Raw genomic sequence first — 288,358 nt, 5'->3', positions numbered from 1 at the left:
ATACCTACATGCTAACATCCTCCGTCCACCATTAACCTGCCCATGATCAACTCCTCCTCTGTAATTTGAATCATCAGCCTGGTCTCAGATCAGCAGAACACTCACGTGAAGCTTTCATCTCCAGACTGAGGACTAGTTCAGGGTCTTTCCCTGTGACCCGCGCCTTGCCTTGGTTTAGCTTGGGGCACAAAGACATCCCTTTCATGAATGACAGGGCTGGACCTCCCCTGCCTCCCCATTTGACCCCCTTGTTGGCCTAATTGTGTGTAATGCCAGGGCCATGCCCCACCCAATCCCAGAAGGCCCACGGGCTACAGAGGCCAATTATTTCCTTATTGTTGACACAGACAACCTGACAGTCTCCCTCCCACATAACTTCTGTCCTCGCTTGTACTCCCGTGTCTCTCTGTCTCCCTCTCTTCCCATCTTTTTCAGGACCACCTAGGTGTTTGCAGGGCCTAATGCACACAAGGGCCCAGTTTTTGTTTTTTTCATGAGCTATGTTGGCAGGATCCTCTCTGTTCTGCTCACGCTCTCTGCATACCAGCGGAGAGAGCCATTAACAATGCCGCCTGAAGGCACGACTGTGACGGGAGGGTGTGGAGGGGTTAAAGGCCACCTGCTGTAGAGCCAAAGTCATTTGTTTACTTCTTGACGCAGAAGAGTTAAACAGAAAATAATAAGAATTATATTCATAATTATTATTATGAATATAATTAATAATATTCATTAATATTATTATTAATAGTATTATTATTGAAGCTTTAACCAGCATTACAGACAAACTACATTTAGTGAATGAAAGTTTGGCATAACCACCAAACAATGACACAAAAACAACCACCTCAACATCTCATAATATTTCCATGGCTGTAAGCTATTTGGAGTTAGAAATAGCAGCTACTGCGTTATTGATATTACTTCATATTCAAAAGTTTCTGGAGACAGTCTAAGCGAAAAAACAAAACAAGTCCCGCTTCGACAAAACATCACCGTGCGTTATATAAACAGTGTGGAGTCAAGGACAGCAAACTGTAAATTGTAATCCTTTTTCATCGTGAGCCCTGCATGGATGCCAGCCAACGTGTGGGGAGAAGACAGGACTGTGAGTAACAGTATTTGTGTGTTAGTGAGCTATGATCTGCACCTTTCTGCAAGTTGTCAGGTATGACACTGGCGAAGGGACAGAAATGAAAGAGAACTTCAGGATCGCACTTTGATGAGAATGAGACCGCTTGCCAAGTGCCGAAGGCCGAGAGGGAGTGTTCAACTGTGTTTGAGTGAGTGTCTACACAGAATGTGTAATTGTGAGTGCACAGCTCTTTAAATATATATATATATATATATCTGTTAAAAACTTCCCTCAGGTATAAGCAGCAGCAAGGTCCCACCTATACAGTTAACAGCTGTGATCCTACCTCAGTCCTCTCCCTCCTCGCCGTGTCTTCTCTCTCCTGTAAGGTTTTGTGGGGCCGAGCTGGATGGTATTCGGAGCACAGTGCGTCCTAACAAAGCTGCCTTTATGTGAAGCCACTCGCTGTGGTTTTGACCCGTTACTACCTCTGCTGTCAGACCGAGATGGAGTATGTGTGTGTGTGTGAGTTTGGCATACGTTGTGGTATATCTGATTTGATCTCTCTCTGTTCTCCAGCCTGAAATGTTCGCTCCACTTCTCACTGTTCACACAATATCCCTTATGTGACAGTTATTGTTCTACTGGGATACAAGTCCCACCAGGTGTGTGTGAAGTGTGTGACACTCTGATGATTTAGCACCGCAGGTCTGTGCTTTTTAACGAGTCTGAGGAGCCTGAGCAGACGGATGGATAAGTTGGACCCATGGGAGCCATACAGGCTCCGAGAGAGAGGTCCTGACTCCGCCCCAGAGACAGTGCTGCGACCGGGGTGTCGGCCCAGGCTGGTCTGAGCTGGGGCTGGTCTGTGGTGTGACGAATGGGACACCTGAGCCAAACTGTAACACCACCAGCGTGGTGGGTCCCCCTAATCACTCTGACTGCCCAACTTCCAGCATCAGGTTTCAGATTCCAGGGGCTGTGATGGTGGAGCTCCTTCCCAGTGGGGCTGAGGTGTCTGGTTTTCTTTAACAACAAACATTTACTGACACTCCTGCACATACCACTCAGTGCCCTTTATTGCTCATACACCAACCCAAAAACACAAAGATGAACAAATTAACACATGCTTCAGCTCATGCAAACAACACATGCACCTCCCACCCCAAAGCTCCTGAGCCTTGTAACTGTAACAGTGATGGAGTTACAGGGCCAATCACAGCCAACCTGGGTCTCAGATTGGATCAGCCAACACAGTTTACAAGACTCAGTCTCACCCAGCAGATGGTAGACAACTGGAATTTAGGGAAATATGATCACTTGTATGCTAGATGATGCCCCTCTAATAAATTGGAATATATGGAGAGAATATACCAGCTGTTCCTCGCCATTCAAATCTCTTGCCATAAAAAGCCCCTGTGCAACTTTTAGGAAGTGTTATTCGTCCCTTACATACACAGCGTTCTCATAATCAAATAAACCTTGGCAGAAAATGAAAGGACCAGTGAATAAACACTCCTCTAAATTTGTCATTGACAGTTAAAGTTGGCCTATTTTGTGGTTTGAACGGGGGTTTCGGAGATATACAGTCGAGGGGAAGAATTTGATGCTTGGTAATACAGTGCTGTGTTGACACGGCAAACTATCAGTTTACCATGTTAATTGAACATCTAATAGCGTGCACAAAGCAGATGGCCTGAGGTGAAACATGTCCTCTTGCCCCCTCTCTTTGGGATTTATTTCTGGATCAGCTGGAGGAGGTAGGGTTAGAAGGAGGCAGAGGACGGTCTCTGTGCCCAGGACTAAAGCCTCCCTGTTTGGACACATGAGACCCACTCCTCCCCTCATCTTTGCCGACATCCACCACGTCCAAATTTAGGTGAGGGGAAAACTATGCAGGGAGATATTTCAGTAAACTGTGTGTCAATAGCGATCTGTGCCAAACCAAACTCCATTTGCACTTGTTTCTCTCCTTAATCGCTCATCTAAACAAGCTTGAGGGTTGGTGGGAAAGGAGGAAGAAGGGCAAGGGGGCGGGAGGTGGAAAGGTGAGGAGGCGAGAAAGGGGGAGTGGATGGGGATTTGCCAAAATAAATGCATGAATGCCGTCTTTGACTGACTGGCATCTTTGAAGTGAGCTATAATTGCAGGCCTCTTGTCCAGCAGTGGAGCCTGTGGCAAGCCAGGTCCTGGCCAAGCTGAGATGTCTGGCTGTAGCACTGAGGAAACGTCATGGCTTAACAATAAACAAAGTCAAGAGGCCTAAGATCAGCGTGATACATGTGGCAACGGAGTGGAACCACACAAAAGTCAGAAAAATACAAAATCAGTTGTTGCTTCATTCATTTGTCGGAATTCTGAGAAATGCGGCTGTTACGTTCACATTGGGTGCACCGCCGAGAAATCCCCCCTGACTAAGAGATGACGGCATGTATAACGAGGTAAGTATCAAAGCACTATGAGGGCTGAAGAGGATCCTCACAAAGCTCCTTTCACAGCAGCACATATCCAGCCATTAGGTAACACTAAGTCCTCAACCCTCAGAACAGCGCTACCTGTGTGTACTGTACTCTGCTGCTCTCCAAGAACGCACTAAATGTGTAAGCATGTGTTTGTGTGTTCATGTACGTGTACATGGGTACATATGCAACAGGAGAGGGGGGGGGTCCTGGGACATGAGAGTCGGATGTGGTCGGGTAAAACTCTTTCTGACCACAGAGATGTTTTTTCCACCGGGGGGGGGAAGTGGGACAGGGTTACATGGGCCGAGATTAATGCACAGCTCCTTGAAGTCTTATTTGGAAAATAAACCCTCCCAACCCAGAGATTATTAGACTGAACTCCCAGAAGAATACGTTACACAATGCACCTTTCAGCTGCTCTTTTTAAACTTTTTTTTTTTTGTTTTTTGTCTGGGCTTTTTTATAATGTTCCACCACGGCCCTTAAAAAAAAAGGGGAAAACCCAGCTTGCTTTTTTCTAACAATAACCCTCGGTGTGTGCATATGTAACTTTGTACTACTTTTTAAAACCTGGAAAAGTAAACAGAGGAGGGATCAGTTAGGTGTTGCGGGGAGCAGAACTGTACTTGTCGGAGCAGGGCTTAAAATGACTCCGAGGCGTTTCTTGTCTTTTGTTGCATTTTTCTAACGATGAGGATACTCGACAGCTCAGCTAGTGTGACGAGAAGATGGAGAGGCTGATCACCTTGAAGCAGCTATTTGATGTTTTCCTGAATTCAGGCATCGTGCCAATCACACATTCCAGGTCCTGCAGATGCAATCTGACTTTGTATATTGACCGATTTTCTCCATACAGACATATCTTCCACAGTATTGTCATTCCTTAACCCTCAACTTAACGTTACAACTGTCTTTGTTGGTCATTCAATCAATACTCTCTCTACAGATTCCCTCTTTGCATGCAAATGCTGCTGACTCGAGGAATCCAGGCCCAGGTGGGGGTTTGGTGAGTGAACCTGGCAACCATCTAAAGGCTAACAGCTCCCACCACCACCAACACCACCACCAGTCACACACATAGCCCCGTAGACCCAGGCCTGGGTCCCTGAGTCTGGCCCTCTCTCGGCTGCTGGTCTGAACCCCAGAGTTGTTCTGCTGTTTGATCCTACAGCTTTTCTCTCACATTTAGGTGCCTCACTCAAAACACACACATGCACTAATGGTTTAACATTATTGCACACATGCACATGAACATAGCGTGCATTCATGTTGGCAATTCACTCACACCACATGGAATCTTGCCTGTATGCTGCACTAAAGTTGCTGAATTATTGACTTTGAACTTGATTTAGACTCCGTAGCCGACAACATAACGGGGATGACTTCAACGCGGCGTTTGGTGTTAACGCGCCATTAGAGTTATTCGTGTGCCACCACACAGTCTCCTCTCAGTAAGGACGGCAAGAAAATATGATGTGATATGAAGTCATCTGCTACAAGGCATTTTAAAGAAGCTGGTCATCCAGTAGCAGCACTTTCATACTGCATCATCCAACAGATTACAGAAGCTCAAATAGGTGGTGATGTTGATCAAAAATAGCTTAGATTGGAGTCTAGATGAATTTTCTACCTAAGAACACTACATCCAGAAAGTCTCAACGGGGTATCGTCTTTAACTTGTTTTCTGTTGTCCATCTAGTGATTAACGTTGTTGCCTTTAGTTATTTTTGTGTACATGAGTAGAGTTCAAGACACATCAGCTACATCCAGATAGCTTGCTTCTCTTGATTGGTTATTGCTGTTTGTCAGATAGCCTATTCATGTCTCTACTACATGGTCTGTAGGTTGTGCGGACACTTTGGCTCATGGAATAAATAGATTTTTTTTTTTTTTCGTTTTGAGAAACTTCTACTTTTTCTGTCAGTGTGCCTCCATTTTGTTGTTAAATGAGACTGTTGATTTTGGCTACACACACCTGACACTGCCCTGAAAAGTTGAGAGTTTCCCAACTCTTTGAAGCTACAGTATTACACATTGAAAAGTCAGTGGAAAACATCTGCAAATTGCAGTGCATGGTTTAAAACTTTATCAAAAGTAAGAATAAGAACATCGGACTGGAAATACACAAACAATGAAGATGCATGGTGGTGCTGCATGCATGGACAGAAACATGCACTCACACACGCTGCAGACATAAATATACCTGATGTGCTCTGCACTCTTGCATTTTTCACGCCTTCTTCTGGGAAAACCACATTCTGTCGGTGTCGACAGGGTTGGGTGAAGTTAAGGATTACTGAGGTGCTCTGTAAGCAGAACAAAAAGCAGTGAATGCCCCTTCTCACCTCCATCCCTCCCCTTATCAAAGAGCCAGGCTCACTTTCCCACTCCCGCCAGCCGACTCAGATGGACGGGCTGAAATTACAGCAGTGCAGGCTCCAAATCTCCATTCTCCACACATGCCAGACAGAGGGGAGGAAAGAATAACAGGCTTTACTGCCTCTAGCCTGCGTTATTCTCTGCCCCGGCCTATGGCTCAGCCCCACCGACAGATAATTGTTACAGCTCCAAAAGACATGGGGTATAGGAGGCAAATGTAGGGGGGTGGGGGGTCTGAAAAACGGAGTCTGAAAAACGTTGAAATATTGTGGAGTAAATTGGAGCATGAAAAGCTAATGACAGTTGTGGATGTGTAGTTTATTAAAAAGATAAGAAGAACTCTGAGAACACTGATTATTATTAGAAAAAGAAGGATGAAGAGAGACAGCCGCAGAGAAAGACTCAATAAAAGTAAGATATGAGAGACAGCAGAGGAGATATGGAATAGAAATACAGGAGAAAAAAAGCAGAAAATGATGACAGAAGACAGACCTGGATCGTATCCAAGTCAAATGAAAAACACACACTTAAGCTGCATGCTGATCCCACACACCTATTGCGTCTCTCTGGGTCTCTTTCATCTGCAGCTCTGAAGCAACAGCCTGCACACATGAAAATTGTTCAGGTAATCAAAGTGTGGAGGGGTAGTTCCCCAAGTCATCCTCAGCCCACAGACAGCGTGCGGACAGACATAGAGCCTGCATGTGCGGAGCGAAGATGTCATATCTGGATGGAAAGCGAGTGGAGACAGGATGAAAAGAAAATTACAAAAAAAGTGAGGCAAAGGACTCATGACAGCAGAACATATTGGGTTCGGAAAGCTCTGGGTTTATTCAAGATTAATGAGCACATCCATATGTCCCGACATAGATAAAGACTAGTAGTTGAAGTAGACAAGAATAAATCTCGTCGTACAGTAAATGAGGGGCTCTAACCTAAAAAACATGATATGAGTATATATGAGTACAACTCATAATAATGCATTCAAACATTTAACCATGATACCTCTCAAATGCTGACATGACATGCTGTGCCGCAACTGCTTTAAGTGCAGCTAATCCATTGTCACTTGTTCATCGTATCTTAGGTGTGAGTCCAAGATGCTTCATAAGTAGTTGACATTGTTAAACTCACTGATGACCTCGTTCTTTATTTTTACCACGAACCTTTCATTTTCGTGTCAAAAACAATTGAAACCTGTTTGTTCTTTATATTCAGTGTTAAGTAAGGAGTCAAGCTATTGCGATACATTATGTAAGGATTCAGTGAGCTGGCCAGCGGCCTTCCTAGATCTTCTGGCAGATGCATGAATGAACCGTATCATCGGCATACATCTGGTAAGTAGGTTCTTGATATAGATATAGCAATGGACCTGGAACTGACCCCTGGACTATACCCATGTTAACAGCACAGAGGGGGGACTCTTCCCCATTGACTCTCACACATTGTACCCTGAGGTACGAGTCATTAGGGATGCATCATTTATAAGTATCATTTTACCGCTGTGGTCGGTTGAGGTGGAGCTAATTCTAACTACTTCTCATACTGTTGGGTGGTTTAATGTGTAACCGTCCATCATATTTTGTGAGCTTATCATATATTTTGTATGCAAAATCTATATTTGCAAAGTAACTATAGTAACTGTAAAATAAATATATTTAAAAATATATTTAGTGGAGTCATATATATTGTAATATAACAATATTTACCCTCTTGATTGTAGTGGTGCATGAAATGGAAATAAACAAGTAGTACTTCAGTACCTAAAATTTGTACTTAAGTATAGTACTTGCGTAGACGTACTTAGTTACATTCCTCGACTGGAAATTCTTTTAAATATATTTTAGCGTCTACTCGCAGTAGGGCAGGGGACCTTTTAGCCTACCATGTGTGCTGTCATCCCAAAACGACATCAATCTCATTTTTGAAGTATGATGCACTACCTGCAGTCATCTCTAACAGGCTTATGTAGCGTCTACAGCAGCACTTTTTGTACTTGTGTGATGACGGAGACAGAGAGAGAGAGAGAGAGACAGTAACCATGAGTGGAGAGGTGGCTCAAGGCTGTAGCGTGAGTCCACAGATGTTTTGCTGATGTTATCGCGACAGCTGTAAACAATTCTTTCTCAGAACAGACTGGCTGAGACACTGCGACACGCTGATTATGAACAAAAACATACGACAACCCTAAAAAAACCTGACCGACGCACATTCTCCCTTCTATCTGCCTTTCATACTTTGTTGATTTTGTCACTATTTTGTTACTTTTTTTCATCGGCCCTCTATTTTCACTCTCTTTCCTTCGTCCCCTTTTCTTACTTTGTTACACACTCCTTGTATCTGCTGTGGATTTTATCACACCTATCACATTCCCTCTTCTTCTTGTCTTTCTCCTTTTTTTCAGCTTGTCTTTCTGTGTTGGTCACGGCTCGCTGCCACTCAATCTCACGCACTCCCATCATACCTATGTCCCCGCTGTAATTTTTTGTTGAAAGATACCAGCTTCAGCTCGGTTTCGTCTTTTCTAAATGTCAGCAAAAAACTGGCAAACATAACCGCAGCCTAATACACAACATACACTCGGCTGTGAATAGCATTTCTTTTTTGGAATGATCTCCTATAATTTTGGAGTCCGGAGTCTTCGACTAAGAGTCTGTTTATTTTGGTTGCAAGGCTAGTAGGTGCATTGGAAACTGTCAAAGTATCATGGCTTGCTGCAGCCAGAATGGGAATGTATTGAGGGAGCGTTTCCAATACTATCCATCAAACCAGACCCCAAAATGTTGGTTGTGTGAGCCTTGTGCTTCTTGGACGACTTCTGTTTCCAAAAAGTCACAAGACTCACTTGTTTACGTCTAATGTGACGATTTATGAAGTTTGTTAGACGATCTTCCAAACACACACATAAGGGACAAACACATCTTTTTTATTGGCTGAGCCCTTCAATGTTATTGTCTGCTAGCAGACGGCTTAACAACACATCTGCACAGGTTTGCCATCTGAATTCAATCAGTGATTCAGACACAATTGATATTTCCTCCCAAGACGTTTTAATGAGTAATTTATGGAAACGTCCTCTTCAACCTTGTGTGTCTGTGTGTGAAAACCCATCTGTACAGTATCTGTGTGCTTGCAATTGATAGGTGTTGACTAATATCTTGGAGCGGATTAGGATACGTAAGCAGGTTTTTGCACAGTAATGACATTCCTCAGTGTGTCTGCTTTCCTCCTGTGTCTTATAGTTTTGCTGAAAGCAGGTCAATATCTTTGCCTCAGCGGGCGTCAGCAGGCCTCAGTTTTTTCCACTTCCTTTCCTTTCAAACTGGAGCGATGAGTTTCAAACACGAAGGACAGGAAAGACTCCGGAATATTGTGTGAAAAGGAGGAAGAAAACACTTATTTGGGCATGTGGAAAACATTGACTGCAGTGTGGTGGATCTATTATATTCATGAGAGTACAAGTTGAACCAATATTGGGTTTTGTTACAGAACAGTAGTTCCTGACTGGGACCATTTTCAAAAATCACAACACATAGTGGTGTAAGGTTTGAAGGAGCATAAGGCAATGTAACAAAGAACAAATGAGGGAGATGGAGAATATCATGCAATGTGACTGGTAAAGGGATAAAAGAAGGGAGTGTGGGAGGAAGCAGGGGCATGAGAAGAGACGAGAGGAGGAGGTGTGTGTATGGTTGTTCTGCTTGCGGATGTTGCAGACGGTAACGTTATACCTCCTCTGTGTTTTGACATTTGAAGACTAATGGAATAGTTTCATACCAACAAAAAGCCAGACGATTATTAGAGCTCTTTTCTAGACATAAATAAACGGCGCAGAGCCATCATTTTACCATGATGACCCTGGTGCCTTTGTACCTGATATCCCTGGATCAGTATTAAGATTATTACCACAATATTTTGATAATTGGTTCATTTTTTTGTTACTCCATTGCAATCTCATGTGGTACAAGAATAAGAAAAACAACTTTGTGGTGCAGCATGAGAGGGAAATCTTCAGTCTTTGGTCCAAATAAGAGACAGACAGATGGACAGAGGACAGAGGAAACGCTGTCTGCATAATTTGGATGACTAAACTGAAGGGGGATGGAAGGAGAGGGCTGGAAGTTTGTGGGATGGGAATGAGAAACACATATCCAACCACATCATCAACAATGTGTTCTGCTCTAAGTGTGACCTCAAGAAGGATCAGGTAATAACCTGAGTCTGAGTCTCACCACTCAAACACAGACTGGCCAATCACAGCGTAGCATCAGCCAGGCGCCAAAGACTCATGCAATGGTTTCAGATTTTCTGATCCTTTTTGTTTCCCAAAATGTAGATTCATGCAGGGAGTGCAGTTAGCTCCATGGTGGCTTTGACAGCTTGACGGGGGGTGGGGCCTAGCAAAGCGTCAAATGTGAAAATGGGTACAACTTTAGCAGAAAATTGAAAACATCACTCCCATCTCTATTGTAAGAGAGGTTCCCAGTGCCTCTAAGTTAATGGTATTGTGAGCATTTTTTTGTAACTTTGGTTACAGAGCTGTTAGGTTTAGGTGCAAAAACGACGTAAGTTGAGTTGAGGAAAAGATCGTGGTTTGGGTTACAAAACTATGTGGTGAGAAAACAACCCCCAAAAGACATGTGTTTATGTTCAAGTGGCAAAGCCTTCCAGCCGCCGTAGAAGGGAGCAAAGGAGGAAGTCAAATGACATTATTATTGAGCGACAAAGTCTGCACAGGGATGAGATCAGGTCACAAAGCTGTCATTTTAACCCAAAGCATGATGTTCCCTTAAACCGAACCAAAAACCACCAGACGCAAGCGTAAAAGTGTTTTTGCCGTTTCCTTACAGCTTTTCTTATGCACTACTTCAAATGGGCATGAAAATATGTGAATGGAACCACAGCTAATGTCATGCTTTTTCCATTAATGCTCTTAGCAGACGAGAGTTGCAATTCACATGGCTCTTTGTCAGGTAAACGTGAAAATAGGTGTTTTGTAATTTTTCTTGTGAGGATACTCGAGTTTGAACCAAAATACAGCTTTAAAAAAAGAAAATGGTGTAATTTTCTTTTCCATTTGTGGTGTTCATGTTTACATAATATTTTGAGGGGTTATTTGAGGTTGACTCACTGTCTCTTGTCCTTAAAGCTGTTGGTATTGGACAGCATCATGCTCCCAGTCTCCCCCACTTTGTAGCACACAAAGATGTTGTTTTGTGCTCCTCCTTAAATGGGCTGTAACACCTTAACACCATCCACGAGCCAGGTGGCTACAATCTTTCCGTCAAGTGTGATATCATTCATCTAGAGCTGATAATATGGCTGCTGTGGTCGTTGCCTGACGACGTCTCTGTTGTGGCCATGTTTAGGAGATAAACCAGGTAGTATCTTGTTTGTATAGTCTTTGGGATAGGTGATAGAGTGTGACTTCATGTTCGAGCTGTCTTGTTATTTCGGGGTTTCGTTACAACGTACCCAGCCATTACATTGCTACTTTCTTAACTCAGCTGCTCTACGTAAGGATAATGTCAAAAATGGTTTAGCTTCATGAAATTTCATTTAACAGATTGTTTATTTTACTCAGCTCCCAATCCTATTGCCATAGTAGTGTGGACTCTTCCTGGGATCATGTGCTGAACTTTAAACGTCAGAATAGAAAGGTCTATCCTCAGATTTACCTCTCAATTAACCTCCACACTTTCCAACCTTTTTCCCTCTTTCCGTGTGACCTTCTCACCCCTTTCTCTGTTTTTATATCCCTGCCCCCCTCTTCCAAACACAGGAAACCTGTGCTGGAAAGCCCAGCTTGTGTGTCACTCCGCTTTAAAGTGAGAGTATCAAGCAGGAAAATAAATACGGGATGGAGAAAGTAGCAGGAGAACAAAGTAAAACAAAATTGGCGTGGCTGCATAGCCGGGTTCTGGCTGATGTCCATGTTGATAGAGAGGCTTAGGCCTAGGCTGGCGTTTCAAAAAAGCCGCCTCTGATGCTATCACATGCTATCGCTGCGCTATTAGACTGCCAGGGTTAAGATTGTTGCTTTGATTATGCTGCAAAGGGTGTAAGGCAGCACTCTTGTATTTCCTATTCCTCTCTGAGGAACCGTTTGGAACGCCCAAAAAGATTAGCGTGTGCCCACCAAGGTAACGACTGTGTGTTTGATGCAAACCAACACAGGCATCCCTATGTGTACGTCGCTTGCTGATCCCTCAACTGACTAATCCTGCAAACCTGACACAATAATTTGTCTGACAGAGACACACTTAACCACTGAGCTCTGTAACTGTGTACCTTCATTGCCAGCCTACAAGGAGGGCACCAACAGATGATCAAAAAGCACGGGCAGGATAATAATAATGTTTTAAAATCTTCTCTCACAAGTGGTGCATTGTAGGATGCAAGCTGTCAAACGTTGGAGCTGATTACATAAAGGTGTACATCACTCCTTTAATCACACATCAAAGGCTCATCACTGACATGGCGACAGGCTGGCCCGTCCCATCTTGTACACTACAAAGAGGCGGAAAAACCTCTCACTTTGTCCCTACACATAAACCGACACACGCAGACAACTTAAGTGGCTCATATCAACAGCGCAAATATCCTTCATGGGTAAACTGATATCAGTACGAACAACTTAAAATGCCACACATAGGTGGGCAAGCGTCTAGATGAAAGTGGAGATTTCCCAACAAGTCTTAACGGCTTTGTTCTAGAAAGATCCTAAGTGGAGATTTATCTGGAGGAATGTGGGGGGAAATCACACCCTGCATATTAAGCAGCCTGGCAAGGCGAAAATACGATACAGAGGACAGATATGTTTAGGTGGTGGGGGGGGGGGGGGGCGTTAAACATTCCTATAAAGTTGCTGTGGGGACAGGCGAGGCTGTGTTCCACGACCGTGTCCACATGTTGACAGCTTTACGCCTGTGGTCCTGTACTTTTAAATGGCTGGCTTGGATAAACCCAAAAGCCGTCGACGCTCACCGCTTGCTGTATAAACTGAGAGAAAATCTGGCTTGGACTGAAGCTCAATTATGAACGCTTTCGGAGAAGGATGAATACTGAAGATGAGAATAGGAAGATAAACTTTTGTTTGAATAAGGCCAATAAATGTCTACATGTCTCCACTCTAAACAGGTGCTCCGTCTAAAATCCAAACAACAGCCTCAGAGAACAGACTTCAGATGGTCACGCTGGTGGAGTTGGTCGACCTATGAACCTTCCTCCTAACCCCTGTTAAAAATGCACACAGCTTGTCTTTCCTCAGTCCACCTCTCAGCTCTTAATCACAGAGGAGGAAACATGTTGGTTTGGAGTTCACAGAAAAATGTCTCATGGAGTTTATAAGGTTAAAGGGTCAAGTCACCCAAATTACATTGAAACATATTTTCTCACTTACCACGTGAAGCCATGCAGGTAGTTTTGTTTTGTTTGCCCAGTTTTCGAGATATTTGCTCTCTCAGGATATCTATTGGATGTACTCTCTATTAAAAACAATTGAAAACTGTTGAAGTGTTCCTGTTATTCTTCCCCCCACGCTAGCAGCATGGCTCAATGGATAGCAATGTCAGATAGTCTGTCCACCACTTTGGTCCAGACTGAAATATCTCAACTATTGGATGGATTGGCATGACATTTTGAACAAATACAATTTTCCTCAGATAATGAAGCTTAATGATTATTGATCCCCTGATTTTCCCATCTTGAACATTTTTGGTTTTGTATTCACAATTATTGGGTGGATTTCAATGATGGATTTCAATGAACTTTTGTATGGCTCATCCACGGGGCCCAGAAGATAAATCCTGATGATTGACCTGGTCCAGCATGTTGCCATTAGCATTTAGCTCAGAGCAATGCTGTGCCTCAGTAGCCTACAGCCTCACAAAGCTGCTAGCATGGCTGTAGTCTCAATGTTGTGAAACCAAATGTCTAGTTACTTCCACTACAAAACGAACTATCTACATGGCTAGATAACACCACCGGTGCGGGAAAGCCAAAAACGCCCCCTAAAAATTACAACATAGGCTATACAGCATAGTATAGGCTGTGCCTTTAGAATCACTGTGTTGTAATGTAGATAGAAAGGACCGTACAAGATGTTGGTACAAGTTTATTATTGCGGAAACGCATAAATACACTATGGACAGGCGTGCACAGGAGGCTGACCATCATAACACATGTTTCCACACAGGAGTGTTTTAAGGGGGGCTGTTTCCCAACAGCGTTCTGTTCCACACAGTCCTCAACCAGCCTCTCCACCCCAGCTCCGGCTTTGATGACAGTATTAAGTGTTTCTAAGTGTAGCTCTCAAAGGTGTCGCTCTCTGTTTGCCTTGATCTTGTTGATATGCAGCAATAGTGGAGGCATTCTGCACCCCACAGGTGTTAATTTTATACATGTGAAGTAGTCGCTTTTAAACCTGATCATGGTCATGAAGTATGGATTGAAAAGCAAGCATGCACAAACCAAAGACAAATACACAAGTGTGCTGAGTCTATGTTTTTCCATGGGCCAGCTGACGAACTAATATACATTTGGTGTATATGTGCAGGCTACTTTTAGACTAAGAAGAAAAACATTCCCAAGGTCCTCCTTTATGGCGTGAATGATATTTAGTGGACTACTGACACTGTTGTTTTTGATGAGGCAAGAGCTCACACTTCATGTGAGACGTGCCTGAATTAGCTTAAACCAGGCAAACAAATTGTCAGTTTCAACACTGTTTTCTCTCCCTCTCTCAGATCTTTTCACTGGAGCTTCTTGAAGCAGGAGAGCTGCACAGTGAGTGGATTTCAAAAGCGTCAGTCTGATGAGGCTCCTTATATGAAAGAAATAGTTCTAGTGTTCAATGAGCACTTCTCAGAACACCCTCTCTTGACTTCCCTCTCCGTTTTGTGATAATGGTACATTCTGTCCTCCTTACTGGAAGTGGTTCATTCCTCTTCAGTAGGATGAAGGTAAAAAAAAAGATCCTAAACAAATAAAGCCATAACTTGGTAATGGTAATAAAATGACAATAACAAATATTAACATTGTGCCACAAATGTGTTATGTACTTATGAAACAATATGTAGAGTTTTTTTTGTTATTATCATTCACTGCCTCTCTGTAATGCTACCATGTGAGAAGAATGTGTTTCCTTTTATTTTGAGAACAATGCTCTGGTTGCATGATGTACTGGTATCAGTGCAGTGTTTAGATATTTGAGTATAAATAGCGTGAAAAGAGGAATTGTGCCAGACAGGAATGTCCTCCTCAAGGGCATCTGTTGGACGATGCCCAGCGTGCCATGATGGGTGTTAAAATTGTCTGGAGAGCAGCCAAAAGCAGGAGGAAAAAAAGAGGGACTGAAAGAGAGAAATGGAGTGAGGGAAATTCCTCCAAGGAGACTCTGTTCGTTTCTTCTCCCTGCTCTATTTACGAGCAAAAGAAAACAAGACAAAGAGAGGACAAAATGATTGACGGATCTATGAGGCAACAGGTTGGTAGCGAAATAATGTAGCTCAAAAGAGAGGGAATGAAAATTTGAAATACGACAAGAAAAGGAAAAATGGGAGATTGTGAGGCCCTCAGAGGATATGAGGGAGGAAACAAGAAGAGAGGATATGTGATTGGCTGGAAGTAAAGAGGCAGAAGGGCACAGAAGAGGCGAGAGAAACAGAAGATGGAGAAGTTATTTCACACTTCTCGTGAGCATGATACTCTTCCTTCACTGTGACCCATTAGTCCTCTGTGAGATACACTGACGATGACTATACGTAACAGTATGCACAAAGCTGCGCTCACTTACCTTTTTTCTATCATTACATCATCACGAATGTTCCTATTTGTCTTTCTCTTCTCTTATAGATTGTAAACAGAAAGTTTTGTTTTACACTGCAGCTATTGTGAGCGGCCATCACCTGGATATCTGAGACATAAAATCGCTCTGCTCAGGAATGGAATCTGAGCAAATTACCTTATAAAATAACATGCCAGACGAGCTTTCAACAGCTCCTTCTCACTTCTCGAAGAGAAACCCTGCGATGCAACTGCAGAGTATAAAGCGATTAAGCAGGTATGTCAGGTATTGTGGAGTGCTTTTGTGTATGTGTGTCAGTGAGGAAACCCTGTGTGTCTGCACAGCTGTGCATCTATATTAATGTTCGGGAGCTGTATGCCACAGTTGCCTTGTTGCCTTGTTTGTAACAACAGGAGCCGCTGTCAGTCGCACAGTGACCCCACTATTTTGCAGGGGTCAGAGGTGAGAGGTCAATGAGGTGACACCGAGATTGTTGGGAGATGTGGGGTGGATCGGCCCGGCTCCCCATCACAGCCTTGACATGAAAACAAAAGGCTGTGACCTCGTCCCCTGGGAAGTTTTTAGATGCGAGTCAAGTTGCTGATTTGGATTTTTAAACCAATAGGGAGAAAACACTTAAGCTATAACTCATTAAGCTCCTGGGGAGCTGAGAGAAACACTGAAGACATGCGGTCATATTGCAACCTCGGTGAAAAACAGACCACAAAGCAGAGTCAACGGTGCATTCCAGTACAACAGGATATGAATCACAATGCTGACACCATGGAGACACCCTGCAACTCCTGGCAATGATATTAAAAAGAAGAACAAGGAAGTTAATGCCCGTAATTGTGGAAATTTCAGATCCTGTGACTCCAGAGAGGTCACCGACTGGCTGTTGGTGATGGTGCCGTTCATGGCGCTTGAGATTCCACAGCAGCAGTGAATTCCCCGGCACCGGCTTGTCACAGTGAGATTTGTTTCATATGGCAACACAAAGGCAGCGCTTGCTGCACGCGGGCCTCCGGCACCCAACAGCTAGTCTTGCTGGAAGGGCCATGCACTCGCACAATGGCACCTCTGTAACTCCAGTGAGCCTGCAGAAGTTTGCTCTTTGATCTCTGATCACGCGAAGTCACACTCCAGAATAGAAATAAGAAAAAAAAATCTTCCTTGGGCTATCTGGCGTCTGGCTTCCTCTGTTGTTGTTTTTGGTCTCGTTGTCAAGTGCTATTTTCACAGGGAGGTGCTTAAATTACGATCTACACCCACTGAATATCTCTCTTGGTCTGACCACTTCGAAGAACATTAGTAAAACTGGAATACTGGTGTAAGGATCTTTGTTGTCCTCCCATGCTATTAGTGACAGAACAGGTCAGAGAGGCCGTATTTTACAAAGTAGTGTTCAATGGTGCTGCGACCTGTGACACAAACAGGTGTTCAACAACATTACTTGACTCTGTCTGTCTCTGCCCCCAAAATTGTTGACCTTCTCTGCTTCAAGAGCCCCATCTGTTACCTCCTCAGTCTTCCAGGCTCTTTCCACCACGGCGGTTATCCCTCTTTAGATGCACATGAATCTTCTTGAGACAACAGACCAGAAAGTTAATGTCTAGCAAAACCTCATTGCCATACGTTAAGAAAACATTATAATGCAGTTTTTTGGGCCACAGATATTTCTGAGTATATATCGAAGTAGATCTTCAGTCACACAAATGCCCATAGCATGAAGTAATCAGTGCAGCGACCCCCATTGTGTAGAAGCTATGAGGTTAACCAGAATACTGTTCTTCACATCAGACCATGCGATGCCACCTTGTAGCACCAACCGCAGTGTAACAAAGCTGCTCAGAAAGAGCACGCCACCCGTACTTAAGCCTGTCACCCACAACCAGACGCTTGTGCCTCACCAGAGCCTGATGAGACCATTTGTTCTCAGTCTGGGAACAAGAGATGAAAAGAGACAGAAGAAGAGAATGTTGCTGCTGCTGCCAGTAATTCAGGGATTTGATTTCTCATCTTTGTGTGTTATCGCAGAGCTTAGATCGACATGGAGAGAGAAAAAGAGAGAGAGAGAGAGAGAGAGCAGTGTGGACATGCCCGCTGTTTGCTTGTCTATCTCGCTTCTCCATCAACTCTGCAGCAACTCACACAACAACAGGAGGACGGCTTTCAACCAAACCAAGGCTGCTGCAAAATCTCAAACACACATGTCATAGACATGAACATCTCACAACACATACATGCACAATGATCACTTTCCTCCCAGCTGTTTTCTTTAACTCGCTCAGTAGAAATTCTGCAAAAGCTGATTCCTGAATGATCTGATTAATTGAATGCGGCAGTCGTATTAAATTGCATACCTGAAATACAGTGCATGCCTTTATCTCAACTCTGAATCTCCTTATTCTTCTCCCTCTGCCCTCTTTTCTCTATCAGCTTCTTCTCCCTCTCTTCGGTTTCCTCTCCTCCACTTTCTCTGTCTCACGCTCTCTCACTTAACCTCTTTCTCATCCTCCTCTCCGCTTACATATCATGACATAGGAGGCTTAGTGAGAAACTCTGTCTTAAAAAAAAAGCGCCATTGTCCTAATTGGCTCCAAGACAAATGTCTCAAGCCTGTAATATCATCAAATTATCAAACACATTAGCATTTTCCTGTTGCAGTATTGGTTTCGCTGGTGCAAACATACAATAATTGTCGTTCCCCGAATCTCATATACACACGAGCCCTTCAGCATTCAATGTCTCGGATGAACTTAGAGCTGTAATGCACACTTGCGCCACTGGCATATGAGCAACAAAGGTCCACACAGGCCCTGTTGTCCTGGGACAGTAAGGTAGTTATCTGTGCCACAGTGGGAACATAAAGCAGTCAATAGATGAATGCTATCTTTATATCTACTGCACCAGAGGTGATTTGAAACACTGCCACTGGACGTCATAGAGCCCCTCTCTGAAACACAGCCTTTGAAGCACTGACAGCGCCGACAGAATCAGGCCAGCTCTTTGATACGGGTGGTGGGGAAAGGAAAACTTGAGCGTTAAAAGGGAGCATTATTTAGTTTCAGCTCCATTAAAAATGTTGAACTTTGAGAATGATAGGGTATATAAACCATACTGGAGTTGGCCAGCAAAGTGGACAGAAAGTGGTTTTTGAACCAAATGAATGAGATGTTCATTTAAAGAGGACAGAGGAAAGGGGTTAAGCTCTTTTCAGGTATGTAAACATGTGCAATATATAGTTATTTCGGTTCTGTTTCACATTCCACATATACATGTTGAGCTAATGGGAGGTTAAATCTTTTGAATAAACACAATTACTGTATACCACACAAGCACAGTAATCACTACAGTAATCCTAGTTTGGGAACTTGTGGTGTTATTCTTTGTTGAATCAAAAGGCCTCAGCTACAATGAAGTCCCTTGTTTGGCTGTGTGGGCTTGAGGGAATTTAGCTATCTACCCAAAATTCTGTTTATTTTACTTCAACTTCCTGTTTTCCTATCACACTTCATCTAAATGCTCTTTCTCACTTCCTGCCCGCGGGACTTCAGGTAAACCAAAACATTACGTCAGTGAGGAACTCACGTCTCGCCGGATTTGGGCCCCGGAGGGCTTTTTTTTTAAAAAGAACGGTAAACACAATGACTGGCAGTGGGAGAGAGAGTTAATTACTAAAGCCGATTCACTCCCATAATGACTGTTTTACTTCAGTGGGGTGTTTCTAATGGGATTCAGGAGTCAGGCTGAGCAACAGCACAATCTGTTTTTAATGGGACTTTGAGCGGGTTGTGCACAGAGACAAAGCCACCGCTTTTACTTGTGGTGCGGAGTGATCTCATTAGAGGCTTGGTAATAAAAGAATACTGGAGTGATTATATCAGGAGGAATGACATTATCAACGGTCTCGCACTACTCAGAGCACACCCTCAGGCATTTCTTTCACCACAATTACACTTAATCCCTGTTGTTGTGTTATTCCAACATCAACTTTCACTGCAGCTCTGATTCAGTCTTATAAAATGGGGCAAAAGAAATATGTTCTTTTACCTCACATTTATAAAGTAAAACGCATGTATAAGGATGCTTACATCCTAAAGGTTATATGTGCTGCTACAAATGGGCTAAATATGAGCATGTGGAGGCAAGAGAGGTGGTGTGAAGTGTCCGGGTTAGGTCTTCTACAATGTGCATGCCATGTACTCCCAGAGACCACATTCATTTCTTTTTTTTATGCATTTAGAAACTCCATCTCATCCCATTAGCCATCATTTGTCCAGTGTTGTGTCATCAGCAAACTTTAGGATAGGAGCTTTATTACAGTATGAACAAGCTCATGTAATTCAGCTTTTTTTTTTTACTTTATTGATAAATGTATTTCACCTGAATATCCGGACTAAAGACCACCTGTTTTGATTGGATTTTTTAATATGTATTTATATTTAATCCATTCTATACTTTACATCTGAGCACTCCAGATCCTTTTTATTTGTCTTCTTAAGATACAGTATGATGACAACAGTATTACAGCACTTTTGCAGGGTCAATCCATCAGCACACCTCCATCAAAAAGATGCCTTTATACGCCTCCAGAGCCTCCCCACATTTCACATATACTGTATCTTTTAACACCTGTCATAATAGAAAACAGAAATTGGAGGTATTTTGACCTTTAATAGGTAGCTTAACATTAGCCACAGTGACTGCACGCAGTCTCATCTTAACGCTACATTTCAGTTACTGGAATTTATTATCTGTCAAATACCGAATATCACATTGCAATCCCTTAAACAACTCATGACTGTAAAATATTACTAAAATGTGTCCAGCACTGAACACACTGTCTCAGTTTAAATGAATGAAGCTCCATCTGATAGCAATGCATTCCATTTTCGATTCGAGGTCCAGTTGAGAAAAAGTAGAGAGGTTATTATCAGTGTAACAATAGAGAACGATGACAAAGAGTGAATGAATGATGACAAAGCATTTTTTTCACTGTGTGAGTGTCCGTGGCTACAATGAGAGAATGGCCTCAGCTCCCTCCCGCACAGCCGGAGATTACTGAGCTCTTTATAGAGACCCCCCCCCCCCCCCCCGCTGCTCTACACTTGTTCACAGCATAACGTACATGCTCTGTGAATACACACATAGTCACATGCACATACTTCCTCAAACAGACTTGCTATACGTTCTATTGTCTGCCATTAACTCCACAGACAGGAGAGTATCAACTGTTATGTCTCTATATGTGTGTGTGTGTGTGTGTGTGTGTGTGTGTGTGTGTGTGTGTGTGTGTGTGCATATAAAACCCATTTGCTTTAGAAACTTCTTAAAGAAGAAGAATAAAGAATTATATATCTTTACTCCCAACGTCTGTAATTAAATAGTTTATTGTGCACTATTATTTGGGGGAATTATGTTTTCCTTAGTGTGTTTCACTATACATGCAGTGTAGATCAGCATCCGCTAAGCCCAATATTGTAAGAATTCGAAACTGGCCCCCTGTGGAGCGGCAGTCAGTGAAAAAGTTTCATGTAATTTGGGATTGATTTGGGGTACTTTATTTCGGTCAGTTTTCCCTAATAAAAAAGTCTACAGACATCGTTCTGTTGGAGTTTTAAAACTGTAGAAATGTTCACAACCAATGCTAAACTCATTTCTCACTATTTTTACTCTCTTTACTTTTACTGGCTTTCTGAACATTTCACATCCAAAATAAAATGAAAGTAAACAAACTGTTGTTTTTAATGCTACACTGTTTATCTGGACATTCTGTTTCCATCATTTCCACTTTCACATTATTTTGAGTCCATTCAGTTATTCCTGAGTGTAATAAGGTGCCTGCCACTCTAGCGGCAGGGATGACAATGTCGGTTGGTTGGTCCAACACTTTGGAGACTGAACATAGATTGGTTTGCCATGAAACATTTGTGTTCCCCAGAGGATGAATCTCGATGACTTTGGTGATCCCCTTTGTTTCCCTCTATAGCCAAACTGTGGACTTAACCTCGTTAAGAGTTCTTACAGCAGGACACACACGCCAGCGCCATAGCAAAGACAACGTGGAGCAGCTACTGAACAATCTACAAAGGCTTTGATAGCCGTGTGTCTGCTGTTGTGTAGAGCTTAAATAAAGAAGGGGGAGTGAAAGGTGAATTCCTGGACGCTGAGCGCATGTTCTGTTTTGCCCTCCTTTCTCCGTAAGCGGGTCAGAGGTGTCAGTCATTTAGGTTGTAGAGTGTACACGCACGGCTTCCTCGCGCAGTAGCCCTCAATGATTTACACCTCCAGCTCTGCACGACAATGAGTATGTTATTTAAAATAGCAGGTGTTCGCATGCTGCTTAGCTCATGGAAAGCAAGTTAAAGAGGGAGAGGGAAAGACAGAGGGGTGTGTATGGGGGGAAAGAGAAGGGGTTATGACTGAACTTGAATTAAACACATAAATGGTGCAGTCAAACTGGCATGCAGGTCACTGAGTTTCCTGACCACTACTGGGCCTGTTTCTCATCCTGCGACAATAACATTGCTAGGCAACTTAACAGCAGTTATCCTGTTGCTGTTATTAGCTTTGGTGAAAGTCATGTCGGAGATATTCAGGTCAGTTGAAAACCACTGAATATAAAGCATTGGAGTTAGTGGGGAACTGCGCATGCACGTGGGTCCGCACACTCTGCAATGACATCATCTCACCTAGCAAAAAGAAATGGGGAAAGAAAACTGAGTGCAGATGAATGAAAACTGTGAAGATGTCAAAGTATAACAAAAGCATAACTACTCAGGAGGAAACAGGAGCAGGAGGTTGTGAACAACAGTTTGGAACAGAGCAACAAAAGAGCAACATGAAGGCAGAATACAACATGCAGAGAGTTTAAAGAGAAACTTTTTCGAGAAGCGACACAAATAACAAACAAGGCTGTCAGAGATCCCTTCACAGTCTTTCCTCTCCCCCGTCGTCCTCCATCTTTTACTGCTTCGTCCACCTCTGTCGTGACCTCACCTCAGAAGCCGCACCGTCAGACTGGCTTCCACTCAGACTTCTGCCTCTCAGCGTCACCTCGCATCAAAGACGGTTGAGGGGGGGGAAGTAGTTCAAGAAGGTTTGTCACACCAAAGTATAGATGCTGAGGTTGACAGATTGTTAACTCCCTGATGTAGTAGCTCTGTAGTCTTCCAGAACTTTTAAGGTTGTTTTAAACAATAATAAAATGTGAAATGTACTTTGAATTATTAGTTTTTCCCCCAGGAATATCTCAGCAACGGTTTCTTCTCAAGAGTGTGGAGGGATTTACTCTGTTGCTCATTGACGCTGCTCATCGTCCTGCCAAGCAAACAAACCACAATACATGATATGACTTTGATTTTTAAGGCTTCGGAGGAAGTTAGGGGCAGTTTTGCAGGAGATACTTTCTTTCCATAATTTCTAAGTTAATTTAACAACTAAATTACATATGTATTTTGATAAGTGTACCAATAACAATTACTCAACTGATAAGAATTAAAAATGTAGGCCACATTTACTCATATGTCTAAAAACATTTATCTCACCAGAAAACAGTCAAACTTACTTATTAAGTTGTCTTTTTTTAGTAAAGAGAGCCTTAATTTATGTTTTTAGTCACACCTGTAAGACAATATGTGTATGCATGTGTGTGTGTGTGTGTGTGTGTGTGTGTACTTGTGTGTGTGTGTGTGGGTGTGTGTGGGTGTGTGTGGGTGCTTCATTACCAGGTGCGTCTGCCACCTGCCAGCCGGTGTGAACAGGTGAACAGTGTGATGCCTGTTCTGTGATGCTCTCATCATACCCCCATCAGACAGATAGGTGTTTGGCTGCTTCTTCAGTCATTCCCACACTCTGAATGTAAACTGCATGAACACACACACACACACACACACACACACACACACCAAGGTCCAGAGTCCTATGTTGGTGCAGCTCAAGTCTTTTTTTTATTTCTGTCAGCACAAGAAAGCCTTTGTGTGTGTGCGTGTGCGTGTGTGTGTTTCTGCCCTGTCTATTGACAATAGCGTTGCTTTAAAGATAAGAGAGCAGTGTGCACGTGTGTGTGCACATGTGTGTGTGTTTCCTATTAGTAAGGTTGTAAAACTAGGTGGTCTTATCTCACTGTTGAATTATGGGACGCAGAGGAGCGCTAAGTCCTCTGTGTTTGACTCACTTCAGAGAAGGTTCAACAGCTTTCATCCACAGAATCAGTGTAATGTCTGTGTTGGATGCACACACACACACACACACACACACACACACGCCCACACACCTACACAAACACACATCACTTAGTCAGCATGTTAATGAAAGCCTCCTTTTAGCTCTCCAGTCCTTCTTGTGTTGAAAATAATGAGGCAAAGAACATCTTGAACATCATCATGGTAAGGACGAGACTCGCTGAGAGGAATAAGAGGCATAGTTCAGCTGAGTCCATTACTCTGATGGTGGTTGGATCAAAGTAAACACTGATAATGGTTCAACCACAGTTGATAATACTGCTGCCCAAGAATGTTGGCTGGGCCGGCTACTCCCGACCTCACACGTATAAACGCACACACGCACACACACGCACACACACACACACACATGCACACACTCCTCATTCCTCACTAGCAGTGACACATTCCAAGCTTTCTTCCTCTCTTCCCACAAACCAAACACAGCTTACTCCTTCTTTCTAATTGTAGACTTTTGATTTATTTGATGCGCAAAGGAAAACTGGCTTCCTTAGCTGCGCTCCCATCGGAAAACGTGCATGCTCACACACTCTAACTCTCTTGCACACACACAAACACACACCATCACACACACACACACACACATACAGTAGGGCAATAACTCCATGCATCTCCCTTTGTAATTACAACACATACAAACTTCAGCTCCCATTGGATCTTGACTTATCTCCCTCCAGAGACCTCCACACTCTCAGTAGTTCCTCTGCCATGCCCCCTCCTTCACTCCCTCCATTTAACAAGTCCTGACAGAGTCCCTGCCAGGCTCACTTCACCCACATAGTCACCCATAAGTTAAGTACAAATTGATCAGTTGGTGACGATATCCTTTCTATCAACCTCCTCAGACACTGGCACAGTCATTTAAAAGAGATGAAGACAGATTTGACTCAGAGGAAATGAAAACAATTTTTTACCAGTAAAACCTGAATGCACTGGGTTGAATGAATTAGCGCTGGTTGGCTGTGCTCCTTGCTCAAAACAGAATACCCTTAATGAGATTAAGTGAAAGAATATCATACGTGATGCAGACACAAAGTGCTGGTACTGAAGCGGAGGGAAGGGTTCTGTGTCAGCAGGGGAACCCGCTGAGATGCCGAGCAGGCTGCTGTCCATTTCAGGTTTATCAGAACTATCAGACAGCCCTTTCCCCTGGGAGATCCAAAGTGAAGCGATCAGGTTTCAGTGCTGTTTTTTGGGGGGGACTGCTCACGACGGGAGAGCCCCATCCTTCGTTGTGGCCCGGACACGTGACAGGTGATGGGACTGTGACATAGCATTTTAACAAAGAGAGAGAAGAAAGGCAAAATGTGGTGGGAGAAAGGAGGATGAATGAGGTGAAAATTACCAGGGACAAACATTGAGCTGCATCATGTTGTGTTCTGTGATTTATTACCCTTAAATTGGGCCTGCAGGCGAGGAGGAAGTAAAGGTTTAAAAACGACCCCAGGAAGTTTGGAGACAGGAATTTTCAAAGGAGAAAAGAACACCATAAAGAGAGGAGATTAGTAAGTATTTATGTGTTTCATCACTCCTTTGTTGCTAATAAACCATTACCTGAGTGAGGCAAGATGTGTGTGCACATGAGTAAAACATTTCTGAGGGACTGCCACCCAGGGGTGAAACCAGAAACCAGAACTCAGAAGGGACCCGCTCACCTACCCCTGTGGCAAACCCCACCACCACCTCCTCCAATCCTCTCCTCAATCAACCCTCGCTGCCCTAATCCAGTGTTTACATAAAACGCTGGGCAGTAATGATAGCCATGAGACCATGGACCACCCCACGTCCCTGCACACCCTCCTCTCCCCAACCGCCCCCACCGCCTTCCACCGCTAACCCAAAGCTGTTTTCACAGGAGCCAAATACCTTAAATACATAATTAGCGGGGTCATTTGTGCAATGGGGGCCCCAGCGAGGGCATGAGCATGTTCGTGTAAGTTTGTGGGGGGGCACAGGGAGGATGAGGAGTGCAGCGGGGGCAGGATATGAAGACGTGAGAGAGCGGCGGACAAAGACATGCATTCATGCCTGTGGCCCCGGACAAACTTGGCTGTCGGCATCTTCAAAGGCGTCCTCTGCCTTTCCTCAAAACCCAGAGGCCACAGGTTGGGGCAGAGAGGCGAAACATAACAGGGCGACATGGAGGGAAAGAGGAAAGGGAGGACGATAGAGGGAAGAGAGGGGTGTAAGTAATGAAGCAAAGGTTACGAGATCGGTAATCTGGGAAGGAAGTAGTCGATGCTGCTTCTGAGGGGGTCGAGGCTGTAAACTACCAGCTTCTGTCAATTAGATCTAGGTTTATATCCGATAGTGTAGAAACACCACATTTACCAAAAGTACAATTTATTTACAGTAAACATGAAAATGGAAGGAGATGATGAAAGCTTTACAATGCATCCGTCACTTTGCACCACCAGCAACATCCCCCAATACGACCCCTGGACCCTGAACTCTGACCCTGTGCATTGTGGGTAGTCAAATCACAAAATTCCAGTGGTCCATGTTTCACACTGGGAGACCTCTCTTTTTATTGTTTGACTGCACACACACAGAGCCCATTCAGCAGCCCTCTTCACACCTTGTCTGCCCCTTCGTCCCCCTCTGGCATTGTTTATGAAAGCATGTCCACTTAGTGCTGCCCTGTCTGCCCCCTCTCGCTGTGGTGCCGATTACCCACATCCTGAGTCCACTTCGTTCCCTCTTTTCTTCATGTTTGTCCCTCTCTATACATCCCCTTGCACTCTCACTCCTCATGGCATTCTCGCCCCTCTCTCCTGTGCTCCATCCTCCTCCTCCCTCTTTCCCCACCATGACATATTGCTCTCTATTTCCGGAATACACTGCACACACTATACTGACTCCTCAATCCTGGCCTCCCTTCGTCCTTATGAATGAAGCCGTGAATGTCAGATAAAAACAATAAAATCAATCAAGCCTCTGCTCTTCCTTTTATCTTTACTTCATTCACTTTATCCCCTGTTCCACTGGTTTTGCAGAGCTGCTGTCTCTCTGATCCTTTCTCTCTTTCATGTTTTGCCTTTCTTCAGAGGAGGGAGACTTTCATGTCCCTTAGCCCTGGGATTAGGGTGAGCTGCTCAGGGAAAAGTAATAAAGCCCCCAGCACCTACCGTCTGCTGCTGGTGGATCCTGGAGTAAAGCCCAGCTCCTGCTCAGCCTTCAAGCCTGGAAAAGCTCACATTTCCTGTATACACCACCCTCACATCCAGCTTCTGTCCTGCCTGCTGCGGCAGCACCAACACATGTGGACTCCATTCTTGTCAAATAACATCATCTTTCACATTTTTGCATATTCTTCAGCTAGTTGGATAACATTTACTAGATAGTCTGTCATTAATAAGGGAGCAGGTAAGGGTTTGTTCAAGTGCAAGGTGGTCCCTCCTTTCCTCTTCCCTTCTGCCATAGTTTAATATTGCTGATTTACTTAATTCTTACTTTCCATAACCTCACTTTGTGCCCATTAGACTGTGTCTGTATTTAGTGCTGCATTACATCGTTCTATACTTACATTTATCCTTAAATACCACCCTTGAAACACAAACCAAACAAATTATGGGACTCAACATTCAGTGAACAATTTCATAAGCAGAAATATATTTATTGTTGAAAACATAAATATATAAATTATGATTATTGCTGTCTTTATCCAATGGAAGGCCAAAATAAAAGTAATAGAGGCTTAGTGTAATGGCATTTTTTTTAATCAAATAGCTCTGAGCGTGGTCCCTGGTTCACTGAGAACACTATCTTATATGGATGTGAATGCAAGCAGTGATGAAACATCAGCCTTATAAATATAGCACCAGTCAACTGATTGTTAGTTAATTCACAGATGGGCTTTGTGTGATCTGCCAATGTTTCAATTAAACTTTTCTCGTTTGACTTTCACTCGACTCACTTCACAGTGACTCACTCTCTCGCCTTTGAACACGGGGTGGAAGACGACCGTTGTTCTCGTACTGCGTTGGCCCGGTTTCACATTCATTATCGCTGTTACAGGAACCGGTAAGGAAGTAATTGTTTGTCCCATTGGGGCATGGGTTCAGGCCATCACTGTGCTCTTGTCAGGTCACCTCTGAGCACTCGTAATCATCTGTCCTGATGGTATGTGGCTGCTTAAGGTGCCAGTACCTTCACAGGGTGGAGTGATCAGAGGTTTGCTCTCCTGTCAACAGAGGGGTAAAGCCTAACCAAACAAGGAGCCCATTCATGCGCTTGTCGATTTGCTTTGCTGGCTCATTCACTCTTTAAGGTGGACTTTGCTCATTGCAGGAACAACGTGTGTGCTTGTGAAGCAGAGCGGGCGGGCATCTTCACTATCAATGTTAAGAGTGATGTGGGTAAAAAATAGCCTCGTGTAGGAGAGAAATTAGGGATAATTCGGGGATACAGTTGCTCTAACATGTTTTGTGTGATTGGCATGAACATACTTTAATGTGCTGTATGCATGTTTTTGTGAATATAAAGGACCGGGCAGTGGCAGACTTTTCATCTTTTCCAATGGATTAAATACAGGCATTCAACCACAACAAAAGAAATAAACATCATTCCTGCTTGGATATAAGTAAGCTTAATATATTTCATAACAAAAATAAAGCATCTTCCTGTACTGACTCTCATACCTTCTCCTTGCACACATATATCCAAACCATATACATAAGACTTGACATAATTCAGATATACTGTAATATAATAAGAAACATGGATGACAACAATAACATCGACTAAAAAAAAATGACGTTGAGATTGTGATACTGATGGTTACAAAGAACCAGACCACACAGAACTCTTGCATGTCTCCAAGATCATTAAAACATATTTTTGTTCTTTCTTTTGTTCTGGAAGAGACAGAAAGCAATCGTCCACACATATAAATAGTTTGTAAGTAGCGGCGCATCTTCCTTTTCAAAATGCAACTGTACATAGCAAGTGGGCAAAGTCACAGACCACCAGGGGTCTCAGAGAAGATCTCTTTACTGAGAGCAAACATCCAAAAACTCTAAAATGTTTGATACTCCACAGAGGTTTTAGAAAAAAAAAACACTTCCATTTGTCTCTCTCTCTTTCTCTCTTTCCATTGTTTTTCCTTTATCTCTCTTTCTTTCTTCCTGTGTGAGCAAGAGTCATTTAAACAGGGCAGGGCACTTTTATGTTGCCCAGCTGGAGGTCATCCACCGCTGTTTATGGAGTCTGAGCGCCGGATTCCCACAAAAGTTTGATCCAACTGCTCCATAGCTGTTTCTGTTGTGCGTTTTGTTCAAACAAAGTCTCAAAATGTTCAACATGAATCCCTTTCATCATCTCCTTCCGGCCTCTGTCTGTCCTGCCCGAGCTACAGCATGTTGTCTGGGTTGGTGGCGTTCCACAGACGAAGTCATCATCACTGGTTACTGTTTTTTTAAAAGCACCTTTGGCATCTTATTCATTTTTGTCGTCTTAACAGAAAAGTTTGTCCTTTTAAAACGAAGGTCGCATGGCAGTGGGGAAGAGAACAGAGCAGGTCTCCTGTTGGTGACATCCTCTATTTAGGTCCCTCCCACGCTGAAGTCCCTTGTTCTGATTGGTCTCACCTCACGTCCACTGTGGGAGAGAGAGAGAGAGAGAGAGAGAGAGAGAGAGAGAGAGAAAGCTGAGATTAATATCACCATTAAACAAACACAACACATGGGTTTCATCATGACAATAAAAAGATGAATTGCATTTTGTGCCCAATTGCATAACTCATGCATTTCAAACAAGCTGACACAACACACACAAGACCCACAATGTTCTGAATCATATTTCTCCAGATTTCAAAGACGGTGATCAGACCACGAGTCATAACGTACAGTCACAATATGTGTGTGTGTCATGTCATGTGAAAAAGACCAACAGCTGGGTGAGAAAACTTCTGTGGTTCATTTTTTTTTATCCTCTCTCTCTTTTGGTTACAGACAGATGAGAGATAATTAAATAGTTGGTGATGACAAGTACAAATCAAGAGTGTCTTTTAAGCCGTGAAACATGTGACATACAGTGACATACAATGGGTGTTACTGTATTAACACAACAAAAACAGTGCACACAACCACACGACAGGCACGTAAACTGTGACACAAAGCATATGTACTGTATGTGGTGTGCATGCTCAGCAGGCCTCAAAATCAGCATGCAGCATTCGGCACAGAGCATGTTACGCCTTAGCCCTCCCTCCTCTCACACTGATTGGCTGTGATGTGATTGGTGATGGTGATTGGCAGGCGCCCCCTGTGCCCCGATAGGGCAATTGCAGTGCCAAAAGGTGAAAGGACGCTGTGTTGCTAAAGTCCTACCTGTTCCCTTCACAGCTCTTCAGTGGACTTTGGGTAATGAGTGCAACTTTATTATGTCGCCAATAAATCCTTGCTGGGCCTTAGCTTTTTAGGTTTCCTTTTTTTACCTTTAGCCCTACGGTGGCCTGAAAACACAAAGTCGGGGAGGGTGGATAGGACGGAGGGTTAAAAGCAAGAAGCAGGGTTTATGGTACAGAGAGAGGCACAACAGCCCTGGGACAGAAGCAGAGAGTGCAAAGATATAACACTATAAATACTTCAGATGCCTTATCAACACACATCAGCGCTTATCTGCTCCCAGGGAGAGAAAGGCTTCAGATCAAGGCACTGGCGGATTTACCTGCTGTCATGCCAAGCAGCCTTTGGACACCCTCCCTTAACACACAGACTCGCATACACTTTCACACGCACAAACGTACACGCACACACACACACACATCCTCGTCTAACAAGGCACAAACACACAAGCATTACAGTTTTGCAATAGCAGGCCACCTCACAGGTGTGTCTGTCTGTTTTGAAGCAGTCATAGAAAAAGGTCATCCAGTGCAAAGCCAGAGAGAGAGAGAGAGAGAGAGAGAGAGAGAGAGAGAGAGAGAGAGAGAGAGAGAGACCATCAGACAGACATGAGGAACGGGAAACACATTGATGCATGATGACGCAGGGATGAGGGCGGGACTCAGCCATCAATCGCAACCTCAGTGTGATTTTTCTGCAAAAGGGCAATGCTGGGACACTTGGGATTATGTAATTGCATCACATGTTTGAGGGTGACATTTACCTGTTTCTGCATCTGAGTGCTCCACCACATGATGTTGTGACGCACACACACACTCCAGGTGGTCTTCTAACCGCACAAAGACCTCTTTCAGCTTGGGTCTCCTCTTCACGTACTCCACCTTCGCTACCTGAAGTGAGGAAGAGAGCAGAGGTTAGCCGCAGAGCCAGCTCCAGCGCCATCATTACTCTTCGCCGTGCTTGTGTCATCAATAAGCACGCGCACTCTTTGCCCATCCGCTAACATCAAGAGGCGTAGCGCTGTGACTGATGACTCTTTCATAAACCGATTCATTAAAAAAAACGCCAGCCGTAGCTTCGCCTCCCCGTGTTTGAAGTGTGACGGCAGCATTCCACAGAGGCTGATGCATCGGGTTCCGCTCGCTGTGTGCTCTATGGGCTGTTGATCAGGTGTGTAAATACTGAATGGAGTGTATGACCTTGTCCAAGCAAGCTCAAACAATGGGAGAGGAGAGATGGAGGGTAGGGGGGGAGCGGTGTACGCCCTAAAGCCCAGGGAAGCTTTACCCTGGCAGGAGAAGAGAGGCTGGGATCCCCCCCTCGCTCCAGGCATGGAGCATCCACATCCAGACAGACACACACCTAAACTCCCTCGCCTTGTTCTGACATGTAGGCTGGTTTTAAACCACATTAATACTTCTTCATAGGTTAGGGAAAGTGCTGTTTAACATGTGCATGCAAGAAATACAGCTTACGTGGTCTAATCTAGGCAGTACAACCCCAGAAATCAGCCTTCCAATGAAACAAACACAAAGGTAATGCAGGAATTCCGATCCCTCAGTCCAGCTAACACCCTCTCAGGTCTGACCCCAACTTCCCACCCAACAGCTAGCAATGAAAAGGACCAATCCTCGGAGGGTTATGAATAGGCTATGTTGATTAAAGCTTAGATGAAAGCTGAATAGAGAAAGGTTGCTTGGAGGTTATGATGATCTTGTTGTGTAACTCTGGGAGGTGGCTACATGCTCTTCCCTCTCTGATGTGAGTGCCAAGGGCAGGTAACCTTCCCATCCACCATTGAGGGCCCGGGGGGCCACATGGAAACAATATCCCCTGCTTCACCCATCTTCCTGGTCGCTGCACGAGAGAGGATATTGGCCGACAATCTCCCAGCGCTCTCTGGTGTTATGAACAACACTGTTTTGCAGTCAGCATGAGGCTCACACATGCACAGACGGAGGGCCAAAACTGATGAGAGGCTTTCTTCCTCTATCCTGTGATGGCATACCGCCAAGGCTGGCTCTCAGTGGTGAATTAGTCAAGCAGGAAAAAAAATGAACATACCAATCCCCGTCTGATAAAACAAAGTAAAATGTTGACATTCACACAACTTGAGCTGCCGCGCGTCAGTGCTGTAACAATGACTGGAGGGTCATCTGGGGAGGCTGAAACAGAAATCAGGGGCCGGCGGTTTCACCAGCTGCTCCTTTGCAACTGTTTCTTTCCACGGAGGGAAGAGAAAGAGAAAGAAGAGAGGGAGTGAAAAGAGGGTAAGCAAGCAGAGAAGGTATGCAGTGAGCAAACAGAGGACAATGGTGTCTGGGTTGCTGTTATCGGGCCCTGACAGAGAGAGAGAGAGGGCGGGTGAAAGGGCCAAAGCAGGGAAGAACTGAGAGCAGGAAGGTGGACCATCATTCTCATTAGGGAACGATGGTGTGTGTGTGTGTGTGTGTGTGTGTGTGTGTGTGTGTGTGTGTGTGTGTGTGTGTGTGTGTGTGTGTGTGTGTGTGTGTGTGTGTGTGTGTGTGTGTGTGTGTGTGTGCAAACAGAGGGTGTTATTTAAGGAAGGGGATGGGGGACTGACCATGATCATGACTAGCATGCGATGACATTCATGTGTTACCTATTAACATTTAGTTTCTGGGTTACTCACTGGGGAACTTTTATTACATTAAAGCTGACAGGATAGAGAGAGAAGTTATCAAAGGTTTGTTGTTATCTACCAAAAGTGCAGACAGTAACACTGAAACCCACACATTTCTCAGAAAACCACTGGTAATATTTAATCAGAGGATCTGACTGAGAGATGAAACATGCAGCTGTCTCTGCGGACGGCTCTGCTGAATCTCTGGGCTGAGGGGGGTTCGAAAGCAGCAAACCTGAGGCCGAAAGAGTCAGCAATGTCTGACACTTCTTACTGAGGCTGATCCTTCTGACTAACACACAAACCCAAACTCTTCTGACCAAACAAACAGCTATTGACAGACGGATAAAGCGATGAGCCCCCTTGAAGAGAGGCCCAGCGGTAGGCTTGTCTTTTGCCCCTCACACAGCAGGGTTAAAAACACTCCCTGCAGGACAACACACAAAAGCACACTCACACTTTCATATTTGTCTGTGAATGTCTATAACTGTGCTGTAATCCTGCTCTGCCCACTTTGTCAACACACTCTCTTTCTGTCTTGTTTCCTGTTTCTTGTGTTGACGCTTCAGGAATGGCTTCATGTCTTCGCGCCTACAATTTTTCCACTTCACATCCATATTTTATTTTCCCATTTTAAGCCACTTCTTCGCCACACAAAGGACACCGGCTTCCTACCCGGACCAGAGTCAATGACTTCCCACATAAAATATACATCAGAAAGAGACCCCCATGCCACGGCGAGGGGCCCCGCACTCTCTTTGTATAAATCAAACCGATCAAAACTCCCTAGAAATCCGGGGCCCTGAGAAGCGGCTGTGGAATGATATCCGATCCAGAGGGTTTGGGGTGAGGCAGGGGGCTCTGGGAAGTGCACCCCCTTTGGTTTTGTCCTCAGAGTCTCCGCGGCCCTCTGTGTGGAGCCGATTGTCCCAGTCGGACTAATTGGGAATTCCCTGAGCACGGAGCACTGATGAGAGCATGATGGAGGGGAAAGTTTTACTCCAGCGTTCCAAGGAAAACACGACAGGGTTGTGAACGTGCACCGCGGGCCATCGTAAACTGGAACAGTGACAGAATCGAGCAAAAAAAAAAAAAGAATTAAGAATGTATGTGTGTGTTTGGAGAATGGAGGGGTGGAAAGAGGCAGAGCGGGGTGGCAATTCATTTATCAGGAGGGAGACTCGCAGAGCTTGTGCCCCACAAACAAAGAGCTCTTGTTGAGATGCTACAACTTTGAGCAAGTGGAGGAAAGGTGGGGAAAGTTGTAGGACGGGGGAACGTAAAGAAACTTTCTGTATCTCCATCTGTCTGTCTTTTGAAATCAGACAAAGAAAAAAAAGACACCCAGAGGAAAGTTAAGATTATATGCAGAGGGAGAGAGAGAGAGCAAACCACAGAAAACGTAGACTGAACATCAGACAAGAACAACCGAGACAACCTGCCGCTGCCCTCTGCTACAACCCCTCACAACACACACACACACACACACACACACACACACTCGGGTGGAAGGGGTTATCACAGGCGGTGTGTGGAGAGGAGAGCAAGCAAGGAGAGTCACTCACAGGTCTCCAATACCCTAACTCACTTCATGGCATACCTCTTTCTCCTCACTTCTCTCTCCCACACAGACATATTAATGTATCACCGGATGCGAATATCTATCTGCCCCTGACCTCATCATGTGCCTCCCTTTCCCTCAAAGACCAAAAGAACCATCGCGCGATATCAAATATCAAAGAATAACAAAGATGTGTAATCTTTCCATTCATGTTTTGCCCCCCGCCTGTGTCTTTATAGAACAATTGCAGATGAGAAAGACATTACACGGAGCACTTGAAAGAGTAAATATGATTTTAATGAAAGAGAACAAAAATGATACAGTAAATGGCAAAGACTGGCAGAGGGGTAAAATTAGAGAGTGGGAGATGGCTCTGTTGCAGGAGCGAGACAAAAAGAGTGAGGAGGGAGTGAACAACTATTTCACAGAACAGACAATCAGACTCCAAGACTGAGCGGAGAAGAGAGTTGGAGGGGGAGGATGAAGTCAGAGGGGAAGAGCGAAAGGGAGGACAGGAGAGGAGGAGTGAAGGAAAATACAGAAATGAAGTAAAATATGATTAAAATACGGCCGCTACTTTTCCTGCTCAAGTTGATGCATTCCAGCCGGTGCAGCAGTAGCCAAACTCTCTGGCTTCTGGCGTAGTCGGGACGCTCCCATGGTCTCTGACCCGCCCCGCAACCCCCGCTGTGCACAACACACACACACACACGTTTATACACACACACAAACTCCCTCACCCTTCTTCATCTAGAAGAGCTGAGTGAATCAAAGGGAAAATAATTCACAGCTGCAAGGAACTTCAAACAGGGGGGCCCCTCAGTCCCATCTAACCCCCCCCCCCAACGTAATCCACAGGACCCCTCTGACGACCATAAATCATGCTCACTGTATCACCGTCACACTGCCTTTTATTTATGAAACACCCCGTAAGTCAGGGTCCCACACAACCGCAGGGCTACAGCTACTGCTTCCCCCAACACCCGGCTCTGACCCGCTGTCGCTGAGGTAACTGCCAGTGTGTGTGTGTGTGTGTGTGTGTGTGTGTGTGATGGGGTCGGGGCCAGGGCCAGTGCAGGGAGATGTGTGGACCCCCACACTCAGCACTGTGGCTATATCCGCCTGGCCTCTGTCAGCCCCCACTTTGATCCAGCAGCCATCAACACTTCATTACTCTGTGGCCCGTCTTCCTCTTGCTGCCGCTTCACACAAATGGCCTTGTCCCTGCGTTGCGGTGGGCGGGTTTACGTAGCATACAGCGCTCTCTCTCTCACACACACACACACACACAAACAATCTCCCTTCTTGGGTTTACACAGATGTGTGCTGACGACCCTCTCTGACCTCTGCAAAATACTTGTACATTCGCTTCAAGGACCATCAAAAGTTTCCAGCTACTAAACCAAACCAAACGAGAGAAACTGAGCTTCATTGTTGTCAAATTATGCCATAATGATCAGATTAAGGCACCTTATGGAGGCAATGAAAAGGGTTAGTTGTCATGTTTGGTTCCTATCAATCGTAATTGTGTTCATTTTGAAAATAAGAATATTCAAATATCTACCTCATTTACTGTCAACTGTGTGTTCGTGCAGCAGAAACCACAAGTAAACTTTTGGCACCTTCCTTGTACCACTTGTCTGCCGATGTGGTTTTGTGGATGAGGAAGGAGAATACAATGAACTTAGAGACCAAATCTACTGCAGAAGCCTTAAGAGTTAATGAGTGAGCGGATGAGTGACAGCTCCATTCTTTGCCTGTTTCATGGGCTGTTTAATCAACCCCATAGGAAGAACAAACAGAGAGGCATTTAGATTCACACACAGAGACTCACACACATTCATATACACAAAGACAATGTGCAAAAGAATGCACATCCATGTTGAGATCTCTTCCTAACTCTTTCTCTATATCCCCCCCCCACACACACACACACACACACACACACACACGCACACCTTGTATACTAGTCTCTTCAGTCCTGCCTGTCCAAAATCTCCAGTTGTTTTATGAGCAAGTTTGTCAAGCAAGCATCGTAGCCAAAAGCACTGAGGAAACTATCAGAAATACTGGACACAGCTGGAAAGATGTGAGGTGGAAGAACAGAAGGAACATGGGAGAAGGAAGTAAAAAAAGACAGGAGAGGGTAAAATATTAACAACCAAAGGGGACTAATTATAGAACAAATTCTGTTATTTAATGTCATGGACACGGTATTTCATGTCATATCTAGATTCTAACAACTCTGACACAAAAACACTGGCAAAATGTCCAAAATGTTCTGCCAGCCTTCAGTGATAAAACACAAAAAAGGAATCACTTCGATGGAAAGGAAAGGGGGAGAGCCAAGACGCTGGGATAGAGGGAGTGAATGTGGTGTCATTGAAAGTGCAAAAGGAGGTGGGATGGGGGTGAGGGAGGAGTTAAAGGAATGCTGGGATGATAGAGTCTGAATACATAAAAACTCATTAAGAATTCAGTTTGCCTCTCTCCTGTCTGTTTCCACGACTTCATGTCTCTCTTTGCATCTCTGCCTCTCTCACTTAATCTCTTTTTTCAATACTTAACCTGCTCTAAACGTCTTTACACCATTCTCGTTTACTCTGTCTTTGCTACGCTAAGGCATGCTGACATAAACTGTGATGCAACCTACACACACGCGGTTTAGAGATACACCTAAGAAAATGATGGACCAAAGTGCAAAAGAAGTTCTAGACAAATGCATAAGGAGGGGGGAAAAAAGGAGACCATGCAGAAGAAAGAGAGTGACTTTAATATCTGCCCCTTCTCCTCCCTCAGGCTAGTCCTATTTAAAGTTGCCTTTTTTATTACCCTGCCAGTGAACAGGACAGGCTTGTACAGTAAAGGGCCTGCACAGACCCGTTCTCCTTTTTTTTGGGTCCATAGCATGAAAAAGGAAAGAGGGATAGAAACAGAAGAGGGGGAATAAATAAATAAAGGTGCATTTGGACAAATGCATAGTGGCATGAGATGGAAAGAAACACAGCAGATGTGTTCTTTTCCCATCCTTGGCCAGCAGAAGGAAAACAAGTCAGTTCCAGGGTAGACGGGCCACAATTTTAGCTTTCTAATAAACGGAGGGAGAAGCACAAACTGAACCCCTATTCAGACTAACTGCTGAGAGGACAGACAGAAAAAAAAACTTGGCACAAGACAATGTTTCTCGCACACAAAGTGGTGAATGTCTCCTGACCGGCGCGAGCCCCGACGAATGACCTTTCCAGGGATACGACGCCTCTCGGCCCCTCCTCGCCCGCGACTGGAAACGCATTGGAAAAACGTCCCCCATGAATCCCTGCCCACCACGCCTGAGGGTCCGTCTCCCGTCTGTGTGCTCATTTTGTCCTCAGTGTCACGAGGGGGACACGGCCAAAGTTGCATGGATCACAGCATTCCAGGAATAGCGTACCTTATAGTGTATCGTCCGTCGTCGTCAGGCTTTCTCCACCCGTCCTCGTCACCTAATGAAGCACCTACTGTCTGGCAGATCGAGAGACTGACAAGCTTGCACTCAGACAGACAGGTTGTGGTGTATATCAGAGCTCTTACATGTGAGTCAGCATCTCTGATCATAAACCCTGTGCACTGGATGCAGTTCCCTGTGCCCTACAATGGTCGTCTTTTCACTGCAGCGTTACTGTCTGCTCTATGAATGAACAACCAAAAGAGGAGAATTTCCTCCCATCCATACGGAAATCCTTCCTGACCTGAGCCAGTGTGACAAGGGGACGGAGGCAGACGGGGCTCGTATTTGTTTTATTACTCTGAAAGTATATTGAGGCGGCATCTTAAAACCCTGCTTGATGTCCCAGTGCCCATGGCCGGGCAAGATCACAATGATTAAAGAGACAACAGAGTCCAGAGATAGACTCAAAGAGAAACACAAACACAGTCAGAGTGTTCCAGGCTATCCTGTTTATCCCCCGGTTGTCTCTTACTCTTACAGAACAGAGCACATAACTCCCATACCTCCAAACAGAGCCGTGCACCGGCTAACAGTCTGTAGTGTAAATACAGCAGAAAAACGACTCAGCTCCAGCCACGGTGTCTCCTCTGATCCTGAACAGAAGGACATGTTTTCAAGCTAGCGACGCCAAAGAGCCTCTGAGAACAGTGCAACCCCCTTCGATCCCTCTCTCTTCCTCTTTGTCGCCTCGTCCCCTCCAGGCTCCCTGTTTCCAGAAAAGACAAAGGGCCAAACAAACCAAACAAACGAATGGCTGTGCAGTAACCGACGACACTCAGACATTCTCAAGGTACAGGAAACTGTTTCTCCCTCGCTCTCTCTCTCTCTCTATCTCTTTGTCTGTCTGGCTGTCTTATGTCTGGCAGGAGCATCCCTCTCTGGTCAACCCTTCAACAGATGTCCCGGCTGAAGGTGCCAACAGCCCTCCCTCCCTGTCCTTTCTCTCTTTCACTTCCTGGCACAGCCGCCCTGGACTCTCGCCAAACATGGGACAGACTGATGAGGAGAGAGGGTGGTGAACGGCTGCAATGGAAGGAGAGAGGGGAGGGGGCAGCGGCGGTAAGGTGGCCACTATTTGGGTACTGGCCAAGGAGCCTCAGAGGAGACTGGTTGATTGAAACGAAGAGTAGCAGTGGAGTAAAAAGGGTGGAAAGGAGCAGGAAGGTAGGCAAGTCAACCCAACCTTACCTCTCATATGATTTACTTACCTAGTGAGGGGGAAAGTGGTGGAGATTTGTGAGTGGAAGTGGGTGTGTTTGTGGAATGAATGAGGTGAATATGATTGCGTGTTCAACCCTGCACTAATGATTTGGGTTGACTGTAAGGATATGACTTTTCAGCAAGTCAACAAGCTTGCACACAATCTCGCCTGTAGGCGTGTGTGTGTGTGTGTGTGTGTGTGTGTGTGTGTGTGTGTGTGTGTGTGTGTGTGTGTGTGTGTGTCTTACCTTAACGGTGCGATGGTGCTTGCGGGAAGGGTGACAGCGCATGTTGCTTGTGTTGCAGCAGCCTGTGCAGCGCTTCACCTCCACACAGGGCGGCCATATCAGGAAGTTGGCAGACGTTGGATCCACCTGGCTCCTGGGGATCTCGTAGATCACCGTCCGCGTCTTACACACCGCCGGGACCGCCTCCTCTGCTGTAAGAAAGACAGGGAGAAGGAGGAGCCCGGTTAATGCACCTGGTCTGCATGGGTGTTCGGTGACACATTTTCCGAATGCATGCGCGTGCTGATGTATTGTTGGAAACCGTCCTTTTCACTCCCAGCTGCTTTAAGAATTCCTTCGCTGCTCATTATTTGATGACTCACTTGACGTGGGAGCTGTTCGTCTAACCTCGTATCACACCCAACCTCCTTTATGGATGTTAAGAAGACAAGCTATCCAAAAAGCTGATCTCATATCGGCTCAGGAGCTTTGGGATGAAGTCGGTGAGACAGAAAGTGACTGCTCCTTTGTTCAGAGGCCTAACTGGGGTTAATGCAGCGTTACTAGGCCAGAAAACCTTTATGTGGGAAATCTAATAACGGCCTTTGACCCTGTTGGTCATAGTGAAAAGAGGAAGGCAGTAAGCATTCATTTCAGATTGAATGCTCTGACAGGCACTCACACGTAAAGATGTGACAGAGGGTGTACAGAAAGATGGCATTAGGTCGTAAACATATGTGCATGTACAGAACGTGAGGGCTTTTGTGGACAGCTGCCAAAATGGTATATGTATCAAACACTTGAAATACAACCAGCCTTTTTAACCTGTGTCGCTTTAAATGCTGTACTGCTGTGAGGGCTGTGGCGAACACGCAGCCAGTCTTAACACACGCATTGCACACTACATGGTATTCTCTATTCCTCGATCAGATATCATACCGCGTGGCGTTTTATGAAGAAATCTGACTGAGAGCCCAGGCGAGCTGCAACTTGAGCCCTGAATGCCTGGAATTTCCACGCTCAAGGATATATTTCTCTCCTGACGCGTGTGTCTTAGATCTGCAAGCCCGTGGCCAATTAAAAGGCTTCATGTCAGACGTCCTCGTCAACCTCACACACCAGTCTCGTTTCTCATGATTCCTTGATTGCCATAAATACTGGGTAGACGTCTTCATTAGGGTAGCTTTTATCCACAGAAAGGCCATATACAAGCCACTAACTATTAGCTTTGTTTGAAATGTGTGTAAAGTGATCGGTTTCATCTCCTGGGAACTCAAATGTCAGGGGGGATATTTCAAATGGAGGTTAATTTTAGGGCATTATGACACTGTAATAAGTTGTGCCAAGTTGTGATGTACAGTATATAGAGCCAAATGTAATCATGATGCAACCTCTTAGCTGCACAGGGAAGCATACAATATTCTTTCAGTCTTACCGATGCTCCTCTTGCGTCGGCTGTGGAGCTGGGAGCTCTTCAGGTCATTGTAGTAACCGTGATGACGGGAGTAGTTCTTCTGGTGGTTGTGGTGCTTGTGGTGCTTTGGCTCCTCGATAACATTGTTTCCCGTACCTCGTCAAAACAGAAGGCAGCCTCATTAATGAATGTCACACAGAGAGGAAGTAAAAAAACCTTTTAAACCAATAAACCAGCGATGAGTCGGTTAATCACGGCGTAGACTGTGGTGGGTGGCTTGCTAGGCCTCACCAGAAGGCTGAATGTGACCCGCTATTGATGTTTTATATATACCCCCTCCACAACTAACAATGTGCTGGTTAGTCACACGACCCTAATGAGATGGTAACTTCCTACTGGCCCCTTGTGCTGTATGTAACACATGCTTTGATTCCCTGAAGTGCTTAGGGTTTCCTTCAATATGATGGCTGGCAGGGCAACTGATGATGATGTCACAAATTGAAGTAAACATTGCAGAGTACACATGGTACAGGCAGGAAGCACACATTACACAAACCTCTGTGTAATTGCAAGCTTTGTGCGTCAGCCTAACTCACTCATTTGGCTGAACTTTCCCAGCAGGAATAAAGTATCTAGACGCAGGTGAGTCAGCAAGCTCCTTCAAAAACAACCAGCTTTCACAGACGAACTGCGGACTAAAGTGGTCATTGCACAGGTGGTACTCAGCCGCCATTATCCCTGCCCCTAATTGGTGGTTTGGCGTCTCTCATTTACCTGAAAATGTTTGCTTTTTCAATCATTCAGCCGCTTGGCTGAATGAGTAAATGTTTTGTTATGCTGCAGCGATAGCTCCTTAAGACTCCCTAACTCCAGACTAATATAGCCAGCTCAGCGTATTCACAGTCATGGTCATCTGATAAAGCTTGCTTGTTTTGGTCCCCACCCAGAATACAAGTTGGATTACAGAAGAGTGCCAGAGCAGCTATAAAGCGATAAAGCTTGTTCGCAGGATACAGCCCTTTCCCAAAGAGCAGAGTCTGAGAGTGTTTGCTAAGTGGGTGGGTCTACCTGTCTGTAAGTACAGCATCAGGCCGACACAATCCTACACCTGTACACCTAACATAAAGACACACTCACAACTACACAAACTCCTCTCATTATCCTCCGTAACATGCTAAAATCCAATATACGCCAGCGCAACAAAGCTTAGCCCCAGACAAACACATTGGCCTCGTCCAGCTCCGTTGTGCTCTGACCAGAGTCATCTGAAGGGATTTCCTCTGCCTATACACAATCCACCTCTGGGATTGGCTGTTTATTTGCTTTTGGATGCCTCCTTTTTTCTTTTCAGGTCTGCTCCTAAAGGAGAGTGGAGGGATTTTCTCTTAGCCTGTCTTGCCGTCAGTCAGACAGCCAGTGACCCAGAACTAAAGGTCCACAGGAAAGAAGTGTCAACTGCAGCTGAGGAACAGTGTACGGACACACATGAACATGCCGTATATATGTCGCACATAGTCTCCATATATGTGCAAACACACCTCGGCTGTCTGCACTGCAGGTGGACTCATTTTGACAGCTGGAGGATTTTCCTACCTGACAACCTTTTAAAACACTGCGGGTCACTGACAGAACTCCCACTGTGCCTCCTCTCTCTCCACCACACCTATCCCTCTCTTCATCTCCCCCCTGTCAGAGAAGGACTGGAGTGAGGGAGGGCGTCACACTGTGACCACTGGAGACAGTTTGTGTCAGAGCTGACAGGAGAAAGGGAGGGAGAGCATAAAGAAGTCCTTTATAGACTGCAGAGTCCTTTTCTCAGCACAATAAAAGGACCTTTCTGAGGGTGTTTTCTTTGCGCTGAAAGGAGAAACATGGGGAACGAAGGCAATCAGAGTGATCAGGCAGGATGATGCAGGAGAAAAATAGAGAGAAGAGAGAAGTTAAGGGAGGCACAAATAGAAAGAGAGTGAGGGGTTTGCTCCTCTGTTGGTTCCAGGTGAGTAAGAAGACACATGATTTGCCCGGAACGTCGCGAAACTGAGACAAGAGAACAGAGGACAAGAGACAGTCTCTCGCCATGAGTCAGGCTTTCATGACTCGCAAATTACTCCCTCCATTAGCTGAGGGCCTCGGCTCCCTCCCTTTACTCCTCCTCCGCTCTTTCTTTCTTCCTCTACTTGTAACATGTTTTTTACTTCTTGTAACAAGTGCCTCCATAATTTCCTCTCTTTGTCTGTCTTCCTCTGCCAGTTTTGTCAGAAAGCGGACTGCACAACAACTTGCAGCCTTTCTGAGGGCAGTGTAGCAGAAACACAACCTCCAGAATCCTCCTGCTCCCTCCTCCACCTCTGCCCCACGCCAAGAGTCAGGTTCCCTTTTCTGTCAGTCCTTCACTGAGAGAGATAAGAGCGGACAGGCCAGGGGGCCGCCCAAGGAGGGAGACGGGGTTAGGGAGGAAGAAAAGCGAGGAGAGGAGCACCTCAGGGGCCAGACAGCCATCTGCAGACTTCAGCGGGGTCATCTCATCTGTCAGTCAAAGCAGGAGACACCATCCAAGAGGACGTGTGCACATAGACTCGCACTGAGCAAAGCAGCGCTAAATGACACACACAGCCGCGAGAAAAGCCCTGCAGGCCTTCCCAGGGATCCTGACGCACGTACATCCTTACAGGCTAAATGATCTCAGATAGTGACAAAATGATATGATAATGACTTGATAAAAACGTGATAAAAACGCAGCATCAGTCCGTGTTACATTTTCCAGGTACCAATGATCAAAGGTTTAAACCAACACCTCATATAAGCCTTTCCTTTCTCCTTCCATGGTTGACATGCAATGCTATGTACATTTCAGCCTATACTGGTAGCTTTACTGTCCTGGCCATCTGCAACAAAAGCTCTGAAAATACCCCTCTGGCTGGCGTCAAAGGTCTTTTAATGGGGTCGCCTGTGCCGCCAAGCCGGCCGTGAGACAGATTTATGTCCTCGTAATAATAATCAGCCTACTACTGTTACCCTGCAAAACATTCCTGTGTTTGAAGAAAGACATGTTAATTCAATTATAAACACCTTTTCTCATGCTAGAAGCAAAACCAGGGATCTATTCTGGGCTCAACATAAAGTGGGGCGATCACTGCTGTGGAGTACAGGTTGGTTTGATTGTGAATTAATAAATGACATAAATTACTCATCCTAATTTATGCGTCCATCAGAAAAGCAGTCATGTGGTTATACAGAAGAATACTTGAGTGAAAGTCTGGTCCTAGTGTTGCTCTGCTGAATATTAGTTTTGAGACTACTAATGAGCTACGACCATTGAGGTAGCTGACATGATTTGGGACTGTTAAATACATTTTGTAAATACCTATTTCCAACAACAAATCTTCAGGGGAGAGCCCTGAATTTGATATATGGCCAAAGCCTGTGTAAATAGAGGCTCATGTGAAGGCAAACAGCTTCTTCCAGCGCACCCCTGTAACTTAATCTAGGACAGCCTGAGACAGACCGGTCCCCCACCACAGAAGAAGCAGCACCTCCAAGAACCTGAAGCTGAGAGAAACCTGCCTGACCGGCGAGCCGCTGTCTCTGTTTACAGGGCAACATTATGTGGCGGTCTGGTTGCTATAAAGCCAGTTTATTGCAGCAGCTGAAAGATTGTGCACAACAACAAAAAAAAAGCCTGCCAGTGAAAGTCCATCTTTGTCACATGTGTACAGAAAACACACCTATCGCGGTAACTGCATTATCATGCACACCAGGGCTTGATTTCAGGGGTAACAACCTGTAATAAGCAGAATGTGCCAAAACAACAGGTGTTCTTGTTCTTTCACTAAATCCACTAAACTTTTGACAGAGTCTATACATCTTATTTACTGAAATGTCACTCAAACATCAGCTACCTATGTCACTTGTTAGACACAAGTGGATCCGTGAATGCTGTAACTATTATCAGTGGTTCCTGTGATTCATTTTGACAAAATTCTCCTATCCATCAAGCAGTGGTACTGAGCCTATTGCAGTTTAAATGACAACAAGGCAGGCATGGTTATTTTAGATATAACCTTTGTATACATTTATGTCATAGTTATGTGGCTTGATCCTTAAGCGAGCACATTTTGCCTCACTATACAAATATATATGGAAAGTCCCCATACCACATTCAGGTGTAGCCTACTACCAAGAAGGCTATGTTTAAAAGTGAGGCCACAAGAGAGCACAATTCTACAGCTAATAAAGGCATACTGCTTATGTAATTATGCTGCAGCTGTTTTTAGTACCACCCTTTACTCTGTGTTGTCACATCCACAATAGCAGTGTCACATGTGAACGACATCTAGTGCGTCGGGATTAAACATGTCTGTGAGAGTATCAAGAGGCTGAATTTACCTACGGAGTCAATGTCCAGTAGCCGCTGGAGGTCGCTGATGCTGTGGATTTCACTGTGGGACAGTCTGTCTATCAGCTCCTGGGGAAACTCCACTTCCTTTAGGGGGCGGCGAGGGGGGGGGGGGGGGGCAGAAAAATAAACAAGATGAAGGTTAGAGATGTGTCGGGTCAGTGGCAAAACGTTTGTGTAATTGTGTGTCTGTATAAGTAAACGTGCAGGGTTCAAACAACCACCAGTAAGATCACTGCTAGAACAATGTTGCAACTATGTGCCAACTACAACTAGCAGATCTACCCTATTGCCATAAATCCCCCTCATACACGGAGAGAAGGTGGCGACGAACCCCCTTGAGAAATTATGCAATCCAGGGAAGCCTATATGCTCTGCGAGGGAGCAACGTTGCAGGACTGGAAAGTAATTCATCAGAAATGTTCTAGGATCTTCTGCGTAGTCTATATATATATATATATATATATATATATATATATATATATATATATATATATATATATATATATATATATATATACTAGCTACTCACGAGATTTCCAGGACAATGATGGTGGAAAACCATCATGAAAATCATAAATTGAAAACTACTTCTTTGACTATTAATTGGACCGAATTAATAAAATGACCGACTTGAATTATTGTTTGACTAATCCTGTTCACTGCGGCAAGATGAGACGACATTAAACCGTCGGAATTTTGAACTGCACCACGGTTCGGGGGCGACATCTGCCCGTGTTAACTGCAGCTCGCCACACTTTGCACTTGTTGCGGTCATGCAGGCACCTCAAAGTTAACGCGCAGCCTTACAGGAACAGTGGCTATTTATATCGCCCGGAGCGGTTCCCATGAACGCTTAGCCCAACCAAAACGTTTGCCCAGTTGGCTCGGGCTACAAACAGATTTGGCACAAACGCCAAAAATAACTGATACGCTTCCAAATGCAGACGCGATGTTGGTTCTCAAACGCGAGTAGCCACTACCCTCATGATAGCTGGAGCTGATGTGCTATTTGGTCATTCTCGAAAAATGAATCCATGTTCACAGTGATCTTATAATAGCGTCTCAGTCTATGCCCTTATTATTATTATTAAAAGACAGTTTGTATCGGTTACAGGTTGATTCAAATGAAGAAATGCTTTAAATTATAACGGCTCATAATCGTATCTTCTTGGCTAAATTCATCCTTCAACCCAAAAACTTTGTGTTACTGCTCTATGGTTTTCTTTCCCTGGGTAAGAAGTTGTGGTGTGTAGCTATTGGAGAAATGCGCGCTCCGTGGGAACTTTGCACCCTCACAGGAATACAACCCCGCACCACTGTGTGTGTGTGTGTGTGTGTGTGTGTGTGTGTGTGTGTGTGTGTGTGTGTGTGTGTGTGCGTGTGTGTGTGACATGGGGCCAGTGGGAGACAGTCTATCCGGCCCCGCACTGCTCAGGATTTGCAGAGTCCTACTAACTTTACCTCAGAGGTGGCCAGCAGCAGGTACGTCGTCCACAGCAGGAAGTAACAAAGTGCGGCTCTCATCTCCCTTTAATTCAGATTTAACCCCGAACGAGAAAACGGTGCTATTCTGTAGGAGCCGCAGAATCGCTCCTGGCCCCACAGGATCCACAACCATCCCCTCGGGGGGAGAAACCGGGGTGTCCGAGCTGCTCGGCGGGCTCAGTCAAACTCCGTGCACTTGCTTGCAACTGTGAAAAAGCTGAAGAGGCTGGACTCTTGTTATTCACATTGGACTGCGTCCTCTTGAACAAGATCTGTGCGGGGCTGCTCGACATACAGCTCCTCAGGCGCAAGTGGGACAATCCTAAGAGACAAGTCTGAAGAGCATTGCACTTGTCCTTCACCCTTTAACAAACCAGCTTCAAACTTCAGCCCAGTCCACTGAAATATCAAACAAGAAGCGCAGCTGTTATAATTAACCAGAATCAAGACGCACGGTTTTCTATGATAGTATTTAATAGTCCTGGAAGAATATAATCCAATCGAGCAGATCCTCTTGGAAAATCACAAGTGAGAAAGTTGTCCGTGTTGTGCTATCCAGAGCCTGTCTTGCAGCAGTCTGCACAGGTCCTTGACAGTGTGGGACTCTGAAGTGAATGGAGTCAGAGCGCCTCTGAGCCGCTGGATATAGAGAGCCAGCAGCTCCGTGCCCGTTGCGCCTCCCCTCTCGTTTCGGTGATCGTGCATCTATTCAGCGAGGGGAGCTGGTTGGCTGGTTGCATGACTTAAGACTCCACGTCCCCATCCCCCTTCAGCTCGTATGTGTGTGTGTGTGTGTGTGTGTGTATGTGTGTATGTGTGTGTGGGTATTCCCTTCAGCACAGAGCCCATTCAGAGATTCAGGTTGTAATTGATATTGATTATCACTGATTTGAAAGGATGCAAAACTGACCAATAATTATGGATGAACTGAGAGAAAAAGGATGAGGATGCTGATGAGGATGAGACGTCTGACCTAATTAGCTTTAATTGGATAACAAATTACGGGCAGAGGAAGTCAATACTAAAATTCATATTAAATCACTCAGGATGATTTTAAGGATGTAATCAGATGGACAAAGTGAACAAAAATGTAAAAGATGATGATTATTATCATAAAAGTGATGACGGTGGTGACTCATAGTAACACACGCTCTCTTTTTGTGCCTTTGAGTTGAAGGCAAAATAACCTTTTTATGTGTCATTCCCAGACATTGCGCACTTTAGCACAAAGAAATATATAAACATGTCTGTGAATGTGTGTCATGGTGACATAGATGATGAGCATTTAACGCCTCGGGCGCGATTTTGGGACACAGGAAGCAACTAGTTAGCAGCAGGTTAACGACAGACTGGTCTTAACTTGTCGTGAGGAAGCTGGAGGCTGTGCTGTGTGCTGGGAGGTCTGGGAGGAGAGCCCGAGGGCCTGATAAACGAGACATACCAACAGGAGCAGAGACAGAGACAGCGTGCACGCACATTATCAGCCAGAGGTGACAATCAGCAGGGAGCTATAGGTCAGCCAACCAGGTGGTCTGCCCTCCACCTTGTCCATTCAACTGGATCACATAGCACGAGGCCAGCCTGAAGGCGCTGTGGCTGGAGACGCTGCATGGAGAAAGAGCTCCAGCAGCTGGTGGAGTAATTAATGTAACTATTTTAATAGGCCAGTGAAGCTGAATTTAGGACCAGTGCTGTAAAATGATTGCAAGATGTTTACAGTAAGTCCCTCTGCTAAAGCTATTTATGTGACACGCTGTTCCTATTGAAGACTCTTTTTGTAAATTTCCCGCACCGCAATTATCGTTCATTCCTCATTCTGCATTAAAGTATGTGACGCGATGGCAGGCAGGTTCATCATGACATCATCGTCATGGTTACATCACAGGTCAGCCTCCCTACCTGGATGTGCACCCTCACTGAGATGCATGAATCATGTGTCTACACTTTGCATCACGGTGGGAAACTGGGAGTCAGAGGAAGAGGTGAGAGAGCGGGCCACACAGTGGGAGAGAGTGACTGTTTTATTGTAAGGTGAAGAAGTGAGTAAAAGGAAAAACTTGCAGGTGAGGATGCATCTTTTGTGTCTTGATGATTTGATGTGGAGGAACGATTCCTAAAATTGAGCTTGAGACGAAGGAGAGGATGGTAGAGGTGGATTAAAAGCAAACATTTTGGGGAGTTGAAAGGAGCAAAAGAGAGGAACTAATCATTGGACTGTCATTTTAGGGGGAGAAGAAGAAATTAAAACAACAAGACCAGAAAATCATTCTCTCTCTCGCTCTCCTGCGTAAACTATTAGGCAACATGTTTACTGGCAACTGAGGTCTGCGTAAACATTAACCCCGTTAAATGGTTTTATAGATGCTGATGCACAGTAAATCTAACCATAGAGACGCTGCGGGGAGAACGTTATCCGAGTTAGGTGATGACTCCCGTTTCCCCCTAAGGCCACACATAGTTCCCAGTGAGAGAAGCGAAGGAAAAAAGGGGGAATTTTCTAGGAATGTGGTGGAAATGAGTTGCACTGCCTTTGGGGGATCGGAGTGTGCCTCTTACTCTGTCTGTTCTTATCATCCATTTCCACGGTAAGAGGGTAGTGAGGGAGTCTTGACCTTGTCTGGCCAAATATCTTTAAGCTGGCAGTTTTTATTTTTGGGTAAATTGTGGTTTGTCATAAAAAAGAAGAGTTTTTAATGAAGACCTTAGAACGAAAGGGGGTAAAACATGATTATGGATCTATAAAATGTACTTATAAAATACAACATACCTGTTGGATCAATCTTTAGGATCTTACCTTTAGGATAAAAAATGTTTAATAATTATAATATGTAAAAATATCATTCCTGGTCCAACCTTTAACAAGATTGATACTGGCATTTAATCATTATCCTGAAGAAGATTCTGGGAAGTCAGATCCAGTAAATGAATTCCTAAAATATACCCTGTATCTTGCTTTACCTAAATGTGCCTGAGAAATGGCTCTTTTCTGTGATATTTTTGTATTATTTGATACAGCCCTGACACCTATTGAATCAAAGTAAAATACCCAGTTTCTCAGTACAGTAAGTGTTATAACACACACTTTCATCCGTAACCCAATCTCAACTTGATCCCAGTACAGTTGAACTCTGACCCTGCAATGAAAGCAAGGAATCTCACACTTCAGTGTGCTGGGGAGCCATAAAAAGATTGCAGAGCTGACAATAGAAACTCAATATGCTGATAGCCACATAATCACGTTATTATACCTGTTATATTTCCCTTCCAACTAAATTGATTTTCCACTGGGCATCCCCGTTCTATGACACCTCATAATGTCAAACACAGAGTGGATTGCCTTGCAACAGAGAAACAAACACAGATTTTAACCTGGTGTCTCCCCCGGCTCCACCCAGCCATATCATGAGCATGCATGAGTCACGGACACAAGGAGCAGGTCCTTTGCAGACTACAGAGTGATCTCCTCCCTCCTCCTCAGGGTAGAATTACGCCTCACTAACTAAAGCCCTAACTAGCTCATCAGTGTCTATGATGACAAAGTTGATTCCATTAGTGGGTTGTGTGTTCATGTCTTTAGTGCGGAGCTGTGTGTCATTTGACACAAGCTTGTGTCTTGTAATAGGCCCATTAGAAACAGCGGTAACATTTATGGTTGGTTACTCATGTACACACACACACGCACACACGGGTAAGTAATTCAGGTGAAATTTCCCAGGAGCAAAGGTACATTCCAGAGGCTGGTAGCGATATAGATTGGACTTGGAAATTATCCAGAGCAGAGTGCATTTCCAGGGCAACCTCTACACGCATAAACAAGCAGCCAACAAACACATTCACGCGGAGAAAGACTCAAACACACACACACTTTTACTGCTTGTTCACCTGAATATTAAGCAGCGAAGGGACGCCAAGTACAGCAGCTTACTACTGCACGCAGCTGCTCTTTTATAGAGATGATTACTAGCAGCCATTTATAGGCCTTCATCTCTCTAACATGCATAGCAACCTGAATGAAGTGCTCTGTGGGGCCTCCCAGCACCCCTCAGGACCCCTTTTCCTTTCAGGCACTATAGGTGTGCAGGCATTCAGGGGGCACAATGCCCAAACTGCTCTTTCATAAGTTGAGTCCACCTCTGGGATCAAAAATTACACCATATGTGCTCATAAATGCAAAAAGCTGGTGGTACAAGGTATGCACGGCAAACTTCCAGCTGCAACACATTATACATTACAGCAGCACTCTTCGGTTGTTAAGGGACCGCGGCATCCTCTCCGTGTGATCTCCAGATCTGTCAAACTGTGGTCTGCTCTTGTCATAACTATGCCTTGACTTTTTTCCCTCTGCACTCCTCCATGAAAGCCATCCTTAGAGAGCTAGAAATAGGTGTTCGGTGTGAAGGAGAAATTTCACCGAAGAGAGAAAATACTGGGAAGACGCTGGAAGAAGTCCGAGTGTGTGTTTGTATGTGTGTGTTTTTGCACGGCCGTTGCAACCTCAGCATCCAGTTCTTGGTCAGACCCCGTCATTTAGGTCAGTGTGCACAGTGCACAGTGTGTGCAGCAAACAACAAGACTCAGCTCCAGGTGTTGAATGGAAATCCCATTTAAAAAAACCAAATCAGTCTTGCGGCTCAGGTATGAACAAACCTACACACGCATTCTACATGTGGGAATCTACACTGAACAGACAAACGTATGCACTAACACTGACACACCTGCACTCTCTCATGTGCATTCTCCAATTTCCACAAATGGACAGACAGACATGAAGCAATTCGGGCACAAGTCCTTACATGCAGTTCCCCCTGTACAAGGCTCCTTTTCCCCTTAAAACACTGCCTCTTTATTCTCTATGAACGAAAAAACACTCTCTCTTTCTGCACACACACACTCACACAGAAAACGGGGGACTTCCAGCCACTGAGAAATAACAGCGTAATTGCCGGTGCTCTGTTGTCTATCAAGACCTGACCTTTTCAACATGTGTGTGCCGTGTTGGGAGCGGTGGGAACCGGCGAGGAGGAAGACAGGGGTCTCCCCGACTCTGTGGTGGTCTGACCCAACCTCCCCCCTTCTTTTCTCCACTCCAACTTCCCCAAAACACTGGGAACTCCTACTGCGTCCCCGTGTTCTGCGGGCTCGGAGCTGGGAGGGGAGGACACGGCTAACCCACAAATCAGACTCTTGGCAGGGGGACATCAAAGGCGGAACAGGAGGACGTGGAAAGGACAGGGGGAGACAGAGCTGCCCTGTCTCACTGTGGTCCCAAGGGGATTGGAGGAAAATTCAAGGTCTATGTGTAGAGCCCAGACATTAAAGTGACACAAATGTACACTTAATGCTGGTGCCAATGGGAAAATAGTTAACTGGTATTGCCTTACATAAATCTGGCCCAGTAATGAGTACATTAAAGAATGAAACATATACAGGGACATACTCATAATAAACACATGAGAGTTTAGAGGATCATGCATCAATGGTAAGCGGAAAGAAATGGCTTTGACTAGCAGGGAAAAGTCATCCAAACAAATAGCAAGAAACTAATATCAAGAGTGACAAAGTAGATGTGGGTTCCATGTGAGAGCCTTTCATGAAAGGTAATTATAAAACATATCTTAAGCAAAATCGATCACTCACAGGTCCAAAGACAAGTTGCCTTTATGACATGACAGACAAGCTCAGCTCTCAGAGGGGGCACACAAAGCTGTCCTCAGAATTGTATTAGGGGCCTATAAGCCCATAATTACACCAATTGGCATGTCAGATGGGGCTTTCACTTCGTTATTTACCCTTCCTTCTCCTCTTGTCTTTCACTAGCTATATAGGCCGCCCCGCTCGCGGTTTAGGGACTATGAGATGGGGGAACTAGCGGTGGTCGTGATGATGATGGTGGTGATGTGCATGTGGGAGGGGGCAGGGTTCTGTATCAGGGGGATTAAGGGGAGATTTCTGCTTGACTTGAGTGACGTTAGATATCCGTGACAGAGATGAAGAGGAAAGACTTGGATGGAAGGAGGGGGTGGGAAGGAGTGAGGAGACTAGGAAGGGTTGCAAGGGTTTAAAGGAAAAGATACCACTAAAAGAAAACCCCTGGATTAAAGGATGATCACGACCAGTGAGAGAATCCACTTTGGTGCACCTGGTTACTCAACGTTTTGCCATGCCTATCAGCCCCAGGGCCCAATATGGCTTGAGGTGTGCTATGACATGGAGCAGGGCCCTGAATTGAGTTTAAGATTCCCCTCAAAACAGCACCATTCCTATAGCAACCACACCTAACTGAGCAAAGCACTTAACCTCCAGGAGAGAAGCCCTACCTTGTTTATGGGCCGTAGCGTGATGCTATTTCGCACGCATCGTGGTAACGATTAACAGCGTTTAATGTGAGCCCCCCTACCCCAAGGAGCTCCCAGGTCGCTCCTCTGGAAGAAACACTAGACGCTTTAAAAAATAATTAAAGCAGGTTTTTGGCTCCTTTATTGTTGTTGCTGTTGTTATTATTGGTGGCCATAAAAGCAGTACCAGATCCTACACTGAGGGATGTTTGTTAGCGAGTGAGAGAGTGAGAGAAAGAGAGAAAAAGAGAAAAAGAGAGGGGAAAAATGAGAAGACAGCATGGATTTAGCAAGACCCCCATTATTTTATCTCCTGGTAGTCTTGCCTTTATATGACAGTCAAGAGTAGAAAGTAACAAGAAAAAAAGGGAAAATGACCGTGCCAGAATTGAACTGGAGACCTCCCCATGGCCCAATCTGCTGGCCCTCAAGGAAGCCCCAAGAGCCCCTTCCTTGTTTGCAAGCAATCTGTCCTGTGAATGGCACATTGAGCAACGTGTGCATGCATGCACGTGTGTGTGCATATGTGCATACACAAAGGTTTGCTGTAGGATCTAGACTCAAATTGGAGAAGTAACTTTTTTTGGTCCCCAAGCCTTTGATGCCAGCCCATACTGTCATTATGGTACACAGACCAGAACCATAATAACACCGCTCTTCCTCCTCCTCCTCCTCCTCCTCCTCCTCCTCCTCTTCCTCCTCCTCCTCCCAGGACTCAAGATGAAGTGTCAAAATCCCAAGGCAGAGAGAGATCACAACAAACTGATTATCAACAGGAAGTGGCTCCATTATGGGCTTAAAGATAGGAGAGAGTGCTCTCTGGTTACAGCACTCACTCAAATCCACACATTCCTGCAAGGTTTAGGGAGAGCCGGGTCACCCCTGTGGCTCTGCTCCCCAGTCGCTGCCTCAGCCCAGGGGCATTGCTCAGGGTGCAGCTGGGATATTGAAGGGATTTGGGGGTCCTTCAGGAGGGGCTGGAGGGTTGTGGATGTCGAGGGTGGCCTGAAAATCACAGGACACTTGACAGCCTTTGCCTTGTGACTTTGCACACCTGCAGAGGTTGGCTGTGTTTTGGGGGATGAAGTGAATCCTCTGGGACGTGAGGTTAGTTATTCAGTGATGCACTCTCATCAAATAGAGTCCAACAACTTGGTAATATGCCAAATGTTATCCAGATATTAAAGTATGTCAATGCACAAAGTGGCCATCTCAAAAGCTGACAATTGGTTCTGAAACATGAGATGCTTTAAAAATCGGGAGCAAATAATGCATCGAGAATGTCTCAAAGCCAAATATCTATTAACATTATTTGAGACCATTTCCTCAACAGGGAATTTTCACTCATTACATTCCTTCATCTTCCTAATGTGATTAGAACAGAGTTAAAACTGCTTTTATGATCTGCACTCAAAACCCTAACGATTCCTTAGAGAGTAGGCGGCACCGAAAAGAAGGAACAATTGAGACAATTGCCGAGCTGCCTCCCCAGGGAGTGAAGTCAGAGTCGAAGTGAAGAGATGGATTGTGCTGGGTAGGAGTCAATGTGGGCAGGAGATTGCAGAGTCATGCGCAAGATGAAATATCTCACTCAGAAAAATGCTACTGACCCATTCTTTTCCCCTTGAGCACGCAGAATATTGGGAGCTAACATTTCAGTTTATTGTTTGTTTTTTCTTCACATAGTTTGGAGGCGAGTCACCGAGGCTCCGTTAGCTGAGAATAGCTTTGAAACCGAGGCCAAGATCTAGGCGACTCAGGGAGGCCTGGGCTCAGTGTTGGTACATGTGTATATATGTGAATTATTTACTTGTCGTCAAGCAGGAAATGAGGAACGATAACAAGCTTGGGAAATAAAAGCAGAAAAACAAATAGATGGTATCGCTTCCCCTCGTTTTCTCTCTTTCTTCTTACTTTTCTCTGAGGCAGTCGGACGTGTCCAAACTGCCTTTAAAGACCGCAGCAGGAAGTGGGACGATCATTTCAACTACTTAGAATTGGCTCATGACTGTTACTTTTACTAGAAAGATGATTGCCTTGTTAAAGGTGCTACAATTTATATTCAGAGCATTAGCATCAAACAAATATTTGCTATGTAAAGATATAGTGGTGTAATGTCTAACTGAGCAGAGAATTAAGTCACTCTTGGATTTTACGCTACCATGCAAGGTGCCACCTGCCCATCGGGACTATTTAATCATTCATACCCATTCATACACCGCAGGCACAGTCTACGGTTTGGGGTTAAGTGTCTTGCCCAAGGATGGCTCCAAAGAGAGCAGCACCAAAATCAACTGAGTTTACCAGACATCTGCAGCGCGCTCCTCATCTCTGATTGAGACTAACACAAAACCGAATCTCTCAGCAAACTGTTGGCGAGGAAGTTGCATTGTGGGTGATGTAGGAACCAGGTTTTGAAGAGAACCTCTGGAATAAACAAAACTGTAGCTCTGGTTTTTCGTCAGGGATTTTGATACTTTTTTCGAACTGTCCAAGAATGTTATTGGAGTCTTTTTTTTTGTTTTCCTCTAATAAAACCATAATTGACCAAATTGCTCTGTCTGTAGAGGGCTGCTGTTTAACTGAGCCGGACCTTGTGATGATCTCCTGACCCAATTTTTGACTCTCTTTCTCCCCCTGACCTCGGCCCGACACCCCCTCTCCTCCCTAACCTTTCAATCCCATCAGCCTCACTATTGCTCAATCACCTGTGACCAGGCCTAGATGGTAACCTTTGACCCGAGAAGGTCACGATTAGAGCTGAGAATCAGAGCAGCAGAATTGGGGACCAGGCAGAGATGAGATGCCCCTGGACCGAGAGCTTCGACCCAGCCAGGCTGAACTCTGGAACAGTCAGGTTGCCACACCCAATATATCAAGAAAAGACGAGAAAAGAGCTGCGTATCAAAGGCTTTGGTCATTAGCAGGCGGTTGGGGGTTGATTTTTTTTTTCCACCAGGGTGTGGGGATCATGGAGGAGGGAGAAGGCAGGGAGAATCAATGGAGGTTGTAGCCTTGTGTTGGCAGGCATTTTAATTAGCCAGGATCTCCCCGGACAAGGGATAGAAAGCAGCAGAGATGGCAGCTATGGGAACACAGAGAGCAGGAGGAGAGGACAAAAGAGAGAGAATCAGGGAGAAAGAGAGGGGGTGAGGGTTGCACGCCCAGGGGCTACACTCACTGTGCCAGATCTAAATATGCTGCACCAAATAAAACATCCTCTCATGAGATCATGGGTGACTGTGTCTAGTTATAGGATGCAACAAATACACACGCAAGCATGCACATACACACACACACACGCACATGCACACACACACATACACACACACACACAAACATACCAAATCACTCCCGGCCATCTTATCTTGTAAATGTTTGGCAATCTTTATATAAAACTTTGGAGGGATCCACCGAGGAAGCCATCCTGTAAATGAGGCAAAATGTTCCCATGCTGGAAATAAATTCTTTAAAATATTTCACTGGTTCTCAGTGGACTTCACACCACTCAGGGGTGCACTTAAAAACCACAGGAGAGCACGTTAGAGGTCAATGAATTTGGCACAGCATTCCTCTTCCTCCTCCTGCATGATCATCGCCTCCTTCGTCTTTATCCTCTGCATCCTTTCTGTCTCCTCCTACTCCTCCCCACCAACTCACCGAGTCTGGCCGTCTTGTTTGTTTGGACAACAAATGCACAGGGGTCTCGCACCAAACAGACTCCGCTGCGGGAGTAGCTGGAAGTTGTTTTAGAGCCAAGGTGCAGCAGCGAGGGAAAAAAGGATGGAGGGGTTCAAGGAGATGGTGGTGCAGTTGAGGTTGTTCATCCTCCCCGCTATGCTTCCCTCCTCGCATGGACTGCTTCTGTTTTGCACAGAATTAGAGTGAAGAGAGGTACAGAGTGAAAACCTCGAGGCTCTCAAGATGTCTTTACCACTTTATACTATATAAGACCAATAATACTGTTATTAATTCAGCCTCGAGTCTGTTCACTTCTGTACTTGCTGGATTTGTCTCTCTAAGTGATCTGCAGAGACAAAGCATTTAAAAAAAAAATAGGTCACCTGTATTTAGCCAGAATAATCCCATTGAGATTTTGAATCTCATTTTCAAGGGGGTCCCGTCTAAAATGGCAGCGTAAAAAAGCTTCACATAAAAAAACACATAATCAGACTTAAAAAACAAAACAGCAAAAAGACAATAGAAAAATGCATCAACCAAAGAACTTTCATTCAGTGCTCAAATAATCTTTGATTCAGTTTTTAAAATATTGTATGTTTATGAGAAAATCTATCTTACACAAAAATGTAAAAGCCCTTTCACCAAAAACGTACCTAATTTGACTACATGCTCTGAGGTTGCAGCTACTGACAGCTTTTGTCATGTCAATGTATGTACGTCATATATCAGCCACAACGTTGGATCTCTAAGCAACATTTCTGCAGTGCTACATGTAAAACTGAATACAACTGAGAAGCTTTAACTTTTCAGACATTTTGTCAGTTACTACATTGAAAAAGGTGTTTTTACTTGGCTGTTGTTGACCTCTGAGTGTTGATGGCTGAGCTCCTAGCCCGGTAATCACTTCGCTTTCTTTATGAAAGTGCGATTACCTGAACTGATGTTAGCTCAGCTGGTGAAATGTTTTTGGCACAGTGGGACCTGCAGCAGCCATATGACGGATTATTAAGCCATGAAAGCATAAAGGACCCAAACACAGAACTGAGTGACCTAAATTAAAAGTTGGTAAAAGAGTGTGTGAAAGTGTGTGTGTTTACTTGTGCTCTCTTTTTTGAACACTGGCACAGTGCCTTGGTATCAAGGCTTCATCTTACTGCTCATGCGACAGTGCCAGGTTTTGTCCTCAACTGGCCCACCCAGGATGGCACAGTAATAGCCCTGTCTAATCAGGTGCTCTGGACACACACACACACACACACACACAGGTCAGCTCAGGTCAGTTTTCATTCTGATGATACCAGTTATATGAAATAGGCTTTCTTTAGGAGAGAAGAACATGGTGGTTGGTTGACAAAATCCCAGCTCAAGGTCTGCTTATGAAGCTTGGTAGCCATTGAGATGGCTCTGTTGACTCAGTAGCTGTTATGATACTTCTGAAAGTTCACTCTTGACTTTGGAAATAGTAGTTTGACTTAATAATCATCCATCCTCCCTTTGGGTATCTAGAATGACCGTAGGATGAATGAAAACATCAGCTGCATCCTCTTCAAAGGTCGTCATATCGACAGAGGAGTAAAATGTTAATTCCTGTTAGTCAGCAGTGTTAAAATGTTATCGTAGTCTGAAAATAAGTGACGACAGACAGCGTGAGCATGTCCATGCGAGAGAAAGAGGAGTCATGCACGACATGCATGTGGATAAATCGTGTTTTGATAAAATGGTCATGGTTAACTGACATGTTTTCCACCCCAAATCCTTGAAGATGGAGGAGCAATACTTGCGTGTTTGTGTGTGTACTGTCAAAGCGATGAAGTGCATGTGTGTGTGTGTGTATATGAGGGGAGGAGGGGACTAAACTGAATGTTGGCGAGTTGGGGGCACATTCCTTAGTTGATTTAGTGGGCATTAAGATGAGGAGGAATGTGTCAAAGCTGTAGAGGCTTTAGTCCACTGTGGTGTTAACTGGTTGGGAGGAACTCCATCAGCTCAGACTGACGGATGACTGACACTTGGCTTAATCTAAGAAGGATGGAGAGAAGAGAGGAGTGGACGGAGCCAGACAGAGAAGAGGGAGGCCAGGATGGAGAGGAGGTGCCTGTAGGATGAACATGTGAAAAGAGGACAGTTTGCGCTTCGGAGGAAAGACAAGGGAGATTAAAAGCGATATAATGTGTAGGGGAGATCAGGTGTGGGCATGAGATGAGATAAAGGGAAAGAGAGAGAGAACTAAGTCCAGTCAGGAGAGGAGGAGGAGAGGATGCCAGAAGTTGGGATAAAAATGTGAAAGAGTCACATTCACAGGAGGAGCTGATCAAGAGAAAATAATGACTTAAATCAAGAGGATTTCAGAAGCTTATCTTTATTCGCTCAACATAGTTGGATAGTTGAAAGAAAGACATACAGAGAGAGAGAAAGAGAGAGAGAAAGAGAGAGAGAGGGGGAGAGAATATAGAAAGATTCTTTTCAGGTCCCATTTTATACAACATCAGTCGCTGGGTCAGTTGTGCAAGTTTGACAAAATACAGTAGATCAAAGGAAAGCAACACAAGTATATTTTTTTTCTTCTGTTTTTTTATATATTCATAACACATAAGTCGTATTTCAAAAACAGCTAAATCAAACATCTGTATTGACCCAACGTTACAAACTCTAAAGTGGTGCAAAAGCTTTCATCTAGCAATATGACATCGAACAAAATCAAAAGCGCCAGGAAAGACGTGTGTGTTTGTGATGAAGATTCAAATCGTCCTGAGACAGTGTAAGCGTATACAGTATGGTTGAGTGTTTCCTGTCAGCGTGTTTCAGACTCTGTTTGTTTGTGTGCGGGCTGGACTGACAACACTACTGCTCCTTTTTGGAATCCCACAACTCACAGATCAGACTGAACCGCTTCAGGGATTAATGGGACAGAGACGGTTTCTTGAGAAAAAAACAAATTTGTTAGTGAATTTGGCTGACATAATATTAAAATCTTAACTCAACAAACCACTGCCTTTAACAAACCCCCAACTGATAATAGCAGTAAAAGCACACTTAAGAAGCATTCAAAATGAAACGGCAGAGTATTTTACTTTTCTTTCAACCTGTACAGCTACGTTTTAGGGGAACGGGGGTCTGTGTGGTGCGGGTCTGATTTGACCTAGAAATGGCACCACGCACACCGAGAAGTGAAAAAAAAAAGCAAACAACAGCCGGCGCCAAAAAGAAACGTGTGCTCACTTCCTCCCGCTGTACGTAAACATGACTTTACATCCTTCTTATTTCCTGAATTCATCATGTACCTTTCATAAATTCATGAAAGTGCAAATGGCGTTCTTGGTCAGTCTAGAAGCATGCATCACATACAGTTGCCGCCCTGTATATATGACTCATTTACAGTATTTAATGAGTTGAATTATCCTCTGTCCTCGTTCTGATTTTTACACTCCTGTATGTTGGTTTTGACATAAAGCTACGTGACAGCACAGGTCAAGTGCACAAGATCGGAAGAAAAAAGAAAAGCGAAAGAAATGGAAAAAAAGGCAGAAAATGAGCGCCCTGTAGTTGTGGATGTAAAACCCATGTCCTTCACCCCGCATCCTCACCTATTCCCACCCACGCACCCAAACTCTGATGCTGATGCTGCCCACCCCTGCTGGTGGGGCCCAGAGGGGCCCGACATGTCACACAGTAAGGGAGATGAAGCTGTTGTATCTCTGGATGTTCCTCTTGAGGATCTCTGAGCACGGCCCCAGCACGCGCTCAAAGCGAGGCCGGTCCAGCTTCACACACTTGAGCGGACCACGAGCGACTACGGTGGCCGCCCTGGGACGGTTCAACAGCAGGGCGATTTCACCTGGAGGAAGACGGAGACGTGGTAAACAATTGTTTTGAGCTGTAAAACAATGTCTTAATGTGTATGATGTGTGCACGGATGACAATTAATGTTGTGGCAGGAAGCATTTGAAACAAATTAGATTTCAGCCTCAATGTCCTCAATGTGTGATTCTAATGCACTCAGATACTATACAACTGACTTCTTGTAGTGAATCTGTTTTGGCAAACAGCACGCTGAAAACTGACAAAAAGAAATAATGTATGCCAAAAGAAAGCAACACATTTATATATATGTATATATATATATATATATATATATATATATATATATATATATATATATATATATACAGTATATATATATTTAAATGATTCATGCAAAGACAGTTAATCCCAAGCATGTTTACTCATATTCCGATCTCTGACATTGAAAAATTTGGAATAACAATATATTTTGTTCAGAGCTGAAATGAAATGCCAATCGATTAGTCAAAAACCAGAAAATGATCGGCAACCATTTTCATAATCAATTTCCAATCATATACATAATCTATCGAGCGAAATTCCAAAGAATGGCTGTTTATAGCTTCTTAAATATGAATATATATGATTGTAAACAGAATATCTTCAGGCTGGTGAGACTAAACAACACATTTAAGGATGACATTTTGGTCATTGGGATCTTGTGATGGACATTTTTCACAATTTGTATTGTGATATAGACCAATTGATTAACCCTTCATCAAGATAATAACCCACAGGTGAACAGATAAGGATGATGACTGTTAATTGCAGACCAACATAATATTACAGCAGAATTCCACATTTGCCATTGTCATATCACTTCCAGTGTCTTTTTAGTGACAAACAACTGCTTAAAATTCACTGGATGAAAAGGGAAAAAATCAGAAGACTAAATATTCATCTCGGTGCAATTGAACCAACATCTGACCTCGTAGAGATGCTATTTTTGTGTTTGCACGTGCACAAGTCATATTCGTAACGCTAAATATCAGGTATAATATAAACCAGTTATTGTTTGTAAAGCTTTTTGTGTGTGTTGTCAAACTGGGAATGGAAAAGGCTTCATCGGCCCAGAGCCGCTCACCAAAGTAGTCAGAGGGTCCCAGGCGCCCGACCTCCACGTACTCCTCGTTGTCAGACCTGCGTTGCAGAACAGAGGCTATTCCCTGGATACAGAGAAGTAAAGGAGAGATGGAGGAAAAGAAAAGAAAGAGACAAGAGAAAGAATAAGATAAGAGGGGGAGAAATAAAAGAAGGAGGGGATGTTGGTGAAGTGGGGAGAGATGGAGGAAAAGGGGGGGGGGGGTGAGAGAAAGAGGGGGAAAAAAGGAGGAGTTATTTAGCAAGGGGCTGAAAATCGTCAAGAGGATTATGCCGAGGAGAAATTCCTTTGCTTCATAAGAGCACAGGTGCACAGGATTTAGCCCACTTTCCTGTGGGACGGACACCTGTTCTGTGGGAGCGGAAACACAAGACTCCACATACTCAGATATTCCAACGGGGTGATTTGTTCTGCTTTACTTCCTCCAGAGTGTAATAAATACAAACATCTAAACCCATAAGAGGCTGAATTGATTCCTCAGTGTCTCCATCACATGATCCCCTTCATCAGCATCCACCCACAAAATGGAAACAACTGTATTGTCCAAGAGTGACGGAGCTCCAGCATAGTATCCCTAGATTACCTAATACGAGCTCATGTACAAACCCCATAACTTTGTATGCTCCAATAGCACCCCACATAGTCTACTCTGCATTTGCGAACACAAAGCCACGCAGGCAACGATAACAAGGACCGCAGACACAGATGGTTTCAGAGGGAAACACAAACTCGCACGCAAGCGCGCATACTAACATACAGTGAGAAAATCAGCAGCTGACGTCTGCTGGACAGACTGACCACCAACCTCGCCACGCATATTAACATCGCCCGCTGGTTGCTGTTGTGTGAGTGAGTCACCGAAAAAGCATAACACAGGAAATTTGATTTCCGCTCACTCTGCCCAACAGATGATAATAGCTCATGCTGTCATATCTTGCAGCTGCTGATGAACTTTGTGTGTGCGTGTGAATGAGGTCATGTTTGAATATTCATCTTTGCATACGAGCCTGGCGTTTGGAGTCGTACTTGACGTCCCTTAATGCCCACATTGACGCTCGACGACACATTTCTCAACGCGTTGGCTCTCTCTGTGTGGGATGGAGCGTACGTTTGGCGTGCATATGTTTGGACAGAGGCAGAATATGCTTTTGCATGTACTGAAGTTCAGCTTCAAATTGGTAGCAGGTAAGAAATCAGCAGGGGAACTTCCCAGCTTGTCTTGCACCGCGTCGCAAAACAGACTTGACCGTTCCAGCACCCTCTCCCTGTCTCTAATCCCTCTCTGCTCTCTCTCTCTCTCTCTCTCTCTCTCTCTCTGCTGACCAGGCTAATAATGCTAAATATGAATATAATGAGCTTTAACGAGAACCCCAAAACTGCCAGATCTTTGCTGCAGCAACAGAAAGGTGAGACTGTATTTCAAGTGAAAGTGATTTGTGTGCGACTTAGTGAGCTTGTGCTTGAAATGAACGATGAAGAAGTGGGAGATACTGTTCAAGTAAGCGGCGCACAGTGTGTGTGAGAGATGACCCAGCTGTCTCGTAAAGGCCATGGCCACCACACGTACGATGCGGCACGGTGAAGGTAGCTATGAGGAGGGAATAGTGGGCGGTGACAATGTAGCCGTGCGTTGATGTGGATAAGTCATGTAAGTGTCGTTGCTTACTTCTTCTGAGGCTTGTTAAAAACAACTACAAGGAACTTTCTTTTTGTTTTGGTTCTGGCGGCCACTGTGGACAAAACAGCTGTTTGCAGGATGCATACGATGAGGTTATGTATCTATCTGTTGCTGTGTAAGATTAATAACTGTAGATAGTGAAACAAAATAAACTGTGATTGGGCCACCAACGTAGATCAAAACATTGCTGTCAAACATGTATTTCGTGAATAAAATAGACAAAAATACATGCCAGTCTAGGAGGAAGATTGATTCAGGACTGGTTTTAAATCCTTTAAAAAGATGCAATTCTCTGCATCTGTTGAATGACCGACCAAGGTGGGCTCTTGTCTCGCTCTATCACTGTCTCTCTCAGCTTTTCTTTTGTTGTTCTTTCGTCCATTCTTTTTGTTTGCTGATCTTGCCCCAGTTATCGGCCATAACCACAAAATATAAAGTCAGAAATAACATTCTCTAATGGAAAACGTCTTCCCGCTTCATTTGAACTGACTAACGTAACATTTCTACTCACTGTGAAACTTACCAAACGATGTGCTGACCAAAAATAATTTCATTAAATCTGTGTGACATTTTCATAACATGTGTAACGTTCATTGAACTTCATCACAGCCACCAAAACAAGCGGTTTGAGTGAAAAGTGGTATAAAACAGAGATGTGAATGGGGAGAGTATGAGGGGGGTGGGGGCATTGAAGCTCCTGTGTTTACAATCGGTCGACTCCTCTCCTTTCCATTCATGTCCAAACAGAGAAAGTGAGACAGTGCAGCACCGTCAAGTACAGTAGTTCTTTCATAAACAGGCCTCTCCTGGTGTGGTCCAGATAACCATCACGTATTGTACCACCCCAGGGGCAGCGCTCTGCTCCACAGATATTTCTTTTATAAACATTGAAGATCCTCCCCGCTACGGCGTCCAAATTGGGTGTGAAGGACTGGAAACAACACAAGATAGCAAGATAGAGAAAAGGAAGACAAACAGAAAGTATGAATGAATGAAGTCACAGAGAAATAGAGTAAGGAGAAAGGAAACGGTAGAGTGTGAGCCAACTTTAACATCGGGAGTAATAAATGATCACTACTACGTGATATTGCTGGTCAGATAACACTCCTTGCTAGCCTTAACCACAACGCACGTTCACCCACTCGTATGCACACATACCACATGCAGAGCGTAGCGAGCCGTCTCGTGGCAACATGACAAAAAGTAGCGTCCTGCATGAAGGAAGTAACAACCGTTGGATCAACGACAGGCACCCGGAGAGAGAGAGAGAGAGAGAGAGAGAGAGAGAGAGAAATAAAGAAGAGATGGAGGAAGAAAGGTAATATCCTGAGTAGCCTGTTCACGAGGCCACCCAGCACCGGCAGTGTCTGCAGCCTCTCACTCAAACCTCAACACACACACACAAAGATTGCACTCTTGCACGGCTTCGTTTCAAAGAGAAAAATGACTCGTGGTTTCACCTTTGCTCTCGTGACTCGCACTAAAAAAAATGTCTTCATTCATTAACTGCATCGATCTTCAGCCTGTAAAAGCAGCGTTAAGCTACATTAGCTGAATTGCACTTCAGCGCGTACACATATATTATATATTGTAGATTACCCGCAGAGGATTTCTCGTCTGTGTGACCCACAGGGACCCTTTGGAGCCCCTCAGTGTGATTACTTTTGTGCAGGGTCAAATATGAGGCAGCACATTGAGTTCCTGTTTAGATTGAGGACGTCACGAGGATGAACAGCCTGATTGTACTCAATTGTTATCCAGACGCCGCAGACGGTCAACTTGAGTCATATAACTTTGACTTGAGTCATGGGTCTGATTGACTTCATCATAATCAAAAAACGCTTGTAACTCCTCTTTGAGACTAACACCAATGACTTGTGACTTGCAGATTTAGAAATACGGCTGCAGGAGAGAGAGAGAGAGAGGTGGCTCATGAGAGCAGTGCCGGGTGAGATGAATGGCACAGCTGGTGCTTGTTGACTAATTACCTTCTCCTTTAAACTCAGTAATGTGCTGGACTTCTGACGACTGCCACACACTACGGACAGACGGCCACACCGGCCTGTAAGGAACTCCTCAGTGAACGGGCTGTCGTGTCTGTGTTGGGGGGGGGAACTTGCGCTGGCAGCGAGGCCGGCCTACAAAGACCAACATGTCAAACTGCCACCACATTAACGCAAAGAGACGTCTGAAAAGGAGTTTTACTCGACGAAGGAATTATTTTTAACACCATGTTTGAAAACTCTCACTGACATCTCTGACACTGAACAAGTTTCTGTCTCCCTCTTTCCATATGCACCGCTTTAGTTGGCACTTGTGAGAGCATGAATGACAGGGTGCTAGGCTTGAGTCTATGAGCATGAGGAGGAAAGAGTGCATGTTGGGTGAGTAGGGGCAGACGCCCTAGGGAAGTAGGAGGAACTATAGGGAAGATGAGGATGAGTCTTCACGGCCCTGGAGTTCTGTAAAGGCTTGTTTGTACAATGTGTGCACAAAAATGTAAACATTTCACTTTTCATTAGGGCCCCATTCCTCGCGGTTGGCAAAGAAAGTGATGTCTCTAGAACTCCCTTTTGTTAATCCGTCCCATCAGCAGCATTTAATTAGTGATTGTGGGGTTTGTCTTGGGCTGATGCTACAAAACTGCAGAAACAACAAAAAAGAGTGAGAAGAGACAGAATGAGAAAAATGAGGGTGTCTGACTGAACTAAGCACTAAACTTGTTTTAATCTATAGAAATAAAGGTGTGCACAGGGAGAAAAAGAAGACAGGATGGCAAGTGAGGAAAGCTGACAAAATCCTTCTCTCCCGCCTTGCATGTGGTCCTTTTCAAATCAACCTCTCTCTCCCTGCCCTGTGTGACTCATCCTTCCTCTCTCTCTCTCTCTCTCTTTCTCGCTCTCTCTCTCTCGTCTCACTCCCGGAAGGCTGGGTCTCCTGACCCCGTGTGAAAGTCAGCGACACACATTCCACCACAGTCCACCCTGCTCTGGGAAAGTCAGGGCCGTGCTGCACGAGAGATGGAGAGAGACGGAGGGAAAGCAAAGAAGGGTGGGTCTGAGAGTGAGAGCTTAGAGGAAAAAAATGGAAGATAGACAGGAGAGAAGGAAAGGGGAGTAAAGAAAGAGACAAGACTTCGCTTGGGTGAGGCTCAGAGTGTGCTGTGACACACTCACACACTGGACTGAGCTGGTGGCCTACTAAGACTCCATGCCTGTCTCTCCTCCTTCCCCTCTTCCTGCTCCTTGTCTCCATCCTATAATCCCCCAGATTCCTCTCTGCATATTCTGTCCTTCTCCTCTCTGGGATGCACAAGTCTCAGTTTGAATGAGTTATGCATTGCTACGGTAACAAGCTATATTTGTGTCTTGAACCCCGATTGGGTTCAGTCTCTGCGTAGTCAAACTGGCTTTTAAAGGATTTCTGCAGCTTCACGAGCCTTCAATTGGAGGCTTCGAACTTAACCAACACTGGTTGGATAATGTGAGGTGAACACAAGATATATGCAGTGCTGTCTATAAATGTTTGGACTGGGACACATTTTTTGCCGTTTTGTACTTGAGCCTATTAGATTTGATATGAATCAATGGTCTATGAGCTTTAAAGTGAAACGGTGTTACTTTTGAAACAAAAAATAAGACATTTAAAATAATTCAATTCAATACACTCAGCTTTGGTTCGATTGTATGGAAGTCTATGAGAAAATGACTCATCTTCTCACTTGATTTATTACCTCAGTAAACAAAGTTTATGGTCTCAATCCCTAGTTTCATGTCTTCTTCAAAACAGCATGATGTTAATGTTTTTAATTATGGTCCCGTTAAGAGTAAAATAGACCATAAAGCAGGGTATGCTTTAGGGTGGACTACCTTGTGATTGACAGGTCACTGTCGCTACCAGAGCCGTGTACGGTGTCTCTAAAATACTCCTCCAAAGTCCAAATATGGTAACTTACGCTCACTGGTTTAAAAAAAACAAGATGGCGACGGCCAAAATGCCGGACTGAAGGCTTCAAAACAACAGTCCACAAACCAGTGGGTGACGTCACGACGACTACGTCCACTTCTTATTTACGGTCTATGATCTGGTGTGAGCAGTACCTTATGGTGGCTAATGTTAGCAAAACTAGACAGATGTTTCTGATTAACTCACTTTCACTGGATTTATGACTCTTCTTGAACGTTATACTTTGTTTTAGCATTTTCCCATTAATGCCCCTTGTGGCCACAATGGGTGCTATTCTGCAGAAGTGACATAGTCTCACTTTCTAAATAAACCTCACATCAGATGAAGAATGTAGGACGTTTGGTCATTTTTCAACCTTGAGTCTGGTTTTCAGCAAGTAAAACACAAGTTGGATTCACGGGTGGTAATGTATAAAAAGGGCCACAAGTGCAACACAATTCACCCAACATGATCACCATCACAACTCCAGAGCTGAAAGTCAGAACTTTACCATCATAGTAAATGTTGCATTTCAAATGTAATGTGCTGGATACGTGCCAAAAAAACAGAAATGTATCACCGTTCAAATACTTACAGACTCCAATATAACTTTGAAGAGAGGCACAACTCAGGGAATGAAAGGATATACTGTATGAAAGAAGGATGGAGAGGAGGAGCGTTGTGCTGGAGGGGCACAGATGGAGAGAGAGAGAACCGAGGGCCAAAAGAAGGATAAGAAGCAATACATCACTCAGCACCTTTGATAAAATCCTCCTCCTGCTGCTTTACTGCATCTAACCACTCCCATGCACTGTAGCCAATGCACTGCTCACTCTGAACATTGTTGGACATTAGATAGACGGAGCAACTGACTTGAGAGACTAACCTTCACATTCGAAGAATAAGATTGGGGAGTAGGAGGCAAGGACAAGCCCCCCCCACCCTTCTAAACAGGGCCCTCTTGACTTGTCCCTGGTGAAAGCTGTGTAAGTATGGAGTTAATCAAAAGTGTGTTGGGATGACAGGCAGGGGACCCTTCACGAAAGCTGCGCCAGGGGCCCCAGCTCCACAAAGCCTGCAGTGTGAGGGGGGGGGGGGCAGGGGAACACCACCAGGTAGTCTGTCTGCTGGTGGCTATAAACTGGGATCAGTTCCAGCCTCAGCAAAGAGCCCACCAACGTCTCTGCATTAATGACATGTACATCAACCCGGGTGCCCACCTGACGACACACACGTGGCATTGGGCCCCGTATGTCAACACGCACAGCTTGCAGGAAATGTGACAGTAAAAGAAAGTTACAACACATCCTGTCTGCTACATCTTCTAAAAGACTTGTCAAAACAGTAAAACAGCATTCTCACAAACACAGACACCCACCCACACACACACACACACACACACACACAGATCTTACCTCTGTAATAATGAAGAAGTCATCCCCAGGATCTCCTTGCACCACTATCTTCTCTCCGTCCTCAAACTGAACTGGCTCCAGAGCATCAGCCACAGTGAGACGTTCCCACTTATCCAAAGACTCTGTGAATAGCAGAACAATGTGCTATTTACCCTGATGAATGCAACAGTAGATACACAGATGCTCTACGTGTTTGTGTGTGTTCCATGGTCTGAGAGGATGTCTCTAGCTCAAGTCCAGTAAGCTGTTGGGAACGATAACTCCGATCTCGAGCTAATCCAGTCTTTCATCGAGGACCATTATGTCGCAGAACCCCCTGCCTCCTCACTCCTCCCATCAAAAACACCTCAACACTAACTCCTTGATCTGTAAGACCTCAGCTCTACTGATTCTGGGGTGTGGTGACAGAGAGCTGTCTGAGCATAAAATAACAGAAAGATCTAAAATTTTTATCCCAAAGACAGTCGCGTATCCTCGGACAAGTGCCTTGCTCGCTCAAACTGGCATGGATGGATGAGAGCATCTGCTTGGTGCTTGTAAAAGTGATAATGCACAGAGATGAACTGTAATCACATAAATGAATCAAGTGTAGTGTAGTGGAATATAAATGATTTCCTCTCTTGGCTTTAGTCAGTTCTAAAATGTCCTTGAATTTATGAGAATTGACCTGTGATAGAAAACCTGTAATAGGATCTATCTTTTCTTCAATTTGTGTTGATCCTGAGAGCCGGCGGCGACGGCTGTCTTTCCGACTGTCCGACCACACGTACAGTGACGTGGTTAGACCCGGGATATTTCTAGAAGCTGTCGGTATTCACACAGAAACCAAAAACACAGACGGTCACACATCTTCACTGGGAAAAATGTTCCAACCAGAGGAGTTTTGAGCAACTCTGAACTATCGATATTTATAGAAAGGGGATCCACTAATAACTAAACACCTCCAAAGAGAAGATTCACCAAATGAGTTCATCCTGATTTCACAATTCAGAAGATTATTGTTGCCTAATCTTAAAAGTCTATACATCTACCGTGTGGAATGTGGACTTATCCGCAGTGAAAACACTCATGATCTTTCGTTTTATCTAGATGAAAGGATGATTCAGTGTTTTGATTTGACTAAGACACGAGTTAGAGGCGTAAAACTACAGCCGAATCTCTTTGTCTGAGGCTATTGTCTCCTGATGTGCTCAGTAACTGATCCCAGTGTGTATCTTTTTGTGTGTGTGTAAATGTTCTTAGGATTAACTGAGGTGAAGTCTGATCGGATGGAGGTGTCCAGTGTCCCCTCCGGTGGGGCCGTGGTGTCTGCCGGCCCCCAGATGGATGTCCTCTGTCTGGCTGCAAGCTAAAGGCAGCAGGTCCTATAGTAGTGATCCTTAACAGCTCGGCATGTAACGTGATACACAAATGTGCTGACTAAAGAACCTACATTTCATGCTTCGCAGAGCCTGCACCCACTTGGATCACCTCGCTACCCACATGCGGAGTATGCACTCGGGGAATAGGCCACTGGGATGAGACAAAGAACGTGTTGTTTTTAACCCCTTCCTTCACTCCTCGACATCAAGGGCTTGTACCCAATTTCGTGGCTATCTCGAAAATCAAAGACAAACAAAAACACTGCCGCCTCCTACCCCTCCTCCAATTCAAAGAGGTGGAGCGGAGGAGCGGTAGTGACAGAAAGAGGAATGGAGAGAGGAAAGGGCACTTGGAAGAGGGAGGCGGGCGTTTGAATACAGGCCTCGACAAGGCTGTCGAAAAAAAGGGAGGCGCAGAAGAAAGGAGGTGAATGAAAAGAGAGTGGATCTCGCAGAGACGTTCTCTTAAGACCTGAATTGAGTGTATGTGTGTACTCAGCCAGTTAATAACTCTGTACAGGGGGCATGGCCTTACTCTATACACCACACACACACGATCAAGTGGAAAGGGAGGAGATGTCAGTTCCAATTGCAACTCTTTTTGAAAGTCTGAATGAATCTCATTCGCCATTCCTCCGACGGCCTGTGTAGGCTGGTGTTATCCAAATTCCAGTGGGAAAATAGAGGCTTAACTTAACTCCCTATTCTTTAATTGTCCACGCAGCGACATTGCAGAGTGTGACTGGCTTTAGCGTGAGCAGTGCGAGAAGATTAGGACTGTACACACAGACCGTACTCAGCTGTAGGCCCTGTGTGACAACATGCGCCTGTGTTTATGTGGGCTAATCTACAGTATATGTTGAACTCGGCAGATTTAACTGCCTGCACTCTGGACTCTTTGACCCGGTGTTTAAAATGAACGCGAAAGACCACATACACGTGCACTATACACTACACCACTGTAGTACTGTAGTACTGTAGTGTATCTACTAAAAGCAGAAATTAACAGTAAAACACAAACTGAAATATTCACAGACTTACCGAGGATGGACACCTTGCTGAGGAATTCTTCATACATCTTTCTCTTCCTCAGTGTGCTGCCCTGTAAGACAAAAAGAGGAGAGACATTCACCGTTAGACACTCTCTCTGAAATTGTATGGTAGTGCTCCATAATTGTCGTAAAAATTATATTTGCGATTATTCTGCAAAACATTGTGATAAATATGTCTCGCTTTCAAGACAAGGAACTGATTTAGTTTGTAATCTAAACAAATACTTACTACTTTGAGGAGTTGCTATTCGGAAAAACTATTGAAAAAACTAATTCGATAATTAAAATCGAGCATTGAATGACAGACAATGATCATTTTTCAAACTGATATTGAAAATATATTTTTCCAATAATTATTTCCTTTTATTACACTTCTCTAGCCATTATATTTGTACATGATCTGTATAAGATTTCTCTCTTTCTCACAGATTTTCATTTAAACATTTGTTTTGCTCACATGGGCGCTCACTCACTGGTCACGCGCAATAGAAGCACTTTATATTATGGCTGTGAATTGTCAAAAATCAAGCGATACGATACGTATCATTGTACAGGCGTTGCTACTCAATATATCGTGATACATTAAGCAAGGCAATATATTGCCATTTTTAAAAATCTAATATTAGAATCACTGTAAATGTATAAACACACCATCACAAAACCTAATACTGCGATACTAAAGTGTGTTAATATCATTCGTGCCACATTACATAAAAAAATAAGGCAAACATTTAAACTGCAGTATGTGGTACTCTAATAGTGTTGACGCAGTTCATGGGGTCACCCTTATAGAGGTGTGTATCACTTGTGTGTTAATAATCATTGGATGTGTGTGTGTGTGTGTGTGTGTGTGTGTGTGTGTGTGTGTGTGTGTGTGTGTGTGTGGCATGGGGACTTTCCCCTCTCTGCCTCTGCTATGAACATCAGGTGCTTCCTGACAAGTCTAGACCCAGAGAACCCCTTCCCTAACTGCATTTCTCTCTTTTTTCCCTCTTTCATGGCACAGAACCACTCTGAGAGAGCGGGAACATAAAGAGAAACAGAGAGAGAGAGAGAGTGAGGAGAGACGATCTTGTCCGCCCTGTGTCTGCCTCTGCATATGGAAATGATATATTGAGGCTTGGGGTGTCTTTAGTGCATAAGTGCCCGAGTCCCGCTGCTGCCTCTAATTTCATATAATTTCACATTTTGTCTTAAAAGGGGAGAAAATGTTCCCAAGTGAGCCAACGTCAAGCTCAAAATCGTAAACAACTTGATTAAAGGAATTCTAGCCTGCATTGCCTCCCTCCTGGATAAATGATTTGTGTGTGTGTGTGTGTGTGTCTGTTATAAGTTCTGCCACTTGTGTTTCGCTGCTGTCTCTGCAGGGACGAAACGTCATGCTCATTAAGCAAGCAAATACAAACACTCACACATAGTATACTCTATACCTCTGACACAATCTCCCAAGGCACCCACAAGCACATGCACCGTCCTCAAAAATGTTCAGTTGGTCTCCTGATTTCATAGCTTCCCCATAGAGCTCCTCAGACAGGCTTGCCGAGCTTAAAGGCTTACCATGCGTTCATAACATTACATTACACAGCAGGTCTGATTTATGCGACTGGTGTAGGAAGGGCTGGGTGGGCCAACACAGGGGTTGACCGGGTTGGATGGAATGAAAATGATACTTTTCTAAAATTCAGATTTTTGATCATAATTTAATTTGTGGGTGCACATCTTCTTTCTCTGTCCTTATCCTCACAGTCTACTTGGGAGGGCCTGAGCACATGTTTCAAGTGCAAATCTCCTCTACTCCCGTTGGCCATAATGCGTTCGCTCTTCCCGAGGTTAAAGATGAACCAGCCTCTGTGTCTGCTCGCTGTCTTTGAGGTGGAATCATCAAAGAGTCGAGGTGTGGAGCGAAGCCAGACTAAACCAACCGTACCTTACGCGCCATCACCTTCATCTCTGTCCAATGCAAAACACAGACACCCCCCACGTCCCTCCTCATTTCTTGGTATCATTTCTCCTCGTCTGCTTTTGTCTTGTGTTCTGTTTGTTGACAGTGGTCTGTCAGTCCCTTAATTACTTGGTCTGTATGTGCGCGATCAAAGACTAAGATGACACAACAAGGCGGGTATTGTATGACTGGCAGCAACACAATGGAGAGAGTGTGTTAATCAAAGGGAATGGTATTACATTGTTTACTAAATGCACTCCTGGATAAGGAGGAGAGGAGGAGGTGGAGGGTGAGGTGGTTTTGAAAGGCCACTCGAGGCTCACATTTTACAGCACAAGACTAATGACGTGTTCATATTGTTATCAGCAGTGGTTGAAACTACGTTCCAGGGTTAAATCACTGTCAGGTGACATGCAAGGGCGCATGCAAACATGTGCGTGCTCTAAAATAGGGCTGGAATTAACTGTGATTTTCATTATTAATTAGTCTCGATTAACTGATCAAATGATTAGTCTATGAAATATCAAATCATTGTAAAAATGCCCGTCAGAGGTTCTGTGAGGAGGTTCTTTAAATGTCTTTGTTTGTCCAACTAACAGTGCTTAACGTTAAAGATGGAACCAGAGAATCTTTGCAATTTTTGCTTGATAAAACAGAAAAGATTCATTAATTATCAAACTTGTTGGAGTTTTATATTACAATGGACTTAGTCCAACATAAATAAACACAATGGTTTGTGAACTTCTCTTAGGTTGACAAAACCTAAAATGTAGCCGAATCCTCATCATGAAGAACGTCTAAACAAAGTTTTATGTGACCAGCAAAAGTTGATCAAATTTGAGGGGTATAGTTCCTTGAGATGACACAATTAATCAGAATCAACTAATCTACTTGATCTGACTGACTGACTTATCTACTTATCTTAATGTAAAACTGTTCAGTCAAGTTCTTAATTACATTATGTGGCGATCCAGCAGAGAAACAAATGTGCAAACAGTTAAACTGATGGTAGCTGCAGCACACCTTCCCGAGCTCCTGACTAACTAGCTGCAGACATAAGCACTCTGCATAATTTTACTGGGAAACAAACACACACACACACATACTTAGACACACAGAGAATGCTCATTGTGTTGGCCTAAGACGTTGCCAGAATACCGCACTGTATAAAAACAGCTTTACAAATCATTGACAGCAATAATTAACTACAGGTTCACATAATTGAATTCTGCTTCACCCCGTCTCCCCTCCTGCTGCTGCTGGAAGGAACGAAGGAATGACAGAGGGAAAGAGAAAGAGAGAGAATCCTCTCGAAGAAAGGTTACCAGGGCAGACTGTGGCCTCAGTTAAACTATGTGCTTAAGAGGTGACATGAGTGCGAGGCAGGCCTGTGCCAACTTTACGTAGAGCTGAAAAGGTCCAAACACAGACCTTCTGCCATCTCTGCGGGTTCAAACCGTTTGACACAGAGCAGAATGTTCACTGCTGACGAAGGCTAAAGAGGCACACGGGTGTTTGAAGAGGTTAATTGGAGGCTATCTCATTTACTCGGAGTGAAGTGTGAGGAACATCTGAGGAAGTATTTCGTTGGGCACGAAGACAGAAAGTTGTCACCCGAAATGTGTGTGTGTGTGTGAATCAGTGTGACAGCTAGGGCAGAGCACCTTATGTTTCCAGTTTAAACATTTAGACATTCCTGAAAGATAAGCTTCTGGAGCTGGAAGTGTGTGTCGAGGCATTAGGGTTGACCCTGTCTCTCCTCCACAGCCCTCCCCTTTTCCCCCGTTCTTCACCTACCAACAGATCTAGAGGGACATTAAAAGCGGAGGAATGCATGTGTGAGTGTGTATTTTGAGGATAAAAATGAAAGCAACCGTTTTAAGTATTTAAGGAGTCTTAAGTGGTTGAGTGGAGGAACATATTACAAGTGCGGAATTGCAAATGATTGGAGCGTTGAGAGTCTACTACCATACTATATTATTGTGTGTACGTCACACTTAGTGTTTCTGTATTGTGTCAAAGTGTGTGTGTTTGAGGTCTGTCATCTATAGTGGGTCCTCGTGCTGTTTATCTTGTTAATGCGCAGGTGACGCGATGCACATTCCTGCCAATGGTTTTAGACTATTTCAGAGGTCTACAGGTGGAGGTAACAACCAAGATAAGCTGTAATGCACCAGCAAAGTCAGGTAAGAAGAAGAGTGCAAGCTGGTTAACATGTATGTAAATAATGAAGCATTAAAAATATGTTTTAAAAAATCTGCTTTGCAAAAGTTTTATGAGGAAAGGAACACATACAACGTGTTTGTTGGACCTCAAGGATACACAAAATGCATTTTGGTGAGTAACACTGCATGTAAACATAACTTCTGTTTGTCTACAAGAACAATACATTTGAAACAAAGGCTACCCAACCAGGTTGCAACAGAGAATTATCCAAGGCTATAGCATGTGTGTTGAAGTCTGTACCATGAGAATGCGTCGGTAGCTGTCTCGGTCGATGCCCCACAGTTTAAGATCAGTCTTGGCCTTGACGGTTGCAGCTCTGGGAGTCCCGTAGATCAGGGCCAGCTCTCCAAAACTACCTCCTTCTCCAATACTGGTCACCCACTCCCCGTTGACGTACACCTGCAGAAAGGACAAGAAACAAGAAGAGTGATGAAGAGGGTATAAGCTTAAATGGTTCTGAAGTTTGTCAATCACTGCTGGGTAGACTGTGAAGAATTTCCTTATTTCTGTCATTTCAACTTCTCTACCCATCCTGAGACAGCTTCCTCAAACTTCCTCCTCCCCCTCTGCCTCTCCTCAGTTTCCTAGGAGTTTGATATGCTCACTAGGCTTGTCCCTAAGTGTTTGATCCCCACTAAGCCCCCAAATGAGACCCTCTAAAAAGCCCTCTATCCCTCCTATCTCTCCATCCATCCCCTTTTATTTCATCCGTCCTGTCTTGTTAGGACCTTGCCTTTGATTTGTGAGTGATGGAGCACAGAAAGCCGTGGTAGACTTTCTTGGTCCGTATTAGCACTTGAATGCTTGTTCACCTACATGCACACGCACACACACATGCACAGCTCTATTGAGGCCAGCCACTATAGCTGGACAGACAATACAAGCTCATTGAGACTCATTCAAGGCTGTCTCTGGGGCCGTTACGGTTTCACCTGTCGACACACTATCCACTGTCTTGTTGACTTAATAACACAGAGAAAAAGGAGAGGAAGGGAGAGAGGCTTTATCCCTCCGGTGGCAGTGAATTGCCAGAATTGTTGCAAGCCATTATCCGAGGCTCAGAGAAGACCACAAGAGACTCATCCTTCACTATAAACTGGGATGGCTTCAAAGAGACGCTGGAGAGTGCTGGCTACGGTTACGTCAACCATAGAAGAACAATGATGTGAGTGTTGCAAAAGTGTTACATCAGAGAATACAGTAGGTAATAGCATTTTTTCCCGTTCTAGTCCTCAAGTGTCTCCTGACCTGCAAGTCTTTGTTCGGTATTCATTGTTGTAAATCGGATCCCATAACGTCACACACACACTTTCGTGCAACTCCAGGTCAGGGCGAACAATCAAACAATCAGCATTATGTCCTAACTGGATCGGGAAAGTGAAGCTGGAGCAAAAACTTGCAGAAAAGCTTGTACATAAGGACTGCAATAGGAAACACTTGTACTGTATCGAGTCAGCACTGTGCACGAGGTAAAATGGAGTTCATAATGAAACAATTCAGTCTATGTATGCTGTCTCACAGCTGTCACTGAATTTTCACACTGGAAATATCTACAGCAAAGTGTGTGTGGCTGGTGGTAATTAAAAAGCAACAAATCAAAAATCCTGGAAGGTGGAGTAGGCTGTTGCTTGGAGTGTGTCGCTCTGTGCAAAAGTGTGTGAGCGAGAGGTTCGGTCTCTCTTTGTTGTGTATTGGGCAGCAATTATTTAGCTGCATTCCCAAATGCCATATCTACTATAATAATAATAATCATAATAACAGTAATTATATTAGAGTTAGAGAAGAAATAAAATGTCAGATAAAGTTATATGTGATTAAAAGGCACTTTAAAGTGTCAACCTGTCGGTGGCAGTTTGTAAAAACAAGATTCAAACTTGGCCCCTCCTCCCCGGACACCAGAAGTGCACACCCCCTGATTGTGGTTAGGGTTACTGTGCTCGCCAGCGGGTGAAAGCCAACCGCAGATTTCTTTTTTGGGGGGGGGGGGGGGAATTCGGTGATGTGTGTCCACCATTTAATTAGCTTCCACTTGGATGCATGCTCATGCTTTGGCACCTGGTCGCAACGTTTTTTATAGAGGTTGACGCAGAGAAACGTCCCGAACACAGCACAGCAAGGAATCCAGGCAGAGGGTCTCTGCAGATACAGACACCGCCACACACTTCTAGTGGGTCATAAGTGATGATTGAGACGAAGACTTTCTGTTTGACTCTGTACTCATTCTGCTTTTAAGGAAGTCCCTCTATCTAGCATTTTTTTTTTGCAGGATATAAACATTTAATAAATGGTTTAAAACACACTGCTTTACAATATTGTCATCTATCATCTGTTATTATACCAGTCAGCAGTTATGGGTGCCCACAGGAGGAGTTATAGTTGTTTACAAATACATTAATAAACATGTATATTGACTCACAACTACATTATAGTGTGTAACAAATTATTAAGTGGGTAATTTAATGTTTGTATACTGTCTATATACTAAACAGGGGCACTTAAGGGTTACCAGATATTCAATATTTAATTACAAATAGCATTTTCTTCCAACAAGATCATCTCACAATTTGAAATGAAAGCTTTAATTTCCTTTGCGGTGCACCCATATAAATACAGGCCAATGTCTGTAAGTGAATACAGTTGTGTGCGGACATGGATGGGTGTTTACATCAGTGGCAGTGGTTTTAGGCCGTTTATTGGATGCCAGCAGATTTACACCCCTGTCTAATGAGAGACATCTCCACACTTTAATAACCTCGTCACTGAGCTTGAAGTAGTTTAGTGCCTGAGATGTGGCTGGGAGGCAGCAGCTGCCTGCAGAGATAGAGGGGTGGATTGTAGGGAGAGGTGAAGGAGACTCAGATGAGCACGGGGCTGAGGCCAAGGATAGGGGTCTTCCCCCGACTTGGATGCAGAATGATATGATCCTGGCTGTGGGTGCAGATGCCTAAGATTCACTGTTGGCGGACAGGAAGAGGTTGAAGTCCCCAGCCCAGAGCAGGCCGAACAATAAAGACTGCAGCTGCCGGACAGAGTGTGAATCCAATAAAGCTAATATGAAGACAGTTTTATGGAAAAATAACAGCAGACACACTGCACACAGGAAAACACATGAACTGTAGTGTAGTGTGTGAATGAAAGAGAAACTTTTTAATATTTAAATAATAATACAGAGGTCGGAGAAGAACTCTACTGAAGTAGAAGTAGCAATACTATAGTGTAAAATACCTTCACAAGTAAATCACGTGTTAGAAATATAACTGAATAAGTACAAGTATAGATGTTAATCATCGACCCATGAATAAATGTAATAGCAGTTGTGAAGTATTTTGTTACTACTCAATAAAATACTAATTACCAACAACTAATATTTTTAACGTCATGATTGATAATTGATCTGGAAATCATTTCAATGATTAAGTAATGAACCGTGCATGTAAATAAGGTGCCAGAGTGCATACAAAAGCATCAAAATAGAGCATTCTGGAGAAGCCTCTGTTCCTAACTAGACGCAATGCAAATGAGCAAACGTCAAATTGTTTCAGTTTTCCCAATTTCCTAACCTGCTACCTGCATGAGCGAACAGGCTATGAGTCATTTCTTTGAAAAAACACACAGCAATGACTCTATTTCTGGCTCCATCTCCAACCTGTTTTCACTGATCAAAATTGACTTTGACATCCTTGACATTTCCATTTTCGCTCCAGTCTGCAGTCAACATGGATAAAGGGAGAATCATTCACAAGGTTGAGAAGTGGCACATCTTATATGATCCACAGCTCCCTTTGTATATGTGTTGAGGAAAATGAGGGAGCTGTTGGACAAACTAGATTATAGGACAACTATTATTATTCTCACAGTAAATTGACAGTTATCAGTCTTCATTAAAGCCTATGATGTTGCAAGCAAAAATGTATCATTCTAGCTGATCAACACCTATTAAAAGTTAGGTGGCTTCAACACAGCTGCACACTCAAAGAGACAAGCCACAGATTATCAAATGAGTGGCGAAAAACTAAAATAATCTTGTCTCCATTGTGAGAGTACGATTCTCACAAACCGAATATCAGATCTTACACAAGACGATCAAACGCTGAAGATAGCTGAATAAAAGAGAAACACGGAAGGAAAAAGAAGTGAATACCCGCACAATTTGTGAACAAATCATCTAGTTAGACTAAAAAGGTTCAAACTTGGCTTGTTTAGTACAATAAAGTTGAGGAGATATAATCCAGTGTGCAGATATTCTCATCTTTTTCATTCACTGAATTTCCTATCATGTGCCTCATCTTTTACTAGGAATGGATGTGCACACAGCTAGCCTTCTGTAGAAAACAACCAATACTGTTTCAGCAGTAACTTATCTAATCGCATTTGACGAGACATCGCCCAAAACAATGGAAGTCAAAGCAGCAGCGTTTATTCACGCAGTCTTTCTATCAAGGCACCATCTCAGTATTTATACACTTCCTCCTCTCTGTCTCTCAGATGGGCCGATGAGGCACGCTCGGCCGAGCTTGCCAACCTGCTTCTCTCCTCTTACCCACCGTGTCGGCGATCACCGCTGTAAGCGGATAAGGTCACTTCCTGTTTAACTTTCCGTCAGCTCCTGTTTTATCTCTGCACTTAACTCTATCGCTCTGCGTCTGGCTCGCTAAGACAAAAGACGTTTCGCAGTTTGGCTCCCTTCACAGTGCGCTGGACTCTATAGCGCCATGTTCAGATTGCCATCAGAGTGGAACCGAACTTTGAAGAGAACAAAACATGTGGGCAACCCAATACAACCTGTCCATTGTTAGTGGGAAACATTGTGTCAACATGAGTGGAGAAGGCTGGGTTTTCCCACTGAGTCAAAACCCTTCGTATGGCCTGGCCTTAAAAACAGGTGAATACATATAAATGTATATATAAAAAATATTGGCACAGTGCACACTAGAATTCCCTGGTTCGTTTTAGTCAATTTGACTGAAAATGAAAGAAGTTACTCTGAAGAGAAATTAGTTTTTTAGTGTGTGTGCTTCTGTCTCCATGTCAACCACTTACGTCCACTTCACCTTGGTCAATCACATAGAAGTTGTCTCCTTCATCGCCTGGAGGGGAGAGACAAGAGAGAAACACAGGAGTTTGTGAAAGAGCAGGAAAAGTACCAGGAGCTTACACTTATTTATTACTTCCACTTCCTGCTTACGTTTTCAAAGGAGAACTTTTAAACCATTAAACCTAAAGAGGTGCATTAAGGGATTACAATCATTTGTCAAACACTTGAAATACCACTTTCTGTGAGCTGGGGAACAAACATAATCCAGAAACTTCCACATAAACACACATTTTCACACACACACACACACTCCTCCTCATGTCTGTCAACCTCCATCCCTTGTTCTTAATAAAATCACTGTTGGACTTCTTGGCTCGCTCTTTTTTCTTGGGGTCTTTAAAAGTGGACGCCCTCTGAAAGCTTCTGGGCAGACAAAGTGTGAGAGATGATGCTGCCTCCTCCAGAATGCACATTTCATTGGGCCTGCCATTATCCTGTTAAAATAGAGCTCTCGCCAGCAAACAGCGGTGCTTATTACTGCTGTTTGTGTGGCTTAAAAGCCTGAGCAAGCAGAGTGACAACACCTCAATACAATGTAAATCAGACATCCGCTTCATATATTCTCTTACAGACATTGCTTCTCTATGCAGGAAAATTGACACAGACACAGATTTCTTAATAATCCTGTGAGAAAATGTTAAAGGAATAGTTCAGAATTTCACTCCCAAAATGTAAAGTTATTCTTTTAAAGGTACCAGCAGAAAAGTTGTCGTAGTTGCCTATTGTCTGCTTGTCAACAAAGACAAAACATGCATCCACTGTGGCTACAGCTCTACAGTTAGATGTGTTTGTTGTTTTGTGTTTCCTTCATCTCTCACTGGCTTGGTGCGCTGCAACTAATCGCTGAGTAGCTATCAAATGTGCATGACTGGCAACGCAAAATGTTGTCTGGTTTGCTGACTGGTTCCCCGTTGTGTCATTGACAGGGGCATGCTGTGCTTTCAAGGCTAACCCTTGAAGAGAGCCATGGGATCTGGTCGGTTGATGTCCACTAAAAGCATCTAGTCTGGAGATAAGGCTGAAAAATGGTGAAGCGTTCCTTTAATTATGGTATCCGTTACACGGGGCTCAGGGGAAATTGTGGAAAGGGACTGACAGCCACATGCGAGAGCACTGTGATGCTCTCCCTGCAGCTCACTCTTGCAATGAGACACAAATGCAACTCCATTCAGAGGTACAAGTGGGTGATGATGCACGAGTTTACATGACACAAGTATGCACGCGTGTATGGATTTCGTGAGGGTGCGTGTGCATGTGTGTCCTTGTGTGTATGTTCACCTGAAGAGTTGAAAGGCTGAGAGCACCCTGTGTGTAAAGTTCACAGGAGTTCACACGGCTAATTAATACTGAGTGGAGAGTGCTCGTTAATCATACAGCTCTATTTGCCACACAAAACGCTCCTTGTCTGTCTGATGGTCTGTCCCAGTGGAGACCTCAGACACACACACACACACACACATACACACAACCTGCTGCAACCTGGCCCTCTTCTATCTCTCTCTCTCTCTCTTTCATCTCATCTATCTCTCTTTCACTTCCCTCTCGCTCTGTCTTTCCTTTCTTCTACTCTTCCTGTCTTTTATCACATTGAAGCACATACACACACTCACATGCAGACACACTTTTGGTGGAGTCTTTGTCTTGTGCCCTTTCAATCCCCCTATGCTTTGAGAGTGCAGGCAAATATTTGACCAGAACGTGCACACACACACACACACACACACACACAGGCGAGAAGGTGTACTCAGTGTGGCCTCATTTGAACACAAACTAATTGCCGTTAACACTGTTAAGGTTCTTTGACTTTGCTCAAAAGGAAAACATGGGTTGCATCCTCAGCCTCTGAGGCGTTTCTTACCCACAATGCTGCATGATGCACCATTAAGTCAGACATGTCCATTTTTCAAAACAGAGTTCATGTTGAAAATTGTTATTTCAAATTTGGAATCACGCATAACATGTTCCTTTGAACCAGAGAACCAATCGCTGATAACTGAAAAATGTGATAAATGTCAGAAACAGCAGATGAAATGAAGTTGATAAGCACATTAAATAGAATACAGTGATTCTCCCTTTGTTTGAATACCACTCGAGCCACATGGTCGATAACTCCTAGCTGTGTCTGAATAATGTGGGATGGGCAAGTTACTGGGGTGTTTTTTTTAAGCTGTACAGTAGTCCAGACATTAGCAATGACATCAACGCCCTATACACTGTATACCATACTCTATAGTGTATATAACAATGGGCTGTCTGGGACCGGGGGCCCTACAGAGTTAGCTAGACTTTATTATCACCAAATTAGGACTGATATACCTCTGGATGCTGTCTTAGAGTGGGTGGGAGTGACAAAGCGAGTGTGTGACCAAACAGCCGATACTTCTACTTCACTTAATGTCTAAGAGAGTGTGTGTCTGTATGGTATGCTGCACAAGTATAGGCTATGGGATTGTATGCGTGTGTGAACACAGCATTATCTGAAAGTGGGCATTTGTCTCTGAGAATGTGCGTTTTAAACATGTCTATGTCTGTATGTGATAGGAGTTTGGGGTGAGGGCTACTGGAAAAATATAGTCTGGCCCTGCTAAGCTCTGTGTTCCCTCAAAGTCCAGGGATGTCTAGAGTGAAGGCTTTGATGACTGTGGTCAGGCGGGAAAAGAGGGACCTGACATCTGGTGCAGACTGATGGTATGAGTGGGGCAAAGAGAGGGAAAGGGAAGGAAAAGGGCCCTATGACCAAGGCAGGCAAAGCTCTGACTGCATGGTATTTTGGTGGCCAGCGCGTGGCACACAGGTGCGAGGAGAGGCGCAAACAGGTCGGAGGTTAAATCAAATGAGGCAAGACGAGTGAGTTGTTGGCGCTTTGGCACAAAACGTCACTCCGCGGCCAATTTGATTTAGTCACCAACAGCAAAATAAAGGATTAGAGCAAATGGACAGAAATGGAAACACAGACAGTTCTAACACCATTAACATCCCAGATATTTTAGGATTATTAATTGTGATTTACTCCACAGATTGATGCCATACATTCACTTAAATCAAAACAGTTGCACATACCTTGCTGGATGACTGTTTCCCCCGCAATGTGGGTGACTGGGAACATGGCATCAAATATGTCACTGAAGGAGAAACAGAGAGGGAGGAAGGAGAAGGGACAAGGAAAGGAAAGAAGGAGGGAGAACATGGTTATTTCCAACATACATGCTATTACGGTAATTTACCCCAGAGATCTTCTGAATTGTTGACTCACACACACAAAGGTTTGTACCGAGGGAGAGCGGCATGCTGGGAAAGACAGGGCAGCCATCACCACTGTATTGACTCTATCAACCGGTAGCATTGCCAGAGAGACAGGCCTGAGAACTCTGGATGACCCCAACGCAAACACACACACACACTTGCACTAAACGCACCCACCTGAATGTGTGCACAACTGATTTTTTCATCATCGTCCACATCCAAACTAACACCCACTATTTTCAGTTAAAACCGTCATAACGAACAGACGTATGCCAATAAGATCATTATTACAACAAATCAACCACAGCTAAAGCATAAATTAAACAAGAGAATTCTTTTGACAATGCCATTATTAGTACTTATCATCATTATTAGTACTTATGACGCTTCAGCCACTTTCTCTGCATCTTTACATCGTATTAGTACTGAACATAGGCTTGAACATGACTCTGTGTTGTTTCAGCGCATTATCAAAGCCCGTATCTCCGTGTGTATCTTTTGAAAGAGGCGCTGAGAAAACAAACAAAATGTTGGCCGTGCCTAAGCACATAATTTCTGTTTCAGCCCTGCAGGAAAAGCGCCTGTTAGACTGTTCCTAATCGGGCCGTTTAAATGCATGAAGCCTCACTAGATTAAAGTTCCACCGCTGAGATGTGTTGGGACAAGAGAAAACTCCGTATCCTTCCTCTCTGCTTGTCTCGCACCTTCAGGCTATATTTATCTATCTAATCAGCTGCATACCACGTGTCCAATAGAGAAATATAGAAAAAACAATAAGAGGGTCAGGCTTATCAAAGACATACAAGACCTGCCGAGTGAATGTGGGGCAAGTTTGAGCCCGTTCTCGAATATGTATGTGTGTCACAGAATGTGTGTCTGTGTCTGAGTGTATATTGCCGATGAAAACACACAGGTTTGTACAAAATAATGTGTGGGCGTTGAATACGTCTGCGCTCATGACAGTACACTAGACTCGGCAGCACTTGAAAATGAAAAGGCTTACACGGGCTTACACACACCTTGCTGCACACTACAGACATAAAAGAGTTACTTGACATGATCCTCGCCAAAAAAGCAAAAAACTAAAGGTCAACGGATTTTGGGGAAAGATCTGAGGATGTTATTGAGCGGTTTGGAAGTGAACGGACTTAAGAAGGTGGATTTGGGCCAACTACACCCACAGGTAGGCCCTGTGCAATGCAGCTGGCCACTGACTCACACACACACACACACACACACACACATAATCGTGAACATAAGAACAAACTTTCTCTTTGAAGTGTAAAAGCATGGGCTAAAAGATGCACAGACACACTTCGGTACTCTCATATACAACACAGCCTCCATATATGCACGTGGTACTATGCATGAAACCAGAACACTCAGTTGTGCATGTCAACACACACACACACACACACACACACACAAGTACAACAACATATTTGAGCATGGGCATTCTCAATAAAAAACATGCATACTGGCACTCGCGTATGACCCACAAACTCACTCGCTTTGATGGTGATTAGTCAGAGCAACATCTGCAAGAGTGCCCTCAACTCTCCCCACATCTGTGACCACCTGCTCTCGGCATGGAGTCTGTTTGTTCGGGGAGCTGGTCACGTATAACTAATAATGTGTAATAATCACCACAGCGAAAGAAGAAAGTCCTTTTGAAAATAGAGTAAAAATACAGATTGAAAATCCACAAACGTTGAATGACGTTAAAATCATATATTCTAAGGGACACAATGTATTTAAGTGCTATCTAACTCAGGATGGGTTGTATTTTGGCATGAGCCCTTTCGCAGTGGCGATGATGACGCTGCTGATGATGATGCATCACGCAGCTAAGTAGGAGGCTCTAGCCTGGGACACACAGTCACAGCGAGAGGATGAAAGGTGAGCGAACCTGCGGTTAGGTAATTACCCTTGACCACCTCTCTCTTTCCATGCCCTGCCTCCCGCTGAATGCATCGGCGAGCTCGACAAAGACACTTATGCAGGTAATTACTTCCCCTCGTCTCTACCTGTCCCTCTTTCCCTTTCTTCATCCCCAACTTCCTCCCTGTCACTTTTTCTCTTCCTCTCCCCTCTCAATTACCCCTTTCTTCCCTCTAATTCTCTCGCTGCCCCACCTATTTCCCTCATCTCTCGGTCTATCGCCCCCCTACCCCCACCCCACCCCCCACCCCCCCTTGCCTGTCCCAGATGAAGTGATTAATCTTGTCTTTTCTGCTACCTGTAGCCCGTCTGACCTTGAGCAGAGGCAGAGCACCCACCCTCCCAAACAATGGATGTGCTGTTCTGACAGAGAGAGAGAGAGAGAGAGAGAGAGAGAGGGGGGGGGACCCTGCAGACTCTGAGGGGGCTAGGAAGTTCACCTCCAGCCTCAGGAGGAAGATATGGGTTGTGTCATGGTTCAGATATGTGGAGATACTTCCCTGCAACATGCATGTAAGAACACATACTAAGAAAAAATGCAAAAATGCATCCATGTAAATGCCCAATTGTTAATTATTTTCAAACTAACCTCGCTGATATCATTCCAATCATGGCAGTGAAGCAGCAGTTTTAAGTTCAAGGGACAAACCGATGATGCCAAAAGATGCGGTCATGGTTGGAGTTATTATCAAAATGGATGCAATTAGAGACACCTTTATGTAACGCCCTGCATTGCATTGTGTTGTGCTCAACATCAAACTGTTTTTTTGTAGTCAGATTAATCAAGCCACAAGAAAATGTATTTGCCACGTCAGGTTGCAAGTTGTACGACACAAATGTAGGGTCCATGAGAATGAATGGAAAAGCTTATGTGCGCCTTCACTCTCTCTCTCTTGTACACATGCACACAACGACGCAGCAACAGCCTATTATTGCTCTCAAACGCCCATAAAAATGTGGTTAGCTTGGGGGATTTCAGTCTTTAATGAAATAAAATCAGGCCTGCTTGTTTTAGCTGGATTGCTTGTTGTTCTTCCTCGTTGGTATTGACTGCCTCTCTCTCTCTCTCGCTCACCTCACCTCTTCCCTCCTTTCTCTTAGTCTCTCAGCTGTTTATTTGATGTATCTCTTACACTGCCATTACGCCATTAGCACCAAGGGACACAGCAGCGTGCCGCCATGTCTTTGTGTTACTTAATGGGCCGCAGAATGTTGAGTTACACAAGCCCTCAATGGGGAACCCATCCAGAATACACTCGTCTGAAGACGTTTAGCAACAATCCAAACAATCAACAACTGCACCGCATACGGGAACTTCCCGGCTCTCCCAGTCGTGTCTTGGCTTGGCAGAGAAGGGCCACTGGTTTGGCTGGCACAGTGTTTACGCCATTAGTGCTTGAAGGATTAATTTTCCCTACCACAGTTGATAGTAATTCAGATTGCTTACCCTGGCAGATCAGAACAATAGTCTTTGTTTCACAAGTCTGCAAAGTTGCAGGATATAAGTACCGGCCCGAGGAATATGTGTTTATATAGGTTTTGTAGGCTGAGAGAGGCAGCAGGGTGAGATGCTGAGCAAAAACAATCCCTACAGGGATCAACTGAAAATCATATGAGGTAGCAATGATCTGTTGAACAGCAGAATCACATACAAATGTTGTCATGATATTGGAATTTCTAACTTAATTACAATACCTTGAAAAACAATGATATTCAGTATCATTTTCGGTACCACGGGGAACAATCAAGGGCAGAACATTTGAGATGTTTATTGAAAGGTAAATAGCGGTGTTTGGTTCAACTTGTTGTTCCAAATATTCAGAATCGACATCTATCGATACAATATTATAACACAAACACAAATATACACCTGTAAAACGTAAAAAGGTTTCATCCCTTATGTTTTCAGGCTCCTGAGTGACTTGTTAAAATGAATCTATGCTGCATACTTACTGTAGTGCCAGTGGCAGGTTGCTGTATGAAAAACACGCGTGACTGTACTGCCTTTTGTTTGGCTGTCAGGTGAAGAGTTGTGATTAGTCAGCACAATGTGAAAAGCACAAGCAAACTCACAAAAAAAAGCATGACAAAATAAATTAGGTTTTCAGTGATGATGGAGGTTAACAGAACTGTTTACCAGCCTGTTGTGTGACACATTATGGGGATATCACAGTAAGATGGAAAACATCTTTAAGAGGCTGACTAAGTGGAGGAACAGTTTAAAGTTTAAAGTTGAGCACAAGCAGCCAATGTTACTCACACGGAACAACCAACTCACCTAACTTAAAACCACCTCATTACATAAATTGCATTATATACACACACTCAAATGCAGATACACACACACACACACACACACACACCCGCTGACAATAGGCAGTAGTATTACAGTGAGTAAGAAAGAGTAAAGGGGGAGATGAAGGAGGTGTAATTATACAGCACTGAAGCATTCAGGGAGGATATTTATGACATGAAAGCTCTTGGCGCGTGCCTTGTCTCTCCCTAAAGGCTTCGTGAAAAATGGAGGGCCCGGGCCATGCCAGCTGCTGCCCGTTTCTTCACATCGGCCTCCAAACTCCAAGAGAGTGATCCGTCTTACTTAATAAAAACTCACCACAAAGGTCCCCTCTGTCCACTTTTAAAACTAAAATTATGATTTCCAACAATAGAGGAGGACAAGATAGTTTATAATACAACAGCTTTATGAGAGAAGATGGATTTTTATTCTATCTTTTTATAACTGTTACTCAGAAATTCTAATCCCTGTTAATGTACATTCATATATCTTCGGACAAACAGACAAGTTGATTATGGTTTGATTCGGGTAAACGGAGTTATTTTTGCACATCACAAAAGTCTAAGCAGCAGAGACAATGAAAGGCGTTGCATATTGAGAAGGCAAAACATCCTCCAAAAAGCAAAGCATTTTAGTGCACATATTTCTGGCTGTAGCTTGTGGCGGTACCATCGTTTTCTGTCATCTTTAGTGCAGATATTTCCAAAAACACCAAAGCTACACACTCTTATCTCTATGCACACTGTTGTATATTTTCCCTCTGCTGCTCTTTTAAAGTACGGTTGAGTTTATTTCTGAGTGGTTTTACGAGGACCTCCGATGTGTCTGGCCTATACTGATTGTACGGGCAACAGCACAGAGGTGGTCCTGGAGGTTTACAGGTGGACATAACAGTTTACGGCTGGTGGCAATGACCACTTAGAGATGGTCAACAATGTGGGAGGAGAGAGGAGGCCGAGGCCAGACGAGGAGAAAGAAAACCCTCACTTTTCTAAAACTCAACCTCTTCACAATCTGCCCTTGGCTTTGGTTCTTGGGCCTCTTGACAAACATCATAAGCTCCAAAACAAACGTAGAGTTCTTTTTTTTTTACTTTGCAATTGTCCATTGCAAACTACAAACCTTTGAAATCTTTTATAGAATTTAAAAGCGCCTCTGACTCTGATATTTCTGTCTCTAATCTAAGATCTAATGGTTGGGGGAGGTCTAAAGAGTTCTAGTTTGAGTAAGCTGTGTCATTAAATATTGGAAGTTACATTTAAAAATGGAGGGCAGGGAGCACACTGCGTTAAATCACACACACCTGGCCTGGTGGGTTTATAAGGGGTGTAAACCTGACTGCCTCCTGTATCCACAAAGTGTAGAAGAGCGTACCAGAGCACCTGAGAGCCGGTGCTGGTGATCTGTGTGACCTGTACACTGCTGCTGACAACTGCGATCAGACCACCTGAGAGAAAGTCTAATCTCAAATTTAAAATTCAAGTGCAGTGGTGAGGTGCACATGTCCAATTTCTGTCTGACATGTTACACAATGAAAGTGCAACATCTACATGAGCAGTGATGAGATGCAACGTTTTCTAACCTTGCAAAAGCTCCGTTACACCCCAAAAGCTCGGTTTTGCTTATAAGTGTCCAGAGAAATGATTGAGCCTCGTCAAATACATACCAGACGTTTAGCTGATGATGTGACACCCCACCTCTATAAACTCCGACACTCTTACATAAAACCTACAGTAGCTGTTGTTTGTATAAAAAGAAGCACAGTTCTGCATCTACGTGGCCCGTTTCTCGCTTCCAATTTATTCAGGAAACAGATTTGGAAAGTCGTAGACATTTCCAAAACATGCTGGCATCTTTTTCCAGTTTGAAAATCAAAATCAGGAGAGAATCTGATAAACTGAGTGGTTAGGGCGTACACACCACATGAGCGTAAAAGCCCTGAGCAGTGAGTCTCCTGGTTTATTTACCCGATGGACAAACTGTTCATTGCCATACTCTCTTTCTCCACATTCTGTCTCTCTCAACTATCACCATGAAGGCATAAATGTAAAAAAAAAAAAAAAGATAAAATATGATACATCACTCCTCTAAACTTTGCCAACGACCATCCAGCACTGTCCGAGACGTGAGATGTCCAAATGAACAAATAACTCCGGGAGCCCGTGTTACTGTGGCGACTGCTCCGAGGCAAACACTGACAATGATTCAAACAAACATAAGCAATAGCTTGCATAACAGAGAGCGAGGGAAAGACTAACTGACACGGTAGCTTTCCTCAAACCTTTGAGCCTAATTGAAGCAGGAGTCCTCAGATATAATATCAGACTGAACTACCACTGAACTGGCACTGGCACCTTGGACTCTGCTCGCCTGCCAATGCCAACTTCATGAGAGGGCAATCTGGCCTTGTCACACCCGTACCATGCCCAGTACCTAGAGCACCAGCTGCTTTCCTCACACTGTACCAGACAGCTTTTTTACACATGCATACACACTCACATATACAAGCTCAAAGTTGGGGTTTTTTTTTTTTTTACAACAATTTCCAAAAGTTTTGACACTCTCATACTCTTCTCATTCTTCCGCCGTGACTTGGAACAAACACACACACATTCAGGTCGGCATCGGGGAGTTGAAAGGCAGAGTTGCATGGCAGCGGAAGAAAGGACCATCCCGAGGAGGAAAAGAGTGAGAAAAGAAAGAGGGGGCAGTTGATAGGAGGATGTGAGGAGACATGAGGATGTGTTACAGGGCGGGGAACAAACACCAAATACTTTGACAGGATCTCGATTGTAAATATACGCCTCATCAGAATCTTTGATGTTTGAAATCATAGGCTTATTGTATGCCACTGCAGAGAATAGCTGGATCATTTTCCAAGCAAAGTACCTGTGATACAGTAGAGTTAGCCCATATCATGTATTTCTTCCTTTTGTCCTGTACCACGTCGATAAATACTTTTAACGATTTGAGTTTGACCAAGAGAGGGGATTAAGAAATGCGCCTGACTCACACATTCAGCTGGATCTCCACACTGCATTGCTGGCCTTCTGGTTCCATGGTTGGAGCTTCCCTGCTTCCCTCTTGACCGACTTGCTGTGTGTATTAAGTGTGACAAGGCTGTTTTACAGGCCTACCTGATGATCCAACACACACCACCTGCTGATGCAGCCATGATGTCAGCCTCAAAACATCACAAACATGTCCAACCACGCAGTCTCTCCCTTTCTTTCCATTCTTGCAATAGTTCAGTCGAGATTAGACGTCTATGCTCTTGATTAACTTGAACCAAAACTTCACTTCTCTATTTTTCCCCTCGGTTCACTTTTAACTCGATTTCCTCATGCTGTCGGTCCAGAACACACTTCAAAACTAGCATTTTCACACTTTCCTAAGTCCCCTCTGTCTCCGATGTTTGTTGCCCTAGGACAGGAAAAAGCGAGCTCTTCCTCCACTTAGAGAGAAAAGGGATCAGGCTGAATGAGGCGCTGACAGAACTAAGCCTCTACCGCTCTTATGTGTCTACAGGGGACATGTCACTGGGAGGAGAGAAACAGAGAGACACATAGAGAGGGAGACACATTCTCATCCGATGTGCAGAGATAAAATAAAAAGAGTTATTTTACTGAACTTTAACTGTGTATATTGTGTACAGGTGCCAAGAGTTGTGTCTCTCTCTCTCTCTCTCTCTCTCTCTCTCTCTCTCTCACACACACACACAGACACACATATCCTGACACGTCGCTAAACATCACAAGACATGCCGCTGTCCCGCGGGCATGTCTTTTCCTCTTCTCCGCCCTCCCCTCCCCTCCCCTCCGCTCCCTCCCTCCCTCCCACCTCACAGAAGACAAACACTAGGACAAGATAAGCATTTGAGAAGCAGATCGGGACACAAATTGTCTTTTGTTGGAGTTTAAACCTGAGAGGTGTTTACACAACACGGCACATTATGCATGCACGCTCAAACAGATAGGTATGTATGCCGCAATTGAGACCGAGGAAAATGCCCAGAAGGGCCAGAGGAAGAGGGAGGGGAGGATGATTAGACGGGGAAAGGTGAAGGACGAGGTATCCACTGTAGAAATAGTAACGGCTAAAACTGTACATTGTGTGAGTGTGTGTGTGCATGTGTGCATAAACCCCATCAACCAGTACTGTGAGCAGTGAGGTAAGAAGTGCACTTGGTGCATGGAGGAGAGAGAAATAGTTGACATTCAATAGCTGACATCTGACTGACGTAAGGCCTTCCCTGCTATAAACAGACAGCTTCATCAGACACAGAGCCTGCAGACCTGGAGAGTGTTGAGCAACCAACTACCACCTTGTGTATAATGTGTTAACACCATGGAATGTGCTAATCTTAGCAACTTGCTAACTGGAAACGTCATTCGACTGTAACTACAATACATAGAAAGTTGCTGGATACAATTCTTAACATTTGCAATTAAAGAAACGCACTCGATCTCTATTCTCTTTGTGCTCCTGTTATGGATGCTGAAACTACTTGAGTTCACTTCAATGGCTGAGTGTTTGAGGTCTGATGCTTGTCGCTACATAGATGAGGAATTAAAGGTCATTTTATAACCACCGTTTAGATGATTCCGTACTGATGGAAGCTCTTAAGAAGCAAGACATTAGACTTCTGTGGCGTGCCATCACACTATTACAGCACAGAAGACGAAACAGAATGCCACAAACAAAGATCAAACCTTCCTTTGACTTTGAACACTCTGAATTCTTGAAAAAGTGGGAGGAAACCAATGTCAAAAAAATAAATCAATAGATTTAATGTTAATGTTTCATGTTTTACTCCCAAATTTCTCTCCCTCCCTTTCTCTCATTAACATTAAATTACTGTGTGGGGGATGTAAATATCAATTTAAATACAATAAATCATGCAGCCCTAAAGCTGAGAGCCCACTTGAAAGTTTGAGTCACTGTATGTACTGTAGAAAACTAGACAACAGCGTCAGTCTAATCACCTAAAAAAACCACATTGCTCGATGATGACCTAAATTCTATAACACAAGCTCTTTGAGACATCACACATTCAAACTTCTCAAGCATGGAAATGAGCTGAGCACCTCTAATCTAAATGAAACTCAACCAGAGTGACACCCACAAACCAACGAGGAGGTCATGGGAGAATAACACGCTATAACAAGACTGTTTGTCTGTGCCTGTACACTGGAACCTATCACAGTAGTGTAGACAAAGCAGACGGGATGTATACAATAGGAGGCCATGGGCCAAGCCAGGCTATTCTGGAGGGCGCTAGGCTGCTCCGTCCCCGGCTAATGTGTGGGCTGTGCTTTGGACCTGGCTGAGCTATGAAGGCACTGAAGGGTTGCAGGAACATCATGTCCTCACAGCAGGGGCAGAGCCTGGCTAGGAAGTCACTGTCATGCACACTCGCACATTTACCCTACATATTCATTCACTTGAAATGAAACGTGCCACTGTCCGTGTTCACGCCCTGAGTCACTCCTAATCAATATACTACCACGACTGTACACACACACACACACACACGTCTCAGCTTCTAAGTGCGTACAGTGATTTTTAATAGGCTCTCTTTTACGTGTTCCTCTTGACTTTCACTCTCTCTGCAGTTAAAGCACGTTTGAGGGCCATTTCGTTTGGGAGAGATCATGGTGAGATTGAGGTGATTCGCTACTTCTCCCACTGTTTGATCCAACTGCTGCTCAAATCTCAAATCGGAGGCTAGTTTCTCTCCCCTTTTCCTCTTCACTGCGAGACATAAATGCACATGCGTCCCACATGAATACCTGTACAGAAACATACATTCACACACATTCATGTGCGTCAGTCCTACAGCTTGCACATTAGTACCTGCGCATTCATTCACGAACGGGATAACATGCAAACACACTAACTCACTCACATTGATGGCATAAGCAGCTGAAAAGGCAGGGATGAATCATAGCGAGCTGGAAAACTGTCCTGCACTGACTCTGGGGTACATTTTTGGAGGAAACACAACTTTCTTAAAGGACTCCAGACACTAACACCACTACATGACTCACTGCTTTCTAAAGCATTTGGATGGAGAAATGGATGGAGGGAAGGATGGAGAAAGGAGACAGGGGGCGGAAGAGGCAGCAGGGGACAGGTTGAAGCACAGCAGAGGGTATGAGAGAGGACAAAAGTTTCCAGCAATCTGTGCAGTTGCGTGTGTAACTGTGTGCACTTGTTAAATGTGCATGTATGAGTCTGTTTTATCTGCGCTAGCTTGCAAGCACACATGTACAGATATGAACTTCCTGCAAATGATATGTTTGTGTGGTTGTGGTTTGCATGGGCGTAAAGGTGTAGTTGTCTGAGCTGAGGGACAGATGTATGTGCTGGGGGAGGTGAGGCTGCTGGCCTGTTAGTCCTCTGTGCACTGGATGGTGGTGGGGATGGTCGCGGTTCAGTCAGGCCTGCAGCTCTCCTGTGGAGAGTGACCTCATCGCCTGGCCCCTGGCATTGTGGCAGCAGCACAAAGCCAAGCAGGGGACGGAGAGATGAATGTGGGGGAGGGACTGGATGTGAGTGTGGATGTAGATGTGAAAGAGCCTGCATGACTGAGACAGGGAGAAAGACAGGAAGGAGAAAAAGGAGAAAAAGAGGACCACCACGCTCTCAGGACAAGACGAGGATGAGAACACACAGAGAGTCAATGAGGGAATCGGGTTAGGACAGGAAACACGAACACACACACGCAAACAAATAGACGGAACAACACACAACAGAAGCCTGCTGATTTGTTCATGCCTTTATTGCACAGCCCGCCATAAAATACAAATCACAGACGCAGTTAAACAGTTAAACTAGTCGTCCACCTGAACACACAGAGAAAAACGTCCTCTTAGTGACAAGAAAAGACACACAAATAGCCACACTACAGAGATTGCATAACACTTCCTTACTAGTCACTCCAAAATCATTTGAAAAACAGATTTTGGTGGGAGAAGACAGACAAACAGCCATCCATTCAGGGCCACTGCATCCTGTTTCACCAGCACTATAAACTGCCAGGAAGAACATCACATAAGACAAGTGTCCAAACACGTGGGCGCACACATTTTGTGCGTATATATTTGTGTCCAGGACAAGGACTAGTGTGGCTGACTAGCAGAAGCTGTGACTCAAGAGATAGTTGATATAGATAGTGTGTGGCAAAAACACCCCCTAGGGGCTGCTTCGTGGTAACAGCACGCTCTAAGTCTCACTGTGTACATGACCATGACGATGGAGATGGAAGTAGTGCATGAAAACTGTGCATTGTGTTCTAGTCTACCAAAAAAAAAAAAAAACATTTTGCCTTTACGGTTCATTTTAGAAACGGTGTGTCTGTGAAGCCATTCACCGGAGCACAGAGCTCAAGTTCCACAGCTATTGATCTGGGACCTGATTGAAATAAATGCTTTCAGATATGATGATGAGAGCTGCGTTCATCTGATATGGCTGCAGAGCACACTATCTCACCTCCCATCCTCTTTGTTGCTTTGTCCCTTCACACAGGCCTTAAATAAACTTCCGCTGGAACACGAGACGATCTCTCTCGGACACTTTTTGGTGTCTTTCACTTCGCTTTTGTTTGTTTGTTCAAGTTTTCTGTCTCTCCCTGATTTATTTATTATTGTTTTTACACCTCTTTAAGCACACACACAAATACACACGCGCGCACACACACACACACATACACAGACAAAGAGTGCCAGTACACTAAAGATGTTCCTTGTCCATCGGCAGGGGCTAGTGGGGAAGGTGCAGAGGTCAGGGTTTAGGGGTCAGAGGTCAACTAATCGGTCACTTCATCAACTCATTACTCTGCTTCTTAATAAAAGGATTAAAGCAGGCAGGATGAGGTAAGCACCACCTCTTTACAAGCCTTTCCCCCCATTACATCCTTTCCTATAACATTTTAACTGCAAATTGATTGTGCTTCTTTCTTTTAATAGAGCAGGTTCTGGTTCTCTACATATTATAGGTAAGGTGCTGTATTTGCTTAATTTTACAATGGGGTCCTGAACTGAAGAGATTTAACAACTCCTGCTACCAGATGGTAATATTATTTTTGAATATTGGAAACACTGCCAAGGCAGCTGAAGGAATGAGATAACCAGGGTTCCCTCATCTCTGCTAGACAATTTATGTGGCTGCACAGACAGCAGGGCTCCTCGTGTCTGCTTTGTCCCCGAGAGAGTGTTTTGTGGTATGAGGGCATTAGACTAATGCATGCGGACAGGAGAAACCGATGATCTATTTGTTTGTGTCAAGGGAAAAATAAATGTGCCTCTGACAGATTTCCTTTAGGCTCTTCCTCTGTAATTAATCTCTCTCTAAATGTGACCTCAAAGAATTGCTCCTGGGTCTGTCCCATCCTGCCTTCTCTCCATCGTTGCATTCATACATTAACAAAGTTGGAGATCATCAAGGTCATCTATCCAGGTGGGCAAAAAAAAAAAAAAACGGACAAAAACAGGCCAACATTAACACATACAGCACACAGTCTACTGCTATCAGAAATCTTCATATCACTTCAGTCGGAAGTTAGATAAGAAACACTGAAACTGAAAGAATGTGTGTTTAAACAGGCGATAGCGCGAATGACCGCATTAAAAGAATGATTCTCAACGAGCATTTAACAGTGGGGAGGTGGTGGATTAGATAGGCTGAGGGTGCACCTGGACAAACAGGCTATGTGCACACACACACACACACACACACACACAAGCCTGTAAACTTGACATCCGTATCCAAATCGGTGCAAAACAGTGTGACCTGTGATTCTTTCTGTAATCTACCACGGCGCTTTCTTATCAAAACCTTTGATCTGAAAACTCTCATCTAAGTGCTGTTAGTTAGCTGAAACCAAAACGGAATAATCACACATCCAAATGGTGAGATAATAGTTTCAGTCAACACGATAACGCCATGGTTACAGTATTGAGACAGGTGGTTGCATGCTGATTTCAGTGTTAGCAAAGCAGGCTCAGCACAATGTGAAGTCAAACACCTGCTCCCAGCTTATCTTGTGTGCTTGTGTGCCTGTTTGTGTGGGCATATCATAATGAGGTCATTATGGCAGCTAATGGGAAGCAAATAGAGGGGTCCACCCGCTGGCAGCCACACAATGACACACGTCAATTTAGAGACCAGCCAAGGTCAAAGAGATGAACAGACGGAGACACTTCCCCTTGATGGTACAGTATATGTTCATTCCCTCACTGTTTGTATTGAAAACAAACATATTGTATTTGCGCTGATGTAATGCAAGAGTGCGATACGAATGTGTGTCTTTCAGGATTTTTAAAATACTTTAAGAAAAAGAAAACTATTTGTTTTGATCTGGTTATCTCTTCAGCCTCCTCAGCTCGCCAAAAAAACTGCCTTTTAATTATAAAAACAGTGTTTAGTTGAAATCTGGAAGGCAGAAATGTGTCAAGGTTTCCCTTCCAGGCAACTGAGAAAAGGTGGAACACACACACACCCACACACACACACACACACACACACACGGCTGGTGGAGCTCAGAAACTTTGAGGCCATAAAGTTTGACATATGGAATGGCGTGTTAATCAAAGACTCCACGCTCCCAGCTGGAGCAGCCTCACTGGGAACACAGTCTGACATGCATACTCGAGAATGTCCTTATGTGTGTGTGTGTTTCTCATGATAATGTAATCCCTGTCACCCTTTGTAGTGATGGTGGTATTTGTGTGCCTGGTTTTTGCACGTGTGTGTATAGAATGCGATTGCTACACCCTATTAACATTACAAAGGTTTTATACATTCGTTCTTTTAAACCTCTCCATAACTTTAGCCTTTAAATCTCCATGAATACATTATATTTATATAGTTTGTCTGAAGGATTTGCTTGATTACATCAGAGAAATCTGTTGAGAGGGATGAAGCAGAGCAAATAGTAGGGGTCTCCATGGCAGAAAGAGAGACAGTACCACATCTCTCCAGCTTCTTTCTTGTTTGTCTCTGCCTCTTTCCTTCTTTATCTCTCACCTTTCATGAACTGAGCTCAGGTGGAACAGGAAAAAAGTGTAGAGTTTGTAGGGAAAACAAATGCCTTTACTCATGCTCTAAATGCCCCTCTATATTCTTTGTTTACATCTCTCCAGAAGGCAATCAAACACACACATAAACCCTGACATCTTTACATTGCTGACAATAGAGGCTGTGGAAGCAAAACCGAATATGATCAAAGCACAGACCACTAGCTGGTTCTTTTTTAGTTTAAGAAATATCCTGCTCGTCTTAAGATGCCCTCCTGGACTATTTCTTTCCAGCCTGCTATGTGTCAATCAAACAACAAGGATGCATGTGATGGGTCTACTCTGCAGATTTGTTCCCAAAGCAGTAAACTAAACTAAAAGTGGTCCCAGTGTTCAAAACTGGCAGATATGAAGCATGTGTCCATATAGAAAACTTTAGATTTTGATTATGTATGTGGCTATATTAGTATGGATTGGTCTGTAAAATTAAAATGCATGCTGACGTGCAATACCACAGCACAGTATATGGCTGCTGCAGAAGCAAAAATAATTTGAAAAAAAAAAAGGCATCCTTGTCAAAAATGCTTACAGAACCAGTACAGTCTTCCCGGATTCCTAGAAGGGCAGATCAGTAAATAAAGACATTGTGAAAGAGGATAAGACAACACGGAAAAGGAGAGCTACAGAGAAAAAAGAGTGACGAGAGGAAAAAGAGAGATGAGAGAAACGAAGAGGGCTTCATTGTTTTCATCTTGCTCATTACTGAAGGGGACGAGGATAGCATAATATAGTGCTAATGGGGGAACAAATCGTGTGGAGTTCAGCTTACATAACTGCCGAGTGACTAATCACATAACATGTTTCCTTGACACACGGACAGCTACTCGCGCTCCGTTTTTTTTTCTCTTTCTGTGTCACACACACTCAACCCTCAAACAAATATAGCCATTTTGTGAATGTTTCAAATAATTTAGTAAGTACAAATAATATTGCCAATGCCAACCAGCAGCCAGGAGAAAGAAGACTTGCATGTGGCCATCTGTCATCCAGTGATGCATTCACTGACCCACCCCCTCTGATGTCAAGCACAGGCCCATACAGCAATGGTCCACTGTCACTACCTACCCAATGAGACCACATGTGCAAGAACATCTGATAACCCAAATAGCCAGCTGTTTGCAGAACGAGGGAGGAGTGAGAAACAGAGAAGGAGGGAGAGACAGAGAGAGACGACTGTGCAATCAGACTCCATCTGCTAATGTGCGTCAGTCCCTGACAGTTCTGGCACATCAAAAAAAGCCAATGTACTTCATACCGTGACTTCATAAATGGCACGACAGAAGGCATCAACATGCAAAAATGATTACTCTGAAGCTGAGATTTGCTTCATTTTGCGTTTTGTTGCCTGTAGTAATATGAACATACACTGCTACAGTCGATTTCTGATAATGTACATCCTTTAGGATTTAGTGCCCAAATTTACCAATGAGAGCATGTAGTGTGCTCTACAGCAACTGAGCCATGTGCAAAGCCCTGCTGGCTGCTGTGTGCAGTTTCCCATAAATGCCGGAGGATTCACATTGGCCGTACATCAACACACTTCTGTCGGTAGGGGCTCCAGGCGCAACAACCGCAACATAACCACAATGTGACCGAGCCACCAGCCAGCCGTCCGGCATCATCAGCTGGAAGTGGAGAATGAGGAAGAACAGACGAGAGTGAGGGCGACTGTAAGAGCGACAGAGAGAGAGAGAGACGAGTGGAGAGTTTTAGACGAAGGAATAGCCAACTATCTGCCATGTCACTGTCCAATCTAGCAAATCAGACAAGGTTTTCACTAGCTAAGAGCGCTCAGCGCTGCTAACCCACAAATGACACAACAAGAATTCCTGTGTGCACCGCATTAATGGTTGATGCTAGCTAAGTGTAGCGAGACAGCAAACATGACAGCCAGTCGGATAAATTCGACATCATGCATGGTTTCATGGGCCGACGACGACGACGCCATTACACTGCTTGGCATGCCAAGGGGCCTTGAGTGCATTAAAACCTGATGGTTTATGGTCTACTGCCAGATATTTCTGTGGCGTAACTCTAATCTGCCACATCAGCCACCCAAGTACGTGGTTTTTTTAGACTGTCCGGACCCATCACATGTTGCACTCTGCTCGGGGCTGCTTCAGAAGCACTGACGTGCAATCAGAGGTCTGCGTGCCTGTGCCAAGGAAGCACGGTAAATTGTCAGCTGACGAAAGACTGGAAAGAGTGTGTTTTGGGTTTGGTCCGTGGAGGCTTTAGCCAACAGGAAAGCTCCAGTGTTTTCCTCTCCATGGGGCATAATGGATTCTCCCCGCCAATGAAACACTATTCCGGCTGGCGGCCGCCACCTGAGAGCCTTTCCCACAACACCCCCTCCTCTGTCAGAGCCCAGACCCAGCCATCACTGGAGATCTGGGACAGATGGAAGGATGGAGAGACGATGGTTGAAGGGAGGAGGAATGTGAAAGAACAATGAATAGGAGCAGATGGTAAGAAAATGGGAGGGATAGAGGGAAATTGGCGCCCCTCTCTTTCTGAGATGATTAAGGAGAATCGTTGATTTCTGAGCAATGTATCCGAGCGCCACCACCCATATCTGAATACACAACATGATACTGACATACACACAGGTTAACATGACAACCGACAACAAAACACACTACACATCCAGTTACCCCCTTGGCCACCCTTTGCTGCATACCCCTCCCCTTCTGCTGCATCTGTCCCTGTTCACCCCTTCATGTCTCCGCAGACTTGAGATGAGCAGGCAACACAGAGACCACGAGGGCAGTACACTCTGGAACAATGGCCCATTTAGGATTTTATCAGCTTACACACATGCACTCATATAGTCCACACGCACATTCGGATTGCTGGCATCACGCAGGATGTTGTGTGCAAACCTATCAAAGAAGCCAGTGAGCTCACAAATGTTTTGTACCTTCTTTCATTATCGTCCAGGTGGGCAAACAGCACATTCTTGGAAATGGCTTTGGCCAAGGCGGTCATGGTCTTGTAGTCCTTAGGGATCACCTGTGTGGACGAAGCAGTAATATCCATTACAGTATACTGCATAAACACTCTGCAGGTGGACACATGAAACAGACCAGCACAAACACATAATGGGCTTGACTTCAAAAGCGGACTAAATTGAGTAATTAAAGAGCAGCGTATTGGCAAACTCTAAAAGGAATATCCCACACGTGTGTCTGCGTATTTTTGGGAAAGCCCATCTGTTCAGGGATTGCGCTCAAAATGTCACACAGCCCTTAAAAATTCACAAGGGGCCTGAACTCATTCATAAAACATGCATTTTCATGTCCCAGACTCTGTGGTGTGTGTGTGTGTGTGTGTGTGTGTGTGTGTGTGTGTGTGTGTGTGTGTGTGTGTGTGTGTGTGTGTGTGTGTGTGTGTGTGTGTGTGTGTGTGTGTGTGTGTGTGTGTGTGTGTGTGTGTGTGTGTGTGTGTAAGGGAATGGCAAAGTCTGTAGCCACAACAAAGCCACATAAGTCTGTATTTATAAAGTGGCATCCTAGAAGAAACCTTTTACCGTAGGGTGAGAAAGGCAAGAGAAAGAGAGAGAGGAAGAGTGACCAGACCAAACGTAACCATTATTGCTACAGAATAACTTGAGGAGGGAGAGGAGTGTGTGCATGTGTTTTGTCTCTGGTGGTGAGGGAGAGGAGGGGGTAGGTTGTAATTACGTTAGAGCAACAGATGTCTCCACATGAAGACGACCACGCAGCACTGTGCACAACATGCACACAAATACACACACAAAACCACATCACATATGACTTTAAAAAGGACCAAAATGTATCTATCTGCAGCACTCGGGGCCTGGCTACTCAGTGGACAGAAAGAGAAAGAGGCTGGTCCGTCCTGGAGTTAGTTGAGGACACAGGAACCCAAAGGTGATATATGTAATTCTCAGATTCAAATTTTAGGTCAGCCACTTGATCATCGTCCACAAGATCCAGCTCCAGTACTGTCACCCAGGGTATCATCAAATTCTAGCCAATAAGTTGGGGAAAAGCCACATGGGAAAAGATGGATTTAAAATGATTTACCAGCTGTGCCTACAAGCAGCCAATCACACACTGTTGCTATATTACATGTGTACTCAATAATAAAGTAAAAAAAGTAAAAAGTGAAGTTAGGCTTCAGAATTACGCCTCCATCTGCATTTGTTCTTCAACAGCCTTACATAAATTGGGATTTCAGCTGTGATACAAAGCTCCTTATTCAATGCCACAAGAACCCTTTAAAGTTGGAGGGAAAATCTGACTGGGTGCCCATTTTGTTTCAAGCTCGTCAAGAGGGTTTCCACAGTAGTTCCCATCAATCTGACGCCAGCCCTGCAATTCACTCTGTCAGAGTCATCTCCGGGCCGACAGGCCTCACAATTTGTTAAGACTTATGGCGCTTTACAGCAAAGCTCTTTTTAATCAGATGAGCAGGGTTAGCTAATTGATTGTGCTCTGTTTAACAGCTGCTGATTTCCACAGTGGAGTCATTAATGGAAATGATGATGTAGGGAGATGTTGGCCACATAGAGTGCATGTGTGTGTGTGTGTGTGTGTGTGTGTGTGTGACTGTTACCTCAGTGTACATCAATGACCAGATGAAATGCTCTTTCATACTGAAGCAATAATGGGCTTTCATCTTCTAATTCAATTTTAATTAACTTTTCTCTGATGGCCTGTTGTGTTGAGTAAGCACATGAATTAATTTCTTTTTCACATGCAGCTGACGTGGCTATCGGATTCGTTGCCTGTGTAAGTTGTTGCATGTGTGTGTTGTGTGTGTGTGTGTGTGTGTGTGTCCGTCTGTGAGATAGTGAGGGACAGTGAGGCTGGGGGCAGGCTTGTTGCCTCAACACATAACTGCAGTGTCTGGTAGAGACTTTAGAGCCATAAACACAAATGCTCGTGGGTGTGTGAACACACCTGATACACACACACACACTCACTGCATGCTCCAGTGGCCATGCGATTACAGCGTGGTGATGGGGGTTCGTGCCGTTATGTCATTACCCGGCAATTAATGGCGCGTCAAGTTAATTACAAATGAACAAGCATGGCAATGATACAATGACTAGGGTGTGTAAGTATGTACAGTGTGTGAGTGTGTGTCTGTAAAGGTGAGTTACAGTTTCTGGCAAAAGGGCACCCTTTCCAATAGCTCCATTAAATTGTGGAATGAACACATGACAAGACGATGCAGTCCAAAAGGAGAAAACATGAAGTCACTTCACAAGAGAAATGATTTTAACTTTATCTCTCAACCATAGTGTCTGGCATACTGTCTTACAAAACACAGATGCAAAGAAAAACCCAAGTATATAATAAAACAAAACAAAAAAACGTTTTTATATAATGTTATTATGTAATGTTCATTTCTCAAACAGGATTTCCATGAGGAACCCAGTTTCTGTAATCAAAGTAGGGGATTAGAGAAACCCCATTTTTCCAGCTCGAGGTCTCCTGGTGAAAACTGATTTGTGTAAACATGTATACCAGGTTTCTTATCAGCTTTCTGCATGAACACATGTGCATGACAAAGAACTAAGCTAGGGCATGCAAGATATTTGATTACATGCAACAATGCATCCTCGGATTTTGAACTATTTAATTCAAAAACTGGAACAAAGTAGCCTCTAGAAGTCCTAATAAGTGAGCTTCCACCGATTAACCTGGTTTCTTGTGCGCATGTAAATGCATTGAAATGTGGGGGTCAATCTGACGTTGATGTGGTTTAGCTCACTTAGCTAGTAAATAAAAATAACATGAATGAAAACCGTTGCCCTGTACGCCACATCTTTAGATTTCATGACGAAAATGTCAATTATCTGCAAAAAACCTGCGTGGGAGTCCATCACAAGCAATCTAACGTCACAGAGTTGAATCTATTTTGCAGCAAATAAATTCACTGTCCGTTCATTAATTGCTGTCATAAATGTAAACAGCTTATCTCCCTTCGCACTGTCACGATGTTTCGATGAATGTGTTTACATTTGTGCTCTTGAGTGGGTGTCATCAGACCAACAGCTCTGTTTCCAAACAAATAAACAAATAAATATGTTTTTGATCACATTAGAATCTATTTTTAATTTATTACACTGATTACTTAGATGAGACCCCTGTCACCTATGCACATATTAATAAATGTTTGTATTGTATGTTTGTCCATGATTTTTAACAGTTCATCTGTGTATATGTATGCATAAACTCCTTGTATCTGTGTGCAAACATGTTAAATGTTCTGGCCGTGCGTGCCACTATGCGTCTGTGCGCACATGTTTGCGTGTGCCGCCCATCTTCCAACGCTGACCTTGCGTACGTAGCTGACAGCGTCCTCTTCGGTGTACACCTCGGCGCTGACCCCTCCCCTGCGGCGCCGGGCCTTGACGACAGGGTTGGGCGGTGGGGGAGAAACCTCGTCATCGTGTGAGTCCGACTGGCTGTTAGATTTCTGGCGTGCCATGATCTGCTTGCATTCTTCCTGTGAAAAGAAGAGGAGAGAACAAGATTGTTAGAGAGGGACGAGCATAGAGAGCGGCACACAGAGAGGGAGAGAAGAAAATCAAGTTCAAGTATAAATAGCAGATGGTCCATCAAACCAGTGGCCCCTGTTGACAAACTCAATAAATGAGAAGAAAAAAGGTGCATATGTAGGAAAATAAAATCAACTACTATTGCAGCTTCAGTCAAGACAAACCTGTCTCTGAACACCCTTTCTGACGTCAAGTGTCATGTGGATTCTTAAGCGGGTCAGACAGTGCCTGTCCTAGTCCTGAGCGCACGCTGTCTGGACATCTGGCTGCTATGGTATGAAGTGAAAGGCATCAAATATTAATATCTGCAGGCCTGAACACGCAGAGAGAAGAAGGCTCAGCGAGGTGCTCTCCTCCTCTCAGATAATCAACAAACAAAAGCCAATAAAGACCAAAAACCAAAGATGAAAGGGGCGACTCGGTGTCTCTGACTGCCTGTTGCTTCAACTGCTGCAGGTGATGAATTATTGATTGCGCACTTGATTAACACATTAGCATGAGTACACAAGAAGACCCATGCAGGCTTGTTATTGTGTGTGAGTGCTGTGAGACGAGGGCAGTGGGATAACAGTTTGTGCAAAGGTAGCCAACATCCACTGCTTTGTGAGTTTCCACTAACAATGACTAGTGTGTGTGTGTGTGTGTGTGTGTGCACCTGCTGGCACAGTGTGTTTATCCCTTTATTTGAGTGCATTGGGGTGTCTAATAGCACAGCGGGGAATGAGTTGGCAGCAGTATTATTCACCATCGCATGTTTTGGTACGGTAACAATCTCATCTGTTGGCTGGTTCGCTGCATTGCTGCTGGGTAGTCAGAAATAAACAAAGGTGTCTCAGAGGGACAGGACTCCAGGCAGGCAAATAGCAAGAGGTGGCACTCTCACACCGCAGTACAGAAAACACCACACCGACAGAAATAACCAGAAGAAAGAGAGAGAGAGAGAGAAAGAGAGAGAGAGAGAGAGAGAGAGAGAGATGATGTAAAGGTGGAGGAAGGCAGGCGGCTGGGTGATCCGTCTCTCTAGTGGTCTCTCCTGCTCCATCACGTGAGCAAGCTGGGTTTCTCGTTTTGGTTTAATCGAGAGACACTCATTGAAAAATTGTCAATTAATTGCTTCAACAAAAAATGTGTCAGCACGGCCAAATATGTTCAGGTTCAATCTTCTAAATAGCAAAGATTTGTTGCTTTTCTCTTAACTCTACGATAGTAAACTGAATGTCTGAGTTCACACTGCTGGTCGAACAAAACAAGCCATTTCAATAAACACTTGGGGCTTAAACAAATTGTGATGGCCATTTTTCATTGTTTTACAGACCGGAACCACAGCAGATTGCTCGATAATGAAAAATAAGCATCAGTTGCAGATAATAAGATAATTTAAATCTATCAATAAAACAATTTACTTTGGTTTTAATTAATTTATGATTCAAGTTCATTTGGGTTGTGCTGAGACAATAAACAATGTAAAAAGCTTAAAGCAGTTTGTATTCTATCACCTTTCATTCATAATTGATTATTGATCATTAACTAAGGACAGCAATCAATTAAGGAAATTTCTTGCTCACACCACAAAGAGCAAATGCAGACAAAAGACGCAAAGCAGACACTTTTTGCGTTCGGCTTTTGTGGCCCCACTGAGTTCACACCACCATCTACATTTTTGTTGTATAATTCAAGAACCACCATTTTCTTTGAAACACAGCGAGGCAACTTTTTTTTTTCCCCCTCTGCAAACTGGAGAGGGGAGAAGAAAAGAAGAAGACCTGGAGCAGCTGGCAGCAAGGTGATTACTGAGTGCCTTGAGCAGGGAGCAGAAATGGCTGCTGCTTCACTCTGCTCATACACTGACAGGGAGGTGAAGACCGAGACAGCGAGGAAGAGTAAGACAACAGAGTGACAGAGAGCTCGCAAAGACGACAGAAACAAAGAGAACCACAGCGAGAGATGGAGAGGAGAGGCGGCAGCGAGGGGGTGACCTGAAAACTGAGACAAACAAAACTGTCGAATCCAGATCTTCCAGCACTTCTCTCTTTCTTAACGATCATCCCAGCGGCATAATGTAATAAGGACGGAGAGCAGTACTACAGCAATGCTATAATGATACACATCAGAAGCCTCTTAGACACTTCAGCTTGCACTTTCACTCAATTCTTTGAGTTGCTATCCTTTCATCTCATTATCATTCTGTCTCTCTCCATTTCACTGCGTTTCTCTGTTTGACTTTGTGTCCCTCCTGCTAATTACATCCTGAGGTTACTGTGACGCTTTGCTCGCTGTCTGTGTAAAACGGTGTGATGATGCAGATCACACGCGCGCACTTCTTGCTTACGCAGAGTCACTGCCTGAGGGAACGCGGCCAGCGGGAGGAGAAGACGAGGAGAGGTAGAGCCGGAGAGCGGCATCAAGACGCGATCTCACAAACACATGCAAAGACGGACTGCGGGGGGGGGAAGAGAGCTCACACACTTCAGCTTAATCAAGGTCTGCAATCAGGTAACACACTACTATCGCTTAAGACAGCGAGGGCAAAGCCATTACAAACACAACGCTTCCCTTTCTTTCAAGCAGTTCCGATACATGCATTAAAAAAAAACTCACTGTTAACACACACACTCACTCAAACTAGCTGGTGCCAAGCATCTTTACCTTGCAATGAAACTTCACATGCATCGACAACAAACACAGTGTTGTACACCACTTGCTCCCGCCTCTATGAGATTACACAGGTTAGCTCCAGTAGGCTAACTACAGGCAATGTTTCTTAGCAGAGGTATTTACCATGGCATGGAGGGCCCCTGGCCAGGCGTGCTGTTTGTCCCCTCGGCCTGTCAGGCGCACCAGGCATCAAGTCAAAGTGTGAGTGTGTCAAAGTGTGCATGGGAATCAACACGCCCGGATCCCCAGCTCATACACACCTGACACACATGTCACACCCCAGCAGCAGCAGCAGCATCTTGCCATACTAGCACAGCGACCGCTATGTGTACGTCTTGTGTGTCAGGTTAGAGAGTGTGTGTGTGTGTGTGTGTGTGTGTGTGTGTGTGTGTGTGTGTGTGTGTGTGTGCGAGTAATCAGAGATTAATCCAAGTGTGTGTGTGAGAGAGAGTGAGAGAGTGGCGAAATGTCTGCAATCCCCACGACAGAACAGCTGAAGAACAAGACTACTGATGAAAACACTGATCACAGCAAAAAGCCTGTTTCTCCATCGCTCCTGCGCAACTCTGTGTCCCTGCTTTCCAGCTCTCTCACTCCCTTTCTCTCCCTCTCTCTCTCACGCTCTCTCCCTCTCTCTCACGCACACACTCACAATCAGCTGGCTCCTCCCCCCCCCCCCCCCCCCCCCCCCCGTCACTATGACGACCGGGTACTGTGTGAGCATCCTGAATAGTTGGCGGTGAGTCTGAGCTGGAAGCAACGGTGGCTCAAACACCTGCATTCACACCCGTTCTGACGCCTGTCGACAGATTGTCTCTCCCTCACTTGTCCCGTCTTCAGGGATTCACAGAATCGTCACTCCCCTCAATACAGACTTCTGTTCTGACCAAATGGCGTGTGCCAATGGCTCCAAACATTCCCACTGGGATACATCATCGTCCCCCTGTGTGCCAGACACTGTTCTGTACCATGCAGTGTCTTCCTCACTCCTTGCTGTTCTTAAGCCCCGCCCGCACGCTTTCCTCTTGGGTCAGAGGGTCACGCTGCATCAAGTGAGGACTTTGTGTTTGGCTCCAACAAGTCCTCATACTGTTCTGGCCCCAGGGCTCAAACACAGGGACACAACAGCAGCACGGCAGCGTGACCTCTGATGTCTCATATGTGTAAATGCATACACAGTGCAGAGGAGGCTTCTTTAGACCACGGCGAGCTGAGAGCAGCTGCAATGTGTCTTCAGCAGCAGCAGAGGAAAACTTTTTCACACAGGCAAGGCAGTTTGAGGCAGCGCCATTTATCATTTCCAGGGCTATGCACAGTAGCAAAGCAAAACACATCTGCAGTTGAGCTTTTTTTTTTTTGCAACAGTTTTGCCTTTTTGCTATACTATATTAGTGTAATTTCTATGTCAGCCTCTCTATCCCTCCCTCTCTCCTCCTGCTCTCCCTGCGTCATCATCAGCGGCTGGATGCCAGAAAGAGAGACAGAGAGAGAGAGAGGACAGGAGAGGAGACAGAGGACACAGGCGAAAGCAGGACACAGAAGCTCTGTAAAAAGTGGGCTTTGCACACAGTTGCACACAGTGACGTGTGGGTGGGAGTTGAAAGCAAAGAATGGACACACAGACAAAAGATGACACACATGCAATTACAGCCACGCTCGCTTAAATCAAAAGTCACTGTTATTACACCATTATTCCAATTTTCACTCATTTATGGGCGTCATATTTAAATGGGACTCTCCTGTTTTGTTCATTCCCTGAGCCAATTTGCACCACGCAGATATGAACAAAAGTTGCAACTAACTCTCATCCTAATAGCTATGACTAACCAATATGAATCAGCCCTCCACCCATCGTGAACCTAGCATAGAAGCTCAGTGGGCTCGCAGCACAAATACATCAAAATATCTATTCTTCCATGAAAATCATTTCTGATGTTAGTTAGAAAAAACGGAAGCATACATAAGCCGTTACCTTAGGTAGCCCTAATCCAGTGACGGAGACAGTTTCACTCTGCAATGCCAGAGCTGAAAGCATGCAAGTGAACCAAAAACAACAAGGTGCCACACACACACACACACACCCACACACACACACACACACACACACACACAGTTAATGAAGCATGGAGAGCTGATCTACCAGTGGAGCTAACAGTCTACTCATCACTCTGTTCCACACCATTACAGCACCACAATGGACAGAAAGTTCGCTGCTGTATTCGGAATGGGTGTGTGTGTGTGTGTGTGTGTGTGTGTGTGTGTGTGTGTGTGTGCAGTGCTGGCCCTCCTAGCTATGAAATAATGTTCACTCTCTATATGGCTCCAACACACACACACGCACACAAAGACTTGTCTTATCTGTATCCTAATATTAACTCTCCATTTCTGACATTTTTCTAATCTTAACCCTCAAATGTAACTGCTGAAACCATTTACAAACGGTAAACAAAGTCTGAATTCCAAATTAAACTTGTGGGAACTGCTCTTTCCATCCCCAAGTAATTATGATTAAACTGTTGGTACACTATGACAGCAGCTACAGAGAGCTGACAGCCAAAGACTCACAGCAGGAGCGAGACTGAAACCCTGCTCCTTACTTCACATCTACAGCTTTCTCATGCTTGCAGCAGGATGTTAGTGGGAGTTCTTTCGGTATTGAGGGTTCACTGTTATTTTCAGTAAATCTATAAGATAAGATCTATCGAGATTGCACCATGCCGGTAAAAATTTGATTTGAGCTGAAACTCCATTGCTGTGTCGATTACTCAACTGACAGCAAATAAATCTGCAACAACTTTGCAAATAAATCAATCAATCATACAAGTAATTTATTTTGCTGGCTTCTCAAGTGTGAATCTTTGCTAGTTTCCTTTGTCTAAAATATTGAACATAATACCTTTGGGTTGTTGGATTGTTGGATGGACAAAGCAAACATTTGAATACGTCAGCTTGGGTTTAGAGAAACTATTTTCTAGCATTTTATAGAAAATACCAAAAAAAAACGATTGATCAAGAAATGAATCCTCTGATGTATCGATAATGGAAATGATTGTTAGTTGCAGCCTTAGAATGTCTTATGCAATCTACTAGTAAAATCAAATGCAGCTGCCTGCTTTACCAATGCTCTGTCTAGATGTAACATTTGTTCACTTTTGTGGAGTTTCTCTACTTGTCTTCTTAGCTGTCTCTGACTTGCCCTTTACATCTTAGTGCTGTACACCTGACACCTATTCTGTTTCTCTCACACCAACCACAGATGAGTTGGGGAGGGAGGAGGGATGCAACGGGCAGATGAGAGAGGACAAAGAAGGACCACCAGGGAAATAGGGGCAGGGGGTCCGATTTACCTGAAGGGGGCCCCCAGGGTGGAGGTTTAGGCCTGGGTCACTGCGTGCACCCCAGGATGATTTGACAAAATACTCCGCTCCCATAGCGGTGGTGATGAGTGAACACAGAGGCTGGAGACACTAATCACACTGTGCTACAAAACGTATGTATGGGACATACACCTATAGAACAGTACTGCTAATATGCTGTTGGCATACACATCACTGGCTCACATAGATTGATCTAAATAGTCATAGAGCCGAACAAGAGGAAGACTGGGACAACATAAAATAAACAAAAGAAAAAGTTGATAGGGGAGATAATTCAATGCAACATCTAATTCTGCTCTAAAATTCTCTCAGTGGACTCAGCAAACAACCAAACCCTCCTGACAAATTGTCAATCAGAGGCCTTTGAAGGGACTGGGTTGGATTTGTTATGATAGGTCCTGGTGACAGCTGAATGGCTGGCAGCTTCTCGTCTTACAGGGGGACGGCGAGACAGCGGCTGATTGACTGATAGACTGACAGACAGAGAGTGAGGAACTCCCATAATGCAATGTGATGGGATCTTTCACAAGCGGAGCTGATGCAGCGCGGTTCCCATTTGTTTGACTCGGCATGCGTTCTTGATGTTGTGGGAACATCATTGTTGTGGGATCAATGCAACGCTTGCCCGTAGAGGTGTGGAGACACAAAGAAAGAGCTTTCTCGATGCTGTTCTGTTATTTCTTTAAAACAACCGTAGCTAGTTACAAAGTGCTTAAGGCAGTCACGACATAAGAAAAATACCATGAATAGTAAATGAAAAAATAAGAATAAAAAGTATAGTTATTTAGTCAACAACAGAGAAATAATTGAAAGCTATCTTGATAATTAATTAATTCTTTAAGTATATTTTTTGCTGTTCTTTGTCTTATGCAATGGTAAATTGAATATCTTTGAGTTTTGGTCAGACAAAACAAGCAAAGAATGAATTGGTAATGAGGATAACAATTATTTGCAAACTACAAAGATATATTGCATGTCAATAAGAATAGAGCTTTTAGTATTTAGCTCATGAATTTAAAGCTGTATACAATAAAGTCCTGTTTATATGTATTCTACCGGCAATGAATGGGTTTTAGAAAGTTTGAGTTACATGGTCAACAAAGGACATGCTAGATGACAGAGGAGAAGGCCTACAGAGGAAGAAAAGAGAAAGGAGAAAGGTGAAATATGTAAACTATAAAAACAGGATACAAGTGGATGAGAAAAGAAACTTGAATGTACATAACTGCTGAAGAAAGAGAGGGTGAATGAAAAGATGAAGAGCAAGACGGATAATAGAGAAACTGTAAAAAGCCTGGCGTGAATCATGAGACCCAAACATATGACAGCCCTGTGAGCGTAAAGAATACAAGGGGCATTGATAACACACGCCAACACACAACCACAAACAGATACACACACACACACACACACACACACTCAAAAGATGGAGAGTAGAGGATCTTCTGTGGATAAATGGCCGGACAAAGCCAGCGACGGCGGTCCAGAGGCGCCAGAAAACACCGTAGAACACTGACGAGTCAATGGGTCAATGAAACATCTGCAGTGGCAGCTGCCCACTTGATATACTGAGGGACACATCCACACTCACACATTCAGTCCTTAGCACTTTTAGCTGATGCTGCCTGTTGGACAAATACGTAATGATGCAGTCTGATGAGAAAAAGTCACCATACCTTCTTATGCACATGATCGCGGCCAAAGGGACTGCAACAATAAACCCTGTGTATTAGAAATTCAGTCTCTGCTCATCACTGTTTCAATATCTCTGCTGTTCAGGAGAGACAACAAACTTTTGTATGAAAAAGAATCAAACTTAAGTGCCTAGTTAAAGATATCCCACTGTAAACTGAACAGCTTTGCCGTGAACTTTCAGTAAATAGCAGCGACAAACACACGAGTTCAGAGAGAGTCCTCAGATAGTCCTGTCAGAATACTTTTTTGTGGAATTATTGTCTTTTTACACTGTCGTGTGCCAAAAATGAAGGTTCACTCCTCAGAAAATTACACACTGAGCTGAGCTGATAAGAGATGGAGAGATGAGAACACCCATCTGAAGCTGCTGATGTAGCGATCAAAGGCATCATTACCATGCATAAATAGGCAGGATGAAAGGGAGCGAGGCGCCTGTTATTTTCCCATTCACTATTTCAGCTGAGTACCAAAGACATGTCATTATATCGGAACAAAAGTTAAAAACAAACTAGTCAGACTGATGATTAAGCGTGTCATCAAGTTTGTGTGTGTGTGTGTGTATGTGTGTGTGTGTGTGTGTGTGTGCGCGTGTGTGTGTGTGTGTGTGTGTGAGTTAGTGCACGAGTAGTGGAGAGACACCAAATAGAGAAGACAAAGAAAAGGAGGAAGACAGACGGGGAAAAAAAAACATCACAGAACAAAACCTTGAGAGCGGATGATGAAGGAACTTAGTGAAAGAGAAAAGATTTTCCAGATAAGACTGTGAATGCCGTATGAAATGGATCCTGTGCAGATATGAAATGAGGTTAACTTAGGTCTGGCAAACGGGGAGAAAGAGCTGATCTAATTGGCACACACACAAATAAAAAAAACCTGAACACATGAGGGAGAGATGGATTAAACTTTGTGAATAAAGGGGCTCATTCAACACTGGATAGACTACAGTCTATCTATCCTCCCCTGTTGCCTAGGTTACCGCCTGTACTGGGCGACGAGTGAAAAAAGTAAGAGAAAGGCAGACAACATAGAAGGTGAAGCACAGGAGAAGATGTGATGACAAAAGAGTACTTTCTGTTTCTTTGTGTTGAGAACAAGAGCGTCCTGCTCTGAAGGATCCAACACCTTGATCCAACAAAACTTTCAATCTTGTTTGGTATTTTAAAAATGGTCTTCCTCTACTGGCAGCTTGTTTGTCCAAAGTATTTCAAGATTGAGATAAATGTGTTGAGCAATGGAACACTGATCAAACTTAATAACAATACAAGGTAGAAAATGAAATCCAGATTAAATGGACATGAACCAAAATATTGTCCTAAAAGTCAACCTGCGCCAGAGGAAAGGAGAACAATAAGCCTCTGAAATAACTGGGACACCACAAAAGCATAAAGCATGGCCTGTTTAAATTCCACGAATGACTGACCTCACAACACAAGTACAGATTTAGAAGGCTTGACTGGAACAGTGTTGGGCAACTGTGGGCCTCAGAGGGCTGAAACCTGCAGTTTTTGGTTTATTCTAACCACTTGTATACACCAGGTGATTTCACCCGACCACCATTCAACAACATAACTGTTCAAGGCCTGCTCCTTAAGCAATACAGTACATCCTTACTTCCTTAAAATATGCTAAATACTAAATGACCACCGAGACGCACTGTGATCCGACCACTGGCCGAGGTGGTCAGGGACACATTTGACCACATATCTTTTGTCGTCTATTGTGTCCTGATGTATCACCCGACAAGGTTGTAACAGGAAAAATACATCATCTCTGTTTATTCCTCCTTTTTCTCATCTCAAATCGCATACACTGGCTTTGTCCATGACGTCTGAAAATGTTGAAAAGCCTACAGAGAAAGATTAGGAGTGCGTCAAACATCTTAGCCAATTTGGTTTGACTGGAACACAACAAGGAAAAGACCGACTTCTTCTTCATATAACTTTATAACTCTATATGTTAGTGATATAGGCACGTGAAGTGCACTGCTGCCTACCGCCGGTTAAAAACAACAACACATTTAGGCTTTTGCAATCAGAAGTGATGTCAGTGTTTATTTGCATATAGAGGAGGGATGTGAGATCCATGTGGCATTCTTATGTCAGGTGTGAGCTGACGCACACTCGGATCACCAAAGACGCATGTTAATGCCAGGTGTAAACAAGGTCATAGTGCCATTATGTAAATGTACACACACACACACACACGTACACACACACTTCCTATGTGCAAGATGACAGCCTCACAGCGAGAATCAGGTGTAATTTAAGAAAAACACTGCACTAGTGTATGATGTGTCGTCCATATGAGACCTTTTGATACTGGGGCACTTTTTCCTGCTGCAAAACTACAAACCTCATTTCCTCTGGATAATCAAAATGCTATTTCCTGTCATGTCAACAGAAATATTAAGTGGAGCTGTTAGTTTCGCAATCAAGGAAGCAGTCAGATTATAGTTGTTGTTGTTTTTTAAATGACAGTGTTTGGTGTTTGATGTTTGCTGCGTCCGACACATTTGGCCAGCACAAGGGGAGATTGAGGAGTGAAAACTAAAATGAGAATAGAAAAACCATCGGAGGACACTATAATCAGAGCCCACAGGTGGATGCTGATTAAATGCTACACTTAACCAATAGCAGTGACGATAGTAGCAAGCATGATTGCGCAGCGCACGGCAGCTTAAACGCATTAACCTTTTGCTCACGGTGAGACGGACATGTGATGCAGAGAGTGGAGCATGTCCCATGTAATACTGTTTTTCCACCAATAACACGTGTATTTATCCTTCATGCAGATTGCACTGGTGCCTCTGGACACCGGAGCACAGTTTCAGGAAAAATAACATCTTTTTTTGATGCTTTGATGCTCATTTGTTATTGAGCTGGAATACACAGTTAGCAAGTGTGCAGTATGTCATTTTACAGCATGAATCACTCGCAACGTGCTACAGTATGCTTCTGCTGAGCTCTGTCACCAGCCATTAGTATGCATGCTGCCTCACTATGCAGCATTACAGCCACTAACAGCAGCAGAAGCTCCGCTATCAGTGCTGTGCTCACATAGCTCTGTCAGGACCACTGCTCCAGATTCCGGTAGCAGACTGATGCAAACACAAGTGTGTATGACAAAGAGGACTACCTGACCTTGATCTTAAACTTTCTGTAGGCTCTGTCCTGAAAACCTAGACTTAAATATGTTGTAGGCGCAAACTGTTGTGGAATATAAGTGTTCGATTGGTCTGTCTGGATAAATAAATACCAGGGTGATACATAAATAAATAAATAGAATTCATCAAAAAGGCAAAGCATCACTTGCATAAACATGATCAAATCAGATGACTCTCACACGCTAACACATGCACATGACTGCAGCAAGGATGGAGAACTATCCTCCAGGCATCAGGATGGTGAACGTCAGCCCTGCTACATCTGATGTTGCTTGACAATCGCTTCTCTTGTTGGAGACTTCTTTCCACAGCCACAACTCTCATCAGGCCAACATCGACAGCCTACAGCTACATCTCATACACCTTTATGACCTACTTGTGCAAGGGTGCAAGAATAGAGCCCATTGTTTGAACAGAGAAATCATATGATCCACTCATGAGCAAACTACTGTCTCTGCTTGATCAAAGACAAGCGTTGGGAAAGATCATCTATTTAGTCTAAATAGAGACAACTTAACTTGCATATTCGGGACAATAACAATTGACCTGTATCTCCTTTGAAACTTCATAAAAAGCTAAAAAAAAAGAAATAATGAAAATCTTAGCACTCTTATATATTAAATCATCAGTATGGTATGCCTGCAAGAAGATTCCAAGATATGTAGCTCAAATACCTAATAAATACAGCAGGAGTCTGTGAAGAAACTTTAATATAAAAAAGCATTTTGCCACTGTAGAGGTGCCAGTCGGTGCCAACACATTTGCCTAAAAGAGACAGACGCAAAACACACTCTGAGCAGTCACACTGTTTGTGGGCCACAGGGAATGTGCCACAGAAGTAAGTGTTCTAACCTTTTTTCTAGTCGTGATCTTTCTTTTCCCTCATCTCGCAGAAAGCCTTTTTCTACTCTCTAGCTATTATCTTTAAATGAATGTGTCACCTCTTTTTCCTCCCCGCTCACGGGACAGACAGACAGGCAGCACAAGCAGTCCTATTCCCCGAGCCTGCAAACAGGACACTGGCCTTTTATGGATGCTCCTCTCACATTCCCTAATGGATTCTCCTATTATAGGATAACAAAAAATGGAAGCTCTATTATAACAGTTTGAGTACAGTCTGCCTTTTTAACACAGAAACTAGCTGGGATGTTCTCTGTCCGCTTATATATGATGGCGTTACAAATTCCAGTTGAAGCAATGCAATGCAATAAACAAATAAAACAATGTTTGTGCACCTGTAATACCAACACACTGTGCATGTATTACACATTGTGAGTAACTAAAAATACCTGGGAATCAGCAACCGGCACTCACTGTAATGAACATCCATGTAATTTATCATATTCAGGTTAAAAGTAGATTATAATTAACAACTTCAAACTCACCACACAAGATTTCAGGCAACACAGAGCCCGAAATTACAGAAAGAGGTACCTAGGCTGAGAAAACTAAATCCTACTAAACTTTGTTATCACCAACCTTCTCCAGCTTGTCAAAATGCTCCCGCAGGAACTTCATAGGACGCTCAGGCTTAGCGATGCAAAGGTTCACAATGCACTCTTTGAGGATCTGCTGGATGTTGTGCTTCTGCACGAAGATTTCACAGCCCTTCAAGCTCTCGTCTTCTTCCAGAGTGGAGGAGGAGGTGGCCATCTTATCTTTTTATCTCTGTGGCAGTGGGAGAAAACAGGGTGGACCATGAGAGGAGGGGAGGGAAAGCTCCATAGAGAAAGTGGTAGAACGGGGGCAAAGGAGGGGCAAAGTGTAGCGCATACAGAATGATACGGGGAAAGTAGAAAAGAGAATGGGGGCGCAATATAGTCGCGGGAAGGAGGCGAGTGGACATTTCACATCTTGCTGCTTCTTGTCAAGGACCTCCAGACATGAACTATTGTCAGTTGGCAATACCCTTAGCATGACATGAGAGTGCACGATGAAGGTAATAGTAGTGTATAACTTTCTTAGTTAAATAAAAAAGATAATTTTGTAAACAGGGTTGGGCAATATGACGACCATTAGACAATATGAATTGGTCACCTGTAAACTGAGAATGTGTCATTGTGTTTATACCATGGTAGCATGGTTGTATTTGGTTCTCATGTTGTTATTAAAGTGTATCCCTGGATGCATAACTAATGCATGAACATGTATTGTATGTATGTATGAAGTGTGAACGTTTTACTGTGACACTGGTTATTTGTGAAAGTTAACACTTCAGCGGGTGAAATTATATGATGGTGTATGATAACTGCCAACAACAGCTATGATTATGTCAAACTACAGTTATGTCAAATAACATAGTAGCATGTCTCTCATAACAAGCCAGGAAGCTGAGCAGGTGTAGCTAACTGTTAACTACCCTGCATCACTTCCTCATATGGAAATCACATCTATCATGTGTTTTTTTCAATGCATAATAAAACTAATTCAGGTATGCATTCAGGTCATGGCATCTATACCAAGTTGTCTTCACAGCAAACAGCAAAACAGTGCCACCACATAACAATGTCTCCATGCATACTGTGGAGCTGGTGATGAAACTGAGCACCTGTTCAGTTGCAGTCAATAGACAGCTAGCCCCGCTAGCTTTTGCTAACATTACAATGACAACCAAACCACAACGAAGGGGATGTACTGCGACGTAAACGCCATGAAGGGCCTGATCTTAGCCGCTATTATGTGCTCATAAAAACCCGATCTAGTCGGTGCTCTCGCTGGTGTCCCTACCGTTATTTCTGGAGGATGCTCACAGAGAAAACACCTCGCTGGTGGTGGGAGACTGGTGAGGAAGGCTACCGTTGGTTAGCCGGGATGCTGCTGCTGCTGCTGCTCTTGCGTCTCTCTGATAACTCGGCTCGCTCTGCGTCAATCCCGATGACGTCAATCTGTCATGCCCTCGACCGCAGCGGCGCTCTCTCGAGGCCGGCGGCAGCGAGCCCGGGCCAGCCCCTCTGCAGGTAAAGCATCTTTAAAAAGAAACCCCCGCTTCTGCAAGACTGGAAAAGGTTTTATCTGTAAATATTGAAGACTGTGGGATGAGTACCGCCATTTAGAGAGAAACCCGGAACGTCTTTGGTGCAGGTTCAAAGTCAGAGCCTTTTTTACCAAAATGGTAACATCAAATGGAAATGTTTTCTATTTTATTATACATCCCAGCACTCTTTTCACTATGTATTCTTATTAACAATACTAGTATGACATGCATAGGCATATGTTTGAATGTGTGTACATAATAAATATGCGTTTAATATGTTATATAGTTATAATTCAGCTTTGTTGTCATTGTTTACTATTTGCAACTTATAACTGAGTCAAATTCCTTGAAGGTGTGCACATAGACTACTTGGCCATTAAAGCTGATTCGGATTGTAATATTTCATTCATTCAACTGTTACATTGTATTTTTCCAAGATGAATTAAGTATGGTTTGGTTATTTTTTTTGTTTTTTAAATCCGCCTTAATATGAAATGTGCATTGTGCTATAGTGCAATGATATTGCACATGAGCGCAGTCAACATGTTGAGTCAAGAAACACTGAAATGAGCCAATCAAATCAATCATGTGTATTTTTAGGGGTTTCTGATTCACACTTATTTGAATGTAAATAGACCCGACAAATGCCTCCTGATAATACATAAAGTCAAGTCTCAAAGGTCCTAGAATAAGTTGACTGTGACATTTTGAGTGGTAATACAAATGTTACAAATGAAAGGACACGCCGTACACCTGGCATTGGGGACCCCTAAGGGACATGCAAGTGCCCCTTTGCCCAATTTGTCCAAGCTTAATATCAAAGAGGCTTATAAGTGTGCTTCATCAAGTATCACCGAAATAATTCTTAAATTGTGTGTATGTTGCACACAGTAGCACGTTTATCTGATTGTTTTCGAAATATTGTCATTCCTATTCTAATAAGGGGATTTGGCGTTATACAAAACAATGAAGTTTCTATGTTTAGAGTCGTGACACCACCTGATTTAGTTTTGTTAATACAAACAGGAAGATAGAGGAGAGAGCTTGACGCGAGAGTAAAGGCTTGTGAATGCAAATAAAGTTTGATATTTTGAATCGGAAGCTGCCGTAAAGTAGCCGTTTGTTTTGTCGCGCAGCTTGCAGGTTGTCATAACGACAGTCAAGATGGCAGCGATGGCGGCTGGAGACGAACATGCTGCCTCTGAAGTTTTGAGAGGACTCGCCAGACATTTAAACTGTCTAAACGAAGACAACAAGGCGACAAGAAAGAGAGCTCTCGAGCTAATCAAGAGAGAGACTGTAGACAAAGGACATCCCAGCAGCGTCCTACAAGAGGTTTTCTCTGCCCTCCTCAAGCCTCTCCTCAAATGTCTGTCAGACCCGATGGAAAGATGCAGAGAAACCGCGATAACCATGATAACAGAGTTCATTCGTTGTGTCCCAAAACCGGAGGAGTCGCTGCCGTATCTCATGCCCTGTCTGGCTCAGAGGCTCGGGGAGAAGGAGCTCCCGGAGCCGGCGGAGGAGCTTCGGCTGTCGGCCGCGGAGCTGTTGACACTGACGGTGGAGGTGTGCGGGAAGCATTTAGCGCCGTATCTCACCGAAGTGATCAACATACTGCAGATCACCATCGTCGACCCTTTCCCAGATGTCCGAAGAGAAAGCTGCAAATGCACCATAAACTTCGCAAAGTGTGTGCCAGGTTAGTGAAACGTTTTTTGTTGTTGTTGATAGTCTGTTCCCATGGTTTCGAGGCACGCAGACGTCAGGTATTGTGTTAGTGACTTCGAATGAAACACTAGAATTGCTTCTCTTCAATGTTTCAAAAGTTTCAGTTTTTTACTTCCATCACGTAAGGCTGCAAATACTATTATCGATTAATCTGTCAGTTATGTTGTTGATTAATCATTTAGTGCAGCGGTTTGTCTACAATCAACCCTTTGACCAACCGTCACCAGTTCTAAATGTCTATGAAGTCAACCATTTTCTGTTCCCTTATTTCAGCTGAATCATTTTTAGATGCCTGAAAACATAAGATAATTTTTTTCAGTAATGCATCATTTTAAGAAAGAGTCTTGCAACCCCTTAGATGGACTCGTATCTCACTATTTATATCACATCAATCAGCTTGATAGTAACTGAATTGAATGGTGTGGTATTCTTTTAATCTGTTTCTCTTTTAGAGCACTTTCACATGCAGGCTGAGAGTCTTGTTAAGCCTCTGATGCAGACGATTTCTCATCAACACTCCCGGGTAAGAGTGTCTGCCATTGAAGCCACCGGGGCTGTCATTCAGCACGGCACTGGGAAAAACATGGATGACGTGCTCTCCCACCTGGCACAGAGACTGTTTGACGACTCACCGCAGGTTTAAAGTTTACAACAACAACTAATCAATGTTGGAAGTGTCTCTGTGTGCCTTAATATGTAGTGCTAAAGAAGTTATTATGCTCAATTCTGCTTTTTCTATCGCTCTCTCTTTGTTTCCAGGTAAGAAAAGCTGTGACAGTGGTTGTTGGTGATTGGCTACTTCACCTGAGAGACAGATACTCTTATTTCCACAAACTCATCCCACTCCTGCTGAGCGGTATCGATGATGAGATCCCAGAAATAAGGTGAAAGTGGACATTGTGATATTTTATTCTTTGCATTTATAATACAATGTGACACTGTTATATGCCATCTATTCTTCTGGTTTATACACTTATATTTTGGGACAATGTGTTTCCACATCCCCTCCTGCAGACTTCTATCAGCTGATTTATGGAAGCAGGTAGGAGCCCAGTGGGAGAAAGAGAATGAGGACGAAATCAAGGATAAGATGGACTTCCTCCTCACCCCACCTCCCTTCTACCCACCAGGAGGTCAGTCACTGTCGGCATGGTTGTCTGGTTCTCACACTATCCGCTGGTTGCAAAGAAAAGGCTTATTAATATATTGTGGGAGTTGCTGGCATCAATCATCTTCATTGTCCCATTTAATTTGCGTATAACTAGCTGATCGTAAGATGCATAGGTTTAAAGAGAATAACCTTTGGAGTCATTGTTTGGTTTTATAGTAGGCTTGTTCGAAGAAGAGCGGCTTTGCTCCTGGCAACATCTGCAGCTATGAAACACTCATACATCCCTGTAGTAGAGCCTAGTGAGGAGTACCGGATTGGATGATAGCATTGAGAGATACTATTACTACTGCCCACCCAAAGCTCTTATTAGCATCCATTGCTACTATTTTTCAACAAAGCAGAGAGTAAGAAACCGTATGTTGAAACCCGGTGATGGAAGGACTCAAGTACTTCCATCACCGGGTTAGACTGTCTAGACTCTAGACAGACCTGATGTTTTCCAAGTGAAATAAACTTTGCAGGGAAGTCTATGGGACCCAGGTAAAGCTCAGGCTATCAACTCAGACTTCTGTACATCCTCTAAGATTATCTTACTGGCTTATCTTATTAGAGGATTGATTTAGGTGAACTCTAAGGAATGGTGTCTGAAATCCAGTGTTACAGCAGAGCAATGTTTCCTGCTGGTGCATTGGCTTCACCGGTCTCTCAGCATGTATACTATATTCCCTAAACACCAGTCAAATGCAAGAGTACATTGGGAATGTACAAGTAATCTCTGCACATTTTGCTGCATTAAATCATCTCTCTTTATTACCTGTCCAAATTTATGGCAAACAGTAATAATAATGTTGCCAGGACATCTTAGTTTTCAGGGCAGGCACCGGCTTGGAAAGATAAGTATCTGCCTCTGGGCCGGGAATAAGTATCAAACTGAACATGGTCCTATAGGGCCAGACTCAGAGAGAGTGTGTGTGTCTCTGTGTGTGTGTCTGTTTCAGGGGTACAGTTCCTTGGCTTTGCATCTTAGTTAAAGATCCAATATGTGTCCCACAGTTACACACGTGACAGTGTGGATGAGTGCGGGCTCTGCCTGGGGACAGGAAAGGAAGAGGCTCTCTTTTCCTCTTTGTCTTTCTCTGTCTTGCCATCATAAATCTGCCGGGCCTCCCAGTGTTAAGAGGTCACTGTCAGACAGTGAGAGACAACCAAAAAGGGGCTTGTTTTGTCTTGTCCTGGTGTGTTTATCTGATTTATATCTGTCTTCCTTTAGTCCTCTCTTCCTCTCTCATTAGTGAGCCTATGGGAGAAGGAGAATTAGGTGGGGCAGAGAAAGAGCGAGGGTTGTTGTATTTCAAATGTAGAGGGATGTTTGAGAATGTCTTCCACTTGCTCGGACAAGTGCCTTGTGGGGAAATCTTAATCGTAAAAATGTATGGGCTAAAAATAGGATAAGTTGGATGCCAGTCAGCAGACATTCAAAAAAAACCTGTGAATCAGTGATATGTATTGTTCCATAAATGCTGTTTCTTAGATCTTGTTGGATTTTGTAATCTATATTGTTGTAAACTATCCAAACACACATAAATGTTAGATACATAGACCACACACTGACGATGTCATGGAGCCAGAAAAGATGTTGCAGTGAGCTGTCATGAACAAGGTGCAAGGTTCTTGCTGGCTATATGCATATATGTCATTCAGAAACCTTTATTGAGAATCAACAACTTGCCCATCTCAGGGAGATTGTTCAAAGCACAATTCTTCACGGACGATGACCTCTTCAAATACTGATCTCTAACATTAGAAGAGGGAATATGAAAAGGTGAATGTTCTTCATTTTCTCCTCCAGTTGAGCGTCCAGGGCTGGGCTGCAGAGAGCTTGTGGTGAGAAACCTGGGTAGGCTGGTGCCGGCCATTACCCACGACATAACCGACTGGCTGGTGCCCACACGGGTCAGGACCTCTCAACTGCTCTCTGTGCTGCTGCTTCACGCCGAGGACCACAACACGCAGCATCTGCAGCCTCTCCTGGCCACCCTCTACACCGCCTGCATGGACACAGAGAGGGACGTGGTCCTCAATGTGAGTCCCAGAGAGCTAGTCATCTGATCAGCAGACTGTTATACTTCACACTGTATTTCCCTTTTTTTTTTTTGGATCAGGTGTGGCATTTCGTAATGCTTATTGCTGATAATCGCTATTACCAGACGGAATGATTTCAGGACACATCTGTTGAGCTTTAGACTGGGCCGAGCAGGGCTCAAGGATTTGGGATGCACCTGTTTACATCGGAGGATTCTGTAGATCTTTGATGTGTGGCGGATCAAAAAAGGACTTCCTGTGGTTCTCATCTTCCTTTACGCTCCCTCATGCCTCATGTGCCTCTCTTTGCTCTCTTCCCCTCTCTCGATCTCTCTCTCTCTCCCTCCCTCTCTCTCTCTCCCAACATCTAGTGCCTGGCAGCTGCTAAACTGTTGGGGACCTTTGTCCCTCCTGTCGTCTTCCTCAAGCTGCTTCTGGATCATGTGACAGCCCCCTGCTCTTCCTCTCACCCCTGGGCCCCTCTCATGGTGCTGGCTGCGGTGCTGGGAGGCTGCTCCCAAACCCTCCTGAAACCACATCTCGAAAAGATTGCCAACACACTGTCCCAGCCCGACGTGTGCCAGGAATACCTCCAGGTCAGCAGAGGGGTTGGTTGTGGATGACCTGTTCTTTTACTTATTCACCTGAGAATGACTCCTCTTTGCTGTGAACTGAGTTGCATGTCTTGAGCATCAGCTGTTTTTCTTTTCCAGTCTTGTTAGGGGATCTTGGCAGTGTCATAGAAGGTCATCTTCTCCTCTCCCAGTGTTCTTTAACACTCTCATTTTTGACACTGAGTCATACTGTATATTTCTTGCCCCATTTGTCCCTTATAGAAATAGGTTTCGTGATAAGATGCCACATCTCTTGTAAGGGCTTTAGACGAAGAGCCTTCAAGAGTTTTCAATAGCACCACTGTACACCGTGAGTTCAGCGGGTCCACTGTTGAGTAATTTACTAAAATGCTGACCCTGCTAAAGTGACAGGCCGACCACATGGTGTTTATCTAATCTAATATTACATGACACGTATCTGTGAAATGTGCGCCCACAACTTTATTTTTTGATTTAAAATGTTTTTTAAAATGTTTTTTTTTTTTTTTTGTAACAGTCTCTGCAACAGCCTGCCAGTGGAAAAATACCATCAGGTCCAGAGCAGACTCTTCCCCGCTTCCTTTTCTCTTGTGATAAATATGTTTCCCTTTCAGAATCAAAATAACAGTTGTCTGGCAGAAGCTATTTTCTGATCCTGCCGCACTAGTGACTCACCTTTACCCATGACCCTACCCCCCCCCCCCCCCCTCCCAGTCAGGCCTGCAAGAATTTCCTCCCTGGGATAATGATAACAAAAATCTACTAATTTCACGTGACCCCTGCAAAGCTGCTCTGACCCCTCTGAGCAGACAAGGCAGTGCATAGCCTTTGTTTTCTTTTATAGCCATGTGCAAGGTCTCCACACCGACTGTGGTTCATCCAAAGCATTAAAAGAATCCCTGAAATTTCAAAGCCAGCCTGGTCAAGGCCGGTGATAAATGGCAGGGAAGTTGACCCCCTCGTTGCTATCCGGCGGGGTCAACCAGAGAGAAAACTAACAGGACGGGACGGTCACACGTTTTTACACAGATGGAGGGAGACCTCTGCTGCCCCTCTCTCTGATTCACCATCTATCTCCCTCTGTCCTCCTGTCTGTCTCTGTTTTTGACAGCAAAGCATGAAGCGTTGGGATTCAAGAGCTAACCCAGACAAAGCACCTGCAACATTCTTTGACAACAGGCAGGGTTCATCGCAGGGAGCAGTGCCAGATCACTGTGTAGCTGTAAATAACACCACTGGAGACAGGAGCACCTGCATCCCTCTTTCTCCCTGTGCTGAAAGGCTGACCCAGAATAGTGTGCACTCCCTTAAATAACAGTTGCTCAATCCAAATTGTTTGTTAGCCTTCATGATTTACTTGGATATGATAACGGTTTAATTACCTGTATACACACAAACAATGAAGACATGGAAAGTAGCAGACTCGGTACCCTTATGTGCCATTTGAACCAAAGGCAGAAAGGGAAAAAAATGAAGTTTTACTTGGACAGAAATCAGGCCTGTTAAGAAATATAAATAATCTTCAAAGTGAACAGAGGCAGGGGGAACTTGCAGGGCTCCGCGGGGAGTTTGGGAAACAAGATGAAGATTTGAAACTGATATATGATACTTCTGTGCGACTTAACCTCGCCGGCTCTTTCAAGTCCCTGTTTTCTTTTCTTTATTTCAGAAGAAGAAAAAGACTGCTTATAAAAATACATGACAGATGCTCGGTGAAAAATAGAAGTATTGGGTCATAAATTGAAGATGATGTCAAGGGTTTGAGGGAAAATGAAAAGCGAGTCAGTGGTTAGAGAAGCCACCATGTTCTGAGGTACCCTTTGTAGTTAGATATATGATGGCGTTTGCTTATGCAACATGCAGTTTCTTTTTTAAGTGGTTTTCCACAGAGGATTAACAAATCCCCACCATCACACACACAACTTACACAGACGAGTGTCGCTGTGTTGTGGTTTGCCATGGTGACGAGGGCATCACATTATCTGCAGGGCTGGAGTAAATTGGTAAAGATAGTGCCAAGAGAGAGGAATAAAGGCATAAAGAAGGGGCCTGACAGTGGATTAGAAGGCATATTCACAACCAAGCTTGTTAACAGTAAATATGCTGTTTTGGTGTAGCTTTGTAAAAAAGTGCCTGACCTACAGTAGCCTATAGGAACAGGTCCGTAGGAGCGCAGGGAGAACAGTAGGCTATGTGTCTTTTCCTCTTGTCTGTGCACAGAGAAACTTCTGCACCGGTGTCACAAACGACCAGTTTTCTGCTGAACACATACATACTGCCATACATCAGCGTGTCTGCTGCATGCCTGCCCTTTGTCATGAATGACAGCTGCATACTGCTCCCTTCTGCACCGAATGACAGATGAGCAGAGGAGAAGAAAGGCAGCTCAGCAAACTTTACCTGACTACAAGGGGTCGACATCCCATGCACCGCCAGTGTTTGTTTTCCTGTTGCTGTAGCAACATCGATAGCTGTGGGGGGGGGGTGGGCTCCCCACTGGATAGGAATCCTTCTTCTGGTATGGCTCCTTTAAAGTGGAGTCAAGTGTATGTGTGTGTGTGTAGGTAGTTAATGTATCCAGTGGTGGACAGATGCGCGCACACACTGCGTAACGAGGCCCCTGGAGCGTGCCCAGGCCAATGAAACCAGGTGTATCGCGCCTGGCTCCAGGTGTCCACCTTATCATTACGCCGCACCACTTTTTCCGCTCTCCCTCTTTCTCTCTCTCTCTCTCTCTCTCTCTCTCTCTCTCGGCCAGCCAGCCCTAATGGTTGTTTTCTGCACATGTATAATATGGGTGTCCGTGTATGTGAACACTAATGTGTGTGTGTGTGTGTGTCTGCCACTGTTTGCACGTTATTTCCACTACTGCCTCCCTGGAGCTCCTCATGTGTTTATGTGCCAGTGAATTGCTTGGCCATAGGCAGGGATTTCCCCCCATCAATGACAGCGTGAACACATTCAAACAGGAGTGCACAGTGCACTCAAGTTGCTGCTGCAAGTCAAGGTTGTTCAGGGCTACATGGAAGTTTAGTTTAGCCTCAGGCTGCCTCAGGAAAATGTGTTTGCGCACATAACTGACACCCTGGACTTAAGATAGGCATAACAAGCTTTTTCCAATGTGTGCTCAAACACACTATTGCAAAATGAAAACATTTGCACATTTACCTTGGAAGTCCCTTAGCCCTCTTTCAGGACTCAAAAGTCCTGCCTTTTTTTAACGCACTGACCATCTTTACTTGGCTCAACACTTCCACATCAATGCCAAGTTGTACCGTACAATAGCTACTCAAATTTGTGAAAAGATAGTGTCCCCCCCTGGTGATTGAGCTCTGGTATTTGTCAGGGTGTGTGTATTGAGCGATGGAGCATATGTGGAGGTTGCATTGGGTATTTCTTCCTCACACACACTTCAGTCCCCCTCACCACCCAACTCCTCATCACCAGACCAAAGTAAACACCTGGAGGGCGCTTAACCGGCTCTCAACTCTCCATATACCAAAAACACACACACACACACTCGCTCTCTCTCTCTCTCTCACTCGCACACACTTACCTTACCTTCCATATCCCCCTCAAACCTCCACCCTCCCCTCTCATCCAGCCCTAATGACAGGCTGTGAGAAAACAGGAAAAGAGGCCATGATCCCAGTGATGGCATAGAAATTAGCCTGAGCCACAGGTCTTTGTCTAAACATGAGCTCAGCACAACACTGGCTGACAAGTGACAGCAATATCACACACACACACACACACACACACATGTCTGGAGATGGAAAGTTCTCACTCTGTGAAAAAGGAGATTGTGAGGATTGAAGTGCGCTGGGGTTCATTGATAGACGGGCTGAACATTCAAGGCAAATACTACTCACATCTGTTAAAAGCCAGACAAGACAATCTTATAACATATCTTCCTATTTCCCAGGTCGTGTACTTGGAGCAGTTGTTGGCCTGCGTGGATGTGCTGCTGCGTCTGTGTGAGTCAGACCACGGCTCAGTCAGCCTGCAGCTGCTGCAGGTGTTGGTCACTGTCCAGAGTCTCTCCACTGAGCCACGCCTCAGCGAGAAGGTGAGAAAACACAAGTCAACAGTTGGAAGATCTAATCCCTGATACTTCTTCTCTGCAGCCCTAACATCACTTTGTTCCACATGGCGCGAACCAGCATATCACCTCACCCGAGTAATTCTTTAATTCTACTTTGAAATGGCACCTTTTTTACCCCTTCAATTTTTGTTTTCTATCCTTTTTTTTTATTGGAAAGGTAAGTAGGTTTTATGAAGCAGGAGAGCTATTTGAGGAATGCCAGTATTTTGTATGAGTTCAAAGTGGGCATGGCCAACTGTATGATTACCCACTTAGTCAGGGGAGCTGAAATTGCACCTTTGGAGAGGAACTTTAAATCCAGTCCTGTGTGAAAGGAGGCGGGTGAAAGGTGGAGAAAAAGACAGCCAGAAATAGACGAGAAAAACAGATGGAGAGAGGTATGGAGGGAGAGGTGAGTTGTGTTTCTTAGCAGGTGTGTGTCATCGGCCCTGTCCCATTTGTGGCTCCATAACGCCTCCTCAGGCCACAGCAGCCAAGCAATACGCAAGTAACACGCTTGCACGTTGTGGTCAGCCTGTAAATGCAAAGGGACAAACAGGAACAGTGACAAGTCAAGCCAACGGTATCTGGGGCCAGCGCATCGCCTAACGGCTAGTCGCCGAAGGAGGCTAATGACAGGGAGCGGAGAGCGGGAAGGGATTGGCAGCGATGCTTACCAGACACCACATGGGCCACCAGTGTGAGTGTGTGTTTATGTCCGTCTGCATCCGTGTGTATGTTCGGACAGGGAGCGGTGTTAGAGAAGAGATGAGAAGGAATGGATTAAGAAAAAGAGAGGGAGGGTGAGAATGGCCTTGGGCATTCCCGGACCCAGAGAAAAAGCGGAACTTATTTTCCCAGAAAAGGGAACACGTCTTTCCCATCAGTGGACAGCTCAGGGTTGTCTAGCTCTCTTCTGAAGGGGCCGATCTGTGACTCAGACATTGTCTCTGTCCCTGTCGATCCCTGAGGGACTATGAAGGGAACTATGAAGTCCCCTAAAGGTCAGTTCCCCTGACCTGAAGAGTTAGCTAATTATTTACTCTCCAATCTTTCATTCCTGCACTTTCCTCCCAGCTCAGTTTTATTGCTGTGGTTTGTGCATGTGTGGTTTTTGTGTGTGTGTGTGTGTGTGTGTGTGTGTGTGTGTGTGTGTGTGTGTGTGTGTGTGTGTGTGTGTGTGTGTGTGTGTGTGTGTGTGTGTGTGTGTGTGTGTGTGTGTGTGTGTGTGTGTGTGTGTGTAGGTGTGTGTGTGTGTGTGTGTGTGTGTGTGTGTTTCTGTCGGTTCCTGTGCCTTTGTGACATCCTGTGTATCTGTCTGGGTTTTTGTTTTAAAGTGGTTTTATGTGTGAGACCTTGTCATGTCTGCAGTGTTGTTCTTCCCATGGTTTCACATGATAGTGTTGTGCCTCTCGTGTGAGCGTGACCCGAAGAATTCCTGAAATTACACGAAAACAGCTGTAATTGTTGAGCTTGAACACAATACCCACTGCTCCGTTATCACTTTTTCTCATCAACACTTCATTTAGCCTTTCTCCTACACAATCTTCTCTGTCTCTTTGTCATATGATTGTATGTAAAGAATGCAAGTAAAAAAAATATGTTCTCTCCTGCAGGCCTTGGAGAGTGTACAGCTCTTGAGTAAGGTGCAGGGCCTGGACTCGGCGATGGAGCTTTATAGACAACATATGGGCCAGCTGTTGGATTGGCTATCTGGCTCTGTCAACACCTGGTCCAGTTACTCCCCACAGAGACTTCAACTGCATATCATAGTCATACAATCAGGTGAGAAGTGAAGCCTGAATGTGCACAAGACATTGCCAAATTATACAGCAGGTGCTGAAATTTGTACATATAAAGACACAATGATGGCCAAAGATATATAGTCAGGTTTTGAGAATTTGGTCTGTCAAATTACCTGTTAATGATGGGAAAATCACTATGTCAGTCATCAGTCTGAACATGCTCTTTGAGTCCATCTCAACACGTTGTTAAGACTATATAATCTAGATCATGTTTTATTAAACATTACTGCGTCGTGTATTTTATGAAGCCATTCTTTCCTTAACTTGTTCAGACTCGTGTTACATCGTATTTTAAGCGTCAAGCTGTTTTCCTGTTCATACATGATCCATCATCGAGGCAGCACATCAAAACCAGCAGCTGTCAAAGCAGCAGCACAGATTCTCTCTTGTACAAAGGATCCAGATAGTTTCTTGAAATTGTTTGTGATGTGTCCAGATGTATCATTTTCTAGTACCTGCTGCACTCACAGCAGAAGCAAAAAGCCTCAACCTTATTTTCCTGTAGTCGCACACTGCTCCTGAGAGGTAGGTAGGCAGTTAATTTAGACATGTCAGCACCACTTGATGGATATGAGGGCTATCAAATGACGCAGTATTTAAGGTCCATCCATTCATTGGGGCGTCAAGCAATAAATTACAGATTTTAGTATGATTTATTGCTTGACGCCCCAATGGATGTGCGCTGTTCCATTGTTGTTTTACAAAATGTTGCCGATCAATGACCATCACTCAAAGACACAGTGGAAGATTTCCTTTCTGTTACCCAAGCAAAGAAGCTCATGGTCAAACAAAAATCATTAGCGCCAGTTGGCTTTCTGACTTTTGTAAATTCCTGTTGCTCCCTCTGTTTGTCAGTCGTTGTGTCTCAGACTTGTCTGGAGGGGTTAGTCTGTCTCTGTGTGTGTCTGTGTAGTGGGTTAAAAAGCTGTGACCCTGTCTTTGGTGCTGAGACTTCACATTACCTCCCTCTTTACCATATAATCCTCCATCATCAGCACCTCCATGTAGCACACTTTCATCTCCATCTCTTTCTCCCTCCTGCCTCTCTCTTTCTAATTGACTGGGCAGCCGGGTACCCCTCTAATCCCTCCCCCACACGCACACACACACACAGAGTCTCACACACAGTCCCACGGCTAACTGACCAGTCCATTCTAAGTCCACTCAGTGATCCCCATGCAGGTCACTACATCAAACAGCACTGCAGCCGCCTGGTCTTGACCTTAGCCTGGATCAAGGCTACTTTGAAGCTCTTTGTGTGTGTGTGTGTCTGTGTTTTATTTGAGCCTGTTGAATGCTGCTCTAAGTTTCCCTTGGTTTCATTTCTACTGATCTTTGGTCTGTTAACATGACCCAAGGACTTCAGTACGGCCCGCCCGACAGACAGCGTGCGGCTGCTATGTTTGATGTGCACATATTTCGGGGAAATCGGCCCTCCGCTGAACAATTGACGGTAGTTAATTTGACAACTGAGAATTGGTCATTTTGCTTGCTCATCAGCTCCTCACACACTCCATCTGTGTACGTGGAGACGGGAATAATTATTGCCCTCTCATATCCTCCTCGCAGTCTTTTGTCCTTCAGATGGTGTGAGAATGTCTGGTCCATTGTGTGTAAACTGGAGCAATCTCCCTCTATCTCCTTCTCTTTGCTTGGGTTTTAGTGCCTTGCCCAAGGACAGGGTACATGTTGACAGTCTCCCTTAGCACTACTGAGGTGTGTTTGTCTGCGTGTGTCTCTTTTAGTGTAGTGAAATGTCCTATTGCTGCCTTGTCATACCCGTAAATGGCGTGTGGCAACCTCTCCTCTAACACCTCGTTAAATGACACACGCTTTGAGTCACACATTCACATCAGACAAAATGGGTCGGTCGCTCTGTTTTTCCCATATCTCTTTCTAACATTGGTTGCCACCCTCAGGCAGTCTCAGGATTTCCTCTGTCTCCTCTCGCGTCTGAACAATTCAGAGTCCAAACAGAGCATGGACACTGTTATCACTCATTACACGCAGATTACTATATATAGCTCTGTAAACATGCAGTCAGACGGTTGGTGGGTGGGTGGGCATGAGTATAACTGGGAATATTTGCACTGTAAGTTTCTTATTTTTCCTGTAAGAGAGCGTTTGTACTAGAAGTGTATGTCACACAAAGACCCTTTTATGTCTCAGTTCCGTAAAGCACTGTGTCACCATCTCGCCAGTCCATTGAGGTCTCGATGACAAGCCCTCTGGTCTGTACTAAACACAACAAGTCTCAAGTCTTTGTGGGCCTTTTCCTGTTTAGCATTTGACAGTTGGCCTGGAGTCTGGACAAAGAATAAAAATGTGTGAATGAATGTGCCTTCGCTCCGAAAAAAGGAACACTCACGCTTTTAACGATAAGTTTAGTATTTAGTGGTTTGACTGAAAATGAGTGTTTACTGAATTAATTTAAGTTATTTGATCCAGTAAGATGAAAGGAAGACTTCAAACATAGAATTCAGGTTCAAGCAGTGCTGAGGTGACACTGAAGATAGCTTTGAACAAACTACTTGAACAAATCTTATCATTATCATATGGCAAGAGTAGAGGCATCCGATGGCCTAGTGGCTAAGACGCCATGTAACTGCAACAATCCTGCTTTAATTCAGGCTGGTGACCTTTGTTGCATGTTATTCTCCCCATACTTTCGATCTATATCTATATATCCCAAAATGATTCTTGCAATATCAGCAAAGCAAAACCGTGTGTGTGTTAAAGGTCCTGTGATTGGAGAGTTTGTGAGCCAGTTGATGCCCCTGCTGTCCAGCTGCCTTCAACCGGACAGAGACCCAGAGATGAGGATGAGCATCTTCACAATGCTTGCTAAGTTGCTACTGGATGCAACCAACACACTGGATTCCCAGGGGTGAGAGGGGCACACGCGCACAATCTATGCAAAGAATAACGTCTCAATACACACAAAGTGAAACAAAGAGACCCATAACAGCTATATTGCATGGTGTCACATTGGACTTTAGCTGTTTGTGTTCATCTAGTCTGAGCTTTCCAAGTCATCGTTATTAGCTCAGCTCATATTTTTAGAATAAACCTCACATGAACCTGCAAATTAGTACCGCACCCACTAGGGATCATAATTAGAAACACACACACAAAAAACAGTGTAACCTCATCAGCTGCTTTAGGACTTGGTAGATGATGATGATGATTGGGGTGTATATCAGGAGTGATACAGTTCATGATACCAAAAAAATGATGAACCTCATTACAAATACCACATAGACTGTAAGGAGTCCCATTTGTGTAAACATGGTTTCTTTGGGAGTATCGGTTAGACTATCTCAAATTAGTTAATCAATCCCCAGCATCAGTCGCTCCTCTGTGATTTAGTAACACCGTTGAGCGGTTGACTAATGAGAGAAGAACGATAGGAGGGATGTCTGGCACCCGGAGAGAAGCTTTGGTTTGTGGTGTTTTTCCTCTCTGCTTCCACTCTCACCCTCCAGGGTTCCCTCCGAGCCCTCAGCTGTCCAGCCTTCAGGCCGGGCTCAGAGCTCTAATCTGAGGGAATGCATTAAACCTGAGGCCCTCACCGGGTCCCAGCGAGCACAGCAGCTGCTGCTGTCGATCACAAAGACAAACCTCGTCCACGGGGTTGCCATGGACGAGGTTTGTCCGTCTGTGGTCTGTGCAGGGTGTAAATTACCCTAACCCTACAGCCAAAAGGTCCACAAGGGTTGGTAGGTGTTTCTATTGGTTAATATGAGGGATCGCTTTTGGCATGAGCCTGGCAGCAGTGTAAAGAATACAAGACAAAATAATATCCTTGTCAGTGAAATATGTGTACAAACAACAGGAAGTGTTCTTAAGCCAAAACATTCTGCCACCTTTGCCAAAAATGTTGAAATTGGAACTTTTGCTTTGAGCCCTCATCATATTATTTTATCCATAAAGTGAGTTTTAGACAAAAGGAGCCTCTGTCTCGTCGCCACTCCCAGCGGGGCCACCTGTGCTGCTAACTGCCTCTCTCATTCCTCAGCTGTATCTCCGGTAATCACAGGACCATCAGAAGACTGAAAGCTTTTGAAGGTGTAACATGATTTCTAACAAATGCTTAACTTACTGTATATGGGGCTGTGCGGTGCAGTTCTGCCATAATATTTCCATTCATACTCATCTTATCCCTCCATTCATGATTTATGACCTGAGCTTGCTCAGCGGATTGTAGCCCACACACACACACACACACACACACACACACACACACACACACACACACACACACACACACACACACACGCGCTATATGTCATCAAGAGGGCAATGATAGTCATACAGAAAACTCTTCTCTTTGTTCTACAACCAAAATTACATAATGACAGCTCCACTATAGAGCAAGCAGAAAGGGAAAGTAAGCATGTGTACACATAAGTTCATGAGTTCCTTTCATCCACACACACACACACACACACACACACACACACACATAATGTCTTTGTTTCATGTGGATTTGTGTGCTGTGATTACAAAGCTGTATGTGAAATTTAAGTAGAAGGTGATGTGTGAGAACTGAAAGTTCACCCTCTTTCCCCTGAAGGTGGCAGGCAAAAATCATCTGCCACTTACCAGGCAGATAAGAGTGTGTGTGCTTTAATGCATGCGTGAACTGCAAAAGTCTTAATTTCAGCTTTCAAGACATAAAACAAGAAAGAAATGCTATTGGGATGAGATATTGCTCTTATGTCACATGTGGTTTCCCTTAAAATGTATATAAAATAACATAATTATATATATATGTAACATGACTTCACCTCAACATAATGGCAGAGATTTCAAGACTTGAGAAAGGAATGGACAATGTACTTTTATAACATTATCACAATAATATTTTGGATGTTTTCCACAATCTATATATATATGACGAAATGGCAAAAGTGCATGATGAGATCATAACATTTCTTCCGGTGAAATATATTAATCGATATAATTGAATCACTGCCCTACTTGATGACAAACTCAGACAGAGGTTGTTTGCTCTGCAGTTGCTTTGTGGCCAACGCAGAAGTGCAGATAGCTCTAATATGTAGAGACCCATGAGGTGTACAGACAAAATTTCCTGGAAATGTGTGCGCAGACATGCAAGATAAAGGTTAACTTTTTTTTAATTACATTTTCTTTGGACATCATCCCTTCTATTTGGGAAACTGTCTCTCCATCTCCTGGCGTCATTCATGATGAGCTTTCAACACCTGTCAAGATGAAGAGACTGAACAAGAGCATTAGTACACAGTCCTGGCTGTATTAGTGGCACACAGTCTCCCCCTACTGGCACTGAAACGTTACAGCACATTAATGTCATGACAAGTTGTGACACCAGCTGAGTAGTCCGAGACTAGAGGTATCTACCAGAGCTGGTTTGGAGCTAAAGGGCAGTGCAGATTGTGGTAGTGGGTGACAGGATGTCAGAGGGCCTAATGCCAGAGTGGGAAAGAGAGGGAGAAGGGAAAGGAGGACATCCAGATGTTGCACTCCTCACCTCGTGCTTCTCCTCCACTCCCTTACATCAAGTGTAGGAAAGTGACTGCAGTATAGCCATTACCCCCTTGGCAGCGTGGGTTCTTTCGGAGTTCCCCGGCTTCCTCCCACAGTCCAAAGACATGCAGCTTAGGTTAATTGATGACTCTAAATTGCCCGTAGGCATGGATGTGAGCGTGAATGGTTGTCTCCAGCCCCCCAGCGATGCTGAACAGGATGCTCGGTTACAGATAATGGATGGATGCATTACCAAGCGCCATCCTAATTCACTTCTCCTCCAAAATTGGCAGTGTTGCTGGCTGGTTGTTAAAATTATATAAATGCCATTGTCCTCCTACGTGAAGCAACAGAAATGTCTTTCTCTGCTCCTGTTCGGTCTCAATATTTGTACTCTCCGCCTCCTTCCAGGCATTTCCGTGATGAGTCAGAGAAGTTCCTGTGTGACGTCTTGCTTCCTAACCTGGTGTGGCGTGCAGGTCGTATTGCTGCTGCCGTCCGCACCGCCGCCCTCAGCTGTCTGCTGGCCCTGCTGCACGGAGGGGCCATCACACCAGGACAGGTACATATATACACACACACATAAAAGCTGCAGGGGCCCTGCATATACGACACCCAAAGGTTACATCTATTTCCACCTGTGCAGAAGGACCGATGAGCATAGGATGCGAGCACCGGCTATAAACGGTCTCCAGTAGTACGTACTCCTGATCCAATCTGCAGAAACACTTTTTATTGTCTCGGCTGTAAAGGAAAAGATGTGGTCGTGCATTCTTTTAATCCACTAGGAGTTGACATTTACTTCTCTGTTTTGTCCATTTCACAACAAAATAGACACTCCCACTTGGTCATTTAGGAAAATATATCCGCCATCTTTCTCCGCTTGGCTGAAAGAGTTGGCCGCGGCAGGTAGCAGGTGTACGTGGGGGCAAGCGGGTTCACATACCTTTGTCGCTAAGGAACAGTCCTTCCCCTGTTCTGGGCCCTTGTTGTACGTAGGAACTATCACCGGGACATGCCCTTGCACCTGCCTGTCCGAGCATATGCCCAGTTTTGTGCTCACACACACACACGCTCGTATGGCTGTGTCTGCCCCTGCTTCTGTAGAGTGACCAGTTTAAACCGGCTCACACACTTATTCTATTTACACGTCTTTAACTACAAGGCAAAGCAAACAGCTGAGGGGGGACAATGTGAGCGTGGGTGTAGGTGTGTGATCCAAATTTTAATATCTAATGGCACCCAAACGTCCTCACAAGAATACAAAATCTGGAAAAGTGGTGGCTAAACAGGGCAGTGTTGCCTTCCAAGTTTAGGTTCAAAATGAGGTTACATTATAGCTGAAATAAACAACATGTCCTTATGGGTATAACAACAGAAGGTTATGTGTTGTTTCCATGGGCACATCAAACAGCATTTCATTTTGAAGGACATTGTTTCCTCACTGCTCCCTGTGAAAACAATTAGCAGCTCTAGTTACACTCGGCACCCTCAGATTGGCACTGATGTAATGCCGGATCTGTTCTCTGCCAAATTTTCCTGCTCTTTCTGTCTCATTCCCCCCGCTCCCGTTTTTACTGTTTCGCCCGCACGGTTTCGATAGCAAACAGACGGGGTTACAGAGGTTTTAGCCATTAGCCCTTGGCTTGTGATTCTGAGTGCTCAGCCTCACCTTGTTTGTCCATTTCCTCTGTTTCTCATCTGTCGGTGTGATGAAAACATCGGTCTACGCTGTACTTCTGATGTTGGGCTCCATGCCCGTCTGTATAAACTAACCCAGGCCTGATGTCAATCTGTCAAGCTTGGTGATATTTCACTTTGCTACAAAAAACTGCATAAATCAATGTAAATAATTGAAGAAAAGTCTGGAAATTGTTCTTTGAGGTTTCCCCGGTACGTGTTGCCACTTTCACAAATCAGCCTTGTTTTTTTCTAGTTCTCCAAAAAATGTACATAACTAAGGGTTGTAAATGAAATGGAAGTACATTTTTTTAGAAAGGGGGAAAATTAAAATAAGTGGTCCTGACTATGCAGCCTCAGAGCAGTCACTCTAGTCAGTTTAAATGTATTTGTTTTTTGCATTTTTCACCATTCTGAAAATCTACATGAAAGAAATAGTACGTTTTTACACAAAACCACCGTTTTGTAAACGGCTTTAATCTCCTTTAGTGACTCTGAATTGTACTACACATATGGGCGGATATTGAACTTGTTATTCAACATTTAATGGATTTGAATGCTGGTCTCTGCCTTTGCTGTGTGCAGCTGCTGTGTCTGGAGGAGAAACTGAGTCCCCAGGTGTTGTCAGCCCTGGAAGAAGACTCTCAGATGGGCAGACTGTTGGCTTGTCGCTCCCTGTCAGCCATACTCCGACTCATAGGAACCAATCTACACCCAGAGGCCCTCAACAAGATCTATCCCAGTGGGTGTAGAATGTACACACAGAAATGAATGCTCTACATTTTGTCACACTGCCTGCTGAAATGTACACTTTACCATTTAATTCTGTAAAATCACATGTCACAATTATTGCACGGGGAAACATTTTACGATCTACTTTCTGTGTGCGGCTGTCTGCCCTCCACAGTGCTGCTGAAGCGTCTGGACGACAGCAGTGAGGAGGTGCGCAGCGTTGCCCTGCAGGCCCTCGGGCTGTGGCTGTCCAGCCTAACCAAAGACTACAACCCTGAGCTCTGTGCTGCTCATCTGCAGCTCCTCTTCCAGCAGCTCCTCCTGCACCTGGATGACCCCGACGGCTCAGTCCAGGACAAAGTGCTTGGTAAGATTAGAAGGGGGTGTTTTGAACCTGCAAACCTCAGAGATGAGGATGGAGTGTTGATAGGTAGTTAAAGGTAAGGGCTTAACAGGAGGATATGCACATGGCCCTCTAATGCTGTGTGAAAAAAAGAATAAGTAGTCTGAATCTTAGAAAAGATTTACTCTGGGCGGAATGCACCGAAGCCTTTCCTTGAACTCTTTATGATTCCTGACTATTAATCAGAATTATAACTCTTGTCAAAAATGTCAAACCTTTTTCTAGTTGGCCTTTTTAATGCATCGTTGGCCGTCCTTGATACTAGTGCTGATAAGAATGAGGAGGGATTGTGAAGATAACGTTATGTGCACACAGTATACTGTATATGGCTTGAAATGACCGTGTGATACGGACCTTATGACCGGAATTATCTGATAAACATATTCAGCTGAAACCGATAGTAAAGCTGGTGACGATGAAAGCGGAGTTTTGCCGTGATGATCTGCAGACCGGCCTGCTGTGTTCCAGACACTCACAGAAGGATGAGAGGAAATAGGGGTATCCTCTATCAAACACTAGATTATTGCCTGGCTCGCTGCCAGAAGATTCAACCTATACTTTTTTTTTTTTTCTCCAAAAGCTCTGTTATCCTTCTTTTCCACATAATTTATCACCAAAAGCGGCTCAAGCAATTCCTCCTGCCAAAGCAAGCCCCGAGGGGCTGAATGGGAGGTGGCCCTCGAGTGAAACACAAGATCCAGATATGGATAAGCACCGACATGAGAGAGACACTTCACAGGTCAATATGTGAGCCCTAATATCTGATTAACGTCCCTGCCAGTGCCCCTGGGGTAGACTTTGTGTTCAAATCTCTGCCTCTCCACCTAGGATCTCCCTCCAACACAGAACATCTAATGGCAACCACATGGGGAGCCCCCTTCCCCTCGCCACCTTTCCATATCCGTCCCCATACCTGTCCCGCTTAATCCCCTCCATCTTTTATCCGTCCGTCAAACTTCCTCACCTCATACTCAGCTTCACGGCTGTGTTTGTTGACGTATCGCCGGAAAGTCTGAGTGGCTTTTTCCTGAAGTGTGTAACCGAGGCTCAGCTCCTCTGGTCTTTCACTCTCTCCCACTCTCATGGATGTTAGCTGTCATTACTTCTGACAGGATGCAGGTGAAGGCTGAAGCCTTAGCCAGCACGGAGAGGCCTCTCCACAGGATCTCTCATCTTCATACTGCTTCACATAGAATTCACACACAGATGCAGCAGTAGTTATCATACCATGCATTCTAGCGCTGCAAGACAGCTTTTGAAAGCCTTCCAAGGACAATATACGTTTTTGTTGAAGTCATTGGTTATCCAAGTGTCTGTAACCTTGACTGCAGAATATTGTCTTATTCTGTAAACATAATCAGCTCATGAACCCGCCTTTGCCCACATACCGTACATCTCTATTTCTTGTAGTTGAGTGATTTTGCGTGTTGTGCCTCTCTCTATGTTCAGGATTTACTTTAAAGAAACGATGCTGTAATTCTGTAAGTTCCAGTTTAAACATGAAAGGGATCATTTTTAATTTTTTTTTTCTCTGTTGTCTCAACTCATGCTGGATATGATTTATGTTCAACTCATGATCTAGCAATAAGTTACTCACCAAAACTGATACTAGGCAAAAGATAAGTCTGTTTGTATCTCAGAACCAAAACCATTATTGAATTGATCCTGATAACAAGTATTGGCTGTTTGCGTGATGTCAATGATTGATCTTATTCCTCTGTGCCAAAGAGCTCAGTTGTCATCCAAAAACACATGAATGAGCCACACTATTGCACTGGGTGAGATGTTCCTTTATTATGATGAACATGAGCTCTGTAGTTTATTCATTTGATCGCACATACACTGTCCTGCTGCTGTAAATACTCACTTGAGCACTAAACCCCCCAAAACATGCATTTAATCCTGTTTGAGTAACATTTGCTAAAAACTACTGTGCCCAGCTGTTTTAAGAGATTATATCCCCTTTTCTTTCTTTTTTTTTAATAACAATATAAATTCATTTGGGTTTGAGATTCAAAGATCGGCAAGGAAAGTCAGAAAGTGTTGAGACACGTTGTCGTTTTCATGGGATTTGTTCACAGTGATACAAATATAGAATATTGTCTTATTCTGTAAACATAATTAGCTGACCAGGCGAACCTAAGTCACCAAGTTATTTGTTGAGTTAAACAGTTCTCATGTCTGAAAATGTTGGTAATGCATCACTAATGAAAGAAGTGCAGCCTCAGAGAGTGTTTCATGTTATCTGAACCAAACGTAAATATACAAATATGAGCCATTGTCTGTAGCAACGTTCTTCAAACTGTGATCTCCATGAAGTACAGTAGATTCCTAGCCAGCTCGGAGTCTCTTTGTGAAAGGAGATGACCTCACATCTTGCCGAGTGATCGTCCGTATTTGACAGCACCCGTAACCGCCTGCGCCGCAAATGTGGAGGCATTCCTCACTCTCGTGCATGGCTATGTTTGAAGCTTTCCTTTTTTTTTCCTTCCTTCCTCGCGCTCTTTCTTCCTCTCTATCTTTCTTTGTTCCTTTAATAGTTGATCCCATTCTTATGCTTCTTGGATTTCAAACGAATATCTGTGAAGTGGCTTGATTTGTGCAGCATGTCCTGACAGCATGATGGACACCCACCCCTTGTCTCCCTCTCATCCCTCCTTCTCTCACTCATCCAGTCCTCCACCCTAATAATCCCGACGTCCTGGCAGCAAGGCTGCTACCTGCTCAATCACGCAGACTGTTGGCACGGGTGTAGCTCACTTCTCACAAGTCATCATTGTTCTCCTTGAATTCAAAGTCCCACCACCCCACCTCCATCCTATCTGAGTACCGTATACAGAAAAGCTAAAAATCCCCTTCATCTCCTTGAAGAACAAAGGCGGGTATCGGATGATGAGTTTACATGAGCTAACTCATCCAGAGTGGTGGCGTGTCGCCACTGGAACAGCACTTTTGCATTGTGGTTTCCGAAGCATTTACCCATTGACAGCAATTCAAGTAATTCAATATACCTCTGAAAATCAGCAGAAAGTGTGGGAACAGTAGGAGGAATAGATTTGACTGGAGGATTATTGCCTCTCAGCGGAAGAAAGGGGCACCTGCATATACAAGGTGTGAGTTGCAGGGTTCACGTATTGTAGTTCATCACTGCCATCTGCTGGCGTCATAACTGCTTTTTGACTTTGTTACAGAAAACATCAAATCCAGAGATTATTTATCTGCCTGTACCATGTTAGAAACTAAAAACTTCATTCAAGATTTGTAGTAAATTTAGGTTTGATGCGCCTGAATGTGAAAAAAGTCATTTTTGCTGAGTATTTGAATTTTAGAGAAACTCTTCCCCTCTCTAGGTACTTGACCTGATTGATTGTCAAAAGCAACATGGAAGAATAATTTAAACAAAGGCATCAGAGTAGGCATGATCAGACCATCGACTCATTTGATCTGATGGTCACAAGCTTCCATACTTGGACTTAAGTGAGACACCCCTGAAGAATTAAGCTCAAAGGAATAGTTTGGCCAATGAGGTTATTGGCTTTTGTCTGCTTTTAATGTCAAAACTTTGGTTACCGCCGTTTTTATGGAGGATATTTCTGCAGAACTTTGAGTATTTCTGCTTCTATTTGAGTGTTTCCTCTTTCATGTCATATCTTGAGTGCCGACTCCTCTCCTGAGTCTTTGTTTTTTTTATCGGTTTGTGTGTGTGTGTCCAGAGATTCTGAAGAATGGCAGCTCGGTCCACCCGGCACTTCTGAGAAGGGAGGCGGAGGCAGTGAGGGACCAACAGCGGAGTCCTCTTTACTGCGACCAGCTGCTGCAGCACATCAACTCACTGCCCACAGAGACCACAGCAGAGTGTCCTGAGTGACATGAAGTTTGTGCCTTAATTCAAAGAAGTCTCTCACTTTTAATTGTACAACATTGATGAACAAGTATTTAGGACTCGTTCCCCTTCAAATGAAAATACTTGCCTTAAATTAATTAGCTCTCATGTGGGTGAGTAGATTACTTGTTTTTTTATTTATAGTTGAACTTTTCAATATCCCCTTTAATACAGAATATTTCCTTGACCATTTGTTCAAGAACTGTTTTTCTGCTTTCATTCCTGTGACTGTAATCCTTTGGTTCTGATGTTTGGTTTTAATGAAAACAAACAGATGTTTGATGGACTGTGGTTGTTTAAATGTGATCCACTCATAAGATCTCTTTGTGAATTCCTGCACCCAAACTCTCACCATCCCTGCCTGCAGATGGTGCTGAGTCTAAGAGTTTGTTTTTTCTTCTTTTTATAAAACAATACTTAAATGTTGAGATGTATAAGAACAGATTACATTCAAATAAATCTGAATCTTTTAAATATTGAATGAGACCATCATTAAATAATGTATATAAAAGTAATACTCATGGATAGTTTCTATACAAATTTTGAAAATCAAAATAGCACTTCACCTCTATAAGCTGTATTTAAACACCTGACAATTAACTAATTACCCTTGAGTAACGTCATTATATATATATATATATATTAATTATTTATTTGTCTGTATATATATTTATTTATATATATATATATATATTTATTTATATATTTTTATTTTCGTTTTTTTTTTCAAACTTGACATTGACGGTTACGTTCCCTCTCCATCCTCCCATCTATCCTCTGCACATTCACGAAATGAGCTGCTGATTCTCGGTCATCTCTTACGTGCGTTTAATCTGCTCTCCGACCCTCCGCCATGTAGTCACCTGGGTGCTGACAACGGAGCTGCATCCATGGCATCTTTCTGAACAACAACTCTTTCCGGTCCGATCGTGACATAAATATTGCGTCCGGCCTGTTTCAAGATGCTGCAGATCGGAGATGAGGTGGTGTATTTCTCGGCGGTGTTTCTGCTGGTGGTGTTGGGGACGCGGAGCGCCACCGGAGCCTCTCTGCTCACCGCATTCCTCTACGTTTTCATGGTGATGTTCCGCTTTCCTCCGGTGCCAGCCGACCAGGCCGGCCGCGTCCTCCGGCCCAGGGCTCCGTCGGGCGGCGTCCCGGTGGTGGCGCTCCGCGGAGGCAGCTACGACGCTCCGGAGAACACCTTGGCTGCGATCAGAGAGGTGGCATGCAGGCATCAGTCTTCTGTTTAAAAGCAAATATGTGTAACTGTGTGCCCTACTATATAACTTAAGTATAGGCTGTAGAAATGTAGGCTACATATTCAACACCCAAATACTTTTCTATATTTAGTTTCTGTTGGAATCTAGAACACTACAGGTGCAAAGGTGCCCCCAAAGGAATATTAATCCAATGATGTATTTTTGTCCAAAAATAATTATATTGACAGCTTAAACTGTTCAGGCTTTGCATGTCGTGACTTCTCATTTTGCAGTGTAAGCCGAGCACCACATTTGCAATTCTGAATGGACAGGGAGACTATAGCTGGTTAGGTTTTTTCCATCAGATCGGTGGCTCATTATGCTCTTATGAATTGATTTCATCTTCGTGATGAAGTCTACACACGTATAAACCATTTCTCCCTCCTCTGTTTCTGTTTTTTTTTTCACATACTGAAGGTGCTGATCAGCTGTGCTTGTGGCATAACTGTCCTACATGCAGTTAGCATCCTATGCTCTACTCTTACTAATACCTCTCACCTGTCCAGTTTCTTCTTTGGATGAGTTTATTTTGTTCTAGCAAGCCTCGTCTCACACATTTTAAACCATTAGCCTATTTAACCTTCCCTTGTCAGCTTGGCAGCGATTGAAATTGGAGGATAAGATGACATAATAAATTGTGCTCCAGATTTTGTGAAGGGCACTGTACTGAAACAACTGTTTTGGAGATGATAATGATGGAGGAGAGCTCCAGTTTGCTGCTACTGAACCTTGTCTGTGTTACTGAACATGGGCAAGTATCTCTGGTTTGCACCATTTGTGGGCATTCTGGTGACAATTATGTGCATCCTTTTGATGTGCAAAAAACCTAAAATTGGAGTATCCCTTTAAATGTTATATCCATGAACTCTGTGTTCTAAAGACACATTAAAATCAACACGCGCCATTTGAATACGTTGACTGTATTTACCCTCGTCTTCTTTCATGTTACACATGCATTCAGTTCACATCTACTGTACTCTGCATGTGTCTGTTGCACTGGAAGATATGCACACTGTTTTCTCCTGTAGTTCCCAACTCCAAGCCAAAACCATTTTTCTACCCGTCAGTAAATTTCCATTTTGCAAAGAAGTCTATCTTTACATCTTCTTGTGCCCTGTGATGTCCTGCTTCAGGCCAGTAGAAACGGGGCAACTGGAGTGGCTCTGGACCTGAGTTTCACATTAGATGGCGTGCCCATACTGATGCATGATGAGACTGTGGACCGCACCACCAACGGCTCTGGACCGGTTAGCAACCTGCTGTTGGTCCAACTTAAGAAACTAGATGCTGCTGCTCATCACAGGCTGAAGTAAGCTGCACATTAAACTGTCATTTCTACTAGTCTAGCTTGTGATTTAATGTTTGGATAAAGAAACAAAGGACAGTGGGACCATGACATAAGATGTACTAGATAGGACATCTGTGGAGATCCCCATACTAACAAATTTGAGGTGCAGAAATAGTAGTTTTCATAGATCCCTTGGCCTAGCCCTTCACAAATATGTCACCATTTAAAGTATTTCTACTCCGCTGCTTTGTCACAAATTTGAAAGACAATAAGGGAGAAATCTCATCTCCAGGGACAAGTTCAGTGGGGAGAAGGTCCCAACTCTGCAGGAGGCAGTGGAGGAATGCATCAGACACCAGCTGACCATCTTCTTTGATGTCAAAGGTCAACCTGATAAGGTACTGAAAAGGACTTCATCAAAATATATGGATACATGCATATATGGAACAATGATGTAAGCTGGCTGTAGCCTAAAGATATGCTTAATGCAGAGAAGTTTTTTTACCTACATTTTGACCCTTCTAGGAGGCACTACTCCGGTAATCTCTTTAAATAAGACGGTTTATTATCGGATGTTTAAATAATGTTCTATTGGTAATCTCTTGTTTTTTTATGGAACATTAATAACGTATCCTCTTTTCTAGGCTGCATCAGTGCTCCGTGAGATGTATAAGAAGTTCCCTGTCCTTTACAATTCCAGCATAGTTTCTTCCTTTGAACCCAAAGTCATCTACAAGGTAACACAAAATATGACTGATTAACACAAATGAAAGTCTTTAGAAAGCTATTACAATGCTTAGTTTTTTTTGGGGGGGGGGGTTGTTGCTACAACCCAAAATGAAATGGATTTTTGGTTTGTTGCTGAACCATCCCACATATTGTCATAAACGTAAAGAGACTGCTTCTGACTGAAGAGGCAGACCCTTTTTCTAATTCTGACAGTATTCTGTTGACTCCGACCTCTTGCGGCCCACAGATGCGTCAGACTGACCCCAACGTGGTGACGGCTCTCATCCACCGCCCCTGGAGACTGAGCCGCTTTAACGATGGCACTTCTCGGTCCCTCTCGACATCGGGCCAGCTGTGGATGGGGATTCTGGACGTCTTGTTGGACTGGGCCCACCACCACATACTGTGGAAACTCTGTGGTGTCTCTGCCATCCTCGTACAGAAAGACTTCATCTCACTGTGGGTGACATTTTTTGTTTTTTTGTGTTAAAATGCACAGCCGCAAAGCTCAGGGCTAACAATGCCTAACGATAGCTGTCTTTCTCAGTCTACGCAGATCAGAACATTTGAATCAGAATCAGTAACGGTTCATTGCCAAAAAAGTTAAAGCAACCGCAAAATACACATCTGCCTCACAAGCAGCAATGGGTGCTTCAGTACGTTGCTTCTTTCAAAGTTTGTTTTATTCATTGTCAATAGCCTCCCAGTTTTGGAACATCCTTCCTTTTAAATATATGTCATAGTGACTCCTTTCCTTCCTTTGCACATAATCTCAAAACTTGGCTAAAATGAATCCAGACCTGCATCATACCTAGTCACTATACATGCCTGCCCTGTCTGATCTTGTTTGCTTGGCTTTTTGTCTGTGATTGTCAGATTTAGTCCCTTCTGGCTTTCAGATAGATTCTAAATTATGGATGAATAAATTTAAAATGATGGGCACAAATACAGAGAAAATGTTTATAATATACTGTCAGCAAAGTAAATAAGTCAAGAAATAATGGAAATAGAAATTAGCAATATATATTTATATATATATATATATATATATATGTATCACTGCCTCATTTAAGGTGTTCACTATGCTATATCATGTACTTATTGCAACTAAAGAATATTTGTCTGGCTGTAGAGCATATCTGATTTACTGAGCTGTAAATGTATTTTCTTCCTTCTTTCGCTCAGGGACTACGTTCAGTACTGGGCCGACCGAGGTGTGGAGGTGGTGGGCTGGATTGTTAACACTGCTGTGGAGAAAGACTACTACCAAAGTCTGCTGAAGATTGGCTACATCACTGAGAGTCTGCTGGAAGACTGTGATCCACATTACTGAACGATCACACAGACACACACACACACACACACACACACACACACACAGACAGGGATGATTTAAATCTCAAGTGTTTTCAACTTGTAAAAGATGACATTTTGGAAACTCCTTAGTTTGACAAGACTACATAAATACCATAATGAATACATTTCCCAGTTTATTGTCCTTTTAAAGAACATAAAATACTAAATTATATGTATTAAAAAAATGGATGTATTATATGTCGATGAAGTTAATTATAAGGTGGGGGGGATGCTAGATATTTGGTGCTAAACAACTTTGTTGTGGTAATCGAACAATCCAAGCTTTATAGAAATACATTTGATTTACTGTAGAGGTAAGAACAAGGCATTACCTGTAGCTGGTATACAGGTCATTTCCTTTTAAATCCACACATACAGTAAACCATAAAGACCCAACTGTATACTTCCTAGTCCTTATCCTACTACCAGCAGCATTGCCTATAACTCTCCTAGACCAGGATTAGGTTACATAGGATTATGTTCCATTAAAAGTCTTTTCTACCTTCTGTTCTGATCTTTCAGAGGCTTTAAAGAAATATCCGTGTAAATAGTTGTAACGTTATATTTGTAACATATCAATGCCTGCTATCATGAGATTTATTTACTAATAGACTCGAGAAAATCTCTTGTTAATATTCTGTTATGATGATCATTGATTGTTCAGTAACTTGCCTTCTATCATTCCTCATTAAGTGCCACAACTGCACAAATACACAAGAATTTGAATTGAAATAATATCAGATTTGATGCTCCAGCGAAGGGAAAGTAAATGCGCCAATGAATCCTGAGACACATGTGAGTGTAAGTATCATAAGTCCACATAAACTAAAATATATTCTTCATACACACTTCTTCAATACCTTCATAATGAGTCATCAGAGAAGGAAAACTCTTGTTTGTGATCTTGGCTCTTACCTGAATTGTAAAAACAAAATATAATAAATAAAAATAATAATGACAAAATATAATAAATATATATGTGCAAATTACCATGTCGTCCACAAAATTGTTTTTGGACTAGATGCCATAAAACCTTTTCATTTGATTTCCTTATATAATGTTCTAATGCTGCTTTAAACAACTCTCCTCAGAGCTTTAAGAGGGAGAAATGCTTTCTCTTATTTTAATCTAACTGTAATTGTTTTGCCTGAAAACGGTCACATTTAAAGATATTGGCAGTAAAGAATATTTTAGGATGTTAAGATATTGGGTGATTTGTCACTAACAACTTGTTTCTCAGAGTTAAATATATATAAACATGTATCTTTCATTTCTCTTTCCTGTCGTGTTAAGAATGTCTTGTATTCTAGTAAGAGATAAATCATAAGATCACTCGTCAGAATATATTATGTTCCTCTTCTGAAATAAAAGAATGTATCTCCAGTTTGCACAACTGATGGAGGTTAATAATGCCTTTTAAGTGAAAACCCTAAATTATAGTTTTAAAAACGTATTCCTATGAGTGTTTTCTGTATTGATTTCTGTTTTTCGGTATCTTTGTCCACCCATCTTTTAATTGATCACATTCTCAGTCAGTATAATCTCAAGTAAAGCTCGGTTGCATTGTAAACATAGTGTTGTGTATGTGATTGCACTGTGCACCTGACCTCACCTGCGTGTACTGTAAACACTGAGACGTTGGGCATATTCCAATTATTCACATGAAGGAGCAGACAAATATTGTCTGTAAATATTGAATAAATTCTCATTCTGCAAGTTTAACTCATCTGGTAGCATTTTATTTATGTAACATCCGGGAATATGTGTAGCGAGGGAAGTAATTGTTAATACAATTATTTTTGGAATTGTGAAGAAAATAGTGGACCTCAGCCTCTAGTCGTTACAAATGTCGGGGGACACTGTCTCTTTAAAACGCCGAGGGAGGCGTGTGTGAACGTCAAGAAGTGGTGCGCTTCTACGGTGTGCGTCCACTTATGAATGGCAGACGCTGTTTCAGGTTATGTGACATTGTGGAAGTGCAGGACACTTCAGCACCAAAGTGAGTTACGTTAAAGGTCTGGACTCGGGGGACGGCAGGTGAAAGGGTGAGGGTCGCTGGATGAGATGCGCCCCGACTGCTGGTTTTACGCGGAGAAGAAATCGGCGCACGGTTCTGTTTTCTACGCGGTTACCAAACACCTTGTGTCGTCTCATGTCAGCTCTGTTTTTTCCAATTTGCGTTGGCTTCAAACTTTCGCCCTGTGAGGGAAATTCAGCCTGATCAGCTGAGGAGAGGACTGACACTTCTCACGTCAAGGGAGTCTTTTATTCACCGACAGATCCTGGAGCAACGTGTTCGACTTACGGTGCCCTTGATTAAAGTAGGCGTGCTCCGGCTGTACCTGCATCGTCTGGACTTGTTACTTCAAAGTGCCAAACTCAAATTTCACAGGTGATCTCTCCCTGCGCATGATGTACACAATTACAAGAGGTCCCAGCAAACTGGTCACCCAGCGACGGACAGGTGAGACACTGAACACACCGATCCAGCAGACATTCACTTGGTACCAATTGTTTTGTCTTGTTTTTGTTTTTTTTAATAAAATATGAATTTTTCCTTAATTTGTAGGGCAGACTCAGCAACTTGACAACAAAATAAACGACTTCAAGCACAAACAAACGTCCTGGAGTGTGCCTGAGTAAGTGTGCAACATCTCCTGCTGGTAATGAAAAATCCACCATGATGCCCTCAGTGCTGCGTCTGTGATGCTTTTTCATGTGTGTCCAGATTAAGTTGCGTTCGTTAAAGCGTGCGTTACTGAATGACCAGTGTCCTAGCAGCAGTGGACGTCATCAGCTTGAGACGGGCAGCGTTTGTTCATCAGCCTGAATGATTTATAACCTCTTCACACAACAGCTCCACTGAGACACAGTCTGCCTGCTGGGCTGTTTTGCTACCTTTAAACCACCCTGTGTGTGTGTGTGTGTGCGCGCGTGCGTGCGTGCGTGCGTGTGTGTGTGTGTGTGTGACCTTGTAGGAAGTCAAGGAGGCACATGGTCCTTCATTCAGCTGTTCAATCTCAGGCTCTCACACAACCAACCCGGCTTTTTAGGCACAAAGGCTGATACTTTGAGACATGAGAGTTGTCAGATGTGCAGAATTTGCAGAAAACATCAGATTAATTTGTGACATGTTGTTGTTTTTTCTTTCTTATACCCATCAGCCTTCCTGCACCCAAGATAGTTTTCAGCCGTCCGAATGGTAAGAAGTACCATCACCCTGTGCCGGCACTCCCTGCAGACCACCAGCAGGAAGAGAGCTTCACACCTGTGCATGAGGAAAACGTCTCATTTGTCTATGACGGTACGTAGAATAAATGAACAGGAAATACGAGACAACACTTTTTATTGTCTCACTGTTACCAGAAACCTGTCCCTTGTCGACCGTTTTGAGAATGTGATTGTTTCACTATCAAGTGTTTAAATGAAATGCTATAACCTCCCCCTCTGAGGCCTCACCCACACACAGCTGCTCTGACACTGATAGGCACCTAGCAGAAAAATGCTTTCACACCCACTTCTCCCACTTCTCATGACCCACGCTGGCACATGTGCTGAAGGAAATTGCATTTTTGGCTTAAAACTAGCACACACCAGCCACTCAGGGAGAAGAGCCTTGTTGTCCCCCCCCCTTTAAGGTAAACAAAGACTTCTGACAGGCTGACGTGTTTTATTGGGTCTGGATGAATCTCTACACAGTGACCCAGTTTTGGAGTGAGCGCTTCTCTTTAGCATGCACATTCAGTCTCTGGGAGACTTCATTTAGCTGGGCTGCTCCTTACTTTTCTGGTGTCGAAGCTCAGCCACAGCAACTCATAAACAACTCCAGTAACCTTGGTGTTTAGTGGACAAGGACACAAAGAAGGCCCGGCCCACCCCCCCCCCACCCCACCCCCCACCCCTCTGTTGAGAAAGAGAGCTGTTCAGGGTTGATTCATTATCTTTTACTCTCTGAAATAACTCGATACATGCTATAAACAAGGGTTTTCTGAAAGTCATGACCTGAGGGCAGCTACCAAAGATACAAATCAATCACATACACACACACACACACACACACACACTACATGGGACCAGTCCACATGTTGCATTCTTTGAAATACAAATGAGCGGCAGGAGTAGCAAGCAGGCCCTTTGGAGCAGTTGGCCTTGTGGACTATTTGTTTGTCGCTGTAGTTGTGACACTGGGGGTGCAGACGATTTTAACTTGTCATTATTTATTATCATGTTGTTTTTAAATGTGTCAACTATGTTGAATCCTGGCTCCTGCACAGGCCCTGTTGTTTATCAGAGGTGTATTAAAGCAAATGATAGACTTACAGTGAAAGCTGCAGCTAATGCTTGTTAGCTGTAATGATCGTTGCATAATGGATTAATCTGCTTCTTGAGATTATTTTTGATTGGCTAAAAAAAAAATGCCCCAAAATGTCCCAAGAGCCCAAAGGAATGTCTTCAAGTGTCAACTTAACATATGTTACCTCAACACACTGTACTGTATATTAGCTTAGAAGTATTAGTAGTAGATGTACTGACCGAGTCGTTGTGTTTTTAGCCTGGCAGGAGGTGGTGCGGCAGGGGCCCGGCCAGGGGCCAGAGGAGGTCCGGGGAGCAGTCCACTACAAAGAAACCACTCCAAGCCCGCACATGGACAGTGAGTACAGCTTCTCCTCCGCTCCACAGTCCTCCTCGCATTGTGCCATCCTCTCCTCTCCTCTCCTCTCTCCTCGCATTCATGTGCATTTGAATGGTTACGGCGTAACTAAACAAGATGTTCATGTCCAAATGTGTCAATGTAAAGCATCTACAGGACATGTGCTTTGACACAGGTGTCTCATGAACGTTTTGTTTGAAGTAGTGGTGAATCCTTCATTTATTTTAGTTGTTATTTGTCTGATGACAACAGCCCAAAGACCTGCTGTTAATAGGTTGTATTGGTTTATGCCAACCAAGGATTAGTGGACCTGCTTCTGGTCGTTCCAGCTGGAGGGAAGCCAGCAGAGGTCACAAGCCTGTCTCTCTCTCTCTCTCTCCTCGTGGTCTAAATGAGTTGCGCCAACTTTGTTGACACATCCGTGTGGTCCGTACGGTTCACTTTTAGATTATTGGTATTCTTAGAATATGCAGATAATGAAAATCCTGCTACAGCCAGCACTCAAATGTGTAGCCAACATTACAATCTTACACAACCAGTCTTTCGAGGAAATAAATGTTTTCCTTGCGCAATAAACAGGATGAATGGCCATTTTGTTTCACTTCATTCATTCATTCATTCATGTATTTCTTTATGTGATGTACGGGAATGTCGTTGTCTGATGGTCAAACACTATGGTCTCCACTATGTTACTCAAATATTTCATAGTATAGGATGACATAAAAATGTCACATTATAGTAGTATGGCTTAAACAAAATTATTTTAAATTATTTTTAAAAATGCATAGTATAGTATGCCAAAAAATAGTCATCGAAAATGTCATGGAAAAATGTTATAAAAAGGCATACCATAGTATTTTAAGTATAATGTAATTAAGTCATAAAATAGTATTTCATAAAGCGGTCATATAAAAGTCATATTATAGAACCTCATAAAAAGTCCTCAGTATATTAATTGATGAATGTCATAAAATATTTTTATCACAAATGTCAAAGAGCGTTCACATCTCCAACTGACTCTCAGAAACTGGTTCATGTCTTTATCTCAAACAGGTTCGACTACTTTAACTTTCTATTTAAACAGTCGGTAGGATGGCTCGAGCTCAAATAAAAGGCTGCAGCAAGAGTCCTCACACGCACTTATTGTTTTGGTCCTGAAATAACTTCATTGGCTCCCAGTACAAAACAGACTTCTCTTCAAAATCCTGATTATAGTCAATGAAAGCGCCTCATGGTTTAGCTTCCCAGTACATGTCTGACTTGCTCACTGACTATCATCAGGCAGAGCGGGTCTAGCTGTATCCAGAATCACATCCAGGTCTGGTGAGGGGGGCCTTCCGTGACCCTGGTCCTCCTCTCTGGAACAAGCTGCATGATGACTTGAGGTCCATCACAGCTGTAACTGTGTCCACATTCAACAGTAAACAACAACAAAAAAGGTTATTTGGCTACATTTTCATTGCCTTAAAATATGTCATACTATAGTTTGCCTTTAAAAAAGCAATAGTACAGTATGTTTAAAAAAAGTCATAGTACAGTGTGTCGTAAAGTCATATTATAGCATGTCTTAAAGGATGTCCTATTATAATATGCCATCGTAGTTTAGTGCGTGATTTAAAAAGAAGTCGTAGTCTTGTACATCATGAAAAAGTCACCAAAAATGTCATAGTATAGTATGCTATAAAATGGTCATAAAAGATGACACACGTTATAATATGCCATGAAAAGTTATAGTAAGTCATTCATATTTCATAATAAAGTGTCGTAGTATAGTGTGCTGTAAACAAATATGTGGTAGTTGGTAAAATGTCACATGATAGTAAGTAATTTAATGCCATAGTATGCCATTAAAATTCATAGTATAGTGTCATTAAAAAGTCTGCTACAGTATGCCATGAAACACTCTCAAAAGATTGCATCATAATGTAGGTCATGGAAAATGTCATAATATAGTGAGCCATAAAAATACTATACTATGTCATAGTATAGTATGTTATAATAGAATATGTCAAAAATAGATCATAAAGAATGTCATAGTATAGTAGGCCTAGAAAATTTTTTAAAAAAAGTCATAGACATTTCACTAACATTGTCATAGTATAACATGTCACACAAAAAGTCATAGTATGTCTTAAAAAGGACAGTGTAGCATGACACATCTAAAAAAAAGTCATAGTATACTATGTCATAAAAAAATGACATAATAAAGTCATAAGTCATGACATATTCTCTCATAAAAAGTCATGGTATAGTAGAAAAGTATGTAATAATAAATTTGTCATTGTCATTACAAATAATATAATTTAGTATGTCAAGAAAAGTTGTATGAAAAAACATGATATAGTAAGACATAAAAATTCACAAAAATATCACAATAAAGTATGCCATAAATAAGTTATAGTATGGCGTAAAAAAAGAAAATCATAAACGGTACAACAGTATAGCACGTTTAAAAAAAAAAAAAAAAAGTCATAGGATAGTATGTCATAAAAAATATTATAGAAATAAAAAGTCACAAAAATGTTCAAGTATAAAAAGTCATATAAAAGACATAGTATGGACTGGCATAAAAAGCTAGTATATACTAGTATAGTATGTCATAAACATATGATGCTGTATTATGCCAACAATTTGCATAAAAGGTCATAATGAGCCATAGTACATTTTTTCATAAAGTCCCAAAAATGTCATAGTATCGCATGCCATAAAAAAATCTGAATAGTACGTCATAACAATGTCACAAAAATAGTATAGTATTGTATAAAAAAATACCATAATGTAGTTTGCTAAAGAAAAGTTACAAAAATGTCTTAATATAATATGTCCCTAAAATATTATAGTATGCCATTAAAAAGTCATAGTAGGACCGTGGTCCGGGTCTGGACCCAGGTGGTGTTGTATACGGGTCCGGACCTAAAACCGATAGATAATTGAGAATTATTACATTTTGATGGAGCGCTTCTATTTTAACCGGCTCAGCTTTTGCAGCCTTTATTCGTTCAGCAGTCCAGGAAACACACCGACAAACTGCATGCGTTGTAAACTATCTCACGTGATGCTACTCAAATATGTGTATTCCAATAAGTAACGCGGCTTGAGTGATATTTACACACACGGGAGAGAAACCGAATAGTCGGAGAAGTACGTGAGTCAGAGAAATGTTGACAGCGAAACCAGAGCCTTTAACCAAGAATGGACAGACTCTTATATGTTCATGCAGACAGTTTAAAACCAGTGCGTCTCATATGTTTGTAGTCTGTGACATTTATTAAAAGCGGTAATGTGAAGCACCACTATGACATGAAGCACAAATCTTTTGAGAAAACGTACCCACTCAAATCTGAAATTAAAGCACAGAAAAATAAATTTGTCTAAAATGAAATACTTTATCTCTAAATAAACATTTTTCAAAAGCTTTATGTATTTTATTTTTTATTCAATCCTTATTTTACCTGATATATAAAAAAAGAACATTGATTTATTATTAGAGTATGTATTATTTATAATTCATCAAGTTCAATTTGAAAAAAAGTAACAGTATAGCATGTCGAAAAAAGTCATAAAGTCATAGGATTGACCGTATTACCTTTTCCTTCGAGGTCAAGGAAAACGTTTAGGAATACACGTTGGGAGGTAACGTTTTGAATTTCTGACCGTAGCTATACTGTCAAAAAGTATAGGATGTTGAAAAAAGTAATGAAAGTCAAAGTAGAAATCATAACATATCATTAAATAAGGTGTTAATATGGTATGTCATATACAATTTATAAAAACTCATAGGTCAATGCCATAGTATTGGATACAATAAACAAACGTCGTATAAAAAGGCAGATTTAGAAAGCTTATTCATAAAAATCATAAAGAAATTGATTACTAGTTTTATGATTTGTTTCATTTTCTTTACCTTATTTTGAAAGTACCTACCGGAAGTATGCTACAACTGCTGTATTGACGTTAGCTTAATTTATATAAATATTGCAGTTTCTCATTGTAACCACCAGAGGGCAGCGTGTGACTTGAGATCATTTAACGAGGTATTATAAACCAGTTTGTTAGCTACTTTTTTTACTTAATGTTGCAGTTTCTCACTGTGGCCACCAGAGGGCGACACACACTCAGCATTGTAAATACACACTGGCTCATGGTCAACTCCTATCAGCCTCAAAACTCAAACATCAACAAAGACGTAGTATCAAGGCATGTCTCGTTCTCCATTTTTATATTGTATATTTTGTACATATTGTAAATGTATCTACTGCTATTCAATGTGTCATTACTTTAGGACACAAAAAATGTTGCAACATTTTCTCTGCATATTTCAAATGTTTTAGGCTGTGATGACCCTATAACTCAAATGCCAACAGACTTTTAATCTTTTTGATTCTTTTTTTTTTCCAGACTTTGTTCCCATAGATCTGGATGAATGGTGGGCAAAACGTTTCCTCGCCAACATCGACAAGCTGTCCTGACACTCTGCTGGGATTTGTGAATCTTGACAGACGGTCGGGAGTGGAGACCTGAAGCAGGCTCACAGTGGAGAGAGGAGGCCTGGGCCGGTGTGACAGGTCAAAAAAAGAAAAAGAGGCCCCGATGTGGTTTAAATGGACGGACAGCGCTGGGACGCTCGCATAGAAACCGCAGAATCACCTCACTTGAACTCTCGCCTTTGAACTGCAATCCCTCTCTAAAAATATTCTGCGTCTGACTGCACACTGGAGGACGACGACGACGTGGGGTTCAGCTCATCTTTCCGCCCTCACAAGAGAGATGTCATGTTCCTTTTGAAATGCAGTAAAATTGTATTTTCAAGAAGCTCTGTCTTGGAATCTTTTTAACGGACCTTATTGATAATGTACACAGGACGTCAACAGCTACATAAAATAAAATGCATTTTATTAGATTCAATGACACCTGTTGAGAATCCACCAGTCACATTTGCAGCTCATACACTGATTTACATTAAACGGTTTATTTTATTTGACCTAGTTCAAAAACAATTACATGAAATACACCCTCAGGTCTGGAACTGCAAAAGTCAACAAAATAAACAATATTGGAGGGCTTATAACATTTAATGGCTCTAATCCACACTTCACTATAAAGCTGTTATATCAAGAGAATTCTGAAATCAGATTTACTTCCACACTCTTGGCCTGTTTTGTTTAATGCATCACGCCTGCTTTCCCTCATTGTTTGTGGCTGGTGTTCATCCATGTGGACGACATGGAGCTTGATGAAAGTGCTGAACACAGAACATAAACACATACAAGTGTTTACAGAGACGCTTCCAGCAGTTCATCCTCACGCCAGCTGTGCTTTTGAAGCCTTTACGTGCTCTCATAATGAAATACTCCAGGGGGGGTGGGGGGGGGGTTGATGGTATTTTATGGCTCCAGATGAACAAGGCCTACAGTTCTCCAGCTTTGTCTGCCTGTAAATGCTTCACAAGCCACCGTCATCAAAACCGAGTCAGTCTGTAACCGCTCGCGTTGGTGAGCAGCTCTCAGTGCTTCTCCAGAGCTCTAGTCAGCAGGTCATTAAGGCGGGAAATCATCGGTCGGGGGTCATCGTTCAGACCCGCTGTGATCATGGCGTTGTCATAGATCTACAAAATACAGACAAAGAGACAAAGTTAATTACGAGCTGCTGGAACAGAGACTGGGGGAAATTACCAACATTTAATTATGAATTTCTATCCGACGTCCTAAATTGGGGGAAAAAAAAGTATTTTTCCCCAGAATGGTTTCTTCTGAAAGCGAACATCAACTTCTACTCCTTGAGTGCCGTTAAGCTGTTGACGATAACTTAAGACTTCCTGCACGTTTCAAATTAAAAGCCACTAAGTGTCGGAGGAGAAACGGTTTGAATGTGTTGTACGTTATCCTGAACTTAAAGACATCAGGAAGATCAGGATACAAAGATAAACATGTTTTCCACATGCAGCTCTAACAACCCACAGTACCTGTTCCAGTAACAGACCGGCCAGTTCAGAGTCTGTGTCCTTCAGTGCCTGCAACTTCTTGATCAGATCATGTCTGTCAGAAGAAGAAGTACAAGAACGTGAGAGCTGGACACAAACACACATTAACCAACTGGTTTTTATTTGGTTCCATCTTGTAAAATCCACACACACACACTCTCTCTTTCTCACCCTGCATTGATCTCCAGTGTGGGCTGCAGTATCTGAGCTCTCTCCTCGGGGGTGCGAGCCAGCTGCTGGGTGCGGAGGAAGTGTCGCGCAGCTCCCATTTCCAGCACTGTGATCATAGCTGGGTGGGTGTCTAGCCGAGGAGTCAGCTACGGGATGAGGAAAAATGTATTATGTAAAGTGATACATTTATCCGTTGAAATGAAGCTAACCTCAAGAAATGTGATATGAAAAAACGATTTCTTGTCATGAAAACACATTTAAGGCTTTGACTCAGCATTAGTCTCATCTTCACCTTTACGTTGGTGTCTTATCTTTACGTTTATGTTGGTGACTCAGCATTAATCTCATCGTTACGTTGGCGACTCAGCATTAGTCTTATCTTTACCTTTACGTTGGTGACTCAGCATTAATCTCATCTTTACGTTGGTGACTCAGCATTAGTCTTATCTTTACGTTGGTGACTCAGCATTAGTCTTATCTTTACGTTGGTGACTCAGCATTAGTCTCATCTTTACGTTGGTAACTCAGCATTAGTCTCATCTCTATCTTTACGTTGGTGACTCAGCATTAGTCTCATCTCTATCTTTACGTTGGTGACTCAGCATTAGTCTTATCTTTATGTTGGTGACTCAGCATTAGTCTCATCTCTATCTTTACGTTGGTGACTCAGCATTAGTCTTATCTTTACCTTTATGTTGGTGACTCAGCATTAGTCTTATCTTTACCTTTATGTTGGTGACTCAGCATTAGTCTTATCTTTACCTTTATGTTGGTGACTCAGCATTAGTCTTATCTTTACCTTTATGTTGGTGACTCAGCATTAGTCTTATCTTTACGTTGGTGACTCAGCATTAGTCTTATCTTTACCTTTATGTTGGTGACTCGGGGGCCCAAAGCGTTCTTCATCCAGGACAGCAGATCGTCGGCTTGCTCCTGCGTCAGACGCTCGGAGGCTGCGGGAGAGAAAAGGTGATAAACCGGAGTCAAGACTACAGCCGTGACGGTGTCGTGCTATACTGGAGGTGTGAGAGCGGAGCTCACCGGGCTTGCTATCTTCAAACTTCTCCTCTTTGTAGTGATCCACCACGATGTCCGTCTCCACCGAGATCACCTTCTTCTGGTCAAAATCGCGGAGGTGGAGCAGGGTGAGCTCGTCGAACTGCTCGTAGCAGAACAGCACCTGGACGGACACGAGAGACGTGATAAAATATTTGTCTTCTGGACTTCTTTCTCATATGGATTCCTTATCAAATCAGAGTTTTGATCACTACCTCCATGTCTTTCTGTTTCATGGCCTCATAGTAGGGAGAGTGCTCTGCAAGATGGCGGTTGGGCGAGCACAGGTAGTAGATGTTGCGCGTGCCCGCCTTCATGCGGGAGGAGTACTCCATCAGATTGGTGTGCTGACCCGCCGGCAGGGCTGAAGACTCAAACCTCAACAGCTTAGCAATGTCCTCCTGCACAGGAGACAGGAAGGAGGGTCCACAGTCAAGACACCATAATCACATCTGTAATCAGCTGTTTGCGTTCGCTAAGTCACCTTGACGTCTTGTTCCTGCGTGGTGACGATGCCCTCCCTCATGAAGAGGCCGTAGTCCTCGAAGAACTTGTTGTACTTCTCCGGCTCCTTCTTGCTCTGGTCCAGCAGGAAGCGGATCACCCTCTGCTGCAAAACGTCACGGAGCTTCCTGAAGCCAGAGGGAAGTAAAAGTTACAGTTAAAAAGAACTGAGAAGTGCATTTTGAATTCACAATTAAATCTTCCGGAAAATGTAGATTTTGATGACAAAAGCATAAGAAAACACGGTGAAGACAGACGTGTGTTGTACCTGATGAGGGCGCTCTCCTGCAGCAGCTCTCTGCTCAGATTCAACGGGATGTCCTCACTGTCCACCACACCTACACACACACATAATGTTTAGCTCAGCACTGAAACATGAAGAACACTAAGAGCTTCTTAGGGTGGGGTCCAGACCTCGGAGGAAGCGAAGCCACTTGGGCAAGATGTCAGTGGATTTGGTCTGGATCAGGATCTTCCTGCTGAACAGAGCCACGCTGGAGCCCATCTCCCTGCTCACGTCAAACATGCTCGGCTTCTGTTGACAAAATAAGTTATTCTTAGTAAACCTAAGTACTCACTACCACTGGAAAACATATTCTGTTAGGTGAGACAGTTACATGACATGATCTTAAATACAGGTCGAGTATGGAAAGAGGCTGGTGAGAGTTTTGCTCGTCAAAATAAACTCACCGACTCCGGGACGTAGAAGATGCTGCGGATGTTGAGCGGGGCGTCGGCGCGGTAGTGCAGCGTGTAGCGGGGCTTGTCGTAGGCCTGAGCCACGTAGCGGTAGAACTCCTCGTGCTGCCAGTCGCTAATCTCCTTCGGCTCCATCATCCACAAGGCCTGATGGGAGACAAGAGGCCACACAGCAATTAATTTAGGAAAAAAAAAAAAAAGATCCCACGGACATAAATGTCAAAGCATGTGTTGTAACAGTGGTGCACAACATTAACATGTCAGCGAGAGTGAAGTATTATCAATTACAGCAGCCACCCTGTAAGAAAATACTGCACTTAAAATGTGTGCAGAAAGGTAAGTCAGTCTCTATTAGAGAGGCTCACCTGCAGAGTGTTGATCCTCCGTCCGTTCAGGAAGATGGGGAAGCCGATGAAGTTGCTGTACTTCGTTACAACCTCTGAAAGAGATACAGATACAGCTCGTGAGCACATGGAAGTGATGCGGCACCAACGCGTTTTATCACTCCGGCAGTCATACCTTTCACTCGGTCCTCAGAGGAAAACTCCTTGCAGTCGTCTTTGAAGTGCAGCACGATCTTTGTCCCCTGTTGAACGCCGCTGGCTTCGGCGATCTCAAAAACCCCAGAGCTGACGAAGACAGGAGAATGTGTGATTATCACATTTGGTTGTAGTCACTACGCAGAACTCTTTGTTCTGAAACGTCGATCATCCCTCCCCTCCTTCTCACCCGTCTGAGGACCACTTGTATCCCGGTGCGTCAGGCTCGGCGGACCGAGAGTAGACTTCAACGCGGTCGGCCACCATGAAGGCAGAGTAGAACCCCACCCCGAACTGACCGATGATGGTGCTGCTGGCCTCCGCCTGGTTCTGCAGGGCGTCCAAAAAGGCCTGCGGTGTGACGAGGAGAGGAACAGAATGAGGAGGATACGCTCTAGATACAAGTCAAGTGCGACATTCATAGATATATAAACACACGAGTCTTTGAAAGAAGATCACCTTGGATCCAGAGCGGGCGATGGTCCCCAGGTTGGCTACCAGCTCCTCCTGGTTCATCCCCACTCCGGTGTCCTGTTAGGGGGACAGACACTCATCACTCAATGAAGTCACCATAGCCTGTTGTACAACATTCATCCACCAGGTGGCGTCTATCTCAACATCACACTAGGAGCCAGAGTTCATCAAAAGCCATTGCAGTAACCTGGAGTCTCACGTTTTAAAATTTAAGTACTGTGGAAGAGGTGTCGGCCACTTCAGGATCCTTCGTTGACTGACAGATCAGCACACTGAAGACGAACTACCATAACTTTAAGTAAGTCAAGATAAGGGCGCCGCTGGAGAAGGAGTGCATCTACTATGAGTTTTTGTTTTAAGATGTACCACTCTATGACCTTTATGTGATATATTATACTGTGTTCTTTGTCAGTCAAACTCATTTTCTGCCTTTGTTTGTGATTCAATATAAAGAACCAATAATCAGCAGCTTCATTCTATGCATAAACATTCATGGGTTGCTTTGCATTGTTATGCTGTGTTATATATTAAATTAATGTAAAAGTGTGAATTTCTTGGTGCTGAATATTTAAATAATAAATTGGGGGGAAAACTGACATTTATATATTTTGTCTGTGCAGTGGCTGTAATGCTGCTTGTTTAACTGAAAAGGGATAAAACCAATCAAACATATTTCATGCCGGCAGACTGCACATGTGACACAGTCTTGGGGGTGTTTATATATACACACACACACACACACACAGTATATGTATATATACCTGAATGGTGAAGGTTCCCTTGTCGACATCGGTCTGAAGGTGGATCTCCATCTGAGCAGTTTCTCCGCCAGCTGTCATCAGTTTATGGCGCAGTTTCTCCAGAGCGTCACTGCCGTTGGAGATCAACTCTCTGATGAACACCTGGTGGGAGTTATAGATTATGTATCTATCTTACACACACACACACACACACACACACACACACACACACACACACACACACACACACACACACACACACACTCTCTCTCTCTCTTACCTCTTTCTCTGAGTACAAGGACCTGGCGACAATGTCCAACAGCTTTTTCGTCTCAGCCTGAAATTCATGTTTGGACAGGCTACCTGCACGGTTCAGGGGAAAGAGTAAGATTCAGATCATCATAAACGTAACAAATGATCAGCTTCACCCTGACATCAAAGCAGAAGTGTGTCTGCAGCACCTTGAACAGACTCCGTATCACTGATGATGGTGTGCAGAGGCTCCTCTTCGGGCTCTTTCTCGGCCTCCTGGGTGCTGTAGTAAGACTGTTGGCTGAAGCCGAGGCAGGCCCGCTGGGAGCTCCACACTCCGGGCCGACTGCTCCACCTCTGCAGCTGCTGTCCAACCTGCAGGTCTGATGACACCAGGAGTCAGCTGCGGTATTGACATGTTTCCAGCTAGCCGGCTAAGCTAACAAACACAGCTTACCTCCAGTGAGGGAGCGCGAGGTAATTCCGCTGCTCAGCCCTCGTGCACAAACCGTTAGTCGTGAGTTGACCCTCTGAGAGGAACCCAAGGCGAACCGAGCCAGCGCGAGGCAGCGGGACATGATGACAGACAGAGGGGGGACGAGAAGAGCAGACAGGTCGATTGACCGTGGAACACACGCCGCTACGAGCGCACTACAGGACCCGCGACTTGCGCCTTGTGATGACGTCAGCGGGGGCGACCATTACAATGCCTGATGAAACGCGGAAAATGACCCCGTTGATTTGTAAATAATCTCATGTATAAAAGTATTTTAAGTGCACGGTTTAGGTTCGTCGATGTGTGTGGAAAAACCCGTAGTATAAGCATAAGTATATATATATAGTCTGTGTATTTTGTACCCTCCATTATTTGAGGTGAAGTCATTTCAGTTCTTAATTTGCCCGTCAAGGTCAAACAGTCTTAATTATGATAAACAATAATAAATATGAAAATATCCCAATACATTAGGACTATATATACACATACATACACACACACACACGTTTATAGGATTAATTATGGGGAGTCATTTTGCCTAATAAAAAATGTTAAATGTTCGATGGTTCCAGCTTCTCAAATGTGGAAGTTGGAGCATTCCCTTCAAAATCATCACTTTGGACTCTAGGAAATGAGGAATTTTACTTTTTCGAGAATTTTATAAACTGAAAAACTGATTGAATCAAATAATTAAGACAGTAGTCTGCAGATTAATTTATAATTAAAACTAGCTATCAGATTTAAAAAAATCCTAATTCTTACCTGAACAGTTATTTCCAAACAGAAACATAAAAAGCAGAGTCTGTGGCACACAGGTTTATTTAACAATATGGTATATAAGTACGAAATGAGCCATTTGAACCAGTTTGTACAGTGATTTCATTCTTATTTTCTGCATATTTACAGTACTGTCTAGCTGCATGATTTACATTAGAGAATAGTTCATCAATTCAAGTTTAATGCAATAGAGAAAATGATGCACAAAACCCTCTCTGAACACAAATCAGCAGTCAAACAAGTTAATTTCCCACCACAGGCAAAAGAGGTTCAGGACTTGATGAAAATTTCTTTTGACCGAGGGAAAGACGAAGCAAGACAAATACTGGGCCCAGGCCTAAAAAGAACATTCCGGCACCTGTGAACATTAACAAGCTTCAAGACAGGTTTCTCTTACACCTGCCTTCTGTGTTTGGGTGTGTGCAATAGTTCCTAGATCTATACAAATACATTTATCTCCCATTGACTCTGCAAACAGGAAAGAAATTAAGGCTTTCCCAAAGGCAGTCCTTTTGAAAAATGGCATATTAGAATAAATTATCCAGGAACAGAGAAACTGAGCAAGAGGTGAAACCTGGCAAAACAAATTCCCAGACAAATAATTTTACAGTCTTCTCAACACAAATACCATATTAATCTGCAAAGGTACAAAATAAAAAAAAATTGAATAATAAAATGAAATATTTTTTGTTTTGAGAAGTTTTGTTAAAAAAAGTCAATACCAGAGCATAACAAATGAAAAACAAATTAAAACACCAAGACCAGGGCAAATTCTTGCATGGCTGGTCTGAACCAAAAAATATATTCTTTGTGTCTTTGTCGTCTTCTTTTTAACAGCAAGTATTAAATCACTCTCACTGTGTTGGAAGAAAAAGCAGTCCCTTGATTTAAGGAAAGTTCACAGTCTGTAGGCCTCGTATGACTCATTTGTTTGTATTTCTTTTAGCTTTTTACACCAGCAAGTACAAAAAAAATTCTCAGCTGAAAACAGAACAAGGCCTTTCTTCTGTCCCAAAATGCTACAATCCTTCAACAAATTTCTCCAGCGTGTCTCCCGTCGTGTCACCCACCATACCCATGTCATTACTCAACCCCCCTCTGTTTGGTGTGTTGAGTTGCGGGAGCATGGCACTCTGCTCTGGTGTTCCCATGTGTCCCTGCTCCATGGAGCCTGACATTGGGCCTCCAAGGCTGGGGTGGGGAGAGCTGGAGTGGAGGGCACCGTGTTGAGGTGAGGGCTGGGGCTGTATCCTCGGGGAGGGACTGGAATGCGGGGGCTGCTGTGAAGGCGGACGGGGCGATTGCACTGGGGCTGGGGAGCGTACTTGGTTTCCCAGGGTGTTTGCCATTGTCTTGCCAGGTAAGTGAGCTCCTCCCTGGGCTTGGCTTTGGAGCATGTGAGGCTGTGGACTCATCGAGTTAGCCTGTGCTGGAGAGCCCATCTGCTGCTTTAACATCTGCTGCTGCTGTTGCTGAAGCATGCGCTGCTGGAGAAGGTTCTGGGGCCCATCCATGCCCATGCCAGGTTGACCCATTTGAGATGTGGGAGGGAGCTGTCCCATGGGCCCCCCACCACCTTGCATAGCCATTTGCTGCTGCATACGGAGCTGGGAGTAGCTTGCTGGCCCTGTCTGCTGCTGGGGGAACTGACCGTGGCCCTGAGGCATGCCTCCCTGTTGCTGCTGCTGTTGCTGCTGCTGCGCCTGCTGCTGCTGCATCTGCTGCATCCTGAGCAGCTGCTGTCTGCGGTAGAGTTGGGGATTGCCGTTTTGAGCAGCATTCATCATCTGGCCTTGGGGGCCCATGGTTGCCATGCCCTGGGGCCCTGCCTGCTGAGGAGGCTGCTGCTGCTGCTGCTGAGGTGCCATCACTGGCCTCTGTACCTGGTTTGCCATGGCTGCCATGGCCTGCATTCCTGCCTGAGACCCCAGCATGGCCTGTGCACTCTGCTGCTGCGCCTGCTGCTGTTGTTGCGGCTGGGTGGCCTGGTACTTGGCTGTCCTCTGTTTAATGAAAGCGGCCATGAGGTGGGGGTTGGACTTGAGGATGTTGAGGACCTGCTGTTGCTGCTGTGGGGAGCTGGGAGATTTGAGAGTGCGCAGTAATTCCTGCAGGGCACTCGGCGCAATGTTACCAGGAATCCCCCGTGGCATGTTTTGCTGCTGTGGAGTCATGCCTTGCTGTGAGGGCCCCTGTGGAGGCATGACCCCAGTCATTTGGAGACCTTGTTGCTGGGGCATCATGGGCCTCTGCATGAGCTGGTTCTGCTGGGGCATGGGTGCTCCCTGAGCCTGCTGAGGGCCCATAGGGCCCTGTTGAGGAGGGACCTGTGGCTGATGGCCCTGGGGATTCTGCATCCCTGGACCCCATTGACCCTGCTGCATAGCCTGCATCACCTGGGGGCCCCGTGGCCCCTGCATCATCTGCATCTGACCCGGCATGGGCCCCATCATTCGAGGGTGGTTCATGGGCATCCCATTCATCGCATAATTCTGTTGCTGCTGCTGCTGCTGCTGTTGTTGCAGTTGTTTCGCCTTGGCTACCATCTCGATCTGTTTGGCCACCTTAAGGGCTGCCAGCAGTGGCTGCTGATGTTGTTGTTGTTGCTGCTGCTGCTGCTGTTGTTGCTGTTGCTGCTGCTGCTGCTGTTGTTGCTGCTGCTGCTGCTGCGGATGCTGCTGTGGATGCTGCTGCTGCTGCGGATGCTGCTGCGGATGCTGCTGCGGATGCTGCTGCTGCTGCGGATGCTGCTGCGGATGCTGCTGAGGATGCTGCTGAGGATGCTGTTGATGGGGCATGTTAGGCAGAGGTGACTGTTGCTGATGAAGGGGGGATGACTGAGGCCCTGGTTTGCCCTGTGGCACCGGTGTTGGGGGCTGGCTGCTGCGGCCATTGTTGGGGAAGCCTTGGGCCATATTGGCAGGGTTTGGTGGCTGCTGTTGTTGGGGCTGGTTGGGCATGGGCTGGGGGGTCTGCGGTGTATTAGGCTGCTGCACAGAGTTGGGGGTGTCAGGGCCAGCTGAGGTAGGTGGAGATGGCATGGGCATACCCCTTCCAGCCATGGTGGCCATCCTCCGGCGCATCATTTGAGCCTGCTGGAGCCTGTGCTGCAGCTGCTGCTGACGGAGTTTGTGCTTGATGTTGAGGCAGAAGGGAACAGGACACTTGTTCTCCTGACAGTGCTTAGCGTGATAACAACACAAAGCGATGAGTTGCTTGCACACAGGGCAGCCACCATTGGTCTTGCGCTTGCAGCCTTTGGTGTGTTGAACCACCCTCTTCATCTTCTGGCATGAAGGAAGAGAGCAGTTGGCATTGCGGCACTGGCAGGCATGGACCAGGGACTGGATGCAGCGCTGGATGCTGAGACGGCGGCTCTCCTGAGGGCTCTTGGAGGCCTCTCCACCCGGACCGTTGCTGTCATCGTCCAGACCAAGGCCCCACTTAACCATCTGGTGCTCGTGGCCCTTAACGTTGTAGCAGTTAATGCATAGGTCATAGTCCTGATGAAAGTTAAGGAAGACAACATTAAGGTTATGTTGATTAACAATTAATTCAGAACTAATACAGACAAAAATTTCATAACATATAGGTAGTGTGCTTAGTCCTACCTCACAGACGGTGCAGTGCCAGCGAGTCTCTACGTGGTGCTTGCACTCATTGCAGGTGTACACAAAGCGGTCCTGGCCTTGGTTGTGCAGCTCCACCAACATGCACATCGTGCTCCATTTGCATCTTCTCAGTGAGCTGAACTCCCAGTGCTTGTCCCTGGCCAAAGTCAGAAAGGCATCCCGGCCATCCATCAGGTCACAGGTCAACAGGGGGTCGGGGTCCATAATGGGTGGCAGGGTGTTAACGACTGGCCCGGCATGGAGGTGGATTACAAAAAACACCTGGTAGTAGAAAGGAGGAGAAATGTGTTAGTTGTAAGGACAAAGTCTCAGTCCATCCCATGTAGGTGGTCCCTCCTACATGGGATTTAAGTATCTGCACTGCTCTAAAGCCAATGTTGTGTGCTGGGTTACTTTGGTGCCTAGCTGTACCTCTAAGATGTGCATTAACGAGAAAGAACCTGTTCTGTGCAACTATTTGGTCACCTATTAAACCTACCAGCTTGGCTTTAAAAGTATCAAGTGCAGCAATATTGCCTGAAAGTGGATTGCTTCGGTTGTTAGGGTTTCTCACCTCCTTATGTTTCTCCATGGTGGCGTAGAGCTTCTGGGACAGGTCATTGGCTACATTCGGCATCCCAGGCTTTTTCTTATTGGCTCGGCTGACGCTGCTCTTGTTTTTGTTGGTTTTCTTGTTATTCTTCTTTTTGGCATTTTTGCTGTCAGCTTGGGCCCCCTTGAAATAGATGGACACGAAGGTTCAGAGAGACAAGATGAGGTTATGCAATTAAGCCGAGTGGTTACACAATGCCTGAATGACTGCTGACAGCTTTTATAGAATGAGCACTTGAGGATGATAAAAAAAAACAGGTTGAAACAGAAGCCCAAGCACCAGGCTGTTGATTTTGACATAAAACGGAGCGTTCCTTTAATAAAAACCCATTTCAACATGCTCAAGCCACTTATCCATCTAACTCACCTCTGGTGCCTCACAGGAGGCCGTGTTCTCCTCCTTCTTCCTCTCTTCCTCCTCCTGCTCCAGCTCTTTGATGCTCTCCTCCAGCACATTAGGCCAAAAGTCGCCCTCAAAGTACGGCAGCTCATTGGCACTGGTCAGCCGGTCGTCGGTTGCCTGTTTGAAAATGTCCTGAACCCAAAAGCACAAGACTTCCATCAGGCAAGATAGTAACACAACAAGATTCATTAAGAACAATTTAAAACTTTGAACAGCCTTTTACGACCAATTCCAAAGGTAAAATAAACATGTCAGTCCTAAAGCATACAGTAAAGATTAGCCTAAGCTATAGACTCTTTTTACAATAAAGTATAGCAAACACAAGGGGGAGCCCTCCTTTACTGCACACGTTCGGACCGGAGACAGTGACATGCTGATAACTTCTGTTTGTCTCCTCAGCAGAGACGGAAAGGATGGTTCAAAGCATATTAATAATATGATTTTGAAAAGGGCCCTATAGACAATATTATATATATATATATATATATATATATATATATACTTAAAAACAGTCTATATCGGTATGTCAAGTAAAGCTCAACTCTAATCTAAGGCTTCTGACATCCCACTGTAGTGGATGTGATCACTTTTTCTGACCTTGTAGTCATGCAGGATCCTCTCAGCGAACGCCTTGTCCAGCATCTTTCGGTACCACTCCTGGAGCCTCTTGGGTTTGGGGATCTTCTGGTCAGCAGGGTGGCAGTGAAAAATGTAGTCATCTCCTTCACTGGGTGGGCAGGCCCAGATGTGACCCATCACATACCTGAGGGCAACAAGAGCGTTCAGCCACTTGCAGGAATGATACTTAGCAGCATTAGCTTGAAATTGTGTGCAACACTACACTGTGTACAGTTACTCTCAACCTACCCCAGTTTCTTCACATACTCCAGGTAGCCGATTAGGATCTCATGGTAAACTGCAGTCCTTAGCGCACGTGGCCTGAAGAAGTGAATACTGTCGAGGTATGATATGTAAACCCGTCTGCAAAGAAAATATGGAGAATTGAATCAAAGAGCAACACACGCAAAGGACCAAAATAAATTGAGAAAAACATGCATGTGCGATTCTTAATTTTTTTCCTGTTGTTCTACCTGGTATTTGGAAAGGGGCACTCTGAGCCGTACTCCTGGACATGCATCCCAAAGAAACAAACGTCCACCCCGTCTATTTCCTCAAACGCAAAAAGTGCTTTGGTTCTATAAGGGAAGGTCTCCACCATCTCGCCTGTGTCCACAAACCTATGGGAACAGAGAAGCACAAGTTACAGGGTTTTGTTTTTAGAAAAATCTGCATATTTTACAGCGGGATCATATCCGTGGTCAGGTTTTCATGCACGTTTTCTTACTTGGAGATTTAGATTTATTTGCTTTTAAGGAAAACTGTGCTGTGCTTGCAATTGCTTTTGAGAGCAAAGACAAAGTACTTTTGTAGTGCATTTATATTATTCCTGCGGCAGAAGGTCACCACAATAGAGATCTATACGGAGGATGTCTGTATTTACACAATCAAATCTATGAATTAAAAGTGTGGAGGTGTCCTGGTGTGTCCTTTGTTGCATGTCATCCCTCCCCTCTCCCCTACTGCCTTTATCAAATTAAGGCTAAAATGCCCCAAAACAAATGTTACATAAAAAAAAACATAAATCAATGTTTTGCAAATCACAAGAGGCCCACTTAATCTGCAGGTGAGAACCTTACTTGGACTTCATGCCGGGCTTAATCTCCACATTTTTGTCAGAGCTGGCCACCACTCGCACAAACACCTCGCCGGCCTCAGGATGGTTCTGCCTTTTCAAGTACTTGTTCACTCTGTCCTCGATGTACGTCCCCAACCGGGTGGACTGCAACCCTTTACAAAGGCCAGCGCAAACACAAGAACAAAATGCAATTAATATCAATCCAAGGTGTAAACATTGAGACTTCAGTGTGATCAAATAAAGGAGAATTAAAATCAAATCACATGTTACGGTTCTTTTACCATTAAACGCAACTTACTTCTGGCTGAAAACCGGTTCTCCTTTCTTGTTTTGCCAGACTTCTTCAGACAGTTGTCACAGATAAAGCTGGAAGAAGAAAGATTACACTACAGTTTAGAGTCAACACAGTAACGCTGGTATATGTGAATACCTAGTAAGAAGTAAGAATTCTGTTAAGGTCAAACATGGACTGTATGCATAGCCATAGCGAGACTTACCCTGTCGGCCAAATAACATCGTAGTGCAGCACGCAGATCTGATGCATCTTTCGCCCACAGTCTTTACATTCAACAAACCTGGTAAGGACAAATATTTACTTTGTGCTTTCCTTGCCGAAAGAATAATTACTGCCATAACATCAATGAGAGTCAAACTGAACTCTACTACTACTACTACTACTCACGGTTCAGGGTCCAACATGTCATTTTTCTTCTTTTCAAACTGCTCTTTTGATATCATGCTGCACAGAAAACAAAGAGACAACCAAGTTCACGCTTGCTCCTGTGATTGAAACTCCTTTCCACATAAATAAATCAAGAGGAAAAACAGCCTGATAATCTCGCAAGGTGATCATCAGCTGGTGGTCAGCCACCGGGGCCTGGTAACTTACGTCTGTTGCTGTGCCGGGTCGTCCCCCAGGGTCACACTGTTGCCCTGGATCTCGTTGAAGCACTTCTCACAGAAGTGATACCTGTCGGCAATAAGGCCATATTTGGGTGAACTGCAGCCAGCACACACAGTAGCAGCACAGGCAAACCGGCGTACAGGTGGCAGAATGCAGAGTAAATGGCGCACATGACAACAACGGACGGGCAACGGACAGACGGAGGGACACACACACACACACGCGCGCGCATGCAGGGGTACATGTTGGTGACACTTGAAATGGTCAGGATCCAGCCACGCTCATTTATTCAAACAGAAAAAGGGGAAACATGCAGAAATGTTAATAATGGTAATGATTGTCAACAAATTATTGTGCGGGAAACTACTGTACGTCTACACGACACCATTTAACTACATGTTGGAATATGAAAACATAACAGAAATACTGTTTCACTGCAATAATATATAACATAAGCAACATGCATTATGAGCAGATGAAGGAATGATATGGTCATGCTGAGGGAGACAGGATGAGTGACAACAAAAAAAATAAAAATGTGAAGGTGTTGTAGGAAAGTGTTCAATTACCCGACTTAATTAATGTTATTTAAGTCAAAGGGATTTTAGTCCTAAATACTTTTTCCTTGCTCCTAGAACAATGTAAGGAATCCATTCCATTCTCATAAATACTGACTTTTTGTCCTAAACCTCACTTCTCATTTCATAGCGAGTATCTGCAATAATTGAATGGCGTTGCATTGGAATGATTTGAGGTGCAGAAGCAGATTCTGCACAGCAGGGGGAGCTTTGGGGCTGGTTCTTGGGCACAGCAGACATAAGAGGACAACACAGGGCCAGATAATGCACATTCTGCTGGGCCACAATATACAACTCTCAGTGGTGCCTGTGACACCCCTATAAAAGGAAAAGGTCATGTGGATAACGTTGTTGACTTGTATGGCTTTATGTGAGGCGGTATGTTTGGATGCGTTTAATCTTTGAGGATCAAGCCGCACACCTTTCTCTTTATAAACCTTCAGAAGAGTCAAATCTTACCTGTTCTGGTAGCTGTAGTAGGTGCCGTCCCTGGAAATGGTGCACAACTGTTTGCCATAACAACACAGCGTCTGGGGTGAGAACTCATACTGTGGAAACATGAGAGAGAGAACATTAACAATCCATAAAGATGAATACAGTAATAAGTACAGTTTTGTGTCCCATCTCGTTTGGTCTCACCTTCCTGCCGCAGCAGTAGCCCAAGCCCTGCATGACGGGATCAATCTCTGCTTCAAACACTTCTGCCAGCTTGCTGCAGTACTTGTAGACACGGGATGTTTTACGGTTATACAACCACGCGTTGTTGAACATGAGCCACACATCGTCCACGTACTGCCACGGCTCCTGGTATTGACCCGTATCCAGCTTGCGCTTGATGGTGGATAAGTCGATGGGATTCTTCACAATGTCAAAGTAGTCCTGTGAAGCAGGGGAGACGCATTTGCAGGAATGAGGAAATCATGCTTAACAGTATTTTCTGTGGGTCTTGTCATTTCAGAATGAGTGTGTGTGTGTGTGTGTGTGTGTGTGTGTGTGTGTGTGTGTGTGTGTGTGTGTGTGTGTGTGTGTGTGTGTGTGTGTGTGTGTGTGTGTGTGTGTGTGTGTGTGCGCGTTATTGAGGAAACTCACAGGGATGCCTAGTATTGGAGGGTCTACAGGCTGTCTGAAGGGCAGTGACTCTGGGTCTTGCCTGTAGAGGGCCTCAAGTGTTGGCATTAAGGCTTGTCTCAGCTCCTCTGGCTTGAAAACTGGACGGACAATAACAATGTTATATGACGCAAACACAAACAGAATATGGGAGTCGGCAAATACAAGATTGTAGTTCATTATACACACACACTATATAAATAAAAAGAACATATTTACTTGATATTGAGATACATTATATTATATACATATTGTGACACACTTGATATATACACATGAGCTCTGTGTTCTTACTCTTTTTTCGGTTCTGAGTGTTGGAGGTGGCTGATGTGCCGTTGGCCCCACTTTCCTCTTCTTCTTTGGGTTCTGTCTTCATCTCCGGCTTCTTTTCCTCAGTTTCCATTGGTTCCTGCTTTGGCTCTGCTGCATCCGGCTCCTCCTTCTTCACCAGCATCGGTTTGATGTCATCATCCTGCTACATGAACATAACAATGGTTTATCAGATATCCTACCGTGGTGAGTCAGGAAACAATCAAGTATTTAATGCATTTCATTTTTTTATTCTTTCTTTTCAATTATTCAAGCACTCCCACAAGTCAAATGTACTTCTTTGGACATGAAATTTGAGCAGGGTTGGATGTGGTGGACTGAGTTTACAATAACAGCTGATCAAACAGCAAATGGCTTCTAGTCTGACAACTCAAGATTGCTTCTTTTTATATTCTTTCTGTTAGTAAATGATAAATTAAGAACATACCTCCATTTTTATATCTGGCTGCTTCTTCCCAGACTTGCCGCCGTCATCTTCTTCGTCTTTTACTTCAGGTTTGGCTTCAATGCCACCCTTTTCCGGCAGGGCCTGCTGGGAGCTCAGCTCAGCCACAGAAGCTGGGGTGGGCACTCTGTTATCTATACTCGCTGCTGCCTGGGACAACTTTAAGGAGAGGAGGAAGAGAAATTCTTATCACAATGCTGATAATATATATATATATATATATAAATCAAGTCATATTGATTAATAAGCACATTGAGGATCGACTGTGAGTGATCCCCTATAGTGACAACCCGTATCTCACCGGTGTGCTGGGGTGCTGCGCCTGCACTGAGGTGGGCTGCTGCTTTTGGCTGGGGGGTTCTGACTGCGACTGCAGGGGTGTGATAGGCTGGGAGGGGTCAGGTGTGCCCTTGGCTGAGGGGGGGCCAGGGAAGCTACCGGGCATGTGGGTTGGGGTGGAGGAGGGCCCACCCGTGGAGGCGGGGGTAGTGGGTTGCGGTGGCATCTGGGCCTGTGCAGAAGCATGGTGCTGCTGCTGCTGCTGCTGCTGCTGCTGCTGCTGCTGCAGCTGCAGGCTGGCGGAGGCATTGGGTGGAGGAGTAGTGCCAAGGGAAGGCTGGGCTGAAGGGCCACAGGGCAGCTGGGAGCCAAGGGATCCCAGTGCATTCAGAGGGAGGTTAGAGTTCTGTGACTGCTGGGACAAAGAGGGATGCGCGGTGAGCATACCAATACACACCACTCATTAAGCAGGCAACATGCAGACACTCATAAGGCCACGTTCAGACAGAAAAATGCAGGGAGCCCTGAAAAACGCTAGGAGCGTAAAGCACAGCAGAAATATCCTCACCTGTGTGACAGCAGCCTGCGTTATGGGCTGACCCAAGCCTACATTCACATTCATAGCTCCACCTGCAGCAGCAGTGAACTGGCCCTGTTGCAGGAACTGGCCCTGGTTGGCTGGCTGCGCTACCATGTTATTAGCATGACTACCCATCATTCCTTGAGTCTGAGGCATCCTTGACGGGGACATACCCATCTAAAGAAAGACAAGAGAGATGAAACGGATAAAATCATTATGGCAGCAGGTTACTAATATTGAACACCTGCCAAATAAAATAAAATGAATGGAATGGAGCATGCATGCATGCTATTACTACAGCGGTTTTCTAAAGGCTATGTGGTGTAAATTCCAAATAAACAAATGTGCCGAATCAAATCACAGCATGGCAACAGCTCTTGGCTCAGCCATGCCAAGTTTACATTACAGATTGCTGCGGCTGGTTGATAAATTGATCAGGACCTGTGTCGACCACATGCAGAAAATTTCAGACTAAGAAATGAACAATCAGTGAAATAGCGTGGGGCATTTGATAGTCAAGAGGAGCAAAAGGTGGAGGAAAGAGAATGACTGGAAAAACGGAGCAGGAACTGAACAAACTGTACGCTAAACAAACATTGTGAAAAAAAACTGGAAAATGAGAGAAACATTTTTGTATAAAAGCAGGGAGACAGAGGAGAAAGATCTAACCGCTGGGACGGAGCTCATGTTCATTTGCTGTGGATGGTTCATGGGGGAGGGAGCACGTGCTCCCATGGGTGCCTGAGACATCTGCGCATTCTGCATTGCCATTGGGTTAAACTGATTGATTCCTGTGGGAACAGATACACACAATTATATACTTGTTTATCATACTTAGGAGTCGTTGTAATTTAATAATCCGTGTCCTACTGGGCTGGCAAAGGCACTGAACCAGCTCACTTTAACATCGGATTTCTGACAAATGTATTCAGCTTTAACTGGTTAAACAATCGGGTGTTTAAATGCTCACCAATTTGCTGTACACAATTTAAACATGCATCAATACATTTGCAAACTTAAGAACTAGGACGTTTAGCCAAAGAACATAAAGGATTGCTTTTCTCTGTAAACGACTGCTAAGAAAGCAAACAGCAAACACCAACCTTGGGGCACCTGCATACGGTTCATTATCTGATTTGGCATGTTGGGCATAGGCACAGGTCCATCTGAGAGAAGACGGGATAAAACAGTTTTCATCTATAAGTTGCTATCAGTAACAGAAATGCTGTGTTCTTTTATCAACTGAGAACTGCAGAATACTTTGCCAGTATTCTTATCTTCCCCCTTTTGTATTTTGTCACCCAGAGTGTAGAGAGTTTGGCTACTAACTGGGAGATCGGACGCCCTGTCCTGGGCCCATGGCGTTGGGCTGAGCCATTCCAGGCTGCTGAGGCCCAGCTGTGCCCACCATGCCAGGCTGTTTCTGGAGCCGTGAGCGCCGCTTCTCCTCCAACTCCTTCTGGATTTTGTAGATTTTCTCTGCCAGGAAGTGGTAATACTCATCCTAGTAAGAGGACGGGATGAAATAAAAGGTAAACGAGATGTGTTTCTTAGTCTCTGGTACATATTAAAATGATCTGCTCTCATCTGATAATGACAAGAGAAAAGCCTTAGAATTAAACAAAAAAGTAGCCAAAGATGCCTTTCATCACTCCGGTCGTAATGGTATGATAATGTATATATATATTAGTTACCCTGCTGTTAGCTGACTCGTACATGTCACCCTCAACCTTGCGCGCATACGCCACCAGGTTCTCCATTCTTCGGTCCTTCAACGCTGCAGGGTCTGGGGTGGGGAATATGGCTTGTACACTGAAGAAAGACAGCAGAGAAGTACAAAACTCAGCAACAGTCTGGAGAGCACCAACGTCTTCTCTGTTTTCATATGACCGAACTCGAGTATTTAGAATACATCCGTTTCATTTGCACTTACAGTTTGTGCACCAGGTGGGTGCGCAGGTCCTGAGTGACGTGTTCGTGCCAGGCCTTCCTTACCCCCGAAGAAGAGAGAGGGGTGGCGGTGGGCAGGTTTCCCATGCCTCCCACTACTGACCCATCTGGCATCAGCTGACTATGAAGACAGAGAAAGAAATTACTTCCAAAATCAGGCTCATTGATAATTCTACAAATCCTTTCATTAATAATACCATGTGACCATAAATTGTAATTTACATTGTTTAAAATATTTCTGACAGAGAGCAGATTGAGATCATGGATGATCATTTGTCAACAGCAGATGCACTGGATGTTGTTCTGGTCTCTAAATTAAATAAATGGCCGCTACATCACATAAGGATCATGCCAGCAAGGGCCGCGTTTTGTGTGACATTAAGGACTCACTTGTTGAGTGTGGATGGTAGAGAGGAGTCAGAGTGCATGCCAGCCTGGTCTGAAGAGGGGACACCCAGGCCTCCTGACATCTGGTTCATCTGATTAGTGCCTAATAAACACACATAGTCTTTTAAAAGGGTTTACAAGAAAATGGCGGCGCAACAGATTTATAGTATTGTTATCTTTTGTACAAATGGCGGTGAAGTCCGATCGATTTTGTACCTAGTGGGTTCAGACTTCGCAGCTGCTGGTGCTGGGGGCCCTGGGGATTTAGCTGAGAGGGTCCCTGTCCCTGGACTTGGGCAGGGGACTGGTTCCCGTACGGCAGGCCGAGGGCAGCATAGGCCCTCTGCATGGAGCTGGGGTCGATGTGTGTGGCAGCACTGTTGATGGCTGTGGCACTGGGCTGGCCAGGCCCCACTGTACTGATAGCGTTCTGCAGGCTAGCCCCAGGAGAACTTAGCATGGCTGGAGGGAGAAGACAAAGAAATATAAATATTTTGGCAATTAAAACACTGCCATAATTGACAAGTACCTGCTGCTTCCAGTGTTTCATAATTTCTAAACATCAAGACATATATGAATACAAGGATTGGTTTTGTTTATATCGATGTATATACACAGAAGTAGATAATCAACCACAAGAAGAACAAAGCTGAACAAGGTAAACAGATATTTTACTATATACATTTATATACATTTCTTTTTTTATCTATGTTCTATATCTATGCAAAACAATGTCTTCCTGAGCTGCTTCCCTCAATCTACAATCCCTGCACTGCTCCCTGCTGTGTTGATTGCTGACAGGGAGCATGCTGCCTCTGTGGGGATTTAAATCTGTCATAGGCCCTTTTAACCAATCAGAGAGCATGCTGTCCCAAGCCCCTGCCCCTACTGATAGCAGGGCCATGTAGCCCCTCCCCTGGGTGTCAGATTACAGGTCCAGCCTTTCTAGAGGAATCCTCTCAATGTTTGAGCTCTCGTTGGTACAGAGCTTCGGCGGAGAGACACAACCTGCAGGTGGCAGCACTTCACACACACTGACTCGAGGCTCGCTGCGGAGTGACAACTGCCTTGTTGAACAGTTTACAAGCTTACAGATTTATAAAATGATATCTTAGCATGATTTTTGTTCTCTATTAACTTGTAACCCATTTTTCTTTGGATGTATAAATGCTGGAGTTACTCACGTTGCTGATTCCTCTTGTCACTTGCGTTCTTTAAAGGCAGGCAGACCGGACAGTCGTGCCGCGTGCAGTTCTTCCAGTGGGAGATGATCTGCCTGGAGGATGCACAGTGAGCCACTGGGGAGAAATAAAAAAGGTGAAAATGAGACGGAGTGAGGTGTGGTAATTCAGTAATTCAGCACTAACTGACATCTTAAAAGTTAAGGCTTTTAATACAGACTGAAACACACTGAATTCATACTACGCCACAATATGTACGAGTAAAACTGGTGTTGACTCAGTAAAGAACGATGTACTAAGTGGTCAATCCCAGCACCACGTCAACCTTTGACAAATATTGAATAGAAGTTAAACTAAGTCAAGAACATTAATCTTTTGTAATTAATCTTTTAAGCAATGTGGTTGTTAACTTATAGGAGATGCAAATTTCACGAAGCTTCCTTAACCAGTCGTCAGACACACACAGATCAATAAATAATTTTACTAAGGACAAGATTGGCAAGCGGTTATACGAAGCGCTGAAGGCGACAGGCGCTTTAGGCAGCAACAAGTCATTAACACCTTTTGCTGAGCTGTTCCTGTGGCGTGTACAGCTGCTGGCATTGGGCCCAAATCACTGGCTCTGATTACGGTTGCTCATAACATTAACTCATCTGTATATTTATCATAACTGGGTCAATATCTCGATCATATTATCACAGTGATTAATAGAAAAAAGACGGATATATGCTAAGATGAGGGACAGATTTTCAGTTCGCACATTGTGGTCACACAGGTGAGCACATTCATATCACTTTCACTCACCCTGGCAGGACTTGCCGGCCTGGCAGTGGGTCATGTGGTTGAGGACGTTCTTCATGGTGCGGCAATGGGGCAGAGTGCAGGCCCTCACCTCCCCGTTGGCCTGCTCCCGCCGCTGGCACTTATGTGCGTGGAGCAACAGGACCAGCTGCTGCTGAATGAGTTTGCGCTTCTCGGGGTCCGCTGTCGGGCCCGCTGACACGCCGCCGGCCCCGGGGACCATGCCCACCGACGCTACCTGCTGCTGCATCTGGGACTGATTGACATACAAACACAGGTTAGGTACAGACTAGAATAATCACACTTTCCTAATTTTAGACTTCCGGGTTTAAAGTAGAAACAAAAAAAGAAACCAATAATGAGAATACCCTGATGTAGGGGAGGGGCTTAAAAGAAATAACAGAATGAAAATGAAGACACCAGAGAAGAAAGACAAGATGGGAAGTTATAATGTAAAAGCTAAAGACGTAAAAAAAAATATGAGTGAAACCACAAAGAAACGAGAGGGAACTGGTAAACAAGGAAAATCAAATTTAAGTATTAACTTTCTCAAAATTGATGTGCTGGCATTTCCTGCCTATATTAGGCCCATTTCCTGTCCTTCACACAGATTTGCTTAGCTCCAGGCTCTGCTTTTCAAAGCAAGGAAGCAATGTACACAAATGGTTGTAGCACTATCTTATCACACAAGCTGACAATGTGTTTGGGCTGTGTGACGTTTAGGCCTGACTGAGGGCTTAAGTAAGCAGGGTTAGTATTAGAGATGAGTTTTCTTGGCCGTTATCCTTTTACTTTGTTATTGTCATCTATAGCAGGTATGTGCTTAAAACATACAATTAAAATAATTAAGAAATAAAATGATGAAATTATGTATTATAAGATGGTAAGAGCTAACGTTAGTGTTAAGAAGATAAACAAGTCATAATCCCTCTCTAACATCTAATATCTATTTTATATTGCTGTGAAAACATCTCCTTCAATCAACTGAATTTATTTAAGTTTCTCGCCAAACATTACATTTTACAAGATTGGCTCGATAGCGCGGCTAGCACGTTAGCTGACGTTAGCATGTATTTTATAGCAGGAGTATATTTACAGTATCAATGCCCCTCTGCACATGTTTTTGCTCTACATCTTCCCGTTGCTGACAAGTGCAACAAATTGATATTGTGGACACAAATCCATATTCCCATAAAACTAAACGGCACAGAGACAGATATAAGATTCAGGTGACACTCACCAGGTTTGGCACACTCCCAGCTCCCTTCAGCTCTGTAGGGAATTGGGGCAGGTTGTTGGAAAGGGCCGTCTTGTTCTGGAGTTGTTGGGCGTTGACCCCCGCTGCCCCCATCTGCTGCACCCCAGCCTGACCGTACTGCTGGCCAAATGACATCCCCATCTTTAGTAGACAATCAGGACAGAGAGAGGTCAGACTATTTGCACAACGTGCAGCATACCATCACAGTACTTCTACCTGAACTGAGACTCTGTGTGAATGCATACACACAGTACACATCCATCAAAGATAATGAGGTGTCCCAATATTATGAAGTGTTATTGTCCTTTGTGGGACATGAAACTGTGGAAGCATTGAAAAGCTTTTAAGAAAGGGATTTGGGTGTTTCATTTTATGATAAATGGGCTTAAATTTGTGGCAATTCTCGTACAATGTCAACTGATTTTGATGATATCTTTACCATCGGACCCTGAGCAGCTTACATAGACTTGTCTTGGTGGAAGCAACTGAACCACGAGTACGGTCGAGTGGAATTTATGGTTTTAAAAGTCTTAATCTGTACCGAGGATCAATGCGTGCATTTGTTATTTTATATATTTATTTTATTATATACATTTTATTTCTACGAAGCCACATTATTGATTTATTGTACTGCTGGTCATCCCTCTTGTTCTTGGGGGAGGGAGCAATAAGGACAAATAAAACACGCATTTGTGCACCGATTGTTTTCCACACTGAAAAATAAAAATTGCAAGTCATAAAAAACACCGTAAAACTATTTAACATCTCCTGAAAAAAATGGATTCCTGAAAGTAAAATAAATGTTCACATCTACAGAAAATCTTTAGGAAATGAATCATTTTTATTTCACAATCAAGCCAGGTAATAGTTTCTTTTCAGGCCCTCAGGAGTGATCCATTCCAATGGCCTCAGCGTGCATCTGTGCCGCCTGCTTCGCTTCGCGGAGGTTCCCAACAGCCAGCAAAGCTCAGGCAAACCGAGCAAGCCCAGCCCAGCAGAGAAAGAGAAGGGAGGGGACACACCGAGCGAAAGATCAGCTTGCTCAACAGCTGAGCAGAGCGCTGCACTGCCGCCTGCCCCTCCCCCCTCCGCTGCACACAAACACACAGGCCTGCCGCCTCCCTCCCATTCACACATGAGCACGGCCTCATCCTCCTCTCTCTCTCTCACACACACTGGTTCTCCCCCTCGACAGTCCGCACTTACTACAGGAGTGTCACAAGGGAAGAGGACAGCACCGTCACACAGTAAGGCCTCTAGTGTTTCCCTTCTTTTTTTAACATGTCCTTTTCGGTTCCTTCCTCTCTCACCTGCCTACCCCCCCCACACCCGAAGAAAAACACTCAAACCGGCTCTTCTGAATATGATTTACCGCTCCATTATCAAAGGCCAGGGGGGCCCAGAGTGAGACGTCATATGTTCGGTAAAGAGAGAAGAAAAAGGAGTCGGGGAGGGGAAAAAGAGTGAATTCTAGCACACAAAGATTGTGGGAAAGAAAGCAAAGAGAAAACAATGAGCATCAACAAAAACATGTGACACCAGAAATCTATCTGTACATCATTTCTATCTCCTGACTAGGAGTGTAAACTAGCAATGAAGTGATTACTCAATGTCACTTTTAACTTATGCTATCAATTTTCCAACATTTTCAAGAGACCAATATCCTATTTGCAAAACTAATTGGGGTAAGAAAGTGCAAAGCATCTGAAACACATTGCATTGCTGCAAAACTTGGGTCAGTTTAACATTTTTGCTGTTGCAGCAACACATTATCAGAGTGAAACTAAAGTGTCTCACCAGTCAGTCTAAACCCAGCTCAAGTTTCCTAATCAGTGGTTTGGTGAATACTACTTCACCACTTATATCCATTCAGGTAACTTCTCTGTTTTGTTTGTAGAGCCCTGTGTACAGAAATGATCATGGAGGACGGAAAGTGACAGACCAGGAATACAACATGCCAAGATCAAGTGGAGTCTGTCAACGGTTAACTGAATTCAAACAGACACTGCGCTGTAATAGAATGTCATTTTCAAACTGCCAACGATTAAAAACATTTTAGTTTTATTTGATGCTACATAAGTTAACCAGCCAAAGGGCCGGAAACACTTACAGTGACAATTTACAATTGTTCGCAATATATTTAAATGTGTTTTGTAGCACAAACTGTTGAACCACATTTGCAAGACCGAAATAAATATTATACAATGAACAATAAGTCATTTAATTTGAAAATATGAATTGGATATTTCCATCTAAAAGGCTCTTAAACAAACAGCAACAATCTCCAAACTCCAAACCCCGTATTCTTCCTGAGGCTACAAACTGTTGTATCTCTTGCACAAGTCTAGTACTTTTATTGGCCAATAAGCAGAAGCAAGACATGGAACAAGAAGAAATTAATGAAACCACCAATAACAGGAATCTGTGACCGGCAAGACAACATCGCTTTAGCTCAACAATACAACTGCAAATATACTAATAATAATACATTTTATTTGTACAGCGCATCTTTTGATGATTCCAATCTGGTCCAACAGTCCCATTTTCTCTTTTCTGTTATAAATGTTGGATGTTAAGAATAAACCATTTGGCCGTTAACTGACAAAGATAAATTTGACAGTAATCAACTCGGGCAAAGTTGTTGCTAATTTTGGGGCTAACCCCTTTCACTTTAATCGGCAGGTAGCAAGCAAGAACTTAGCTTTGGTCTTCCTGGAGCTGAAGCATTTATTTCACCGACAAACAGCAACTGCGCACGCACGCACACGCACGCACGCACACACACACACACACACACACACACACACACACACACACACACACACACACACACACACACACACACACACACACACACACACACACACACACACACACACACACACACACACACACACACACACACACACACACACACACGGTGAAAACCCTGACAGGGAATGCCAGACGGACACAGGGAAAGTGGCAGCATGTGTCCACGACAATGCATTCAACAATGTGGCCGCTAACTCTCGTGGGCGTCCCGTTTTGCGCGTACACTGAAGCTGGCGGTAAATGATGGCTTCAACCCGTTTTTGCATTGTGTTATGAAATGGACAATTTGTCCTGTGAATGAAGAGCTGTTAAGAAAACGACCACATTGAAGAGAATTATAGAGGTAGAGAATATTGGAAAGGATACGATTCTTTTGCCATATCATTGTCAATTGGAAATAATTTGTGCATTATCCTTTATTTTCTTTCTTTTAAAGTAGTCAGTAAAGCCTCCTACATTTCTCCTGCTCTAAACAAAAACATAAACACATCACCCTCCCACACTTTGGCCCCATGTTTCTCTGAAGGCAGCTATGCACGGTAAATATGACCTCAAACACAAGCCTGGCATCTCAACGTAATGTAAAAGGCATTTGTTTCAGTATTGTATGGAATATAACATACCTCACCAATACACAGAAACGCATCAAGCAATTTGTTTTTCTACCACAACATAGACAATACAGGCAGGGCCTCAGCCGTATACGTCTGTATGGGAAAGGAGGGGCTTGTTTCATGTGGCAATGTCTGTCGAAATAATCTCAGTGAGAACTAGGGTGCTGGTTTAACCTTCGTTTCCTGTCAAACCACAAAGCCCCGACAATCTTAGTCACGGGAAAACTTTTTCTGAAATTGAGCACTTCATAGTAAGTCTTCATAATAAAGATATTTACATAGAAAAACAACCAACAGCAAGTATTTTTCATTCACAAATCATAACAAAGCTTAGCTGTGTAGTACTACCATCACTCAACTGCAGTTTGTTCTCAGATGTGTGAGGCACAGGAATGCAGTAATAAAACACATCATCAGCACTGGTACAAAACTATGTGGTGGGCCGAGTTAGACGCACAGAGACCGATGCACTCGACTACGGATTCAACCCCCTAAACTGGGTGACTGCTTCCTACGGAAGCTCCAGGTAGAAGAACAAGTCAGTACAAAGTGACGGGGAGACAACTGACGACAAGCACGCTGTAGGGTTTAGGCAAAGGAAATAGGATATTCTAGTCCTTCCCCTTTGTTGGATGGGCCTCATTCTACCAATACACCAAATTATGTTCTCAAATTTAAATTAGGTTGCATTAAAATGCATTTTGGCTCTAGATCTCAATAGAAATTACTATTGGGCAAAGGTACATTTTATCATCATCAGGATTTGTGCACATGTAATCTCTTAAAATTTTGTTTTTGGCGAAAGGCTTGTATGGATACAGTTGTTTAAAGGAGATGTTATCACACCAAACGCGGCGCGAATTATTCGCGAGCGAGTAGATTACATACAAAGTCTACGCACAGACGCGATGAGACTGGAGTGACGCGAATTTGCGCCAAAACATGAGTTGAAATTGTTCAACTTCGGCGTAAAAATGGCGTGACACTGCGGCGCGATAGCCTATCAGCGTTGAGGTGTTTCTCCTGTAATCACTGACGTCCTGCCGTTGTTGAATCAGGAAATAAATACTGTAGCCGTCTGTGTTCACCCAGAGCTCTACGATACCTCATATCAATAGAGACCGGACCAAACTATGTGTAAACCTTGCGGAGAGAACTAACTAAACATGAATTCAGACTTTTTACAAATCGGCATCATTAAGTAGTTATTTCGGAGTCCCTTTTTGTCGGTTTATTGCCGTTAAATCACAACCAAATCTGTTTAATTTGTGTTCATACAGCTGTAGTAAACAGCCGACGTGTGGCTTGCTAGACACAGTGAATACAGCTCGATAAAATACACGGAGCTCCTCCGGACTATGTTATGAACCAAACATGACGGCGTTTAGTTTCCCGAGATATCTGGGCCTTCCACAACACGTACTAAGCAGAAATAGGTTATTTTTTCCACGGTTGATGGCGGATAGTTGGAACGGCCTCCAGGGCGATAAGCTACGGCCCCTCTCCGGCGCGTCCAGCGCGATTCACGCAAATGAACACAAATAGTCCCCGGCGAGACCGGCGGCGCGAATGGCACGATTAACGCGGCGTGAACAATTTGCACCGCGTTTGGTGTGAACACGGCATAACACTACCGTTAGCTGTAAGTCGTGGTGTAGCGGATCGTTGTTGATACGGTTTCTTATACACAGTCTATGGTAACGGGGGTAGCACCACTAATGGGCAACGGTAAATTATAACGCTATCATGACGTGTTCACATGTAATCTCGTAAAATGTAGCGTTGGTGAGAAACTTGAATGAATCCAGTTATTTGAACATAAATAGATAGAGACGGGATTATGACCTGTTTACACTAGCTCTAAGCAGCTTATAATACATTAAAACGGCTAATAACTAGATTTGTTTTAATCCACAAAATTACAATCTTTTATTTGATTTGTGTGTTTTTATGCAAATAACCAGTAGGGCCAGAATTACAAAAACTATTTGAATATCTATTTTTGCACATTTATTTCCATGACATCGTGTCCTAACTGGCCGCGAGCGACTATTCCTGTCGCAATGGATGAGGAGCTGCTGATTCCTACAGTTGAAATGAGGAGTTACCTATATGACACCTGCTCATTTCATTACAAAACCCTAAATAAGGGGGCAGATGGCTGAAGGAAAATGTTCTTCTTGCTGCTATATTGTCATTTCCAGTAAATATCACAATAGTATACTTGTGTTTAGAAGATAGAAAGTACAACTCAGCCAATCACTATTATAAATATTACTACCACGAATATATATTACAATTTAGAATATTCGTTGATAGCCATAACAACCACTATAGATATGAAATGATAACACTGACTGACTGAAAAACTAACTAGCGAGCAAGCACACACATGAAAATGACATTTACATACATTTCTATATTTGTGACAAGGTCATGATGAGCACACGGTAATTAGGGCTGTTTAATAACTGCTGCTAGGGTTCATTAAATACTTTTAATTTCAAATAAAAAAAATTGAAAAATCTGGACATGTGAACATTAAATATGCAAATGTGACATGACTGCAGTGGTTAGTTTATGTGCTCAACAGATTTTTATGATCTTCCATGCGTCATTTAACAACTTGTGGGATCAATTAAGCTGAATTTTGAACCTCACCTTATTCATGTTTCCAGCTTGCTGAGCATTCAACGCGTTGTGTGCACCCAACTGTGGCCCTCCTTGGGTGAGTGTCTCTGCCAGCACACTGCCTCCAGCACCCACTTGTGCCCCCTGCATGCCTTGGCCTTGGTACTGCATGCCAGGTCTGCCCCGGCCTGCTGGTCCCAGAGCCCCGTTCATCACTTGTCCCGTCTGGCCCATGACTCCGTGGCCCTGCCCACTGTTCAACATGGCCTGGTTGAAGCTCATGCCCCCATTGCCTTGTCCAGCAGCAGTACCTCCTTTCTGGGCCTGGGGAGACTGGTGATTGGGAGAGCCCTGCCCGTGTGGACTTTTACCAAGCACAGCACCTAGCTGGCTTCCCACCATGCCTCCCTGTTGGGGGCTGACAGAGTTGAGGACACCTCCCAAGATGGAGGAGCTCCCTGGTCGCAGAAGCTCGGACAGCTGCTTGTGTTTGGCAGCTGCATCGGGGACGATGGAGTTGAGACCAGGACCCCCTCCACCTGGACCGCCATTAGAGGACATTCCCATTCCCAAGTCTCCATTGGGGATGAGCTCATCTGGGAGGTCGTTTTCCAGGTCGAACAGAGACACAAGATCTAAAAAAAGAGAGAGAGAGAGACACGGAAATAAGAATTAGTGTTCATCACTGACTCATCCCCTTTAACCTATATCAGAAGAAGCTGTAAACCACCAAGTGAAGAGGAACTAATGCATCCGTTTCAAGAGATAATTAGAAGGTATATTCACGTAGGACCAATTACCCTTGGCTTTAAGGTTAAGCCCAACTGTAACATGACTTTACCTTGTACTGTTAATCAGGGTTAGGAAAAAGGGACAAAGAATCAGATATAGGTGGAGACATCTATTGAGTCATCGACCACTGAACCCAACATTGTGATCGACTTAAAAGCAATTCAATTTTGAATTCAGACACATCGTTAAAGTTAGATCATTTACAATTATAACATCTTTATTGAAGTCACCCAAAAACGCCACTAAACGGGCAAAGGTTAGTTTGAACCGAACAAAAGTTGAGTGTGAAAGCACTCTCAACAGTTTAGTGGTGTATCAAACCATATACGCCAACTAGGGCTGCCAAAGATGTTCCATGTCAACTATTTTACCACAACGTTAAATTGACCATTTCATTTAAGTTGATTTTATTTTGAAAAACTGTAGGTTATGTCATAGTATAATGCAGCACAAAACAAAACCCTAAAATCTTAAATAACGATATTATTTCGTAAATAAATAATAAGTAATAGAGCTGTATACTCCCCATATTCTTACAGTAAACCGTTACCTCGTAAATAAATAATTACATAGAAAACACACCGGCTTTGTGTCTCTGCAGCACAGGCACATGAGGCCTCGCTCAGAACACACAGGTAAAAGTCTAATGAACGGCACCCGCTCTCACACCACAGAGCACAAAGCTTCACACACTCAGGTTACACTTGCAGGTGTGTTGGCTTCAACACAAGCTTAACTCAGATTAAACTCTGATGGCCCACCTTAAAAAGTCATACCACCTTGAGTGAGCCTGGAGGCTCATTTGGCATGCGACAATATAATGCACTAAACTGTACGAGTGTAGTTCTGTAAGTATTTGTGTTGGAAACGTAGCGTGCAACTTGTGGGCGAATGTACATGTACATTAAAAGTGAAAAAGTGTGCCGTGAGAAAAAGTAAACAAGAAAAACATTAACAGAAAATTAATGAGGGTTGCCGTTCAGATCACACCTCTATGCCAAGGTCCTTCACGTGAGGGTGCGAGTGCCACACCCTCACCCACGCCTGGCTCAGTGTCTGGGATCACTCGGTTATTAAAATCCAACCCAACCCTATGAAATCCAACCCTCATCGATATAATATAGTGGCAATTAATGGGAGCTTAAATACTACGGTCACATGCTTTAAATGGAGTGCCCAACCTTTAACCGCACAAGGTTAATGCAACAAGTTCCCGAGTAGAGCAAGAGACATGAACGGCGCATAGTTGAGAGCAAGCACCTGTGCCTCGCCGGAGAACTATTCAGCAACAAGATTGAAACCACACAAATTTAAGAGGGAGAAAAAGAAAAAGAGCCTTTAGCGGGGTTACTCTTTTCGAAAAGGCTGAGAGTACAATTTGAATTTGCCCCTTATACAAAAAGGATATGATGAGCATATCCAGCAGCAAGCAATCGCATGCCAAGACAACTGAAGCATCCACGAACCACAGAATCCCAACACTTGAGTCACACTATTCTCACCTGAAGAGGACATGGCTGCTGCCGGTTGTAATTCACCCGAAGCTTTTCAACAGAGACATGAAAATCTTCAATTAGACTCTTCAGTCTGAGAGATAATAACAGGCTGTTCAAGCAGGCTGTTGCTGCTTTACCAGAGTCAGAGAGAGACAGGATGGAGATGGAAAGGGTAAGATGCTCGCCCGCCCCCCCCTCTCCTCCCCAAGAGAGAGGGAGCAAAGTTGCTCCGCAATCCTGGCAGTGCTGAAGGGACATATTAGATTTGTAATGGACCAGGCTAAACATTGGTTACGTTGAAAGCTCAACATGTATGCAAACTGAAGAATTCCACTCAGAGATTTATTGAGACACGGTGAACGGCCTCAACTTTTATCATTGTTTTAAATCACAGGAGCGGCTCAAGGTTGCAATGTTGGTCTGTCGGGCCAACACTTTGGTCAAAACTGAAATAATTCTTTTTTTTTTTTTATAGATTCCAAAGATATTTTTTATAATCTATGGTCCCCTGGGGATGAACCCTTTGATGATCACCTGATTCCCCTCTAGCGCCACCATGAAGTTGACATTTATAGTTCAGAGATTGGCAGGAATTTCACCAGCAGCCACAGCGGCCATGGACGTTTTGGGCCTTCTGTCTGGCCTTGATTCCCTTCTGAAAATCATAAACCCTGCGGTAACAGTGGCTTTGATCCCCGCTCACACTGCCACAGTCGCAGTTTTCTTCTCTGCCTTTTTCCGGTAAATAGGTATTTTTGACCCCAGTGTGTTTTGTAGCGATTCTGAATAGGGTTGTAACAGTATGAGATTTTCACGGTACAGTAACCAGCTCAGAAAACATCACGGTTTCACATCATTATTTTTGTTATTAGTTACAATGATCCTTAAATGATTAAGAACATAACGTAATTGAAGCATGTTGGTTTACATATTAGCAGTAGTAGCATGTCACATTAACTATTAAATGAAAAATAAAATCAACATACTGTAGGTGCGCCATAATATTTATCGACTGCTCCCGTCTAGTGGTGCAACGGATCGTAAAACTCACGGTTGGGACTGTATCACGGATCGGATCACAAATCGGATCAGCACAAACGCAAAAAGGGACTTTTAGAGATAGCTGGGCAGGTTTTTATTGCCGCAGACACTAATTGCCAATCATTGATGATCCATACTGGCAGATAAAGATCGCTTTGTTGTTTGATTATAGCAGCTGGTCTAGAAGGCCCCAGACTCTTGTTTTGTTTACCGCTGTCCTAAAAATCATTTCAACCACTCTAAATGCAGTGTAAAAATATAAAAAATGTTTTTTCTTCTTCATAAAAACACACAATTCACATTAGAAAAGATTGTATTTTTATTGATTAAATCAAATCTTCATTAGTAGTTTTAGTGATGCATTATAAGCTGCTTAGAGCTTAGTGTAAACAGGTCATAATTCATCTCTATTATCTATTCATGTTGTAAAAACATCTCCTTCATACAACTGGACTTACGTGATGGTTAACGTTAAACTGCGTAGTTAATCCACGCTTTACATGCGTGCCGAACCGTGAGGGGGGGGATCCGATCAACACTGATTCGTTACACCACTATTCCCATACCATCCGTTACACTCACTTATGTCAGGTTTTGTCATTACCATAGATAAGCAAATGCTGAGGGTATGATAACTGCCAATTGTAATACTGCGGTATACTATGATACCAGTATACCGTTGCAACCCTACAAGAGAAGCAATGCATACATAACCAGTTATGGGTCTGTCTCCAAACCAGGTATGAACCGCTGGAAAACTGGGTCATTTATAAGGGAAGTCTGTGCTTTTGTCTGTTGGCTACAAATATTTGCCATTTGTAAAAACCAATAAAATGTTTGTAAACTTAGATTTTTTTGACGGACAGTTATATCAGCTGCCTAATAGTAAAAATTGTAGTTTGTCAAATACTTTGGTTTATGATTTAATACCTGCAAAACTAATGAAATTCCAATCAGTGCCAGCTGTAGTTCATGTTTACTACCAACTAGCGAATGTTAGCATGCTAACATGGGAAGCTAAGAAGTGTTAGCATTAGCCTATAGCTATATACACACACAAATAGTTCAACACCACTACAAAGAGTGGAGAGATTACATCCAAACCAGGTTAGATTTGCTCACCTATCCTAGGCTAGGTCTCCACCTCATCAATTAGTTTAGCTGCGAGGTTGTTTAGCTGCGTGTCCGCCAAGTATAGCGTTACTCCGTCAGGGTTTCAGGCAGTTTATTGCAAATCTAGCGCAACGTTAGCACAGAGAGAGAGAGAGAGAGAGAGAGAGAGAGAGAGAGAGAGAGAGAGAGAGAGAGAGAGAGAGAGAGAGAGAGAGAGAGAGAGAGAGAGAGAGAGAGAGAGAGAGAGAGAGAGAGAGAGAGAGAGAGAGAGAGAGAGAGAGAGAGAGAGAGAGAGAGAGAGAGGGTGTGTAACGAGTGTGGAGTGAGCAGTATCGCTATAGCTGTGAACATACCAGTGCAGTGCATGAGAAGCTTATTTGTCGGTGAATAAATGCTACAACCCCTCAAGACCCAGGTTCAGTTCCCGTGTCTTGTGTGCCGGCAGCCTGCAACCTGCTGATTAATGCGAAGGGGGTTAGCCCCGAAATTAGAGTTGTACTCTGACTCAAGCTCACTTTAAGGTGGGCTGACCTTTAAGATGGACCAGCTATTCTCCTTTCAGTGAAACGCCATTCCTGAGTTTTGAGACGCTTTTGATTTTTTATATTTCTCTTAACGGTTAAACAGATCGGACAAAATTCATATTCATATTTGTCAGTTAACGGTTAATTAACTATTGCTTAACAATTAGTGTTGATGGATACATTCTTTTATCATCAGTCTGGTAGAATTAACAGCAACATTGTGAACATTTTTAAAACTTTTAATATGGTGCTTTATAAGAGGAGCTTTAATGACTTCAAGATGTACAAAATTAGTGGCACTTGTAAAGCGGGAGCTGCAGCGATTTCCTGACCAGTGTTTATGAAGACCACAGCTATTCAGAGAACATGACAAGAAGAAACTTTTTCTATAGTTACCCTATCTGAGACGGCAAACACCGTTTTATTTGGCTCTTGCAGTCAGACACTGAAATTTACAGTCTATTTCCAGAGGACATGAGCATCTTGGGGCTGTGTGACTAAGGTTGAGAGCAGTGGGAGGTAAGTGGTAGAGGTGAGGAGGGTTGCAATGCAGGGATGTTTGGGGGTGGCAGATTGGATGGCATCCACCGCCACCCGCCGCTCTCCTCATCTCGATCAGTTCCACCTCAGTTGACACATTAGCCAGATCCAGAGGATCGTCTGCCACCGCTTCGCCACGCTGGTGGAAGGCAACATTTTAACACTTGACGCCAGCTAACAATAATGTAGCTGAATAATACTCAACCAGGGGTTGGTGATCTTACACACATGCCAGACAAAAGGAGGAGGAAACCCCGCTAGGTGAACAGTGGAGTGGGCAGTGGCTGCCCATTTCTCATCGCTGGCGCTGATACGCCCACCCGGCCACACAAATGAAAACAAGCCCGGCGTTGGCCTGTGGCCACAGGCGCAAGCACATACTGACACGAGACCAGAGCACCATAAAAAAAACTGTCACACATTAACATAAACATCAAAGACGGGCTGCTAATCTGTGGCTGTGAGCGACAGCCCAGTGGGCTGGATGCGGCAAAGAGAGACGTCTTTGCTATCTTGCAGGCGACCAATAATGGAAAGGCTTTACCAATAACAGGCAGGACTAAGTACGCCAAACCCACTAGGGTACATTGTCATGATACCCATTTGAAACACAAAAAACTATATTTTATGCATTTTATGCATATTATGCATTGAATCTTAAAAGCAACCAAATACTGGGGGGATGTTGTTGAGGTATGACATTCACATATGAACATCCAGGGTGCCCAGGATAAGCCATCTACAGGTCTGAGGGAAAGTTATACAGCAACATGCACGTGCTACACGAAATCAACCATTCTTTGTAAATTTATGTTCAACACACAGATTCTCTGATTCACTTCATTCATTGCGTAAACTTCCAATTCAGAGAAACCAAGTAAATGTAATTGTGGAGTGTGCACAATAAAAAGGCAGCGAGCTACAGGTTCACAGATCTGCTCAGAATTAGGGCTTTTTCAACACGAGAACATTTTTTTTTAACTTATCCTCCCATCTGCAGCCTGGCACTTAAAATCTTCTCAATGTACTTAAGAGCCTGAACTGCATCCAGGACTTCAAAGAGAGCAGTCTACAAGAGACACTGTGCAACGTCTTACTGACTACATGTGTGTGTGTGTGTGTGTGTCAACTGAGACAGAAAGGGCTTCTGGCGGTGGTGGGGGAGGAGTCGGTCTCGGTGTAGAGCTGCTTTATTGCCCAGCGAAAGCTCCCGTCGCCCCTCTGAGAAGATGCGCTACCTCGGCTGAAGACTGCGGACTGTCGGCTCGATAATGCAGCCGCCCACAGAAGACGTGACAAAGAAACTTCCCGTTCTCCGCCATTTGTAAATAGCAGACAGATGTTTCCACTATCCACTGTAATTTAAATTAAGCAATTGCACCCGTCTTTATACTCTACAGAAGATGAGGGTTAAGAGGTACTTGTGGTGGTGCAATCCCAAAACTGACTTCACTGAAATCAGACGGTCCATGCTTTCATGTTTGGTGCTAGCTACTGCACAAACGACACCAACAAAGCTATGTTCAGTACCCAGCAAGGATACACAACTAAGACGTGCCAATGAACCCTAATCCGAAGAGGATAAAAGCAGTATTTTACTTCTAGCTCATAAGCATCGGACATTGGTGCCCAACTGTTTTCACACCATTTTTTCAGCCTTTGTAGTAGGCAAAAGTAGACAAAGTGGAAGGAGCTCACTGAAAAGTTTTCAGCTCTGAAGTAAAGCTGCAACGATTAGTCAATAAGTTGATTGCCAGTAAAATTAACATGAACTTTTATCATCGATTCAGTAAAAATACCAACCATTCTCTGGTGTCAGTTTCTCCAATGTCTCAGATGTTCTGCTGTTCTTTGTTTATCATCGCATAGACCTATCACGATAACTACGTTGTCGTACAATACATGGACATTAGTGGTGTAACAATACACGTGTTCGTACTGAACCGTTCGCTACAAACTCCCCGCAGCGTTTAGGTAGCTATTCCCTACCGATTCAAACAGGGCTAAAGCACATCGCCACAGCAATTGTAATATTTATAGCCGCAGATACGAGACCCTACTCTGGAGTGGAAAACAAGGCTGTACGAACACGCTTAATGCTATTGAGCCCCGTGACGCTACTCATTCACGAGCCCATTTCTCCAGACCATAATTCCTGCTTTGTAAAAGAAAACAAAAGCCCAAATAGAGACTCAAATGTCCGACGCACCCGCTGCTGCTCTAATAGAAGGCCCGGACTTCACGGACTACACAAATACCGGACCGGACAAAATATGTGTATAAATGGATGTGTATAAACCATATGGTACAAACAATGAAAAGGACGCTGCCGTATTTACACCTAGATGGCGTTATTTTGAGTGTTGATGGAGCTGCTACAATGTTAGCATAGAATAGCACCAATCGATCCGAGCTCCATTGAGAAAACAACCATTTTGATAAAGGTATTTGCTTGTCGTCTTGCGGAGAGAACTAACTAAACATGAATTGAGACTTTTTACAAACCGGCATGATTATGTAGTTATTTCGGCATCCCCTTTTGTCCGTTTATCGCAATTAAATCAAGGAAAAATTGTTTATTTTGGGTTCATACAGCTGTAGTAAAACAGCCGATGTGGGGCTTGCTAGATAAAGGGAATACAGCTCAACGAAATACACAGATCGCTTCCAGATGATATGAACCCAGACAAGAAGGCGTTTAGTTTCCCGGGATATCTGGGACTTCCACAACAAGTACTAAGCAGAAATAGCAGTTATTTCTTACATGGTTGATGGTGGAAATAAATGGCTTAGTTGATAACGGAGATAAGCCACTCCTCCTCTCCGGCGCCTCTAGCGCGAATAACCACAAATGATCCCGCTAGCAACGTGACGCGAAAATTCGCTTTCTATCCGCTGAGTTACAGACATCTCTTGCCCAATGCAAGTCTATGGGGAAATGTCTTTTTGGGCCCCATGGCATCACGTGAGGGACTCGGAAATTGTAATTCCATCGTTTGTCCACTATGTCAAATATGCTTCAAAGCCCGGCGCTCTTTCTGGGGGCTTGATACTGTGCCCTTGTCTGCTCCCCGTGTTGTAAACGGACAAAAAGGGGATGGCGAAATAACTACGTAATGATGCAGGTTTTTGTTACTTCTCTCTCCGCAAGACGACAAGCAAATTACTTTTAAAATACTTGTTTTCTTAATGGAGCTCGGATTGACCGGTGCTATTCTATGCTAATTGTAGCAGCTCCATCAACACTCAAAATAACGTCATCTAGGCGTAAATACGGCAGCGTCTTTTTCATTGTTTGTATCACATGGTTTACACACAGTTTTATCCGGTCTCTACTAATATGAGGTATCGTAGAGCTCCCGGTTGAACACCTACAATATATTTTTCTGATTTAACAACGGCAGGATGTCAGTGATGACAGGAGGAGCATCTCAACGCCGACAGGCTATCGCGCCGCAGCAGCACGCAATTATTTTGCCCGAGTTGAAAAATGTAAACTAGCGCCAATCGCGCTATTGCAAATGCACATAACTCCAGTCTTATCGCGTCTGTGCATAGACGTTGTATGTGAATAATTCGCACCGCGTTTGGCGTGAACACGACATAATAGGCGTCAATCGCGACATCGACTGATCAGCCTGACAGTTTGGGAGAATAAGTCAAAATGGAATTGGTTTCACTTGAGGTTTAGGACTGTAGGTTGGCCAAAACAAAACATGTCAAGACGTCACCCAGTTAGTAGATTATAGACAAATTAAAAAAATAGCATGAAAAATAGCAGCTTAATCGACAATAAAAAGAGCTAGTTGCAGCATTACTCTTAGGACGCTGTCATTTTGTCTTGCCTGTTAAACTTACACACTGACAGCTAGCCCCTCCTTTCCCAACTTTCTACTGAGAGATGCATTAAAAGCTCTTTCTCATGTAGAACCTATGTGATTGCAGCAGCATCAGCAGTTATCCCTTCTCAAAGTCCCTATCCATAAAACGACCACGTAAAATGAATTAGCTCCTGCAAGGATAAGTCCTGGTGGGACAAATCGATGCCAAAAGTTCTGTTAAAGTTTGAGAGTTCTGGTGCCATGTGTATCAAATTAGTATTGTCAGTCCGAATCTTGTCCAGTTGACATTTAAAAAAAACATAACATCTTCAGGTGTTAAGTGGTTCAAACATTTTGTTCTCCACTCCTATCAAATGTCTGAGAGTGTTCACAGATTAACAAAACCTTTCCTGAAAAGCCAGTCGAAGTTTTCCAAAATTGCACCTGTTGCGTAATATTTGACAACTAGAAAAAAAAAGAATGACCACTGTAAAAAATGGGCTGGGGACGTACGATGATGATTATACAGGAGTTCTAAAGAATAAATCAATTATGAATACTACTTCACTCATCACAAAACAATCGTGTACATGCTCATATATCTGTATCAACCACTGACCACATGCACAAAGTGTGTGTGTGTGTGTGTGTGTGTGTGTGTGTGTGTGTGTGTGTGTGTGTGTGTGTTGAAAACATATAACCCAGGCTCACAACTTCTATGTTAGAGGGTGGCATACCCTCAGCTACTATTTTATGTAATTACGCCATGTCCTGGCCACAAAATGTCACAATATTTTTTTACAAGGTCAACTGTCCCAACTTACTTTCCAAAATGTCTCTGCAGGTTGGACTGCTGAAGATGCAGACCCGAGGACTAGTTTCTAATATTTAACATGGCAGCCGTTGTAAGCTACATGATGCCCATTTGCTAGCCAATTCATAACGGCTGCTGAAAAGTTGTGGATGTAGGTACGAAACACATGAAATCTTCCTGTTTATTAAGATACATTTTAACCCAGGTCAGTCAAACATTTGGTTGAAGGAAGGACAGAGCTTTCAGTGGCAGACTGACCCAGAGGTGAGAGATTATCTTTCAAAGTGCTTGTGCTGCATCTGCCAGAGGAGGCAATGAGGAGGACACCAAGTCCAGTCCAGAAGCAACATGTTCCTCTGTGCTGCTTAGTTGGAAACAAAAGAGTTACAAAGCACAATTATGCTTTGTAACTTAGCTGTTAACCCTTGAAGACCGATAACTTGGGAGCATTACTCTCCCTGTTGAGTAATTCTCATGTGATGAAGAGGGAGTGAGTTCGCACTTTTGACAGTATTAATGCAATTTGTGGTGTTTTTCTAATCAGCTGCAGGTTTTAAATCAGACAATCCCACGAGCCAGGGACTCGATATAACAGTTGCCGGAGCTCTTTTCCTAAAAGGTGGATGCAGCGGAGATTGAACAGCGTGCAAGTATAATAAATATAACTTTTACTGCGAGTTAGCACATCCTTAATTCACATTTAATACCCCATGTCTTGTCCTTCTTACCTGGGCCATCTGACACTGAGAGAGGTGAATTGAGCTTGGGTCGCTTTGCAGTGGTGGGTCCGGCATCCAGCAGATTGTCAGCCATCCTGGTCGGTTATGAATGGATGATGATGCAGGAAAACAACAGCAGGATCGGTCCACCTGGTCGGGCTTGTGGCTCGTAATAACTGGTAACTTTTCCTTTACGTTGAGCGTAAAGGAGCAATGTATCTGGAGGTTTTTTTCTTCTTCTTCTTTTTCTTCTTCTTCTTGACTGGCAGACTAGCGAAATGCTGCCTGGAGAAAAGGGTTTCAAAAGAAAGGCAACAGCGCCACGCTTCGCCGCCGAAGATCACCCCATGATAATCCAACACCCAACACCCACATAATTATCCTCAATAATTACGTCCAAAAATTATTTAGCTTCGAGAAAAATAAATAAAAATCAATCATAAAATATTACACAAGGCGTAGGCAAATCCCTTTCTCCGCAGATCGCCGGATTCACGTCTGTACAGAATCATTTTTTTCGCAGTCGAAACGAGCAGCCATAAAATCTATCTCAGGCTCGAATAAAAAGAGCAAAATTCAAAAAATATTTTCTATGAGGTGGATAATTTTTGTCGTCGCTGTCTCCCGGTAAATACAGCGTCTCGGGACGGAGATACGGCGAGAATCGGCGCTCGCTAAAAGGGAAATCAAATATACAGTGGCCTTTCGAGACGATAAATACGCATGTAATCCTCACATGTTTGCATTAATTCTCATCAGAAGGAGTAACACTTCGATTTTCTGCAAGAAAAAAGCCGTTTGAGCCCGGTCTGAGTAGCTCCGGTCGGTTTTTAAAATTAATGCTCCCCCCGAAATCCCGATTCTGAGCCGCGTCAAGATGGCGGCTGTTGATTCCTCCGATACAAAAAAAAAAAGTTTTTTTTTTCTTCCCAGCTAGACTGTGGGGGGAGGAGGGGGAGGTGTCGCGCTATGACGCCCTGACGTAAACCTGTGCCCCACCGTGCGTCATGGGTACGTACGTGAAGTTGCCTCTTCGGGTGAATTGACCCCCCAAAAACTGAATATACTATGTTTTAAACTGCTTTAAACTTTACAAACACGTAACAATACTGCAAATAGAAAATGGCCACTTTAGGGAAATCACAAATCACTCGCGATAACATGAAGTACTTAAATCCCAACAGTTACTATCTAATTATTTGTATTCCTATCGATCATAATACTATATATACTGTGTATACACATACATATATATCTACACACTTATAATTTGAATACCTCTTTCATAACTACATAACATAGTACTCCGTAAAAGTCCCAATACTTATACATTTTATTAAACCAACTTTATAATCAGCTCTACCAGTCATATTCCCCACAAGTATTTATGTACATTGAGTACATAAATACAGAACAGTAAGTACATAAATAAGTAAGTCTGTGCAAATTAAACAGCAACGGTTAGATGAAGCCATTCACAGCTGTGCACAACTCCAGCTGTTAAGAAATTGAAACAAATAATTTTGTCGGGATAGGAGCACTGTTCAGTGTTGATTAAAACATTTAAAAACATACTCAAATACTCCTGGGCAGTTACATTATTTAAACATAGTGAATGTACTCAACCAAAGACGCCAAGTAATTCTCATTTCTCTTCATACCCTGTATGGGTACTAGTATACCAGTGGTAGAAAGGGTATTCTGATCCTTAACTATGGTAAAAGTAGTAATCACTGTGGAAAAATACTCAATTTAAAGGTAAAGTTCTGCATTTAAAAGTTTACTTAATTTAATGTTGTAGCTGATTTGAGGTGACGGTAATTTAAACTACTCTGTGTTATGTTGGGTAATTTAATATATAACAATGTTTTATATTTAACAAATGTGTCTAATGTTTTGTATGTAAAATCTTAATCTAAAAATCAACACTGTAAGGCAATGGATTAGTATAGTATTAAAAGCATACAGTCTAAAACAGCATATAAAAGAAATACTCAAGTAAAAGTACCTCAAACTTGTTGGCTACTTCAGAACAGTACTTGAGAACATGATACAATCCACCACGGGTAAATGCAGAACCAGATGTAGTGTACAGGCTATAAATTCAATCAGACAACATTTCCCAGCAACTGACTTTATTCAGTTTTAACCTTCACTTGCATACCTATTAGCGTGCTATATACAAAAACATTACCAAAGAATGCAACAACTCATTAAAACGTGGCTGTAGCAGGCTACTGAAACACTGCCTACCTGCAGACATCTAGTAGTATCTCACCCATTGTATTAGGCCAGTTTAAATTTAAGAAAAGCAGACGTCTGCATTGATTGAAGCATTAGTGACTTACTTTTTTAAATAATAAGATTGGCGCATCCCTTCCAAAACACATACAACCACACAGTTTTACAAACACTTTTTTTACACACGTGCAGGCAAGAACGCAGTAGTATTATAGAAGTATTATTCCAACATTGTTAAAATAACCCAGTTCTTTAGACTGTTTAATACTCTAGTACATGCGCTTGTATAAATAATAGAAAATGCTCAGATACTATATAATATAAAGGCATACTGTACATAAAAAGTGAGCGTCTTGTGCAAATGTGTTTTAACATTGAATATATGAATGACCTTTCTTGAACGTTCACAACACAACCTGCAAATTAAGGAGAAGATAAGATAAACAAAGAAACTCCAAGAGATGTTAATAACACTCTTTGGCATCAACATTGTCACAGTGTGCCATTCTGCTAAGACAAAATGTCACTTACATCTCGATATATCAAACCAAATCAACATTTAAGCTCACGTGTAGAGTAAAACGTGGGGGGGGGGGATTGATATAAACAAGTGGCAATCAACGCTATGAGTAGACGCACCTATCTAAGTGTTACTGTTTGTCCCACATACAACACTAATCCAGAAAAAAATGTTCAGAGTTCATAAAAAATACTTTTCAAAATTTACAAGGAGAAGAAAAAAATAAATGTAGCTTATACGCTTTATCTGACACTCAAGAACCATAACCTCTATTAAGAACTTGACCATGGATAATGACAATAATTATTATAAACGTCCCTTTATTGTAGTATAACAAACACTGATTTTGAGCTAGTATAAGGGTTGTGTGCTCATAAGCGGAAAGAAGGTAATTTTTTCATGCAAACTTTTTTCTTGCATTTAAAATCAACCCAACTCCATCCGAGCAATAGATACAGAACACAATGGTAGGCCAAACATCAAGGGATTCAAAAAATTCACAAAGGCCAATTAATATTGAATATGTTTGGTATGTTTACATTTAATTGTTTGCATTAAGAAAAGGCACTGCTCAAATTTCATGACCTTAGAAAACCTCAACCATCAAAATTAAGCATTAGTGAACATTCTCCTGCCTACCGTAAGCCTTTGGAAATATTTAAAAATTAAAGCAACTCAGAGCAGACAGAGAATAAAGATAAGGAAATTCAAGTTAAAAGGCACAAGTAACCTTATCTTCACATAGAGAAATAAGGGTAACCTTAAATGTGGCAGTTGGAAAAAATGATTTGATGATTTATTAAAAAAAAGGCAAACTTGTTTTTCTGCAGTATTTGTCTTGTTTGCTTTAGTACTTAAAAGTACGAATTATGAAATTGTAATTCAACAGCATGAGGTTAAGGTGTTGCGGATACTGAAACGTCAAAAATAAGACAATTAAGAGGATTTCATGGTAAAACCTTTTTGCCTCTGAGCACACAATCCTTTTTGCTAAGAAACAGTGAGAGAGGGAAACTGTAACAGTAACAGAGATGTTCAGTTTAATCAGTTTGATATCCTTAGTAATATGATATAATAGCATTAAATCAATTAAGTCTAAAATAAAGATAAAAACACCTATAGTATAAAATTGCACTGCCTTTGCATTTACTGTGCTAGTACATTAAGTTTCATGCCATTAAAATTGCGAAGCAGCGAATGCGTCCAGCTGTTTCCATCTAGTAATATCTTTCAAATCCTAAACATTGGAGAGGATAGCTTCACTTAAACAGTTCAAGTTTTGTGTAACAATAAATACAATAAAACACATTTAGTTTTGATTTGGGACATTCCACTTTGATTATCCATTTCTTAAAAGCCCTATCAACTAACACACAGTGTAATTCAAAGCAAAACCTAGGCAGTTGTTTTCTCTAATCGATCTACAGTCAAGACACTCCACAGGTACAGCAGTGCCTTCTAGCATCCATTGAAATACTCATCAACACTTAACACAGCCTGCGTCCCCATAAGAACCATGATCACGTTGGAGGGCACAAACATTAGTCACAGTAAACCTCGTCTACAATGCTGTTTTTGCAGGCATGCTGATTAAATGTAGCTGAGAACATCATGCCTCAGTACTGAGGCAGTACAAAGATCTTAACCGAGGCCAGAGAAGAAATTTGCCACATCGGCAACCAGGATTTGTTTTACCGACTGCGTTCCTAAACTGTTTGTCATCATCCTGCAGTTTCATCAAGTCAGTCAAGGGACCACTCCTTATTAAACCCTGCTTGATTTTGTTACACAAGACACATATAAACACACACACACACACACACACGGTTTGCATGCAAATACACTCATACGACACGCAGCTCGGCCCCATCTGCCCTTAGCCTGCATCGATTAGTCTCTGCTGTGCCTTTCATGAAGAGTTTTCTGGTTCTCATGAAGAACATGGAAACAGGCACTAGTTACTAATACATATCTTGGAGTAACATCGTATTTCCCTTTATTTAACACATATTGTGATTCTCCTCACGCTGTAGCGCTAAGATGAGCTCCTCTTTGATAAAAGGCAAAATACCACAGCAAAGTATCGTTTACAAAATAAAGTAAAATAAAGCATTGCGGTTTTTACCAAAAATTAGCTTTTTTAGTTTTCCCTTATTGTCATGCTTCCCTTGCTGAAAAAGGCTTAGTCTACACATTATTCTACTCTAAAGGCACTTAAAAGACATATGAAGGAAATAATTAGGATTAAAGGTATACAGATAATCAAGTAAGTTAATGGGAGACGATGGGATCTGTAGCAGGCAAGAGAAGGTTCAGAGTGATCCATCACTTCTTCACATTTTCTCTGAGTGTTCCTGCCTGACACTCACTCTGTGGTCCAGCTAGATCCCTCCACTGATAACATCAGCCAATCAGATGGACAGTAAAAACAAGCTGCTGCCTGGCCGATGCAGAGAAGAGGCCTGTGGGTCTTTCTCTCAGATTCTAACCTTGCATGGGTAGGACCAAATAAACAGCGATTCTACGAATGCCAACCGGCAGGAACAAGAGCTTAAAGGGTAGAGGATTTATGATAAAAGCGCCATTGTAGCAAATTCTTAAAGTCTGGTTAACTCTCCGACATTACTGTCATAATCACCATCGCATTTGTCCTTCTTGATGTCTTTCTGGGACATTGTTGTGGAATTTTGGGGGGTGTTTTGCTGGACTGGGGATGAGGCGAGTTGTTTATTTGCAGAAGAATGAGGTCCTTCTAGGTGAGACGTAGAACGTCTGGCATGAGAGGTCTCTGTAGAGGGACGTCTTTCACGGCTGTCAACCTGTTTTTCATGGTTAAGCCCTGTGGTAGTAGAGGAACCGGCGCTGGCACTGGGTACTATAGTATTGGTACTGCTTGCAGTTAGGCTGGATGTTGGCACCATGCTGGCAATTTCATCAGTGGGCGAGCGCCCAATGCTACCATCCACCTGTGCCCGAATCTCTGGTGAGACTGAGAGTTGGTACTGAGGCACTGGGCCACTGTCACTGCTCTTCGGGTAGAGGAAGGTCTTCATCTGACCTTTGCCTTTGACGTTAACTGTGCCACGGTAATCAAACTCATAATCCATGGCACTGAGCACACAATAGCTCTCCTCGCTGACCTGGACACGACACTCCACACCTGTAGTGTCCATGCGACTGGCGATGTTGACTGTGTCGCCCCAGATATCGTAGAGAAGCTTAGTGGTGCCAATCACCCCGGCTGTAAGAGGCCCGTGATTGAATCCGATGCGAAGCTTGAAGCCAAAGCCCAGCATGTTCTTGTTGAAGTCGTCTACCACGCGCATCATTTCCAGGGCAAATTCGAAAAGAGCGCGGAGGTGGGCATGAGGATGTGCCGCATCGGCACACTGCTGCGCATTGAGTCCTGCTGCTGCCATGTACGTGGCACCGATGGTCTTGATCTTTTCCATATTTGAGAAGGCAGGCTTCCGTAACAGCTCATCAAAGTCTCCAATTAGCTCGTTGAGGACACGATAGCACTCCTTGCCTCCCTCGTAGCTTTCCTCATAAAACTCACTGAAGTTAACAATGCTGGCAAATATTACACCCACATTGTCGTGGTTCTTGGAGTAGCTCTGGGTGACCTTCAGCTGCTCGGCCACATGGATAGGGATGATATTGCGAAGCAGCCAGTCAGCCTGGTCCCTCATGTTCTGGATCTTGATGCGATGTTGATCTGCCTCCACGTTGCCATGGTAATGCAGGCGGTGACTGACCTCAAATTCACGGTTAAGGAACCAGATGAGGAGAAGGACCAGGAAAAAGGCCACGCAGGCCTCAGGGCCCAGCAGGTCCTGTGGGTTTAGGTCTGCTGGGCTGTCAGACATGAAATTGGAGCTATTGCTGCTGCTGTTGCTGTTATTGCTCTGGCCATCTGACCTGGTGGAGGAAGAGAGAGAGAGAGAGAAATGCAGAAAAATTGTAAAACTGAAGGATAAAATAAATATTTAGCTTTTTGAAAATAAATGTGCAGCTTTTATAGCTGTAAGTAATAACCACAATTACAGAAGCTTCTGGCAAAAGTTGCTTGCACCTTACCAGAAATTCAACTCTGCATCATGCAGACAACACACAAGAGTGACTACAAGCAATCATCTACCAAAAAGAAGTGAACTAACTCTTACAATAATCACTGCACTTACCAGAAAAACAGACTCTTAGCAACACTGGAAGAGATAAAACACAAATAGTCCTAATTAATGCATCAAGTGCATTTAGAAATTCAGCACTATCCAACATAAACTTGTGCACTTTTCTTGAAAGTTGTCAGTGTCATCACATTATTCAATTATATCACATTTTACAAATCTTTCCTTTCATTATCTCTTGACCATGTCATACCTGCAGGGGGAGCTGAAGAGCAAGGCAAGCAGCGCTAGTCCCACCAAAGTCGCTAGAACTGAGCGCATCCAGTAGCTGAGTTGGCAGAAGTTACAGTACTGAATGATAGCTATGATGACAGCACAGCAGATGAACATGGTGAACTGGGGAAAATATAGGGCACAGAGTCATTAGTCAAAATAGCCCAGAAGATTATCACATAAATTCCAATGACTTTTAGCAATTTAACGTATTGTCCTAACAACTAAAAGACATTATGCCAAAGTTATGAAACTTCAAATCCACCTGGATGGAGACATGCATGTCACAGGCGACATGAGAGAAGACAGCCACAGTGGGCAGGGAGACCAGGACGGCTCCTATAAAGTGACGCGCTATCCAGCCTGAAATGGCTGTCATCAGCACCCGAGTGCAATTAAGCACACTGTCCAGGTAGAAAGCCATACTGGAGAGGAGAAACAATATCATGTGATTTATAAAGAGATTATTATGATGTATAAGAGATTCGTGAAGTGTTTATCTGACACTTGAGTGTCCTGATTAACCCCTGTGGGATCCCAGCCTGATTTCAGACACGATTGTCTACAACTTGATTTGTATTCAAAGTGGGTACATCAAAATAATACAAATATATTTATGTTTAAAAGGTGTACAGGCCTTTTTGCTCCAGGGCCCCTAATTTCTAATACACCCTACCTGAGTTTGCCCTTTAAGCCAAGTAAGTATCCATGTCAACATTTTATCTGCCTCGTCTCCCCTTGTCCATCTTTTTCCTCCGCTTTCCAACTGTCTGAAAACACACCACCCGCTCTATTTCCCCATTAGAAAGCACTCTCTTCATAAAAACATTCTAAACACGTGGGTGGCTTCTGATATTGTCTCGTCGGCTGGATCTAGCCCATGGGCCCGAAGACCCATACTGTATTTTCAGTATCTCACCGTATAGCAAACAGCAACGCCAGAGCCTCCAACAGGGCGACGACAGCTGTCAGAATGAGTGCTGGTGTGGACAAACTCTGCTGAGAAACAAGCGGTCGAAGGAAACAGGCCAGTGAGAGAGCCAGAAACACTGAACAGCACAGCAGCATGTCGAGGAAAGAACTGAATGTTGGACTGGCGAAAGTCTGCACTGGTGCCTGGATTTCCACCTGGGACGGAAAGAAAGAGAGAGGGAGGGAAAAAAAATAAGAAAATATATAAGAATATAAATAAACATACAAATAAGTAGTAATTAAGAATAAGGGAAGGTTATGTTCCAAACTGAGATCAAGGCATTCATAAAGAGTAGTAAAGAGTGAAATCCAACCAAACAGCAGCTGCACGAATGCATGATCAAAACAGTCTCACCATTCAGGATGACTTGGAAATAAATAAACCAACAATCAATGATAATTCAATGACTTAAGTAAGTCTCTACTGAAATCCATCCCTATTCCCAAGTCACTGACTCAGACTCTTGATTACTTGACGTAGCAACAGTTGCAGCCCAGAGAATGAAGATGCACTTCTGAGGTTACACCAGCAGAGGACATCACAAACTAACACAAAACTACTTTTAAGGTCCTGCAGTGATTTCTCTTTGCCGCAGTCTTGCCCAGTCTGGTCATAACGCAGTGCTAACAGGCTTTCCCAGACAATACACAGACTCGCAGAGAAACACAAACAGGCAGAAAGACATGCACAAATACAGGTAGACGCTCACAGGTGGAGACAGCAGAGTTGGGATGACTGGAATTACAAAAACACACTGGTTTTCTCAGACAGTTGTAAAACTCACAGTAAGACTTAAGACAACTACTTTAAGCTTCAAGGATAATGTCAAAAATAAAAACAGATGCATGTACACTCATTAAACTCACAGGCATGCATGCGCCATCATGTCATGCACAAAAACAGCTCTCACAACCACGCACACACACACCTCCTCCTGGTAGCTTATCCGGTAAGCAGACTCCAGGCTCCTCTCCAGGAAGGTGAGGCTCAGCTTGTTTATGGGAGGTCTGTAGAAGTAGTCCTTCATAAGGCTGTAACAGGCAGAGAGGAAAGTCAGTATAAATTATGTTCATTCTAGATTTTATAGATTACAATCAACTAACTTAACATTTTCTGGAAAATTGACATTAAAAAAAATCAAGATTGACTTCCTGATCAATCGTACGTTGAATGTACGTTTAAATGTCGTAAGATTTGTTTATTGTATTTATTTTTAGGTCATTTGAAAGCCGGGCTCTACAGCCTCATCGGGGCCGCCCCAATAATATCAAATATGTTTAACTTCATCATGAGTTAGATTCTGGATGATAACAGTAAGCAGCGGGATCCAACCTGTCTTCTTTAATAACATCCACAAAGTGAGCATCGCTCCTCTCCCTGAAGTTCTTGGAGCGTAGCGGGATGAGCGCTGAATGGTCCATGCCCATGGCTCCTCCGCTCCACGTCTTCTTCTCCTTCTCCTGCAGCATCTCACATAGGGACGTCTGGCTGTTGTTTAAGGCTTCCAGCTGAGGACCGAGCAGGCCGTTTAGGGTTTTGGGGCTGCGCCCTGCAGAAACAGCTGGGGAACACTTCAGATTTGAAGTGTCCTAAAGGTGAAAAAGACGGGGGAGAGATGACCTGACTTTCCCAAAAAAAAGAAAACATGGGTAATGGATTTTTGCTTTGGAAACAGGGTCAGCAATGATAAGAAGTAGTCTAAATATGAAATATAAAGCTAAAGAGTGTGCGACAGTCACACCAATGTCAATGCATGTGTGTGACACACTTTATCTGGGACTCGTGGAGTTCTATTTCTTTGAACTAGTTTAAAGTCCAACAACAGACTAACCTTGTTGCTGATGGTCTTGTGGTCCTCAGGGCAGCCATTGTGCACAGCTGCTTCCTCCAGAACCTGATCCTCCCCTGGTATCAGTACCACACTGCAGGATATACAAGGAGACTGTAGGGAGGTAGAGGTTGGGGTGTGAAGCATAAGGGGGCAGGAACGAAGAAAGATAATTAATACATTGAGAGATACAGATCAAAGAAAGCATGTAAGGAGAGAAGAACATAAAGGATGGCAGAGATCGAGTCCAAGAGTCTTGAGGGATGACAAAATGACAAAAGAGAGATGACAATGAAACATTCATCAGAAAACTTGTCATTTAAACGCAAACTAAGGCTGCTGTGACGAGTCTTACTATCATCTTACAAATCTGTATTAGCTCAACATCATTTATTCCAGTGATGACAATGCTAACAAGAGCGGCAGCAGTCACTGAAAGACAGATAAAGCGATGAAGTAAACAAGAGGCAATAAAGAAGTCTACACAGACTCAAGGTCTTTATTTTCATCCAACTCATCTTCTTCAAACAGAATGGAAAGAGATTTGTGTGACAGTTAAACTGTGCTGACATGTGCAAGGCACTGTGAAATATTAAGAAGCCAAAACACACACACCAGTGTTTTAGTACCAGAGGCCGCTCTCAAGACCACTTTTTGAAGGTCTCAGTCTCGGAATGGGCCGCATATTTACTGTCTTGTTTCGCTCTCGGACAAGGAAGACTCAGGATTTTATTTCAAGACTGGTCAAGGCCACAACTGTGCAGATATCACTAACTTGCCCGTACATTGTCTGATTTATTTATAAACATAACACTGTGATTGCTCATAGAAAACAAAAGAAACCCCCTACAAATAAAATTCACCTCTAAAATTCCTTCTGGTTATTTTATCAATAACCTTTTTTCATGTACACTGATACGTACACATATGTAAAATATATATGACAATAAAAGAAGTGCATGAAGAGAAATCCTCATAAGTTTTTATGGGAATGTGGATCTTTCAGATCAATTTGAGAAGTGCCTATGGTTTGCATGTTTTACATTTTATCTGAAGTTGTCATGAGGTATGGGACTCGCACTGGTTTTGGTCCTGGTCTTGACTTGGTCTCAACCTCTCAAAGTCTTGGTCTTGTTTCGGTCGCAATACACTCTGCATGCTACATTAAATGTGCAAACATGGATTACCACACCTGCCCTATGAATCCTTTCTCAAATTCAAAAGTCATTTAAGCCTTTTTTGAAGATTTCTAAGAGTGTGATCTTCAGTGTGAGCCATATCTGTATATAAGTGAGAGCCACGCTTGAAGATGAAAAGCTGTAAATGGAGGAATCATCAGATGAAGGCAGAAAGAATTGAGAAGAAGAACATCCCATCTCCCTGCTTGAGCTCATCACCATACTGAGGACCCCCACCGTTCCCCCAAGTATCCCTCCCCCCGCCACCTGGCCTGGCAGAGATCTGAAAGATCTGTGCAGGGATAATGAGGTGCACATGTGTACAGAGAAATGAGGATTAATTGGGGTGAATTTAAGGCACAGTGTTGCAGAGTTCTGGGGGTAATTATAAGGGAATCATGTGTTGCACAGTTTTTGTGAGTCCATGACCTCATGGTATGATTGGGAAGCAAATCAGACATTTCCCTTGAAGGCAGAGTTAAGGAGGACACAGTGGATGGATATTTTCTAGATTGATGAGCAGAGCATGATGATGGATCAGTTAATATATAGACTGCCTGCTGGGGAGAACAATTAATCAGTAATATCTCATTGTTTTGTTCTTAGATCTTATAATACGGATTTAATGAGGACTGAGGCACTACGCTAATGGAGGATGCATGCAAACAGACGCACCAAAAGTGAAAAGATAAATAAACAAAGATGTTCTAACCACGCAGGGTACACGAGGTGAAGACCAGGTAATTACTAGCAAGAGTACACTAGATTTTTATAATGATCCGACTGAAAACCCCAGACCAATGTTGACGACTCTTTTACAATGAAAGTAAAAGAAAATCAAGCAGGCAGGCATGTAAGCAGGTAGCTCGTCTAATTATTACATTTGGACCGAATCAAATGATTGAATGGGCTTATTACAGTCCTGCGACAGCCACAGTTACCCAATTTCTTTCTTTTTTTGTCGAGGCATTAGATTCATTGCTGTCGGGATGTAGTGAGAATTTTAACAAAAATTACCAACCCTGCCTTTTATGATCTTAACGATTCAGATGCATGGTAATGACAGGGGTCAATGCCATTATTTTTCATTTCCTCCACTCAAGACAAAAAGGAAGCTACTTGCATTCAGAAAAAATGAAAATATTAAAGCTTCTGATACACCGATATAAACAAAAGTACACAGAGAGCAAAAAGATGAATATCAAAGAGGCTGTAGCAGAACTTGCAGCTCAGTTTTCTGCCTCAGGCAATATTGATCTGCAAAAAAACCTGATCCCACTTCCTCAACAACATGGCTGATGTTTCATATAATTTTCTCAGAGGTAGTGTGCATTTACCTTAGCACTGTCTGGAGGCAGGCTGCAGGCTGAAGGGGCTCCATCAGGTGTATGCACCCTGGAAGTGGGGCTCCGACAATCTGCAAGCTCAGGCCCCGCCAAACCCAACTGAGAGCAGCTGCAGAGAGAGGGAGGCTCCACCTTCCTGCCAGAGATCAGGTAGGTCTTCATGCCTGCAGGGACAGAAACAGAGAGGGAGAGGAAGATGTCAGTGGCAGATTAGTTGTTACTCTCAGATGAAACTGGAACAGGCCTGAGTTGGGTTTAGTCATCCCTGTTTGGTGGTTGGGGAGTTGTTTTAGGATTCAGCTGAGGCTCAGTACCCGACACAATGAGTTCCCCAGTGAATCATGTTAGCAGGAAAGTAGAATAAAGAGAGGGAGACACAGAGAATATCAATATATGCTCGTTGAAAAAGCCAAGGTCACGCATGACTCATTCTTGTTTCCACACACATATACATCGAAAAGATGTGTGATGCATCTGTGCAATGTTTTGTTTGTTTTTTCTTTCTCTAGAATTAGACAGAAGAGCCATTGTCATTTCGTTTGCACCCTCCTCGTCACACCTCTGCTCTATCTCCTGAGGAAGAATTTCTCTATAGAAGCGCTGAAATCCTCCCATATGTCATGATTAATCTATTTTTCTCTGTAATGAGATTTTTCATAAATGTATCCCATAGGTGCATGTGCACATGCATGAATTTGAGGTCCTCATGAGAGACAGTAAGGGTTTCAGACACAACAGGCCAGGGCCAAATATTTGAACACCTGCGTCCTCCCACTTCTATCAACATGTTATAATTTCCATCTGTACTACAAAGTGTGTGTGCGTGTCTGTGTGTGTGTGTGTGCAACCTTTAGCCAAAAATCAAACCTTAAGCCAACAAAATTGACCACTTCGCCCAAGACACTGACAAAACATGGCAATGTGGAGAGATGTCTTTCAAATTATCTAACTGCTTGTATACACAACATGTTTCACTTGCTTTACAACATTGGACACACGGAAATACACAAGCCTGCATATTTTTACACTCTAACTAACTGAGACCAAGTGTTTGTTACTGAATCCCCTCTTCATATTTCCCCCGTCTCTCTGCAACACTGCAGTGGCAAGCCACATCCACAGTAACAGGTGTTTGTGTGTGTATGTGTGTGTGTGTCAGCAACATAGGTAAATACCTGGGACCGTGTGCTTAGCCACATAATTCAACTGTCAGTGAAGCTGCGGCGTCTGGCTCTGAGCATTGTTTGCCCTCAGTACTTCAGACAGTCCTGCCACTGCTGAGCCTCTGCTGAGCAACCCTGGAGCTGCACTCTGACACACTCACACAGACCACACATGTGGCACGAGGGTACATGTTCTCATTTGCAATGATACATATGCACACACATATATACAAATACATATAAATATATATAAAAAAAGAAAAACAGCACTTCAAATCACCTACACACCCAGTCAAACACATATACAGCACACAGAGCGAGCGGAGGTGTGGATGGACGGCTTCGCTGTAGCTGGGTCGATAGCCAGATGGATGAGGATTCAGGGATGGGAAGTGAAGGCGGTAAACAGCAGTAACAAAGAACTAATTCCCTGCACCAGTGATGCAGAATGACACAGCCGCAAGAAGAGGAATTTTTGACTGCCTCTAGAGATGGAAATGTGTGAGTGTGACTGCGTGTCAAAGGGAGATCCACAGACACACACAACACTCACACACTGCGTTGACTGATTTCATTAGTTTGCTAATCAAATCCTTCTCTGCCTCCCACCAGGACATTCAGTGACTTCTGCTTCTGCTCATGGGTCAACAGGGTTGCTTTTCCCCCCTTTCTCTTGGTTTCTGTTTTTGTCTTCTGTCTTTCCCTTAACACAGTGTTTTCTAAAAGCAAAACAGGTAAAGATATCTTGAAATGACGTATGTAGGGCAGCGAAGAAAATGTCAAACGAAGTCTCATTTTCCCCATGACCGTGGGCAGAGATTTGCATTGATGGGACTGTTCTCTTGTCTGTTCACGGCGATTTCTAAAAGCCAGATTCTCTTTTTTTAATCAAAAAGACGGTCATGTCTGTTTCAGGCTAAAACACAAAACTTCCAAAGTATGTGAGTCACACTGTATTATTTATTAATATATTTAGAGTTGTGATTAATGCAAATCATATATCTGCTGTAAAAACAACGGTGCCTGCTGAGTAATAATAAAACTATATGACGGGGACAGAGCCAAATCCGACTAAACAGAAATCACTGAACCATTCTGCCTCTATTCCCCAATACCGTAACTGCTTATTAAAGATAATTAAGTGTTTCAAGCAAGATAATACACACAGCAACACATTACTAGAGCAGAACATTTGATAGTGGATCAAACAATAATGACTCAATATTAATAAGAAACACACAATGATAATTACAAACAAGATACCAGACATGAATACAAAACTGGATAAGAGGTGGAACAAAAAATTGGTCAAAACTCATAAATAAAACTCTCAAAACTGAAGGAAACCACAGCAAGCTGTTGCTGAGTGAGGCGGCGGGAGATCAGCTGCAGTTTACCCTCCCATCACCTCATGTTTGGCTTTGACTTACATCAAAATAAATGTGTTGCTGGCTTGATTTCAGACATTTCAGTGCTCCCCTTCTGTCAGACGAAAGCAGAGAACAGACAGGAATCCATGGCCATCTCTTTCAGAGGTTAATGTGGATGTATGTTAGATGGATCACATCTTGTGGACAGTTTGTTTCAGGGAGAGTCCTGACAGCCAGAGAAGAGCAAGATAAATCGACTGCAGGGGCTTGCAAAGGTGCACAGCATGTTATCCGTGTTTGTTTGTATGAGGGGGTTATATGAGTTCAAGAGTTAACAATCCAACCTTGTGGTAGATGAAATTACATTGTTACATTGTCATAGGTAGTAAATTGTGGCTCTGATAACCTGGCCTGACCAGCAGCTGGCCCCAATGTCCCCTTCAACAGGTTCCAACATCATCAGAACAGCTGTGCCCTAAAGGCCTTGTGGCAGGGAAAAAGGTCAGGAAACTTCATGCTCGTTTCTTTCTAGCTGAGTGTGTCTGACTACGTATCGGTCAGTCTGTGCACATCTTCTTGATGATCTGTGATACAAGTACACGCATGTGTGTTTGCCGCTCTCCATGTCTGTTGACCCTGGGCTAATTGAAGAGCATCATTAGTGGAAGCCTCTAGGCAACTTGAAGTGTCCTGTCCAGTGCTATCAGCTGACAGGTAACAGTAGACAACCTTTCCCCACGAGAGCCCACTCATATTATCTCCCTCTCCAGGCCCTTTTGTTCCGGACAGAGGAGAGCGACATGAGAAAAGCACTTTGCAACCAAATAACACCATCACCTCTACTCCTCCCTCTCTCACCTCCTCACAGCACGTCCACACTCTTCAGGGACTGCAGCCGCCCCTGAACCTCTCTTTGCATGATCCTTAGAGGAGTTCAGTGCAGAGGTTGGGTGCACCAAACAAACATAGATAAAAAGGTGGAGACAACACATAAGTTGTGGTCATTTCCGACACTACCAATATAACCTTTGATCTGGCCCGAGAAAGATGGACAACTAGCTGGAATGCAAAAGACCAGGTACGAAAAGCCTGGCTGCTAGAGACACTTTTAGTGTCCTACATATGACAAGGAATAATTGATGTCACTTTTTGACAGACAGTTAGTCTATATTTCTGTCTGTCTGTCTGTCTGTCTATCTATCTATCAATCTATCCAGCTGGATATTCGTCTGTCTGTCAATCTATCTTTACATTGACACACACACAAAAAGAGGGAATAAAGAATGGAAGGCTAAAATGTCAACAAAAAAAAAGAAGATAAAGAATTTTACCGTTGGGATACAGAACTGAAGAAGAGAAGAATAGTTAAAAAAAGCCCATGAACGCTACAGGTACAGCAGCTATAAATATTATAAGTTTTGGTCGTTTATCTCACAGAAACACCGTTGCTTTCAACTTGCAACCCAAAAGGTATAGTGAACAGCCAATGCTGCTGTCCTGGGCAGGTTTACTAAAAGCAGCAGAGCACAGAGGGCAATGGTGAGGGAAGGAGAGTTGGCAGAAATGCTTGGATCAGCACACACACACACACACACACACACACACACACACACACAGACACAATAACACAAACATATCATGTGCCTTATCTTCTGATAATGACAGGTTTGCCTTCCAGGGCCAGGTTTTGGAGCAGGAGGGTAGAGGAGCAGGTGGCGCAGAGAAACTAGCATTGCTCGGCTGGACAGCTCTCCATGCCAGTTGGCATTGCCAGCGAGCAGCACCCACCCTCCCCCACCAATGCGCCCACTTCCTGGGATATACTCTACATCCTGTCCCTATCGGGGGGGGGGGGGGGGGGGGGGGGGGGGGGGAGAGGGCAGCAGGAACATAAAGGTAACCTGTCCAGTATGACAGGGTGTTTAGGCGGACTTCATTACCTTGGCATGGTTTGCAGAGAAGAGGAGGCAGAGATAAGATAGCAGAGATGAAAGAAGTGGAGGCTAGAGTGAGTCTGTGAGTTGCTTGGTAGTGGTGGTGATGGAATGAAAAAAATATGTGTGCCGTTCAAGAGTGAACCCATTCAGTCAGAAAGCATGAAAGACATCTACAAGGAATCATCAAGGGACTCACACCGTCATCTCTGACCTTCCTTTTTACAGCCGAACGCTTCTGCTGAGCTGTTATGTCTAAAGCATTAAAGGGCATGCAAGAAAATGAGCAGAATTATTCACAATGTTACATTTGGCCAGAGTGTCTCCTCCATCTGAGTCAAGAAGAGAAATATGATGAATAATATAGAAGACAGGCTGTTTCACACTTTGCTCAGTTTACTACGTACATACAGTAAACGAGCAGGCTGAGCTAAATGCTGATTGTTTTAAATATAGATTGTATGTGCTTATAAGCACACTGGGCATGTAGCCAACAACAAACTTTATCAATGCCCTATATGTATCATTTAAGTAAGCCTCTGATGGATTTATAGTAGAACTGTAAAACAACACAGATTTGTCAACCTTTAAAGATTTTGACTTGCTGTTTCTATCTATATAATATTTTGTATCTCCGGTGTAAATAGGCTATTGTCGGTTAAGGACTGCTTTTTATTTGGTCTAAAAGATTTAAGCATCAATTTGATGAGGTACCTTTTTGGAGTATTTCATTCACGAGATTACCCTAAAAAGCTCTCGTCTGGTTATTTTGTCATTAAATGAATTCACAATTGAAAATCCAGAAAATGACTATATCATAATAATATATTGATGATGCAAAATATAATTATTAGCATAATTATCAGATTCATCGATATCAATCTCCCCAAAGCAGATCAATGATTTTCTCATTTGTACCCTTTAATGACACTACAGCTTACACAGCGTCATTCATTTGGATTTCAGATAACGTTTTTTCTCTTGGTGACCTAACTTAGCAGTAGTTGTTACTGTGTGCTACTTTGTTTTACTAAAATGTAATAGTTTTTCCTTTTCAATTCTTTGTTTTGAGTAAATTAGTAGAAACAAAATTATATATATTATGATGCCAAAAATGTAACAAAATTAGATTACTCTCTTAGTCTACTGTTTCAAATAAATTGTATTAGCCTTGCTTTACCTTAGACTCAACCAAGTGTATTGACATTTATAAAATGCAGGAGCACTTCCACTCTGCAATGATGGAGTTTCAGCATAACGTTTCAATATGTGCCATCTTCAGGGCTTTGAATTGGGCTCATTGTTGCAAGTTTCCATATCAGTCACTTTAAAGTGTTCCTGCTTCTTCTTTAGTTATTGTACTTGTTTGCTGCCGAACATTATTTAGTCATACTGGTGCACAAGAAGAGTTGGTTCCCCAATCTCAGGGCCAAGGCCCCCAACAAGGGGCTGCAAGATGATTAACTGAAGAAAAAATCTTTAAGACACCTTTACTTCTTGTAATTGTTCTTCACCTCATTGGGACTTTTTTTCATATAACAAATGTGTGCACACAAATTGGTTGACATGTAATTGATAATGATGGGTCGTAAGTATGTTTTCTTTGTTTTAGGGGGCACAAACTGCAGGGAACTACTGCAGTAGAGCACTGGTATTTGACAAACAAAGTGTTATCTGGATACAAGTGAAGTTGTGCCTCCTGTGAACACGTCAAACTCACTCTTGAGGCGCAGCTAAACCAATACAGTTTTTCACAAACACCAGAGATAACCCACAGTGAGCTCTTGGAACGAGTTATATAAGCCATAAAAAGAGACATCAAGTCCTGGACACCACCTGGCCTTTCTCAGCACATTAGCTTTCCAGGTTTGGGACAAAAACACGTCTCTTAACTGTGAACTACGTCAGAGCACTTCTCTACTGAGACACAAACAACAAGCCATACTAAGGTCTCTCTTCCCATTGCAATCAGTAACAACTCTAAACATCCTTCCCCTCTTTCTGTCCCTCAATGCTGTAAACAGGGGTGGCACCAAAACAAAAGTTCCATGTTTGGCTCGTGTTTTTTTTTGCCTGGCTGCAATCCGGCCCCGTCGTGGCTCAAAACGACAATAGAAACACTTGACATCTCTCCAAAGTCTTTAACTCTCGCTTGGCTGCGTCTGTCTCGTGTACACTCTGCACTCGGTTTGGATTCTGTCTTTGGTCCTTCCATCCTTGACATTCCCAGGCTGCCATGGTCTGCTGGCAGAACAATAGACAGACAGTTGACACCCCTCCAAAACCTTTGCTCAGTGGCCTGTATTTTCTCCTTGTTTTGTCAATCTCACTGTAACTCTCTCTCTCTCTCTCTCTCTCTCTCTCTCTCTCTCTCTCTCTCTCTCTCTCTCTCTCTCTCTCTCTCTCTCTCTCTCTCTCTCTCTCTCTCTCTCTCTCTCTCTCTCTCTCTCTCTCTCTCTCTCTCTCTCTCTCCCTCTCTCTCTCTCTCTCTCTCTCCCCCGTACTATCCTCCCTGGTCTTTTGTGCCTGAGCTGATATCTGTTTAACTCATCGCTACGTAGGCTTTACGGGCAGTTGCCACAGCTGACATCATCCTAAAAGCTCAAACTCCATCATCTTTTTTTACACTATCGTCCTCTACTCTGTCAAACCCTTTACCCATGCAAAGATTGAATAAGTTTGAACCCCTCTGCAGTTTAAGTACTTTGGCAGGATAAGAAAACGTCTACTTTTTATGAGCTGTACACAGGACATTAAAAAATCGGATTAAAATCTCTCCTAATAATTACTTTTACAAGCCGGTCTTTGTATGATGTTCTGTTAAATTCCTTATACATTCCGATACGTTTATTCTTCACCTTGTGATTGTTTTTCTTCTCCTTCTATACATTCTTTGAGATTACTTTTGATGCATTCACTAAATACAATTTCAATAATTCTATAATAAGGTGTTTTAAGAAAAACTTGTGATTATTAAATCTTCTAATGGTGTTCCATCTTCTCCGTGATGATATACGCCTTCATTTGGTTCAGTCCTGAGCTTTGAGCTGCTGTCTTCATAAAAGGGACAGATTTCGAGTTAATTTCTGGCCAGGAGTTGAATCAAAACAAAAAGACAATCTGCAGCCTTGTTTCTAAGTGAAATTCGATTTAATCGAGCTGTATTATCTGGCCTGAGATGCTATTGACTTGCAGTTATGAGCATCGCTCGCTCATCGGTCAAACAGTGACATAATTTGTGACTCTGGGTAAATTATCAAAGCAAACAGGCAACACAGACAAACATCTCCCTCCTTCTCATGCGTCACCTCTCATTGCCTTCTGCTCTAGTACCACAGTCTCTGCTTACTCAAGATTTTGACTAATGGCATCTTCACTAGGGGGTTGATGAAGAAAATGTGCTGGATCTTCTGCTGAGCACTGCACCACTCCCTGAGGACTTTTATCTGAAGCAGGCCAATGACAGGAGGATTAAATAAGGTTGCTAACTACAACCCAATGTCTGACCACCACAGGAACCCCTGAATCATATTCTGAGACACAACTTGTATGTATGCTGATGACTGCTTGCACTGTTGACCTAAAAATCGGACTTTACAGGATCATTAAATCTCACGGTCAAGCACAGAAAGGAGGTCAGGAAACAATTTGATATGCAGCCTGTCAAGATGAGCTTTGCTGTAATGTTTGTTGATGAAGGTGTCATTTACAAAACAGTGGAGGCAGCACTCTGACTCAACAGTTTCAGAATGACACAGCAGCAAGATGGATGGTACGAAAACAAAAGAGAAAACAGGGGACAGGGAGGCAGAAAGGAGAAGTGACACAAAGAGACACAGATTGAAAGTGATTAATAGGGAATGACCTCTTGTCAGGAATATTTCACTTAGCGCACACACACACACACACACACACACACACACACACACACGCAGTAAGTCAGAGATTGAGATTGGCCTTTAGGTGTGACAGCATGGGGGATTCCTGGGGCTATAAAGCACTTGGATAGAGGAGCAGCTGATAGCTGGGAAGGGAGGGAGTTGAGCCTGAGGCAGGGAGCTCAGGAACCAGCCACACCTAGAGCGCCGCTAATATTACCTTGTGGAAGATATATTAGTATTAATGGATGTCAGCCAATAAGAAACATGAAATTCCAGTAGAGAAATGCCAAATGATGCAAGATATTTCTGAGATCAGCCTGGAAAAAGCCCCGTATAGCTATAGGTGCAAGAAACGTTTTATTATCAATTAATCAATCATCTTTTTGCTTGGTCTGTTTTATTATCTCGTAAAAAAACTACTAAACTAATAGGTGCCTGTCACTAGTAACCAAAACCCCAAAAAACAAACTGCTTTTTATCTCTGACAGTCAAAAGCAAGCAAAACCTCAAATGTCAATCCAGTCATTTTCATCCGCTTATCCGAGGGCTGTTTCAAAGGGGCAGCAGGCTAAGCAAAGTATTCCAATCATCCATTTTCCAGTTCCCATGCGTTTTTGTTACTGGACTAATTGATTAATTGGTGGATTGTTTGAGCTCTACGACACCCACAAACACACTCACTTCCTCAAAACAAAATTCTATATTATTTTCAATAATAAGGAACAAGAATGATTGCAGTAGATTAAAGATTAATAGCTACAGATAATGAGAACAGAAAAGATTATTGAAGAGTAAATAAAAGAAGAGAGGAGACAGGGTGCAGGGGGGTCAGAAGTGAGCCAAAGAAAATGACTTAAGATAAAAGTCTCTTGATTTACTGTATAAATAAAACAGAGAAACACAGGAAGAGGGCGTGAGTATTTTAAAATAGATGCTTCCTCATTCTTAAAGTTGGCCTGAGACGCTTCATTTCACAGTTTACAATGCTAATAATAAAATACCTAGCCATGCAGCTATAAAATATACTTAAGGAATTCATAGGGGAAAACACACTTTTATTGTACATTACACACACACACACACACACACACACACACACACACACACACACAGTGCAGGCTGAGTGCAGTACCAGGCTTCAGGTTGGACTAGCTCCCCAGTCATCTTCTCTCATTCATAATTCACACAGCCATTTATCACACACACACTCTCCCGCTGTGCACACTAACGAGTAACGAGTTGGTACAGCCCACAAACACGGACAGGGTACAGCTGCATGTATGAGTGCATTTAGTGTACTTGATTGCAAAGTACAGAAAGTGAGTCGGTGTGTGTGTGTGTGTGTGTGTGTGTGGGAGGGTGGGAGGGGGTTCCTGTGTGTGTCATCTTGAATCTGATAAAAAATAAAAGCCAAGAGAGGGTTGTTTGACCACTTAAAGCCATCGTCTATGCAAAAATGTCATCTGAAAAACACAGACAGGATGCGGCTGTATATGTGTATATGTTTGAATTGAATGTATTGGAATGCAAAGTGTAGAAAGTTGGTCTGTGCAAGTGTATGTGTGGGTGTGCGTAGGAGGGGGGTTATTGTGTGTGTCACCTAAGACTCAGCTCCATCTGTCAATGTCAGTAAAAGCTTTTGTTTGTCTGTTAGCTGGAGTGCTGGCGTTTTCTGTACCGTTGATCACAAAGGAAAAAAACTAAGGATGCATCAATGACTCATGATAGCAATTTATCACTTTAGCATCTGCACAACTGCAAGGAGAGCAAGCTTAGCCCCATGCGCATCTTAACTCCCACTGCACAAGTAGAGATCTCATACAGTAAGATAGAAACATCAGGAGAAAGACACACAGAGATGCCTCGTCATACATTTCTTTCACTTTTTCAAGGTTTACATCTCTTTGAGAGTCAGAATGTGTGCAGTTTGCATCTGTGTAGGTGTCCTTTTGAGCTGCAGCGGTGAAGAATGGCTGCACGTGTTCGGCTTATTCCTGCTGGGCTCACACAAAAATAGGCCTTCGCTTGGCTTTTACCTCAATATAAAAGCCAGAGCTTCGGCTGAATACACTATATTTGGCCCCTCTTTCCCAGTCCGAGCACCAGTCCTTCCATCTAAAAAGAGCCTCCAGTTACCAGCTGACCCACGCCCCTTTCAATAGCTTGTTGCCATGGCAATTAGCCTTGGTGGGCTCAGGGTGCAGAGCTGGGGTAGGCCTAAGTAAGTGTGTGTGTGTGTGTGTGTGTGTGTGTGTGTGTGTGTGTGTGTGTGTGTGTGTGTGTGTGTGTGTGTGTGTGTGTGTGTGTGTGTGTGTGTGTGTGTGTGTGTGGCCGCAGATGGGAAATCTCCTCTTTCATGTGTTGTGTTGAGGCTGGTGACTGTCAGCCAGCTGGAGCCACACAAAAGGCCTAAATAGGATGAACTTTATGGGACAACTCTATCTTTCTGTTTCACAAACCCTTTCCTCTTATCTCCTTTTTCTATTATTTCTTTTTTCTCTCAGTCTGCAGGAAGGGAAGTTATGTGTCCATGTTTATCTATACAAGTAGATGATCTTCTCAGCACATTTGCATATGTGAAAACTCCTACGGTGATAACAGATTAGTTTGCTGTATGCGATGGAGAGAGCAGCAAGAAGACTCCTTAAAGTCTTGTTGCATTAAATCTACATTATACTAAAGCATATCATAACAGCATGATATCTGAAGTTTTGTCACCTGATGTAATGAAAAGAGTCCAAGTCTCGTGGTATTCACATTTGCATGCTTTTTCTATTTAGCAGCGTGATAAATATTGTAAATACAAACTACAAGGAAAACAGCAAACTAGTTATACACTATGTAGTTTTAAGATAATAAACAACACACAACAAAGATATTAATACTATGCTGCAGATCAACACTCCCTCCATCCTCCACTGCTCATAACTTCTGTGAGTTATGGGCTAATTATATTATCAGTAAATATCTGCCACATGACTACCTCCACACAACAAACCAATGCATGGCTTCACTGCATTACCCAAACAGTTTAATGGTAGCTAATGGAGCAGCTGAAATGTGCAGTCAAAGAACATTATTTTCCCATTTCACCATACCAGATTCACCGGGGGAAATAAATTGAGGTTATTTCTGTGGAAAAGTGAAAAGGCAGGTCTTGGGTAAGTCTCTATTCTCTTTTAAATGTAAGAGCAGCGGAACAAGGGACTAAAAATTGGGAATTTCAGAGGAAAGCAGAAATAAGTAATACTATAATTCTTTTATTGTTTAATAGTACAGTATAAATCATTTCTCCTTTCCTCTAAAATACCCCGTACTTACTAAAATACTTACAGGATAAATTATTTCTTACCTCTGAAATAACTCGTAAGTACCCAGTACTCATAAAATACTCACAGCTTACTTCTCAGTTCCCCTAAAAAAACTGTTACTCCCTTGTTCCGCTGGACAGGCTCAGATTGTTATCACAAGTGTATGGTAAGGAAAGGACCCTACAGAGAGAAAAAAAATGTCTCTTCACCTTCCGCTTTTTGTTATTGTGCCATGTGACTTGTTGCAGGAAGACAATGGTGGTGGAGTAGTCGGAGGGATGAGTGCCCTGGTAGTCAGAGTTTGTTGTGTTGGAGAGCAGAAAGCGTAGCTTAGTGTTCTCTAAAAGATTTTGGTGACACTTCATTTTACAGATCCGCCAATTTCATTGTCACTGCTGAATTTTTAGCTGGTTTCAAAAAATTCGGATGTGACGCGAGATTTCACAACAAGACTTCTCCTCGAGTGAGACACAATAACAAAAAGGTAGAGTCTCTGTAGGGTCCTTTCCACAATGTTGTGAGACACTCACAATTCCGATCTGAGCCTGTTGTGCATGGTCGGTAAGGAATTGCCCCGAGCCATTGCATAGCAGCCACTTTAGCGGACGCCGTCTGTAGCGAACTGACTCAATACTGTACCAATTTAAAAAACTGTTGGTTAGTCAATTAGACACAAAAACATGGGAAAATAGGTGACGTTACTCTTTTATTAAAAACAAAAATCAGGGAATTAAGAAGTCCACTACAAAGTCATCAGATCATCATACTTTGGCATTTCTGCCATTGATATTGATTTGTGCGCTTAAAGGCAAGGAGTTTACTAACAAAGTGAAAAAGCGTTTGCTATTGACAGCACGTTGTGTAGCATGTTGTACTCCACATACCACCTCTACGTCAAAGGCTCAGCTGTGTTAGCTGCTCGCATGTGCCTCCTTATCAGACAGACAGTATAGGCACCGATATCAGGCGCTCTCATCCACCTCGCACTGGGTCATCTCTGTCAGAGTAGATAGAGGCAGGACACTTCACCACTGAGTCAATACGACAGCTGTCGCCTATTGGGGGGGCTGGGAGCTCTGTAGGGTCTGCTGACACTTGTCAGGATTAAGTGGAATACAACAGGATACGTAGATGTTCCGACAAAAATCTCCAACAGCGTCAGTTCATTAGAAAGCTCACTTGGCCACTTATGCTCTCTGGTTTTCTGCTCTTGATCCAGAAAGTCATTACACCACCCGAGTACAAATCTATTATTGCTCGCTGGGTCAATACGCTTGCTGCACAGTCCTCCTGGACGAGTACAAGTAGTCAAATCCTGCTTAGTAACAGTGTGACAAAGCAGATAACCTAAATGACTGCAGCTATAAAATCCAGCTAATCGCCACATCACAGACATTAAATAACCTTGCCACAATGGCCCCATGTTTGCAGAGCATGTCATTTGGGATGCTGAAGCTCTGCAGACTTGCTCATTATGATAAGGCCAAAGATGATAAATGATGAGATTGCGTTGCTGCAGGCTATAATGCCATGCTGTGCTGAACCACAATACGCAGCACAGGGCGATGTTGTACAATGCGGAGCGATGTATTATGTCATTACGCTCTCAGCTGTAATCTATCCTCGCAGAGCCAAGGTGTTCCAGGCCGGGCTCGGTCGCGGTATGGCAGTTTGATCCCTGGCAGCCTCTGAAAAGCCACCTTCCCCTCCCAGCCTTCAGAGGAAAGGGCAGCTACAGAACGTGGTATGTTGTGTAATCGTTTCCTGGTATCTATTTACCACTGGTTTTATAAACCATCTCAGCAGCTGACACCACAGGTCAACCATGCTTTAGCTCCATGTCTACCCCTCCTTACAGTAAGCCACTCTACTTCACTATCAACCCCCCCCCTGTCTTTCTACAGAAGGGCTGAATGCTGATTCTGCATACTGATTTAGACTCAAGAGTCTAGACAAAATTTATGCCATGGTATTTGATTTGTAGGCAGGGGGAGAAGACAGCTGTGTATATATTAGGGTGTAAAGCCAAATCGTTTAACTTTTTGTCAAGTACAGCAGAGTGTTGACTGACAGCGCAAGCACACACACACACACACACACACACACACACACACACACACACACACACACACACACACACACACAGCACTTTGGGTGTAAAATCTGGAGGTTTAAATGTGTACAGCCTCCCTTCCTCTAATTATGGTTCACACTAGAGCTCAATGCTGAGGTCCAGTTACATGGTGGCTTAATGTAATGGTGGTTAGGCAATGCTGCTGCGGTTCTGCTCTCTAGTGCCACAACCCATTGGACCAAAAACCGAGTGTCAGACGGCAGAATTGGACCACAGTTAAGGGCAGTTCATCTACTTTCCCTGTCTAGTTCTCTCTCACTTTCCTCCATCCCTGCGTCTTCAAGTGTAAACTCAAAAGCAGCCTCATTTATAATGTTTCAAGGTCAGAGGCAGCAGCCATTATAAGTTATTCTCCACTGAGCCTCAGGCGAATACTGAACACTTTGCTGTATGACAGTACACCCCGATGGAATATCGTTCACAGGGTATGTGAGTGCGAGTGTGTGTGAATGCATGTGATGGGACACAGAATATGCATCACAAGGACCATTTGCAGCTACATTCTGTACTGTGCTCAAATCAGTCCTAATGTAGCTAATCCATTATTGTTCTGAAGATTTAAAGGTGGGCAAGGAATCGGGATAAATTCATATCGTGGACCAGAACACAAATTATCTTCCGTTTTAATTCAGCACAGCCTCTGGTCTTTGTTGATGCTCTTTAATATCCACATGACGTGAAACCCTCTCTTGTTGCCTCATCATCAATAAGCACAGCCATGACAGCCTCATTATAGGCAATCAATAGAATGTGCTGCGATACAAACGACTGGCTGGCAGGTGGCTGGTGTGTTCTTGGGGTCGGTATAACACCAGGCCAGTGTGGGAAGATATGATGATGGAGAATTACTAACATTAATCACTTTAGCCAAGGAGATTACAGTCTTGTAATATTATAAATCTCTCGCATGGCAAAGAGGCGAGAGAGCAGGTTCATGATGGGATATACTGTACGTAGCCGCCTGGCACAGCTTCGCTCAGCAGTTAGTAAAGGTCATACTCACAATTTCAAATGGAATCTGAGAACATGCCTTACCTTGAGGCGGCGTGTTACTGAGAACCCAGTACATAATTAGTACAGTGGAAAGGGGCTGTGCAATTATAGCTGTCAGAAGCTCATGTTAATCAAAATGTTCTTTTGATCATCAAAGTGGAGCTAGTGTACATTTGGGTTATTTCTAACACATTTTCACTGATTCACACTGCATTACAGCGAGGGTCTGAATAATTCACAGCAGGTGAGAGGAAGGAAGATGCATGCAAAACAGGAAAACTCTCAAAAGCACGACGAGTGTTTAACAACTGCAGTGGAAACAAGTTGTGAACACAGCAATGACATATTGTCACTTATAGCAAACAGTTGCTTATTTACACATCCAGCTGTTGCAACGATATGAGAGAGCGGTGAGAGTGAACCAGAACAGTGAAGTTGTGGCTGAACAGATAAACAATGATCTGAAACTCACTCCGGAAAGCCGAGGGTGAGCTGCAGATTCAGGTGATAATTTCCTGTAGATTCATCACTACACAAAAGCTTTCCCTTTCACATTACATTGTCATTTAATACATTTTTATATTAAAAAATATATAAATTCTAGATGATTTAATGCCTGCCACTCAGACACCGAAAGCAGTCTTGGCATTGTAGTCAAAGATAATTGAAGCAGCTGCTGTACTGTTACACATTCAAGCTACAACTGAAAATGACTAATAACTACATTTCCTCCAGTTGTATTGTAACACACACAACCCTTAGACAACATCAGCACACAAAAACAATTTAATTTCCCCTGGAAACAAAGGCTTGAAAGAGAGAAGAGCCACCTCTGTCTCTCTGTGGGGATTCTGTCATCAGCAAAGAGATAATAGGACCAAACTGATAGTCTCCTCTGAAGGGATAATCTTCTGCAGGAGCCATCATTCTACATTAAGCACATAATGAAAGACATAGACCGGTACTATCCATGGAAACAGAGCTCTCATTTCCAGAAAGGAAAAATGCACAATGTCTGGCCTCACATGCAGCCCACTATAGAGACAAACTCTTATCTCAGTGCATCCTTCAAACGGGCTGTGCTGCGGTTAAAGACAGAGCTTCAACTAACCATGTTAACACAGTACACGACTTTCAAAGTCTTCAGATCTCCGTACTGTTCTGATGTCTTTTCTATTTCCCCTATGAAGATCAGTCACTATGTTATGTGTTGTGTTTGTTGTTGAAAATATCCAACACCCTAGGTGCAACAACAACAACAACAACTTTGGTCCCTGTTGCAAATGCAACACACAGGTAGGCTACAGGCGACCCCTCCGCCAGGTTTCCCCTCAACCCGTGTCTTGTGCTCTCTTGCGAAAAACTCCCCAACAGACGATGCACCGCGATTATTACATTTTTTAAGCAAAAATACCGAAGATTCTCTACTTCCAGCATCTCCACTGTGAGGGTTTGTTGCTTGTCTATGTTTCATATCATGTAAACTTGATATCTCTGGACCAAACTTTAACTGGCATTTGTTTGTATTTTCTGACATTTTAGAGATTAATCCAGAAATTTAGAAAATAATTAGCAGATTAAGCAATATGGGTAAACAATTTGCAGATTTTCTGTTGTTCTTTAAACCAACTAGTGCTGAAATAATTAATTTGTTAATCATCAGACAAGGAATCAACAAATTTGATATTGATTACATCTTATATCAAGCAAACAGACTAAACAATTAATACATTTATCAGAAAAATCCCAAATTCAGATTAAGTGGTAATGAAAATATTAAAATAATCATTAGCTGGAGCCTCAAAAATATCTTGTCAAACTGTCTTACTTAACCTCAAACACCAGCTATCACCCAGTGGGATGTGACCAGAGCCACAGCATCTCAATTTCTTACTAGACCCACAGGCTTCGGGTCAGTGCTGAGGAGCCAACAGGATGCAGCTGCAACACTCAGCTGACCACACGTGGTTGCACCCCATGTGAACCTCTGCTACAATGAGCCACAAATAGCTTATAATTACAGCGGGAAGCTAAAAATAAGCATAAACTTTAAAACATGTGCACCTACAGGATGAGACAAAAAAAAACTTGACGCGAAAGCCTCAGCCTGAAGTTATAGTGGAACTGCAAAATCACTCATAAGCCAAAAACTATTTGTGAGAAAGTGAAACATCCCACTGTCTCAAAAAGGACAGTACACAGCAATCAGGGCCTTGGTCGGAGCAAATTACTTGTCAGACAACAGGAACCAGCCCCAGCCAGGATCCATGCCTGGCTGCAATACCAAGTGATTAACCCAGACTGAGCCACACCATGGGGGGAATTTTACAACACTGGATCACAACTCTCTCCTGACAGCTAGGGCTCTCACTGGGGACAGCAGATCTAGAGGGAGAGGATAAATCTGAAAAGGGGAACTCAATACATGATGGAGGTAAGAAAGAAGTCGAGGAGAAAGAGGGGGTGAGGTGTGGTGATAACACTGTGGGCAACACATTTATCCTCACAATATAATAAAGAACGACAAGAGCAAGAGCGGTAGTCACTCATTAATTTAACAGATGAGGGGAAAATGCAGGCCCATAAATCGCTCCTGCGGACTGGTAAACAAGAGGCACTTTCGCTCCATCTTGTTCCTTGACAGGTCACAGCATTTACTTCCAGGCCAAAATAATGGAAATCTGTGCAGAGTCCCGCAGGAATAACATGTTTTGGTACCTTGTGCGCACAAATTATTAATGTGCACATACGAATTGCATGAATTACCAGTTCATATTAATCCATGCCTGCTCTGTACAAAATCAGACATGCAGACTCCAAGGAAGCACATTTCAGCATCTATTGAAACAAAAATAAACCTGAAATGCTAATGCAGAGGGGGAACACCATCTGCACTGCCTTAGTCAGACACTTCACTTACAGCCTTGAATGATGAAAAGAGCCATTAAGACAACATTTAGTTACACTGGGGCGATTTGCATTGATGTATCAAATAAAAGTTGCCATCAAGAAGTTTAGAGGCAACTAAAAGAGAGGATAAGATAGAGGGTTGAATATAAAGCTGCAGGCAAATCTCTATTAGAGAAGGTGATAGTTGCATTAAGTTGTAAAGCCATCCCTGGGGTTCACAGTGAGGTTAAGAGAACAGGACACATTGAGGACGTCTGGAAGGCAACATAATTGAACAAGAGAACAAAGAGTCGGAATAGACAGGGTGGAGGGGAGGATGGGAAAGAAGATGGCGTCCGTCTGTGATGCAGTCACTTAATACCAACACCACAGAAGGCACGTAGCAGACTCCAACCCTTGCTAGCCCATCTGTAAAGGTTACATGATACTAAAACACAGTGTCTTTACCACTGCAAATGCTCCCCTGACACTGGTCAGATCCACCTGGGGGATGAACTGCAAATATGCTGGCATAGGCTGTCATTTCTTCTAGGTCTGGCAGAGAGGCATTACAGGAAATTAACTTAAGCACCTCAGAATGCCTAGAAAAGTGTGTGGGCTCGTGGGGGAACAATTGCAGCAATAAGTCTCAATTTGTAGGAACCTGACTTTGGAGTTCTATTACTCTTGTTAGGAATTCAACAAACAAAGTCTGGAAAAGGCAGCAAAATGTACTCAACTCACTACATCTCTACTTGGCAGAGACATTTAGGCCGTACATTCACGGAGCACCTACCTTTGAGCTGGTCAGCCACCACACTGTGTCCTATTCTCTCAATGACTTGTCCATCTTCATGCTGGTAGCGATCATCCAGGAAGTTAGCAGTGGCCTGTGATAGGTGGACCTTCCCAGCCACTCCCAGCTGCTCCATCAGGTTGGCCAGGTTGACGTCGTTCGACCAAACATCAAACTTGAAGCGTTTCATGCCCAGGATACCACACAGTATAGTGCCAGTGTGGACACCCACCCTCATGTTGACCATCTCCCTCTTCTCCTGGCAGAACTGTTCAATAGCCTGAATCATGCCCAGGCCCATCTCCACGCAGCAATAGGCATGGTCTGGTCTTGGTTCAGGACAACCAGCCACACAGTAGTAACAGTCTCCCAGAGTACTGATCTTTTCACAGCCAGTGAGCTCACAAAGTCGATCAAAACGTCCAAATAAGTCATTTAGAAGCCCGACGAGGGCATGGGCAGATTTGTTGGCAGACATTTTTGTGAAACCCACAATGTCTGCAAAGAGGATGCTGACAGGCTCCATCCGTTTCATGTTGAAGGGCCTGAAGATAATCTGGCCACGAGGGATGGAGGTTTTCTTGCGTTTATTGTTTTTAGGGCTGGAGATGACAGCTGCTGCACCGCTGGTGGAGTATCGTTTGACAGAATTATCACCTATCTCCTCGTCACCCTGCTTCATCAGTTCATCAGCCACAAGTCTGGGCATGACAGAGTGGATCATTCGCTCCTTCAAGGCTTTCTCCACCTCCAGATCTTTGCCATGCATGATAGCTTGACCCACCTTAAGGAAGGTGCTGCGCGACCGCACCTCAGACATGATGAATAGGTGGATACCGATGGCGTGGGCACAGAGGTGAAGCAGAGCTTTGGCTGGGCCAAGCCAACATAACGTATCCCAGTCTGATTGAGAGGCTAAGCCCCAGCTTTCCCCTGCCTGGGTGAGATGCAGCCAGCCCAAACTCTCAAAACAAACAGAGTAGAGAAACCCAAGCAAAACAGAAGCATAGAGACGAACATGGAGAACGCTGTATAGCAGCAGAAGAACCTCGATACAGAGGGAGAAGGTGCCAACAGGAGACAGACAAGGGGACCAGGTGTTACCTCCCAGGGGTTTGTCATAAGACAGGTTGTAAGTGGGTCCCATGCCACTGAACTCTTCCACATCGAGTGTAGGTGTGGGAGTCTCCGGGTCCCTGAAGCTTGATGTCTGAATCTGGGGGGCCAGGGTCAGGGTGAAGGTTACAATGATGAGCAGCAGAGACGCTTGGTTGTAGCAGTGAGAGTAGAGCTTAGTAAAAGTTAAGAGGAAGAGAAGGAGGCAGAAAAGGAGGAAGGACGCGGTGGGAAGGAGAAAGGCAGTCCTGTCACAGCGGGAAGGGTTGGCAGCAAAGTATAATCCCCAGAGGAGGGCAGCGGCAACCAGGTAAAAGAGCACATAGCGGAAGCGCCGCTGGGTCTGAGGGAAACACCGTTCCCTACAGGCCTCCTCCAGGATTGAAGAGTCAAACTTTGGGTCCCAGAAATGGCCAGCAGATCTCTCAAAAAGCTGAGGCATCTTCTTCTGTGCGCGATTGCTCTTGACCACGGGCCTCTTGGCTCCGGACTCTCCGGAGCTGCAGCTGGAGGAAATGCTGTACTTGCAGTGCTTGGATCCCCCCATGAAGCCTCCCCCGATTGAACCCAGCGGCCCGCCTCCATGCTTGTGTTTGACACTACTGCCAATCCTCACTGAGACGCCTCCATCTCCACTTGAGTCACAGCTCACTTCTGTGTTGCGAGGCAGCAGTTGTTGATGTTGGGGGGATGCCATGTTGCTTTTTAATCTATAAAAAAAAAAAATCAAAGACGATGGACAGTTATTGCAAATAAATAAAGAAGTAAGGCAAAGTCTGGGGAGGCTGTATGACAACTAGGGCAATGATTGTTTACTCTTCAAAGTACAACAAGTAAAACTAAAAGGAGAGCACAAACAAAAACCTTTTGAGGAAATTCCACTCAGTTAGCAGTATAGTGGCTGTAGAAACGCCAGCAGACCTTTCAAAGGTTTTGAAAAGCTCATTATTGCCCCTCTTGACGTCAGTCCCTGCATTCCTCTACGTTCCCGTCTGTTTTTGGCGCACTTGAGACTGCAAGGTTCACGCGATGCTTTCTCGGTTCCTGTCCAAACCCACTCAGCTGCCTGCACACTGCATCACTCATTGGAAAAGTATTCAGGAAAACTCTGAGAATTACAAAAGAATGTCCGAAACGGGGAAAGTTTAAAAAGAAATGCCAAAGAAGTGAAGCAATGGGTCCTTGAGATGTCGCAACTGCGTGTGGAATATCAAATGCGGTTCAAATATCTTGTTGTGACGAAGAGCCCGCTTCAGTCAATATACTTTCACAACTACTGTATGTCAATTCTCATGTTTTCCGTTCCTCTCAGTTTAACTACTGATATACCTTCACCACGTTTTGTTGACAACTTCATCCAAAACGCATCCTCCTCTGCGTTTGCTTTGACTCGACATGCTGTTTCCCGTCTTGATACAAAAAGTCAGCTTTGAACTTTAAGACGCACATCAACTCCAGATAATAGGAACCTGAGCGCAAAAACTGCCATCAGCGCTTTTATTTGTACCCACACGCTCCTTGCTGCAGGGCCCAATCGCGACTATTTCCGTGGACGGAGCCCCGTCCTGACTTTCTAGTCGGGAGTCTCCGCCACCGCTGCGTTTCCAAACCCACAAGGGATCGTGTGCACAGAGGTCCGCAGGAGACAAATGCATGAGACGTGGGGCGCAGAAAACACCCGATTAACAGTTTTATTGCAAGAGCTTAGCTGTCAGTGACTCGTGTGTAAACGCGCTCCTCCAGGGCTATACGCACCAACCGGTCTTGGATCAGCGTTGATCGGTATAGCTTTGGTTTCCACAATCACACCAAATGTCGCCAATTCATCGTCACAGTGCGCCCCAAGGATATTGTCCAGATATTCTGACCATGCCGGTTCCTGGCTGTATTATCTGTCACCCAGACGGTTGAAAAAAATAATGCAGCCTTGAAGCAGACTACATGAAGTATCGTCTCTCTTTTTCTCCGAAGTAAACTTTGGCCACGACAGCTCAGACCCCCTTCTAAATGGCAGACGACGAAAGCCCGGAGGGAGTCGGGCTAATTAAAAGGTCTCCACCTCCGCTCCACGCCCCCCACGCCAAGAGTCCCACAGGTCAAGGCTGAGTGCTGCCGTGATCTAGCCACTCGAATTGAATTGCACGGGATACACTAGAGAACACATCCATACCTCCAAAGAATTCCACTTATACCTTAGACAAATAATGGCTTAGGGCTGCTGCATCGTCCAGTCTCTCCACTCCCTGCATCGTCCACAGTGAAGTGAGATTGTCTTATCTCCGTTATTTGACCAGTATGTGTGCGCTGCAGCAGCGTCGACACCTGCATTAAATCTGTTGTGCGTACTATCCAGGCGCAGTGGGCATCACAGTGGCAGCAGCCGCCACCATCTTCTGTGCGCTGACAGCCGTCCAGCCGCAAGTAATTTGTATGTGTGTGTGTGTGTGTGTATGAGTGTTTGTGTGTGCGTGCGTGTATATACGTGTGTGAAGTACGCAAACACAAAATATAGATGATTTCCGTTTTCTTTTCAAAATAAAATCACACGTGTGTTTTATGGCAATCTAGACCGCAGCCTACGTACTAGTATTGTCATTCGTCCTCTTAATAATAATTCAAACGTCAGCCATACATTGCCAGACTAAGGAGAAGGCTCTAAAATATGTGAGCCTCTACCCAAAAGGTGAAAATCAAAGTAATTTGTTTTGAAATAAATAATGATGTGCTTCCGTTTTGGTAGTTACATTTGACTTGATGCTGCTGTGTGTTTGGCGAGCTGAGGAAAGAAAGGACTCACTATTGATGGGAGGGGAGGGGTACAGTCGAGGTACGTGCACGCGCTCGGTAGAAAGCGTGAAAGGTAATGAGCGCGCACTGTAGAGAAGGGTGGGGACGTCTTGTTTTGACCGCAATGAGCGCACCCCCTCCACCTTCTCGTGTTTCCCACTGCCCTTTACAATTAGAATAAACTCTGCTTCATTTTGTATGGATGCAAACGTCTGCCTCGGGATGACAACAGAGGAAAATGAAGAGTTCTCTTTTGAGGGAAATGGAATACAATGATGTAATTGTATTTTATTGGAGCCACAGGAGACAAAGTATCCTAAATACAAGGTCACTAAACTGCTCTAGACGCTCAAATGTAACAGGAATATTGGATTATATTAATGTTAATGCTCACTGCAATATTTCAGCACCATCAACATGATAAAAAACGGTGACTTTTCAGGTATGAGACAATAATCCTACAGTATATATGTGCAGCACAGTCTAGAACTTGAAGAAACCTAATGCTTTATTCTCAAATCAGTGAGCTGAGAGAAATATTAAACAACAGACCTCTGTAGTCAGCACTGTGGCTTCCCAGTTGAACGGTATATTGAGAAGAGGGACAGTGGATGCCTTCTTGCAAGATGACAGGATTTCCTCCACGTTTGGATCAGAGCGCAATTTACAATGCTGAGTCTTGGGGTCAGTCAGCATTGTAATAAAACTTTGTGTTGAACTTGTGATTTTCAAAGCATTTACTGTGCTGGTAAAAAAACTGCCCACATGTTCTATGCTACGTGTTTATTGTATATCATCTGTGCATTTGTTGATGCCAATGTGTATATCTGTTTTGCGTTCATTCATAAAGGACTGTTTTGAAAACGCGTACATAAAGCAGCTTTAGGTTGAGGTCATTGTGTATTAAATATTGTGTACACACACAAAAAAAGCCTCGGTGTGTGTGCATTAACAGCAATTGGCTTTGGCCTATGCCTGAGAGTGTTTGAGCACTTATTAACATTATTTTTAATTTGCAGTCTCCTCAGGAAATACACTCACTCACGTCAGTGTGTCTCGGGGTCTCACACCCAGACATACAAACTCCATCTACCAAACACACACACAGTCCCCTCCCCACTTCCAGTCACGACAAACTGTTGGTGCATTGCAGCTACAGGATAAAACTCCCCAAATCATTGGAAATCCAAAAGTGAGAGATTGAACCTTCCTAGAAACGAAACAAGGAAATGGATGTAGATTGAGTTGTGATAGAGAGCTGTAGGCCAAGCAAGAAGGAGAGAAACAGAGATAGTGAAGAAAACCAGTTTGGTGCAAGTTTTGATCTATCTGTTTTCTTTTTTGAGTCTCCCTTATTAAGGATTGATAGTTTTATCACAATAACCACAAAGTTCCACTAGCTAGTCAATCAGAAATCTTTATTCTTTATCATCAAGCTTCCAAAGTTGGGCCAAGATTAATTTAAATTTGATTGCAAAACAAAAAAGTGAATCCACAACTACTTAAATGGGAGACACATCCGTTTCAGATCTAATTCACAGGTAAATTAAGATGATTAATGCTGAGATATACCAAAAGCACAACCACACAACGAAATTAGCCCACGCTATCACTCCACCACTATAAATGGTTGCCATGATGAGTGTTCGTGGTCTGTATAACTTTTTACACTTTTACACAGCACTCTCTAGTGGGCATCTTCTGGATCTGCAGTGTAAACGTACTGACATCCAGTGGAGCACTCACACTCAAATAAACAGAAAAAATTAAGCAATGTGTGTGTTTGTTAGTTTTCTTTTCTTTTTAATTAGCTACGTTTCGGATTTTAGTTGGGTAAACACTCTTCACAATGGGGTTAGTGAGGGAGGACATAGAGGGAACTGGAAGTGCATTTGTCCATGAGTTAACTTTTTGGAAACCTAGGCCAACGACTTATCCATCCATTGAGGATCGTTTGACATTTTGGTAGATTGACACCACTTTTGTTTGACATTTTGGTAGATCGACACCACTTTCACCCATGGTGACGAAGTTACTGCCCAAGAAATATCCCTGTGTTGGAAGTGAAGCCGATCCAAAATGTCAAACTATTTTAAGCAATAACCATGCCACACTTCTGGGAAGTTCATTGAGGTAGGCTTACATATGACTTTGCAGCTATGACACTGCAACATCGTTGTGGGTGTAAAAGTCAGTATTTAATTCTTCCTTCTTTCCACAGAGGTCAGGGGTCAACTCATGAGTCCTCCACTTTACCTTTACCTTAAACTCACTTTTCGCAAGCTGGGAAATAACAATCTTGCAGGGGTAGAAAAATTGTATAGCAGTTGATGTTCAGTACACATACACAGCCTACTTCAATGCCCATTTAGAAAGTTTTCACATACAAATCAATAAATAGCTTTCTATCCTGCAGAAGAAATGGCTAAAGATAGCTATAATCCAACATATTCTTCATGAGTTATTTGTTCTGGTCATTCAGCTAAAAGCTGGGAAGCTTATTGTTCAAGAAAAAAAAAAAATCATAACACAGTATTGAATTTCTGCCAAAGACAAAATTTATAGACGAAGACAGAAACAGTAAGAACAGTTAAGAAGTGAAGCAGAATGAACATACCCACCCCGCTCTGAAGACTCTGACCCTTGAACCCTGACCTCTGCTTCCATCACAGTGCTCATTTCATAGGTTGTCAACAACCAGGACTGATGAGCATATAAAACAAAAACGAAAAATGGCCTTATTTGTTGCATGGAAGGGTTGGTTCATGCTTCAGTTACACGAGGAAATATTACTTAAACTTTATATTAGCAGGACATGCATGCATCTGTTAAATAAAATCTAACATGCAATGTTAAAGTTAATCTATGTCAAAAGCAAAGGTTTGGATGACAAACATAAAGGCTTTGTATAGCACCCACAAAAAGGCTACTTCAAAATCAGCTTCTGAAGCGTATGGAATTGACTCTCTGCAATGCAATTCTCAAGATTTTACAACACAAATTTGCAAGTCCTGATTCTACTTTTTCCCATTTTATTCACATACAAGGGAGCTGGTATTTGACGGTTTTCAGTCTCAGGATTTTCAATTTTTATTTGATCTTACTTTTTTCATTTCTGTGTTTCTTCACATCATTACTTTCCCAACCCCCAAATCCCAGACAGTCCAGAGTGATTGTGCAAGGGAAAGAGGAGAGCATGTATTTTAACAAAACTCAGTGATCAGTGGCATGTTCTCGTTTCTTCAGCACTTGTGTCCTTAAGCTGCCTTATCAAACAATGACCCTTCCCTCCCTCTATCTGCGTCATTCCCATAGTCCCTAAATGCACCTCCCAATATTCTCCTGAGGAAAAAAAACAAACACTATTCTCCTCTGTCTCCTCAACAATACAGGCGTTCTGACAAAAGAAAGGTTGGCTTTCACCAGACCCCTTCTCTTCTTACTTTCCCCACTCAAGTTATTTTGTTTTCCTCAGTTCTTCCGGTAGCGATTCTTTGGCTTTTCACCACAGCCAGTTGTCTCGCAGGAGGACAGGCCAGGCTGCTTCCCAGAGTTAATGCTGCTCAGAAGGGCAGGCAGCTCATTGGTGATTGCCCTCTCAATCTTCTCCAGCAGACAGCCTCCCATGTAGGAGCACTGAGCCGTCAAGGGCTTGAAGTTGGTGATCGGGTTGATGCCAAAGAAGTCACGGTAAGCATCGCGGTTCGGCAGGTCAAACTTGCTGACGTTGGTCTTGGCTAGGATGGATTTGAAAATGTAGAACTTGTCTGGGTCGTCCACAATCTCCTTGAAGACTAGTTCAGGGTCACTGAAGAAGCTCATCTTCTCTTTAAAGGTCTGGACGTAGCGGTCTACCAGCAGGCCGTGGATACGTACGCGGATGCCATGCTGGCGGATGAAGGCGATTTTGTTCTCCATGCGGTTTTCAATCACCTGGTTCAGATCTTCCAGGAGGGAGATCTCCTCTCGCTTGAAGAGCTCACGGCTGGTATCAGGTGCATAGTCATATGGCCAGAAGGAGCTGACGTAGACGCGAGGGGGTTCAGTCACATTGATGAGGGGAGCTAAGCTCCAAAAGAGCGCTCCGTAGACTCTCATTAAGTCCTGGGTGGCCAGGTTGTCAGCCTTGTTTAGGATGATACGGATCTGGGATTCGCGACCCTTCAACTGCCGGAAGAGCATCTCCAGCTCGAGGCCAACGTCCAGCTTGGTGGGGTCAAACACCACGAAGATGAGGTCAGCGCGGTCAATGAACCACTGGCAAACATCGTTGAAGGGATAGCCTGGACGGAAGAAGAGAAGAAATAAATCACTGAATACTGAGTTGCAGCCAGCTGCTTCGTATTTGAATTGAGATTTGTGAAAACCTGCAAACTGAAGGTAAAACTCAGTTTTACCTCTCTCCTGCTGTTTCCGGTTCTCAATGATTCCAGGTGTGTCCACAAAAGTCACGCGTTCCAGCAGCTTGTGGGGCATCTCAATACCGACCAGTTTTTCCAAGAAGTTTTGGCCAAACTTCTCCAAGGGAGAGAAGGACCGAGAGCTGTCTGCTGCCATGACAATACCCTCAACAGAGCGGATCTTCTCGCCGTGCATAATTACAGTGAACTCAGAGGTAGTAGGCTCCGCTCCTGAAGACAAATTTGTGGAAAACAAGAGGGAGAAATAAACAAGGGTAGTACCAAGAAGAGGAACGGATTCGGAAACATGTTAAAGAAAGAAAATCCCATGATGTGTATGCACAGGGGAAGCGTTTAAACCTGCAATAAATTATTTTCTTGATGCTGTCATATCATCAGCTTTTAAGATGATACGGAAAATGTAGCAAATTCACAAATCCAGCAGTTATGGAACAACATCGTTAACATTAATATAGATCAAAATTGCTGTAAATATGTTGAGCAGTGGTACTAAATTGTCAGAGATCATTGTTGAGTCTTCTTAAGAGGTCATGGATCTAATTCAACAAAACCTCTGTGATGCTGAATGCCTACTTGATAACCACTATGCATTCTTGCACTGACACGCTCAATCCTGTAACTTTTAGATAAAGTAGCTGCCTCTCTAATAGTCCTGTAGATATATGATGACATTTAAGGGTTACTTTATCCTCATTAAATTATAGTTCAAGAGAAGAAAATAACAACGAGAAGGAAATCTGTGTAACGTGCCTGTGTAGAGCTGATAGGGGCTGTCGTTCATGCCCAGGAGGTAATTGATCATGGAGGACTTTCCGACACTCCAGGGTCCCAGGAACAGCACCATGGGCTTGGAGGTAATCTCTCCATCTGTCGGGCAAGGAGAGACAACAGTGGTTAAAATCTATTTGTATGAAAAATTACGAGATAACCAGTTATGCTGGGATTTTATTTGTGGCTGAGAAGAAAAGGCGCGAGAACTTGAGCTGTTCATGTTGCCAAAAGAAGCCAATGTTTGCAACGTTCTCCTTTATCCTCATAAAGATAGTTTAACCAAAATACAATCCAAAATGTATGTTGTTAACTATACAGTAGAGGCATGTCAGGATAGTACTGTCACTCTCAATGAGCAGCGCAGAAAAATGTTTTGTAAGACTAAGAAAGCAAAGTAAAAAGAAAGATGAGCAAAGAAAGGCGCGTCGAAGCTGTTATGCTTGTTTAATAGCATAAGAAATGTCTCAACAAAGTGCTACAGCCATAACTCAGTGACACACGTCAAAGCAGTGCCATTGACTCCTCAGTGCAAGGCTTTCAGAGCAAGCTGTGTGTCTCATAACAAGCTGCCATGTGTGTTGTGAGTGGACATGGTGTTGGGGTGGTAGGGTGCAGTCAAGTTCTGTTTTAACCTACTGGTCCAAAGCTGAATGAATTCAAAAGACGATGAGGATACGAATATCAAAAGAACAAAAACAAAAGAAGAACAAAGAGAAAATGTCCTCATCAAAACACCTCTGAATCTAGTGGCTTTGAAATTGATAAAAAAGTTTGACAAAAAGTCGGTCAATTCCCTACAAGCCGAACACTGACCATCCTCTCCCACCAGTGTCTCCCACCTATGTGTCCTTTGCTAAAGCCAGAACTGCACATGCAACCCCCCTCTATATTTTACATGTTATACCCAACTTAATGCTTGTTCTCTCTGTAAATACACTATCAATCCTAACATTTCTAAAACTTGTTGAATTTACATTTCTTCCCTTTTACTTCTTTAATATGGAATTTAAATGATGGAGCTTTGGTTGAAATTCTAAACGAGTAAATCAAGAAAGAGTAAATCCATTTTGCTCTGTTTGGGTTGAACCTTTCACCTATGGATCACTTTGACTAGGCCCCAGTCTGGGCTGGTACACCTGGGTGTCACCCAAAGTGAAACATGCTTGAAATGTGTGACCCGCAGGGAGCAGTGTAGTATTTATTAGTCTAAGTGGCTCACACATATATGAGGACAAATGAAGATGGAAAGTAAGGGGCTGAGCACTTCAGGCAGTGCCATGCACGGGTAAGCCCCGCCCACACCAACCTGTGGATGAGTCCCCCACGGTTCGTCCAGGGTAGGCTGTTAGATGAGGGGAGCGGAGGGAATGGGGACAGGAGAGGGATGGAGTAAAAAGAGGTGAAGGGAATAGGAGGTGGAGGAGAGTGAGGAGTGAGGGTGTGAGGTCTCTAGTAGCAACAGGGAGGGGTAGAGTAACAATGTGGATGAATGGGTGGGAACCTAGTCCCATATTTGACCTGATGTGCCAAACATGTCCGTCTACAAATGGATGGTACGGATGGCGATAAAGTGAATCTTTTGTCCGTTTGTTTTTTTACTGTCTTATACAACATTTTATTTTCAATTAGAAGCATGATACAAGTGATATTTGTCAAGTTTTCAAGCATGCTAAGCCTAACAAGCCACAAGAGGGCGAGCTTCATTTCATTGTGGGAAAGTAGAGTTTGTTCTTGTTGAGCTTACAGGGAAGAAACGGAACACACTCATTTAAAAATCATTTCAAAAAGTATGTCAATGAATAGAAGAAAAGGGGAAGAAATATTTTTAAGTAGCATGAATGGAGAGATAATGACTACATAAGGTTGTTACTATCTCTGTACCTAAAAGCCTATAAATGACCTCTAAAGGTACTCATACAAGTAAAGCCCCCCCCTCCCAAAAGAAAAGAAAAAAGTGACATACGATGAAATCCCCTACAATGGAAAAAAGATCCTTCTGTTATGTATCGGTTGATGGTGTGAGGACGATGTGTTTGTACAAACAAGTCAACAAATCAGTCACCAAAGCAACCCAAACAGAGAAACCCACACATCAGACCAAAGTGCAGACGTAGCCAAAGCTTCTGTGATACCTGAGATCTCGTGCTGCCTCAGCTCATTGTACTTGTAGGCCTGCTCCATCGGCTTGATGGATGAGTGGTAGACGTTCCGCAACCGCTGTATAGCCGCTGAAGGAGCAAGATAAGAGAGGGGAAAGGATGATAAAGACGTTAAGAGATCTAAAAAGAGGCAGGGGTGACAATTATACAGGCCATGATGGAGAAGAAGGAGAGAAATAAAAGTCCAATTTTGTAAAATGTCACTTAACCATGATATTACAGTGGCTCCCAGCCTTTCTGCCTATTGACTCCTAAAATGGTGCAGTGCCTACTTAGGACCATTTGACGCATGTTTCACATATTGATGAGTTGTAAGCTTTTCCAGAGTTTTAGATTGTTACAACTATTTACTTTTCAGAGGCCTAAAAGGGTAAAACTCCCCCAATAATTATAGATAAGTAAAAAAAAAAGAAGTTACGTGGCAAACTATTTTGTTTATTGTCTTATTGTTGCATCTTACTTTGTGTTGCAAAACAAATGTCAAAGTTGAGGAATACATATGAAAGCTGAAAGGAAATCAGGGAGTGAGATTCAAAGGATAACACAGTATTCAACTGCTTGACATGCTTCACTGAGGTAACTTCAATTCGTCAGATACGGTACAAGCGAGCATAGAGCTTTATAAAAACACTTCTAATGAATCTTTGATCCTCACCTGCATAGTCTCCTGATTTTTCCTCAGTTGCAAGCCGCAGCGTCTCGTCGATGTGAGATCTGTCCCTGAGGACGGAGATGAAATCATCTACTTCTTCATCCTCTGTAAAAGAAAAAAAAAGAAATTAACAAAATGTAACTTGGTTAAAGTTCTCAGTGTATGTGCTTAATGATCTGATAACATGAATAATGGAAGTGGACCGAGGTGGCTGCAAACCAATCAAGTGACAGTTTCATTATGAGGCTCTCACTCGGGCTGATGGCAGCCAGTCATACATGTTCAATCAAATGTTCAATAGAGACCAACGGTGTAGCTATCTCTGGCTACACGTCAGTCCTCTGTCTCAAGAAGTATCACCACTGCTGGGAATTTAAGTGTGACTCACAGATAAATGATAATAAGCACAGAGTGACAGCTTTGCATTAGATGCTAATAGCGACTTCAGACACAGCAGATATTTCAGCTGTCAGATGTTTCCCACCTGAGCTTTGATTTCATCTGCGGCCACAAGCACACCGAATGCCTCTTAACGTTGTCTTTTCTGCTCTATCTTCATGACCCATCTACCTTTCTGTCTTCCCTTTTTTCTTTGTTAATTACAAAACCTGAATGATGACGACTAGCTACGCATGAATAACAATGCATAGCTAGCTGCAATGCACAATTACAGCTAATTGAACTGAAAATTGTTGGTGATTACACTGTGGCACACATCCTTTACGATGTCCTCTTCCTGCTGTGTGATACATGTAAATCATCCATTAGGAACAAGAACTAAATTCACCCCGTGTGCGCTCTAGCCTACAAATTCATCAGTTTTCATGTAAATGTGCATAAAATAACCATGAGATGATCTCATATCTCTTTGGAACATATCGGCCCGTCCAGATCTCAGCTGTTAGTACAATCAGCTCTTAATTTAGAAAGCAAATGCTGTAAATAAACATAGTTTGTTTGGCATCACCATGGGCTTTATAGCAACAGCAAAGAGGGGCAGAGAGAGAGAGAGAGAGAGAGAGAGAGAGAGAGAGAGAGAGAGAGAGAGAGAGAGAGAGAAAGGGGGACTTCCCCAGTTGCATTATGGACTGGGAGGAGAACTCAGAGCTGGACTGAGTGTTCCCATAAGGAATATAGGCTACACTATGAGACAATGATGTGCAATCCTGTGTCTTTTCTCTTCTATATTTACCCACCTATCACAGACCTATCGCACTTTTAGGCCTGTCCTTGTGTGTCCAGGCCTCAGAACAGGCCTCCCTGTAACCCCTCCCACACAGTCCGGCTTCAGACAAACCTGCTACAGCTGTGAGCTATATATAGGAGGAGTGGGGAAGTCTTCCTGGCTCATACCTTCATGTCCGAGAAGGGTTATTGGTCTTTGAATTCTAGCTTCCAGACACTGCCTTAATAAAGTTGTTAGCGAATTTTAAAAGGTATTTACAGCTTGTTACTGGAATTTTAAATCCGATTGTAGCAGTTGTAGGGGTGATTAATTGCAGTCATTCAATTATAAATCAGACCGTGTATAACACATGGCATAATCTGAATATTGATCTTGTTATATAAACACGTCATCTGCATACTTCCTGTCAGCACAGGCCAGTTACATTGAGTTTACTGGCACAGGAAACATATTAACATCGTTCAAATTCAATCACTGACTTAATGTTAAAGCTGCTTAATTAAAAAAACAGATCAAATTTAGTGCTTTAGTGCTCAACTCAAAAGTTTGATCTAACCTCCTCAGCTGCACACCTCTCCTTGACATAAATATGACAGAAAACTGTTCAGCATTGCAGACGGAAAACTAATTAAAGCTGCGAGCAGCGATGAACGGGCCCTCGCCTCCCTTGCGCGTCGGGGCTTGCGGCGGACTCCGGCCTGCGCGTCGGAGAACGTCCGCGACCGCTGGACTGCGCGTCCGCGAGCGAGACGTCGTCGATCCCGCGTGGGACCGCCCGATGCTGGAAACGATGCTTTGCAGATAGTACTATGCTGAGGAAAAATGACACCGAAATCAAAATGGCCGACTTCTGGTAGGTTTTACAGCATGGTGCCATGAGACTTATATTTAAGTCTCCACAGGATACGCGCGCCTACCGAGTTTCGTACGTGTAGCTCAAACGTAGCGCCGGGGTTGCTCTTTTGAAATATTGTAGGGGGCGCTACAGAGGCAATTTAAAACGCACAAGGCCAAAAATCATACCACATATTTCTTCCGATGCCTTTGACACATGTGCAAAGTGCCATGAATTTTTGAGCATCATCACCTACTATGCTATGGAAAAATGACACCAAAATCAAAATGGCCGACTTCGGTAGGTTTTAGAGCATGGTGCCAAGAGACTTATTTTTAAGCCTCCACAGGATACATGTGCCTACCAAGTTTCGTACATGTAGCTCAAACGTAGCGCCGGGGCTGCTCTTTTGAAATATTGTAGGGGGCGCTACAGAGGCAATTTAAAACGGATAAGGCCAAAAATCATTCCATATATTTCTTCCGATGCCTTTGACACTTGTGCAAAGTACCATGATTTTTTGAGCATCCTAACCTACTGAAACAAATTTCCTTTAGCCAGTAGGTGGCGCTATGAGTTTTTTGAATTTTTTCAAATCAGGTATGTTCAAGCTTGAAGTGGCATCATGCACAAGAAGTTTTGTGCAAATTGGATAATGTACCTTTGAGTTATAACAACTTCAATTTTGCATGGCAAACGATGCGTCGCCACGGCAACAGCGTTCAACGAAAACACACAATACTTATGATGGCTCTTCATCAATGTCCTAAGACTATCCTTACTGATTTTGAGACTAATCGGGTCATCTGGCTAGGAGGAATAAAGAAACGTATAAAATATGACATTTCCTTCAGCCAGTAGGTGGCGCTATGAGTTATTTCATTTTTTTCAATTTAAGTATGTTCAGGCTTGAAGTGGCATCATGCACAAGAAGTTTTGTGTGGATTGGATTATGTACCTTGGAGTTATAACAACTTGATTTTTCAGAAAAATGATGCAAAATGGCCGCCACGCCACGTCAAGGTTCTTCGACGAAAGCGCTAGCTTTTAATAATTTTTAATCACAAAGGTCTTAAGAGCACCCTGAACAAATATGAAGTCGATCGCATAAATGCTCTAGGAGGAGTTCGTTAAAATACGAAGGCTGCAAAATGCGAAAAGTGCCAAAAAACACAACTTTGCGGGTTTACTGTAGCGCCCCCTATTGGTTGAATGCAACAAAAATCTCAGCGTATGTTGCGGTATGCGATGTGCACATATGCTGAAAGTTTCGTGAATTTTCGACAATGGGTTGAGAAGTTATGTGAATTGATATTAAGCCACGCCCCTAAGAAGTTCATTGGTCCATATCTTCTCAACGCAAATAGATATCAAAAAGCTTTTGATAAATCTGAGTGATCTACATCCAATAATGATCCACAGAAAATTTGGTAGCAATCGGAGCCAGCGTGTGGGAGGAGTTCGCAAAGATGTGTTTTACACTAAATTCAAGATGGCGGAAAATTTTTCCAGGCGCAGTTTCGGGGTCTGAGAGGCTTTTTTTTAGATCTAGCGGATTCGGACATGTGTGTCGAATTTCAAGTCAATCGGACAAACTGGCCGAGGGGCGTGGCCGGCCCGCCTTGTAGGGGGCGCTAGAGAGCCATTTTTTTACACACAAGTATGCAACCTTGCGCAGCAGAGTTTCTCCACCAGACCTGAGAGGTGTGCAAATTTGGTGAGTTTTCATGCATGGCAAGTGCCCCTACTAGCTCATTCCCCACAAATATAAGAATCATAATAATAAGAACCCTTAGAAACTCAATAGGGCCTTCGCCGGCCCGACGTTGTCGGCGGCTCGGGCCCTAATAATATCGCATGTTCGGATTAGGAGATCTGCATGTTTGTAGGATCAGAAAGCATGAAACGTTGGCGCTGTTGCCCAGGGCACGACCCTCTGATCTCAGCTGGATGGTCATGCCTGCAGTACTCATCACCAATCAAAAATGTACTGGTGTGAAGCAGAAGCACTTGGTGTGGGAAGGTAAAATATAATTTCACAGACATCTTAGACCTGAGGGATGATACTGCAATCATTTTATGTACACTGCAGTCAGATACAGTCTCCCTTCAGTCATTTTGTTCTGTTACAGCATATTGAGTTGGAACTTAGATGTGACAGCTTTAAGTCGTACACACACTCCATTACGCCCCTCTCAGCATCTTATCCAAATTCACAAGTCACGGTAGTTTTCTGGAGTCAGAACCAAATAAATCATAACAAAGGAATAATGTATGATGACATGGTTTTCTCCACTTTGATTGATCCTCATTAATTGTAAAATTTGAGATATTACAAATGGTATATAATCAAAGTGATAATTTTGTCAAATATCTACTTATGTATGCCATCTATTAATGTATGTATCACAAAAATCTCATTGCTGACCTTCTGCACATTTCTAAGTCTTCATACATGGTGCTAAATTGGTGCTAAAGACTAACTTTATGGATTTTTGTCTAGATAAATGTATATACTGTAAATAAAGAGAGGGCGGCACTGTCATGGCATCCTGCACCCTCACCTGGAGTGCAACCACCGACCATGAGGCATGAGGTCAATGACTTCTAGTGTTTTTGGACAGAAGTCAGAATGGCATTCCGCTTTGGGCAAAACGGATGCTGCATCAAATGACAAGCTAAATCTCCTTTGTGTTTACAAGCCTGAAGCAAACTGTATTAATGAACCACGGGCATTTAGGGTAGAAATATATTTTCGTTCAATAAAATGGTCAATAAAGCAGAGAAAGAAAGCTTCTCCATTCATGAAAAACACAGCAAGCACTTTCAATCAATCAAATGATTTGAAAGCGTATCAGACCACAGAAAGCAAAAAGAGGTATTTCAGTACAGTATGTGCACAGGTAAACAACGATGTGAAGATTAGGAAAGACCCCCTACAGGACGGCTCAGTCTTTAATTGAGACCCCAACAGTTGCTCTTTTGCAGGGTGGCTGCAATGACACACAGTGCTGGTTAAGGAACAACGCAGCCCCACTGATTCTCCCCTGAGTCAACCTGCTAAAAATAAGCCGGTTAAATGTTGCTCCCAGCACGGTGCAAGAACAAGAAAAACCAAAAGGTTAGCAGCCAGAATGAAGGAGGGTATGAGAAATACTGCAATCCCTAAAATGATTCAGTGACTGCTCTGTATTTTCAAGGGGTACAGTAGGATGTAGTGATAAGAAAAGAGGACAATGCAAGAGAAAATGGGTTCATCCTTTTACGCATCTGAGCTCATAATGGCAAGAGTGCCACTCCACTCAATGCATGTCGAAACAAGCAGATATATAACTTAAAAATAAATTGACAATGATCTTCAATGAAAGGCATTTTTTAAATCCTCCAATATAGGTCAGATGATCACTAAATTCCTACACAAAACCGTTTTTTAGACCTTTAGACAACAGTAAGTGACGTCATCTTGTAGCACTATCTGTGAGACGTGGCAGCCAATTTCTTTTTTTAAACCGGACACTCGTGATGGCACATGTTGGCTGCATGTCAAATTGAGTCAAGAGAAACATTGCAAAGCAGGAATTGAAGTCATCTGAACACACACTACCAGATGGGATGAATTACACAATGAGGAAGTGTTTGAGAGAAGCCGGCTTTCAGAGGACACTAAGGATGATTCAAGTTGGAGGCTGAAGTGGCTTTTGAGGAGAACCATATCTTCACAGTGCCAGGCCTGTCCCTGCAGCACACAAAGCTTACTCAAGCTTCTGTAACTTGACTCATCACTCAGAAGAGTCGTATCTTTTAACACAAGCCTCTTGAGTGGGCCTTAACTGCTTTGAGTGTGTTAACACCTCCCAATCCAGTCAATTCCTGATGGAAGCACTGGGACAGGGGTCTGCAAAGATCAGAGAGGTAGTGTTGCCTGCAAAAGGCGGGCCTTGCATCAGCGCTCAAAATTAACCCTGCAGGCGCCAGGGGAGTTGAACCCCGGACATCTGCGCCCAGGACCATGTGTCCGCAATGAGCCCGTTGCCACACAACCCTCCCTCAGTTTGGAGAAACATTCTGGTGGCATCAGCACATCCAGTGGGAATGTTGGAGATTTAAGCCTACTACGGCATCAGCGGCCGAGTAAGTCACACCTCAACTATAGATCCTTGTGTGGAGGCTATTCAATCATCAGGAGGAAGGTCAATCACCTACTGTAAGGGTGAAACCTCTATATTTGCTCAATTTTAAAGACCACCTTTACTATTGAGATCGATAGATGTATGAAGACGTTTACTCTGCTGAGCGGAGAAGGCTTCGTACTTCCCTGAAATAGGAGTCGTTCTTGTGTATGGTTTGTGGAGCCAATCACTATCCAATGTGGAAATACACAGCAAATTCAGCTGAAATGGAGATAAATTAAACAAAAATGTATCTTGAGCTCTGTCAACTAATTCAGACAATCATAAGAACACAAGCAAACAGTGTTATGTAGTCAAAACATACAAGCAGGGATCACCCTATGTGCATAATATCATCTGATGTGGACATGAATTGTGTGCTAGTATGTATCTGCAGACATGTGCACTTACTCTGTATATATCAGGTATATCTGTGTATGTATAAAAACCCCGGATCATGTTCTGCTTGGAGCACAGTGGAGGTAAATTGAATTATGAACATGATGAGGGTGACAGGCCTGGAATCCCCAGTCAGAGGATTTATCCTGAGCACAGGGGGATTCAGGCAACCTTAACTGAAGGCCAGGGGGTTCCACTGGAAAGATCCATGGAGAGAGGCCTCGGTTTCATTCAAATTTAAACAGAGTAGACACTTTTCACATAACCACTGGTTTGTGAAATACCAAAGGACACAGATAGCATTAATGCTACAAAACACAAACCAATTCTCTTGCACACGTCAAGGACATGGCTTATACATTTCACTTAAAACAAAGCGAGTGAATACCAAGTGAACCTATAGCCATAGAAATGCACAGGATTTTTTTCCTCTAGCAAGGGTCAGAGGTGTGAGAGCAGTCAGCAGAGCTTGTGCAGGGCGTGGTGAGAAGAGGCCACGGATTGCAACAGGTGGCACAGCTTGTGAAGCTAGAACTCCCCCATAGTCAAAAATAGACCCACAATGGGTCAGAAGATGGACAGAGGAGGGGGCAGAATTGGTAGCTCCTATTTTAGTCAGTTTGGAGACTCAGAAACATCCACATCCCTAGAGCGGACTGTGTAATACGGGCCAATGGACTGAGAGCTACTGTTAACTGGTTCAGTAGCTCATGTGAGTTTCAAATACAGTACTGATACTTGGCAAATAAGACACACTATGGTTTTCCTGGTATCTCAGGCATTTTACACAATAAATACAGTTCAATCACTAGTATAATTAATTACTTCCAAACTAAAATTAAATAAATTAAATTCAAATTCATGTATTTCAGAAAGACTGTCCTTAATGGAAAAGCCAGACTATTTTCTAGATGCAAATGTTGGTGTATTTTGTTTTACAAAAAACAACCAAACAAAAACCATCACTGACCTTATGGTTGCCACTGGCCCTTACAGACCATGTTATGTGTAATTTATTGTATTAGTCCTCTAAGGGGTCACTGACAAGTAGACATTTAGTTGAGTGACAAGCTCAAAGGAAGGCGCAATGGCAAAGACACTTCACCCTGAGGTGTTGATCTGACGCCTCTATCTCTGCTTTCCTGTTTAAAAGCCAGGAGAGGACGTCAGGTGCCCTTGGGACTGTGGGGGCTTGTCTTAAGAAGGGGTGTGTTGTACGGCAGTGGAGTGTGACTGGTGCGTCCCTTCTACTACTGGCAGCATAGGGATGTCCCAGACACGCCACATACCGTCAGAGGAGATCACGTGGAGACAGTGCGTCTTTAAATTCCCATGTCTCCCTTCCGCAAAGCGAGGAGGTCAAAGATGTTTTTACTGTATCGAGGATGGATAGTGTTACCACTCAAGTATAAACACGTTGGTGTGAAGAACTAATCAAGGTCCCAAAGAGGCTCTGATATATTTGTATATCAAAAAAAGTCAGCTCTCAGGTTCTGGGTGTTGCATTTTAGCAATATGTTGTAATTGTATTTGCACTGATGACATTGTATATTGTATTAGCGGCTTTCTTAAAACCCCTTTCACACTCAAACTCCACATATAACATCAAAATCTGCACATGGATTCAATTCTAATTGGTCAGTCAGCGCCATTCACACAAGACCTGATTAGTGTAGGGTTTCTGGCAACCTTAAAATAACCCCATCATTGCTATAGCAACCTATGTTTACTCCTACATGACATGTGAGCATCATGGGGTCAGGTTGGCCATGTAACCTATTGACACATTCACACCACCAAAAAACATGGGTTCCCTCTGCTCCTTGCTTTGGTATAGAATGTGGAAGCTATTTAAAACCTGCTGGTGAAGAACTGTAAGGACATTATTGAGGCAGAGTCAGATGAGCTCACCAGGCCTGGAAGATGCTGTTGGCCTTACTACACCTGCAGGTGTGTTGCTACACCAGAGCCTAATGATGTCTAACCATACACATAGGAATGCATTTTGATAACAAAATGATTCCCTTTATTCTGCCTACAATTTACAATGTCACGGTGTCCTTGCTTTACATAAAAATGTCGACAATTATATTGGTGTAATCAACTGGCTTCAGTCTTTATATTAGTTTGAGACAGAAATTAAAGACATCAACAACATCAAGATTACCAGGTCAATGTGTCAGCTGCTTTTCTCACAAACTGTACACAAAATCTACTAAATGGAGTTCCTCGTATCGATCTAACAGATCAATAACATAATTGTTTACACACTGGGCAGCAAGGAGTTCATGATTCTCATAATTGTCCAAAACCTGCAGGTATTGGACTCAACACTCCTGTGTGCAGCTTTAAAAAATGAATACCAAAGGCCACCAAAAGATGCACGGGGCTGCAAAAGGGGTCTATGAAGGCATGAGTTGCAGCCAAAGCCCGGGCCCCTCCTGCCTGGAGAATGCATGTCCCTATAAGGTCAACTGCTGGGAATAAATTGCGATTGTGACAGTGCAGAGTGACAGCAGCTGTGCTGTGTATCTAAAGAGAAGCATGGGGCTGGGAGGGGTGAGGAGTCAGAAGGGACGGGGAGTGGAGCGGAGGGAGGGAGGAACTGTAATGAACAGTGTTGGGTTTCAGGAGGCCTTCCAATCTTAGACACTTGACAGCAGCGTGGAATATGGAGCCCTGGGCCCGGGCTGTGGAGCTACCCCAAGGACGGACAAGGGTGACGGACAAGGGTAACGCTAACCACTCTAGTCCAGACCCAGTGACCAGTCCGCATTTTTAGAATAGGTAATCTGGGAGAAGATGTTGTCAGTATGACATTTAACTTCACGGGTGCCATCTAATCGTCTGTATTGTGAAGTTGTCTCGATCCCTGTAGGAAATGTTGCCCCCTAAAGGTATTAAAAGTCTGCATTAACAATTCCAAACCAAGTAGTGGAAAACAAAATTAAAGAATGTAGCAAAGAGATCACTTTTTTGAACGTTCATTCAAGTTCCCGCATGGCTGTTCTCTCCTTGGTTAGACTTAGACTTTCCATCAGCTGGTGCCATGCGTTAGGACAGCTGACGTGCTGTCAGTTTACAGGAGAGCCTGAACTCTAGTTTGAATGGCCCTCAACGGCCCTCTCCTTTGTAGAGTTACCGAAATGTATGATAAGACATTTGTTCGTGCATCAAAAGTGTCAAGTGTGTTTTGGATTTTGATGATTAGAAAGACGACAAAGTGCCACTCAAATCTAATTATAAACCGAGACCGATTTTAAATAGTCCTGCTTGGTTGCAAAGGGCTTACATTTCTGTCTCTGTCACTGTCACTGTCTATCCTCGGCTGGTGTCCTCATGACTGTCACCGTCCCCAACGCACCCTGCCTCTAGAAAACAGTGCCATTGCTGACCAAACTGCCTCCACGATGGACACAAGAGCTACTTTAGGCCATCTACTTTTAACAGTCTGAATCTCAGCCTCTGAATCTCTGAAGGGTCACAGTATGATCAAGCTAACAGAGCAATCAAGCCTTCATTAAACATTCATTTAACCCGCCTCTAAACTTACACCGCATCACTATTTCATTCATCAGCAGCATTTGTACACAAACGTATCTCGTGCCCACAATGCACCACTCAACACAAAATACGAAGAATCCGCCAGATGTTTGACCAAATGCTATCTTAAAAGTCTTACCTGCTGCGGCCTGCAAATGCAGCAGGGAGAGGAAACAGCAGATCAAGACTGTACCCTTCATGATGGCTGCCAGGAGAACTGTGATAGTCACACAGACTATATATACCAAGGCAGGAAGGTTAAAGGGCATGCAGAGAGAAGAGGCGGAGCACAGAGAGGGCCAGTTGGTGGAGGGGCTGAGATCTGTGAGTTGGAGGTGTTGCTAGGAGTCAAGCAGCTGACTCTCCTTTTTAGAGCAGCTCGGGCGTTGGCATAAAGGTGTCAGTGCTGGATCACACAACTTCTCACTGATAACGATTTTACAAAAAAAGATACTGTATATGCTAATAGGACCTAAAAGGCAAACTGGTTTGAAATCAGCGGTATTGAAGGAAAGTTAGATGAGAAGGTTTGATACCACTTAGCCTAAGTATTGGAAGCAATATGTGGAAGAATTAAACAAACGAGAAATAAAGTGAATTAAGGTGAGCTTGAGAGGTGTAGGTTTAGCCAGATTTTTAAACTTTGGAGAGGGGGCCAGGTTAGCTGCTTCTAATCTTTATACTAAAATATGCTAATTGATCTTCGCTTCATACTTTCTATCAATCTTCTCATCCAACTGTTGGCAAGAAGGTGAATATGTGTAATAATAGTCCTCTAACAGTTATAAAATATTCTATTTTAAATTCTGTTAAATATCCTGTTTCTCTGAAACAACATTTTGTAAAATGATCCTTTATAAGACCGCGAGAGAGAGAGAGAGAGAGAGAGAGAGGGGAAGAGCTGAAGAGTGGGAATGACTGGAACATATAGGCCCTCTAGTCTACCTAGAAACCCGAACACAGCTAGACACTGGGAGGATTACTGCTTTATCACACTCGAGCAGACATACTGGGCTGAACATAATCTCACAATTCCTCGGGAATCAACATCTCAACTGTAAATTAATCCCCAAATATGGCAGGAGTTTCTTACTCGTGCAAGTCCGTCTCATATGATTCGGGAAGCGTGTCCAAACAATACAGTGTGTTCATTTTTTGTGCGTAAAACTGCCTTAATCCTCTTCACTGGTGGTGGGATGATTTGTTGATGAGAAAAACTGTGCTTTGGCTGAGCTTTTATAAATTCTAGTGAACATTAATTCGTTGTTAATTAGAGATGACTGACAGGCTATCTTTTTGTGTTTTTAAAGTGTGACTTGAAAATGTCAGCTGCGGCTTTGATGCTGCTGTCACTGCAATGGAAAATAACCGCATGACAGTAGTTAAGCTGTTTAATGTCTCGAGGGTTTTACAGTGTTGATTGTTGCAGGACTACCTTAAATGTTTCTTTTATCCGTAGTGAATGCAGACACAGCTATACAGTCTATGAGACACAGATAACTCTTTGGCTTATAGGGAGCAATCATTTTTTCTACGAGTGCACATGGTGCAGATGTGCTTTGATCAAAACTGCCTTCAGCCCGTCTGCAAAGTATGTACAGCGCAGTGCAGTGCACCACCTTTGCTCCATAACAAAAAGGACAATGGAGCTTTGAATATTTGTCTAAATGTCCTAATAAGAACTTCTGCTCCTTGACATGATGCCACCTTAATACCGCACATAGTTTTGCTATTTGGTCCACATCCCACAACTAGATTTCATATACCAGCGCCAGAACATATTAATAATACAGTAAACTGTTTTTACTGGTTTTGGAAACTCTGTCTATGCTTATTAATGTCTTCATTGCTACAAGATACTAAAAATTTGAAACGATTGAGCCTCTGTGGACACACAAAACAGAGGTATTTCTGAATGAACGTGTGAGGGTGTGAACAGGAGGCCTGGCATGAATGAATGCATGTCAGAGGATGATGACAAAGAGATGCCATCTACTGTCTCTAGTGTACATTTTAACTGTCACAGATAAGGTGGACGATCTTAATTTAGCAATGAGCTGTTAAGCAAGAGAGGGAGGGGAGGGGGGGGGGGGGGGGGCTTTAAAACCCCAGTCACCAATCAGGAATAGACACTTGTGCATCAACTGTACTGCTTGAGTGACGGCCAACCATAACCGGAGTGGAGACAAATTCAGCTGGTTATGTCATTATTCGTGGTATGAAAACTGTCAATATTAAGAATAAAATACGTATTTAAATGACACAAAAAAACACAGAGAAAGACACACAATGGGCCCAATGCGTAAAAAACAAAGTACAAACTTTATTATTCTGTCTTTACAAAGGCACAAGCCTCTTTATCCCCAAAACATTTCTCTTAAAAACAAAAAAAAAGACACAAAATAGCTTCTTGACAACCATATGCACAGGTCTAACAAAATAAAAAAAGTTACAGATAAGACAAAAGGAGGGAGAGCGGAGGGAGCGAAATGTGATGGGTCACAAGAGATATTGACAATTGATGAACAAAGTTAGCATAAAAGGTTTAGCAAAAATAAAAAAAAAAGATGAGAGGCGCAAATAGGACAAGATGTTGGAGGAAAAGGGGGATACACAGCTGTGCGGCTTTTACTCATAACCTAAAGAGCTTCAGCTGAGGAGACGCCTCTTTATACAAATGAAAGAGGCGGACTCCAGTATAGTACAGTAAGTGCTTTGTAATCATGACCCTATTTAATGATCCCCAGGCCCACCCCACTCATCTGACAAGTCGATATGTTCACGTAACGTTTCCTAACACACAAAACACAGATGGAACAAAACAGGTCTGGGATTCAGCAGAAAACTATCAAATGCAGATACTCCAAGAGGAAAAAGCACAGGGCTCTACAAAAGCAGAGCTTGCAAAACACATTTTCAATATCCAGGAATCCTCTGCCTCTAGTGATAAGTACTGGGAAAATGTCCCATGATTTAATTTGACAGATGTGTCACTCATTTCAGTGCAGCTGACATCAATATTTCTTTAAAGGGCAATTCCATGACATAAATCATGATAGATGAGGTTGCGTTCAATTGAACACGTTATCTGTCCAGCAGTTCAAAGCTCCATCTATGCATCGATGCAGAGGACTCTAATAATGACACCGTCCCTAAATGCAATCATATAATAGCAGTAATGTGTGTAAAGCGCTAAATGTGACTAATATCAAAATAGACCAGGTTTCACTTCAACCTGACATGGAAGAATTAGTAACATTTTATGGAATGTCAACATTTCATTGTGGAATTTTTTTTTTAAACCACAGCTCCGGCTTTAATAGTGCACATGAAGGGGCCAACGGTTGCAAATCTACATGTGAATCTAACCAAGAGTCGGTACTGGATGCATTTTGGAATATCGGAGAGAGCTTGAATGCATTAGTACACCAGAAACCTATTTATGTTTGTGGCAAACATAATAAAACATAGAAAAATAGACAAAATACCTGGTAATATATGCTCTAATACACTCAGGTGTTTACAAGCCTGTTTAGAAGGGGCGAGGGGGAAACCAGAGGGATTCCAGTGGCCACCAACCAGCCCAGATCAAGTGTTCAGGTACATCTCTCAGCCCCCTGAGGCTGTGTTAAGGCTGGCTTCACAGTGCCTCCCTGCACCCACGGGCTATTAGTAAGGCAAGCTGCTGCCTCTCTCTACAAGTCTTTATGTCCGTCTGTCAACCAACAGCTCCAGGCAAAAACATTTAAAGTATGGTCTAAGCAGAAACGTGTAAATAGCATGGTACACTAAGACAAAAAGCGCGCAAAAGGGACAAATGCATAGCGCATGTGTGGTCAACCCAGTCACCCCCATGGCACATTCGGACAATTTCACCGGGCACTTTCCTTGTACTTTAAGTATAGTCTGCTTTGATAGATGTCCCAACAGTTGGACAAGAAACTACACTGTAACGGGCTTTACGATTGTGCAAACAAGTGATTGTATATTAGTCATATTTGTGCGTATGAATGTTGTGTGCACATATGCGCCTGCCTCAACGTCAAGGCAAAAGCTGTGCTGTCGCAGACTGCCAGAGTCTGGGACACCACTAAGCCCTGCTGATTCAAAACGCGAAATGGGACACGCACACACACACACACACACACACACCAGTGGAAATCACTCAAAAGTGCCCACAGATTAGCTTATTTTAACAAGCTACGTGCTTTTAAATTCAAGAGGGGAGGTTGTCAGAACATGTCAAAGCACTGATATTTTTGTCAGGCCATGAGTAAAAAGAAGAACATGCCTAATACATATGTGGGATTACTGGGAACCCAGCCCAGTAAAAAATGGCAACAAAACAAACAAAAGAATTAAAAAGAATACAGCTATGAACCTGTAAGCGCACTTTCTCCTCCCAACCGTAGCTTAATTTGTTGTGAGCACCAGTCAGCCATAAAAACAGCTTTTAAATTCCCATTGATGTTGTGCTGTTTTTTCCCCTCCAGTACAATCACTTTAAGTTGCTGGATAAGGGAGCTTTAAAGAAACAAAACATGAAAAAGTAGACTTCACAAGAGTAAAACAACATATTCTTTCATCCAGAAGTCTAAAAAGGTGGAACTTTGAAACAGTCTTGTTGGCTCACAGTGTCTGTCCAAACAGCTCAGAGAAGGAGGTTTAAAGGATGTTTATCTTAAACAAAAATGCTCTGGTGTTGGGGCGGTGATGACGCCACACCGCTGGGCTCTGTGTCTCCGGTTTCGTGGATCAGTCACATGGCTTCGGGGGCCGAATAAAGAGAACAGTCCTGGCGATTAATGGTGATGTTTAGCAGACACTCTACTATCCAGTATGACGGATCGTTATAGATCAGTCAGTGAAGTAAGTACTCTAATAACCTCTCTAGATTAATGAAGAGAAATGAGTTTGTGTGTGTGTGTGTGTGTGTGAAAGAGCAGGGGGGGGTTTAAGATAAGCAGAAAACAGACGCAGAGGAGACTGCATGTATGAGTGTAAACCTATTTGGGCTGCCTATCACAACAAAACACGTAAGAGTGTGTACTGTAAAGAAAGAAAAAACAAAAAGGAGTGCTTCAATCTGTCTACCAGCCCTATTAATGTCCACTGAACTAGAGTGCTGTGGGTTTGAAGCCTCCTGTAGCCCCGGTCTGCCTGGGCCTTTTGTGTGTAAGAGTGTGTGTGTACGTGTACGGCGTGTGAGACGTCAGGGATGAACTCAGGGCAGTGAATAGTCGTCGGGCCCGTCGCTGTTTGAGGCCGTGTCTGAGCCCGCCGCGTCGGAGAGGACACGACCTGAAGTGACGATGACCGCCCTCCGCTTCTCCTCCTCGCCGACGCAAGCCTTCCCCTGCGTGCCCTCGATGTGCTGGATTGCCTGGAGACAGAGGAGAAGCGACAGTGTCAGTGACGACAGCACCCTCTGGTGTTCAGATATGGAAAAAACAATCCAACCTTAAAAAACGGTTCACAAGTCTACTCCCGCCTTACTTGAACGATGGTGTCCAGGTTCTGTCGAGATGTGGACGCCGTATTGATAACCGATGTCGGGCCCATGGTGACCACGGTGACATGATGGGGTGGGGCGGGTTGAACAGGCGCAGGGACGATTACTGTGGCATGGTGTGTAGGTGCAGGGGGGGTAGCCGGGGCCATCACCTGGTGGAAAGGACGAATTATTACACAATATTCTCGTGTCACCACTACACTGTGATGACATACGGTAACGGTCAAGTAGTATTGTAGAGTAACGTTAAATGGAGAGAACACTTAAAACCTGCGCAAACTACCATAAATATATATAAATACAAACATGCTTAAGGTGTGCACATACGCAGGCACTATATTACACACAAAATTGGGAATACAGCTGTCGGCATATTGAATAATAACCAGGCCAGATGTTCATCAACTCATCGACCTAAATGGTGTCCTGTACTTATGTTTGGGATGTTCCACGCCAGTGTTTTAATGCTGCCTCTAAAAACAAAAACTTAGTGGGGATCTAGTTAGTTTTTTTCTGTAATGGTGCAAGTCAGGGGTGCTCAGATTTCTCATGAGCGCTCTGCGTACACGTGGTGCGTTAGATCAACCTGAGCTTCACCTATAAGCAGCACACAAGCCCATATTGGTGCAAATGATTACGCTCCCATTAAGGGATCTGTCAGGCCGCCCAATCTGCCATTGAACAACTCGCAATTTAAATGTTCATTAAAACCTGTTTCTGTTTCTATTAATTATTTACCGTGTGAACAGTTTGAACATGAAAATATATCTCAATCTCAACTCTTTCTATAACTTAAAAACATCCAATAACTAGAGATGCACTTGAAAGCTCCAGAAAAAGTTAGTAAGTGAAGTTTTTGTTGACGTTTTTGTCAATTTCCCTTTATCGTTATTGATTGATGCATATATTTTTATTTATTTACGAGTTTCCTTTCCAATAATACAGAAAAGTTAAAATGTGATAATAGAGCAGATCAAGCTTTTAGTTGTTATGGAGCATTATTGTAACAAAAAAGACGATATATTTGAGTCATTGTATTTCCAGTAATTCCTTGTTACTGAGGTCATTTTTGTCAATTCACAGTGATATTGATTCGAGGTCATATGGCTCAGATCTGCTTGGTGAGTCACAAAGTGTCTCATGCAGAGTCAATCAATCATCTTTCATTACCAGCACCCAGCTGCCACAAGTAGTGGATGGGCAGACAGCAAACTCCAATTGATTTGGCATCATGTTCAGTCAGGGCTAGTCTGACGAAACAGGATACTGTGGCCGTCGGGGCAGGAAGATGTGTGAGCTGCTCGTTTGACACGCTGCAGCTGAGTCCAACTCTGGACATGGTGGGACCTACAGTACGCTGTGAGATTAGTTCACGTGTCTGTGTGCAAGTGTTTTAAAATGCAATGTGCTCCAACGTGATCGACTCAAAGAAGTCTATAAACTTTTACTGCTACACACAGAAGGGAGGAGGGGAGTTTTGGTGCCAGCTGCCAGATGAATTTAGGGTAAAGAGCCTAAAACACTGTTTTATTTAATATACTGGGCTGAAAATGGTTTGTCTGCAACGATGCTTGTTTAAAAAAAATCTCTAAATGTTGGACACAGACTACACACTGGCCCTTTAAGCATGAAATGTGTACTCTGGATTTCGTACATCACACTTAGGGAAGTTAACCGATTACAAAAAGTGAAATTTATCAGCAAAATTCTCAAAAAGGATTCAACAGTTTATGTGCGAGTCACACTCGTATGCAAATGTTTCTAACCTGTGGGCTGTGGGCTGGAGTAAGGTCCCTCTCCAGCTGCTTGTTCTGCTGCAGACGGACAAGGCTCTGTGTTTGGGTCTGGTGCTCCTGGGCCTGCTGGGTGATCGCCTTCAGCTGCTCTGGGTACAACTGGTCATCCAGGGAACGCATCTGACACGCAGAGCAGGAGAATGACGGTGTGAGTTAGCGGCTCAAAACCATGTTAGTCACTGCATTTGTCTGGACACAGACTTTTAGGATTGTCTGAAACTGCGTTACACGTCGCGGGTTGTTCCTTTTACCTGATCTTCCAGCATCATCCTGACTGAGCGCTCTTTCTCCAGCTGTTGCCTTAACTCAATCATCTCCCTCCTCAAGTCCTCAGTCTTCTCCTCCTCCAGGATGTCTGGTGAGCCAATCCCTTCGTCTTTCTCCTCTGCACGCCTCCTCTTAGGGGAGGAACCACTTAACTCCTAGGGAGAGCAAACAGAAATGTGATATCCGTTTCAGATGAATACTTAAACCGATGATCCTGACGGACAGAAAATCCCGGTAAAGCCTTTTCCAGGTTTCGCACGGCGATGCCTTACTTGTATGATTCGTTTGAGCTGACTGTTCTGCTGCAATAGACGCGTCTTCTCCTGCTCCAAAGTAAAAATGTACTCTGCCGTCTGTTGCAGGATGGCAGCCTGGGGAGCAGAGAAGAAGAAGGCTGTGACAAGTCTGTTGTGAAGGTGCGTGTGGACGCCTTTACCTGGCTCAAACCTCTCTTGTGACTCACCTTACTGAGCTTCTCTCCGTCGCTGTGTGGGATGAGGGTTTTAAGTGACTGGAATCCAGAATTGATGCTCTGCATACGCCGACGCTCGTTGCTGTTGGCGATCTCTCTGCGAATTCGCCTCTCCTGGTCCCGGGCTGTTTCTGGGGTCAGAGGAATGTTGGCCAGACTAGGGGGAGGAAAGGGGGAGGAAAGCAGTTAGTTGGACAAATGGAGAAAATAAAACATTTTCAGCAGCATCACCCTTACAGAGTGTTATACAACTATGTTGTAACCAAAAAGTCAATTTTTTCAATAAAATAAAACCAAAACATTCCCAATGACACATTTATAACGAATACTAACTTGTTGACTGACATCTATTTACAGGTCAGTCTACTTCCATTGGACCCATCCAGGCTGATGGCCAAACAATTTCCAGCTACTTTCATTTTTATTGTGATATTCTTTTTTGGAAACCCAAATGATCACAATCTGCCTAGTTCTACCACTTTTTACAGTGGATGAGCTTGTTGGATTGGATCATTGTTTTCCATCAAAGCTACGTACGTGGACATGAGTACAGTATTCCTGTGTTCGCAATCCTGTCTAACGCAACATATCTGTCTTGTGACGTCATCTGTTGAGGCCACGGTCAATATTAGTGTTTCTGCCGGCATCTTTTGCTGTCAATATTTTATGTCTTATGATCTTTGAAAGACACATTACTGTTGTATTTTAATTCACAGAGCCCTTAATATGCTCTTCTCAGCCCATACCATTTCTTAACAGGTGTTAAAGTCACACATTAATATGTATGCAATGCAATCCAAAGTTATGCTTTTGAAAGGGAGTGTAAATGTTTCCTGCCATTGAAGCAGTATGTTTCTCAAGACACCTTACAAGCACCCCACGTGGTAAAAAAAAAAGCATCATTAAAGTGGCACCATTGCTTATAACTCCAGTTGAGATGTAATTAGAGTAGCACTGAGCCTGCTAATATTTCACCCCCCTAAAGCTGTGGTGAAAAGACACAATATGCTGCAATTCAGTTGAGGGGAAATTTTAAGCCAACTTCCTCTAACATACTCTGTATCCAGCTTAGTATCTCTGGGACCCTCTCTCGCCAAGCTCTTATCTGTACTGACTCAGCTGCCTCAGTGCAAACACTGGAAACAATTGTGCAGACGCAGATGTGAAAAGGAGTGTGTGCACACACAGTCTTACCAACATTGCAGCGGCATATCCAGCAAACACATCCACTGCCAAAACATGACCAAAACTAGACTTCACCACTACAGAGGAACGGTCTGGGACCCAATTAGAGCGGATAAAAGCTTAAACCAGGGGTTTACGTGCCGGGTAGCTAAACAAAACTGAACCGATCAAAACAAATCAGATTATTCCGAAAGTATATTGATAATCAATACATGTAATTTGTTCAAGCAAATTAGCCAAACATGGTTCTAGTGCCTCATATATTACAATGTCCTCGTAGGATATTATATTTTTGGAGTGTTGGTCAACAACACAAGATATTTGAAGACATTATAGGCTCTAGGAAATAGTCATTTCCCCAATATTTTATTAAAATATAAATTAACAATTCAATTAACCATTAGTTGCTGGGCTGAAACTAAATTGTCAGCAGTTAGATATGATCTTTTCTTAGCTATTATACTAGTAACACAACTGAAGATACAAGACATGTAAATAGAGGCTCTACAGCTTAACTTAATCAAGACGCCAACAATTTGTGTCGTTTTCCATTAATTTTAAGTCAAAGAAAAACACTTATGACACTCCGGGTTAAATTGGGGTACATTTTCCTCTTTATGTAGCAATTCTCCGCAGACTAACAACGAGGAATTAATAAAAAAATATGATAAAAGGGACTACATCTCCCACAACGCCCGCGTCACTACCAACAGCCACCAGCAACAGTAGCAGATCCATCCGCCTCCTTCTTCAAACAGGGCTGCGGACGTATCGAAAGGCCTTCCGCGACATACACACCCCCTTATTAATAACACCACTTTTAATTCCCCTGCCTCCCCGCGCACGCTAACTGTCCCTTTTGGCGGACACACCGAAGGAAATACATTTGCACGTAAAACGGTCAAATAACCCCCCTTCTTCCTCATCACAGTGCCCGACGCCACCTCCGCGCTTCCAAGCAGACTTCCCGTGTCCTCCGCCATTATAACAATGCGGCAGGCAGCATGGCAGAGGTGCGGGATGAAAAGACGCAGTGGAGGCGACTCGAATGAGCGAACGAGACGCACGGAAACACCCGCAAAAACTATCGCTACCTTAGATGGGGGCGATTTTCACAGCGGTTGTACATTTTCACATTGGAAATAAACGAAAAACGGCGCCATTAACGGGGAACAAACACCAGACACCCCCCCATCACTTTTAGCACAAGCCACAAGCATGGCCGCACTACCCACAATAACTTCAGCTCGCTCTGAGCAAAAATCGGCGATCTGCACGGTGTGTGCGGCAAAACTAGACCCCCTCACACCGAATAACACTCGCTCGCACAATCATTCCGTTTCTTACGCGAATCACAGCACCTATGGGTGACACTGGGGGGTAATTTGAGGATAAATAGAGCAGAGGTGCGCTCTGTAGCGGAGTAGTAACGTGGTGTGCACGGAACCACGTGGTTTATGTTTGTTCGCTACAAAATACGCCGATTTCGCAACAAAATGCGCGAATCAACATCCCGTGGTGGATGCTGAGGTGTGAGACGGGTCCCCCACTTGCTCAGACGCAAATAAATATAAGTGTTTGGTGATAATTAATGCCCGCAGCTCCCCCGTGAGTGGGTCGTGTACACAATAACAGATCAGATCAAGCATGTTGCCTCAGCGCAGTCGGCCAAGTGCGTCTTCTCTCAAAACAGATGAATAATGCACGCGGCGCACAGGTATACACACCTACAAAGACCTCCAATCACTTCTTTCTCCGTTTTCCTGAAATGTTGCAAGGAGGGCACCTTCTGAGCTGGTACCATGAAATACTCCATGCTCTCCTCTCGCCAGTTTGCCCCCCACCTCCTTAAAAAAAAAAACAGCAAACAGTCTCCGTAGAATAAAAACAAATTCTGAGGTTATGGAGCAGAAATCCCGTGATCCGACGCGGGTTAAATCCTGAGAGAACGTATAGATCCCTGGTCTGTGTAATGTAGTTTCAGGCTGCTGAGAGTTGTAATGTTACTCGACTTCCAGCTGATGGGGTTCCCTCGTTGTGTGTGGCGCTCTACCTCTCTCTCTCTCTTTCTCCCTCCCCTCTGCTTTCTCCCTCTGCATGACCGTGTGCGTGCAAGTGTGTGTGTGTGTGTGTGTGTGTGTGTGTGTGTATGCAGCTGATCGGATGGCTTTCAAGGCGGGAAACAGCTGGTAAGAGTCACACTCGCTTCCAAAAGCCTCCTTCCGCAGAGACGGGGGACTGCATGTAAACAAAGGACTATTTAGCGCATAAATACACCATCAAGGAAACGCACACGTGAGGGTTAAAGGGGGATTTATTGTCTTTAATATGGATGTCTGCGAAACACTGGCTGCTAATTTATGATTAAATGTGCGGTACAGTGTTGAGTTAGAATAATGCGCGAATCCTCCAGTCGGTGATTATCAATCACAAATATGTTTCCCCCTTTTATGGTTAGATGTGAAATTAATACTACGAGCGCCTTCAATCCATACACATTTAGAGCATTCCTTAAAATGAAGTTGACAGGTATAATTATGAACCCCCAAAAAAACAAAACAATTAGAGCAATAACCTAAATGTAGATTGCACTGTGACATTGATATAGTAAATAAAGAGCGGGACTGCTGTAGGGGCGGATACTCCAACAGCTGCGATAAGCGAACAAGAGGGATCAGCTGACGGGTTGGCAGACCTGCACAGCAACAGCCACCGGGGAGGGCTTCTAGGGACAGTCGGCGCTGACTGACACACAACACGACTGAATGTTGTGTATGCCGTTTCACCATTTTTGGGTGTAACAGTGGTAGCACAGGAGGATAAACCCCCAGTATTACCGAATTTATTAGAAGCTGCGACGCACAAACAGCGATACCAGCCACAAAATGGGAGCAGCGAATGTGTGTGTTTTTTTCACCCGGAAACATGAGAAGCTGTATCCTTGTTAGAGGCGCATGGTGGCGTTTTATTAATGAGTCCACCTTACTGGAGCGGATGTAAGTTGTCAAGCAGTTACATAATCATGTCTTTAAAGCTGCTCTCACACAGCTGTTCACACATCTGGATCAGCCGACTTGCAAGAAATGGCCGTGATTTCTAAGAGAAACTACAGCGGGCGCTTTAAAGAAACACAGTAATAGGCGAAACAATATTATTCATCTTACAAACGAACATGATATTAATTATAGGTTAATAAACGTTGAGCCAGCCTAAATAGGAAAATAAAATATACTAATTATATCTCGTTGCCTACAACTGATTTCAATTGGCTGCTACAATGGCCACACACTGTGTACAGTTTACAATACGATGGAATGGGTTTCAACCAATCAAAACTAAGTATTATACTTCAATTTCACAAACGTGATTGTTTAGCTCACTGCTTACTTATTATTACGTAAGTTGTAGTATCAATTAATAGATTTTAATAGATAAAGTCTCACTCTATGGTACAAATTGCGAACAGTAATCTATAAACATCCAGCTAAAGTAAAATCCAGAGCACAACATGGTTGAATATGACATGCAATACCAAAATGCATATCAGCTCCAGACAATAGTTGCATAATGTAGCCTATTCATAATGAACGTACATATTTAAAACCCTTGAAACTCAATAAACATGAAACTTAATCAAGTCATATGTTGGTCTTATTGGGGGCCACTGAATTGGTAAACTTAGCTTCTGAAACTATAACACAGAAACCTGAGCTGTTGACATATTTGAAACTGAGGTCTAAAATATTGATTCTTCACAGATGGAATATACATTTATGGACTTGATCATTGTTTTAGAAATGTTAAATGATTCAAGTATTATGGCTTTCCTCAAAATGGAAATATAAGGCTTGACAAATCAATTTGTAACACAATGAATAAATCTCTGAGGACTCCTGGGTTCATTAAATCTCCTAACAGGCTGCTTTAGGCCCTCTAGTGGTGGCACAGATTTGCACTCCAGCATCACTGAAACACTGGATCCCAAAGGGTTGACAAAACAGAAACATCTGTATGCAACACCACTTTAGTTTAAACGGTATCTTTCAATGTTGAAAAAAACCCAACATATTATGGTATGGTTGCTTTTGAGGTTGTCGGTGATGGCTTCTCCTGCTAATTGGTATTCACTTGAAATGAACGCACTTGTGTGGATACCTTTGTAATAATCAGCTACGCTCTATGCATCAATCATAAATGTTAAAACATTAAAATCAGACATGTAACAGGAAAACTGCTTTAGTAAACAGGACATTTCTACATGCAATAAAATAGTTTTTTGAGTGAACGTGATGAACAAGATATTTGAACAACAGACTCTAAACTCAAAAAATCGAATCAAAACCCTTATCATCTCAACAACAACTTAACATTTTGGGTTCACCATATTATGTGGTGTGTGGTTTACAAGAGTAATGCACATTTTGATGTCATTTAGACTCTAAATTGTAATTTCCTCTGATTTAGACATTGTCTTAATCTTCTCTCCTCCAGGTTTATCATCGCACATAGTTGCAAGTGTTGTATTGATTCATGCGGGTGGAAATATAATTAGTTATAGTAAAAGAAGAACTTTTAAACTATTAGTCAGACAGAGGTTGTGGCCAGCTGCAAAACAACAGACAGTGAAATAGAGGGGCGTTCCCGTTCGTGAGGGCCTGTTGATGGAGGGGACCTGAGGCGGAGAGACACGGCCATGAGGACGGAGAGAGAGAGAGAGAGGGAGAGTTTGGAGAGGAGCCGGGGACTGCCCATGGTGGAGGGGCGGAGCAGTAAGCATGCGCTGAGCTGGCAGACTCTGGGCTGGTCCTGACGGGCTGGCTGGGCTCCGGGCGACTGTCTATGCGCTTCAGACGGTCTTGGGGGAGACTACCACCAACACAGCGTCTCCTGGAGGGCTCACAGATAATACAAAGAAAAGAAAAGAAAAAAGCAGAAGAGACACGAGGATAACTGCGAGAAAAAGGAAAGCAAACAGCCCCACCTCGGCATCTGGAAAAGCACCGAAGAAGAAGGAGACGATCCTCCCCCTCTACCCCACACCCCGTCGCCAACCCGCCCTATCCACCCTACCCACCACTTCATGCCATCCCTCTGATTTGAACTGCCCTCCCACCCCGTCAGGAGAAGCACGACCACCCATAGGAAACCCCCACTTGACCAGCGTTGCCATTAAGCGATGCGCTTTGAATATAGGAAGACATCACCTGCTTTTTTTTGATGCACAACACAACCGGTGGTCTTCATTTTATTTTTTCCACAGCGGGAACAGTTAAGATCACGGATTTGGGTGTTTACACTTTTTGACGGGTTTCCAGTGCCATGGTAACATGCAGAATATATCATCCCACGGCAACAGACAAGGCTGTCATTCCATAGATTAGTCTTTATTCATACGACCAGCAGTCAATTACGCTGCGTTTGAGTTTATGTATTTTTTCCCCCTCCATGCTTAGAAAGAATCCTGACAATGGTCTGGGAACGGACCGCCTCTTCAGACACCTAGATCTATTTTTACAAGACGTATCAGCTCTGTATTTCGCGTTTATCGAAGGAAAAACGACAAACTGACGAGGAGTCATTTGACACCGACGCTGCTCGAGCCACAGGACTTTGTGTGCGAAGTTTGCACCGGTAAGAGGGGGGCCAAGTCGGAGATATCTCGGCCATATCCACGGCATTTTCCCCGAAAGGTAAGCCCGGAGCGCCTTTATTTTGAATGTCAGTGCTGTACATTGCGTCTGTTGTCATGCGTGTCCACGTTGGTCTGAGTGTGCTGCTACGATATGAAAAAATTGCACGAGTTCAAACAGGGTAGTGACCTATTTTCGGAGACTCTCCAGCGGTGCGCCCATATACTGCAGCCTGGACTCCCAACATTGTCATATTTAAGGCCAGTCGCGGCGGACGTGCCTTCACCCGGCGTCTGTGCCATTTACGCACCGCGTCGCTACCTATTTCAACAACCTTTTCCCCCGCATGTCCGCGTCCTCTCTTAAACTCCCCCCCCCCCCCGGCAACCCTTAGACATTTTTAGAGCAGTATCACAAATCCTGCCCTATATAGGGGCGTTCATCACAGCTCAGCCAGCTGTTGTGCAAGATGCAGGCTTGTACTGAGCTCTCTGATGTTCTGTCACAACATCTGATAAAAGAGTTCAACGTCTACAGACTGCTAACATTCACTTAAAACATGATGGGATGTTGGTAAATACAACTGTGACCACCACGTGAGGTAAACACCCATAGAACAAATCATGTCAATTTTCAGATTTCCCACATGGAAGACTAAATATGTTATTCTTTCATGTCACCAAGTTTTATGTGAGGAAGTGTGCTTAGTTTTTTGAGTTTTACCCTTGATTATATATGGCCCACCGTGAGCTATTTATGCCTAATAACTTCTTCAGTGTGGCTCACAAACTACGACTGGAACCGGTGAAATCGTTGTCTTGCCATATTACCATTTTTGTTTTGACCAATTCTCCGTTAGTTGAGGCCAATCATGTAGCGCAGGGGGCGAGGATGAGCACAGGCACACATGCCTAGATAAAGAGCTATTTTCCTCCAATTAAGCAATTCCACTGTCCCTAAGCCTAATTGTGTGCACACTGGGACTGGGTTTGGGATGGACCTTCTCCCCATTGGCTGCCTCCCATGGGCCCATTGTTCCAGAAGATGCCAGGGGAAAGAGTTGAGCTCTGCCAAGGCAGACCTAACAAGCCCTGTGCTGGAGTGGAATAAGGCCCGATCATTAAAAAGCATAGGCCACAATGCAGATCGAGGCACACTCAGGGGGCTGCAGTTGCATTTTGGATCAGAGGAGGATGGCTGTTTATTGCCAAGGTGACTGTATGAACAATGTAACGCGTGGGTGCATGAGAGAAACCGTCACACAGATATCATATGAGGCTGGAGGAGGTCTGGCCTCGGGCCCACTGGACCTCTCTCAGAGTATGTGGGGAAGAGGAGCAGCGAAAGAGGCCGCACAGGCTTTGTGCAGAGGGAGGACATTGACCCCCCCCCCCCCCCCTCCCTTCCAGGCCCCTGCTATTTAATCCATAACCCCCCTCTGAACTGTGAGCAAAGGTGCTCCGCACATCCTCAGCCTGCTCACTGCATTGTTTATCCAATCAGCTGATGACCAGTTCAGCCTCAGGTCAACCACAGAATCCATCTGACAGAAAGACAGACAGAGAGACGTCTATCAGCGTCGGCACATACCGTGATACTTCTCTTTTCTTACACAGCTCTTGATTCAGTGCAGAGAAAAAGGCTCTCAGCGCCGTCATATAGCCAGATGTCCGCTGGGGTCCAGCTGTGCATCCCTCTGGTGGCATTCCACACTCTCAGGATGTGTGCGTGTGTGTGTTTGTGTAGTCTTTTTTTTTCTTCTGCTGTACATTTTCTCATCCTGACTGCATGCTTGGCCAGATGTAGATGCTCGGGCAGCTGCTGAGCGCAACAGCTTGCGCAGAGATTTGGTCAGAGTTTGACACCGACTTGCTTCATCTGCTGCAATTAGTACGCAAGAAGATCTACCATAAAGGCTCTCCACCACGCCAGTGTCTGAAATCAAATCATGGGTGTGGTGGTCACCTCCCCAATTTTCTCGTGCCTTAAGATTTAACGCCCCACCACAACTGTCTGACATCATACCCCTGAGGTCCCAAGTTGTGTGAGGGTATAAGGCAGCTGCTTTATGGTGGAAAAGGTGGACCCTAATGGCTTATTCCTGCGTCACAGAACAACCACGAGGCTTGTGGTAGGAGAACAGTGGGAGCCCACAGTGCACTTGTACTTAATGCCTTAAACCAGGCTAATAAAAGTGCACCGCATCTGATGTAGAAAGAAGCACATTCAGTTGATTCCTACATTACGAATTTGGTGCCACAAAGAAACTCTTAGTCGACATCCACGACAGTAGGTTTTGTTTTTCACACACAGTGTTGTCAGCCTGTTGTGGGGCCAATAAAATATGTTTCCACTGGAGGGGAAAAAACTCTGAGGAGGATGAGGACCGCTACCAGTAATTGGGTGGAATGTAAGTGGTACAAGCTACAGTGGGCGAGCCAGTGTGAGTGTTTGAATTGATATCACAGTGGGGTTTCGTAGCTGCTGGGGATTACGGTCAAGCTGAAAGGCAACTCAGCAGCAGGGGAGAGAGGATTATTGTGGTCAGTGAAAGAGGCAGCATGCAGTGAAAACAAGGCACCTGATACACACTTGCATCTATCTTCACAGGGATCCCCATGACAGCTATGTCCTTTACACTTGTAGACAAGACCTCTGTAGCACTCTTGATTTCCCAATCAGACAATTTGTGATTCCTCCACTGGGGTGCCCGATGAAATATGACTAACGTTAGGTTATGTCATGTTGAATGGATTTGCACATCGCAGCTCTTGACCTTTTGATTGGGCGGAAAATGTCAGAGTAGATGGATGCAGGACAGGAGAAGTCCCTTCAGTGAAATGAGCTAGAGAGAGGACATGGGGCATGATACAGTATCCGTGGTCAGGTTTGGATATCAGACCCTGGACCCCCACACTTTGTTAATCATTTAAAGTTTTTGGCAAATTCTTTGTTATTTTGCAGCTTATAAACCAGTGAAATTCCAACGAGCCACAAGACTGAAGTCATCAATGTAATTTAATTGGAATCTAAGTTGAAACAGAGCTGATTCATTGGCCGAACTGGAGTTAAACTTGAAAAATGACTTGAAAGCGAATGACTCTCTCAGCTCTCATATCATTACACTTCAGCTCTGTGCATTGTTTCCGACAAAATCTCTTGTCACTAAACATTGCCATGTGTGCAGCAGTGGAGGTGACACGCGCATACTTTAGAGCGCTGCAGTGTGATGTGTCTATGTGGGGTGACGGCCAGACTCCTGGGCCCATGCAATAAGAATAGGCGGAGCGGATACAGAGCTTGACTCACACTAACTTGCAAACTGAAGGAGACCAGTGCATACCGCTTTGCTCCCTGGCTGGCCGGGCTCACGAAGCATGCATTTTTCTCCAGTTAAACTGTAACCACTAATCACTCACGGCCTCACTGTTTCCTCCCGGAGCAGACCATTCCTGGGTCCCCAGGGTGGGTTAAAATGCTCCCTCTGGGAATATATGGTCTACCCTTTTTTGAAATCACCTGTGTGGGACATCCCAAGCCAGCACAGGACTCTTGCTCTTTCTGTGAGGATCTGCCACGGGGAAGTTTAGGGGTCAGTTCCTCTGTTGCGAGTCTGCAGGCCTGCATTTCCAAAATAAACACAGACAACTCAGTGCCTCACTCCAGCTACCCCACCCTACCTCTTCTCATTCTCTTTAATGCTCCTTCTGCGCTCCCCGCTCAGTGCTTCTATCGTGAGAGAATTTCAGCTCGCAGAGCCCTTCAGACAATACGCAGACCATGTCTGGGGCCGGGCTCACTTGATGAGGAAAAGTTAAAGAGAGAATACAGGAGAAACGCCAATATTTGAAAGAATAACAGCAATGAAAAGGAGCTGTCAGAGAAAGGGTGGAGGGATTAGAGGAAAGTCCATTTTGGGTTTCCACCAACATACTTCAATATTTAACTTCTAGATGATAGTAAACTTAGATCTAGCTGGATCTTTTGGATATCTGGGAGCTTCAAGAAGCTGTGAGTTGTGCAGTAATATGCGAACAGCCATGTAGTTTAAGTAGAGACACAGCTGGTTTGTATTATTATTTACTTGCTTTGTCAACACCCTGGATTCTCCACTTTACCATCAATAGCACTACAGCAGTTCAGAGGTATGTATGTATGTATGTGTGTTTGCTTGTTTGAAGAAAAAAGAAAGGGAAGAGAGAGACGGGGGAGAGGGATTGATGTGTTTTTTTAAAAGAAGGGGATGAGGGAGAGACGGGTGAGGCATTTCTGAGACTCAAATAAGACTCTCAAGTCTGGGCCCGGCTCCCTGTCTGGGCATATCCAGTCCTGTCAGCTAGCTTCCAGACTTTGCCCCCTTCACCCCCCCCCCCCCCCCTCCTCCTCCATCCCCGACTCCCCGGGACTCCATCTCCTCCCTCGCTTTTAACTCTGCTTCTGCTCCCTCTTTTCCCTCGTCCCTCCCTTGCATTTTCGTCTCCCACTTTCCACGAGCCCCCAGCTCCATACGTGACGCTGACATTATATAAGACGTTCTCCATCTTATACATGCAGTACAGGGGAGAGAAAAAAAAAGTTTGGCCCGTAAGTGTTTACCTTCTCTGTGGTGTTGTAGAGATGTTGCCAGCACTAATTTAATTCATATGTACCGTGGATGTTTTTCTTCTTCTTATGAGCGGAGCCTTATGTAATTTGGAAATGTTTTTGAGGTTACATTTTGTGAAATACAGACTTATTCTGACCTCAGATACTACTTTGAAATAGCCTCACTGTTTTAATTTGGTTGCTCAAAGTTTAAATAATTTACTTCTAGTGGCCAGCTTGAATAAGGACCAGTGACATGACACAGCCTGTCTCGCTCTTTTACGGCATGCGGTTGTCTCTTTAACGCCCCTGCTCCTTGTTTGCTCGGGTCTCAATAAATGGCGCTGTCAGTCAGGGTGAGCTTGGCTATTTCTTAATTGATTCTAAATGTCAGTATTGATTCAGGACAGAAGAGTGTGTAAGAGCATGACCCCGACCTTTAACACTAATTGAGATCCTCTCTTTGGCTCATTCTGTCCAACTCTGCCAATATGCTGTATGATTGCATTTGTCCGCGGCACGTTTATTAGCCCTTGCTGTTCAGTGTGTGTCGCCAAATCAAAAGAGGAATCAGCTGCAGATCCTTCTGAAGCTTGTTTCCAACAGATAACACACATGCCAACAAATTCAAATCAAGAGTTTAGTGCTACTCCATTTTACAGCATTATGCTCAACACTGTCTGTCGCCATCTCACTCGCCCTCCATCTGTCCCTTTGCATCTGTCTCTCTGCTCTCTTTTTCTGCCTCTCTCTCTCTCTCTCTCTCTCTCTCTCTCGGATGGAGCCGCAAAAGATAAAAGCTGTAGGGTGGAGCCTGTCACTTAGTTGAGCTAGAACACAGCAATACAGAAAGAAAAGGGAGAGGGAGGGAGATAAAGGGAGAAAAGACTGTCATATTGACCTTGTCTTAATGCCAGCCGTGGTGGGAGGGGACACGCCGGGGCGGAGGGTTACTCAGAGAAAGCAGGCGCTCCATGTGAGGAGGGAGAACACAGTTTAGTTGGCACAGCCTCACAAGGAAAAGACAACACCCGCTTTGTGTGTACATATATATATGTGAGATCATGGCGAGGGAGGCATAGGGGGCTGAAATGGAGCTATAGCGGACAGTATGGGGGGCACACCCAAATTTAAAGAAGCAGGAGCTCCTTGATCACCCTGCAGTGTGTGTTTCCCCCGCGAACGCACTCGCACAAATACACATCACGTCACTCCGTCTGCTAATAGCTGTCTTCTGTTTTGTATTTCTCCCTCTTCCTGTTTTCTTCCCCTTTCAATATGCTTTTCTTTATGTTTTGGACGCTGAGACCCTGTCTTGTGCCTTCTCTCTGTACATTTGCACACATTTAGAATCACATGTTAACAAACACACAGTAACGGAGACACTCCCTGTCCAAAGCACATCTGGCTCTGTGTGCGTCCCCCCCCCCCCCCCCCCGCCCCCCGCCCCCGCTCTCTGTCCTGAGCAGCGAAGCTGGTGCACAGGTGTGACCAAGCCCTCTCCAGGGACAGGGAGGGGCCATCCAGAAATTGTGGGGGCAAAGAGGTAGAAAATGTACGACACCATAGACGTGTCCGATTGGCCTCAGCAACACCGCACGGACGATGAAGAGCGCAAAACCACCACCCCAACCCAATGCGTAGCCCCCCCCCAGCCTCCCGGAGGCCGTGTTGCATAAAGCTGTTGTTGGGATCGTATTACCGTGGCTTTTGAATGAGAAGACTTGCTTCCCGGGGAGTTCACTATGTGCCGTTGGCTTATTGAGTTGCAAGCAAATGAAAGTAGCTGGGGTCAGCGTGTAAAGGCGAAAGGGGTTTGTTTCTCATGCGTGTGGTGCCATAATATTCCCGTCCAGGAAATGACTGTGAGACAGGCGCACCCCTCCCAAAGCTGGAGCGGTACCACAGTGCTCTGAACTGGTCTGAACTCCGCAATACACAGACAGCAAGTTGTACACTAATACACGTATGCGCAGTCTGTATGGCTGTACAATCAGTGTGATTATGTGTGCGTATACTGAATGCCTTTCCCCGGATTCTTCAAGTTGCAATTTGCCCAGCAACTGGTGCTGAAATATACCCCGGGTTTTGCTGCTTATCTTACCACAGTTTCCATACGCCATGTCACCCCTATTAATCTGCCCTCAGCTTGCTGTTAACTGTGTGGGAGACAGAGAAAGAGAAAGGAAAAGAGAATTCTGGACCTTTTCCCTCCTACCCAGTGGCTTAGAACTGGTGCTGTGTTTTCGCCAGTGAGGGAAAATCCAAGGCATCTCCTGTTGAGTTCAACCGCAGCGCCTTCAGTTATGTTGTGAAAGGAGCTTGAAGTTGTGGCGGTTATTCAGGGATATACTTTCATACATCATTAGGTTTTGGGGTGCACACCTGTGTGCTTCGTTTTGGGCTGAAGCCATTTCTCTTCAGGCTTAAACCCTGCCCTGGGATTTAGGGAGTGGCCTTTTGTTTGTACGTGTGTGCTGAGAGAACCTGGTATTTTAAAGATTTAGGCAGGTGCCAGTGCTTTGCATTCCTAACCTAACCTCATTTCTGCTGCCTTCAGGGGAGGTCTGCCTCTACGAAAGCCGGCACACCAGGGGTGAACGTGTGCGTGCATATATGCATGCACATCTGCACATGGGCATCACAAGGTTTCAGCTTTAAGCTTGGCCCTATAAAATCCTATAACCTCCCTTTCCGTCCCTGTCTAAGTGCACTTTGCTTGATAACATCACTCTTTGCATGCATGCGTCTCTACGGGGCTTAGCATACCACTGCCTATCCATTATACACCACAGTGGTAACACATGCCACCTGCACTGCCCCAGCAATGAAATATGGAGAAAATGACACTGTTGTTTGGAAAAGTGTAACTTCTAGAGATTACGTTCAAATTGCCAGATCTGACAAAAGCTACACCTCCAGAAAATATTACTTGGATTTCATACTGCCAGTATAGCTGTTAGAATAATGCTAATGGCGGTGTGAGTCAGCTGGAATGACAGCATTTAGTGTGGGAGTAGCAAAGAACCATCACTTCCGAAACACAGAGCCCATCCAGCAACCCCGGCAAAACGGACACAGCTGGTTCGTGGGCTGATGAGACGGCAACGAGCTGGGATGTTGTCTTCCAGAATCAAATCCATTCAAAAGTTCCTCCCGTACCTGAAAGAAAACAAGAGTCGAAATAACCCCCACGCACCTCACCACATGCACATGAAACAAAAAGATGTTTACCCCAAGTTTAGTTGTGAAAATGCACAAACTGTAAAACAGAGCTGTTAACTTTTATCACGGTGCTTTTCCTCTATGACCCACCACTCTGACAGTCTCAGACGGTTTTTCCTCTCTCGTTGGCTTCATTTCTTCTTTTCTTTCCTCTCCTGTTGCTTTCCTACTGAGCATGGTGTGGTGACGCCCCTGCTGTAGCTGGCGAGCCAACTCCAGACCCTGTGATTGCGCGCAGGAGTCGGAGGATTGCATCACTGCCTGTGGGGAGAGGCCACAGGAATGGACTGAAAATGGAGGGGGGGGGAGAGAGAGAGAGACACGTGAGAGGGGGGGTCTATGAGGGAGAAGAAGAGGAGAAAGCGATGAAAGACGATGGGGACGCAGCACAAAGACGCGAGGAAGGAGTTGAGAGGGAATAGGGCTGAGGGAGATCACGCAAGTTTTTGTTTATATGGAAGTATGGCAGCGCAAAGACGAGAGAGGAGGAGGAGCGAGGGCTGGAGGGAACGCATTCGGTGGTAGAGAGGCCCAGCCGACTTAGTGGGAGGTCAAAGAAAGCCAGGGTGGGGATGTGTTCAAATCCCCTGAGTGTAAAGACAAACACATACCTCTCTCCTCTTCTTCCCCCCCCTCGTCTCCTCTCCTCTCACCGACGGTCGTAGGTCTCCTGCTGTGTTCATGGGTTCCCCGCCCGCCCTCTGCTGCGCTATGAAACTGCAATGTTGTGAAATGCCCCACGTTATTGTAAGATTACTCACCGCTCTTCAAAGCCCCACAGTGCCGTCGTGCGAAGTGCCTCAAGCATCAGTGCCGGGTAGGTTTACAGCTCAAACACTCGGAGTCATTGTCCCGTGGAGTTTTATCTGTTTACCGCTGATTGCTGCGCTGATCTTATTGTGTAGATTAAAGCCGTTTTTAGTTGATTAAAAACGTATGTGTCGGATTTTGAATGGGAGTAGGTGGGATAAAGACTAACCAGTGACTGAAAACACATGTTGCAACACGTGGCCCCTCAATCACATACTGCTCATGTCATATAGCAGCTACTAGGGAGTCTAATAAATGTGGCTTGGGGGAAGTTTCCTAGCCTCATGCCAATGTGCAGCTGCTCTCTCCCCCCCCATACCTGCCTCTTCTCTTTTCAGTTATTCTGTCCAAAAAAATAAAATCTAATGATATTTGCACACTCTGGCCCCTTCAAATAAATGACATGATGAAGAACAAATCTCATGAGCTATCAATATATATCTAAAGTTAAATTCTTATTTATTTATCTAATGCATGCTTCCCTTGAAATTCATCCGTCATCCTTTCCGCCCATCCAGCCCCACCCCACCAAGAGTCAAGTCAGGTCACTGTGTCGTGCGCTAATCCCGGGTTGAGCAGGTCATAAGGCTTACTGACACAATGTGGAATCTCAGTCAGATGGCTGTTCATAGATCATTCATGGCTTAATCTCGCTGTACGAACAGACTAAGTGGAATTGCTGTGCTGTTGTCAGGCCTCTCTGGATGCTATTAAGATGCAGAGTCTGGTGGAGTGTTTTCTGTCAAATTATAATTATGTAGCACTAAGAGTCTCCCTGTAATGTTTAATTCAGCTATTAATATAAAGTCTCTGATCAAAATCCACAATGTCAGAAGTGTATTTTTTACAGTGTTTTCTGCACAAACGTCCGCATCCTGTAGGTTTAAAATGGATGCTTTTATTTGTGCCAGTGTGCATGTCGGTCTATAACATAACACCACAATAAATTCCTGATATGTAGCATGTAGAGCTGCACCTCTTTTTTTATTAATGAGTAATCACACAACTATTGTGGTCTGTAAAATGTCAGAACATTTAGAAAATTGCCCGTCATCCCAGAGCCAACGGTGACAACGTCAAACCTCTTGTTTTGTCAAACGAACAGTCAAAGAGAAGCTTTATTTCATAAACTTAGTATTTAGATTTTATATCCAGTATGGATGTCCAGTACACACCGATTCCCATTTACCAAACTACTAAATATCCCATAATTCATAATCAAAGATAGGAAAGCAAGTGAAAGCTAGTGTCAGAATGCTCGTATCATCGTTTGCATCCTAACAGAAATGTTACTGTTGAGATATCACTTGTTGTTGAGAGATCGCGTGCTCTTCCTTTCTCATGTAGAAGTCCCCTTTGACAACAAACCACAAGTGCGACCCGCCCTCCTCGCTCCGTGCCTCCCTCCCTCCCTCCCTCCTGGCACCTTCCCTCCCCGCCTGCCCTCTGCCTGGAATTCCTCAGCGTCTGAACACTCTGGCTGGAGGCCATCGGTAGCTCGCTGAGAAGCTTCCTGTTGCACTCTCTCCCTCCTTCAATCCGTTTATACCTCCCTTTTTTCTTTCCTTCCTTCCCTCTCGTGTCTCCCCTGTCTCGTGTGTTGTCTCAGATTCTTCCCCTCCTCTCCTCCGTTGCATCGTTATCTCTTTGACTTTGCATGCTCACACTTTGTGGGTGATATATTTCGATTCTCTTTTTAAAAACCTAAAAGAACAAGTGGCAATCTTGTACTTATTTCTCCCTGGGTTGAAGCATGTGGGCACATTCGTCACTTTGTCTCTGAATCTCAACAACTTGTCCTTTTCCTCGGTAGCCCATCCCCAGTGGCTCCATGCATGCTGCTATTACGTAATCCTGTGTACGATCCACTGTGCTTTTCTGCAACAGGGGCGAGGGGAACGGGGAGAGGATTAGATTGACAGTAAGAGTGAGTGAGTTATATTCACTGCATTCATTATTCTTGAAGAAATGGTGTGAATAGTGTAAATTAATCTGGCAATTGGCGTTCCATTGAAGCCAGGTAGAGGTTACAGTAGTAGGTGAGCGTGAAAGAGAATCACAAAATGAAAAGCAAAGAATAGAGGAGTAAAGAGAGAGAGAAAGAAGGAATGAGAGGCCCAGAGGAGGAGGAGGAGGAGGAGGAGGAGGAGGAGGAGTGGAAACTGAGGTTTCCTGTCTGAGGAGTCAGCTGGCTGTGGAGGACAGAGGCAAGAGTAGAAAATCTCTCAGCTGTGTGCGTTTGTGTGTCGAGTGATCCATCAGTGGTGAAGGGCGTTTGCGGGGGCTGTGGCTCAATCGTGTATGTGTGAGCGGAGGTGGCGTCACTTACCTCAAGAAACCTCAGCAGCAGTGACAGCAGTGGGAATGAAGGAGTGAGCGCTTGTGTTTCCAAATCAGTAACAAACAAACTAATGGTTATTAACCTGTCTCACCTTAGTCTAGCCGTCCGTTGCCTTGTCAGTGATATTATACCTGAAGTCCGTGGAAACGCTTTGATCACTTAAATCCGATTATTCTGAGAATAGTGTGTGCGGAAACCTGCCTGAAACGTGCCAGGTTGTTTATTCCTGAAGATGTGAAACCCAAATGTCAGGGGTCAGAGTTCACACCACACCCACGCCTCAAATCAGTCACCTTTGCCCCCTCCCTCCCCACCTGGTGGATGTAAAAACCAGCAGGTCTCGACACGACCCACGCTGCAACTGCAGGTCTTTACACATCGCTGTTAAACCGCAGAATTACAAAAACAAACAGAAACATTAGTTTACTAAACAGAGTTGTTTACCTTCATGTGGTCACCGGACAGAATGAGTAAGTCTCTGTAACTCTAATGGTGCTGTGGTGTAGACTTGTCAGACAGATCAAGTGAAGGAAATAAAACTGTGACGTGGCAGTGAGATTCTGCTGCGGTCTCAGTTTCATAACTTGGTCTTAAAAAGTGTCAGAACTCACTAATTTCAAGATAACCACAGCCTCAAAAGGATGCTGAGTTGCATCAACAAGATTTGCGGAATTGCGTCTTCCTGCTAGAACAGCAGTGTTTTTAAGTGGTTTGTGTCCTTCACACCAGCCATCACTTCAAGAGTTGTGAGACGTTCCCACCACTTTCTCTCTCCGAGTTCTGTGTGTGTTTGTGTGTGGAAATGAAAAAGAGAGCGCAAAGAGCCCCAGGGAGGGATGGCTTACCTCCTACAGACCACCTCCCAGGGTCCCAGCAGGAGGCAGATTAAGTTACAGCCAACCTCAGAGGGGGTCACACAAAACGTGTGCGCACACACATTCTCTCGCAGAAAATAAAATATTACACAATACGACTTCATGCCCGGTAACATAATCGTCTTGTGCCGCGCAAGCTTTGATATTCACCGGTGCTTTTTGTTGGCTCCCGCTTCTGCGCCATCGGCTGGAGCAGGCTGAGCCGATACGCGATCCCCCCTCAGATCAGATCAGGCTAGAGATCAATCGGTCGGAGCGGGGGGGGGGGGCGGGGGTGAAAGGTCAGCTCTGATCCATGTGAGCCCAGCCTCGGAGCATGGAGGTGTTGAAACACATAGCCCTCCTTTGACCAGATGCCCCCACTTTTGCTAGCTCACCCATCGGGGCTAACTCCCACACCCTCCAACGTCGACCCGTGTTCACCTCGAACGCACACACACGCCTCATCAAAGGGCGGTTTCCTCACGCAGTGGGGTGGATGTGGGACCCGGGTGAGACAGGGTTATGCAGGGGAATAGGTGACCGGGGTTGCTAAAGAGGACACACACAAACCTCTCTTTCAGGACTCTTCTTCCTCTTCCACTTCCTCCTCCCTTCATCCTCACCCTAGTGTATCCTTGCTGTGGCCCCTCCGGTCATCCCTCCCCTCTCTCTCTCTCTCTCTCTCTCTGCTGTAGCCTGTGTTTACTCTGCTAGAGAGCGAGAGAGAGGGCCCAGAGAAGGGACAATGCCGCCTTTCAGAGAGACTGTCGACCCCACGGCTGAGCAAGGAAGTCTGCATGGGGGCCAGCCAACACCCCTTCCACAAACTTCACAGCCATCCGCCACTGAGCTTTACACACACACACATACTCTCGCATATCACGCCAACACCATACTCCTTCCTTCACTGTATATCATTCTTTCTCTCGGTCGCCCTTTCTCTTTGTCTCACATTTCCCGCAAACCCTCCTCTCAGTGGCTGTTGCTGTTTGGAGGACGTAGTCGAGATCCCGTAACTTCAGTCCAAGAACCACACGCTGTGAGTCACTTCCCAGCCAGTCTCTACTGTTTCTCCACTAAGAAATAACCAGGAGGGTGGGCTGAGGTGAAATCCAGCAGTGGGGACTGATTCACCAGAAGCTGCACTCGCCGGGCCCCCGCAGGGAACACATTAGTGCGGGATTGACTGCCTTGGGTGAAGCGGGTATTGTAGATGTCTTATGACCTGCTGAGTTACCTCGGAAGTCCAAGAGAGTTTGTTTGGCATGCCTGTTTCTTTGCAAAAAGTTCTTGGAGAACGCGCACACAGAGATATGCAGACCAATGTGAGCCTATATGCAAGCAGTACGCCATGCTTTATTCACCAGACGCTTTCAGCTACCTTATCGTCGTCCTGGTGTTGTTTGAGGCTGTGCACGGTTGCGACTAATAAATCACCGTAGATATTTATTTCCTTTTAATTCATACTCGACAGCCTCTATGAAGAGACATAATTGTGCTTTAGTTCAACATTATAAGAAGGGTAAACATGCTGTAGGGCTGCAATTAGCAATTAGTTCCATTATCAATTTATGTGGGGATTATTTTAGAGATAAACAGACAGACTTACTTTTTTAATCCCAAATTGGGAAATTATATTTCTACAGCAGCAACCCTAACAGTAAATACAACACTAGAGATATCTACAGAATACACGGTATAAAGAATAAATTACAATACACTATAAATACACCAAACCACAACAAATAGAATATGAACTACAAACATAGGATAACATACTATATAATATATACATTAGAAATAATTAATTCTACATTAATAGGATTTGGTTTATAATATGTCAGAAAATAGTGACAAAATGCCCACCATGAATTCAACAGAGTCCGTGGTGATATCTTGGAAAAGGAAGAACATTTCCACAGCTGGAAACGTGACACTTTAGCTTGAAAAGAGAGTCAAATGACTGATTGATTATCAAAATTGTTGCTGAGTAATTTTCCGTTAGTGGACTAATGGATTGATCGACTTATCTTTTCAGCTTTAATATGTTGAAGTGAACAGGTCAGTAAAAAAAAAACAATGTAACCTCATTAAGTAAAATGCTAGAAGCAGGTTCACTGCTTTGGAAACAACTGAGCTATTTACACACATAACACACATACTTACTTAGAATTAAAGGGACAAAATGGCTAAAATGTTTACTCCATTACAGCTCACCGTTTAGATTTAAACTGACCTTTCTCCTTCTACAACATGCAACAGGCTGAATATTACCAACAATGCTCTTCATTATAACGGGGAAAGGACACATTTTTAATAAATTGGCTATACATTCTATTATGGAGGTTTAGTAATGGTTTGCACGTGGAGCAGCCGCCTGAGAGGAGCTTTTGTGTGTGGACACTCTTGTAGTGTCTCTCCGCTAATCACACAGGGAGAGCTGTAGGATCACGCGTTGATCACATTTGAGGTGCCAAAATGGGTTATCTTCCACATTTATATGCATCAAAAAAGTTTCTCATCGTGTTTTACGGCCTTGATTATAGCTCGGACAGTTTCCAGCTGATAGGAGTCGGGTTTATAGAAAGGTTAAGCTGATTCTCGGTCTCAGGGTAAGAGCTTTTACTCGATTAAAGTGGTTGACAGACGATTTTATGCTACTTTGGCCAAACAATAAAGCCAAAAGTCTTGGCAGGGCTGTGTGTGGTGGGAGTTACAGTAAGTTAGTCATACGCACACAATCCAGAGAGAGAGAAACAGAGATGTGGTATCAACCGCAGCTTGTTCTAAATGAGGATCATATCCGCTCTGACTGATCTAAAGATGTTTATTTTCACAGCTAATGGCAGTGCTTGCCCACATAACAAACTCTCTTAGAGCAACAGCCAGTAATACACTTTTGTCATTACTGGGTTTAACTGATGGAGCTAATAATAATAAATGAAGCATGTGTCAGGGTATAATGGATACATTTAGCAAAGTGTGGAGACATTGTTAGACAGTGAAGAAGGGACACATACACCCCCAAGAGACAAACACAAGCGGGCCTTACTGTATCTCTTAATTGTCAAAATGATCTTAAGGATGGGTTCACATTTTTTAGTTATTGGCTGCTCTAATCAACCCTCCTGCTGAGATCCCTCATTAGAGCAACTGAAGAAACTTGATGTCAAGATCAAGATGAACCGGTGGGTCGTGTGCTAGCCTAGTGGGGTCTATAATCAGATACAATCCAAAGGGAATTTTTGCCTAATACGATTCTCTATGTGCATGTGGAAACATACATGTATATATATATATATATATATATATATATGTACGCATCAAAACAGAAAGAGCTCACTGATAATGCCATAATGCTGTCCTGTGTTCATACAGTATGTTCCTCTGTTTGCATCAGTACATGTGTGTGTATCATCATCCTCTTATCTATGGCTGATTGAGTCTTTACACCCCCCCCTCCTCTCCCTCTGGTTGTGTGTACGAGTGTGTGTGTGTGTGTGTGTGTGAGCTGGTGGCCATCCCTCGTTGGGCTGGTGAACCTGCTGACCTCTCTGCTCCGTGCCTCCCAGACACAAGGGCTTCTCATGTGGCCCCTGGCCAGTCGCTCTCAAAGCCCACCATTCACTACCAACCGTGGCTTCTGTGAGTGTGTGTCGGCATGTGTGTGAGAGAGAGGGAGGAAGAAGGGGGTGAATTTGTTGAAATTACAGTTTGATTAATTGCTTGTGTGCGTGTGTGTGTGTGTGTGTGTGTATCTACACTCAACATGCACACTTGGAGCTGCTCTACATGAACTCCAGCAGAAAAAAAAAGAACACCCTGCAACTGTGTGTGTCGACGGAAAATGCTTTGAGGAGATGTGTGTGTGTGTGTGTGTGTGTGTGTGTGTGTGTGTGTGTGTGTGTGTGTGTGTGAGAGGCCGGGGAGAAGGAGCAGTGAACCCTAACACATTGTGTTGAATAGCTTTAAATCAGCAGTACTGTACTAGCACCGCCTATATGTGCGGAGCAGAACACGCTGGATGAAGAGGAGTAGACGCAGCGTTTGTTGACATTTAAGTGGACAGGGATGTCTACGCTTCATTGCAAGGTACAAGACAGGGACGCTGGCTCAGTCTGGTGGCAGAGGAAGACGACAACTAAAACTCAAGATGACAGTAAGATGAAACTTCCTGCTCACAACCCTCAGGCTGGGTCCAGAGGTCAGTGTGTTTAGAGGAGGGAGGAGGTGGAGGGAGTAGGTGCAGCTGGACTTGAAGGCCCCGGGAGGGGAGGAGGAGGGTCGCTGGTGGGTCTCAAAGGTCCATGGGGTCTGAAGGTGCACACTGTGGGGGCTAGGGTGGGGGGTGATGTGACAGGGTGCAAGGGCCGGTGACTGGCCGAGGGGTGGGGTTAAGCAGAGCTGGCGGTGAGGGTGACCATCTGGATTGGATTGTAGAAATTCCTCAGGAAGAGTGTGTGAGTAAAGGTCAGCATGGAAGAAGAGGAGGGGGGTCACTCAGATCTCTTATGGTTGTGTGTGTGTTTGTTTTTTCTTTGGCTGACTCAGTGTGTCAGTTTACGATTGTGGTCTGTTTACCATTGTTGGAGAGTATTTCTTAACCAGTGGGAGTGTGAGAAACTTTCTACAACATTCACGTGGGAAATATTTGCAGGTTTTGAGGATCTGTCACTGTCTCACGTCGGGACGCAGCGCTTCATTGTATGAAAACCAAGCTATCCTTCATTGGCCCCACTCGGCCTAACTCTGCCCCTCTGTGACTGTTTGTGCAGGTGGGAGGTCAGCGGTTTGTGGTCATGCTGTCCCTGGACGAGCCCCTGGACCTGAAGCTCCCTCGGCGGGTGAATGGGTGGGACAGAGGGGCGCGCTCTCCCCCCATCTCCCCGCTGCACCCCAAGCGAGCTCGCCAGCTCCGCATGGCGGATGATGGCACCGCAGTCATAGAGCCCGCCTCGCCGGCGTCTCCACACACAGGTAACAACAAAGCAAGAGTCTGCAGGCATGACTTCAGCTCTGTTAGGCTGCATTTAGGCACAGTGGGGGCCTGAGCATGCTAACATGCTCACAATGCTAACATGCTCACAATGCTAACGTGCTGATGTTTAGAAGCGTATTGTTTTTACCACGTACAAATATTTAAGTCTGAGCTCCCATATCAAATCCCAGAGGTGAGAGGTCTTCTCAACAAGTGTGTGTGTGTGTGTGTGTGTGTGTGTGTGTGTGTGTGTTTTCTCAGGTGTGCAGGTGGTCCCCCATGATCGGGCAGACACCCCCACACCCCCTGCGGTGGACCTGAGCATGTCTCCCTCCTCTCGCCACACCGCCAGCTCTCCAGAAATGACCAACGGCAACTACATCCCCTCAGGAGTGAGTATGACCAAACTAGGGCATTCGTAGTCGACTTACACTCATACTATTTTGACGTATAATAAATTGATTGATAAAGAACGACTAATCGACCAAAGCAATCAAATAACGAGACCAAAACGGTCAATAAGTCAACTAATCGACTAAGAGCCTGACCGACTTACACACCTTATTTTGCCCTCCACTACCTCTATTGTCTCCCATCTCTTCGCTGACCTCCGAGTTGTTGAAAGAGTAAACACTGTCTCAATGCAGTAAACACTGTCTCCTGTCTACAGCGGAGAGTGACTCAGCCTGCTGGGGTCAGCAAGTCAGGAACAACATCGGGTTGTGTCACACTCTCCATAAGGGAATCAGGCTTTGCAAGGGGTGGGAGGCTTGTGTGTGTGTGTGTGTGTGTGTAGGGGGGTGGGGGTAGCTTTTATCAAACACCTCTTGTGTCCCCAACAAATGCTTATGTCTGCTTAACTTGCACTTAGTCGTCCCACTGGCATGCAAGTGTGTGCCAGTGTGTATGCTTGTGTGTGTGTGTGTGTATAATCAAATTTAAGACAAGGTACAGCCATGCAGACCTCACGCCGCCTAATTCAATTCCCTCCCAATTGAATTGAGACACGCTGGCTGGGACCATTCAGCCGCCCCGCTGAGTCCTAGATAGCCCCCGACCCCACCGTCACAGATACTCTACACTTTACTTATCCCCAGTGGACGCAGATAGGATGCTTTCTGTCCCCACTTAATCTCTCTCTCTCTCACACACACGTACACACACACGTACAAAAGTAAGCGCTTGTTATAAAAGAACAGCTGCACACATACTCACACGTTCTCTCCCCTTCAGCATCGCACAAACTGGCTCACAAACGTTTGCATGCAGAGGCAGAGTGCAGGGGAATATGTGTGATTTTATGAAATTGATCACGTACTAATTTCTGACACATGAAGATGAGACAGCCGCAGGAAATTTGCACCCGTATTCTCTCTGTGCTTCCCAACTCTCTGACTTATTTTTCCTTTATTCATAATTCACCAATACTCCTCTCAGTTTTTGGCTTGAGCTAAGTTAGCTCTGTGTGTGTGTGTGTGTGTGTGTGTGTGTGTGTGTAAGCCAGTGCATTAGCTCTTTGAGCCCCAGCTGAGGTTCAATGAATCTTGCAGCTCTCATGCCGAGCTCGGGGATGTAGGGAGGTTTTGTAGCACGCAGCGGGTGACTACAAGAGAAAAAGTGGAGTTTTGAAGGAAGAGATGAAGATCAGCTGTTCTGTACTCCATTGACAAAAACAAAGACTTTTGTCTCTATCAAGTTATTTGCGTCACCCAGCTGACGGTCCGTGCATGGTTCTTTCTGTGCAGGGGATTAATAATCCTGTTGCTCTTTTGTTTACCAGAATTCTCACATCTCACAGGCCTTTCAGTTTTTCGTGCCAATCGGAGCTGGGGCGGGACTTCACCTGCCATCCTCCATGTTCATTGGACAGACCGGCGACAGAAGAGCCTCTCCTGACCTATCAGCGGATGAACAGCTGGCCTGCCACTGGAAGAAGGTAAGACCAAGAGAGTAAAACCCATCTTATGAACCTGTTGTTTCCAAACTAAGATCGACTCAAAATCGCATTATCATCACTTACGATTCATTTGGAACGCTGAATGCTTTCTCTCCTCTAGTGCCACCTGCTCTTTGAATCCCTGCAAGACCTGGTGGACCATGTCAATGACTTCCATGTCAAGCCTGAGAAGAATTCTGGGTACTGCTGCCACTGGGAGGGCTGTGCTCGCAAAGGGAGGGGTTTCAATGCTAGGTGAGAAAATCATACACTTGGGTAATTTATTAAGTGTAGGTATCAGTGGAGAATTAAAGAGGAATTTTTTTTTTGTGTGTTTTGCTGCAGGTACAAGATGCTCATCCACATCCGCACTCACACTAACGAGAAGCCCCATCGCTGTCCCACCTGCAACAAGAGCTTCTCACGCCTGGAGAACCTCAAGATACACAACCGGTCACACACAGGTCAGTGGTACAGCCGCACCCAGTACGCCACCGTAAAATTGTGAGATTTGGTCACTGCATTCTCAACATTTGTATCATTTCTCCTTCACTGCAGGTGAAAAGCCCTACATTTGTCCTTACGAGGGTTGCAACAAGCGCTACTCAAACTCCAGCGACCGCTTCAAGCACACTCGCACGCACTATGTGGACAAGCCTTACTACTGCAAGATGGTGGGCTGCCTGAAGCGCTACACAGACCCAAGCTCTCTCCGCAAGCACATCAAGGCCCATGGCCACTTTGTGACTCAGGAGCAGGGCTCCTCGGGTGGGGTGGGCTCGCTGCTGAGGGGGAGTCAAAGTGGAGTGCTCGTCGGCGAAAGGGGCAAGGATTCAGAGCTGTCCTATGTGAGTGCGGCCCACATTATCATCCCAGGGGCAGCGGCTGCTTTCCTTGGAGGCCATGCTCTGCAGGGTCTGGGAGGTGCCCTTCCCATGTCCGCCCTCAGTCCTCGGCCGCTGGATCTCAGCGCGCTCGGTTGCCCCGGCTCACCTCCAGGCAGCCTGGGAGGCGCGTCCATCCTGTCCTTCAACGGCTCCGCGCTGGGCCTGGCCAAATCCCCTCTGCTCTCCCCAGGCTTCCCCTCCTCGGCCCTGGGCCTGTCGATGATGCCCATGCTGGGGGCCTCGTCTGAGCGCAGGTCCCACAGCCAACAGGCCAAGAGGAGACGGGGGGAGGAGGCAGAGAACGAGGTGACCGGGGGGGTCTTGAACCTCTCCACGGGATCCCATGATCCCCTGTCCTGGGTGGTCATCCCCCCAGGCACCGTGGTGCTCAAGCCAGCTGTGGTCAACTGATACACACATACATGCATACACACACACACACACACACACATTCCAGAAGAGCTCAGGGGGTCGGGATGGGAGGGTGAACGCCATAGTGGGGGTACACACGGTCAAAGGTGATGGGGACTGGCTCGCACAATCAAATCCAAGCAATGCATTTCAGAGAAATGGAGAAAAACTATAGAAACTCATCAAACCCTCAATCAGCAAAACAATAGATAACACTACACCTACACAAGACATAAGTACACAACGCAAGCCTCTTGTAGTGATGGGAAACTCTAACTTGGGGCCCAAGAACTCTGTTCAGGACCATATATGGCTCCGTATTTCTATCACAAGGCCCGACAATGGGCTCCTCTTTGCTCTCTTATTTTGTATTTTATTCTTTATTCATTCCTGTTTCCTTGATGTGACAGTCTTAGTGCTCTGTGTTCTTACAAAAGTCCTGATTCATTGATAAGTATTTATATAACTGTACTGCATAGACAGTGTGCCTCCAGCGTAGCAGTGAGATAGATATACCGTGTAACTGAATGACGCACTCACAGTTAGGCAAACTTGCACGTAATAGGACGATTCTCCACAGTTGATTTTGAAGTTATGACCTATTTTTCACAGGCGGCTGTGATTAATATGATTCAGACAGGCTTGCCAAACCAAAGCAAGTGAACTCAAACGGTCTTGGATTTTGCAGTTTCAGCTCTGAGACAGTTCAATTAAACACAGCACTTAATAGTGTCAGCTGGTTATAGTACTGAAACCTCCAAACTGCTGCTAACCTCTCAGCTCCCTCAGTGTAACATGAACTGGGAGAGAGCACTTTTGACAATCTGTCCCCAGTTTGGGGATTGTGACCAAGATGGACCAGCCTAGTCCACCAGAATGTGTGCAGACTAGGGGCTTTTAGGGCACAGAGCGAAACTGGTGGCTTATCACAGACAGACGGTGTTGCATCACCTGATAACGACCAATCATCACTTACTTACTTTTACACAAGTGATATGTAAACCACCAGTGTGTCTAGCTCCCCCCTCTGGCAGGACTCGATACACAGCGTCTCCGCTCTCCATTTACAGAACTCGCACTGTTTCCACTTCTGGATTGTCCAGCTGCTTTCCCATAATTGAATCAACACGGCCAGTTTGTGTATGAAAGGGCCACTGTGGCGATAAACACTAGTGTCTTGTTTTTTAAAAACGCGAACCGACCTGAAACCAGCTGTGAAAAACAGGTGGTCGTCCAGTCGAAGCCCAAACTTAGCCTCGTCGGTTGAAGTTTTGTCCCAAGTGCAACAAGTCCCATGCTGTGCCAAAAATACCTGGAGAGCGGAAATAGGGACGCACGTATTGCGCCACAGAGGGGGTTGTGAAGCACTCAATGCCACATACAGCTGGACTGACTAGAAAGCCACACTATTGCAAACTGCCTCATTTTACGCTGTCCAAAGGGGCAAAAAAAAAAAAAAAAAAAGACTCATTTGACGTCTGGGGAAAACTTTTCTCACGGTTCGATTAAGCAGTCTACACGCACTTACCACATATATTCCTTACATGTTTTACAAAATGTTACTGCCAACTGCAAAAATAGATTGCTCTTTTTTCTGCAAGGCTCTATTTTGCTGTGGAGTCACTGCAGGCCTGCTCAGTGCTAATGCATGTACGATGTTGACTGCCGGTCTCCACGGGGAGCAGGAGAGGATCGTCACAACACCAGGAACATTCCCTCAAGAGACTGTCACAAACTACCCTCCGCTTTTTTCACTCCTCCATCTCTGCTTATGTCGGTGGTCTCACTTTTCCATCGCCCAGTCTTACAAATAATCAGTTGTTGCTGTTTTTTGTTTTTTTTATTGTTGTCATTATGTTTTTGCTGTTCAGACGAGACATTTTTTTTCTGATGTTGAAGTTGCTTGTTGTGTTCTGTGACGGCTGCTCTGCACTCAGCTTTCTGCCGTCGAGGATGAGTCTTTTACGGGGTTGAGGAGAAGACGAGAGGGAGAGGTTTGGGGGGGCGGGGGGGGGGGGGTCCTCTAGGGCAGTGGTTCCCAACGGAAGGGTTTGAGATCAATCTGAACACAAAATGTTGTTAGTTTTTTGCAGACTCCCCCTTCTATTTTGTTGCTTTTTAGCTATGCTAGTAATGTGGCTCAATGGATGGCATGGCTGGTCGGTCCAACCTGAAATATCGAAATAATTGGATGGATTGCCATGTCATTTTGTACAGACATTCATGTTCCCTAGAGGATGAACCCCAATGACTTTGGCGATTCCCTGACTTTTCATCATGATATCACAGGGTCAAAATTAAAATTTGCCCGATACTTAAGTTTATGACCAAAATCCCACAAAACTAATGACATTGACAGCCTCAGCTGCACTTTTTTTTGGCGAATATTAGCTAATATTAGCACGCCAATATGCTAAAATGAGATGGTGAGCCCAATAAATAGTACCTGCCAAACATCAGCATGTTACATTGTCTCTGTGAGCATGTTACAATTCTGATGTTGGCTTTTAAACACAGCTGTGCCCAAGTGCAGCCAAAGCTGATAGCGCGGCTGTAGACTCTTGGTCTCGTTTCTTGTGAAATACTGAATACTGTTACCATAATGTGGGAAAGAGAACTCACTCTTTAGTTGAACCGCTCATATGTGTAAACCCAGGCCGTGATAAGGGGATGATATTGCTTCATTTAAGTGCCCACAAGCCACAAAAGTTGGCGACCACTGCTCTAGGGGGAAAATAAGAAAATATCTAGTGGACCAAATGATATCACATTCCTCCATGACAATCACATTAAGGGATCATTTAGAGGCAGTGTAGGCATAAAATACAAGTCTGTATTAAGTGTCCTAACAGAATTATCTCTGGGGCTAAATTAGATCTGCAAACTCTGCTTCCTTTGTTCTGACTTTTAATTTCCACCACCAGATAAAGGGAGTCCGTAGAGAAATAACATCCGACTGTGAAATGGTGGGCAGCGCTGGGAAAGCATGAGAGCAAACAGGGACAGGATTGGCTGAATGAATGGACAAGGGAAAGGAAGAGATGAAGGGGGGGGGGGGGGAGAGAGGCAGTGTGCCAGCGGAGGAGCAGAAGCAGCAGAGGATAGCTGGTCCGTGCAGCCGCTCTCCATCTGGTCACCTACCCGGCAAACGGCCCTCTCGGCTCTGAAGTCACTGGCTGTGCTGTGCCCAATGTGGCAGCGACTCACAGGCATACCAGGCTGCACAGAACTAGGCCACTGAACTCTGTCTGCCCTCTGGGTTGTTTCTTTTTTTTTATAGATTAAACCCAAAAGGCTCCACTCCCCCCCCCCCCCCCCCCCCCCCCCCCCCCCACCTCCCGGCCACCAAGCATTTTACCAGAGATGGGGAAAACAGACTTAACAAGCCACAGTTCACAGTAAACAAAAACAGAAATAACCCTTCCTGTTTGAGGCCGAGCGCCGTGTCGGGGCCTCCCACAGGTCTGTGAGGGTTCACAGCAGAGATGAACTACACATTTTTTGTTTCTGCTTCAGTGATTCTTAGTCATTGTTATGTCAAACACCCTCTCTCACACACACACACAGCAGCATCTCTCTGGGTTCAGCCTGGGCATCGAAGTGAATATCTCGTTGCGAGAGGACAACCCTGGCATGTGATGTCATCAGAAACAGGTGTTAAGTAGGCTAGACATGGTTTCCGTGGCAACAGTGAAACCCACCTCTCCTCCCCCCCCGCCTGTCTCTCTCTCTCTCTCTCTGCAGATCGAAGAGCCAGAGACAGAGAGAGAGAGGCGGCAGAAAGCTGAATAATATGACACAGACCCTCACAGGGTCCACATCTTTTCGAATTATCAAATAAGCTGTATGATCCATTAACCCTTTGAGCTCAGTCTGTAATGAACTGCACTTTTGTCCCGCCCCCCCACATAACATGTGTAGATACGAGGATGTCGCCACATCCTCTCTCAGTGTACAGCGCTATTCAGCAGTTGTTTTGAGAACCAAGAATAATTGTAAAAAGAAAGTCATCCTAAGTCGTTAAAATGTCTGAATTTGATGTCTTGTTTTGGTACTTGCTCCTGGAGATTTTAAAGTAATATTCACTTAATGCTATGAAAAGGTGGAACTGAAATCCAGGGCACAGAATTCGTTTTAGCTGGGTCAGTGTCATTGTAAAGGGGTGCCATTGACCAGAGTGCCACAGTGTTGCACAAAGGGTTAATGATGAGACTAGGGCCACGCAAGGCCTGTTCCAAGTTATGTTTTTTGCACATTTGTGAGATATTGTCAGTATTTTAATTTTTCCAAGTGCCTTTTTATTATAGGTAAAATAAAGAAGTTATACACTATATGAAAAAAATAACGATTATATGAAAATATATTTTTCCTGGCATCATGTTCTGTGGTTGAACATGCAGAATTTTAGAGTTGTAAAAGTCTCAAATTGGTACAACATAGCGGTGTTCTCCTGTTTTAGAGGAATTTTATTACGATATTGATGATAATGTCAATGAAAA

General features: G+C 43.9%; 11 protein-coding genes across 15 annotated transcripts; 4 read left to right on the top strand and 7 right to left on the bottom strand.

Annotated features, from left to right (window-relative positions):
* Positions 1-27,604: 27,604 nt before the first annotated feature.
* pdgfab (platelet-derived growth factor alpha polypeptide b) lies at positions 27,605-47,296 on the bottom strand. 2 transcript variants are annotated; one of them, XM_079176798.1, is made up of 7 exons: positions 46,687-47,296; positions 45,213-45,309; positions 40,848-40,982; positions 39,434-39,624; positions 31,057-31,183; positions 30,276-30,400; positions 27,605-29,544 (listed from the first exon to the last, which is right to left on the bottom strand). In XM_079176798.1, exons 1-6 carry the CDS (start codon positions 46,747-46,749, stop codon positions 30,327-30,329), a joined length of 687 nt encoding a protein of 228 aa, XP_079032924.1. In that variant the 5' UTR covers positions 46,750-47,296; the 3' UTR covers positions 27,605-29,544; positions 30,276-30,326. The 2 variants fall into 2 exon arrangements, with proteins under 2 accessions (XP_079032924.1, XP_079032925.1); XM_079176799.1 differs by lacking the exon at positions 30,276-30,400.
* Positions 47,297-60,388: 13,092 nt separating this feature from the next.
* prkar1b (protein kinase, cAMP-dependent, regulatory, type I, beta) lies at positions 60,389-117,022 on the bottom strand (the record flags this gene model as incomplete). The annotated part of the gene is made up of 10 exons (XM_079178120.1): positions 116,846-117,022; positions 104,254-104,424; positions 100,862-100,953; positions 83,443-83,504; positions 80,328-80,374; positions 75,528-75,686; positions 71,109-71,169; positions 68,707-68,828; positions 61,651-61,732; positions 60,389-60,561 (listed from the first exon to the last, which is right to left on the bottom strand). Exons 1-10 carry the CDS (start codon positions 117,017-117,019, stop codon positions 60,389-60,391), a joined length of 1,143 nt encoding a protein of 380 aa, XP_079034246.1. The 5' UTR covers positions 117,020-117,022.
* Positions 117,023-119,495: 2,473 nt separating this feature from the next.
* Positions 119,496-142,291, top strand: dnaaf5 (dynein axonemal assembly factor 5). Its single transcript, XM_079176805.1, has 13 exons — positions 119,496-120,042; positions 120,524-120,708; positions 120,831-120,955; positions 121,086-121,204; positions 123,032-123,264; positions 123,636-123,860; positions 127,783-127,926; positions 129,558-129,726; positions 132,486-132,633; positions 135,669-135,819; positions 137,523-137,679; positions 137,845-138,036; positions 141,786-142,291. The coding sequence occupies exons 1-13, from the start codon at positions 119,505-119,507 to the stop codon at positions 141,938-141,940; spliced, it is 2,541 nt and encodes an 846-aa protein (XP_079032931.1). The 5' UTR covers positions 119,496-119,504; the 3' UTR covers positions 141,941-142,291.
* Positions 142,292-142,917: 626 nt separating this feature from the next.
* Positions 142,918-146,567, top strand: LOC306709835 (glycerophosphodiester phosphodiesterase 1-like; the record flags this gene model as incomplete). Its single annotated transcript, XM_079178134.1, has 6 exons — positions 142,918-143,178; positions 144,351-144,526; positions 144,798-144,903; positions 145,150-145,242; positions 145,482-145,693; positions 146,420-146,567. 6 exons carry the CDS (start codon positions 142,918-142,920, stop codon positions 146,565-146,567), a joined length of 996 nt encoding a protein of 331 aa, XP_079034260.1.
* Positions 146,568-148,543: 1,976 nt separating this feature from the next.
* On the top strand, positions 148,544-156,053 carry LOC306709934 (MAPK regulated corepressor interacting protein 2-like). The gene is made up of 5 exons (XM_079178255.1): positions 148,544-149,054; positions 149,160-149,229; positions 149,755-149,894; positions 151,143-151,241; positions 155,640-156,053. The coding sequence occupies exons 1-5, from the start codon at positions 149,000-149,002 to the stop codon at positions 155,708-155,710; spliced, it is 435 nt and encodes a 144-aa protein (XP_079034381.1). The 5' UTR covers positions 148,544-148,999; the 3' UTR covers positions 155,711-156,053.
* Positions 156,054-156,113: 60 nt separating this feature from the next.
* Positions 156,114-162,294, bottom strand: trap1 (TNF receptor-associated protein 1). The gene is made up of 18 exons (XM_079178254.1): positions 162,114-162,294; positions 161,866-162,039; positions 161,685-161,767; positions 161,426-161,566; positions 160,650-160,721; positions 160,381-160,541; positions 160,171-160,280; positions 160,017-160,090; positions 159,643-159,798; positions 159,367-159,487; positions 159,221-159,290; positions 158,933-159,080; positions 158,664-158,849; positions 158,434-158,572; positions 158,260-158,345; positions 157,393-157,538; positions 157,204-157,276; positions 156,114-156,846 (listed from the first exon to the last, which is right to left on the bottom strand). The coding sequence occupies exons 1-18, from the start codon at positions 162,232-162,234 to the stop codon at positions 156,745-156,747; spliced, it is 2,163 nt and encodes a 720-aa protein (XP_079034380.1). The 5' UTR covers positions 162,235-162,294; the 3' UTR covers positions 156,114-156,744.
* Positions 162,295-162,962: 668 nt separating this feature from the next.
* On the bottom strand, positions 162,963-196,801 carry crebbpb (CREB binding lysine acetyltransferase b). Of its 2 annotated transcripts, none has more exons than XM_079177516.1 (31): positions 195,980-196,801; positions 185,141-185,745; positions 179,034-179,192; positions 177,797-178,049; positions 176,996-177,109; positions 176,028-176,273; positions 175,815-175,914; positions 175,408-175,545; positions 175,169-175,286; positions 174,804-174,978; positions 174,578-174,640; positions 174,144-174,265; positions 173,463-173,651; positions 172,917-173,309; positions 172,598-172,774; positions 172,135-172,315; positions 171,823-171,941; positions 171,373-171,612; positions 171,193-171,281; positions 170,141-170,221; positions 169,934-169,990; positions 169,749-169,826; positions 169,550-169,617; positions 169,253-169,415; positions 168,647-168,793; positions 168,423-168,536; positions 168,153-168,318; positions 167,520-167,687; positions 167,115-167,276; positions 166,541-166,822; positions 162,963-166,432 (listed from the first exon to the last, which is right to left on the bottom strand). In XM_079177516.1, the coding sequence occupies exons 1-31, from the start codon at positions 196,062-196,064 to the stop codon at positions 163,949-163,951; spliced, it is 7,536 nt and encodes a 2,511-aa protein (XP_079033642.1). In that variant the 5' UTR covers positions 196,065-196,801; the 3' UTR covers positions 162,963-163,948. The 2 variants fall into 2 exon arrangements, with proteins under 2 accessions (XP_079033642.1, XP_079033643.1); XM_079177517.1 differs by having other exon boundaries at positions 172,917-173,306.
* A 4,527-nt stretch (positions 196,802-201,328) lies between these two features.
* Positions 201,329-228,743, bottom strand: LOC306708999 (adenylate cyclase 9; the record flags this gene model as incomplete). The annotated part of the gene is made up of 10 exons (XM_079177003.1): positions 201,329-202,652; positions 202,916-202,939; positions 203,115-203,257; positions 203,400-203,559; positions 204,054-204,262; positions 205,036-205,138; positions 205,440-205,696; positions 205,939-206,088; positions 208,451-208,623; positions 226,931-228,743. 10 exons carry the CDS (start codon positions 228,741-228,743, stop codon positions 201,329-201,331), a joined length of 4,356 nt encoding a protein of 1,451 aa, XP_079033129.1.
* A 3,487-nt stretch (positions 228,744-232,230) lies between these two features.
* Positions 232,231-249,186, bottom strand: srl (sarcalumenin). 2 transcript variants are annotated; one of them, XM_079177014.1, is made up of 7 exons: positions 249,108-249,186; positions 238,840-238,941; positions 238,158-238,253; positions 237,332-237,367; positions 236,005-236,121; positions 235,231-235,464; positions 232,231-235,116 (listed from the first exon to the last, which is right to left on the bottom strand). In XM_079177014.1, the coding sequence occupies exons 1-7, from the start codon at positions 249,166-249,168 to the stop codon at positions 234,305-234,307; spliced, it is 1,458 nt and encodes a 485-aa protein (XP_079033140.1). In that variant the 5' UTR covers positions 249,169-249,186; the 3' UTR covers positions 232,231-234,304. The 2 variants fall into 2 exon arrangements, with proteins under 2 accessions (XP_079033140.1, XP_079033141.1); XM_079177015.1 differs by lacking the exon at positions 237,332-237,367.
* A 2,085-nt stretch (positions 249,187-251,271) lies between these two features.
* tfap4 (transcription factor AP-4 (activating enhancer binding protein 4)) lies at positions 251,272-260,016 on the bottom strand (the record flags this gene model as incomplete). 2 transcript variants are annotated; one of them, XM_079177153.1, is made up of 7 exons in its annotated part: positions 251,272-254,351; positions 254,465-254,632; positions 256,247-256,396; positions 256,528-256,698; positions 256,816-256,914; positions 257,007-257,172; positions 259,928-260,016. In XM_079177153.1, the coding sequence occupies 7 exons, from the start codon at positions 260,014-260,016 to the stop codon at positions 254,193-254,195; spliced, it is 1,002 nt and encodes a 333-aa protein (XP_079033279.1). In that variant the 3' UTR covers positions 251,272-254,192. The 2 variants fall into 2 exon arrangements, with proteins under 2 accessions (XP_079033279.1, XP_079033280.1); XM_079177154.1 differs by lacking the exon at positions 259,928-260,016 and adding an exon at positions 258,210-258,443.
* Positions 260,017-262,899: 2,883 nt separating this feature from the next.
* Positions 262,900-283,859, top strand: glis2b (GLIS family zinc finger 2b; the record flags this gene model as incomplete). The annotated part of the gene is made up of 7 exons (XM_079176895.1): positions 262,900-263,890; positions 280,423-280,624; positions 280,887-281,017; positions 282,406-282,561; positions 282,683-282,816; positions 282,907-283,025; positions 283,120-283,859. The coding sequence occupies exons 2-7, from the start codon at positions 280,447-280,449 to the stop codon at positions 283,857-283,859; spliced, it is 1,458 nt and encodes a 485-aa protein (XP_079033021.1). The 5' UTR covers positions 262,900-263,890; positions 280,423-280,446.
* Between the last annotated feature and the right edge of the window lie 4,499 nt (positions 283,860-288,358).

This window comes from Pholis gunnellus (assembly GCF_910591455.1).
Source record: "Pholis gunnellus genome assembly, chromosome: 17".
Taxonomy (NCBI): domain Eukaryota; kingdom Metazoa; phylum Chordata; class Actinopteri; order Perciformes; family Pholidae; genus Pholis; species Pholis gunnellus.
The sequence above is the reverse complement of the archived record's forward strand: the minus strand, read 5'-3'. Positions and strand labels throughout refer to the sequence as shown.

What these genes read in the sequence shown, in the direction of transcription:
- pdgfab (XM_079176798.1), bottom strand. Translation starts at nt 46,749, where the DNA reads ATGAGAGCCGCACTTTGTTACTTCCTGCTGTGGACGACGTACCTGCTG. An exon ending in ACTGGACATTGACTCCGTAG is followed by an intron (nt 40,983 to 45,212) that starts GTAAATTCAGCC and finishes TGTTTTGACGAG; the next exon opens with GTACGGGAAACAATGTTATC. An exon ending in CCGACGCAAGAGGAGCATCG is followed by an intron (nt 39,625 to 40,847) that starts GTAAGACTGAAA and finishes TCTTTCTTACAG; the next exon opens with CAGAGGAGGCGGTCCCGGCG.
- crebbpb (XM_079177516.1), bottom strand. Translation starts at nt 196,064, where the DNA reads ATGGCTGACAATCTGCTGGATGCCGGACCCACCACTGCAAAGCGACCC. An exon ending in AAGCTGGAAACATGAATAAG is followed by an intron (nt 179,193 to 185,140) that starts GTGAGGTTCAAA and finishes TGTCTACTAAAG; the next exon opens with ATGGGGATGTCATTTGGCCA. An exon ending in GGATCCTGCATGACTACAAG is followed by an intron (nt 167,688 to 168,152) that starts GTCAGAAAAAGT and finishes TTTTGGGTTCAG; the next exon opens with GACATTTTCAAACAGGCAAC.
- srl (XM_079177014.1), bottom strand. Translation starts at nt 249,168, where the DNA reads ATGAAGGGTACAGTCTTGATCTGCTGTTTCCTCTCCCTGCTGCATTTG. An exon ending in GCATTTGCAGGCCGCAGCAG is followed by an intron (nt 238,942 to 249,107) that starts GTAAGACTTTTA and finishes TTTCTTTTACAG; the next exon opens with AGGATGAAGAAGTAGATGAT. An exon ending in GAGGCAGCACGAGATCTCAG is followed by an intron (nt 237,368 to 238,157) that starts GTATCACAGAAG and finishes CTCATCTAACAG; the next exon opens with CCTACCCTGGACGAACCGTG.
- LOC306709934 (XM_079178255.1), top strand. Translation starts at nt 149,000, where the DNA reads ATGATGTACACAATTACAAGAGGTCCCAGCAAACTGGTCACCCAGCGA. An exon ending in GGTCACCCAGCGACGGACAG is followed by an intron (nt 149,055 to 149,159) that starts GTGAGACACTGA and finishes CTTAATTTGTAG; the next exon opens with GGCAGACTCAGCAACTTGAC. An exon ending in TCCAAGCCCGCACATGGACA is followed by an intron (nt 151,242 to 155,639) that starts GTGAGTACAGCT and finishes TTTTTTTTCCAG; the next exon opens with ACTTTGTTCCCATAGATCTG.
- trap1 (XM_079178254.1), bottom strand. Translation starts at nt 162,234, where the DNA reads ATGTCCCGCTGCCTCGCGCTGGCTCGGTTCGCCTTGGGTTCCTCTCAG. An exon ending in CAGGAGAGCGCCCTCATCAG is followed by an intron (nt 159,081 to 159,220) that starts GTACAACACACG and finishes CTCTGGCTTCAG; the next exon opens with GAAGCTCCGTGACGTTTTGC. An exon ending in CCGGTCTGTTACTGGAACAG is followed by an intron (nt 156,847 to 157,203) that starts GTACTGTGGGTT and finishes TGTATTTTGTAG; the next exon opens with ATCTATGACAACGCCATGAT.
- dnaaf5 (XM_079176805.1), top strand. Translation starts at nt 119,505, where the DNA reads ATGGCAGCGATGGCGGCTGGAGACGAACATGCTGCCTCTGAAGTTTTG. An exon ending in GGGCCATCACACCAGGACAG is followed by an intron (nt 135,820 to 137,522) that starts GTACATATATAC and finishes TGCTGTGTGCAG; the next exon opens with CTGCTGTGTCTGGAGGAGAA. An exon ending in AGTCCAGGACAAAGTGCTTG is followed by an intron (nt 138,037 to 141,785) that starts GTAAGATTAGAA and finishes GTGTGTGTCCAG; the next exon opens with AGATTCTGAAGAATGGCAGC.